The sequence below is a fragment of the Poecile atricapillus genome, chromosome 3 (genome assembly GCF_030490865.1).
Source record: "Poecile atricapillus isolate bPoeAtr1 chromosome 3, bPoeAtr1.hap1, whole genome shotgun sequence".
Lineage (NCBI taxonomy): Eukaryota > Metazoa > Chordata > Aves > Passeriformes > Paridae > Poecile > Poecile atricapillus.
In genome coordinates, this window is record NC_081251.1 from 83,062,836 (window position 1) to 83,307,232 (window position 244,397).

General features: G+C 38.6%; 1 protein-coding gene across 1 annotated transcript; it reads left to right on the forward strand.

The window, feature by feature from the left end:
* The first annotated feature begins 12,189 nt into the window (after positions 1–12,189).
* On the forward strand, positions 12,190–190,542 carry PLD5 (phospholipase D family member 5). The gene is made up of 10 exons (XM_058836895.1): positions 12,190–12,375; positions 89,335–89,471; positions 129,582–129,750; positions 137,792–137,906; positions 160,318–160,445; positions 179,246–179,443; positions 182,736–182,875; positions 184,599–184,764; positions 188,170–188,284; positions 190,228–190,542. The coding sequence occupies exons 1-10, from the start codon at positions 12,190–12,192 to the stop codon at positions 190,461–190,463; spliced, it is 1,590 nt and encodes a 529-aa protein (XP_058692878.1). The 3' UTR covers positions 190,464–190,542.
* Positions 190,543–244,397: the final 53,855 nt, after the last annotated feature.

Genomic DNA, 244,397 nt, shown 5'->3' on the forward strand with positions numbered 1-244,397 from the left:
CTCAGCTTCTGAGCTTGCTAACATAGTTTTCTAAAGACTTTCCCAGGACAGTAGCTGTAAACATAGATATGTGTACATTCTTTCTGTTACACGTCTTGTGATGGACATCTCTCATGGCCAGTGCTGTGAGAAAGTGTTATCCTGACCATCCAATCTCTGGCCGTGGTCAGAAACCTATAAATCCTGGAGGGAAAAATAAACTCTCTCTTCTCTTCACCACACCTCGACCTGTGTCCATGTGATCTGTTCATCTTCAGCGGCAACAATAGATTATACCTTGGACCAGGTTCCTGGCATGGAGGAATAAACCTGAGACCCTGGGATGCGGGGTGCTGGGGGGATGCTGATGGAGTCATCTTACCTCAGACTTATAAGGGCAAAGCCCCTGTCCTGCAGTTGTGATTGGATACCTGTCCTGAGATACCCCTATACATTGTGAAGTTTGCCACACCCCCGGGTTTTTGGAAGCAGCCCCTCAGACCATGCAGTCACTGTGAACAGTGAATCTATCTTTGGACACTCCATCGTACCTGTCCCGATTTATTCTACCACGCTCAACCCAGCTGAACCAGGAAAGAGGTCCCAGAACCCCACCATGAGAGAAGAGCATTGAAGGATATTTCAAAATCAAATGTATGTAGTGATATTCTCATCCTGTATTGCAAATCCCTTACAGCAGACTGAAAAAAGTTTGATTACAGTTTGAATAAAGACAATGCACTTAGGGAGATCGTTACATTGCAGGCACACAGCTAAATGCTAAACTGTTTTCCCCAGCCTCTCTGTTCACTCTTAAGTCTGTTTTGCTCAGAATCCAGCTACCAGGTTCCATAATGTTGCTCAATCCTCTTCAGGCTAGTCCATCCTCTTTGTTTGCCATGCTTAGACTGGAGCTCCACTGTCATTAACACTTTAGTTAAGACACATCCTTAAGGCAGGCAGCAAAGGAGGAAGTCTTGATCTCCTCTGTCTGGTGACCAGCATTGGGACACAAAGAAATGGAATGAAAGGTCATCAGGGTAAGTTCAGATTGGACATTAGGAAAATGTCTCACCCTCCCTGTGAGAGTGAATCACCCGGCTTCCCAGGGAAGTAGTAACAACACCAAGCCTGCCAAAGTTCAAGGTGCAGTTGGATGACACTTGGCCATACTGTTTACTTTTAGGTAGTCCTGCTAGGAGTGGGGAATTGGATTTGGTGAGCCTTGTGGGTCCCTTCCAACTCAAGATATTCTATGTTTCTATATAATACTGAGATTAGTTTATTGATGTTGGCATGGTGCTAACCAGGCAGTACCACATTTTCCTAAACTTAGAGTTACAGGGAAATCTCTTGAAGAAGTAGCCATGAACCAACAGAAGGAACTTACGTTTGACCAATAATTTGATTGTAGGGATGTAGCATTTATGGGATAGCCTCAAAATAGTATTGCAGAAAGACAAGCCTGAGTCTTCTCTAAAAGCAAACTCTTGTCTCCTGGTGAAAACCCCATGACTGCCTTAATTCCTAGAAAGCCAGTCCTAATTGACTCCCACTTTGCAGTTTCCATTATCAGAGATAATATCCCATTTCTAAACCTCCTTTTCCTTTTGAATGAACTCTTCGTGCTTTTATGCCTTGCTGTTAAGACAGAGGCTTACAGAAGAGAGAATCTTTTCTACTTCTGGTTCCTAACCCCGCAGAAGAAATACAGACAGAAGAAGCCTGTGAAAACTCTGCTTGGTATGTGAAATTCAGGTATTCTTTACCTTTATAATTTGTTAGAATTTCATGTGAGCTCTGAGAAGTACATAATGATAAAACTGTCAGAATTTGAAGTACAACATGGTCAGTTGTGGATGGATTTTTACAAGAAAGAAGGAAGCACGTTCCTGGGACAAAATCAACCCCTTGTAAATTCCACTTCTCTTCCAAAGCATGGAGCATATTAAAGCTCTTAAAAAAAAATCCCTGAAGTGGCCTTACTTTTATTTCTTATAATGTTTCAAGAATTTGAATTTGTGAATTCTAGAACACCTGATAAATTTGGTTGATGGGTTTAAGCATTTATGTAACTGCTTCAGGTTTTTCAGCTTCTAACTTTCATTACATAAGGGTAATTAAATACTTTATAAAAGAGAAGTAGAGTGCTGCAAATTAACTGGAAAACAAACAGCAATAACCCAGTATACCTACTAAATACTAAGATACCTTACACTGCATCAATCTTTTCTACCTCTTCCTCAGGACTATCACAATTGCAAATGTTTTCTGCATAAAAAACTCTCAGTGACGCATCTAGGGATTATATGAATCTTTCTTGTGCAGTATAAAAAGGGATCATATGCACCGCAGCAATTTTCAGGAAAGGGTAATACATACTTCAGCATTCAATAGCTTGAATATTTACAGTAATTTCTAGGCTTTGTGGATGATCAAAATTCCACTTTGAAAAAAGTTCTAATTATTTTTAATTTTCAGTCCCCTGAAGAAATTTGGATCTTTTTCCTTTCTAGAGTAGAGTATACAAACTGTGATCACTGCAGTTCCTCCTTTGCCAGTTTTCTGATTTTACAGGAGTTTTAATATTTTGTTTCAAGAAGATTTGGTTCAAGCCATGGAGAGTGGAAAAATAACTCTTCCCTTAGAATACATTTCCTGTGGATTTTATTAGAATGAAACACATTTTGTACCAGAAGTCAACAAAATTCAGCAGGAGCATGTCTCGCATGTCTTACATGTGGCTGTGATAGGTTGGAGCTATAGCAATTCTGCCTGGCTCGGCATACAAGGGCCTAACCATATGATACAATGGAGGAAGCATTGCTTGCAGAGATAATATCCATGCTCCCTCATTCAGCTTTTGTTTTCCAGTATAACCACCAAGTGAGGATACAGCTAAGTGAGGATGAGCTAAGACTGTTTCTTTGAAGTTGTTGCTCTAAAGGCAAACATAATGTCTCTATGTTCATCTGATCCCAGAAGTTCATAAAAAGTAAGACTGTCCTATATCCCAAGGATCTCAGACACATTCAGTCCTTCCTGAATCATAGTCATTAATGATTCAGCAGTGCCATTTCGGTCACATTAATACAACTGCACAATCAATGCGTATTCAAATGGGTAAAATTAAGTATGAACCAACAGCTTTTCTGGCCCACATGTTTCCATTTTGAATATGTCAAATGTAGCAGAAATATACGTATGAGGAAGAAAAATAGTTTTAGGGCAGAGAAAAAGACTACATCATTAATTCTTCCCCATTTTTCTGAAACATGAGACACTATACACATATATGTTTCAATCTTCAAACCAACTACTGCTTCTTGGGGTGAAAAACAGTTTATCAGAGAGAATATTGGCAGCCTTGACTCATGTCCCCTAATATAATCCAGAAACAAAGCTGAGACAGATGAGGGGATCTACACCAATGAAAAAACAAACCTTGACTTGCAATAATTTGCAATAACCTTGAAATTTGCATTTGTTTCCTCCTTTGAACTAATTTATCTTGGTAGAAAACCCCTCTAACCCTCTAGCTGTAAATCTTTTATGCTAGGAATCTGCTTAATTTTTGTTCTCAAGGTAGATGCACTTTCCTGAAAATTTTTATTTTTGCCTTGTATTGTTACAATTCACAAACTAGTACATATTGCTTGCTTTTTATCACCATCTTATTACAAGTGCGTTTTTTGCTGTTAGCAGCTGGCACCAATAGTTGTTCATTTCCGCCTCCTTCAAATAACAGTTGACATATTCTCTATTTTTGTTTTTCAGTACCTTATTCTCCTTCACTCTGTTACTTTGTGAAATAGTGTCAGGGTTGTAAAGTAATCTGTAGTTTGTAATGCAGCTGCCTACACCACATAATGAATTTGCTAAGTTCAGTTGAAGCTACACGTATTTCACAGCACATCTAGACTATTTTCACCACCCTTGCCGGTACTTTATTACTAGTAAAGCCCCAGTAGAGAAACATAGTGAAATCCTTTACTGCATAACTACTGGGTTGAAATTTCCTCTGTAGTCATTAACACAAAACCATGGTGCATTTTCTGGCTAAAGAGTGGAATGAATTCCAGGAGTACTTATCTCAATCTTTAGGTCTTTTACAGGCTACTTAATAACTTTTGGCAAGTCTTCTTTGTATCTCAAGTTTTATCTGCTCAAATAGAATAACTGCTTCCTTTCTGTCTCTGATCTATGTCTTGTTTATTCAGATAGGAAGCTCAAGAGGCAAGTATCACTTATATCTATGCAAAACCTTGCACAAAGAATCCCAAGATCTCTGTCACAGCAAATGCAAATGAGGCAGTGTCTGTAATATTTTTTATATTGTACCTGAGCCATAATGTATGCTAAGCACTGATTAATAATAACTTTTGGAAAACTTGTCCTGAAATGTTAATCTTGTATGTAATCTGGGTCAGTCAACCTTTATATAAAATACACTTATTTGAAAGGACATGATTTTCTGTAACTCAAGCCACTCTAAATCCAGGCTGCTACAGTCTGTCCCTCTTCAAAGTCTGGTCTTCTTCTTCAGTGTGAGAACATTGTCCTCCAACTCTGCTCTTCTGAATGTAGCTGGTCTGATTCAAACACAACTACTCCAAATGCTGTTAGATAAGTTGGGCCATGGTGCAAAGATAAGCTTGTAGTTAAAGAACACGTGTCATATTGCCTCATGGGTCTTAGGTGCTGTCATACCAATGAACATCTTTCATGTCACACAAAGAGGTCTGATGTCTGATGCAACACGATATAACTCTTGTGGGGAAAAAAATGTCTTTTGTGACATAACTTTTTGCTTTCTCTTAGTGAAAAATACTTCAGCAAATAATGACCCCTTCAACTATATTTCACTGGAAGCCACCATCCAAATGCTTATAAACACTTCAGTGAAAAATGTTTAAATCAACTGTATCTATGGTAGACAGGATGGCACAATACAGATTAATCACTTTTTCTTCTAAATTTTATTGCAGTTAGAAAACATGTTGTGTGAAATCTTATGATACTGTAGCTTGTAGTTTGACATTATTTAGAAAGTTCTGAGCTAATTTCCAAAAGGCAGTTATAATTTAGGTAATTTTCTTAAGTTAAGAGTAATATCTTCAAAAATTAAGCAGAATATATTGATTAATAAAAATAAAATAATTAATAAAAATTAAAATTTAATATATTAAGTTATAGAAACACAGAATTTTAATTTTAATTAAAAATAATTTTCTGTGTTTAAAAAGTTTGGATTATTTGAAAGTATGCTCTTTTGTATGGTAGAAAAATATTTTGTAGATAGAACATGTCATATATAAGATTGCTTTAGATAATTCCTGTTTTAATACTTTTTGTGCTGAAAATTTTGGTAAGTACAAACATACACTACAGAGGTACTCTGCTATTAAAAAAAAAGAAGAAAAAAGTCTTTGTGCTATTTTGTTCTTTTTGAACTTCTTTCTTTGCACCGTATTAAGCTGTGTGAAAACATGCTTATGGGAGGTTTCAGAGTGCTAATCTTAGAGCCTGTTCCTTACACTGGCCTACCAATCCATCCACAAAAGAATATTCGCTAATGTTTCCTTCTCTTTGTTTTACTTTCCCCACCTCCAACTGAATTTATTTTCTTTACATTCTTTTTGTTTGTTTGTTTGTTTGTTTGTTTGTTTATATAGTAGCATTCAGGCATTGGAACAGGCTGCTCAGGGAAGTGGCAGAATCAGCATAACTGGAAGTATTCAAAAAGTGTGTGGATGTGACTTGGGGATATAGCTAATCGGTGAACAAAGTGTTAAAGGTTTGATTCAATTACCTTAAGAGACCTTTTCCAACCTTAATGATTCTATGATTCATGAAAGGTTGTTCAATTTTCTCTCCTGTCTCTCCCTACACCTCAAATTGTGCAGATGTAGAGAATATATCCCTTGTTATCAACCAGAATTTATGTATGTGTTTAAAAAAAGGGAAAAACCATTCCTCTATCCCTGATCAACTGTTAAAAACATTGTCCCTTCCAGTGTTTTTTGTCTGCTGACTGCCACTTCTCTGGAACAGTTTTAACAACTTACTTCAGAGCAAGACACCTCAAGAGCTCAGATCTTGTCAGCAGTCTGTTTATTGCTCTTAGCTGCACCAACCAGATAAATTCAGCATGAAGAACCCAAGCTGAGATAGATGTGAACCTGCCCAGTAAACAGAAAAAAAAAGCCAGGACCCTTTACACAAATGTAAAGGGTCTCATTCTCAAGGTAAGTGGACACCTATTACTTGCTGCATATTTATTTTAAAGAAATGTAAGCCAGATTTTACCCCCTGGTTACAGGTTCATGATACAATTATTTTTGTTTAATGACTCCAGTGGGACATAGAGGTGGAACAGGGTACAGAATTTGGCCCAATTAATATGTGCCAGTAATGAATATTATTTTAAGGTGCAGGATGAAATTTGTCTGCACAGGATTATTGAGGCCCAGAACTGAAAATGTTCTTTGTCAATGTATGGATGGGTGTGGGGGAAGGGATGAAGGAGAGTACAAAAAGCGAAGGCAGAATTTGACTTGAGATGGGGATTGTGAAATGATATCAGATATTATTTCACAATCCCCAGTGAAAATGAGAGCATCCCAGTTCATGCTGGTATCCGTGCAGCACACAACACACCCTAGGGACCAGTTTAGCACCCTCTTAGGTTACATGAAGATGGAAGGGAGTCCACAAGAGAAACATTCTAGGCCTGGACTTCTAGGTGAAGTGGATGTTTTGATGACATTTACAGAATAACATATTATTTCAAATGGAAGATGAATTAGTTGATGTCTCAGGTATTTTTTATTTGTTTTCTAAAGGAAAAAAGTTTATGCAATTATACTATTTGTCTGTCAATCCCAGACTAATATGTTCTGGGACATGGCTTATTTCAACCAAATCTGACAGACAAGAGACTAATAGGTGGTTGTTCCATGTGTTAATGTTTGTTATGTGTTTGTGGTTTGTGGTTTGTTCGTTTGTTGCTGGGTTTTATTTATTTTGAATAAAAGATCACACAAAGAAGAAAGAGTTTGAGGTTATTTCAGACAAGAGTCACAGAAGAGTTTGATTAATAGTTGAATTCAGAAAGGGAGGGCTAAAGTGGGAACATTATCAGTATTAGATGACATTTCCATGTTATTTTTGAGGTAGTTGTCTAATATGTTCATAACCTGAAATCTGAAGCACCTCCAACTCCAAAACTTCCCTTTAACTTGAGGTTTGACCCTCCCATTTCATACTTTCATTCTTATCCAAAAACTGAAGATAAATGTATAAAGATTTCATTTTGTGCTGCATGGGATTTGACAAAGCAACAATGCAGAAATTATTTATAAATCTCCATGCAGCAGTCTAGCTTTTTTCTTACTTTTTTCCTGCTGCACATCTAGTGAGTTTTACTATTCTGACCTTGTACTTGGCACTGTAGCACACTGCACTAAGCAGGGGGTGGGGTGTGTGTGGAAATCTCCCCTTTAATTCTTTTTGTTACCTCTCCGGTCCTTCCTTATAGCAAGCCCATGTTTCAATGACAGGCAGCTGCTTCAAGGAGGCAGGAGCACATAGGCTTGGAGACATGGCCAACATATCAGCATAGAGACAACAGCCTGCTGCAATGTTTTTTTTTTTCTTTGTAGGCTGATAGAATTTGGGGGGCTAGGAAGGAGCTGGTGTTTTGGTAATACTAAAATTTGTTTGAAAGATGGTTAATTTTATCTGGAATGGACTAGTGTTAAAAAGGGATCTTAAAAAGATCTCCCCATTTGAGTGTTTTTATCAATTCCTAGAGGAGAAAGCAAGTTCAGCTGAGCTGGGTAAGAAGGTGACAGTTCCCTTTCCACCTGGCTGCCAGGCCCAGCACTGCTGCTGGAGCCGGTGTCAGTCACGGCCCTCTGACTGGACAGCAGCTGAAGACTGCAAGGCAATTGCTGCCTGCTGTTTTGGTCAGGTGTGGGACATTCTAAAAAGTGGGCCAGTGCTTGTGTGCAGCCCAGCTCTGCATTAAAAATCAGTACTTTGTAAGGAGGCTTTGAATTTATTACAGGTGCAGGCATGCAAGTATTGGTATGCAGCCAAAATAAAGTTTTGCTAGAGTTTTTATAGTTTTAGGTATATGACATTTGGTGATAAAAGGTCTAAGATTCTTGTGGATATGTTGAATTGCTAGAACCCCTTCATTTAAAAATGTGTTCAGAAAGCTGTAGCACAGGGAGGAGGTCCTTTAAAACTTATCTGGATAAGGTTTTTGGAAGAAATAGATGCTGTCTTTTTAAAAAAGTAAATCTGTTGTAGCCCTACCTATAAGTTTCCACTTATATCCTGATTTTCTTTGCATTGGCCTGAGTTAACTCTGCCCCCTACAGCACTGATCCTGTTGATATAGAGAATGGAAATTTTTGTAGAATGCTTTAAAGGAGTTCTTCTGATTCTTGATAAGAAGGGCAGCGGATTGAAGAAAATTGTAGCCTGAACCATGGTAAGGTAAAATTATATTTTGATATGCATGACTTGCATCTATTGCTAATTATGTAAGTGTGATGTTTGTAATTTCAGTCATCCTTGCTGCTGTAGTCATCTGGGTGTGGAAGCAAAGGGCCTTGACAGGAGCAGGTGTTTGGGTAATTCTGAAAATTGCATGGAAGAGAAAGACAGTAGTTTAATCCAGCTCATATAGCCAATTGGAATTGCTGATCTACTACAGAGCTGATTGAATTCTAATGAGTTGAATTATCTTTGAATTAAATTGGTTGTTATGCTTATGGTTGTTTGAACAAAACTGGGGGGTTTTTGCATAGATCTAACCTGGAAATAAACTGGAACACAAAATCTGGCAAACAGCTCTTTACTCTTCAAATTAGATTAATAACCATGTATTCTCTAGGGACTGACATTGTATTCTTAGTGTATTTGCCTGAGTAAAATTTTTATGAAAACACAAAAAATTTATAGTCACTAGATTATCTTTTCTCACTAGAAATCTTTTCTGCTTGAGAGTCAGCAAGCAACACAGGCTTTGCAAGCATAGCTTGTTCACCTAATTTTAACAGACTTTATCCAGGCTTCTTTCTTGCCTTTTCTCTCTCACTCCTAGTGAGAGTAGGACTGGGATAATAATAATGTTGGCAGTAGTAGTAGTGGAATGCAGCACACCTACATGTCAAAGAGGGTGTTTGGAAAGGAGAGCAAACTCTCTTTATTGCATGGAGACTAAAAGCAACTTTAGGACTCCATTTTCTGTCTGTCCTGGATAGGCAGAAAGAAGTTCCTCTGGCAGTTCAGAAGGTCTGCTGGTAGTGTAGCTAGGGAAGGTAAGATAAATGAACCCTACAAAATAGCTCATATACATTTTAAAAAAAATCTTAACGCAGTACATATGGGGGAATGACACAATGTCTTGCACTCAAGTACAGTGGCATATTTATTCTGTTATAGTATTAAGGGATGGGAAGAAAAGCAGGTGGCAACTGCAGAGTGACACTAGCAACTTTTCTTTATGAATATTTGGAAGCAACAGAAGAAAGATTAGACAGATAAAGAAAAGGTTGAAGTGCTTCATATACTGCTATAGAAACAATATGAAAATTCTTATGCAAAACCAGCATAAAGCAGGCTCTCCTGATTTACACCACATGCAGTTTTTCTAAGAACACTATACATACATACATACATACACATATACATATATATATGTACACCTGTTGGGAAATGATACATTTGAAGAAACACAGAGGCTCTTTTGTTTTCCTTTCCTTTCCTTTTTTCTGACTGAATGTTTGCATTTATTCCAGTCCTTTGGGAGCAGGTGCACCTCTGAGCATGTAGAATTCTTAAATTTCCTAAATGGGCATCTGCAGCTAAAGTTCAGTTCTAGTCAAGTTATTCTGTGCAAGCTTAAAACTGATTCAGCTGGGATGTGCCATACATTAAATCTCAGTGCCTTCTAGTGTGTCCTGCATACAGCAGGATCACATAGGTCTCATTCTTGATTCAGGTGTTTTGAGGTTGTATTGACAATCCTGGAAATACCTAAACTTTCTAACTGAAGAGACTAGAAAGTTATTAGAAAGAAAACTGCAAATCCTTTATACTGGTGAGTTAAAAGTATATAATATTGCATATAATATTGATGGTTCTGGTTGTTAGTATTTTGTTACACTCTTTTTTTTTTGTTGTTGTTGTAATATTTAGATAAGGATTTTGAAATTGTCTTTTACATTTTAGAAGAAGATGCTGTAATTTATGTTCCTACCAAACCTCTGCTAGTGTTCAGTTTATTTTTCCAGTATTTCACAAAGATACTAGTATTATCTATTACTAATAATCATTAATTATGTTTTACAATGTGGGTTTTGACTTTATTTTTACTATTTTGACAAGAAAAAATTAATTATCTGTCTGGTTTCTGGCTGATATTTTGCAGTAATACACCTTAAGTCAAATCATAGGGATATTTTAAATTTTCCTTTTGATCAGATGGAAGTGGAGTTCACTGTAGATCAAGTGATTAGCTGAGGGCTGTTCTATAATTTTCTCAGAAATTTGTCTGGATGAACTTCTTTACCATTCAAAGGCTATTTTCAGTTAACTGGATTCAAGTCTAGTTCAACCTCTAGTTCAGCATCCCTTTATCAGAATAGCTACATCAGTGTAGTTCTGTAGCAGGGGAAAAATAATCTGCAGATGCCGATGTATCAATTGTACACTCATTGAGGCACCTATTTCCAAAAAACTGAAATACAAATTGCAAACGCTTGATGGCAAATATTGACCAGGAAAATGAAATGTTGTTCTGAGCTCCAGTAAATATTTCTTGATGTACTGTGTGAGAAAGTTTTCTTGTCTATGCCTAATATAGCTTTACAGAGTGTGTGGGCAATTAGCGAGGTGGCTTTTCATAGTGTGAAAAAGGAAAGTCCTTTTTTTCTGTTGAAATGTTTGAGCTATATAGCAACACACATCAACTTCTACTAAAAGAGATGGCAGTGGACTGTAGAAACCACCCTAGAAGATCTTTTTATTTTATGCGAGAAATCCTAGATGCCAGGGATCTACGAATGTGGGCATCCCAGCGACCCTGTCCATCGAGACCACAGGAGCGATTTGGTTTCTGAGGTCTGTTGCTGGCTGAACCGCTGCGGCGGCGGGGGCTTCCAGGCGGGACTGGGACCTGGACCGGACCCGAGCCGGGGCTTTCGCCTCCTGGTCAGGCGAGATGCGCTCCTGGCTGTCCCGGCGAAAGGGCCGGCAGCTCGGTCTGGTTACGCCCGAGAGCCCCGGGAGCCCCTGCCCAGGGAGGGAGGGGAGGCGGTGACGGCGAGGTGCCGCGGGAGAGGCCGGCGCGGTGCCCGCGGCGGCCGCAGCCCCGCATCCCCTGCCGGCCGCAGCGAGCCCGGGCGGGGTGAGGAGCACAGCCTGCCCTGGGACGGGCTGGGCAGGCCAGCGGGCGACGGCCCCGGGAGCCTCCGCCGTGCGGAGATCGGACAAAGGCTTCCATGAGAGGGAGTGGCAAGCGGCCGCCCAGCCCTCGGCGAGCTGCGGGCGGGTCGGTGCCGCCGGGACGGGGGGAGAGCAGACGAGACAACTTCCCCAGGGGCACGGGCGGCCCCAGGAGGGCGTCGGCGGCGGCTCCTGTCGAAAGGAAAGGGCTCTCCCGTGCAGCCGGCTGCCTCCCCGAAGGTGGCAGCGGGGAGGGGAGGCGGGGGAGGAGCCGCGCTCATCCCCGGGCGGGCGGCGGCCCCTCCACTGCGCCAACCTGCAGGCGGGCTGGAGGCGGCAGCCCCGCCCGGCCTCGGCTGCCCGGGCCGCGCCGCCCCCTCGCCTCCGTCCCGGGCAGAGCCGCAGGCAGCCGCTTCCCGCTGCGTCGGTCCTGGACTGCAGCTTGCTGGCGGCCGGGGCAACAAGCAGCGGCATCTTGGAGCGTCTTCTTTCCCGAGTGCCCCTTCATGTCTCCCAGCCCGCTGCTCTCTCGTACCTGCAGCCTTTCTTTCTCCCTCCACTCCTACCTTATTTCTGCTTGTCTCCCCCTTCTCTTACCATTTTCTGGTTTTAAGGGGTTTTTTTAATTTCCTTTCTTTTTTCTTCCCCCATCCTGTTCCCTTTTGGACCATCTTCGTTTAGTGCCTCTTAATTTCTTGATTTCTTTTGATTTTTTTTTTCCCTTGGACTTTGCCTTGTCATGTCAAGATGGAAGTCAGGAATGACTGGCTCTCCTCATCCCCCCATGAGGGCTTCGAGCAGATGAGGCTGAAGAGCAGACCCAGGGAGCCTTCCCCAAGCCTCACCAGAGTAGGTGCGAACTTCTACAGCACTGTCAAGCAGCAGGACTACAGTGCCAGTGTCTGGCTGAGGAGGAAAGACAAACTGGAGCACGTAAGCCAGCTTCTTTATCCCCCCCCACATTTTTTTTTTTAAATTTTTTTTTTTTTTAAGACCTCTCTCTAGGTGCTCTGTTAGGCTGCCTGCCATCTGGGACTCCAGAAGAAAAGTGTTTCTCCAGTAGTTGGGCATGGTATTTCCCAAATGATAGAGAAAGGAGCTATTTAGAGGTCCCATAGTGGTCAGGTCTGAGATGAATGGGATGTCAGTACTGTTTCAAACTACAGGCGAGTCTCCTAACTGGAAATATTTTTTAACCTTCCTGGCTGATTCCTTCTACTCCAGCAAATTCAGCACTGATGTGGGAGGAGAAAGATTGGGATGGTGCAGATGGAGGTTAGAGCATTTATCTCACGGTGATGATAATGTAGTTCTAGAATAGCTAAAAGAAAATAGCTGGTGGTTGGTTTTTTTGTTGGTTTTGTTGGTTTTTTTAAATTTTAGATGTGATTTTCATTTTCCCCTCCCCCATCTTTTTCTTCTCCATGCATAGGACTTTGAACATACTCCACCTATGTGGAGTAGAGATTTCCTTCAAGACTTTACTTGCTGCAGCAGTAGTACATGACTTAACTGTGAGGCCACAATAGGACTGATACTGTTGATAGCTCTAGTGAATATTTTATGAGAATTTAAGGTGCTTCAAAGTGTTCCTGTCTCAGATGATGTTTGAAAGCATTTTTCATGTTACTTGTAAAGCAAGGAAATGGGTTGAGATGACCTGCATGCTGTGTAAGTTTCCTGAATAGCTTATTAGGTGAAACCCATTGTTAGTGTACAGTACAATCAAGACAGGAAAGTAGCTACATTTACAGGGATGCAAAAGAATCTGGATGGGCTTGCATAATGCAAAAGTCTGCTATTCTTTACATTAGTGAGTAATTTGCAATCACAGTCACATTGATTTCAAGAGGCACAGGAAAATATTTCTTATGGTACAGCCACCTGAAGTCTCTTTGAATAGAAATGGTCTGATTAGAAGGATAAATTGCCTTTATTACATGAAAATCCTAGATGGCATAGTAGAGTCCTTTCAAGATGAAACCTGAAAGAAGGTCCTTTACCAACTAGTTCATGGACTGTAACACTCCCTTCCCCCTAACCTGCAATGTATTTTATCCCTCTTAGTGAAATCTTAAACATGAGTCATTTATACTTTTGGGGAAATGACAAGAACTGATGATCTGTTGGAAAGATCACATTTCAGATGTTGAGGAAGGTATTGGATTCTGTCTGCCTTTTAGCACAGTTTTGTGATTCTTCACACTGACAACAAGGCTTCACAGTAGTAAGCTTGTAAGTGGAGTATTCTCCCATTGTCAATCAAGAATAAAGGTCAGTGCCTTATCTCAATACAGCTAGAACATCGAAAGCACAGAAATGTGAGCTGTGACTTTTGTAACAAATTTTGCTACATGTTGATATCTGTGATCAAATGAATAATTATTAGTTGTGCAGGAATTAATCTGTCAGCAGTTTGATATCTGGTAGCTGAATGGTCAGATACCTGTATATTAAATCTTATCACAATGTTAGCAGGTAGAAAATAGACATTAACTTGTTTGAAGATTGAAAGTGCAAAACCTTTATTTTGTGTGTGATTTGTTGCTGGATTTTTTGTTGTTGTTGGGGACTACTATTGTCAGTATTTTGTCACAATAGTAGTCTTCGATATCCCTGCAGCATTTGTGTGAAAAGCTTTCTCTGTAATCTGTAATGCATATTCTTCTGGGGGTTTCCCTCTCATTTGATTCAGTTATTTTTACTCCCACAGCCTATTTGAACAATGCAAAGAGAAAAAAATTGGAGCATTGATATCCCTTGCTTGCCAAAAAGTATATATTTAATTTACATTTATTGTGACTACCCTGCAGTGCACTGATATGCTAACAGTAGATATGTGAAAATACTTTGTTTTATGGTTTAAAGCAACTGCATTACTCATGAGTGTTGTAACAGACAGGCTATTGGATGAATAAAAATAAAATGTCTATTTATTTATAAATTCTATTTTGCTTATACAGTTTTAGAGCAAGGTTGCTATTTTTTGTTTTCAGATAAATCTTTGATGGTTTTGTTTATTCTCTTGCTAAAGAAGTTATGTCCTATACTCCACTCTTCCACTCCAAAAGACAAACCAATTACTTTGAGATGCATCGTTTTGAATGGGGTAGTCATTGACATATGATAGCTTATGGCCAGTATTGCATAATGAAGATATTCATATCCTCCATCCACCTCACGAAGTTTGCATAACATTTCATTACAGCTCCCTCTGAGTTAATCATGTTCCTTGATAACTACAAGGAAAATGAAAATACAAGGAGTGAGCATTCATGGAGGCATTGAATTTAAAAGTATATCATCACAGACTTGATGCTGCACAATGGCAGGTTAGCCAGAAGAGGGGTTTATATTGAGTGCAAGTCAAGATACACATGAAGAGATTTTGAAGTTTCATGTGTACTCTTTCAGCATTGTGGAGGGGGTTGGTTTTTGCTTCATTGCAATGATTTCTTAAATTGATTTCAGTTGTAACCGGGGTGAAATTGGGCCAACATATTTTGTTCATTACTTACAAGGTCTACAGTAAGACCTTGTAGGCCACAGTAGATATTTTATATTGACTTTTGTTGAAGTGAATAGCCTAACTTAATCATGTGCAATACTTACTAAACCACATATAGTTTGATGGGTTAACAAACATCTTCTGAAGCCAATTTGTATCAAATTGTTTACCTAAAAAGATTCTTAAATGCAGAAAAAGTTTGTTTCTAGATTTCAAAACTGTAACAAAGTTGTGGGTTTTGGTGTTATGATTTTTGGTTTGTTTGTGTATGTTTTAGGCTTTTTCTTATACGGATGTCAATTTGAGGACTGTGGTAAAGAGGTTGAAAATTCAACTGCTTTATCTCTTCTGAAAGCACAGAACAAGTTCAGATGCACAAATATGATTGAGTTTCTTTAAAATTGATCAATATGACTGACCATAGATGAAGTAAAAATCTGGAACATCCTGCTGGTGTCTTGCTAATTATTGTTCTTCAAATGGATCTTAATATAGTGTGGCTCATTGACTAGGTGTTTTTGTATGATTTTCTTTTTCCAAGCAGCAGCACAGTTTGTACTAGAAAAGATTTGAACACAACCCACCCCTGTTGCTTTGTGAACTCAGATGCTGTATTTAAGATTAAATGAATTTGCTGTAACATGTTTGAAGGTCCAGTGAGGAGTTCTGCTGAAGTGAGGCCTCAGTGTACATGCATACTCTACTCAGTGTGCTAAAGAGCCACACTGTTAATGGAGGAATTTACAAGAGATGTGAGGAACTCCAGCACTGTAGATGTGACCGCAGTGATGTTGCAAACCTTTGTGTGAAATCCCTGCAGAGCTGAAATTATTCAGATTCTATTTATTTTCTTCAACTAGTTCCTTGTGCCTCTTTGTGAAATGTTTGCCTGGTATTGGAAGTGTCAGAGAGAAAACACATGTGTGAAATATTTCTAAATTCTTCTTTGCATAGTGTTTTTTTGTTTGTTTGTTTCTCTTTGTTTGGTGTTGTCTTTTTTTAATGAAATGTGAATTCATTAAGAGAAATAGTAGGTAGGGATTGGGAAAGAGTAGCTAACCTGATAGGCTTTAGCTGATAGGAGTTATTTGGTCTGGTTTAATTTGCAGCAGCTCTCCATCATGTCTCAGGATACCACAGTAATGACAGATATTGAATAGTTGCTTTCCTGGTACCTCAGCGAAGAATTCTAGAGAACTGAATTCTAAATAATAGAAGCTTCAAAACCAAACAGATTACTTTCTAAGCTACAAGAGATATGCTTCAAGCATATATTTGTTTTTGACAAATACAGCTATTTTTTCTCAAGGATGTAGTGGTAGTCTAATAATGTCCAAATTAAATAATTATGTTAAAAGATTTTAAAAATTCTCTTTTAAGAAACTGGTTCAAAACTAACATTTGGGGAGACCTGACACCAGGACAGTGTTATTTCCTGGAAATTCTCAGTCTGTTATTTTTGAAGAATCATAATTAGGAGAAATTATTGACAATTATTGCATTTTTTAATTTTTTTTTTTACTGAAGTTCTGATCAGCAGCAAGGGCAATATTGGAGTTTTCAGATTCTAAGTGCTGTTGCTGTTATTTGACCAGTTGATGTTGTTGCTCAGCACACTGCTCTGCCTTTGGCAGCATTGCTACCCAGGGAGAAAAGTGGCCATGAGGTACAGGGATAGCAGTGTCACTTGGCAGCAGAGGCAGGTATCTAATATGCAACTGCTAGGCTTAAGACAGTTTACAATGGTGCCTGACAAGCATGGCTGGAAAATTTCTCAGAGCTGCATGAGAAAATCCTAAATAAAATATAGCTTTAATTCACCTGTCATAATACCTTTATAAAAGCTGAAATTCCAAATCCAATTTTGCCAGTTCGTTTTTATTATTCAAAAACTAGTAAGTCTGTTAGGCAGCTTTTGTCTTCTCTTCTTTGTTTTTTGATACTGGAAATTCTTAACAAAAGCTTTGTTGGGCATGTTTCCAAGTGCATTTCTGCTCTTGCAGTAAAATTAACACTAATGTTAAACTAGTGTTAAAATGAACACTAATGTTGAAAGTCAGAAGACAGATTTGTAATTTTCAGAAGGATGCAGAAGACACCATGTACATAGCTATAACTTGGAACACCTAAGCAAAGAAGGTGAACATAGCTTGATGTAAAACATGTGATAGGAGTAGAACCCAGTCAAGCCAAATCAGTTGCTGGACAGTGGCAGTGGCTTGAGTTTAAAGAAAAACAATGCAAGGATATAAATCAGAATTAAAGAACCATTCCCATATTCCCAAAACAGCCCCACTCTTGAAATCAATGCAAACACAGATCTTCTTTTGAGTTAAATGAGAATGACTCATGGGAATTATCTACAAGTCCTCACCCTGTACAGGACATCCCAAGGATCACACCAAGTACCTGAGAACATTGTCCAAATACTTATTGAACTCTGTCAGGCTTTCCTGAGTAGCCTGTTCCAGTGCCCAACCACCCTCTGGTTAGAGGACATTTTTCTAATATCTGACCTAGACCTCCCCTGATTCAACTTCAGGCCATTCCCTCAGATCCTGTCACTGCTCACCAGGGAAAAGACCTTGCTCCTCCACTTCCTCTCATGAGGAAGTACTAGCTGTCTATGGGGTCTCCCCTCTGTCTTCTCCAGGCTGAACAAGCCAAGTGACCTCAGTCACTTCTTTTATGGCTTCCCCTCCAGGCCTTTCACCATCTTTGTTGCCCCCTTTGGACTCACTTTAAAACCTTTATATCTTTGTGTGGCACCCAGAACTGCACACAAGACTTGAGGTCAGGCCACAGCAGAGCAGGGCAATCCCCTCCCTTGCCACGCACCGGAATGCTGTGCTCGATGCACTGTTGTCGGAGTCTTTTGCACTAGGCAGGTATAAATAATTTGTCATCTGGAATAAAGTCAGATACCAAGAAAAATGGTGTGTGCCATGTAGGAAGGTACACAGATGCGGATGATTCAGAGGGTTCTAGAGAGTTAGTTTCCAATATTTGAATCTTTTTGATGGTGTGGTTGCAGATTATAATTCCAAATGTCTGTCTGGTCCTGGAGATAGATATCTGTATTTAGGTTTTGTCATTAAAATCAAGAGAACAAACTCAATTAAGTTAGAGGGTTTTTTGGCTTTTTTTTTTTTTTTCAACAGGAGACTGGTAGGTAGATTGCCTGCCTGGAGCACTGGTGCTTAGCATGAGTAGTGATTCTTGCTGAAGTAGCACCATGCAGTTTGCTTCTCTACTGACAGACTCTGTGTGAAGGGAAATTCTTATGTCAAAATGCTGATTTCCTTGCAGGTGCCTTTCTCCAGTAATGTTTTGTAGAAAAACATAATTAGAGAAAATAAATGTTGAGAAAAGACCAAAATAATTGAGCAGTGTTGGGAAAACACTGAATAACACTTTAGAGAAAAAAAAGGTAAAATGTTTTCTTTTGAAAATGATATGGGGAATTTTAAATCCTGAGAAATTTTATTAGTGTGGTTACCACACACAAAAGTAATTTTGTATTGCAAAGCAGTGAAAATATGATACCTAGCTGTTTTTCTCTTTTTAGTTGTAGTGGGTTAACCTTGGTTTTCTGCCAGCTGCCCACCAAGTCACTCTCTCTCTCCCCCTTCTCAACAAGAGAGGGGGAGAACATGAGATAAAACATCTTTTAGCTTGAGGTGAAGATGGGGAGATCACCAGCAAAACTGTCACAAGCAAAACAGACTCAACTTGGGGAAGATTTATCTCTTTCCAATTAAATATAGGATAGGATAGTGAGAAACAAGGAGAAGACTAGAATCACCTTATCCCCTCCCCCCATTTTTCCAGGCTCAACTTCAGTTGTTTGTTCCTGAATCTTCAATCTCCTTACCCTCAATCTCCCGAGTGGCATGGGGTATTGGGAAATGGGGGCTGCAGTCAGTTTGTAACACTTTTGTCACTCCTTCTTCACAGTTCCCTGCTATAGTGTGGGATCCCTGCCATGGGATATAGTCCCTGTCAAGCTGTTCCAATGTGGATCCTCCACACAAGCTGTAGCTCTTCAAAAACTGTACCAGCATGGATCCTCTCCATGGCTTGTACTCCAGGAATGGACTGCTCCAGCATGGGCCTCCCATGGGCTGCACTTCCTGCTCCTTTGTGGGCTCTCCACAGGCTACAGCTTCCTTCAGAGCACATCCACCTGCTCTGGCAAGGGCTGCAGTGTGGATACCTGCTGTACGTGCTCTGGTGTGGCCCTCCATGGGCTGTGGGGAGACAACGTACTCTCTTTGTGGGCAGCAGTGGAATCTCTGCTCCAGCACCTGGAATGCCTCCTCACTGTTCTCCTTCACTGACCTTGGTGTCTGCAGGGCTGTTTCTCTCACATTTTTCTTGCTCCTCTCCCATAGCTCCTGGGCAGCAGCTTTTTTCCTTATATGTGTTATCAACAGAGGCACCAACCAATCTTATTGATGGGCCCAGCTTTGGCAAAGAGAAGGTTTGTGATGGAGCCAGCTGAAACTGGCAGTGTCCAGCATGGGGCAGCCACTGGTCTCACAGAGGCCACCTCTGCAGTGGCCTCTCACACCCCCAAAACCTAGCCATGTAAATCAAATACACTAATCCTAGGAGCAGCTCTTCTTTCTCTGGTGTATGAGAAAATCATTCAACATTGCATTAATCTAACACATCAGTTCTGCTGATTTGAACGTCAGTCACTTTCAAAGTCCAAATCTCTAAAGCTGAATTTAAAATATTTGAGAAGCATATTCACTGTAACAAGCTTAACTTATAGTGTCTGACTTTATGTTGTTGCACAGGAATACAAAATAACTTAAAGTTTCAAAGTTGCTCTTAAATTTCATTTTTATATGCATGTTTAAATTATTTTGTAATTTAATTCAGCCTGTGCAAGACTTTTTAGAAATGAAGCTTTTTGGTTTCTGAAAAAAAGACATATATCTTAGTCTACATTTCTTCCAGATGTTAACTTCAGTGTAGGTATAGGAAAAGTGCTTTCCACTGCTTTGCTTTTCCTAATGCTACCAGCATTAAGGAAAATTCAAATTAGTTTTTTGCTACTGTCATCCTTTATTTCAACAGCAGTTACCATCCTCATTTAAGGATTTTGAAAAAGGAGCAGCAGAAACTTGCAACTTAATCTTCTTGTCTGTTACACAACCAAATACTCTGCAGTTTTCAGTGATTTGGTCTTGTAGCTGACCATTGACTGTAACACACTTAAGGGTAGTAGGAGCACTTAAAACACTAGGAAAATTATGCTTCTTTAATATCTCCTCACAAATGCTGTAAGTTCACTGTCTGTAGACGATGTCCAAAGAAACTACTTGCTATGACTGGTTGTGTGTTTAGCTTAGACCTTCTTTCGTTCCATAACCAGGAATGATAAAATACTGAAGGTAAAATAACTTTACCAGACTATCAAAAGGATGGAAACAGCTGGCCAGCTCATGCCAATGTTTAATAAACCCTGCTTTATTGCCATTCACAATGGGAAATCATATACTCTTTATTGTTCCTGAAAAATAAAGTCCTGTGCTGGTAGTAAATTCCCTACATCTGTCTCCTCTGATGGAATATTTTCTTGAGGCACAAGAGATGGGTTTCTAACAGCCCACCTCTTGCTTTGCTTTTTTTTGTAACATTATTTCAGGTGTGATTTCCATGCCTTTGTATAGTTTCATTACTGAGAGGAAAAAAAATCAGTACCCTGCTAATGTGTTACAAGGTCCATATATCCATATACGCCAGATAGCTCCTCTGTTGTATTTCAGAGTCTGAAAGGTGGTTTCTTAAAATGAAATTTGGATGCAATTTTTTAAATTTTTGCACTCCTAGATGACAGCTGGTAGAGTGAAAAAGTGTAACATTCATTTTCTCGTGCAGTGACACTCCTCTGTGTCTGTGAGATTGTGTAGTCTGAGTGGACAATCAAGTTTTCAACTTGCTCTTCACATTTTCTAGGAACAAAAGAAAATTACTTAAGGATGTGTCTCTGTTAGGCAATAAGTGTGTGCTGGCATCTATATTCCCTGAACAGCCAAATCCAGGGCGTGTGCTGCTTGAAACTTGCATGCCCATGTGGCAGTGATGAGCTGGGTGTGTATATAGGTGCTCCCCTCCCTTGCCTGGTGGGGATGCAGTTGATCTGTTCATTGAAAAATGAGGCACTCACAGTTTCCGTGGTCATTTGTGTTTCAAGGGAAGGCAGTTAACCCACTGTCCCCCTTGAGTGACATATGCTGGGCTTCTTGGCTATCTACTGTGCCTGAGTGGGCAGAGGGGCCACTCATCTAAAGAAACGTGTGCAGAGAACCTCAGAAAAACAGGAGGGGGGAAGAGAGGAAATGAATGATACATTGGTACCTGTTAAAGTAAATTGATTTAATCAGAAAATAATTTTATTAGATTGGAAATTTTTTCATAGGGTTTTTTTGAGTGCTTATCCATCAAAACTTAGTCTATTTTTTTTTTCTTAATAGGATTTGCCCATCAGACTTCTTTAACTTTTATAAAGGCTTTGCAAATATAACATAGGGTTTGAGTATTTTTATAGGGATTTGTCTTCTTTTGTTTTGATCAATGCACTGTGAATTTGACTGTGTATCTGTGATGGTGATAGCATCTAGCCCTGGACAAAGAAATATCAAGAGTGATATTTTTATTAATACTACTTTGGCTTGCTCTCTGAAGATGAATAAAAATTTTCCCATTTCCCCCCACTTTTGCACAATCTATAAAATCCTCTATGTGCAGTATTGGTAGGTGAATAGAGTGCATTTTATTAATTTCTCATCTTAAAACCAAGATTTTGAGAGAACTTAGTAAGTTTCATTTTTGGCTGCATGATGTCAACATAATCAGCAGCTTGTTTTGTAACTGATAAAGTTGTTGCAGCTCATAAATACCAGTCATTCTATTTTTATTTTTGTTGCTATTCATGTATGTCTATTTACAGTTGTAATTAAATGTTTAATGGAATAAAAAAGCTCATGTATTTGAGAATTGCTGCTAATAAAACAAATAGTGATTTAGATAATTCCTGGAATTTTGATACATTAAATACGCTAGATGTCCCCAAGGGATTTTTAACTGTTTGGAGCAGAACCAAATATGGAGCAGTGATGTGATAGTGATAGTGACCAGCTTAAAATTCTTGATCCTGTTGTTACTGCAGTAAAGACACATTAACTTGGGATTGTACTCTAACTTAGTATTCTAAAAGCCAGTATATGCTGTTAAAAGCCTGCTGTAATGAGCACACTCATATTTGTTTTGAAACACAAGAATGTGTAAAAGTTAATAAGGTCTTCAGCACTTCCAGCCACAGTCTGGAACATGCCTTACTCTGTTTTTCATGTTAGGGAAATTCTGCCGCTGTCCATTAAGTTTCATCATTGATCTTTTCAAGGTAGGGGATTTTTTTGATAAGGGAATATGCTTTATGGGCTGAACAAACTTCAGGCATTACCTCATCTAAGGCTGTTTGCTTCTGAGAATGGTGTTTAAGGTGACACTTTCCTAAATGCAGCTTGTGCACTTTTGTTTGCTCTTATTCCAAAACTGTGATCCATTGGCTTCATTACTGTGGATTCAAGTTGTATATGAACTTCTTGAGAGAAGATTGTAAAGACTGTACATCAGCTTGGCTGTCATGGATTTGGAGCTAAAAACCAAGTTTAGTATCTCATGCTAAGCACTTGGAGGAAAAATCTGTTGTAGAATGCTCACCTTTTCTTAAGCTTTAAGTCTCTGGATCATCAGGCTGATTGCTGTATAAATTATTTGAAAACACTTTGCAGTTAGTACAGGACTGTTGGAAGAACAGAAGGCATCCTAATATAACAAAGGGGATGTAAGAAACCAATATCTATGTCAATATGAAAAAATTATGTAGATCCAGTTGTACACCATTTTATGCCTACCTTATGGTGTTTCAGGAGGGAGAATATACAAGGAAGTCAGATGGGTGCAGGGTGCATTTGAAACTGCGAGTATGTGCCAAGAGTAATGAATGGATATCTTAAGAAAACTCAGCAAAACAATGCTACCTGTGGAATTATTTCTTTGTTCCCCTTTAGAATACTTCTGTGCTTCTTTAGAAAGTATAAGTGATTAACAGTGCTGATCATTCTAAAAAGCAAGTCAAATCTAAACTGGAATATAATTTCAGATTCATGATAGCAGGTATAATCTGTTTTCATGTTTTAATTTAAGTGGAAATGTGCACCTGCTTCGATGGTAATAATTGCGGAAAAAAAGACAACCAAAACACCAAAACGCCTTGTTGCCTCTTGTGAAAAATTAATTAGATGAGCAAGTAGAAGTATGTCCATTGGAATGACTGATGGCTGCAATAAAGATGGGGACTCATGGCAGGTTCTGCTATTTCCCCATAGCTGTTTGTTGGAGAGGACCCATGAGCATCTAGAAAGGCTTGTATTCCTTGAACATTAAAAAGAAACACAAGTGATTAAAGGTCTTAGAGAAATTCTTGCGGCTTTCTGGCAGCTGCTAACAGAAGTTGGCCTGTTTAGTCTGTTCCTGGGTGGTGATAAAATAGACAGCATAGAAAAGGTTGGGAAGATGAGTGAAATGGGGAAAGTTAGAGCTAATGCTCTGTCAGTCTGCTCTAGGGCTGGAAGAGCTCTGACAGCCTTTACAGTAGAGTGGGTAGGGATTTCTGTCTTCTGAAGCAGAAATTGATGTGCATTTGTCACCCCATGCTGCTGATTTGCTGTTACCTTATGGAATAAAGTGTTTCAAAGGTTTCAAGCCAATGGGTTGGCAGAGAACACACTGTTTTCTTTCTTCCCCTGAATCAGTACGTTCCATAACTTCTTCCTGCTTATTAAAGAATTGTCTTAGGCTTGCAGCTGTATCTTTAGTCCTATAAGTTCTAATACTGAAGGCAGCTTTCTACTTACTTTTCTGATCTTGGATGCCATATGGAAAAGTAGTTTCCCTGAGTTTTCAACAGGATCTATAGTGCTAAATTCAGGGAGGATAGTGATATTCTTTGCATCATTTAGAAGTGGCTTCAGTCATAGTTTGAAGCGTTTGCCAAACTGTCCAAATTCTCTGTGTGTCTTTTCACAGAAAACCAGCATGTTGTTGACATCTGACTTGCTATTGACTAGGTAAAGAGTTGATCGGAGTCATGCATGCAGTCCTGTGCATAAGTGCTGTTTAAAACAATATGGGATGAATTATTTTCAGTTCTGCTTCTCTGTTGGAACTGTGCAGCTTTTTAGATCCATGAGAAGATGCATCTTTTGAGTAATTCCTGTTCTATCAATAATGGCTGCATAACTCCCCTGGTTAGTGCAGCGGATGGGATGGTTCTAAGAAAAGATGACTTGAAAATTAATTACTTAAAACAAGCAGACAAAGAGATCACTGATGAATGAAAGCCAAACAATTTTGAAATTATTTGCAATTTTCGACTATTTATGAGTGACTTGTTTGTAGAATGTGAACCAAAACTATGATGCTGAAGACTGATTGGTGCTTATTTGGGATGTTGTGAGCATCAAAATACATCAATACACCAAATGCTGTTTTCAGGCTTTTACAGTGTAAACGATTCCTTGTTTGAATAACAATTCCTTTGGGTCTAGTATGAAACAAAACCCTTAAGTGTTTTGGAAAACGTTACCCTTTTGAACGATGCAATTTCCTTCGCCAGTGTGAGCTGCTGTCCCTGCAGACTTTTCTTTCAATTCCCCATTGGGCTTGTGGCAGGCAGCTTACCCCTTCTGTGTTACTTTATCCCATTTTCTGCAATATTGTTCTCTCTGAGCCTTTTTGTCATGGCTTAGCTGCATCAAACTCCTGCTGCGGAAAGCTGGAATGTGCCATGCTGTATCCTCCGGCTCTGTGTATATGGTCTTAATGCACATCAGCCTAAATCAATTCGTTTCTCCAACTATATGACAGTTGAAACCTTAGTCTGCTGGAAATTTCAAATTTTTTTTTAAATATTTTTTTTTCAGTTTGTGCACTTTATTCTTCTAATGTTTATATGCTAGGGCTGTTCCACGCATTCTCTGTTTGTCTTTAAATAACTTGCTCATATCCATTTTTTTACAAGACACTGTATTGAGCAACTGTTTCCCTTTTTACTTCTCCAAGCTTGGGTTTACCTACCCAAGGCCCTTGGTTTTTAATTTTTTTCCTATTTATATAATTTAATCAATTCTTTCATGATGCTTATTTTTAAATTACTTTTCTTTATTCCCTTTTCCCCACCCTCTTACTCTGTCCTCTCAAACTCCTCTAACAAATCCACGTCCTTGTTTTGGTAATGCATGCCATGGTCTGCAATGCACCTTGTGTGAAACACCCAGGGAAAATATGGTAAGCAAAATATATGTAGGATTTGCAAGAGTGCACTTCTCTTACAAAGTTTATACATGATTTTTGTTCTGGCAGGACAACACTTTCTGACATTCTTAAGTGATTTAAACTCATAAATCCCAAATATACACTTCTTGAAAACCCTGAAGTTGCAAGGAAGATGGAAGTTTCTGAGTTGTGCGAGGGTGAATTGGCCGAAAGCCTTGCAAGTGTGGTCTATAGATCTGGTGATATAAAAAGCAGTGATTACATGAAGAGCAATAAAACTTTTCACCACTAGTGTGACTCTCATGTCAACCAACAGCATGTTCTTTCAGAATTTCTTTCCTTTTAATTAAATAAGGGATCTGAATTTTTTTCTGTGCAGAGAAATACGAGGTACTGTTGTTCCTTGAAAGGAATTAAAAAACTGTTTCTTATGGAATTTGTTTTTCAAGTGACTGCACATTTATTTCTACTTTTCAGTAGAAAACAGAGAATGCATCTTTTCAAGTAAGTTTGTGCATGTATTAAATAGGATTTTCTCTGATCAAGTGAGAAATTTGTGGCAGATGTAGAAATGCCTGTTTATTATAGAAGTACCACTGTATAGTAATACCTTCTGATTTACAGGCCACAGTACCTAAGACACACATTAAATACTTGAAATTATTATATGTTTTAGCTCTCAGGTTACCACTGTATGTTGTATTTTTGTTGTTTTGTTGTTTTTTTTAATACATTGCTTAAATAAGGGGGGGAAAGGGGTGTGGTATTTTTGAAAGGCTGTAAGATCCCTTCCTGTTTGGACTAATCTGGTTGTTTTATTTGAGCTGATGCTTTCTATGATTTCTTTTTTGCTAAAAGTCTCCCTAACAGCTATTTGCATTTTGGTTTTTTTAAAATGTATCTTTCTACAGTATTTACAAGATTAAAAATATTTTATAAGAACCTTGGGAATAGTTGTTGCTTTGTTTATTTACTTAATGATTCTGTGTGGCATCAGATGTTCTCAGTTTATTTCTGGGCATTATTAATTTTTGATAACATATCTGGCTAATTTATTCAGGCTCATAGTGTGGAACTCCTGACTTGAGTAGAACAGCTTGATGAGGAGCCAGTTACTCATGAGTATTTGACTGTTACCACCATGAAGGAAACACCTTCCCAAAACACCATTCTAGATAATAATTGTATGTCTAATTTTACATATGATGATTGCAATATAGTCTGAAAACAACAAAACTGCTGGTAGTGGCCTCTCTGTAGTGTGGACTGAACATTCTGTAGGCCAACTTCTTCTGTGACCAACTACATTGGTTTTACAGTAGCTTGTTGTAGCTCTACTTAATTAACTTTAATTTCTATATATGTGTGTACTTTTAACTGTTGGGCATGATATTGTAACAGATAGCTTTGTTTAATTGTATTTATTGCACATTTATCATTCATTGTGTTGCTTTCTTCCTTTAGAAATAAGAAAAAGCAGTTTGTCAGCAGAAGAAAGGTTCTCTTGTTATATTGTCCTAACTGTTCTGCTGGGAAGGGAGAGATGAGTGATTTTTGAAAGCAGCTGAGCCATGAGGCCCAGAGAAGCCTTTAGGGTGGAGGTGGGGCAAGCAGAGAGGGAGAGGAACAATGAATCTTGAAGAAACTGAAGGAAACCATAGCTGGAAGGTTGCTGAAAGGAGCAGAGAACTCACTTGTAGGAGTACATAGAAAGATGGAAGCTCTGAAAGAGCTTCTAAAAGAGGGTTCTGGAGTGGGAAACATGATTATTCAACTCAGCCTTTGAAGGCTTTTGACCTGGATAGCCAAATCAGAGGAAAAGACCTGCCCTACAAGATGAGAGGGACAAAATCTGTTGTTTTTCCATGCAGTAGCTTTTAGTTCTGGATTCTGTATTAGGTTAGTACTTTTGTGCAAGCAATTAGAAATAGAGTTGTGTAGGTTTTATTTTTTTCTTCTTGCTGTTTGGTTTTGTCTGTTCTTTTGGTATACTCACAGTGGCAGACTTGCTGATTTCCCCTGAAAGCTCTGCCTGAAATGAAGCTCCATCATGAATCTCCACAGACAAGCTGGCCAAATATTGCAACAAGACAAGAACAGCAAAAGAAGCAGCTTTTGTGGTTGACTCCTTGGAATAGTGGGCTCTAAGAACATACATTGATGTTGATGCAGAGATTGATTTTCTTTTTTCAATGTAATTGGTATCATGGACACTAGTGTTTTCCTGAGACATGTGGAGTCATTGGCTCATTGAACTAACTTCTTTTGGGTACCTTTGAGTGAGGGATGTGGAAGCTACAGAAACCAGCAAAACCGGGAATATTAAGTATTTAGAGTGAACAGGGGTTGCTCTTACTTTCCACAAGCTGGGGATATTCTGATTTAATTTTGTCAAAGTCATAATGCATCTGACAAGTTCTTTAGGATTTTCTGTTAGTTCAAGTTCTTTATTTATTTGGAATTTGCTGTGTATGTCTGGACACAAATAATGCTGTCTTCACCTTGCTCTCTATTTTTTATGTTTTCTGTTTGTAGAGAAGGCACATGAGTGATGGCCACACTTGACACATATGCCTTTGCAACTGTACATTTGCACAAACATTTTTGAGATGAGGTTTTTTCCTACCCCAAAAAAGCTAATTCGTTTGTGTGTATAGATGTCACCTGAAAACAGAGGTAAAACATAATGGTGTCACGTGATTTGTTTAAACATACTTACTCTGAGATACAGGTTTTTTGGTTTCTTGCTGTACTCTATGTCAGGCAAGTTGCCATTTATTTATGTAAAGATTCAAGCTGTTTTCATACCAATTTGCAAAGAAAAACTACATTTAAAACAGAATTCCTTCCTGAGGACTCTAAACCAAGATTACAGAAATGAAATGAAAGTTTTTCTTTGTTATTGCCTACCATATAATCTGTAAGATTGTTTTACTACTTGAAGCATGTGGGGAGAACAATACAATCACTTCAGTCATGATTTTTTTTCATGTCAGTAACCCAATACATGCTATGACTAGTCTCCATTTGTTATTTAAGTGGCAACATTGTCTTTCTGAGAGTTGAAATTACTCTCTTTCTATTTTGTTTCATGGGCACTTTCACCTGATAAGGGAAACAGGAGTTGATTTTGATATTTCAGATAACCATGAAGCTTTTATTGTCTTCCTTCCTCTCCTTTATGTTGTGAGATAGGCAGATACAAAGAGTACAGATAAGAACATCACCTCTGGTGGGGACATGTGTTTTATGACCTAGAGTTGCCTCCAAGTACAGTAGTAATGCCACATATGGCAATAGCAAGAGTTTAAATTCTTACATTACTTTCACTAAGTTTGCATTTTCAATAAAATTAATTGTTGGTTGAAGATAAAAAACATTGGATTGTTGGGAACTTGAAATAATAGCAGTTCTTTCTTTTTCTCAATCCTGAATTCCTGACTGTATATGCATCCTAATGTTCTAATTTCAGAGGGAGGTGAAGATACCATTTAAAGTCCAACCTGTTTGCAGAAAGTTCTTTAACACTCTTAGGAAGCTGCATTTGCTATGTAATAAGGTTTGAAGGAATAAAAGTGTGGATTTTACACTGGCCTTTTCCTTTTGTCTTGTCTTTTGGGATCTTAAACATAGGACTAGTTTATTTTCTTTCATATTCTAGAGGTATTGGCAGATATCTTGTTCTCACAGACCTCAAGAGAAGTTATACACAGCTTGGAAAACCTGTCCCTGAGCTTTTTAAAAGTTTTTGTTAAATGATTTAATTTGATTTTGATCCAATTAAATTTTAATTTAATTTTGATTTGAGCTTTAATTTTAGAGTCTGTGGTTTTGTTACAACACTGTAATCTTTTATACTCTCAGGGTTATATGGGAGACTGTCAGAAGTCTTGCTTATGTCCAGCTATGCGATATGATTCCTCTTGTCCACAGAGTTCACAATCACAGTGAATAACACAGAAGGTATTCAGGTTAATTGAATACAATTTGCTCTTGATAAATCCAGGTGATGTCCACATCATCTTTCTCACTTTCTGCCTTCTCTCTTCAAGCATGTAAAGTTTGGCCTCTCAGTGGCCAGTTCCTGAGCTTCACCTCACTTTGACTGTGGAATATGTTTGCCATTTCGAACTCAAAGAAGTGGGCATAATTTCTCCCCTGCACCTAGCTATTATCTTCCCAGGATTTCTCCCCAGGCAAGCTGTCTACAGTTAGGCTGACTGTAACTTTGCTTGAGAGATTTCAGAACATATTTGTGACTAATTATTTTGTAGTAGAGAAAAGAGTATCTAACAGTAGAATTACTACTTTGAGAATCAAAATGTTGACCAAATGTTCTCATATGCCAGAAGTTTCTTCTGTCACAAAGTTTGCTTTGCTTAGCTTCCCTGAATTTTCCAGGAAAATGGCTAGTCTTTGAAAGAGTGATGGAAATGAAAGAAAATGTTAATCTTCACTTTATTGTGCTTTTATATTCAGTTTCTAGATTCATTCTCTTAAAGTTGGCCTAGCATAAAGAAATGTTTTGGGCATAGACTGGAAATAAAATCTCAGGTCAGTATCTCAGGACTACTCCTTTTAAACACAGAGTGGAAACCAGTTTTGGGTTTTTCTTGTGATCTTGGGCAAGATGCCATACTCTTACTGCACCTTGTTTCTCTGTATATATAATGGATTAATAGCATTACTCAGCTTTCTATAAGGGTTCTGGGGATGTATCCCCATTTTAAAGATGATAAATTACACACGTAGACAAATTGTAAATCATGTGAATAGTCACCAGCTGACAAGAATAAATGGTACACTGGAAATTTTAGATGCAATTCTAAGCATGTCTCTCTCCTCTGCGAGTTGATAGTGAAATGGGGTTAGCCACATTCCTTGTATTGCTGCTGGCGATCTTGTGACCAGAGGCTAAGCTGATCTACTTGCTGATTTTTACAGAAAGTTTAATTAGTTTTCTTCCCAGATGGAATTGCTTACTTTCTTTCAGATAGGTGAACTGGTCTAGCATTCATGTTGCTGAAGAGTGAGAAAATTTGATGAAAAGAAAGGAGCAGGAGCTGTGATCATAAACCTCCCTTTTGATGGTTGGTGTACTCAGGTTGGTTGAAATGCAAAGCAATGTGGCATCCTTAGAACCTGGCCTCATACGGAGTATGCTTTTTAGAGCTCGGTTTCTTTCACAGTAGGAACCTGGATGGATGGCTGTAGTGGGCTGTTGCAATACACTATGATATTTGAGGAGAGATCACTTCAATTACTTGTTTGTTCCATGTCAGTATCAACATTAGCCATTAAGCAGTTAGCTTTCATAAAGGGTAATTTGACTTACCGTAATCCAAAGCATAAAAGGGAAAATATTTCCCAAAATGACTGGACTAGGATATTTCTGTAGACCTGCCTACTGACTTTTGAGGTAGGACTCTGATGTGCTTGGGAGTTTTTGAATTTACAGGATGTGTCCTCACTGCCTTGCAGAACTTAGGGCTAAGAGCAAACTGAAGCTTGTAATTGTATTCTGACAGGTGGAAACTTAAATGCTATTGTAGTACATTTTAGCATTTTGCTGGGGCTCATTCTTAGGTTTATTTATCTGAACAAGGGTTTTTGTTTGGATTCAGGGTGAAGGACAGTCTAGGTCCTAGTTTTGAAAGGCAATATTAATATTAACAATTCTTGGTAACAGCTGCTTCAGAGGGCTTTAATATGACGTTATGCAAGTTCAGATATCTTGTCTTCTAGCATACTGATTTAGCTATTGTTTCCTTTCAGGAAGAGTGAAACTTTGAGGCATGTGTTATTAGACTTTTTTGATTAAACTTGCATTGCTAGTACAAATTCATAATATTACTTATCAGTCAGTTCATTTCCCACATAAAGTGCTTCTTATCTGTCTCCTTTGAGGAGTACACTTATTAGAACATAGGCACACAGGACACACATGCTCCAGTAACTTTTATAGCATCTTTTAGTATTTGCATACTCTGTGTGGACATAGCTTCGTACAACTAGGAGAGCTTATCCTCAGATACTTGGATAAAGAATGCAAAATGTTACTGGACACCTCTGATAAGTCTCCATTGTCTTTATGTCTGCTTCTCTTCAGACATTTTTACATACCAATGAATTCCAGTAACTGTCTTCTTCATGGCCCTTAGCTTGACTCTCTCCAGTAGCCCCATATTTCTGTTGTACTGGGGAGCCCAGGACTGGACACAGCACTGCAGCTGTGGCCTCACCAGGGCTGAGGAGGAAAGATCCCCTCTCTTGACCTGCCAGCGGTGCTCCTTCTGATGTAGCCCAGGATACTGCTGGTCCTGTTTGCCACAAGGGCATATTGGTGTCTGTTGATATTCCCAGAGCCTCTTCTGCAAAGCTGTTTTTCCAGCTGACTGCCCCCAGCACGTATAGACACATAAACTGCTGGTGTTGTCCCTCTTGAGGCGCAGGAATTTGCACTTCTTTTCGTTGAGCTTCTCGAGGTTCCTCCAGGCTGTCAATGTCCCTCTAGATGGCAGCACAACCCTCAGGCATATCAGCCACTCCAGTTCTGTATCATCTGCAGATTTGGTGAGGGCATGTTCTGCCCCACTATCCAGCACCACTCTCTGGACCTGACCCTTCAGCCAGTTTTCAGTCCTCACTGTCTGCTCATCTAGCCCATATTTCATCAGATTCCCTATGAGGGAATTGCAGGAGACTGTGAAAGATCAAGTACCAAACCATGTTTATTCTTGAACCGATCTGTGAAATGGAAACAGATTACCAGGTCATTTAATTTTTCTCAAGTCATTGGAGCAATTTAAACCAACCAAAGGTGGTCAATAGGTGGTTTAATAACTATCTCTCAAAGGTGGTCTTTGAGAGATAGTTATGAAAATATTCAGTTACATTTCTCTGTATTTTTATAAAATAGGTTTTTTTTAATTGTAAGCTACATATGCAAACAGTGTGGCACAGAAATCTATTAACTATTAGGCAGTTGCAGTCAAAAGATAACAAAAATACATGTAGTAGGTGTATTTTTTGAGAATATAAAGGTTGCTTTACTAGGAAGTGGGAAAGAAGAAAAATGGCATAGTAAGATAATGTATATACTTTCTGCCAACTTTTACAATCATGTATATTTTATAATTGGATTGCTGGAAGCATGTCCATGAAATATATCCCTCTTTTAAGTAAATCATAAAAAACAAGACTGAAAGGAAGGAGTCACATAGTCCATGCTTATGCCTCTGGAACGCATTAGCTATAACTAAGTGTAATACTGAATAATAGATGAAATTATATTTTATCATCAGTGTAAAGATTTAATCATCAGGTTGAAGACCTCAAATAGTGGTTTCTGGTAAAAAAATATTTAGAACTTAATATTCTTGCATTTTTGCAAGAGTTATGACTAATGTATCTAATCTTTTTCATTACAGTTCATATTCAAATGATGATACTTTGTTCTTTGCTTACAAAATTACCAAGTCCCTGTGGGTTATAATATATTTATTATTACTTTTTATGTTTGGTTTTACTGTTTTGTCTTGAAATAAACTAAAGATCTTCAGTTCAAAGAAACTGCTGCCTCTTGCACGCAAATATAGCCTGCAGTATAATTGTATTAGGGTTTTGAAAAGAAGCAGGTGTGCAAATTGTTTCTCAGGAAATAAAGTAAACTCATTCTTGCTGTTAATGTGTTTTTCTGTTACCTTGTCTTATATTCCGGTCTGCTTGTGCTTGCTTATTTCTCTAGGACATAATCCAAAGTCATTGAAAACTCTGCTAATTCCAGTGAACTTGAGATCAAGGCCTTAAAAATTCTCAGTTTTAAACTCTGTGGGAAGAAATGTTGATGGCTTATGTAGTGCTGATTACTGTGGAGCCCTTGTCTTGAGGGCTTTAGGCTGTGTTTCATTTTTAAGATTATATTCAGTTCAGATACTGACTTGGTCTTTAGTTTTTCGTAGTTTGAAATAAGACTCCTTTTCTTTATAAGCGTGTTTTATTACAGTTAAGGGGTTGGGGCTTTGGGAGTGGTGTATTTTTTGCTTTTGCTTGTTTATTTTGTTTTCTATCTATTTGAACATGAATGAGTTACCCTGTACTTAAAGTATACTCTCCCCCCTCTATTAAAGGAAGCACTTTAGTAATAACAGAAAACCATCTGTCACGTAAGACTGTAAACCAGAGACCTGACATAATTACCTTTTTTTCAAAAAATGAATTTTATCTTTATTTAATTTTTTAAAAAAATGGTGCAGGTTTGGCATACAGTTTTAAGTACTTTTACACTTCTCTGAGTCTGTATGCTAAAGCAAGCAGGTACTAATTTGTGATTTTGAAAAATAAAATTAAGAAAGATAACATGATTACCTGTCTTGCCTGCCTAACACGTACCTTGAGCTCTTCAGGTGATTTATAACTTGTTTACATTCTGTACTGTGATAAACAGAGACCCTTTTGTTCGACTAAACATGCAGATATGATGTTTTGTAATGCTACGTTCTGTAAAATCAGAATTGTGTTGGGGGTTGCTACTGACGCTAGCATGGTTATTACGGCCTTGCCGAGATTCCTTGAATTCCAGAAAGTTACTGAGCTAAGCCTCTAGGGAGAACGGTGGAGAGAGGTCAAGAAGATAAGGACTGAGGAAGACTTCTGATCCTCCTCTTGCGATCATCAAAAGGCAGAAAAAGACCCCTAACAGCTGGAGACGCATGCGCAGAGACACCCGAGAAAGAACACATCGTCGGAGAGCCGGACCGATTAAAAGGGGACACACAGAAAACAGAAGTGCGGCAGCGGCGAAGCGGGATCGCTTCCCGGCCGTCCAGCGCTGTACTTTGCTTATTGCGTGCTTGCTACAATTAATAAAATCTTTCTTAATTAAGTAATATCACTCTCTTTGAGTGAATTTATTACATGTACTGTTTGCCATCTGGAGTGTTTCCAGTTCCTATAGGTTTGGAGTACTGCAGGGTAGGCAGTCGTGGTGCAGTAGGTGAGGGACAGTATAAATTGGGCAGTATTCAAAGAACCTTTGTGGTGCTTGCACTCCTGTTCTTCAGAGGTAATACTATTAATTCAATTTTCCAGAAAATCTGAGTAATTGGGTTTTTTTTAGTAAGATGGAATTTGAAAAATCAGCTTGGTAAAATGTATTGTTGTCAATCAGCAATTGTAGTTTTCATCTACATAAAGAGACTAGGTAAAAATGCATGAATACAGTAATTCAAATAATGACTGTCTTGGGTTACAATGCTTTGCTTACAAAGCACATCAGACAACGCTTATTTTATGTTCATTCTTATCAAACTTCTATTACAGAAAGGGTGAGTTTTCATTTTTGTTGTTGGGATTTTTTCATTGAACAGTAGTGATTTGTTTTACACTTCTGTGCAGGCACATATGCCAGTTAAAACAACCATTCTTGTCTCATTTGATAATGCCATCAGACTACTTCAGGTTACAGGCTTCCTTATTCTTCCCTGTTTTTTAAGGCTACAATTTCCTGTTAAAGAAATCTACAGTAACACAGAGTTTGACAGTCTTATACATTGCTACAGATTCGTCCATGATGTGGTACATGTCCGAAGAATAGTATTACAAATAAAGGCAGAAAAGTATGAAAACCATGCCTTTATTTTGGATAGGAGAATCTGAACAATTTTGGATGATTTACTTTATCTTCACAGTAAGAAAAGGCCCTTGGCTTGGGAGACTGTAATAGCCACTCTATGTAATACTTAGTATGTATTCATGGTTGGAAAAATGTGAAGGTTTGTTGCCCTGAAAATTAAGCCTTCTGATCTTGTTTTCATAGTTTCTAGCCACTTTCCCAGGAAAATAACTATAAACATAGATGTGTATATATTCTTTCTAAGACACGTCTTTTGATGGATGTTTTGCATGACCAGTGTGATTGAGAAGGTGGTAACCTAACTATCTGATCTCCGGTTATTGTTGAGAATCTATAAATACTGGAGTTGGGAAAATAAAAATATCTATTTTTCCTATCATACATTTGAATCATTCCGTGTCCTATAGCGACAAAGGTTATCATTGAAGCATCTGCCTTTTCAGGCGAAATTGTTTTCTGGTTTTTTATCCAACTGCAAAAGTTGTTTTGGTTCAAACTGCGTGGTAAACCTGCATTTAACTCTACAAATTTGAACATATGTAGGTATCTATCATCAATTTTGCAGTTCCAGTAGCAGTGAGGATGGAGGGACTTGGCTTTGGGGTTATCTTTTGAATACATTCAGAGATTTGGGCTGGCTTCACAGGTCATAGGAACAAAGTTGGACAGGTTCCATGCTCACTGTATGACACAATCTTAATTTATGAATATATGTGTCCTAATCTCACAGAAATTAAATTACATGAAAGTATGTGGAGAAAGTTGGAGGTCACTTTTATATTTTTAAAAGCATATTGTATGATGTGGATTAGCATTCTGTACCGAGGTTAGGGCTTTTTATGCAGTATGCTGTGCAAATGCAGTGAGAGGCCTTGTCATGAAGGCTGTGGAGGTGAAATAAAGGCAGAAAATGGCAATTTGTCTCAGTTTGTTGGTTATGGATTTGAATTAGCTCTCTAATTCCTGGATTAATATCCTAGCCACTATATTTTACTTTTGGGCTTGTCTTCCTTTATTGCATGTGTCTGTAAGGGGCACACTGCCTTCAGTTTTCGTCTGGCCCTGGCACTTGCACGGACTTATGTCTACAATCACAAATAGTACAGAAGCAATGTAAAATTCTAATTAAAGTACACGCATCAGTTAGTTAAAAATAAACTCTTCAGGAAAACAAAGTAGGGTTTACATTTGCATAACATTTTACAATTTCAGTTCATGGGATTGAGGCTCTGGTCCTTGGGTTGGGGAGGATATGGTTTTGGTGTTTTCCACAGAAATATATTCAGTATTCTTCTTAAATCAGGACTGAGTTAGCTGGAGATTCTCCTGTGTTCAGAGGGCTCAATAAAGTTTTGAAAGCAGACTACTGAAAAGTGGACAGAAGAGATTTCCAACAAAAGTGTGTCTAGGTATAACTGTTTTCTGAGAGACTGATTTTCATGAAGTAATGAACTACCTTGTTTTGAGAGGAGACAATGTAAAACTGGTGTCAACAATTCCCTTCAGATTATAAGAGATCAGAATATTATCCAAATGTAGTTAGTTTAATTGTAAAGATGTAGGAAAGAAAAAATTCAAATATTTAGATCTCTGGAAAGAAATTTGTAACTCAGACTAGTCTGATTTGTGGTTTTTAATGGTTCCTGTAAACTATGTGGACATGCTGTGGCTTCTTCTCCAGTTAATGGTCAAATTATTTATAGCAGATGCAAAGGCTCATACTATCTTAAGGAAATTTATATATACGTTATTTTGTTTGCTACAGAAACATTACACGTAATTCGTGTAAATAATGAAAATTATTACATTTCCCTCTCTTTCCTGCCCAAAAAAGACTTACCAAGATAGGAAGTATGATATATATCATACAGAGGATTTTAATTGATTTAAAAATTAAGTCTGAGCATTGGATCTTTGAAGTTCTTTATTCGAGAAGACACCTTTGGAGACAGTCTTCTCTGTGCTGTAAAGCAATATGTGCAGCAAACAAGTGCAATGTGATGGTGTTTCCAGTCATTTTTTTACTGTTCAGATGTCTGACTTATGGATTCAACAACCCTTTGTGTGAGGTGTTTGGGTCTGTTCCCACAGAAACTTACCCAATAGAGGCTGAAAAGACAACTTTAGACAAATGTAATGTGGAGAGCACTGCTGGATGCTACTTCACTATGCTGTTAAATTTAGTAGTTGTAGTTTTTGCATGTCATCAGGGCAGAATCTTCCAATACTTTTATTTTTTTTTAATTTCTAATAAATTTTCTGGTTTTTGAAGTCTTTGTGGTACTTATTTTACACATAATGGAAAATAATTTATTTTTCCCAGCTCCAGTCAAAAACTTTTGATCTGGAAAAAAGAAGCATTCAATGTGGCTGCTATGTATTTGCGATGTAATATTTTGAAAATAATTCTTCATTTATGTTCAGATATGATTTTCCTTTCCCTGCCTTTGAAGTACAGTAATTCTTACCAGTAATTCTAACAGCCTATTCAGGAATGCACTAGATGTGTAAGTTAATAGTGGAAAACAGTAGTGCTGTGATTTGATTGTAAAATTTCAGAGATTAGTTGGGTTTTTTTAGTTGTAAATTTTCAGAGAGATTAGTTGGGCAGAGTTTTGTGTGTCACCTGAGAAAGCATGTTATTAGTGTTTTGAAGGCAAGCAAACAGCATCAAGGCTTCTTTAATGTGTATGTGTGTGAGTATTGGTTTTGTCTTCTGAAGAGACATTTGCCAAAAGAAGAAGGGGAGAGATGAAGACATCATTCTGCAATGTGCAGCATTCTCTCTGTGTATTTCTCAGTCCTTAGTTTTTCGAAGCTTATTTTTGTTTTCAAGAGTGGCAAGGTCACTCTTGACCTCACCAGTGCTATATTTTTTGGTTGTGTAAACAATTGGAGCATAGCAACAAGTGAAACATAACTGAAAATACCGAGACTATATATGCGCTATGGCATCAAGAATTTGTCCAGGAGGAGTACCTAGGCCTTAATGGGTGCCTTAAAATCATTACGTGATTAAGCTTTTAATGAACTTAAGCTGTGGCTTTGGTTCAGCTTGACCAGTAATAAGTTCATTAAGTTACTCATCACCAGATATTAAATTTCAGCTGCACTGCTAAAATGTGGGTATTAATTAAAATTTCTATAAATGCATATTATTTCTTTCTTCCTCTGCTAGTGCAGTATAATGACTATATGCACCAGGCACAGTATATTCTTGTTTTGTCTCATGCTTCACTGCAAAATATTTTTACTTTGCTACTCAACCACTATTCCACTGTCCAGTTGCTTCCTGCTAGCCTGAAAAACACGGCCTTACAAGCAGTGATCACTTTTCATCTGGAAGATGTGTCTAGAGAAGTCAAGCAGCCTTGATTTTGGCTTTGGGTTTTTGCTACCATGTTGATCACTTTTCTTTCTCACTTTTATTTCCTAGCTGTAGCTCTTGTGTCATCCTACCAGCTGACTCCAGAGAACCATTAGAAAAAATTCATTTGAGAAATAAGCAATGCTTTGGCAACAAAGAGCAAGGCTGAGAATGTTCATGTATGAAATTATTTCTGATTTAATAATGTATTTCTCCATAGAGTCTTTTGAGTTAGCACTGACTCCATCTATGGTGGTTGCAAGCAGGTTGCAACATTCTCTCTTGTTTTAAGACCTGTCTATCATGAAGCTGTCCATATTATCCAGATTACTCTCATTTTCTGGTTGCCTGTCCTGACAGTCAACTTTCTTGCAAAATAGTTACACTGTATCCAGCTGGGATGTAGTTAATTTTTTTCAGAGTACTGTATGGTACTGTGTTTTGGATACATGGCTAAAACAGTGTTGATAATGCACTAATTGGCTATTGCTGAGGAGTTCTTGCACAGCACAAAGGTCTTTGTTTCTCTGTCTCCTCTCAAATTCATTTGGAAAGTAGGTGGGGACGAGGTTGGGATGGGATTCAGCTACAGTTGCTTACTTGGCAGTATAAAGAAGGAGGTACTGCTTGGGGGTAGAAGAAGGAGAGTGTGGGGGTGTGTGAATGTTTTCCATGGTGGTTGTTGCTTGAAGGGTATCCACACTTGTGGGAGGTAGTGAGTGACTTTGAGTCACTTGCTGCTTTGGCGGATGGTGTGTCCCCTCTTTCCTTCACCTGTTAAGCTGTCTTTGTTTGATCCGCAAGTTTCCTTGCTTTGTTCTTACTTTTGTCTCCTCTGTGCCACTGAGAGAGGGGAAGTGAGGGAGTGGTGTTACTGACCAGGGTCATCCCCCCACCAATAGTTTATGTAAGCATAAAGCATTTGCAGACCTGTGGTTGGAGCAGTGTTGCTCCCCAGGCACCTGTTTTGCGTGCATGTTAGGTCAAGAGTATCTGTGTAAAAGCAGATTGTCACTCTGTGTGTGTCTGTACTTTGAAGCTCTTGGCCACTGGACTGGCAGCTCTGTGCATCAGTTTTCAGAGTGGGATGACGTATTCTTTCTCAGCAACTTCTTTTGTTTTAAAAACATAGATTTACAGAGACTTGTAAGACTTGTGACTTCACTTTTTCATGGGTCGGAGCCCCTTACTGCTTGAGACATGTAATAATCCATCTTGTGATGCTATGTGAAATGGACAGGTTTAAGCTTAGTCAAATGAGTGAAAGATTTGATCTGTTGATCTCACTGTATTTGACCTTAATTAGTTTAGGCTAAAGCCATAACTGCACTGTTCCTCTGTCTTTTAAGCCAACAGTCCATCCCTTAAATCAGTTTTCTCATTTTTGCAACATGGATAATATTTTGGTTAAAGAATTTAGTTCAGAAGCTTGTGCAGAGTTTTTAGAATTTTTTCAAAGACCTTGCCACTAAAATGAGCTCTTCCCTATTCTTCTTTCTTGTATTCTTTGCACAAGTGGGCCAGATTGTCATCCCCTGCTATGATCAGTTTTTCAAATGATCTGTCATTTACAGAGATTGTTTCTGTTCAGCTGTCTGACCACTGCTGTGTCTTTTCACAAAATGCTATCAGGTAAGGGGGATATTGAGCTTACATATGTGTTTCAGCACTGTGCAGGTTCATTTTTTGCTCAGCCTGTGTGGGAGATGCATTTTATGTACATCTATGCTTCTCAAGTTTTCACAAATCTGTAGTAGCCTGCTTGATTTCTTGCTCATGACTCTTCATTTGGAATTTGGTTTAAATCAGCATCATCTACTTCATAGTGTCTGGTACCTGAACAAGTGCTTTTTAAATACTTTTAATTTCTTTCTTAAGATTAGTCCCTTCCCTGAGAACCACTTGTGCAGACTCACATGTTGCTTTTTAGAGCAGGTTGTATCTGTCATTGAACTTTTTACACTGGAATCGTTTGTCGCTATCCTGGCCCTGTTGCTTGGGATTTGCCACCATGTCTGACAGGTACTGTGTCATGCAGGAATATGAGCCTTAGACATCCATTGCTTTTCTGAGCATTTTCTTGTCCATATGACTTTGCAATAGTACTCTGCTGTGCCTTCTATTTCATCTGGAGTTTTCCAGAGCCATCCATCTCTAGCACGTGTGTCATGCATTTGCTTTCTCTGGACTTTTTTTTTCTCAGTTTTTGGAGAGGTGTCATGGACAAGGAAGTCAAACAGATGTAGGTCACCATTATCTATACTAACCCTGAAGTCACACAAAGCCCTGAAAATCTCCTTGGGGGCTGCTCCGTTTTCTCCGCTTCTGTATTTTACTATTTTCAGCTTAGTGGTAGCACCTTTTCTCTTTCTGCCATTTTGTTCCTCTTCTACCAAAGTTGGAGACTAGCATTAGGCAGAGTATTGCAGCAGAATGAAATGTCTTTTATGATCCAGTAAAATCATATTAAGTGTAATTTCACATGGAAACAAAAGGTAATTACATCAACATAGCTAATGTTGTTACATAGGAGGCCAAATGCTAATTGTCTATTTTTAGTGTCTGTATTACGTAGGCTCTTTCCATAAAAACGCTGCCTTATGAAGCACCCGACAGCACATGTTGGGACCATTCTTGCTCAGCCTGATGGAGTTGATTCAGGCGTGTGCCGCAGGTGCCGCTGCGACTCCGCGCTCGCCCCGCCCGCCGCCGGCAGCGCGCCCGCGGTGCTGCACCGCCCCCCGGTGGCCGCGGGCGGAGGCGTCCGCTTCTGTGCTTCCCACCTGGAATTCCGGCATCGGCTCCTTCGGCCTTGAGAGTTTGTGAGAGAAATGCTGTCCTGGCAACCGCATTTCTCAGTCACCGCGAATTGTTTGCCGAGTTACTCTGATTGTACTCTCAGTATTTAAAGGCTGTGTCCTGTCTTCACTAATGATGAAAAAAACCAATTTTTTGTTTCCTTTTGCCTAAAATAATAGGATTGTGCTCTTTGTACTTGTGGGTTTTTTTGTAGAAATGTCTCTTGAGCTACATTGTGATGGAATAATAGCTGCAAACTTGCAAAATAGTAATCTCTGATTAGTGTTCAAAATACACTAAACTTTTTTAAATGGGACTCCTTCAACTTCTGCTTTTGGCTTTAGAATATGATTACAGAGTGTGCTAATTTCAGGGGTTAGATCAAGAAATGCTGTGCTGCTCTGAGTATTTTGGCTGCAGCCTGCAAAGAAGCAGTGGCATTGCCTCTGTTGACACAGATGGCAGAAAGTGGAAGCTGCCCACCCACTCAAAGCAGCTTTGCATCTTGCTCCGTGCCCCGTCTCCCCCAGCCATCTCCCTGGAGTGCTGAAATGGCTCTGGCTGCTCCTGATGGAGGAGTGGTAGACCTAGTCTCTGTGGAGCATTCTGCAAAACCTGTGCAGATAGAGGGTCTGTTAACTCTGTTTTCCTTTATGAAGTTTTGAGAGCAGGGGTTCATGTACATATGAGAGAAAGAGAGATTAATTTAGCTCTGTTTTGAAGCTGATACCTGTCTGTGCTGTTTAGGCAATACACAGACCTGAATCTGTGTGTAACTTGAGCTGTTGGTCTAGTGTGATCCCCTCAGAACAGTGGCAGAAACAGAGAATGTTGTTTCTCAGCCCTTGGAGATTTTCTTGGCCACTGAATCACTGTAAAAAAAGAAAGACTTGTTCCAGGCAGCTGGACTCTGGGAGGCAGCACTTATATATTTTTTCAGCTGCATCTGATAGATAAGGAGGCTTTCTATTTCTCTCTCTCTCTCTCTGTTTTGTTTTGCTTTTGTTTTGCTTTGCAAAAATGCAATGGACTTCCTTTTGCAACTGTTCTTACCTTTAACTCACACTTTCAGCTCCTCAAAAATAAAGGGAAAACATTTCTTTCAAACATGTAAGCAGTGTTTGTGCTTGATGGCAATGACAGCCCATCATCCTCTGTATTGAAACAGCCCATTTAAATAGCTGCCACCTTCTCCAGTTACGATCTGTGAGCTGGCACATCAAGTTAGGGCTGGGTAATGTTAAATATCCAGGGCCTTGTTTCAATCTTTGGTTACTGCTTGAGCAGAGTATTAATTGGTGAGGAGCCTCTTCTGTTCTGTAGATGCTGTACCAATTTCATAAGATCTGAATGTGTTTCTGCTGATCTGAAATTACATTCCTGCTGTGTGACGTCCAGATCTCTACAAGCAGAATTTTGTATAAGTTTTCTTTCCTGCAAGACCAGTAGAATGTCCTAATCGTCTTTCTGCTTCAGAACATTATTTGAAGTATTTGAGGCTGTGCTTCTATAAGTCATCTTGAAAAATAGGATTTTACCACTGGAAAATTTCATTGATATTAATATTTGAATTGTGAGTGAGTGATTTCAGGATGTAGCTTATATCTGAGATTTTGATAAAGCTTCTTGCAAGGTGAAATACTGCTGTTTGTGGAAGAGTAACAGACTAGGTGGAGATATCAGTCTTTGATTTTTGATGTTGGTTGTTTTTTGTGTTAGGTATTTATTTATAGATCCAGCAAGTCCTGAAGATGGACCAGACTGAGATACTGTGAAGTTCTGCCCCTCTCTGCACCTACCCCACCTCTGCCTGCTCTCTTATTCCATCTTTCTGCTTTCTCTTTCTTTCCTATGACTTATTTTTTTCCTGCAAATCCTGTCGCTTGTCCATGTTGCTAATGAAACTGATGAACAATGAAGAGCTGATACTGGTATTTATAGTTGTGTCATTAGGTTTTTGGAGTTCCTGTTCTAGTTAGATTTTTGAAGGAATGGAGAATTTTTGTGTTCAGTTGACTTTTTTAGCCCAAAGAATTACAGCTTTTTATCAATTTATACTCAGACTGCTCTTTTGACATACCTCTTCACAGCAAAAAAAAAAAAAAAAAGAAATCAAAGTCTTTTATTGATAAATTTCATGTTTTGTCTAGGTGTCTTTCAGGTTTTGTATCTATTTTGGTTTAATGACTTTTAGAATTCCTGCAGACATATATAATCTTGTTTGTCTTAATTCTGTGATGCCAAATAATATTGCATGTTTTTGTCTTACTGCTTGTCAAGCTGTGGTTTATTTTTATCTATTTACAACAAATGTTTCGTAGATATTTTCATTATTTTTTACAACTTGTGGGGAGACACGGTGCTTCGTAAGTCTAGGGACAATTTGGACAGACTTACAGAGTGTCCCAAGAGACCCATAATTGTATGTCCCTGAGGCTTTGTGACATCTCAAGAAAATCCAAAATGATTCAACAATTCTGCATTTAAATTTTTAAAGATTTTTTCATTTAATGAAAAATTGATTTTTTTTAAACTCTTCTCCCCAGTCAAATGCCAAAATAAAAGAAATTCTTTCAGGGGAAAAAGTCAGTTCTTTGATCAGTTGCTTTATGTTTGGTACCAGTCAGTACAACCCAGTTGTTGCAGATTGAGGGTACTTGTCTGAATGGTTACGTGTTGCAAAGAACACTTCTGAAATAATTTGTATTGACATATCTAACCTATTTTCTTCACAAAAGATAGATTACTTTTAATCCAACTTATTTTTTTTTCAGTTTTGTTATGCATTCCTTGATCTTTTAGAGCATTCAAGGGCATCTATATATTGTCTAATTAAGTATTTGAATTATGTGGCCTGATAACTATATTTCTACAGGGGCCTAAAGAATGTTATCAGATGCTTTTGACAGTTTTATTATTATTTTTAAAATAGCCTCTGAAGCATAGAGCTCATGGTGGCAGTTAATATGCCCGGAGGGGTGAAGTCTGGCAATAGGGTTGTAACCAGTTGGCAAGGATCAAATTTTAGGTTTTAACTCAAACTTGGGAGGAAATTGGTTTCCTCATAAAAAGGAGAAATTCTGGACCTGTCTGAAAAATTTAAGCTCCCATTGCTTGTGGATCCTTGAAGAATTGAAGGGATAAAAAAAAAAAAAAATCATCTTTAAGGCTTATAGATCTAGAAGTTGGAGTTCACATTAAAATTTTTCAGTTACATAAGTACATAATTCTTTCCCTTGGTGGGCACTTCTTTTTCTGTGTTAGAAGGAGTTCAAAGTAAATGGAAAAGGTGGCATTGTTTTGAAGCACGTATGCTAATGCTGAAGTAAATTAGTCAACTTATTTTTTTTTTCTGCCTGTATAGGTGCATGATAGCATTTGGTCTGTGTAGAAATGTCTTTTAATTGAATTTAGGAGGCGATATTTGTGCTTGAATTTGGGAGGTGCATGTTTTAAATGTGAGAGGACTGTGACAGAATTAATTCTGAAATTTGTAGCATTTAGTAATTGAACTAGTTTTCAGTAAAAAAAAGTAAGTATTCTGGCTTCATTGACTGAAAGGCAGAGTTGGAAACTGTTTGTATATATGCATAGGGCCATATTATCCTGTCTTATACACATTTGGTGTAGAAACATGCAGGAGCACAATTTGGCTGCATGTCTTCATATTTGGCATCTGATCATTATCCCAGCAGATACCTTTGTGAGCATAAGGGTTTCATAAATTTCAAGGATTACAGGAAATGTTTGTGTAGACTAGTAAGATGACTGCAAACTTTGTGATGGAAAAGTTTTACTTCTAAAAAGATCAAGACCTTGGTAGCCTGATTGATTGCAATTGAATTGTTTCACAGAATTCTCTCTTGGGTCTCAGTGATGTTACATGTGGGACCTCTCTGATGGGAATCCCATTAGCAGTGTGACTAATACAAGTGCATGAGTTGTGGACACTGCCCGGGTTCTGGTGTGGCACTGGGCACTGAATAGTCAGTGCATCTTCTGCTCCTTCCATGCTGCTGATGTTGCTCAAGACAAAGTATCTGTAGACAGCTTTCTGGTCAAACAATCAAACTAGGGCTGTCTACTGATTTTCTTTGTCCTGAAAGTTGTCTTGTGTACTGTTGTCCATTTTTCTTCCTGAAATTTTGTCTCTCTTGGTTTCATAGAAGAACCTGGTTTGCTTATTTTTTTACCCTTCTATCTTCTTAATCGGCCTTTCACTGCCTCTTTCCACTCCATCTTGCTATTTTTCTTAGGGATGGAACTGTGGACCTTTTATTTACATCAGACATGCCTATCTGTAAATACAAGTCAAATTTGTCTTTGCCATTATGCCTTGCAAATGAGTTTTTTTAGCTCTGGCTGAAGAAGAAGGGTCTGGAATAAAGAGAGATTCTTGTCGCCATTGATCTAGATGTCAACAGCTCAACATGGCTAAAACAGGCCTCCTGCAGACTCCCCTCCTGCTGCTTCCTTCTTACTCTAGGAAACAACCTAATCTTGCCATGGAGGTCATAACACGTCATCTATTACTTTGTTCTTTCTCTAAGTTCAGAAACGACACTGTCAGTGTTATTGATGATTAAATCTTATTTTTTACATAATTTCTTAAAGTCAGTTGATTGATGTCCAGCAAACATTCTAATCTTCCATCCAGCTCTTCTTCATCTGTTAAACAAGCTTGCCAATTAGTCCAGCATCCTTTTCCTTGCATTCTTCAGGTCAGTCCTGCACTTTCATACCCATTCAGATTTAGTGAAAATCATTTTTGTTTCCTTTTGCAAACAGAATAGAAGAAACCTATAGCCATCTCTTCTGAATTTATTTTCCCTCAGTGTACAGAATATGGTCTTCACTTTGCTAGACCTCAGTTACTACAGAAGCATCACTCTGTCCTCTTTTGTTATTCATTAAAATGTCAGGCTTGGTCTTATGCTCTCTTAGTACAATAATGTGCTTTCTTCTTGAGAGATTTAATATGCTTTCTATTATACTTTCTTCTTGAGAGCATCTCCAAGGTAGTCTCCATAGCCTCTTGGTAATCCTTTCTTTAAAACCCCTTTACTGTGAGGCCCCAAAAGCTTGGAAATTGGAATATGACTTGGTTCCTTTTGCCTCCCTCTTTGTCACCTGTTGCTGTGTTACTGGATCACAAGGTCCATGGAGTCAGGACTTTGTTAGTTTTTGGGTTTTTGTGGCAGTTTTTTTGTTTGTTTGCTTTGGTTTTGTTTTGGCTTTTTTTTTTGTTTTGTTTTGTTTTATCGCACCAAACACGGAAGCATCCTGAGCTACCATTGAGAACATAAAGATGGTCATAATGTTAACTAAGTAATTAGTCATAGTTATAACATTGTGGGGAAATTTGCTCTGAAATTTGCTGTTGAAATTTCTTGAGAGGAGTGGCAGTAGTAGAAATGCCAGTTGATCATGTCATCCCTTTGGAACTTGCCACCTTGTCTTCCCTAGGGAAAAAAAGTGTTAAAAAAAAAAAAAAAAAAAGAAGAAGAAGAAAGAAAAGCCAACAAAGAGCAACCACATTGCAAATAAAAGATGCTCTTAGCTAATCTGAAGGGGCATTTGGCTGCCTCACAAAAACACTGTGTATTTTGGCAGTTAGGAGCTTTGGCTTAGGCAGATCCGTGTTTGGAATAACAGGGTGTGTTGCAAGTCAAAATTCAGGTATCTTGGCTGAGATGTGCGCATAATCTGGCATGATGCCTTTCTGCACTGTGCCTAGCTATAGCAAGTGCCAAAGTCCCTTCTGAACAATATATGAATCTCATTTTGAAAAAAAAAAAGAAAAAAAAAAAAAGAAAAAAAAAAAGAGGAGGAGGGAAAAGGGAGCCAGGATTTATTTTAACATTTAGTGGATATAAAAAAAACAAGTATCAAGAAGCAAAGCATTTCCATGAAGCATTCACTGTGGAAATTCTGCAAATTCTTGTTGCAAACCTCTTTATCACTTGGATTGGCTGATTTCCAGAGCATCAAGGCTAGGAATTGAGGGACTGATGTATAATCAGTGGTGATACATTTTAACCACATGAAACATTCTCTGCTTCCAAAGCCTCCAGTGTCTCTAGTAAGCAGTGCAACAGCAACAGCTCCTTGCTGCTGAACTCCAGAGACGGGGAGGATATTTGATCAGGATGGTAAGAAGCTCTTTACTTTTTCACCAGATCTAGGTTATTATTCTGTAAAAATTGCTTAAAAGATGATGAAATTAGTAGAGGTCAGTATTTAAAACAAAAATACAGTATGTAAGGTACAGAGGAATTATGTTTTTTCTGCAAGAGAACAGCAATGCAAGTTGGTGACAAATATATCTGGCACTGAACATGTTGTGCAGCTTATATAAAATCTTTGAAAACTGGGAAAGATCGCTGATGACTATTTCATGTAAATTGTAAGTCGGTCTACTTGGTTAATTTCAGAAGGACAGCTGTATGCCAGCAGTATGGGCTTTTAAAATGATTTTGGATTAATAATCTTTGACACAGACTTTATACATAAAAATGCCAATAATAAACCTATAAAATAACCTAATAAATTAATAAACCTCGGCAAATCACTCATGCAGGCTGTATGTTTATATGGTTTCTTTTGTAGGGGTTTTGGGATTTTGTTTTTTAGAAAGATCTGCTCAGTACATGCCTTTGACTTTTAGGGAGCTTTGAAGTTTTTGTTTTTCTGGGTTTTAAATCCATGAAGAGCTGTTAATTACATTGTTTCTCTAGTGCATTTATTTGGTCAGAAAAATAACCAGGAAAAAGTTTTTAGAATAATTTTATTATTTGTACCAATTTAAATATCCTGATCTAAGTATTAAAACAATAGAAGCAGAATATAAAGCACATAAATGTGGGATCTGAATATAGTGTAAATTGATACCGATGCTATTAATGGTTTAAGAAATGACTGAGATTAGAATAAAAATATGCATATTAGAATTTTCTATGTATTAAAGATTTGGGGGGAGAAAACAAATCTTTGGAGTGTTTACTTCCAAGACTTATTGTAAAGAGTGTTTTGTTTGGGTTTTTTGGGGGTAGGGGTGGGGGGTGGGTGTTGATTGAAATAAACATCAAGCCAAATCTCCTGTATGGGAACTCAGCCATTAATTTTAAGTGCATACTAAGTCCAGGAATTTATTGATTAGGACATTACAGTACATCAGAGTGAAAGGAAAACAAATTACTAAATAAGGCTGAAGAGCACTGAAATACATTTACTTGACAGTCCAGCTTGATGTGTAGGGAATTATTCTCTTTGTGATTCAAATGGAAGACGAGATTTTTAACAGAACTTTGGGAATTTGAAAAGTGTACAGCAAATGTGAAATGTTTGATTTGTAGTTTTTATCTTTCTTGTGTTTTTATTCCTTCTCAGCAGTACAAAAATTAAAAACCCCTAAAACTATCACTAAATCCTTTCTGATCTTTTCCTTTTAAAAGTGGTTTTACTGAAATAAAAGTCATTAAGTCAGTCATGTTACCATAGCCTATATATTTCATATTTCATGTTAGACATTACACTTTGATGTGTTAAAAATTTATGGTTTTCCTCCTCTGTATGCAGAATGGACTGCAAAATCAATAATTGAATGGCAACCAGGCTGTAAGGTTCTTGGAAAGATGTTTAGTATGAATCTACGTGTGGTGGTTGTTGTTATTATTATTAATATCATTATTGCTATTTTTTGACAGAAATTCCCTATGTTGAATAACCATTAAACACTACTGTTGTACTGAAGAGACTCGAATATATTGTTGTTTCTTGTCAGAGAAGACTGTGCTCATAGTTACTATTATTCTGCATCCAAATTTTCTGACAGGAAAATGCTGGAGATAAGAGATCGATAGGCATTTGCCTATTGTGATCACAGAATATAATTAATAACAAATCATGTTACGTATATTTCCACTTTAGTGATTCTTTAGTTCCTACATAAGTCAAATGCATATTTTTCTTCTGTAACATTTAAAGCAAAGTTAATAACAACATTTCCTTCTGGAAAAATAACATCCATCTACTGCCACATACTTGCTGTTGACAAAGTTTTACCCAACGTAAACTTACATTGTATCTTGCTTTAGTTCAGTACCTAAAGCAGTGGGCTCACAAGGCATCTATTTCTTTCAGTTTGGATGACCTGGACAGGGACCTTGCATAAGTTACTGAAGGGAAAAAAAACCCCCAAAAACCAACCAAAAAATATAGACCATACATAGATCCCAATGGTGTACCCTTAATAGTAGTTAGCAATGTAATAAATTACATTACTAGTCCAGAAGGAACAGCCTCTCATTTAAAATTTTTAGATTATATGATTTCTTGTAGAATGTAAATAGTAAATTGTTGCCCTGAAAACTCAGCTTCTGAGCTTGCTGACATAGTTTTCTAAGGACTTTCCCAGGACAGTAATTGTAAACATAGATATGTGTACATTCTTTCTGTTACACGTCTTGTGATGGACATGTCTCATGGCCAGTGCAGTGGGAAAGTGTTATCCTGACCACCCAATCCCTGGCTGTGGTCAGGAGCCTATAAATCCTGGGGAGAAAAATAAACTCTCTCTTCTTTTCACCACACCTTGACCTGTGCCCGCGTGATCTATTCATCTTCAGCGGTAACAGTAAATGGTCTTAAAGAAGTCAAATTGCAAGCTGTCAAATGCATTAAATATCAGGTTTAATTATTCAGAGTGTTTTTTCTAGTAAGTCTAAGAAACAAAAGTAAAATTATAAATAATGTACTTGATTTACCAGAAAAACTGAAAAGTTTTAGACATGACTATTACAGTGCTAAGTTATAAAAAGAATTATTAGTGCAAGGTGTATGTTTGGTATAGCAAAGTTCATTTGCAGGGTCTTCCTGGTGGAGTTTAAAAAAGTTTATTCCACAATTGAATGTAAAATTCAATGTGTTAAATTCATCCAGATGAATTTAAGCTAAACATTTTTTTGTTTCACTGATTAAATTGAAGTCTGATAATCTGCCTGCAAATGTAATCCTAATTTAAAGAGGCATATGATAAATATGTAAGCTGTGGACTTTAATCTAGAACTTGTTTAAGGAAAGGACATACAGCTTTGCATCTGCTATGAACTTGATTCAAGACTTAATAACATTCTCAGGTTTTGCTCTTTTAGTACATTTTTATTTTGTTATTCTGACAGTTTTCTGGTAAGAAATAGAAGTTTATTCATTCAGAAGTACTCACACTGATAGTAGTCAGAAGGAATCTGCTGCAATATAACTTTGTACATGTATTTGGTATTAAATTACATGTCCCAAATAACTTTTGGCACAGTTCGGTTCAGGTGAAAAAACTGCTTGTCAGGCTGTTTGCCACACCAGTAAGTCTGGCACTGTTCTAGGGTGAAATACACTCTTGCATGCTCCATAAATATTGTTAGTGAAGGATGAAAATAAACCACTTTGAACTTTGATAGAAATGTAATGATGAAATATCTCCATATACATATATATATGTATTAGCATTACTTGTAATGAAATAAGTTTGTATTTTAAAATCTCAGCATGCATGCTTATGGAGCCTGAAAACTTTCAGTGAATAAAATATGTCAGCAGGCAAGGTTTATGCAAGAAGAATAGTTTTTTAGGTGATGGAGGATGTTATTTTTAAGCAGTTTTCCTTGATTCTACAATCAACCTACTATGCAAATCAGGTTTTGCACACTGAAATCCATCTTTTAAACTGTGCCATTACACTGGTAATGTAACTTAAAATGAATTGCTCTCAGGAAGTTATAAATTATTTGCTGTGTTTTACATAATGTATTGGTATGCCTGCTGCATCTGTGTTCAAGACAGGGTTTTATTCCTTCATCCATGGGATATATGAAGAAGCTATTAAAAATGGATACTTTTAGCATTAGTCTGTCCTTTTGGCTTTGATCCTGTCATGCCATCAGAAATGAAGTTGATGAAAATGAAGGCAGGGAAAAAGGTCAGTCTGGTCTCTAGGTGAAATAATTGATGGGAGCAGCTTTTAGAGGAGTACAGCTTTTGTGAGAAGGTGGCTGGATAATACATATTTTTCTGCATCTGCTTAATGTTTGCATTGTGGCATTTGCAGTGTTTTGAAATATCAGGATAAAATTGTGTTTCCCATATATCTTAGGACCCTCACAGCAACATGGTATTTTGCCTCACATAATTGTTCTTGTACTTCATGACTATACTGAGAATACTAAAAACAATTAAGGTTGAGACTTACCATGGACCTTCTATGAAAAAGAAGTCTAGAGAAGATAAAAGTGTACTGACAACTTTATACCCACTTGATACTGTGCAGATGCAAAAAGAGCAAGTTACGGAGTTGTGCCTTGAAGGATATGTTTCCAGCGCTTGTATAAGGAGTGTGCTCTGACCAGAGCTGAGGATGGGTAATATGTAGTGGTGGGAGACATGATGCAGTTTGGGTAGATTTCCAGGTTTGCTTCACTATGCAGAGTGGTGATAAGTGGTGATGAATTCCTAAAGGAATTCTCTAGACGTTGCACTTGAGTTTTTAGTCTACTGTAGATCTGTTGTTATGAATATTTAATTTAAATGTTTTCCAGTGTTGCCATATCACCTGACGGTATGCAGCCTGTAGTCAGTCTTGTTATATCTTTTGATAATTAACTTTCAGCTTGGAGGCAAGAGCTGTCTACTCCCCTGGCCCTGTGCTGGGGCTCCACTTCGCTCTTCTCACTAATATACATCTTGGGTATCTGACTAGAGGTTTTGGATTCATAAAGATTTTTGGAATCCACAACAGAAGATTGGTAATCTCTGGTGTTGATCCTTCTTCAGTAAAAGATGGTAGAAAAATCCAGTGGTGAAACTGTCAACACTTCTGACTCTGTAACTATAATAGGGGGGGTCTTCTTAATAGTCATAGCTTTAGCTTCATAGTGCTAACCTTTTGAGTAGCTCTGAGACTTTGATACCTTGTGTTGCAGCCTTCTAGTCCTTACGTGATGTGGCTTTCAAGACAGGATTTTTATGTGATAATTCTCTGTCACAGGATAGGAGGTGGTGCATGTGTCAGGCTACCAGACTAGAGGCTCTTGAGGCTGCTGACATGTTCTTCCTGTGACTGGACATACACATGTCCAGTAACAAGGAGATCTCTGTCTTAGCCATATGTTGGGTATTTATTTGGTTCGGTTATGATTGAGACTACATAGTAATTTGGAAGAAATGGCAAAAAAAGGGGTGTTATAAGACTACACCTCTGATTTAGCTCCTTTTCCTGTTTCCTACTTTTAGCAGTTTCTGTTGTGGTCCTTCCTTTTCAGAAAGAAAAAAATCTCAAGTCTAATGTGGTAGAGATTTTACCAGCACTGATTCCAGGGATTATGTTTTGGAAAAATATATACTTGATTTGGGACAAACATGCTGTCTGGGCTATTTGGTCTTGAGTTACTAAAGAGCTACTGCAGACTTCTAAATCATTCACATAAGAATGATCTCCCAATGACTCAAGCTGGCCTACAAAATTTATGTCAGAAAAATAAATGTTCCTCGTGTATTTTTTTTCTTTTCTTTGAAGAAATAGAAGGGATTAATTTTAGAGCATGCTTGATAACTTAAGAAAAGGTCTTTTAAGTGAAATAAGTTTTTAGAGTCTCTTCTGACTAAACTTGTTGTATGCACTAACGTTAGTTTTCTTTTTTACTCTTTGGAGGATTGTCAAAAGTATTGGGCATGTTAAAAAACCCGTTTTTTCCCCCCTACTCCTCATTCCACTATTAGAGAGGATTGATCACTAAATCAGCACTTGCATCTAATCATTCCTATGCTATGGCACAGGTAGGCAGAAAATTAGTTTCTTTGTACATGCAAAGCATTAAAAAGTGAGTTCTGTGTGAAGTATGAATTCAACACATTAGGGTGTTTTAGGCAGAATATCTAAAGGTTTCTGCTAGCATTTGTTTGCTGCAGAGATTGTCATGAAATGGTACTTGTAGCTGGCTGTTAATCTCTTTGCACACTGAAGCTGCTCATGGACTGCATTTCCTTTGCCCCATCAGTGCTGGTGTGGTCCTGTAGTCAGCAAGTGGAGTTCCCTTGTCTCCAGCTGTGCCTTGGGTATTGGCTTTTTGTTGTCAAGGGGTGTTATTCATGTATGATGAATACATTCATGTATTCATCATCCAAAGCCAACTGTTTAGTTTGGTTCTCTAGGAAGCTGAAGAAGAGCTTGAAAGACTGAGTGCCAGAAGAGTTTTCTGTCTTAGTGATCCTGGTGGAGTTGAGGGGTTTGGGATTGACGGGTAATTGCCATATTGCTAGGGTCCAAGAAAGGAGGTAGTCATAATTTTGGGTTTAAGTGTGTTAAACCAAAAAATACTAGGAAACTGTTGCTTTGGGTATAGTTTTGTATGGATTGAGGACAGTTCATTCCTTGTGGTGCTTGCAATAACAGCATTTGTGTGGTATAGAACAAATAAAAAATGAACACTGCCACAAATTTAATATTTGTAGCTTTCACCAAGTATGTGTTCAGGTATTTTACTTCTGATAGGGAGCAGTTCTGCAGCCTAATAAGACACATTCATTTAGAGTGACTTGCTTGGAAAAAAATAAACAGATTTAGGAGTGTACCAGCATAAACAGGAATCCTTCTACTGCATCAGTTTCAGAATTCCTTGAAGTCATGGCAAATAGAAGCAATCTAACTGAATAAAACCATTTTGATGCAGTGCATCATAAGATAGAACATGTGATTTATAAACTGTTATGTAGAAAGTTTATTATACTGTATTTTAAAATTTTATATGACTTTGTGAAACATTTATTTTTGTAGCAGATTTTGGGTTGTCAGGATATCACAAGTCATAAAATGCTGCACCTCTTCCACAAGTTTTCTAATGGAGTTGGCTTCACTGTTGATTAGAGTCTCTTTTTAGTAAAAATAATGTAAAAATATTTGTGGAAGAATCTGAAGGGTGAAAAAAGGCTAAAATACTTTTAATTCCTATTCATGTGAAGTGACTGTAATAGTTTTACCAGTTGTTTCAGCCTCATAGATTTTCTAGTGCAGGTTCATGGAAGTCGTGCATTTGCTGTGGATCATTTTAATGCTCCAGTGAAATATTCATATTGGTCTGTGTCAGTGGGGGTAGGGAAGCACATAAAATATATGCTTCCAGTCAGTGATGAGAGAGTAGGAGGATTTTTCATGAACAATATAATTAAATTCATGCATGTAAAAGATACCTGCAAGATGCTGCTTGAGAAAGTACATTGTAGCAATAGATAATTATAGGGAAAAAATTACTTTTTTGGAATGATAGTACATAATATTAATTTACCAGTGGTATAAAGGTTTTCTAAGCAGTTAGTTTCCCATCTGTAACACAGCATTTTTTCTCATAACAATCAAAGAAAGCAGAAGAATTTTTGATCAAAATTTTTGTTGGACATATTAATACAGCACTGGAATTTTAATACAGCACTAATACAGGCCACTGTTGTAAACATTTGTTTCACAGCTTAAACATTATTTGCTCTTGCAGGAGTATGAGAACAAAGGAAATTTTCCTAAGTCATAGTTTTTTTGTGTGTTTAAGATAGTTTTAATTATGTGCATAGTTGCCACTGCCGTGGATCATACCCATGTTTGTTTAAAGGTATCCAGAAGAGGTGATGATATTAATTCACCTGCCGCTAAATGCTATCCTACTTAGAAAGTAATTCAGCAGTGACTCAGACATAAGAATTGAAAACAGAATCAGTTGGCTAAATCTTACAAGTCCTTATTGCTGGGTATGGTGTGTTGAGACTTTTCTGGGATTAACTGCATCCAAAGCAGACAAAAAAATAAGGTGTTCCAGTTCTCCTCCTTCTCCCCACTACTTCTTCATTTTCTGTGGGAAGAAAAAGGCTTCAGTGGATATTGTTTTAGCTGTCACCAAACCAAGCTGCAGGCTTAAAGCTGTGTGTGGTAACATTTGTTTATAAGAATGGACAGCTTAGATACACCCAGAAACTCTTGGTCAAAAATACATGTTGTGGGCTGTGCTCTTAGTGTTGCCCAGAGAAACCTTTGACATGAGGAGCTGGAGTCTCCTGAGGATGCTCTGTGATGCATTCACCCCCAGCTCAGAGCCCTGGCAGGATATCAGGGGCCAAGGCTGACACTACCTGAGTCTATGTCTGGAGCATCTTCTGCTTCACTAAGAGTTTGCTGCAGAACATTTTGATTCTAGGCCTGATGTAAGAAGTGCTGTGGGCAGTATATGGTGAAAAGTAAGTGGCAGAGCAGTTAACCTTTGGGGAAAGTTCATTGGAAGATGTTACATTGAGTCATCATTAATTTCAAGGGGGAATCCTGACCAAATACATGAAGCTGATTTTTTTTTCAGGTATTAAGAGCTTTCAAATCTTAAACCTATGTAACCATCTCACCTTAAAAAAAGTCAGTCCTGTTGGTTTTAATGGTCAAAGTAAGATCCACAGCTGAATATGGCAAACTTGCAGAATCTCTTCTATTTTCTGTAGTGACATGTATATTTTCTCCTGAGTCTCTGATCTCAGACTATGTTATGTAAATGAAAATCTATTTTTTTAAATCAAAAGCACAATTTCTCAATGGACAGTGTAGTCTAAGGAAATAGATGTAGCAGAAGACCATGTTTATCTTAAGGCTTTTTTACTACCTTTAGGGCCTGGCATTCACTAGGCTGCAGTGAGAAGCATATTATTTTTTGTTATAAACACCCTTCTGTGTTAAATTCTAAAATAGTTGTTTCCCAGAGGAGGTTTGGAATAGAAACTGATGTACCTGATAGTTAATTAAAATTCAGTGTTGTTTGTTCTTGCTTAAATTAGTGAAAAAACCCCCAAACTTCCAGGAAACACCACAGAGAATAACATTCTGAACATTTCAAATTATTTTGAAAGATGAGAATTCCCATGGCTCAATTCTTTAAAGATATTCTTTAAAAAGTTGGAACAGAATCCAATTGCTCCTTTGCCACCTGTCACTTTTTTTTTTTTTTCAGTTTTAGCGTGTGTATTTTGTCTCATAGAGAAATAATAGGAATGAACACCTCATTTCCCTTTTTATCCAGGTTTTTTCTGAATCTTAGTTACTGAACTACATGCACACATTACTTCTATTGTAACATTGTAAATCACTTGCACAAATGCATACCTACCAGGAGACCAATTGTTTCATTAAGTTACACCAGAATCTGGCTGTTATTGTACAAACCGGAGAAAACCATATGTAACTGGTTTTTGTTTGTAATGCAAAGTTACTGATTAGCCAGCTAATACCATTTTCTTTCCCATGTTCGCAGCCTCCTACATACAGAAATATGTGAAAAACTAGTATAAAAATAAGGTTTTAAGCTACAACAATGAGATCTCCAGATGTCTGATTCCTTGGTTTAGAAAACTGCATAAGAGCTTATCTATTCCTGAAATAAAATGATTTAGATAGTCCAAACCGTCTTTCACAATCTCTCATCTGCTTGGGTGTGCATTTCATTTTCATGTAAATAAAATTTCTAAGTAATTCTTCAAATCCTCGCTGCACAGTTCATTACAGAGATCTCATGCTTGCTAATACTTACTGACAGAAGGCAAAAGGACTGATAAAGCATGTGAAGCACTCATAGGAGGCTTGCAAGGCAGGAAGTCCCTCATGGAGAGGGGAGTATTTCAGAGGATTTATGTATAGCATTAACCATTTCACCTGTGTTATTTCCCTGTTGCCCCTTCCAAGAAATGCAGATACTTAATGAGGGGGATGGTAAAGGAAATTTTCCAAGCTTCAGTTTTGGATTTCTGCCACAAATTTCACCTCTAAATCAGACAATTGGACTTTAAGCTGTCTTTTCAGGTCATGTACTTTCTTACAGTGGACTGGATTCATACCTGTGTTTATGTAGGCAGACCTCTAGTCTTAGTGCTTAAATTGAGAGTCTTACATTGTTCAGATTTTTGAAAGGTCACTTTGGCTTCAGTCTGACAGTTTGTGGGTGCTGACATGTTGGCAAATCAAGCCCTTTTTGCACATTATACCAAAGTCACAACCGGAGAAGAGGAAGCATTGTACTGACTTATATCTCCAAAACTGGACTGATTTGCTTACTTTGCTAGAGGTGCAGTTAATCAAAACAGATGGAACTCAGAACACCTGGAAGTTGTGCAAATACTAAACAGTTACATTAAATTATTAATTTATTAAATATTAATTAAATATGAAATGTCTAAATGTAGATTTTAAGAATCTAATGTTAAGTAGGCAGATTTGATCAGTTTGCCCCATCGTTACCCAGGAAACCACTTAATTACTATGCCTTTGCTTCAGCCCTCTGCATGTAGCTTTTAAAACATTTTGTTATAATTTTTCTTTTCTTTTGTCTTAAGCTAATGTTTGTAGAAAGGGCTGGCTTGACAGCTCTGGCAAATGGAATAGTCTGCCTGCCCACGGAATATGTGCTCCCTAGACAGTGGCAGTCCAAACTTCCACATGCTGTTTTGTCAGTGTGATACAACTTTCCCTGGGGGAGTGGAGACGGGAAGGAGGAAATAGGGTCCTTGTACAATCAGGTCTTTGCCACCAAAATGCGCAAGTGTCATCAGGAAAAATGGCCTGTATTTTCCTTCTAGTACAGAAAACAGGCAGCTAAAAAAATGGATGAGCTCAAGCTTTGGAAAACCCATATGCAGCCTGTAAGCTATCGTCAAGATCACAAATTCAATCTTGCTGTGTTGCGGTTAGCGCTGATGACAGATGATCTCATGAAGTGAACAGAGTTGTCCTTGATCAGTACCAAGACAAAGGGATTTTTAAATAGTTCTGAGTTCTGCTGAGCCTTCAGCAAAAAGTCCTGGAATTATATTTGCATGGAAGTGGGAAATATGGGAATTTACTCTAAAATATTAAGACTGCATCTTCTTGTTTCCCTTTAAGAATGGTGATCTTAGCACATACAGTTCCTTAATTCAGTTTATCTTGGTGATGACTTTTTTTGAGGTACATGTTTTAGATAAATCGTGATAGCTGCAAACCACCTAGTTCTCCTAGAAAAATCAGCCAAGAGAAGTCAGTCTTTTCAACACACAATTGTGTATTTGATTTCCAAGTGGTTTATAGGCCTTCTGGTTTATTTAGCTAGTAGCCTGAAAATCATGGAAGGTCACTGACAGAATCATACTGCTGTTCTTTAGTGATCAATGTGAATTCACACATGTTTCGAATGTTTCAAAAACAGCAAGACAGTAAGAATGAAACATATCCATGACATCTTTCAGTTTCGGAAATCTTTGCTCTACTATGACTGAAAATGGAAATACAAAAGGACCATTTACATCATCCAAAATAAATAATATGGCTTAAATAGCTATAGTATTTCATAATCACTGTTGTTCTCTGTAGTTATACAAGAGGTTATCCAGGAATTTCTCAAGACCACCTCTACAAAAAGCAGCTGAAATGATCCAATCTGGGCTCATGCTGCTGCCATACCCCAGGCCATGAAACCCCATCCTTTTCCTCCTGCCAATGCCATTGCTTGTAATGGACCAATTCCTGGAGGTGCTTGCTTGAAAACTAACTGTGAGGTTTGGACTTCAGGGGTGGAAGACATTTTCTGCTGTTTGCAGGCTTTGATTTGGCAAGGAATCAGTGATTTGCCTTGTAAAGGTGAGAGTATTGCTAAGCATAAATGAAAATGACAGTATGTTAAGGCTGTGAAAGCACAAAGACAACGCTGGAATTTACTCTCTGGTCATGAAAGTCACTTGGGGTACTTGTTCCCTAAATGCTGTTTTGACTTACAGAATAATTTCTCACAGCTTTTTGTGTCAGACTGTGCTTACACTCTGAGAAACAGATGGAAATTCTACTGGTTTTCCTTCTGCAGACTGTAAACCAAAGATGCGTAAATTACTGGTGCTCACAACTAATGAACCTTTTCCGCATCTAAATCGAAGATTCGGTGCTGCTTTCAATGTTACTCTAAGAAATTCATGGTGCATTTATATAACTCTAACTGTGTTATCAGCATTAGTCTTGTACATGCTACTCTCCTTTAAATGAAGTATGAACAGTGCATAGGAAAAAATGGAAAACATCTCACTCATCATCTGGATTAGATTATACAGTTCCTACCTGAAGAATCAATATTTTAGAAGGCAAAGAGCACTATGCTTTGCTATCTTGATGCCTATGTACAGTTATTAAGTTTTAGAAACCAGTACTCCAAGAACTACAGAATGGTTTTGCATTTGAAGGTATAAAGAATGTGGTTCTGTTGTGGACGTGTTAGAATGTATTTATAAAATAGAATTAAGATCCTGCTTTGTAACACTAAAAGTTTCCATTTTTCAAATCTAATAATCACTTTTTTGTATGTGTGTGCAAAGGATTTTTAAATTTAAACTTTTTTTTTTTTTTTTTTTTTTCCTGTTTAAATAGCTTCATTTTTTACATAGCTGGTTCTCAGATTCTAAAATTGTGGCCAGGCAAACTCTGAATTATTCACAGAATTGATGTAGGTTATACATATTTACTGATGAATGGTTTATGTACTGTAAATAACCCTCATACCTGAATAATGAATAGAGACAAGATTTAGAGCATGAGAGTGCTGAAGAAATGCAGAAGAGTCTAGAGCATCTTCTTTACTTTGGCTTGAGATTGGCTTAAGAAATAGCCTGAAATTGCCCAGCTGCAATGGACTGCCTGTATTTATTTCTCCTCTGTGTTGGTCAACCACCAGCAGACTCATTTTATGGAGCCATAAGATGGTGATGACCGTTTTCTTCCCTAGGTGGTTTATTAGTTGCTAATTCTGTTTAGTAGAAACTTGGATCAATTACAGCCTTGTCAAGTTTCCAGTGGGACTAGCAGATCTTTTTCATTCACTTTAATGATATTGACATAGTGAATTTTGTGCCAGTTCTATTAAATTCAGTGAAACTTGCTTTGTGCACTGACATTGAATGTATGTTTTGTCCTATTTGCTGAGACATTTACAAGCCTTTCATAATCATACCAACTTAAAGAGCTTGAAACCTTTCCTTTCAACTTTTTTTCCCCAGTAGGGATCAGTATATCTTCCTTTTGTTGTAATCAGAATCTATTCAAAATGAGCAAAACCTGAATTTGTAAAATGTGTGTTATAGGCAAAATAGAGATAATAGAGACTTCTCAGGAGGCTCTGGGGTACTGACAAAATTAATTAATCTTCTGTTATTATTTTGGTAAAGAAGAGCAGGCCATATAGCCAAAGTACATAGTACCTTTGTGCATGCAGTTATTGAGACTTATTTGCATTGCTGCTTGTGTCTGTATGAAAGGTTTATATATGAAATCACATAAATCCATAGACATAAGAGTTCTTCTTATGGTGGACAAGCACTCCTTTTTCTCAATAAACGTAATTCTTATAGTAGAAAGCAAGGAGAAAATCAGTCTGCTATCTTCCTGAATCAAATGTATTTGCTATCTGGAAGCTGAAACACAACACATGGCAGTGTGTGGCACTGGGAAGCTCCAAGGTCCTGTACAATAATAAAGAAAAAGTGGCCTCCTCTGAAGACCAGGACTAACACATTAGTACCTGGATTTACATTGATAGCACTAATTCGATATATGTTATTTGAATTACATCTGACAGTGTTAATTCTAACTTTATTTTTTAATATTTGAGCCAGTTCGCTGAATTCATGTTGGTGCTGTTAGTATATGGCAATTGCTGTTGTTTTTATTGAGGTCATAAACTTTAATGAACCCATATAACACTTGCCATAAATTAAATACAAACGGTCTTTAATTTTGACAGATTTATGTAAAGGAGTCTCTCTGTCTTCCTTCTCTTCCTATGTCATGAATAAAATTTACAATCAGCCCAGAGTTTTAATTTTTTATGCAAGTAATACATCTCCTTTGTAATGTTGACTGGATAAAGATGACAAGTGAAAGTTAATGTCCACTGTGCAATGTGCAGGAAGAAAGTAATCTTGAAAATTTTCTTCAGAATAGATATGCTGGAGGTTAGGAGAAGATACTTCCATGAAAGCCTCTTGGACAGTGAGACTTCAGGCTCACAAAAGACTTAGCACAGATTCCTAATAAACACTGAAATTGTGGTAAATGCGAGAGTTCAACTAAACATTTTTTGCCATTTAATGCAATCTCAAGGCATAGAACGAGTGTGACTTCATTGATGTGTTTAAGGAAAATGGCTACAGAATCAGATTATATGGTCATTCTTCACTTAAAACATTAGGGCAGCTTACATGTTATCACTCAGCAGTGAGAACTCTGGATCCCTGAAGCAAGAGCAGCTGAGACCTCACTGTCACCCATGACAAGCCTGTATGTAATGCAGTAACCTCTTACTGCAGTAATTTGCAGTTCCTGGAGTTGGCATATTTTGTCTTTACTAGTTCCCAGGGCTTTTCTCCATGAAGAAAACCCAAAGATACTGCACTGGGTTTTAGTGCCGGCTAAAATTGCCAGGGCACTTACTTATTTCTTGCTGTGAGATATGGATTAGAAGAAGGGCAAAGCAGGCTTAAAACTTAAAAGGTATAAAGAAATTTTATTAACAGGACTACAAGAAGCATCAGAATAAAACTTCCAGACCACCTTTGCTCCCCCTGCCCAACTTTTTCTTTTCCAAATTGACTACATAGAGACAAAATTTGGGATGTTAAAGCAGTACCACCTATACAATAGTCTTTCATCTGTTTTTGTAGGGAGAGTTTTCTCTTGTCATGCCATGGAGACTTCTCCACAAGAAACAGTTCTTTTGTGGCTTTTCATTTCCACGAATAGCAGCTACCTGGGAAAAAGTTCTGTATCGTGAAATTCTTCCCATTTTCATAGCTCTCATAGAGGTGTGTCCATGGGCCAAGAACTCAAGGGGTATTATTTTAAAGATGAGCTGTTCAAAGGCAAAGGTTCTTCCATCTGTGTCTGTGATCATCTCTGGGAACAGGGGTTTTCTTCTCTCTCTGGGGGCAAAGGATTTTATTGTTCTCATCACTCTTTGTTCAAGCTTCTCATGGGATCACTGCTACTCCAGCATCTGCTTGGCTTCATCAATGGATGCCTCTGCTCAGATATACAGTTTGAATACTTCATTTCCCCATACTCTCTCATGAATTAAAGGAGATATTTCAGTATATCATCATCCATCTCCATGGCCCTGTCAAAAGAATATTTCATCCCCATTAGGCATCTCCTCATATTTCTTCAGTCTGAGGCTTGACTCTTTCTTTATTGACCTTGGTGTTCTCATGTTGTTTTTCTATGTGTTGTCACTCCTCTTCTCTCCCTGGAGAGAGGATTGAGGTCTGTGGGTCTCATCTGTGTAGTGAAAGGGTCAAGTCTTGCGGAGTGGCCACAGCAGTTACAGTGTTGGATTTCAGGCTGCGCTGGGTGCCTCCCTCTGCCCGGCAGCCGCTGGGAGGGGGGGCTTGGCGTGGGTGCTGGGGGAGGCAAGATGTCAGCAGCCATGGCCCAGCCCAGCCTGGGGCTGGGGCCCTTGGCCTCCTGTCCTCTGCCTGGGAGCCGCTGGGGTTCAGCCCAGCCTCCCTGAGCTGCACAGGCCTTGGGAGAGCAGGGCTGGCCCCCACCAGAGCTTCCGTTACCTTTTGAGGCCAGAAACAAAGAGAAGGACTTTCCAGGTTTGAGGTTTTTAAATGTACATCTCACAGAGGCGGATCTAATTTCTAAATGGTGCAAAATGTTGTCAGTTCTTAGAACGAGCCAGCTATTGGCCTGTCCCAGGCACAGAGGAAGCTCCCAGCAGCTTCTCTCAAAGAAATCACTTCCATGGGTGCTTATTTCTTCTCTAAATGTCAATCAATGTGAAACCACCACAGATACCCGCTTTCAAATCTATGTTTTTCTACAGCTTAACAATGCCTTGAGTACCTTTTTTTATTTGTTCATTCAAGCTTGCCAACATAATTAATTTAATACCCTCTAATATTTTTATTTGAAGAGACAGAGAATAACTGTTTCATAGTCATCTTTTCCATGCTGTTTATGAATTTACAGTTCTGTCACGTTCCTCTGTTAGTCGTGTCTTTTTCCCAGCTGAAGATTACCAATTTGTTTAAACTTTATTTATATAGAAACATTCTATGCTTTGATTGTCCTTTTTTACTTTTTTCTATACCTTTTCCAGTTGTTGTGTGATTTTTGAAATGAGTGAACCAGAACTTTGTGAGTTTTTGGGTCCACCAGTGTATAAAAACTCACGATGTGAAGAAATTTTCGTTGGTGTTATGCTCCCTTTCTAGTAGATTCAGCTTCCCTCTTTGACCTCCAGACACTTAAGTTGATGTTTCCATAAGTTTACATGCTAAATCTGTCATCTTGCTCATAGATGGTTATAGTTTAAAAAGAATATTGAGGCAAATAAAATAAGAAGTGTCATGTGCATTTTCCTGCAGTATAAGTAGCATGGAGTGTTTTGATATTGGACTGGTATTTTGGAATTAGGTGTCACGCGTAGGTTTTTATATATTGTTCTAGATGGAGTAAGTAGTCACAGTAAGAGCCATAAGAGCTGTCATGGACTGGAACATGCTGAAACTATCGAAAGTTTCCAGGTGTTTTTTGAAAATGACAATCTAAAATGGTAGATGGAAATTTCTTCTGCTACTCCTCTTGTTTTGGCACCATCCTGTATTCTCAGGGGACTTGGATGTTGTTTTCTGACACTTCTGACAGCAGTCAAAAGATTTTTGTAGTCCATACTGAAGCCCTCCTGGCTATTTGAGTGAAGGTGTTGAGGCATGCTACAAAGCCTCAGTGCATCTTTATTCTCCTGTGCAAAGATACTTTTTCAGAGATGAGACAGGGAACTTACTGAAATTGAGGGAGAATCAGTGAATGGTAGCAAAAAGATAATGGTATTGCAAAAGAAATGGCAAAATATACTTTTTTGTTATATGAAAAGATTGAAATTTATTCCTTGGATATGCCAGACACTTAAGAAAGGTATGCCTTTTAAAGGTATATTTATACATGTATACTAGATACAGGTAAACAAGGGAAAATAGATTAAAAAATTTGAGCATAGATTCTTTATGGAAGAATTCTTTGAATATCAGATGCACCATGGCAGAATTTTTTTTTTTTTCATTATGCTCTATGCTCCAACATCAAGGCCATGGAGAGTGAGCACACTTAGAGTAGTTACTGTGGTAGTGCTGAAGCCCTTATCCTGGGCATCCTTGGGAGTACAAGCATGTGCTTTAGGTCTTTTGCTAGATTTGCCTGCAAATCAATATCTTTTTTGGGGAAATTCAGCAACAGATTCCAGTACTATTTTTGTAGTATTCATCTTTTCACTTTTCTAAAAGTAGTTCTTCAAATTGCTTGTCTTATCACTGCAGTTAGTGAGCTCAAACTTTTGTCTTCGTTTTCTTTTCTCCTCATCCCATAGACTTGCCTCATTCTAATCCACAGAGCATTTTTCTGTCAGTGAGGCTGAAAAAGATGGTTTGGAACCTGTAATATTATGTAAGGGAACCACATTCTTGATTATTCTGGCTGTGTGTGTACCTTGGAGAAATAAATAATAAAGATTTTTCAGTTGTTTTTCCAAGCAGCACAGCCCACTACCTCCCATCTCAGTTTTAATCTTTAACCTTGTACAATTGGCCAAGATTACTGTTCAAAAAGATGGCCTTAATTGACTTCAGTATCCTAAACTGCCTTTGGGATGCCATCATCCTAGTGAACATTAATTCACTTTGATGGCTTTTTGGTGTTGCCCTATAGATGTTCCAGCTCTTCGAATAATGATGGGGAAGGGCTATTCTCTTCCCCTGTCTCACCACAGCAGAGTGGCTTAGTTTGTCTACACATTAGGTATCCTCCTTGAAGTAGCTCTGTGAGCTTTATGGCAGCTCAGCATAGAGGCTGGAGAGGAGACAGGGCTTGCTTTTAAGAAAGGGTTCCATCCAAACCATTAGTTATATTTTTAAACTATTGGACCACATGATGTGTTCAGTTCTGTGCTCAACTAAGATAAAATAAGAAGATGACTGCAATTTTTATCAAACTGGTTTTTGTTTTTTCTTTTTTAATTTTTTTTTGAACTTCAGGTTCTTTTCTCTCTCAAATGTGTAGATCTTCATTTCAGACAAGAAGATTACCCAGGTGCTTTCTTTCAGCTTGTGATTGTTCAGAGTCTAACAGAGAACAGAGTACTGGAAAATTCTTGGATCAAGCCAAAAAGCTTGAGATGCTTTTAGTCAAGTGATCATTTACAGTCTCTGAGCCCATTCTTACCTAGCAAAGAGATTAATTGGCAATCTTGCCATCTACAAAGCAATTTGCACAGCCACAAAACATCAGAAAGGGAATACATTAGTTTCTGCAGATATAGCAAATAGATGCAATGTCCTTGGAGGGGTCTCTGGATAAGCATGAGCATATTTTTTGAATTTATAAATTTCTAGGTAATTTGCTTTAGCTTGAATTATTGTGGCTTTGATGGGAACTAATTATGTTTTCCCCTCATGTTTAATAAAATAGTTTATATGCTTCTCAAGCAGAACTGCTAAGCTTTATAATAACTTTTTGCAAACTACCTCAGTTTATTATTAATATGTAGTTGAGATAGCAAGCTTAGTTAGTTTTGAGTATACCCATTGTTTTTTTTTTTTTTAATGTAAGAAAGTAATTCAAAAAGCAGATAGATCAGAATAACATGTATTTAAATGTTTTCATCTCTGCTAAATAACTTTATAGAAGTTTCAGACATGAAGGAACTAAGAACAAGGGCTGAATTCTGTTCATGTTTATATTAGCACCAATTTTGAAGGAAGTCCATGAACTTTGTAAGGTTATTATAACAGTACCAATATGACAGCAGAACACAGTTGTAACAGAAAAAGAAGTTACTGTAACATTTTATTGTTCAGATTGTTCAGCAAAGAGCTCAGCAGCTGAGCACAAAGCTAGTGTTCAGGAAGAAACTGAGCCTTGCAATCCTAGCAGACAAAGGGAGTTGTTTTGCCATTTGGTGTTTCCCCAAGAAGAGCAAAATTGTCACAAGGAAAAACAAAATCTAGAACTTTTGCATGTTGTGGAAAAGTCCCTAAAGAATATAGAGAAAATTATACGTATGTTAAAAGTCTTAGCAGCAAAGGAAAAAGAAACTGCGATCTACTCTTATGGTAATATACTGTAGGGTAATATGTAGGGTAATGTGTAATAGGGTAGTATCTAATAATATTCCATGAAATGCCAGATGCTTTGAAACATCAATTAAATTTTGACAAAGGCTTTTGTATTCAAAGTATACCCAAGCTGATTACTTTACACTATATCTAATAGTGTTTCTTTATATTTTAGTATAATCTCAAAATGGGATCAAGAGGTTTGTCTAGCAGGGAACCATGTTAACAGAAGTGCTTGAGCTATGAATGTGCTACCTGCCTGTATGATATGAATGTGGCAAAATGAATGTGGTAGATCATGGCCACAGTTTTATGTCAGCAAAATCTGAATTTGAGCTCAGTGACATGGATGAGTTTTAGCTTGGATGTGTATCTAATTTTGCCTTTAGGGCCATAGGGAAAACCAGAGTTTTCATAGACAGAACAGACAGGATTAAAGGGAAAGAATTTAAACAATGAATTGCATATTACCCCTGAAAAGGTTGTTTTGAATGAGTGATGTTTATGTGATTGTAGTCTGCATTTTAATGCCCCCTGAAGAAGAAAGGCTACAATTTTATATTTTGATGGAAATTTATCACATTTCTTATTCAAAGTGTATTTTTGGCTTTTGCAATATAAATCCAGCTGTATTACTACAGGTTGAGCTAAGCCTTGTTCCTTTTAAAGACAGTGGCAGAATTGGTATTATACACAGAGGCCTTTTTAAAGCTAATAGCAAATTCAGTACAAAAGAAAGGTGGGTAACAAAGAAAAGCAGGAGCAGAAGGGAAGTTTGCCATCAGTATAAAAATGGGGAACCTGAGAAATGTCATAGATCATGGTTCATACTGTGACTTAAATCTGCCTTGGGGATGTACTAGGAATCACAGTGGCTATTTTGGTGGGTAAAGATAGCCTTTCAAAACAATCCTCTCCCCAGTGACTCCTTACTGAATGTAGCAAGTGTGGTGAGCTTACTGCAAAGTAAGTGCCATTTTTAGTGACAGAATATTTTGGTGCATTTGTGGACATTTATGTCTGTAATGCATGCACATGCACGTCTTTAGCTCAAAGCTGCTACAAAATTTAGTCCTTTGCTGTATATTTAGAATTCATATTCCAAGCATCTCAGCTGTATGTTTGGAGAGTTAGGTTGTAGAGAGGTCTGTGCGTCTTCCCCACATCTCTCCACTACAAGAAAAGGGAGTTTTAACCCCAGATCATTAAGCTCTCTCTGTGAAATTTGTAAGGATGTCGTCTGGACAGCGCTGATGACTTGCAAAAATTATGGTAAGTGATCTGTAGCTGACCCCCTGAACTGGATTAAATATTACTGTTTAGTTGACTTTCATTGCAATTGCAATTTTTTGGTAAAAAATATTTGTGGCTATCCATTGTAGCTCTTGATGTCTGGCAAGGTTTCTGTGACTGAGAAAGTTTGGGAACTATTACATGCTTTTGATATACAATGGCATTTGCCCAGAAATGTCTGCAAGACATATATGCGTACATGTACATATCTCTTACAAATGCCAGCAAAGATATCTATTGATTTGCCGGGCTACCAGTAGTTCATTCAGTGCACGTCAGTCAACAAAATGAAACTTTTTTTAGTTTATGGGGCAAGGCTTTCTGTGTAACTGCTTTTGTGAAAATCTCTTAATAGATGAATATGGGAATAAACTCCTGTAATTAAAAAACAATCTCTACATAGATATGAACATGGAGTATCAATCAGCTGATAGTATGAGCACATGCTTGGCCTTTCGTAAAGCTTCTGCAGTAAGTCTGTTTTGTCTTGTTCAAATATTGTATATTATCTCAGAAAAAAGTAAGAGTAGTTTACTTTGAATCTGCTGTGGAAGAAACACATACCAAGTATGTTTATACCACTGGGGATTTATTATTTTTTTTAATAAATAGTTGGGAAACTAAGATAAGCAGGCCTGTTGCAATTAGTTACATTTCCTATATGGAGGGAATTTTTCATGTGAGGAATTTTGGGAATCACCGTTGTCTCAAGAAGAATGTACAGGGACACATGGTGACACAAAGTAATGTGGAAGTGTTATCAGTTGATACTATCTGAGTTTGCTATTTTTGAGAAATAGAGTATCTATGTACATTGTTTAAAATTATACTTGTTAAAATATTACACATTCAGAAAACAAATATGGACCAAATTTTACTTGAATTTCATAGGTTATTTTAGCAGAATACACAGTAAACACTGTATTAGTTTTTATTCATATGGAATATATTTAAGCCTTAAGCAACACATGCAAAAATCATTAGGACTAAGCCTGTTTTTGTAAGTACAATGTTCATGTGTTACACAGTTACTGCTTTCAGGAGATAACTTAAAATGCAAATTAATATGACAGTGTAAGATCTGAATATCTCCAGTTACTTCCAAAATGCTGCAAATTAGCATTTTGCTACTTTCTGAGAAGTGAGGAAACTTCCATATTTTGAGACCTCTTTGAACATTGTTTTATGAACATCTCTGACAGTGTGGCAAAATAAATGCAGATGTCTGTGTAAATTTTATAGAACTTAACAGAATGGCTGCTTTTTTGAGTGAGAGCTTCTAGTAAATTGTTGCTACTGCTTCTAGCTTGGGAAAGAAACTGTCACCCCGAGACTGAAATTTCACAGATAAATCTCTTTACCTTTCCCTGGATGCTTTGTTGTGTTATGGCCTGATACTGTATTGAAAACTTAAGCTGCACTTCATTTTTCAGTTTAGAAAGGGGTTTGTAAGGTATGGTAAGACAAACCTATGCTCATAACACTTTTCATCAGTTGACAGCCTGCTGTAAGAGGCTTTCGTTCTAAATAATTTAGTTTCTTTTCCTCCTAAGAAAGTGTTCCCAAAGAAGTTTGTTGTCAAAAAAACAAAGGGTTGGAAAAAAACCCACCAGCACCAGAAAAGTATTTGACTTCAGGGTAGGATGAAAGGTGATAATGGTTAGTGGCACCCTTTGGCATGCAGTCACTCTTTCCTGGAACTCTGTCTGATCCATCAAAATCTCTGTTGGTGAGGTGCAATACACCTCCTCTGCTTTCAGAAACATTGAAACTTCCCTGAGGAATTTGTGCCACCACCATGTCAAATTGCAATGTGACTGTTTTGTATTCATCTTCATCTTTCTCACTATTTTTACTTTTTTGGGATTTTCTTCTACAGAACTGAAAATAAGAAGACAGAATTTCACTGTACCTTCATTCCATGTTTTATCTTACAGAATGGTTAAAATTCCAAGTTGGCAATCATTTAAAAAATCTGTAGTGATTGCCTACTTTAAAACAATAATGTAACTAGACACACATTCAGCTAGGCCAGATAGTTTTATGGTTTTCATGGAAACAGCCATGTCCCTGGGTAGATATTTAAATTAATTTATATTTAACCAGTCATATATGTTGGATATGATATTTAATCTCTAAGATTGTTTTCCTATTGAACTGAGACTTTTTTGGTCATGACTGCACATGTAAATAGGTATATTCAAGACTTTTGTGGTCATGATTGCACATGTAAATATGAATATACATTCATGTGCATTCATAGTTTTCCTTCTGAATAACGTCTAAATTCATAGGTTGACTTAAGCATTATGTAATATAAAGGAGGAGTTCTTCCAGACATTTTCAAGTCAGATGTCATATTTGTAGGTAGGTTGAGGGAAAGAGATTCTCTGCCACCTAATAATGTGAAATGTTTTACATAACTGGGCTCTGTTTTATCTGTTTTTTGATTACTTGGATGCAAAAAACATTGAAGGACAAACAGAAAATATAGGAAGCCAAGTTAACATTTTTTTGTGTCTGCCCGGTCAGTTATGATTTTGATAGATTGTCCATATATATGTATATATAGTTGTAGAGATTATTCTTGTTTTTAAAAAATATTTTATGTATCCTATAAAGAGACTAATAAAATAAAAATAAATATTTTGACTAGACAGTAGAACAATGAGCCCAATTCAGTAGAATATTACAGTAATATATTAAACAAGGAAAAGAGTAGGACAAAGCCTTTTCCACAGAGGTAGCAAATGAGAAAAACAAGGCTGTGAAATAGAACCTGATAAAATGCCATTAATCAGGACATCTTGATATCTCAACATACCACAAGGAGTCTGCCCTTATTAATATGGAGATAAAGCAGCACAGGAAGTGCAAGTGGCAGGGAGCATTCCTGCTGGTAGAAGAGGTATCTGGTAATTCCAGTGAGAGGTGAAAAGTCAATCAGCGTGCAGTAGTTTTCACCCTGCCACTGCAGGAACCTATGGCAGCTTTCTCTAGAAATATAATCTACTTGACCCTTCAAAACTAGATCCTGCTGGTCCTGATTTTTTTTTGTCCTCCCCTCAAGATATCCATTATCTTCTGCTGGTTTTGAAGCCTGGTGTCCATGTTGTCCATGTTGTGCAGCTTTTGTCTGCACCATATGAAGGCAGAAACATGTAAGACGGCAGAATAGAGTGGGGGCTTGTTAGCTGGAGTGTGTCAATGACAATGATGGATTATTTTTTGCTATTTGGTAAAGCAGGGAAAGGGAAAAGATGGATATAGTTGAAATAGTGAAAAAAAGAAAACATCCAGGAACAATTGACTTTGCCCAGTTAATTTGATTCTCTTACCTTTATCTCCTTCACCCATAATGGTGTGTGTCAACTTCACTAGGAGTAGAAAAAATATTTCTACAACAGTGAGTAGCTTTGGGTACACTGGAACAGATCTCACACAGAAAGAGATTATGGTAGAGGGAAGTAGAAGATGGAGGTCGTAAATGCCTGCTGGTGTTTGTTTCTCATCTTTGTTTCTCTTGGTGCACTGTTTTGTTTGCTTGCTTGGGAAAGAAACTGTCACCCCGAGACTGAAATTTCACAGATAAATCTCTTTACCTTTCCCTGGATGCTTTGTTGTGTTATGGCCTGATTATATATTTGTGTGTGTTTAAAATTTATTGTATTTGTAATTATTCAAATATTTGTTAATTTCTTGCGATTCAGGGAAGCTGAAGTCAATATGGCAGTCCCATCTTTACTCATAATATTACATACTACTCAGCCAGTAAAGGAATTTTCAATCGAGTGGAGTTACTTAAAATATAGTACGAACACTGTCATTTAATTCAAGTACAGAATTCTGTAGGATAAAAACCATGGTACCTAAATTACCTCTTGAGTCTTTCACAGGAAAGAAAGCATAGATCGGATACACTTAATCACTATAATTAACTAGTTTACCTTTATATCTCTGATTAGCTGCAAATCATAAGCCTCTATTTTCCTTTATCTCTCTTTACAGTAGAATATAATTCCTATTGTGAGTGTCACATTGGTTGTGCTCTCTATGATAATGGAATTAACTTCTTGGCCAGATGGCAAACCTATTAGTTCAACATGTACTTGCAGTGTAGTTAAAAATTCAGAATGATCTAAAGTTAAATGCTTCCCGTATGAGATACTTTCTTTTCCTGAACTTGTATTAATTTATAACAGAGTTAATAGAACTTTTTCTTTAAGTGTATCTTGTCAGAATGAGTGAAAGCAAACTTTTAAAAAAATAATTTAAAATTGTCTCAATTTGCTGTTTACACTTTATAAAGAAAACTAGCAATTTGTGATTTATGTAACAAAATTTGTTAGTACATCCAGTTTCAGGTACACCACCTGCCTTTGACTGTAGGATTATTCCTTTATAGGAACTTAGTGTGATAATGCTGTAATTGATGGTAGATACATTCTTTTCCTGTTCCAGTTGCAGGATTAAATGCTAATTCTCATTGAAAAGCTTTAACGTAATATATTTTGCCTTGTTAACCTGGATAAGAAGACATACGCTCCAGGTAGAGTGATGAATTTGTAATTCTCCAGAACTACACTTGATCTCAGATTTGTGTCTAACAGGCTCCCTGATGGAGTCTATGTGTCAGTAGCCACAACTTTTTATTTTTAGTCTTTTTTTTTGATCTTGTCTCATTTTGAAAGTATCTTAGCAAAACAAAAGCTGTGTGCATGAAGCTTGAGCAGACTCTACATATGATCATTTAATGTGTCAAAAATGACATATGCAAACACTGTGAATAAAATTTCTTCATTACTTTAAAATTTCACTCAGTTTCTCTTAAAGCTTTATTAGCAACACCATTATATAAAACAGTTTATTGAAAGAAAGTGACTTCTGATTGAAGGTGTGCTGTCAGCAAGTCTTACATTACTCAACTGAGTCTATTACTAGAATTTTTTCTACAGTTACTAACCATACAAAATAAATTATAGTTAATTTTAAACACAACAGAGGCATTGCCATTTGTAAATCAGAGTATTGTAATGTAACTGTAATGTAAATTAGTGTAAATCAGTGTATTCATCTGTATAAAGTCTGGTCTGCCTTCATGCTACTACTTCTCACTGCCTATTGCTAATTTGTCTTTGTGGTTTAGAGACAGATTTATGTTGGATGTTAATGGTCATTATTGCATGTCCGTTTGTGTGTATAACTATACATATTTAAGAAAAAGAATATATACACAGGCACACACACACAAAAATTAGTAACTGTTCTGGAACAAGAATTTACAAATCTACCTACAAAGAATCTACAAATTCTATCTAAAAATCTACAAATGGTTGCTGATTTCAGGAAACATGGCACACGTGTGGGTAAGACATACAAGAGACATTTTGATTCTTTTTGGATGCCTCAGTGACACGGAGTGGTCTGTTGCAGACATCATTCCACTGGTAGGTTTTTTTTTAAAGGTCCTTAGCACATAAAGATTTATGTATTGTGCTCAGAAAATAGCTGCCCAACATTTTGCTGATCTCCTTTGTCAGGGAGTCTGAAGCTCTTTGATGTTGCAATGGTAAATACTGTAGTTTGCCCAAGCACACCCTGTCCTGTCCTCTGTTCCCAAATGCTTCCTGTCCTGTATTCAGTGTGTTAAAATATATGGAATATCTGGATGTTACCATCTAAACAGATTGTCTTTAGGCTGGAACATGCCTTAATAGCATGGCAGGGCTCTTGTTAAAATTTAGAACATTTATAGCTGTTTTATATTGCTCCTTTAGGAGCCTTATGTGAAAAGCTAAAGCTGTCTTAGTTATTGCAGTCCTGCCTAGTTTGGTACAGATTTATGCTGCCAGAACAACATGTGTTAGACTGATCCAGAGGAATCGGGGTGAAATCACTCTGGAGTCATTGAAGCCAATGGACACTTCTGTGTTCCAGCTCACTTTTGTATTCAAAAGCGACCAGATTAAAATGAACCTGAAATAAAAGCATGGCTTCAAGTACTTCAAATGTGGGATGTCCTCCCTTTCCTGTAGAGTTGTTTAAAACTAGTCTGAAATATCTAAGAGAAAAAGTTTTGAGCATGTTTAACCAGCAACTAAGAAAAAAATACGATTTTCCCCTTCTTTTTAACTGTAAAACGTTCCGTTTAACTTTAGTAGAAATTTAATTAATCTTTAAATTAAAATTTTATCATATACAATAAACAATTCATTCCAGAAGAGATTTAAGAAATTATTGAGTCAGGGTTAGTAAAAAATGTGATTTTGATGAATGAAGCAAAATATGGAAAAGAGGGTATTACCATAGACTATTTTTTTTCACCTGTTGATTTTGAAAATGAAAAAATTGTTGGCTAGAGACAGATGAAATAGGGCAAGTTACTGCAGCTCCTTGATTTGTGTCCATGGAAGATTATGATTTTTAGAGATTCTGATATTTCAGTGTAGTCTTTCATTAGGAGTTAAGACTGTCAACATCAAAATTAAATTAGGTGTTGAGAGAAGTAGGTCTGCAATCCAGAGCAGGGCTTTCTAACTGGTTGGTTTGCATGCTGTAGACTGCAGAAAGATACATAAAGGGTGTAAAATTTGAAAGAGCATTTTCTGCAAGAAACAGATTTCTAGACTCTACGCCAGTCTTTTTATCATCTGCTATATACCCCCCAGCCAGATGTCCTCTGATGATTATAATTTATTTTAAATGGACTGTTCTGCAATATATTAATGGTTTGCATCTTCATGTAGTTATTAATTTCATTCCTTCTCAAAATACTGCCTTATGGGATCCAGCTCTCAATGGGAAATAATAGACCAAATGTTTGTTTGCTCACTTATTAGTTACCAGGTTTCACCTGATTTCTGAAAAGTTCCATTTCAAATTTTATTTTTGAAATAAAGTTGTACATAGAAGGTCTCTCATCTGCACATAAGATATAATATATAAAATTAAGTACTGTATGCGTAACACAATTTTTGGTGTTTTTTTGTGTTTGGTTTTGCCCTGGTGAAATAATGGGTGTAATGCTAGCTGTGGTAGGAATCCTTACTTAGAGGGTCCAAGTTTAAAGATGAACAAAGAGACATTGGAATATAGTATTGGAATATAAAAATCTTACTTGCACTGTTTTAGTATGCTAATGAAGCAATAATAGTCTTCTGAATTGGCTGTTCATGCCAGGTTCAGATTGTTCAATACCATTTTTCTTTCTTTTTCTCTTTGCAGGAGACATTAGATTTGAGTAGAGTGTTATTTTTTGGGTAGACAATGGCCTTTTGTTTTATGTTGCCAAATTACAATACTGCCTTACATTATGCTGAAGACTGGGTCAATATATCACAATGAGAAGTCAGGGCCCAATTCTGGGAAAATGGCACATGAACACTTAAATGTATTCAGGCTTTTCACTCCTTCTCCTATGCCAAGTTTGGTCAACAAATTGCATCAGAGGTTGGTTATGTGCTAGAACCCTTTTTTTACAGACCTCATGTTCTGAACATTAATATCTTTCTGCAGTATAGAACCCTGTGTGGAGTAGGTCCAGATAAGTAACCTCTAAAGCCTTGGATTTCTCCCAAAGTAGTTTATTGGTTTTCTATTCATAGCTATGTGTCTGTCCATGTGTTATGTGCCTGACCTGTTGGATCAAAGGCTGGTTCAGAGAGTAGCGAAGCCAAGGCAGCTGCTTTGCTGGGCATGTGCTCAGGGCCCACGGTCCCCTCAAGGCAGGGATTTCTCCCACCCCTGTTCCGTGGGGCTGCTTGCTGCTGAGCCCTGGGTGTGGTGGAAGGCAAACCTTTGGACTGTCTTTCCCTTGGTAGAGGCACTTACTTGTGTCTTTCTCAGCCAAGTCTACCTGCTTATGGATCTTCTAAAATTTCTGAGATAATTATCTTATATTAATAGTTTTATATATATCAAATACAGATTCAAAAAAAACTGGGCAAACTGGGAGATTGCTGGACAGTGTGTCTTGTTTGCTTGGAAAACACATTAAAGGATGTGCTGTTTGGAGAATTAGTTGGTGATTGTTTCAGTGGGTAACTATAGGATTGAATATTTACAGTTGATTTTGCTTTCAACCGTCTGCATTCAGTCTTGAAAGGTAAAAAAATATGCCAACTTGAAGTAGAGGCAAAGGATTATTTTTGCCTTGCATGCAGTTCAGGCATTATAGCAGGATGTAGAAATCTAAGTCAATACAATGTGACATGATGTGACATGATCAGGTTGTTCTCTACTATAACTCTTGATTCCTTCTGCAGAAAAATGGAACTATTGAAGAATGTAGGAAGTACATTCTGTATCTCGGACTCATGGCATGTCTAGTCCTGTTCTGTGTGCCTACCAGTGGGCAATGGCATGTATCCCATCATCTCTAGTAGAGGGCATATCCCAGCCTGTTTTCTCTAGCATCTGATGAGGATGTATTTTTGAAAGCTTTGTCTAATCTTTTTTTAAACCACCTGCTGCTGTTTGCTTTCATGGCCTTCCATGGCAACAAATTCCAGATGCTTAATATCATCTTCATAAAAAAATACTTCATCTTTCTGAAACTTAACTCCCGAAGTTTCAATAAGCATACTATTTCTGGAATTGTAGTATTTGGTGAATAATTCTGCCTTCACTATACCTGATGTTCATCAGGTATAGTGAAGATATTGTACCCCTTGGTCATATTTCTTCTTCTCTACAAACTATGGACTCCTACCCTTTTTTGGTGTGTCTTCCTAAAACATCTGTTCCAACCTGTTAATAATTTTGGTTATTCTTTTTCCTAACGCATTCTCAGTTCCTGTATATGTGCAACTGGTTGTTCCTACCTGCTTGTAGCTCTTTTTTCTTCCTTTATTGAGATTTAACTTTGTTTTGTTTATATTTCTGTATAGTCAAGAACATCTTAAAATTTTAATCTAGTTTTCAATTCTTACTGCTTTGGTTTTGACTGAAAACTTAATAAGCACTTCTCATTCCTACTCCACAATTAATCAACAGTTACAAAGCAGAATCCTCTGAATTCATTCTAAATGCAGAATCCATTCTAAAATATCCTCCCATTTTTTCAATGAGCTTGATTTTTCAGCCAGCTTTACACCTCTCCTGTGATAATCTGGACATAGTTGCTGTGGTTTGTAAGAAAATTTTTATTGAAGTTGAGTTCATACATTACTTTCAGCTTCTCCAGCAGGATAATAGGGCTTGTGGCTAGGGAAAATAGAAATCACTATTGATCAATGTGACTTTTGCATGACAAAGTTTCTTACCTTCTAGGTACCTACATATTTTCTAGAGACAGAAGCTAAAATAACTAACTTACTGTTTCCCAACTTCTACTGTCTGATCACCATTTTTTCTGGAATGTGGGTATCACTTCTGCTTTTTCCAGTATTCTGATACTTCACTCAAACTTGTGAGTTTTTAGAGGTGAGTCCTAAAAGTTTGGTTAGTTTCAGCCACTACCTTAAATATCCAAGGATGAAGCTAAATAGGTCCAGCCAATTTTAAAATACTTAACTTACCTTAGCAATCTGTTTCTTCATATTATTTTAAGAGGATTTTTTAGTGTTGATTGGCATTAATCATACTAGTTGGGAGATTCAAAACAATGAAGATAATTAGTATGTGGATTCCAGATTGAGGGGAAATAGTATTTATAGTAATGTTTTTCTCTAATAAACACACATGACCAAGGGTAATCCAGGAATGATTGCTAGTTCTTGAAGTCCAGTTCCTTGCTGTATTTGTCAGGTGTATTGTAGCACACCATAAACCTGACTCATGAACAGCTCTTTAAGGGTTATTGGAAGGTGTTGCAGACAAGTGTTTTTGTTGTCACATTTGTGTTCATGTGTGTTGCAGAAAAGAGCAGACCAATGAAAAGACCAAAGATGTGAAAGGCTGCCTCTTTGAGCCTCAGGAGTTCTGACAAGCATATATAAATTCTGTATTAGTGTGATGTATAAGTATTGCCTCCTTCAGTCTTTAAATAGGTATAAAAAAACAAAGGACAAGTTAAAAGCCATGACGTGTTTTGTAGTTATGCAGTCAGTTTTATCAGTTGATGCAGCATTGCAATTTCATGTCTCCTGTTTTGTGAGAGGAGATTCTTGTACTGCATTGGAGGAAGAATAAATTCCTGATTAAAATCTCAGTCTCACAGAAATGCCTGTTGTTTGTGAAGAAACTGAAAGCTTCAGGAGCCAATGAAGTGTTCTTAACAGCTTTTGAGCAATGTGAATGCAGTAAGGATGGAGGCCTTTTTCTTGCTGTCATTCTCAATTCTGCATAGGTGTCACAGGCTCTGATAAGCTTAATTGACATAGGCTATCCCTTTTCTTAATAATAAACAACCAGGTCCTTTCCAGATTAAACTTCAATCTTAATAGTACTGAATACCCATTGTGCAGCTTTTGGCTTTTCTTCTCACTCTCTCCCTAGAGGTATAACAGCATGAAAAAATCCCCATGCTTTGTTTTAGTAATGCAGTGTTTTGATGGATTTATTTTAACTTAAATGATGTTTAAGCTAGTTGAGCCAGGTGAAAGAAATACATTTTACTCACAGTATTTATGATAGTCCTTGTTCCTGCAGGAGTTTCTTTCCCAATCTTCCTTAAGCCCTGAACAAATCTTTCTCTTGTGCAACAGAATTTCTGGGCTTGCACATCAGTACAGTCAAGCTAGTAGGTGGTCTGGCCCTGGGCCTCTTAGCATCTACAGCAGCCTTTAAATATGTAAAAGAGAGAATGAAATGCTCTGTTCAGAGTTTTCCATGAGTGCAAGAAGGAAAAAAAGAATTGCTGCAGCATAAGAGACTTAAGTTAGGCATCAGTCAGGTTCTTAGATATGGGATGGGGTTGCCTGAAAAGACTACAGGATCTCTTTCAATTCTAGATTTTTGAGGACAGGTTAAAAAAATATCTATTAGAATTAATACTAGTACAAATTAACTGTATATATGGACAGATGGACTGCATAAGTTTTAGAGATCCTTCACAACCCTGTATTCTGTAATTAAGGGTTGAAGACTGAAAGCCTGAACGCTGAGGCATTTACTGGAGGAAACAGAAGGATAGGTCTGATAAGCTTGGAGGGATCCCAGTTGCCAAGGGGATGTGCAACAAGACAGCATCAAAAAACAGTCTGCCCAAGCCCACTGATGCAGGGGTCTGAAGAGCAGCCTAGAGGGTCCCTTCTAGCCTGTCAGTGGTGTGAGCTCTTTGATTTTGGATTCTTTAATGAAGCCTGTTATTACTTGCACATAGTAAGTGTGTGCAAGAGGCCTGCACAGAGGCCTGCATGGATGGTATAATAGAATAGGGATGTGGTCTGTCCTAATCTGTTTCAATTAAGAAAAGGTTATTTGAAAGTTGTCAGCATTATGGCAAAGTGCATAAAAATAAAGGCTTATTACTGTTCTGAAAAGATAGGCTCAGAAGACTTGTTTGATGCAAGTAGCTGTTTTTTATTATTTCCATTCTAGTATAAATATGAATTTTAATGTAAACAATTTCCAAACATTAATTTATAATGTAATATATAGATTTAAAAGCAATGAAAAACTCACATCAGTAGTAAGTTCAACATGAACTGTGAAACTTTTAAATCCTCCTTACTTTCTTTAAATTTTTTTTACTGGTCTTTACTTGACCCTTCAGACCTCTGACTGAAAATGTAGAATTAGGAGAATCACAAACTTGGAATTTTTTGCTTTATTTTATTTACTATTTTGTGCTGTCCCTAGTTCAAAGAAAAACTACTGTAGTCGGGGGGGGGGGGGGGGGGGAATTTTGAATGTTGATTTGAGAGGTTCCCTATGCTATTGGTCACCATACTGTTAAGGTGGTACTTAAGAAAAAGTGAGATAATTAATCCATTATAGTCATAAAAGACAACTGCATAATATAAAGGATCTGTGAAATAAAAGCAGTAAAATGGGTTTGTGTGGTTCTGTCTTTATTTTAGTGCTGGTAGAATAGCAGTAGTCTTACTAATGGTACTAAGTTTGTGCTGCTTACAGTGAGCAGTACTTACAAACTGCAGAACTTCTTGACAAGCTGCATACATGAAAGAACAGGGATTTAAACTACATACAATTTTCAGCTACAACACAGAAATCAAGAAACATTGAATATTCCTCAAAACTATGTGTAATGGAAATTAATGCTATACTAGGAGGATCCATTCAGAATTATTTTGACCTTCCCTTTCCATATTGCTTTAACATGAGCACATAGAAATTGCTACCATAAGATTTCCTGGTATTTAACATTAAGCTTCTGTTGCAGCTACCTTTTTTCCCCCACACCCCCTCCTCCTTGTGATACCGTATTATTGCTGGTGCACTGTAAATTTTATATGGATTTCAAGCTTTAAGGTTTATATGACCTTCAAACTTTAAGCAGGTTGAGAGGTTTGTAGAGGTGTGTTATGACTTACAACACTGTAGCCACCTTTTAGTCTCAAAGCATCAAAGGCTGATGTGGTCCCTGCTGGTCCAGTGATCCCACTAGTCTCTGTACTCTGTAGTTGTTGTGCAGCTTTCATGGCAGTGTAGCAAGAGGATGGGAGTTATTCCCTGGAGCAATATCATGAAGTCTCACACAGTGTGGCGTCTGGGATGCTTGTGCACAGATGTATCCAGAGTAACTCAAAACTAGTCCCAGTGTGTAGAATGGTGGCAGTTAACCTGATTTGGGAGGAGAAAAAGTCCTATTGTTGAGAGCCCTGCTGGGTCACTGTCTTAGTTTAGGGCAAATTAGGGAGGAAAACTCTGGATGGGGATTTCCCCAGGGAAATGCCCCTCCCCACCAACCGGTCCGGGAAAGGGAAAAAATTTCTTTGGAGAGAAGTGGAAAAAGCTGTTTATTTAACAGAAAATTGAATAATATTAAATAATAAAACCTCTTGCTGTTCGATGGGATGGCAAATCTAGGAAGAAAAGTCCTTTTCATGTGGTGTGTAGCTCGGCTTGCTCAGTTTCTTATCAGCCCCTCCGGCGCTGGAAAGTGCCGAGGCCCAGGCCCTGGTGGGCCACAGGCGTGGGCTCCCGGGGTTTAGCTGGGTGTTCAGTCCAGAGCAGGCTTGCACAGATCCAAGAAAAAGGAAAAAAAAACCAAAGGTCCGGGGAATTCTTCTGCCTCAGCTAGCTAAAACTAACTAAAAGCCAGGGAGAAGCTCTGTCCCGCTGTCTGTCTGTGCTGCAGACAACACAGTCCAGGAGCGAGATGTGTGGGAGTTATATTTTCTTTAACACAAACGGCGGCTTCTTTTTCCCCCTCTTTTGCTCTCAGAGCCAGTCTTAAAGGTACAGAGCTTAATATATAACATAAACCAGACGATTGGGGATACCAGTATCATAAAGTCACCCCAGGACATTCCACCCCTTATCCCCATATCGTCAACTTATTATCAAAATTAATATATATATATATTTTAACTCTACAACACATACATTATACAGACAAGGGAATTAATTCACGATCTTCACCCAACCATCAGATCTCCCTGAGGTACACATTGTGTTGTTCCATCTTTCCGCATTATCCACCATGTGCAACCCGGTCCCTGAGCAAAAACAACCCCACGAATGGGTTTGTTTGCACTCGAAGTAGAATTGATCCAAACTGTCTTTCCTAACAAACCTCTGAGATGTACCGCTGGGACTTTGTCTCCGTCTACTATATACAGGGCCTCGGACTGGGCTGGGCCTGCTCGGTTGGTGGAACCTCGGGTATTAACTATCCAGGTGGCCTTTGCTAGATGCTGCTCCCAATTTTTGAAAGATCCCCCACCCAATGCTTTCAAGGTAGTCTTTAACAGTCCATTGTACCTCTCCACTTTCCCTGCAGCAGGTGCATGGTAGGGGATATGGTACACCCACTCAATGCCATGTTCCCTAGCCCAGCTGTTTATAAGGTTATTCTTGAAATGAGTCCCATTGTCTGACTCAATCCTCTCAGGGGTGCCGTGCCTCCAAAGGACCTGCTTCTCAAGTCCCAGGATGGTGTTCCGGGCTGTAGCATGAGGCACAGGGTAGGTTTCCAACCATCCAGTGGTGGCTTCTACCATCGTGAGCACGTAGCGCTTTCCTTGGCGGGTTTGGGGCAGTGTGATGTAGTCAATCTGCCAGGCCTCCCCATACTTGTATCTGGACCACCGCCCACCGTACCAGAGGGGCTTCAACCGCTTGGCTTGCTTGATCGTGGCACACGTCTCACAGTCATGGATAACCTGGGAAATACTGTCCATGGTTAGATCCACCCCTCGGTCTCGTGCCCACTTATAGGTGGCATCTCTACCCTGATGGCCTGAGGCATCATGGGCCCATCGAGCTAGGAACAACTCTCCCTTGTGTTGCCAATCTAAGTCTATCTTTGACACCTCTATCTTTGCAGCCTGATCCACCTGCTCATTGTTTCGGTGCTCTTCATTAGCCCTACTCTTGGGGACATGGGCATCTACATGACGGACCCTCACAGACAGTTTCTCTACCCTGGTGGCGATGTCTTTCCACTCATCAGCAGCCCAGATTGGCTTTCCTCTGCGTTGCCAGTTGGCTCTTTTCCACCTTTCCAGCCATCCCCACAGAGCATTGGCTACCATCCATGAATCAGTGTAGAGATAGAGTTTTGGCCACTTCTCTCTTTCAGCAATGTCCAGGGCCAGTTGAACAGCTTTGAGTTCAGCAAGTTGGCTTGATCCACCTTCTCCTTCAGTGGCCTCTGCGACCTGTCGTGTGGGGCTCCATACGGCTGCTTTCCACTTCCGGTTCATCCCTACGATGCGACAGGAACCATCAGTGAACAGAGCGTAGCGTGTTTCTTCTGCTGGAAGTTGGTTATATGGTGGAGCTTCTTCAGCCCGTGTCACTTGTTCCTGCTCCTCTTCATCAGTGAGATCAAAGTTTTCACCTTCAGGCCAGTTTGTAATTATCTCCAAAATCCCAGGGCGATTTGGGTTTCCAATACGGGCGCGCTGCGTGATGAGGGCGATCCACTTGCTCCATGTAGCGTCGGTGGCGTGGTGGGTAGAGGGAACCTTTCCTTTAAACATCCACCCCAGCACTGGCAGTCGGGGTGCCAGGAGGAGTTGTGCTTCTGTGCCAATCACTTCTGTGGCAGCTTGAACTCCTTTATAGGCAGCTAAGATTTCCTTCTCTGTGGGAGTGTAGTTGGCTTCGGACCCTCTGTAGCTTCGGCTCCAGAATCCCAGTGGTCGGCCTCGAGTCTCCCCAGGCACTTTCTGCCACAGGCTCCAGGACAGACCATGGCTCCCGGCTGCAGAGTAGAGCACGTTCTTCACATCTGGTCCTGTCCTGACTGGGCCAAGGGCTACTGCATGAGCGATCTCCTGCTTAATCTGAGCAAAGGCTTGTTGTTGTTCAGGGCCCCACTGGAAAGTGTTCTTTTTGCGGGTGACCAGGTAAAGAGGGCTCACAATCTGACTGTACTCAGGAATGTGCATCCTCCAAAAACCTATGGCACCTAGGAAAGCTTGTGTTTCCTTCTTGTTGGCTGGTGGAGACATTGCTGTGATCTTGTTGATGACATCAGTAGGGATCTGACGCCGTCCATCTTGCCACTTTACCCCCAGAAACTGAATCTCACGAGCTGGTCCCTTAACTTTGCTCTTCTTGATGGCAAAACCGGCTTTCAGGAGAACTTGGATGATTTTCTCTCCTTTCTTAAAGACCTCTTCAGCCGTCTTTCCCCAAACAATGATGTCATCAATGTACTGCAGATGTTCCGGAGCCTCACTCTTTTCCAGGGCAGCCTGGATCAGTCCATGGCAGATGGTGGGGCTGTGCTTCCACCCCTGGGGCAGTCGGTTCCAGGTGTACTGCACTCCCCTCCACGTGAAAGCAAACTGAGGCCTACATTCTGCTGCCAGGGGAATGGAGAAAAATGCATTGGCAATGTCAATAGTGGCGTACCACTTTGCTGCTTTGGACTCCAGCTCGTACTGGAGCTCTAGCATGTCCGGCACGGCAGCGCTCAGCGGTGGAGTTACTTCATTCAATGCACGATAGTCCACAGTCAATCTCCATTCTCCTTCAGATTTACGCACAGGCCAGATGGGGCTGTTGAAGGGTGAGTGGGTTTTGCTGACCACCCCTTGGCTCTCCAGCTCTCGGATCATCTTGTGGATGGGGATCACAGCATCTCGAGTTGTTCTATACTGTCGGCGATGCACCGTCGAGGTGGCAATTGGTACTCGCTGTTCTTCCACTTTCAGGAGTCCTACTGCAGATGGGTTCTCTGACAGTCCAGGCAAGGTGTTCAGTTGCTGGACACCCTCTGTCTCTACAGCTGCTATCCCAAATGCCCACCTAAGCCCCTTTGGGTCCTTAAAATACCCACTTCGGAGGTAGTCTATGCCCAAAATGCACGGGGCCTCTGGGCCAGTCACAATGGGGTGTTTCTTCCACTCATTTCCAGTCAGGCTCACATCAGCTTCCACTAAAGTAAAGTCCTGTGATCCCCCTGTCACACCAGCAATAGAAACAGATTCTGCCCCTACATATTTTGATGGGATTAGGGTGCACTGGGCACCAGTGTCAACCAAGGCCTCATATTTTCGTGGTTCAGATGTGCCAGGCCAACGAATCCACACAGTCCAAAAGACACGGTTTTCCCTAGCCTCTACCTGGCTAGAGGCAGGGCCCCTCTAAGCCTGGTTATCCTTCTTTCCTTGGGTATATGTCTTGGAGGTTCCTTCAAGAGAATCAGACATGTCATCATCATACTTGTCAGTTTGACTACAGGCTACTGGAGCGGCTTTCTTTTTGGTGGAGTATCCCCCCTGAGTCTTGCTGTCTTCTAATTCACGCACTCGTTGTGCCAGAGCACCAGTAGATTTTCCATCCCATCTTTTCATGTTTTCTCCACAGTCACGTAGGAAAAACCACAGCTCAGCTCGTAGCTTTTTCTCTCTATCTGGGGAATTTCTGCGTTGGGTCCCGGGGCTCTTGGACTGTACTGCCGAGACTGGAAGAAGATCTTCCTTGAGTTTCTTGAAATTCTCTTCCATTTTGTCTTGGAGGTTTCGCATATCTGTTCTCACAGCTGCAATTGTTGCCTGCATGGGGCCATGCACGGTATCTGCATATGTTCGAAGTTTCTTCGCCATATCCAGCACAGTCTCCTCTCGGTCATCCCGCTTCATTGTTGCTAAAGCAGAAGCGTATTCTTGTGGCCCAAGTCGAACAAGTTTTCGCCACATCACAGATGTACATGGCACCAAATCTGGATTTCTAGTACCTAAGTCACCCACGAAGACAATCTCTACTATTGCCATTTCTCTCAAGCGCTGAATCCCTTGTTCTATGGTTTTCCAACGAGTTTGCTGTATATAGAGATCGTCTGCACACAGATATCTTTGTGCCACACTTCTTAGGACCCGTTCCCAGAGACTGTAAGGGTCAGCCCCCCTCATCACTTCTTGATCGATAACCGGATCATGTGACAGGGATCCCAGATGCCTCGCTTCAGTGCCATCCAGAACTGTAGCCTCACCTGCAGCATCCCACAGACGGACTAACCAACTAATTATAGATTCATCAGGTCGTCGAGTGTAATCTTTTCTCAGGCCATGAAGGTCCTTCAGGGAGAAAGGTTCACCAGCGCCTTCTGATTTCTGATCAGTTGCTGGTCTTGAGGGTCCTTCCCCCTCATCGCCATTATCATCATCTACTGGCCGATCGGTTTTGGTTTTGAATTTCATACCTCTCGTGGTAGGAGCAACAGACACTGGCTTAGGTTCACTGTCTGGTGTGGCCACTGGCTTAGGCTCACTGTCTGGTTTGGCTGCTGGCTTAGGCTCACTGTCTGGTTTGGCTGCTGGCTTAGGCTCACTGTCTGGTTTGGCTGCTGGCTTAGGCTCACTGTCTGGTTTGGCTGCTGACTTGGCTGCAGCCTGAGTGACTGGGGTAGCTGCTGATTTATCTGCCTGCCCTACAGTATCTAGCAGCGTGCGATAAGCATACACTAGGGCCCAGCTTATTGCAATGAAATTTTTCTTCTTAGAATCATCACAGCAATTCTCTTCCAGATATTTCCCTACTTCATCTGGGTTCTGAATTTGTTCACGTGAAAATTCCCAGGCTGGGGAATCGGAAAATTCCTCCAGAGTTCGGCCAATTCTTTCCCATTCTCTACTCCACTCAGGATTTTTCACACCTGAGCCTACTTCTGGGACAGGGGTTTCATTGGCTCCTCTGGATATCTCAGCCCTCACTCTAGAGAAGTTACAGGCCGTATAGAGGAAGCTTAACAGCTGAACTACCAGGAAAGTAGTATCCTTAACACTCAGGGGAAACTGGATATTCTCAAAGAGGGACATAACAGATTCAAAGGAGAAAAAGGAAAGAAAAGGCTGAAAAGCCTCATCCCCTGCTCTTCCTCTAACAAACTGGGTACAATTACCAATAAACTCCCAAAATGTGCTACTGGGACTGGGAGGCAGGGTCGGGTGAAGAAACCATAAGCCAAACATACCTGACAGAAACTTCAGTAGTTCTATAAACTTCCTACAAATAATTATCACCAAGCCCAGCACAATAACCATTCTAATCCATGCCCCTCTATTGTGAAAGAGGGAAAAGACAAGTATTAAAACCTCAAAAAATTCTAGGGACCAGATCGACATGAAGGCTTCCACCCCGAGAGATATTATGTATCCAAACAACATGGCTACTGACTGCTTTATCTTAACACAGAATAAATACAACCAAAAATACAACCAACAATCAGTACAGGTTTTTCCACTTTCTCTCGCCCCACGTTGGGCGCCAAAAGCTGTATATGTCTTAGTTTAGGGCAAATTAGGGAGGAAAACTCTGGATGGGGATTTCCCCAGGGAAATGCCCCTCCCCACCAACCGGTCCGGGAAAGGGAAAAAATTTCTTTGGAGAGAAGTGGAAAAAGCTGTTTATTTAACAGAAAATTGAATAATATTAAATAATAAAACCTCTTGCTGTTCGATGGGATGGCAAATCTAGGAAGAAAAGTCCTTTTCATGTGGTGTGTAGCTCGGCTTGCTCAGTTTCTTATCAGCCCCTCCGGCGCTGGAAAGTGCCGAGGCCCAGGCCCTGGTGGGCCACAGGCGTGGGCTCCCGGGGTTTAGCTGGGTGTTCAGTCCAGAGCAGGCTTGCACAGATCCAAGAAAAAGGAAAAAAAAACCAAAGGTCCGGGGAATTCTTCTGCCTCAGCTAGCTAAAACTAACTAAAAGCCAGGGAGAAGCTCTGTCCCGCTGTCTGTCTGTGCTGCAGACAACACAGTCCAGGAGCGAGATGTGTGGGAGTTATATTTTCTTTAACACAAACGGCGGCTTCTTTTTCCCCCTCTTTTGCTCTCAGAGCCAGTCTTAAAGGTACAGAGCTTAATATATAACATAAACCAGACGATTGGGGATACCAGTATCATAAAGTCACCCCAGGACAGTCACATCTCCTGCTCCTAGGAACTAGAAAATGAGCCCAGGCTCTTTTTAGTTTGCTGATTATGGGAATCGCTTTACTGTCTTGCTGCCATAGTGACAAGTTCAGTACGTGGAGGAACCTGCTTCAAAGAATTTCTGCGAATACACTTGTGGTACTGCAAAAAACTGCATGGAATAGTGGTCATCTTAACAGCAGTCTGAGGTGTCCTGATGAAGGAAGGGCATAGAGCAGTACCCCAGACCTGATTATCTACTTTTCTTTGGAACTTCTTAGTTTTTCTTGCCAGTAGTATGAGGCAATTAGACAACGTTTAACAATTTTTTCCTAAGTTCCACTTCTGTGGCCTTAGTTCTGGACACCCAGGTGCAGTAATTTGCAACTCTTTTCAAATGTTGCCATGATTCTACCTAGCAGCAGGGAAAAAAAACTTTCCAAATTTTATTTATTTCATACGTTGGCTTTTTGTATGGCTGAAGAATATTTTCTTATGCTGCATTTCTTGTAGGATTTTAGTTAATATATTGGAAATACAGATTTAAACATATATTTGAAATGTATAAAACTGTCTAATATGCATTATATTTAAAATATACATATAACCCAAACCACACATTCAGTGTTACTGTTAAAGGATACTTTCATCACTAAATTTCAAATGAGTTTTTCCTCTTTGTCTGAAGATGTTGTTTGCTGTGTTTTGTGTTTTCAGAGACTGAAATAAAATCTTTCTATCTTACTTATTCTGAAATGAAACAGGAGCATGGTTCTCCTGAGGAGTGCGCTAGCTGGGAAGTATTGGAAGCTTTTTCATTCAAAAAAAAGTTAGACCTTTTCTTTAGGCGTATGGCAGAATGTTCTCATTACTCTGAAACTTATTGCATCTCAAACACAGTATCAGAAGTATGGATGCTAAATATGAGCAAAAGCAGGGAGCACAGTGCCTGTAGAAAAGCAGGCTGCATAACTTTCTAGGTCTTGCCTGAGAAAGTGGGCTGGGAAATCATGATGAGGAATTAAAACAATCCTCAGAGATAGAAGACAGCCTTGCAGGTGCTGTTTGTTAGTTTCTTGTTTTCTTGCAAGAGAAGGTCAAGGGGTGGTGTACACCACTGACAAATGATGGTGATGTGTTAGTTCACTGACCAATAAGAGTTTCACCTTTCTGGACTTTCGTGTATCGGTCTGTAAAAGAAGATCTGAGGTAATAAACCTCGCTCTCCTGTTCAACTCACAGGAGAGTCCATGTTGTGCTTCTTGCCATTCCCAATAGTGTGACACAGAAGCAATGGAAATACGATGAAATTGGTTATCAGCTGCAAGTGTGATGTTGTTTCCTTTTCCTTACATTTTTCATGCTTTCCCACTTTCCCATTCCTTTATGAGGCCTTTTTTCCATGTGACATTTTAATTACACAGCAATAATGAAAATTAAGAAAGTAACTATTGCAACAGAAGTTAGACGTTGATATTTTCATATATGGGTGTGGTCTTGCTTAAATTTACTTCAGTAGAAAAATGCCATGTATTTGTTTGAATATTTGGTTTCAGAATAGAATATGCTTCATGTATATGCAGCTATGTAAATTGAACGTCAAGAGACTGTCTTTCAGAGGTTTCATGTTTATCTAGGGCACTACCAGGTGCATATGATTTATTACTGCAAGTTTTCATAAGGTAGTGCTATGCCATGTTTTAATACTTAATCTGAGATGTGGAGGGCATTACCTGTCATACTGAGCAACAGTCTCCCATTGTTTCCTCAAGTCCTATCTATTGTCTGTGAATTTGTTTTCATTATATTATAAATATTGTCAGACAAGGACTTCCCAAAGTGTCTGAGTGGTTGTGACAGTCATAGTGATGATGGTAGGTACTAGCAATAGAAAAAAAGTTTGTTCTTCAGTTTTCTTGCAAAGACATGTTTTATTTCCACCAAACACAGCAAAACTTTTAAGTGCCATCCCAACTGTGTACATTACCTGTGAGACACAATCAGAAAATACATAGTTAATGTAGGAGTTGTTATTTTAATGCATAATGCTTTCCTTGTGGTACAAACAGAAAGAAGTTTAAATTACAGATATTATTTGTGACATGAATTATTAAACAGTGTCTGAGAGATTAAAATACATCTCAAGGTCATACATGAAGTTTTGTGACAGTTTTCATCCTGAGGTGTGTTTCATGTTGACAGCTATGGAGTAAGATATTCAAAGAAATTTAGATCTTATATAAAAGTTTTAGAGTCTCAAGTTGTTGACTAGATGTGCTCATGCCATTAAAATATTTTTAATCTTAATCTTTTTCAGTCCCAGCAAAGATGCATTGTGATCTTTGCTCTGGTGTGCTGCTTTGCAATTCTGGTTGCACTGATATTTTCGGCAGTGGATATTATGGGAGAAGATGAGGATGGACTCTCAGAAAAGAACTGTCAAAATAACTGTCGGTAAGAGGTAACAAACAAAACTTCTCTTTTGGGGTGGAAAGGAACATATGTGTGTTATATAAGGGCATGAAGTAATTTCCATGGTCCTGTGGTTTTGGGAAGAGCAGCTAACAGAGGAAGAAACTGTTTCTCATTTTGAATTTCTGACTTCAGAGGTTAGTTTAACAAAGTAAAGCACACTTTTTGAAGTTAATTTTGAGCAAGACCCTTGTGTTAGATCAAATACTGAAACAAAGCCCATTAAGTTTCAGTAATTGAGTATTGAGTTCACATAATTCCTAATTTGTTGGGGAGGGTAAAACAGGGAAACATTATGAATGTGATTGTTTGGCAGAAGATTCTGAAAATATGAAGGCTAGAATCAAAGTAGAAATGAAAGCCTGCTTTGAGTCATAAGATACTCAGTACTAGTTATTATATAACCAAAGAACAATAGCCTAGCCAGCTAAAGGAGAATCCCTGCTTATGAAACAACGTCCTTCTGCTGATAGAAAGTCCAAAGGTCAAGAAGCAAGGAAAGAACTTGCAAAGCTTGTAGAGTCTAAAATGCAACACTGTATGTAAAATCTTTAGTGGGTGTATCTTGTAGTGATTGGTTACTGAAAATTAGAATATTCACTATAGAAAAAGATATATTGGATTGTAACAAGAACTTCACCCTCTTAACTCGCTCTCTTCTCTCCTAACTCTTAGCCTTACCCCTCTCTCAGCTCCCCTCTCCCCCTCTCTTACCTCTTCCCTCTTTCCCTCTCTTACTCTTACCCTCTTGGTTTTTCCCCTCTTATCCCTCTCTTGTCTTCCCCCTCTCTCATAAGCCTCCCTGGTTTCCCCTGCTCTCCCTCTGTTGCTCTTACTCCCTCCCTCCCCTTTTCTAACCTCTCCTCCCCCTGCCCTCCCCGCTCTCTCTCTCCTCCCCCTGGCCACGTGAACACCGAGGCTGGTGGTGGACACAGGTCTCCCCTCTATTTACCCTTATAATAAATTGCTTATACTTGAACAGCTTGACCCTGGAGAAGTCTCTCACTGCGAGCAAGCATTATAAACAGCAATACTAATTCTTTCATGTCTTTATCTCATTAAGAGTACTTCTTTGTTTCTCCAGAAAGGTCACTGATGCCTTTTGACCTAAAATTGGTGTCCATTCTGTGTAGGGGGAGCTTTTCTATTTCATGTTTGATGCATTCCTCTTATAGACACAGTGGCTTACCTATGAACTGTGAAGGAAATTAGTGGTATGATCAGAAAGACGAGTGTTGACAGTGTTGAATTAAGCTTTGCTACAGACACCTGCCATCGTTGTGTATATTTTTTAACTTTTGGTTCTGTTAGTTTTAATTAGGTGATTAGTTTTTTGGGCCTTTCATTTCCAGACTATGAATCTCATTTTGCTACTCCTCACTGTCATTTTCTTCCATGAATCTGTTCGTTAGTGATGAGCAATGCTCATCATATTGTCCTATTTGCCATATTGTCCCAGGTCCTCTTCTGTCCACCAAGCTGATTTAAAAATAATTTGTAGACTTCATTCCCAGTTGTATTCTGTTTGGGTTTTTTCCCCAAGACTTTAACTTTTTACAGAGCACCCTCTCTGATCCACTTTATTAAAAAAAAAAAGTCATTGTTAAATAGCTTGTCAGAAATCCATTCTAATCTGATCACGGAATTGCTGGAGTAGGAGGGGCCTCTGGGCATCCTCCAGTCCATGACCCCATTCAGAACAGGGCCAGCTACAGCAGGTTGCTCAAGCATGTGCGCAGTCATGCTCTGTGTAGCTCCAAGGATGGACTCCACAGCCTTTCTGCAAAGCTTGTTCCCCTGTTTGTGCAGAACCTACCAAGCTACCAATGTCTGGGTAGGAGGTAATTGACATTTGCATTTTAGAATAATTTAATGAAAGATTTATGTTTCTTTGAGCCTTTGATCCTTATTTCTGCTATTCTTTGTGCATTTAGTGTGAAAACTCTTTTGGGACAGTGCCTTTTTATGCTGCACCTGTCACACTGCAGACAGCACTAATTCAGAATCTGGAAAAATTTATGTTTTTTCAATTATAATGGGCTTTTATAATATTTTTTGCATGCTGCTTAAGAAAAAAAAAACAAAACCAAGAGGATTCTTGAAATTCATATCTCCTTTCAAGTGGAATATACTTGCATCATCAGGTAGCTTTATACTGAAACCAACTGTCCTTCTGGCACTTTCTCTAGAATTGTTTTTACATTTGCTTTTGTTCACTTCATTATATACTTACAGGTCTGGGCAGCCTTCTGGTATCTTCTCTGAATTTTCTAGAGTTCAGCCAGCTTTCCTTGCCCCATCAAGGTCTTAAGCGTCTTTCAGTGTGAGATGTTGTCTTCCAAAATTTTTGAAGATACTGCATGTGTTACCTCTACACCCACTGTCTCCATGTGTGAATCTTTGACAGAACTAGGTCAGATGAGGGGAAGGTCTTTTTGTTCATTGGCTTCAATATGCATACAACTTCAGCACACTCAGAAATTACTGCACCATGTATCATAGTTGTATCAAATAATGGTTCCCATTTTGTTCTGGGTAGCTGTGTAGGCCTAGCCAGGGAAGGACTTCACATTCTTTACTTTTTATTCTTCAAAGGGAAAAAAGAAATCAGAGTAGAATAGATACACAGTACTAAAAAAACAGGGATATTATTTTTTTCCATGTGAGAAATTGATTTCTTCTGTCTCTTTTGGGTTACGGCAATCTGCCTTTCCAAAGACTACTTACCTTTGCTCCGTGTTTTGTTGGTTCACAAGTGTCAGTATTGTCCCCTCCTGGATTTTCTTAGAGGAGCCTGAGACTAAATTCAGCACCTTGACTTTAAACATACGAGTCAGTTAAACTGCTCTGTGTTTATATGGATGAAAGTGAACCCAGACCCTAGCTCAATTTTAAGGTGCCTTTCACAGAGTGATTCAAATGCATGATCTAGTTACTAATGCCTGAACTAGAAGGCACATAAATGCTGTGCATATGGACTGTCTAAACCATTTCTAATAACAGTATCCAAGTGCTGGCAGCTGCTGCCTTCTAAGTCCTTCTCTACACGATTAAACTGGGGTCCTTTATGTGTTAAATGCATCACAGAGTTAACTGAAGTGTCACAAATCAATTGCTGCCAATGGCATGTATTTAGTACTTGGGCTAAGCACTTTTAATAAGTAAGACAAGAGTTACTGAATTCTTAAATTTCTGCTGTGTGATTACTTTCCCTGACATTAAGGAGGAGGTGCTTACATTTGCAGGTTGTGCAAGACAGAATGGTAATAGATGATCTCTTTTTTTTTTTTTAAATAAAATGTTTGTCAAATATAAGTTTCTATGTATGAGCCTATAATTCTTTTTTTTGTTTTAAGCGATGAAGTTTGTGAAGAATGTTGGTGGGAAGGGATGCTGTTGATTTGACAAGAACTTTGGTGATGGTTTGTTAATGGCTGGTTTTTTTTGGAAAGTTTTATTTTTTGTTTTTGTTTTAAAGAAAAATACACCTGACATACAACTGTGGTCTAGAAAAATTCTCTGGCTAGAAAGTTTTGGAGCTTGTGTCAAAAAATAAAATTTTTACAAGAGAGAAAGAGAGCATAAGAGGAAGACTTTTTAGAATCTAGAACTTTTGCAAGTGGTGTTTTCCACTTACATTTCTCTTTCTTTTTGTGATTGGATTATTCAGGAACATAAATGCAGCTTTTCTGTCCGCTTGTTGTAATTCAACATGTGGTTCCTCTTCTATAAACCAATCCTTAAACTCTTATTACATGGGGAATACTTACTGCATATGTTCCCAAAATGACCTTACTCTTTATTGATGTATTTATTTCTCATGTGGGCTTTGTAACAAAAATAAGTCTGGGAGTGGGAAATCAGGCTTTTTTGCATATCTTCTCTGATTGCTGGAGGGATTGATGCTACCCATCCTATTAAAAACAATGTCAACTGATTGAAATTAAAGGAATAAAAAAAAGTAGCAGTGACTGTGAAAAGTTGAGGCTTTGCAGTTTTTGCTCAGTATGTGATGGAAATAATTCTCTTGAGATGTCCACAGTAATGTTGTTAGGCAGCCCTGATGGATGAGACTGGTAAAGAGGATATACTTAGCAGTCTGGGAATTTTGCCTGTCTTGCTGTGGGTCCATTAGACGCTGAATCTATAAAATTAGATTATTGTAATTTGAAAAAAGTACATTTTAATGGCTGATCTATTTTGAATAAATCTTGGCTAGCCTCTGATGTAATGTCATTTAAGACTTGACTTTGTTGGAAATGACTGGTAAACACTAAACATGGCAATTTTGGAAACAGAAGAAATGACATCTAATAAGAGATTGTCTCTGCTATCCAGACTTTTTGAACCAAGGTTGTTTTGATTTATTAATGGTAACTTGAGCTGTTCAAGGCTCAACTTGAGCCTCTTCTGCTTGTTGGTGCTGAAAGCCATGCTAGGGATCCTACAGAGTTTACACATGCTCTTAGTTATCCTTGTCTCACTGGCTTTTCCAATATCTGTTGAAGCAGTGGTAGCAGGTGGCATAGGTCCCACCTCTGGCTGTGGGTTTGGCCCTATCCCTTGAACTACAGAACAAGGTGGAAAAAAAGGGAAGCAATGGTAGCTACTTTCCATGCTTACCAAGCTAAAACCAAAACTGTTGTAATGTGGTTTTTTTGTTGTTTTTTTTTTAAATATTGCCTTTCTCTGATGATAATTGGAAGAATTTTCCTGATTTCTGTTTGTGTTTTCAAGGCAGATTCTGTCTTGCATTCTGTTCCAGTGATGCTGTTTTGATCATTTCTCTTCTCCTCACAGTCATATATAATGAAGGCACTTGTTCTTTTGCGTTTGAATTTATGTTGGAAGAATTTGCTGTTGTTAATGACAGGAGTGGCAAAGCCTATTTGGTTCACTTCTTGATTGTAGGGAGGCTTTGACCAATGCTGTCCTATAATAGGTAGGTGATGAGACCTGAGCAGTGTTTGCGATTTCTTCAGATATTTTTTGGATAATGGTTGGTATCCTGGAGAGGCTTAATCTTCCTGTTGATGTGCAAAGCTTTAGAATTTAACAGTACCCTGCAATGTTGAATTTCAGAGGTTAAATCTAGTTGTATACAATAATTATATTGAACAATTACTGTGTGTTGCATGCACTGCTTTCAATTTCATTAGATGATTATTCTCTGGTTGTGAAAGGGGGCCCACAATTGATTTTTTTCTGCTGCTTTATAAATCTTTTCTTTCAACTACTCTGCTATTTCACTAAGTAGGGTTTTGCAGCACTATTAAATAAGCATACTGCAGCACATGCTTACATTCATTTACCTTGGAAGTGCTTTGCCCCTGGCTTATTGTGGAGGAGATTTTCTCTGTGCTGCGTGGGTTCTGAACATAGCAAGGTTTATATTGACTGGTTTCTATTTAATAAACAAACTGTGACAAGCATAATAGTTAAATGTCTAAACAGAACAAGATGCTCATATTTTGAAAACAAGCCTGTTAAAGAGCAACTGAAGTTTTCTGTTTACAAAACAACTATTCCACTTGGCATAAAAATGCTTTCTGTCAACATGATGGACTAGAGGATCAAGTCTACCCTCAGTCAGTTTGCAGACAGCACCAATTTGAGCAGAAGTGTTGATTTCCGGAGGATAGGAAGGCTCTGCAGAGCAATCTGGAGAGGCTGGATCAATAGGCCAGTGCCAAAGGCATGAAATTCATGAAGTGATGGGCCTTGCCCTTGAGTCACAACAACCCCTTGCAGCACTACAGGCTGGGGCAGAGCGGCTGGAAAGCTGCCCAGCAGAGAAGGACCTGGGAGTGCTGGCTGACAGTGACTAAACATGAGCCAGTGTCTGCCCAGCGGGCCAAGAAAGCCGATGGCATCCTGGCCTGTATCACCAATAGTGTGGACAGCAGGACCAGGGCAATGATTGTTCTCCTGTGCTCGGCACTGGTGAGGCCTCACCTTCAATCCAGTGCTCAGTTCTGGGTTTCTCAGTTCAAGGACATTGAGGTGTTGGAGGGTGTCCAGAGAAGGGCAATGGAGTTGGTGAAGGGTCTAGAGCACAAGTCTTGTGAGGAATGGCTGAGGGAGCTAGGGTTGCCTAGTTTGGAGAACAGGAAGCTCAGGACTGACCTTATTCCTCTCTTCAGCCACCCAAAACAGGCTATAGACAGGTGAGAGTCAGTCTCTTCTCAAATGTGGCAAGTGGCAGAGGAAATGGCTTCAGGTTGTGCCAAGGGAGGTTCAGGTGGGATATTAAAAACCATTTGTTCACTGAAAGGGTTATGAAGCATTGAAACAAGTTGCTTGGGAAAGTGGTAGAATCATCATCCTGGGAGGTATCTAAAAGAGATACAGATCTGGGGCTCAGGGATATTGTTTAGTGGTGAACAAGGTGGTGCTGCATTAATCGTTGGACTTACTGATTTTAAGATCTTTTCCAACCTTAACAATTCTAGGGTGACTGTTTTCCTCTTGGTTTTGGGTGATATAGAGAATGAGCTATAAAACCTCCTAATTTTTCAGATGATCTCTATTTGTAGTCATTTTTATTTTTGCATGTAAAGAGGGAATGTACTTTCAATTGAAGTTTCTTGACTGGTCACCACAAAAACCTGGTGTACCTCCTGCAAATCCATTTAACATCTGAAGCCATGGAGGGGAGTTACTGTAGTGGTGGAGGACCCATGATTTCGAGACCGGAGCAGCTGGGGATGATGTGGTGAGATAATTGAAGGACGGGCTCAATTTGATGACCTGAAAAAAAAAGTGCTTTAATAGCGAAAATAACAAATATACAATCTGGACAGAGTAGAAGGTGCACCAAAAGGGCGAGGGTCAAGGGGATACAGTAACTTATATAACCTAAGGTTGGGGTGGAGTCTAAGGGTAAGGGTTCAATCGGAAAAGGTGATTAGGAATATGTAAAACATTGCACCAAACATGGGCCAATAATACTAGGGGAAACAGAGAACTTTCTAGTAACATTTACATAAAACATGTACAGGAGGCAATGTGGCTAATACTCTCCATAAATAAGATGGTTTTTCCCACAGCCTTCTGCCTGGATTCCTATTGTCCCCAACAACTCACTAGTTCAACTTGCACAAAAAGAAATTCTACCTATCCTACCTTTTATTTTTCAAAATTCATTTCAGTGGAAAAGATAAAGTATTAACAGTACAGTACCTGTACAGGGGACAGTTCTTTTCCTGTGTTTTGGCACAAAACACAAAAAACAAAGGATAATTCTCCTTTGTTTAGCATTTAATTTCAGCTATAGAGAGTGTCTTCACAAATTAAAAAATTAGTGAAAAAAACTCATGAACTGTTTAGATCTTATTCTGTCTGCATTACTCCCAGTAGATAGTTCATTGTTAATTACATTGTATCAAATAGGTCTGGGCTTCCACTCATTTTATTCAAACACACAAACCTATTCTTTTTCCTACTCTTTGTTCCATTAAGTCTGATTATTTTCTGTGGACTTTAGGATAGAGGACTTTAGAGTCTCCTTAAGGCAGCTTTTCCTGCCATGATACGTGTTGTTTAGGATGTAAGACAGAGATTAACATATTTTGTGTTCTTGGAAGTTACCTTTTTAAGTTTATGTTTATTTTCCCTTTAGAATTTATTAATTGATATCAGAGAAAATGTTCCAAGCTAATAAAAATCAAATTCCAATTACTTCAAGGTTCCTAGGTAATGCAGGTAGGATAAAGGAGCAATTCATGTGTTAGAGTATCCTATCTTCTGTCTAGTTTCCTGGAGCTTCTCTGTGATTAAATATTTTTCTTTTCTCTTTTTGTTTTTTTTTCACACTTTCTCCCTTCTCAACTTAATTTGTTCTTTTCTCTTTTCACCTAAATATCTCCAGAAGGCTGAAACTATTTCATCCGAGCAGAACTTAAAAGATTTCTGAGGACATTTTCTCTACCAGATTGTAAGGCTATACTAAACAGATTTTAAATCTAAAATTAGTGGTCATTCTCATGATCTTGAAAACCAATTTATGACATTTCAGAGAGGTTTTTATTCTGCCTGGTGGGAATAGCCACCCAGCTTAATAAAACTCCGTGATAAATTTTGCTTCCTTGGGAAAGGCATTAAAAGTAGCTAAAAATTGTAGTAGAATTGTAGTAGAATCTGTTTGAATTCATACTCCTTTTCAGGGTGACTTGTTCGTTCAGCCAGAGCTGACTTTGCATTAAATCCTAAAAAGCACCTGTTCCAATGACACCATTTATATTTAATTTCTTCTCCACCCTCAGAGTATATGTATGAAAAAGATACTTATTATCCTGTCAGGTTACATTAGATGCATTGGGTTCTGTGTCTAATCCTAGGACAGCACTGTGAGTGTCCTCTAGGCTAGCATGATTTGATACTCCTCAGCAGTGCAAGTGTATCATGCTGGATGGTTTCTGTGACCTGCTGAGCCTGCCTTTCCGAGCACCAGGGCAGTACCATGCTTAAGAAGAAGCAGATGTGGTGCCTGCTGAAGCCCAAAACGTTGTGCAGAGCTGGTGGGCCTGAGCTAACTCTCCAGTTCAGCCATGTGCAGCTCACTTTGCTGTGGTGGCCCTGAGGTTGCCCTGGCTCTTGGCATTAATGTCCTGCTGAGATGCTGCAGGGAGAGCTGGTGGTTGTGCTTTGTTAGGACTGGTTTTTCCAGATGCTCTTTACATGTACAGGAAGACAGATTTTGGTGAAATGTTTGGGGTTCTTTGTTATTCTGAAGATTTTCTTCCTGGTTTATTTTCCTCTGAATAAGTGGGTGAAATTTAGGTGAAGCCAGAGTCATCTCTCAATGGTTTCTGATATGATGTCCATATGTCCACGTGTCTAGTTAGTCAGAGCATCATTGTGAGTAACGCTTCAGATACAAATTACTCTGGCATGTTGGGCAAGATGTCAATGACGTGTTCATCCGGAAAGTATGAGTTGCTTCCTTTATTCAGCTTACCCACATCCAGTTGTCTTAACCATGGGTGAAAAATGCAATGGAGAAATGTTTCATTATCATTAGTATTTTTTCACTTTATGTTTTAGGATTTTTTCGCCACAATTAATTTGCTTCCTGTCAACCAGACTGGAAAAAGAAATAAAATAAAAAAATCCGCAAAAACTTTGGCATGTGCCAGACACAGATCTGCCATTTATCCTCTATTTAATGACCAGTCTTTTTCAAATAAGATTATTTGAAAATTATTATACAGCTCAAAGAGAGTTTTTATGATGGACAACCTCACCGTTTGGTAGGTTTAAAACTGATTGCTTCACATACTAAATGTTAAAATGGCTCTTCTGAGACCCATCAATGATTTGCATGCCTTCTGATATGAGGGGGAGGATTCATCTTACCTCAGACTAAAGTTTTGATGGATATTTAATGGCACATTGGAAGCACTGACTTTGACTTTTTACTCTAGATCTGATTGGAACTCTTGGAATAAATATATTACACTCATATATATGTCCACAAATGATACCTGATGTCTTTTGTCAGTTTGGCAGGTATAGAGTTAACTGATTTTCACTGCTTTATCAAAATATTTCTTTAAAGAACCTGTTGGGAAAATGCAGCAATATTTTTAAAATTTTCTTTGTTGTCATTTATTAAATACCTCCTCAAGTCAGCTGGGCTTGAATAAGAATAATTTTTAGAACTCTTCTCCTGACTGAGGATTGGAGAAAAACGCACTTTTACCAGTCATTTAGCAAACTGTGAATCTGCATAAGCTTCATTACTAATCATGACACTTTAAGGCAAGAATGAATATGTCACCAGCATCAAGCAGGTAGTCATGATTTGGATTTTATTCAAACACTGTCAGAAACTCTAGTCCTTTTTTCAGCCAGTTTCGGGTCACTTGTATCTGCTTGGCAGTGCATGATTTACAGTTCATTGCAGGTGCTGGTGGAGAGCAGGGTTTAATAAATGCATTAGTGGATACTTGAGGTGATGTATTTGGGCCAATGGAGGCTGAAGTGCTAGACTAGTGGAAGTGTTTCCTCAAAGATGCAGCCTGCACCAGTGGGACAGTGACAGACTGCAAGAGCTGCCCCATCTGGTGTGTTTCATAAATGCATGTGAGCCACCTCAAAGATATCCCCATTCACCTTCCAATTTTGGTCCAAGACAGGCTGCCAAAACTGGAGCTAGTCCATCACTACAGCAGCTTTGGGGAATGGTGTGGGAGAGCAGTAGAGAGAGCATTAGAGATGCAACCTCTGTATGAAAGCAGACAAACTGTTATCTTCCCTAGTGACACATCTGTTTGCACGTGAAAAGACTTCAGGACTGACTAGAGAGGAGAAAACTCTGCTCTTGCTCTTGAGAAGAGTTATGCAAATACCTAAAATGGGCAGCCAACTGATTCTGTGTCAGAGGTACTGCTCTGGCCATGTACACTTGGTAGAATTTCCATGGAAAAATGTACTTCTGATATTTGATGGAGGTTTTATGTTTTCAGGCCTTTTTTGAGAGTCAGGAATTCGCTATTAAAATGTATTCCATAGGGTAAATACCAGTAAGTCAGTTAATGCTTTCTACTGAGACCTAAAAAGGTGTTGGTTGTTTGTTTGTTTTCTTTGGTGTTCTTAAAACACTGCTTTATGAATCCAGATAGCTCATGTCTGTTAGGGGGAGTGGTTCCTGACTTTGTTCATCTTGGCTAGAAATGTACCCATCACTTTTCCTTTTTTCCCCTCTGGTTTTAACTTGAATGCAACAAGTTTTAAATATGCGATATTAATCAGATGCAATTCTTGATGGACCTAACTTAATTACTATTAAAAAGAAAAAAAAACACAAAAGAAACAAACCCCCCAACCAAAACCAAAATTAAACAAACAACAAAAGAGAAATACGAATAGATACCGTGTGAAACCATCTGACAGTAGTTAAACCAATCTTAGTACTCCTAAGGTATCCTGGAGCGTTTCCGTAGACTCTTGCCTCAGTAATTTGAGTGCTGGCAGTGTGCTTTGGGAATGGATACTTTAAGTAATTTATTCTTTTAATCTGTGGATTTTTATTACTGTTTCTACCTTGACCACATCTGCTGAATTTGCAGTGCTGATTTCAAATAGTTGCTGACTAAAGTTTTTACCTTCAATTTTCCTTCGTTGTTTTGCAAAGCATTTTTGTTTGTTCTTGCTGGGCAGGAAGGGCATTAATTTAATTTAGAGTATTGTTGGATTGTGTAAATGCCAACATCATAGAATATAATTTAATTTCTATTCTGGGTAAGAGAGCTTTTACTTAGAAAAATCTCATTTAATTATTGTTAACACCATAAAATCATGCTTATTTATGAGGAAAAATAATATTTTGATTCTTGATTGGTTTCTATGACCATAAGCTAACATATTTATCCATTCCAAGTCATACCAAGATAATCAGAGCCTTTTAGAAAGATGCATGGGCCAAAAGAGAAATAGTAGCAATCAGATTCCCACTTCTTGTGTATTGATATGTGATTATTCAGTCCAAATTAATGTTGCTCTTTGCAGTTACAAAGTGTCCATATGAGAAGCTCAGGGGTTGTATGGAAGGAAATTAAAAGGCAACATAAATTTTGCTATTTAAAAAAAAATATAAAAAGGCCTAGTTTTGCCTGTAATAATTTGCCATATTCAAGCCTTATAAAAAGGTTTAATATGAACATAGTCACAAACTGAATGTAGAAATAAAATTAAAACATCTGGTTAACTAATTAATGTATATGACAGGGGCTATTTGTACAATATTTGCCATTCTTCTGAAAGGCTTTTTAGAGTTGTTATGTTAGGATATTTTAGTGTATTTTACAGATGGGTGAACGATGAATGGATTGCTGCTCAAAAGAGCTAAATAGTCGTAACAGCTGATGAGGGGCTTGTGTGGCTGCTACATGGCTTTGTACAGGACTGACTAAATACTTCAGCTGTTGAGTTTTACATAATTTGAAAGTCATGGTAATGGTATTTACTCAAGACTTAAACACAGTACAGACGAAGGAAAGAGGTTGAATTTTTTTTCATTGATTAAATGGGTACCAAGTGAGCACTTACTGTTGTGCTGGCAAGTCTCAGCTCCTGGTTCCTGACTGATGGACATGCAGGGTGCTCCCTGAAGTGTGCAGCTGGGTTTCCTTAGGCATGACAGGGGCAAGAATGGCTTAGCATTGCTGTCCTTATTTTTATTAGGAAGGAAGCTGCATGCCATGGGCTGGGGGCAGAGCTTCCCCAGCTGCCATTTAGCTGCATTGCCTGGAGTCACTGTCAGGAAACAGGCACTTCATAGTGGCAAATGGCTGTACATTACTGTGTTTGGAAGACTATTTCTAATAACATTTATAGATAATGAAAACATTGAAAACATCAGCTCAGAATTAAGAATAGTAGTATGAGGGGTTTTTTGTGTATCAATTGAGGATATGTTACAACTGTGGCATCAAAGTGCAATGAAGATATTTAGAAGCACAGAAATAAAAGCTAGGCCAGCCTTTCCATATTCCTGGTAAGGGATCAGAAATCTAATGAGCAAAAAGCAATTAAATAAAATTAAAATTGGCTGGTCCTTTCAAAGCTAAGGAGAAACTGGGAGGGGTAAAATAGTGCATTTAGTAACTAAAACTGGGGGTTAAAAAAGTTTTTGTTCTGATGGTGTCCTTGTCCTTTCATGTCTAAAGATTAACTATGAACTTTTGAAAAATTTAGACAACCCAATTGTGTGGGTTTTTTGATAAGCATATCCTGGAGATCTTCAATTACAGTATGGTAGTGAACAGAGAAAACTAAATGATGTAGTGATTCTTGGTTAATGGTATATATGGCATTCTAGATAATAAACAGATGTGACAGATATATTTCTTATTCTAAATTCAACAGAATTGGGTCACTGTTTCTTTTTTTTTTTTGTAGAAGTTTTGCAAAATGCACCTTATCTTTTTTCAATTTACCTCAGATCCTCAGGATCCTCATGTTTTTGTAGTTTACCCTTCAATGTAGCACCTAGCTGTCTATGATGTGGTAATCTGAGCTACAGATCTGCTTTTTACAAGAGTGAGGTTTTAATTTTTTTTTAAGCACTGAGTGATGTATCACCTTGATGTTATGAAAACGACAGAGGCACTCTGGCTGTCGCATAGGCAGGATACTGGCAAGCCTTTATGCAGGGAAAACCATTCTTCTAATTAACATCAAACCTGAGAACCAAGCTAGATTGCAAGAACTTTCATGTGAGTGTGGATGTTTTGAATAATGAATGGTGGTGTGTTGAATTGTTAATACTTTATCTACAAACACTGACTTGAAGTAGTTCATCTTACTGTTTGTGTTTACTTCATTTTTCATGGCTTACACACTGATTAAATCTTATTATGTGATAAATATGTTTCCTCATTGGTTTCTTACTTTTTTACGCTTTTTAAAATTTATTTTCCTTCCCCTTGACAGACATCTATAACTTGTTTTCCTTCTCTCCTTCTTTACCCTGTCATTTGGCTTGGCTTTGTGAGATTCTGACAGCGTGCTTGCCCTTCCCTTGGGCTTTTCATTACAGGCTTCTTTGTGGTCTTTCCCTATGCGCCAGTGGTTTAGAAAGTGGCATAAACTCCATTCCTTGGAACGTTTTCAGACTCCCTCCCACACACATGCGTGTTCCCTGCCTAGATGAGCTATCTCGAGTCTATATTTGGAGACTGAGAGTGTCTGGAGAATAAATCTGTGTTGGCCACAGTGCTGCAAATACCGAATGAATTCACAGTTTTAAGTATTATGTTAAGACAAGAATTTAGCTAATTAGTTTTGGTGCAATTATTAGAAGAGTGTGTCGTAAGATAGTTAATCCAGTGAATATGCTTATGTGATGCCAGTTTTATTAGACTTGAAATCAAAATATATAATGTCTTTTACCTGAGAAGGATTATATTTTGTGATAGCAATTAGTAGGCTTTAATAAGGTGTACTGAAACAAGACAGACTCTTCTTGGGTTGGCCAAGGGATGTCTTTTGGGGTGAAATATGTAGGATTAGTGTTTAACTTAGAGGCACTGTGGAGAAGATGTGCTATTCTGCTTTAAGCAGAGGGAAATGTGTTTAACCCCTTGCTTAGTCTTGGATTCCTGAACTTAATTCATGCTTTGAAACTGGCCCTCCAAATGCTAGATGACTCCCCTGCAGAATGGCAGCTCCTGGTACTGCAACACTCTTCTGCCAGTCACCTCAGCGTGGAGCTCTTCCAGAGAGATTCCATGTGCTGATTAGTTCCTGGCATTGCTGACACCTGGTACTCTGCCCCTCATTTGTACATTTAAGTAATGTCCTTTGAAGAAGCACCTTTAAGTTGGCCACACTGCTGCCCCATCCCCAGGAGAAACTTGGGACCCTGTGGTTCTCTGATTTTGCTCTTGCAGTAGTTACTGGGATCTCTGACTTAAACCCCATATAACAGGTGCAACTTATGGGAGTTGAAGTTGCAATTCGCTGTGCTTTTGTTCTTTGATGAGTTCTTATAGAAGGCAGCTTATTTTGTTAAGATAAAGAAAAAAAACTAAGGATTTTAACGCAGAGCCCAAAGATCAGGAAGGGCCTTTGTTTTGGTACACTCATTGGAAGTGAAAGTTGTTGTTTGAATTATCTGTGGAGTGTGAAGACTGGTCAGGTCAGCTGGTTTCTCCTGCCTCAGCACCCTCAGGCACTTGCCTCTCAGCAGTCTGCTGTAAGAATCCGCTGACCAGCTCTCAATTCTCCCCACAGCTGCAAAACCCATTAAAATGTTGTAGTGCTGACAGGCAGAAATGCTGTAAAAATGCAAATTTTCTTGTGCTGAGGGGCAAGATGCCAGGAAATGCTTTTCAAAATGTTTCACTGCTGCTTAAAGATTTAGGGTAGTTGATACAGATGGAATGCTAAGTTTTAAGCAATTGGAGAGAAGCTTTTACCATTACTATGTCCATTAGTATTTTGGTTCTTCAGTCACCTGAGGACTTTGGTGCAAAGGGTTTGCTTATGTCTTTTATTTTTTTTTTATTTATTTTTTTTTAATATTTTTAAACAGAAAATAATGGGCTAAGAGGTGGTGTTCTGCTCTGTTTGGTGCACAAAGGAAGGACTGCTTCCTAGGCTCAAAAATGGCACTGAGGTCACCTGCCTACATGCAGTACTTAGAAACTCTATAGAAGAGTTTAGGATAGAAGGGTCTGCTGTGTTTCAGCAGGTATTTTAGCAACTTGTACCCATTGATGCTCTGTAGAACAGTGGCCAAGTCGAATGTACAGAGTGGTGCCCATGACTCAGTCAGTAGATTACTGAGCCGAGGAGATTGTTTTTTCTTTAAAAGCAAGATGCTTTAACTAAAATAATTATGTCTTCTGTTGCAAAAGAATGTGGTGGTGAGTGCTTTGTGCAGATTTTAGAAAATCTGTGACATGATCAGAAAATTTAAAAATTATTTTTCTTTCATCTGAAATAACAGCTGTGTGACAGTTGACTATCAAGACGGTTTTGAAGGATGTTATTTTCTTCCCTTCACCATGGTTTAAAAAAAGGGAGGAGTTTATGATATTTCTGCTTTTTCCCACTGTGGTAACGTACTTTCTATTGAAGCAATACAATAATTTCCTCCTCTGCTAGCCTTCCTTTGCCCTGTATGAGCTGTTCAGGCATAATATGCATCATAAATTTTCTCTGAAATGCAGTCATCTGCATTGATGTGCTGTATTCGTGTTGATGTATTTATGTTGCTTTAGTTCTCAGCTTTACATCAGATGATGCATAGGACAGGTAGGATTTGGAAAGGGCTACTTTGCTATTCAGTAAATTACTTTCTCTGAAGATTGTCACAACCACCTTCAGAATGCTTACACAAGTGTAAATAATAAGACGAAATAATGTCTTTTCTGTGTTCTTTCTTATAACACTACTGAGGTGCATTCTGAGTGTTTCATGAGCATTCTTGAGTCAGCAATATCAAGAAACAGGAGCTCTTTGTAGTAAAGTTTCAGTAGTGATCTCAGTGGTACACATATATGGAATTAATACATATACTTCAGTCTAATTTTAATCTGAGTAGCCAGGAAATGGTCATACAATATTCTCACAAGTTACTCAGAAAAATCTGGGTCACACAGAGCTGTCTGCAGTGTGGGAGTCCCATTGATAGGAGCAAAATATAAAGAAGTCAGAAACAATTTTACCCTCCCACAGAGGAATTAAACTGAAAAATGTTAAATGCGGGGTGTTTAACAGGGTTTGAGAAGCTCAGTGGTGTTGGCACAAACATACCCTGAATGTGTGCACTAATTACAAGAGTAGGTTAGCTTTTTTTGATCTTAGCAACCACAGACATGCTTCTTTTTTTTGTTATCCTTTGGTAATCAAAGACCTATCAGCTGGATAATCTGTTGCTGTACCAAACTGTTTATCCTTAAGCTTATCTGAGAAACCATATTGCAAGACAGAGGAGTTATCAGTGGGCTTGACAAGTTTAATTAGCTGTGCTGTGGCATTAAAGTTGTATGCATTATCTTCATTGTCACCCTGATAATATTTGTGGAGTATTTGTGTGTTACAATAAAAAATTCTCTAAGTTTTCCCTATTTATATTGACCTAGTATGCTATTAGATAAATAACATGTCTGTAGCAATTCTAAGAATGAGTTAGTTGTAGATTCTTTACAGAAAACTTAGGTTTTAGTTGTTTCTACGATATCTTTCATCTGGAAATAAACTGGAACTGCCATGTCTAAAGCCTTAACTCAAAAATTCTGACTTTACAGTTTTTATTTGCAACCAAGATTAGTTTATTTTAAAAATCAAATAAAGATAATAAAAGCATTTAATCAAATTCAAAGACTTACCTACAAACAACAAAGGGTGTGCTTTTAATTTCTTTGGGAGGCACATAGGTGCAGTGTTTAAAGTAACAAAATAGTAGTGTTTAAAGTAACAAAAATCAAGGAGTAAAAATCCATTTTCTAAATGCTGCTTTTATTTGGAACAAATTTATTTCATATGGGAAGTAAATAGTCTCCATAACAATCTTCGTTGTTGTTGCATCTTTTCTTTTCCTCTCCTTTGCTCTCCAGATCCAGCAATCCATCATGATGATGGTATGTACCTTTTTTTCCCCTCTTCCAGGTTTCAGGTAATTCAATTCTTTGAACTCATACTGTTGCTAATAATGTGACAATGAAGAGTCAATTTGTTGACAATGAAGAGGGACATTTGTTTGACATAGTCAAGGTTAATGGACTTCCTATGTGCCTTGCCATCTAGCAAGGCAAGAATGCTGATTGGCCTTTTATTAATAACGACTCTAATGTGGGATATTCTTCCTACACATAAGTGACAAGTTAGGTATACAAAATAGCTGGAGTTACAGTGGAAAAAGACTAACCTTTGGTAATTGTTCCTCAGTCCTCAGGAGATACTCAAAGTTAGGCTTTGTTCAAGGTGAGAATCAGTGGCAAAGCTACTAAAGACTATCCATGTCTTTTTTTTAATGAAATGTGTCATAAATATTGTTCTAAAGTTTAGTGACAATGTTTTAGGAAGCTAATCCTAGAAGGTTTTTGCATTGCATGCACAATGGTCAGCCTTGAAATTGTACAGAACACCTGATAGCATGAAATGTAGCTAAATAAAAATTACCCACCTCTGTATCAGAAAAAGATAAAGAAAAGGTCTTTGCTTATTTACTGAGGAACACATTCCCAGCAGGGATTTTTTTTTACTATTATAATTAGTTAAAAATCCAAGAAGGCTCTTATCTGTGGTGTTAGCAGCTCAAGTTAACCATTCCAAAAGCAAAGCACTGCTCACCTCACTCTGGCTGGGTGTGTTGTTGGACCCATACTGGTATTAGATGAAAGTAGTTAGGATAGTAATCAACAAGAGCAGAGCACAGAAATGGAGTAACTGAATTCTCTATCACATTGCTAATGAGGTAGTTATGGTTGTTTATGTCCCTCTTGAGCCCTTAAATTTTACTGCCAGGTATTTTGCTTCTTTGGGAAACAGTGATCACCTCCTTCCTAAAGTACTTCTCACAACTCCCCTCCTTCAGATCCTGTGGGTAGGAAGGGAGCGTGGCTGTAGAAAAATGTGCTGTGACCACTGCTTGCACCAGCAATGCGTTGGGCCACCTTGTCTCCATCTCCACCCTCTGGGTGCTTATTTCTTGGTTCTGAGTCTCTCTGCTGGAGTATTGCTAATTATCTGAATCTGGAATTACCATGTTTGAATGCATTAACTACTGAGTTGAAAGTTGAAAATACTGCTGCAAGTCTGTACTGGAGTAAAGAGTTTCTTCTTGGTCTCATTTGAAGAGAGAGTCTACATCACAAACTACTTCCAGGTTAATCTGAGACACCTATATTACCAAGTGTTTTCATTGTTTGAAGAGTTAATCTCAGATTTATTTCTTCCCCCCTGCACCCCCAAATTTACCTTATTTTAAATAATTAGCTGCTGCTTTTTTTATTGCTTTTTTAAAATTAATATGAGAGTGAAATGAAGATTTTTAATAGCAGCATTTTTCTCATTAAAAGTAAAATTCAGTTTAATTTAGGACTTATTTAATATTCAAAGCACTTGTAGTAAATTCTACACTACTTGGAAGTCTGTATTTTGGCATGGCACTAAAGTAGTACAACAATAACCCAAATTTTTCTATTTTATTAACCATGCAGTGCGTTTTTAAAAAACATTTACCATTTGCAGTGAAAAAGAACCAATTTGAAATAACAAAATAGAAAACATTTTCAAGCTGCTGAAACTTTACTCTGTGTTTGAAGACAACAGTGGGAAAAGTGATCTTCATTACAGATGTCATTATTTTGTGTATGACTACTAACTAGCAGCAAAAAAGCTTCTGTTAATACTTAGCACTATCTTGCTTAAAAATTGCAGTAATTTTCTTTTATTCATGTGTCTTCATTCATGATTTTGTTACTTTTTGTACTACAATGAAGTCCAAATTCCAGGTAGTTAATAATTCAACTATTCAGTTTTTGGCGTTTGTTCAAGATGCTTTGTGTATGTGGTTTCTGGATTTGGGGCCTTGATGGTTTTTGATAGAAAAATTGATGTCTTCTACCTTCAACACTTTTTTTAAATTATATCCTCATGGAATACTTGGGAGCAAAGGCACTGGGAAACTCTAGGCTCTAGGTCAGTCAGTCAACCAAGTGCAGCTCAATACCGTCTTGATGTTTCTCCAGCTCAGAATTAAACTATTAAACTGAGAGAAGGTCACTTTTAATTTGTACAGAGTTTGTTATTTTCAGGGGTGGTACATGGTGGGGAGATGTTGAGCATAGATTATTATGTCAGCAAAGCTTCCTAGTTTTTTTTATTGTGGATGGAGGCTTTTGTGTGTGTTTATTTTTTTATAAGAAACAACTAATGTTCTAATCCTCATTTTGGTTTCTTGTTGTGTTTTGGTAATTTAACTTGTAGTAGCAAGCTTGCAATGACAGAACATGTTTGATTTTCATACAGTCCCACCCTCATGGGACAATCTGTTCATGTGCTGAGGAGAAGACAACAATGCATATTTTTTGCTTTCATATGCTTTGAAGCTGAAGTAATTTCTTTTCCATAAGATAATTCTGTTATGGCTCACTGATACACTTCATAACAACAGTGTAATTATAAGTTATGTGGCTGTTGCTTTTTGGTTTTAGTAGCTGAAATGACAAAATATAATAATGAACAAATTTTTCATGTTCCCATATTTTAACAAAGATGGATTTACACTTAGCACTGTTATTCTCGTGTATTTCAGTTCAGGCACTCTAGGGCTGAAAACTTGGCAACAACTTCCCTCTATATTATACAAGATATGATGTTATTTTAATTAACTAACATATTACTTCTTTCACCAAACGTCCCGAAATTGCAATGGCAATGCAGTGATTAAATATGGAATTAAAATTCAGCAATAATGAAGGAGATAAGGAAGAGCTGTAGAAGATATATAGAACTCATAAATGTAAAAGAATATTATGAACTTTAATTGATACTGAAAACTACTATTCCCTATTGGGAGCAGGGGAAAAATACATTAAAATGTAAAAAAAATTAAATTTTAGAAACCAAAACGCTTTATAATTTCTTTCATTTAATTTTAATTTTTCACAAACACTACACCAGAGTTCTGTTACTTAATTTCTTCTTGATTAAATGTCATATTTTTTTTTAAATCAAATAATTCCTACAATATTTGGAATTAATTTGATTAAAATATATAAAATCCTTCTTTAGCTTCATGCACGAGGCCTACAGAAAATCTTGCTAAACATGCTACATTTTCTTTGCACCAAAGACTAAAATTATTGACTAAAAATTAATCTTTTAATAGTGGCAAACTACTAATGAACTAGCTACATAGAAAAATTATTTTTAAACTGTCTTTTCACTACTTTTCACTGCTTATTCTCAGGTTATGTAGTATTATTTTATACTTTTATGTTTGATACAACACAAGTGTGTTCTTTGTTTTTGGGGTGTCATTAGGGTTTATTTATTGGAATCTGAGCAAGTTTAGAGATGTTTGGTGTCTGTTCCAAGCTGTGCTCAGGCAGTTGTGTCTGAAAAACACATCACTTTTATGCTAGTGAAGACCATCTCTATTTTTTTTTTACTGGAGTCTATTTGCCACTGAAAGAGTACTATATTTTTTTAGCATTTTTCTGACAAATTGTGCCCCACTGTGTTGTGCTGTTCACAGTGCTACTATCTTGAATCTGCATTTCATATTTCTCTGCTTTCACTGTTGCTGCAGAGTGGATAGTAACAGGAATAAGCCAAATCCATTTCCAAGTATCAGAACCTAAAAGGTCTGTCCTAAACTTGAAAGCTTGAATGTACCATGGCAATTTGGAGTGCACCTCTGGCTTCTTATGCATTCTGCCTGTGGGGTTTTTTACAGGGGTGGAAGGCTGTTGGCAGTGTTTGATTCAGACCTGTCCTGTTTGCCCTGCTTTTTATTTTGGTAACCTCCATTGGAATTTATAATTTTGTAGTTTTCATTTATCTCATTGAATAGACATACTATGTGGTGACCTTTTTTGAGTTTCATTTTTACTTTAACTTTGTTCTTACAGGGATCAAAGTGGTTTCCTGAAGATTTAGTTATTTTCCAGACATGAATTTACAGACTGATAGCTATTTTGCTGTGTATGTTTCTAAGGTGTCAAAAAAAACCCCTTTCTGTTTTAAATAGGCTTGTGGTAAAAATTGTATTTTTCTGATTGTATTTGAGCTAGTGGGAAATAAAACAGTGATTTTATTAATTAAGTTATTCTTTGAAGCCAGGTAGAAGAAAAATAATATAGAGACTATATAAAATAAGAATGTAGAGAAAATATAAAATAAGAATAATTTAAATTGTTTATATCTGTGTTCTCTAAGTTACAGTAATGATTTTGTTATTATCCAAGTGCATTTTTTGGCCAGGATAAATTTCCAGAATGAACTTTCAAAACCTGGATAATCAAAACAGTGAGGATGTGCCAGGCTAAACTTCTGAAACTGAATTGGTGACTTAATGTATCTTTGAGAGTCTGTCAGCCAAGACCCAAAGGTTTAAGGAAAATTGGGAAAGGAAGTTATGTTGTAGCATACTTGGGGAAAAAAGGCAAAGAGATGTAACTTTATATTGAAAGAATTCTTTTATGAATGCTTTGTAAGGTAAATAAAGTATTGACAAGCATTCATCATAAAAATTGTGATGAATTGAGTCAGAATACAGCTAATGGGAGAGGGCAAATAGGATGGAAACTGTCCAGACAAAGGAGTATTGTAAATTGTTTATTTCTCATCTCTGCAGTACTCAGAATATGGACAACCTTAATTATGTAAGACTTGGTCATGATACTTTAAAACAAGTCAGTGGAATATTGTTATAAATTTCCTCAGGTATGAGAGTAAGTCCTGTCCTCAACAACTGTTTCAGCTAAATTAGAATATATTCTTTCAGTGTTGGTTTTGAAGTTTTTATTCTTGTGGCCAAGAAGTTTTTCACCATTTAATAATACCAGAATTAGTAAGACTGGACAATATGCTGTGGTGGGTTGGCCTTGGCTGGATTTCAGATGCCCACCAAGGCTAATTTATCGCTTGCCTCCTCAGCTGGATTGGGGAGAGAGAATATAACACTCATGGGTCAAGGTAAGGACAGGGAGAGATTACTCAAGGGTTACTGTCATGGGCAGAACTGACACTACTTGGGGGAATGTCTTTAATTTATCACCAATCAAATCAGAGTAGGATAATGAGAAATAAACCCAAATTTTAAGAACAACTTTCCCCCATCCCTCCCTCCTTCTCAGGCTCATCTTCACCCCTTCTTGCCAGTGGTGCAGGAGAAAGGGAATGGGCTGTGGCCAGTTCATCCCACATTATCTCTGGCATTCTTCAGGGGGTAGACTTCTCACACTCTTCCCCTGCTCCAGTGTGGGTCCCCATGCGGTCACAGGTCCTGCCAGCAAACCTGCTCCAGCATGGAGCTCATCTTTCCATGGGTTGACAGGTCCTGCCTGGACCCTGCTCCACAGAGTAACAGCTTCCCTCAGGCACATCCACCTGCATTTCCATAAGGTCCTCCATGGGCTGCAGGTGGATGTCTGCTCCCTTGTGGACCTCCATGAGCTCCAGGGGGACATCTGCAACACCATGGGCTGCAGAAGAATCTCACCTGTAGCTCCTGGAGCACCTCCTCCCATTTTGTCTTCACTGACATTGGTGTCTGCAGGGCTGTTTGTCTCACATATTCTCACTCCTTTCTCCAGCTGCAATTGCTCTTGCACTATAGTTTTTGGCCCCCTTCTTAACTGCATTATCCTGGAGGTGTTACCGCCATTGCCTTGGCTAGGGTCCATCTTGGAGCTGGCTGGAGTTGGTTTCACATTGCAAACCACACCTTGTGTACTGAAATGCAAATTTTGCAGAAATTAGGAGCTGAAGTGCAGAGCATAATCCACGTTTTTTGTTTGTTTTGGTTTTTTTAATCTATTAAAAAAATTGCTCTAATGAAAAATGTACCCCAACAGGCAAGGTTTCTTGTACTCTGCATTTCTAACACTGCTGCCCTTTTAGCAGAATTCTCTGTCTTGTCCTTCAGCAAAATTTGGTTTCACAATTAAAATATTCCTCTGGGTAATTACTGATCTGGGAGATATGCTCAGACAAAACCAAGCAGAGCTCACAGCACTGAGCTCATGACCTTACCAGATGAGGTTGTGTGTGCCTGTCTTTAGAGAGTGAGCAGTAGATGGAAAGGGGAAGAGCTGAGCTGTAAGCTTTTCTTTGCATCTTCCCTTTTGGACAGATCTGTTAATCACCATATCAGGGGTGTAGGTATGTGTGTGTGTTGTGGTGTGTTTTCTGCTGTCTGTGGAAGCTGTGGGTAGGAAATAAAGCAGAGTTCACAGGAGCTGTAGAGTGAGCAGTTGTATAAAGAGAAAGCGTGTGATTTGTTAAACTTAATGTGTTGTGTGTGTGGGCCCACTAACAAGGCTGCTCCTAAGTGGATCCTGTCCCTTACAGCAGATACTACACAGCCTCAAATGGCTTTTTTTCTACAATGCTTTTGATTATCAATAACAATTTAAACTAGACTGTTAAAAGTATTCACTTGCAACTTTAATTCCTTGCAAACTGAACATTTGTAATCCTTCTGCATACTAATTATTTATTCTTTTTTTGTATGCATAAAATCATGAGGCACATAAAATTACTGGGCCAGAATTAACTAAAGTTGATTATTAATGAGATCAAACAGTTAATGGATTTGAAAAGTGAACTACTACAGAATTCTTTATGTATATTTCCTGGCGGTTACTTAAAATGAGTAAGTTGGAGCTAAGTTCTGTTCCAAATGAAGTGTTAGGCATTTTTTTATTCACTTTAGGGAGTCTGGATTTTAATTTGTTTTGCTTCATCATGATCCACCATCTGCCTCCTCAGGTGAGGGACACATTAGGGATCTATGAGCAGTTTCCATAAACAGTTGGCTTGCACCTGGGAGTGCTGAAGGAAACCTATCACCTTTGTGAGAAGTTTTTGCTTGCCAATGGACAAATAGGAGAGGCAAAGAGCTGATATTTTGTTACTGTTTTTCTTTCTCCCATCACTATTACTATAAAGCTTTTTGGAGTCTCTTGTTCTCTGTGGTTTTGTCTCCATTTCTATCTTTGGAGCATCAGTAAGGAGGGCTTTGTTTTGAAGGTGCAGGCTGTGCAGGTTATCAGTAGTTTGTGTTATTTATTGGTAGTCCCCAGGACCGAGGGACAGAGACATGCTTTCAAATGTTTTTACTGCCATAGCATCTTCATTGATATGCATAGTTTGATTAAAGAGAGTCATCAAAACTCTTCCTTCAGGACAGATATTATTAAAACATTTAGAATTAGTTACAACTGAAGTATCAGCTCACAGAAACAAACTCCCTTGCTCCTTCTCATCCCTGAGTTTTCTCTGGGTTTGGGAACAGAGATGTGAAGTCTTCAAAGCAATATCCTCTTTTTAAAACATCTTCTTCCATAGTGGTAGACTGGGGGAGTAGCTTCCAAAGTTTGTGTGATAAGGTGGTAGGCATCTACTCTGAATTGTAGGTTATTTGTTGATGCTCCAGGTGTTTTTACCAGTAAGGCCTAGGAACAATAAATTTCTAAAACAATTCCCATTGTAATCTGTTGTTTTTATCTGTTCTTTCATCTATCTTTCTATTTTGACATAGTCCTAATATGGTATGCAATGTATTCTTGTCCATATGTTAGATACTGCACAATACCAGGAATGATAGTATCTATACCTGACAGAACTTAGTCTTGAACTTGTGAGAATGTTGGATGTAATAATCTTCCATTATGCTTCTGAAGTATCCACCAGAGGAATTATGCTCGAGTGAATGTAGCTTCTGAGAAGACTGGCATGGAGCAAGGCAATGCCTATCTCAAAATGTTGAGTTTTCATCAGATGTTTCTGTCTTGCAGTGGGAAAGTAAAATTTCAGCAATGTAGATTTGTCAATCTTTATTCTTTGAGTGAGTCTGGATAAATTATTTTTTATAAGATACTACGGCACACATCTTATGAGTATTAGAGACAGAATAAGAAAAGAGTGAGTAGTAGTTTAGTCTATATGGGTAGTGCAGGCAGTCCTGATGAACTTGCCTTTAGTTGTGTTAACTGAGAAACTTTAGGTCCACAAAATACCAGAAATGGCAAAATTAAATAATACTGAGGTTTTTTAATAGGGAAAAGGATTAGCCTGAGCAATGAGCATAAATATGGAGGTTTTTCCTCTTTTTGAATCAAGGTGAGATGGCCTCATATCTAATAACTTTGTATAAAGTAAAATAATAGGATATTATTGACTTGAACCTATTTTTATGTAGAGAATTCTAGTTATGAATGTCCAAATTAATTTGTAAACACAAATGCTGAACTAGAGTATGTTAGGGAATATTTCTGCTTTACTACTTACTGTTCCTAATGAAGTTCCTTTGAAATAAGCTTTATTTTTGGTTTTATATATCTACCTTTCTTGTCTTACAGGTGGTTTTGTTCTGTAATAATTTAATTAATTATCTTCATACATCTCATTCACTATTGCAAGAAAATTTTCTACATCCTATGTGTATTGCTTTAATTCACTGATTATTATTCCTCATTATAATTTATGATTAAGTCAAGAAAAATGCTTTCATCTGTTGTGATGAAAGTCTGGTCTCTTTGGAATAGGTTACTTGAAATTTTATGTTTCCCCAGTTAGTGTTTGTAAGTTAATGTATCTTCTCCTAAAAAGATAAAAAACAAACAGCCTGTAAATTTTACTTTGGTGCTATACAATACTTAATTGCAGATGTTGGACAGAGGGATAAAAAAATTTCCATTATATGAGGTAGGTTCTACCAGACTAATGTATTTCCAGTGATAAGGTAATTGACTACTTTAGCAAGGTAAGGCAGTAGATGTACTCTGTATCAATCTGAGTAAATATTTTAGTGTGTGAGAAATTACCACAAGAGAGGGCAGCAGTAGTACTGTAACACCATGAAGAAGGAATGTACAGCAGTATTTTTTAAGAATCAGTGATCCTCGCTGTTGCATATTGGTAAAGCCTTATAAAATAAGGCCCTTGTTACCCTTGTAAAATCATGTCTCAGGCCTGCTACTTGAGCTAAGTAGAAGAGAGCTATGGGAAAGTGACTCCACTGAATTAGAGGTAGAAAAGCAAGTTGTATAACCATTACATGTTCACATCATGGTGTACAGTAGTTGGTTGGATTATGTTTGTTGTGATTTAAAATTATGTAACTGATTTGTAAACTGCATTGTATAGCTCACTATCAATACCATTAGAATATGGTATTTCTAGAATACCATATTCTAATGAGTGCATTTGTGCTCAAAGGTTAGGATGAGAAATATTGTGACTGTTTAGAAGAATTTGGGAGTTCAGGATAATATCATAGAAGGCAAGAGATGATCTTATGGTCTGGTCTTACAATCTTATGGTCTGGAGTTACAGAAAAGTCACTTAATACTGCAAAGCACAAAAGCGTTAATTTGCAGATGAAAAGCAATAGTGGGTGCTGCAAATGAAGAACTAGAGGAACATGGGGATTAGAGCAAGGCATCTTACTTTATTATTGACATAGTCTCTGACTTTTCATAGGTTGGTATTGAATGAAAAGCCTTACTTGATTTCTTGGATTGCTGGTAATAGCTATACATTAGTCTTTATCATAGAATTTTCTTCTTAAATTTAAATTTTTCTCCATTTGTGAGAGTGTTAAATATCAAAACAGGCACCCAGAGAGGATTGTGTAATCTCCATCCTTGGAGATACCAAAAACTTTACCAGACAAAATGATGAGCAACCTGCTGTAAGAAGACCTGCTTTGAGCAGGAGGTTAGACTGGATGACCTCCAGGTTTATCATCTAACCTGAATTATTTAATAATACTCTCTGCTGTTCTGTTTGCTGGATTGCCACTTGGGGAATGGAGCTCATTACTCTCTTCTGCACTGGTGCTCTTCCTTATAGTCATGTGAGATTTTTATATGCATTCTTGGAGGAGTGTTTCCCTTCCCTATGACTCAGTATGACAGAGGTGATTCTGGCAGTCATTAATCTCTTGCTAAGAATTAATCCTGGATCTTTTCAGCATCATTTCTTTGTTTTTCTGAAGATCCCATCATGCAATTTCTTACTGCATGGATTGGGTTGACATCTCAAAATTGTTCTTTGCAGATTTTCTGTATTTACCTTCTTTTTGTTGTCCCTGCTTAACATTTCTCCTGTTTCATATTTTGTAGTTTATCACTTCTTAACTTCTGAGGTTATTCTGATTCTGAATTAGTTGAAAATAATGAAACATTTTCAGAAGCGACTTGGAGAAAAAGCTACTTCAAGTGTCAGCTGTTTTATTGGAACATGTTGCTTACGGTCTTAAAACAGGGTTGTAGGAAGATTTTTTTTCTTATGCCTATTGCACATCTCAGCATCATCTGGCTTTTAGTTGGTTTACTTCTTTAGTCTTAGTATCTTTTTACTTTATTTTACTCTTTGAACTTCACAAATTACAGCAGTCATGCAGAAGCAGGAAATGACAATAGCAGGGAATGGCAGCTGACTATAGACAGAAAATAACTGAATGATCAAAAAATGCCCTTTCCTCATATTGAGAATGGAAAAACACTTTTTTCAAATTTTTGAATTTGAAAATACATATCTTGGTTTCTTGTGAGATATAAGTACCATTTTGGTTAACAGTTTAATTTTTGTTATTCCCAGGCAGTAGTCCAGCTGAAATTTTACTAGATTTTCCATCTTTATGTTATTTAAGGGAAACAATTCTTTAGGGAAACTGTAATAAAAGTAGACAGAATTTCTTAGAGATAGATGCAATACTATTTATATCAGGCAAGAAAAGTGCCAAGTATTTAATGCCATTTTGAAAGGCATTGATAAATTTTAATCTGGAATATTTTGTGTAACTGACCATCAGTAATCAAGAAGGTTGAACTCAAACTCATGTTTAGTAGGTGAAGGTTCTATAAGTGAAAAGTTGCTTTGATAAGGAAGATACTAAAGACACTTGGCTGTGCAGTGTGAAAACTAAGAAGGGAAATTATTGTCATGCATGAAAATAGCACAGGAGAGAGAAATTGCAGGGTGGGATCTCAGTTATTGAGGATAAAAGCTATAGCATGTAAAAGGATATCAAATGAGGCAGGTTTCTGCCTACGAAAGCAACAAGATAAAAATATTCCAGTATGACAAGTGGTTTTAAAATCTCTTGCTTGTGCCATTATCTTTTCCTCATCTGGGTGCCAGGATCATGGATTCAATCTCTGTAGAGGCTGTTCACTTAAAGAGTTGGACTTGATGGTCCTTGTAGACCGTAGGTCCTTAGGGACCTTGTAGGTCCCTAACAGCTCAGAATATTCTGTGATTCTGTGATAATTTAATAAAAGCATATGAAACATTGCCTGAAGTAGCAAGGAGAGAGACTTGATCACCAGGAAACCTTCTCCATTTGAGTTTGGAATACTTACTTAAGGTCCCGTAGGTTCCATTTTTAAAGTGATATATCTGGTTTTATATTTGCTGCAGTTAAAGGAAAGTTGCAGGAAACTTCCAAAGAGTTATCATTAGAAATAGTAATTATAAGTCTTAGTTGTTACTGCTGTGCTTCTTGTAATTAAGAAGCTGCCAAGCTATCTGTAAACCCCCTTAAGAAAACAAAACAAAACAAAGAAAAATCCATGTGCAAAAAACTGTCACTCAAAACAGTAAGCTGAACTAGACTTGCGTTAGGGATCTTATGTAAAGAATTGAATGACAATTTAGATAGCAGTACTTAAAAGTATGTCACTGGATGATGTTTAAGTAGAGTTTTTCAAAAGCCTATGCTGCTTCTTTCTAATGTAGTAATTCCTAGTAATTTGCCAAAAAATTAATCCTTCTTTGTCACTACCACTCGAGTAACAAGAAGTTGCTACTCAAGTTGTTACTTGAGTAACTAATAAGAGCTTTCAGTCTACCTGGACAAATCAGATATGGTGGAGAAACAGAACAGAATGCACAGATCTGTCCTGGAGATTTAGCAACAGTATTATTTTTTCTGCCAATTAAATAATTAAGAAGAAATTTATTGTGAGGAAGTCTAACTAGATGGAGCAAAACAACAGAGGTCATCTAAGGTTTAATACATAGAAGAGGAAGGCAAGGGGAGAAGGAGCCATGAGAGTGATAGAGTTAAAAACAGGGCAGATCTAGAGCAAAAGATGGTGGGAGAAAAAAAAAAAAAAAGATGGCACGGGGTTAGAGCAAGTTTTTTTGATGCAGAGAATGCCCAGGAAAAAAATACAATAGTAGGTCTGTTGTCTTTAGAAAACCCAATGATCCCCACAAAAGGACTCTGCTGACTCTGTTCTGGCTTCCTCTCAAGATTTCTTTCCTCAAGAGCAAGAAGAAAGAAAATCTCACAAGAATGAACAGTTCATTCAAAGGGATGCATTTTGAGCACTTACTAACAAAGTTTAAATTTCATTGTATAAAACATCATCACAATGAAGGATAACCAGGAGAGAAATTGTCTTTGTTCCCTCTCACAAAGTGTTCCACAAGGAGCTGGAATGAATAAATATCTGGGGACAAAAATAAGGAAATTGATGAGAAATATGGGCACTAAAGAATGAAGCAGTCATAGAGAAGCTGGTTAAACTACTTGAAGTTTGACAGAGCAGATATTAAATCCTGAAGTGCTATTGTGACCCCGAATAAATTTCAGTCATATGCAAATGTTGATATGACATCCTTCGTTGGCAATGAATTTTTTTAATAAGATCAATGCAAGCTGTTGTTCCTCTGTTGTTTTTAAAAACTATTGTGAAATCACAGTCTGAAAGGAAGTTATTCTGGCACGTGATAAGGTGCTGAAGAGTTTTGTAGCACCTTTTAGACATGCTGAGGACAGGGGCTTATCACAGACAAATTTTAGAACTTCTTATCATGATTCATCATAGCCTAACAATACCCTAATGGAAGTGTCTTATAGAAAGCCCAAATATATACAAGGAACAGATGGCAGTTTCTGTTCTTAGTCTGTGTCCATTAAATAGATTTCACACATATCCCCGAGGCTTCTATCTGTTGTGCATAAAGAGAGCCATGAGCTGAACACTGCAGCGTTTGACCTCTGTATTGTGCCTTCTTGTATGTGAAATTCAGCTACAGAGTGCTCTGAAATGAGTAATGATCAGTGTCTAGAGATACTGTTGCTTTCTTTGACATAGAAATGCCTTGGTGTTTCATTTAAAAAAATAAAAGTTTGAGTAATTTAAACAAGAGATTGTGGAATAAGATCTACTTGAACATAAGATTTACTTGAACCTTAAGAATTTTTTTTCTGATTAAAATACAGGCATTATTCCATTTTAAAAGGGTTCAAATCAAAGCTCTGACAGCAACCAAAGAATTGCACAAATCTAGAAATGTATGTATCATGTATGATATGCATGTATATACAATGTATGTATGGTGTGTGATGCCTTTTCTATTGATTATGAATTTGAAAGGTGAACTTCCATCAGAACATGGGGAAAGTGAGATGATGGCTTTGCCATTTTGGTTCAAATAATGTGTTTTTGACGTTTCTTGTGGCTTTATCAAACATTCCATTTTTGCATTATGCTGTTTAGTAAACATACTTATCTTTGTGCTGAACTGTTAGGTAAAGTATAAAAATTGTGGTATGTTTCAGCTTTGATTACTGATTACACAGCACAGTGGGGCTTCAAGAACTGCCAGCACAGGCTGGATTTAGATAGTAATGATCAAGTGCTCATCAGTTCCTGCAAGATTTCACCTGAAGTTAAATGATTAGATATGACACCTGAATGTTTCCTAAAATGGAACTCCACAGTCTGTGTCTTGGAAATTCAGATGTAGTTGTCACTATTGCTGCACTAGTTGTCACTATAACAAGTAATTCTTGCCTCGTGGAATAAGGCACTGATTCTCATAGATGAAGATGGGAAAGCTGGGACAATGAAGCATAGCGTTGGAATAGTGCAGTGATTGTCCCATCAAACCAGCCTTAACTAAGTCTGTGGTTAGTCTGCTAATTTTAGGTATTGAGCTCTTCTATTCTTCATGAATTTATATACAGAATTGAAATTAAGAGCAATACAAAACCTCTATTATATAGGTTTTAGTTTTATTGTATTTTTACACTTGTCTTTATTAAATGTAGCTATGTTTCTTTCTGCTTTAATGGCTTGGCTGCTCAGCTTCATAATGTAATTTTCCTGAGCTGGTGTAAAAAAAAATCTATCCAAGTCATAAACAATGCAGTATTCATAATTATTCCACAAAGTGTTTCTATGTTCTGGCATACTATGTCTTTATCTGTTTGATCTGTATGTATATAAATGGTTACAGAAGGTAGAAAAAAGAGGATAAATTGTTCTGAGATTTCTATGTTCAGGACCTGTGAAAAATCTTATTTTACTTAATTGGTGAGAAATGCCAGACTGAAGTCTAGAAGGCTAAATTCTACATCCTATCTTCTCAGTAAGTTAGAAGTCAATTCAGTAAACTAAAGATTTCTTTGGTTCTTTGCATTCTTATGATGATAATTCTAACAGAGATTTCAGAATCTCAGCTGTTGATACTTACTAGTTCTCCGATTTATTTTGCTTGTATGTGTAGACTTTAAGGATCAGAAAAGTTAATTTGCTTTTGAAATAATTTCTAAAAATCTAATTTATTTAGATTTCAAAACAGGGATGCTAATTCTATGGTTCAGGCATAGCATAACAGAGCTAGAAACCTGAAGCAAAACCACACAGTATTCCAAAAGGGCCTTTATATTTTATTTTATATTATATTTTTCTGTCCCTTTTATTTAGATTGTAATTTTTTTTTCTTCTGTGAGGGATTTTTATTGAGTTCTAATGATGCTAGATAGTTTTATACAATGGAAACAACAATCTTTTTTCAACATCCTTGTTTCAACATTTAGAGAGCAAAGGGCTGTTGGTAAGGATTATTTTGGTATGCACCTGGATACGTAAAAGTGTAGGAAAAAGATCAGTATTGAGTGGACTGTTCTGCATAATTCACAAGAAATCCTAAGTCTGCACAAACCATAGGAAAAGTTCTAAGGTTGCTTAAGGCTCTGTTCTTATTGTAATTTATCCAAAAGGTTTTTTGAACTGAGGCAAATATCAGTCATGTCAGTAAAATAAATGAAGATCTTTAATGTTTGCTATTCATTCTTTCTTGTGCTCCTTTTTCATTTGATACTTTATATGACTGCTGTCTTGGCTCCATTATTAAAATTATCTTGGCAGGCTAGATTGAGTTTCTGACTAAGGTTCAGGTTTCCTTTGACACCAGGGAAACACTGTCCCCAGTAGCGTGAAGTGACAGTGTGAAACATCTGGTCAATTCTTACCCTCTTTTGCACGCAGTTTTGCCTTTGGGAACTGAAAGCTGCATCTGAAATGCAACTGCAAAAACTTCATTTTATCACCTAAAATGTGTTTAATTCAAAATAATTCCCAGGTTTAAACCTTGGATGACTGGGGACTTTGTATAGTGGACCCTTCTTTTGAAACTTTTGTGCTTATGGTATGTTAGAACACAGATACTGTGTTATTCATCACAGTAGGACTTTATTATTGGTACATTCTTCTGAAGATGATGGTGTCAGAGGGAGGGTATCATCCTTTTCATACAGAAGAATCCATGGGACAATCCAAAGAGAAGAGGTATTCCGGAGTGCTTCTAGTTACTTGTTCTATAGACTTAGAGAATTGAGTCTAATCTTTAACTGGTAAAAACCAATGTTGTTCCACTGACATAAGTGCTGACAGAAAATCTTATTTTCTATATTGTACCAACCGAGAATGTGGGACACAAAATCTGCCAAGATTAATGGATGTGCTGTGCATGTCCACATGTTGTATTTATTTTCTAGACATCGTGATGAGTGGGCACAAAAACAATTATGTGGGCAATAACAAAGTGATCTTCAAGTTGATTACAAAAAAAGATAAAAAGGCCTAAGTGGTGAGGAGTTAAAAAATATTTTGAAATACAGTTATAATACTTCAATTATTTCTGTGGACCAATAAGAAAAAATGAAAAGAAACTAAGTGCAAGGATGAGGCAGCCATAGAAGGGGAAAGGTGTAAGTTCCAGTTACAGGATTTAACTGGTATGCTTAAGGCTGGCCTTCAGTGAATACTTGAAGTTGGCAGGGCTTTTTATTCCCACTCTCGTGCCACAGCCACCTTCTGCAGCTGCTTGTTTAAAAAGATCAAGCCACTCACTTGGCTGAAAAGGCCTGTGTCTTCTGAGTCCAGTCACAGATGGTATTCATAGAATTTTGGCCTCTGTTTAAGGAGATCTGTCAAAATGTTTGCAGTGTGTGCAGGATAGCTCTTAGCCGGCTCTAGCTTCATGTTATTGGAGCAAAGCATCTGTGTCTCTTGCATTTGTGATGTAGAGTGCTGGGACCCTTTCTTATATCAGGGTGCTCTGGTGCCATGCTGGCCCACCTGAGCAGTGTGAGTGAGGACTCACTGACTGACTCCTGTGATGGAGAGCAGAAACCCAGGACTGGTGTGTCCTCTTTGGCTTAAGGCAGCACAACCTTTCATTTTCAACATCACTTTAGTCTGCTCTATCACATACTTAGAAATGTTCAAATAAAACTCTGTACCTTGCATGTCTGCAGAAAAATATATTTAATAACATAAACCTGAATTTATCTGCATTCACCACAGATCTAATTCAGAGAATAATCTCAAGCCAAGTATTCATCATTCCAAGATTTTGTCTCTGGATATCAAGGTCTTCATGACTAAAATTCAAAAGACAAACAGGTAAATGCTATCAAAGAACTTTCATAGTGTGCATGTACTCAGGCACTTGCACACATACAAACACACACAAAGTAACACGCGTGTCTCACCAGTTGAGACTGTCAGCGTTAGAGGACTGTTACAGAACTTGTGATATGTTCTCTGATGCTGATAGTCTAGGTGCTTTTGAGTATTGAGCTTGAACTCACGGCCTTTGTAAATTCAATCTTAGCTGCTTTGCATTTCACTTTTAGCTCTGGTGTTCTGTCTTGAATTCCCTATAATGGGTCAAACATATTTTGTTTAAAATTGCAATTCACAGCATAAGTATGTAATAGCACATTTTGTAACTTCTCATACTGGAAAAATTAGTTGTAATTAATTACAAAGTAAATGCTACGTGCAATGCAGTTTTATTTTTCTTTACTGGATATGCCATGCAATTATCCAAATACACTGGATACATTTGTGTTCCAGTTCTGATCTCAAAGCAGAGTTATTGCACTTGATCTTCCAAATCATTATCACTGTCTTTAAGTAGAGTAACCAAATATGGTTGTGCTATACATTCTCTAATATTTTAGGAAATTTTCTATGTAGTCCTTCAGGCTAGGGGAGGGTGATTCCAGGGCTTCTGGGTTAAGAAAGAAAGAAAAAGGGGTCACAAGAGGGTATCTTTAAAAAGGACCCTAGCACAAGGGCAGGACTCATGCACCTTACTGGATTATTTTCTCTTTTTTTCTCTCCCTTGTATGAAATAGAGCAACCTTATGTCAAAGACTTTGTTCATCTTTTGTTTCTTTATTATGTCACAATCATTGTAGTGTTTTCTTGCTAAGTTTATTCTCTTTAATGGTGAGCAAATTCAGATGATACAGAGATGCTCAAGTGCATATGACCTGGATTTTCTTTAGTGGATGACTGTGGATTGAGACAAACTGGAGTGAACAGTGTTTCAGAGTTTATTGTTTTAATGTTTTGTGAACCATCAAAAAAAATTTCCTTTTATACTAGTAGAATTGTTAGAGCTAAATTTTCCAACAGAGCTATAAATTTCTGCCAATAGCCCCAAATTTTTTCAAGAGACAGACATATAGCATCTGTCTATTTTCACTGTCCAAACCCTCTCTAATTAATCCATGTGCTAAATTAAGGGCCTTTATTTCCTTCTGAAGAACAAATTGGTGTGAGATCAGAAACAAACCTTCTCGCTTTCTGACCAAAGAACTGCCAAAGATGAAGAAGAATCCTTAACTGGGTACAGAATTCGCTTGAATTGCTAAATGCAAGTCATAGCTGAGCTCAGAAAAGTCTTATTATTGAGGTCATGGTCTATTCTGTGGTAGGCATTAAATACCGTTCTATTGCCCCATTTCTGTTAGCTAAGAGGAGCTTCAATCTCACTCTGACCCTTGTCTCTCTGTCTAACTTTCACAGAAATTGTACTTTCTCATTCTGTGTGAGGTAGTTTTTTACAGTTTCAGTGTAAAACTGAAGAGACAAGCCTATGTTGGCAGTATCAGATGTAGCAGAGCACCAGAATGACATTTTCATTCAACAGGTATAAAGTTATCTGGTAATGATTTTGAGGATAGGAAAAATCTGTTTTAATCACCATGGTACATTTGTGTTTTGCATTGTTAATATGCCAGTTTTGCAGAATAAATTATGTCACTATGTCTAACTTTCCTCAAGGTCTGAATGACCTTCTCTCCTGGAAGTTTTTGTAATACTGTGTTTGAAGAACCTCTTTGTGGGTCATTTCGGAAGAAAAATGAAAGCTAAATTTAGCTTTTATTGAAAGAATTGGGGCTTTCAAACTCAAATTTTTGCACAGAAGTTTTAACAAAACTCATCTTGACTAAGCACTGGAACTTTGCTATTGTTCCAGACAAAAAGGGAATATTATAAAGGCAAAATCACTTAGTATAAAAACTTGGTGCTTGGCTTTGTGTATTACTTCTGAGCTTGGTGTTAGGTTTTAACATTGGAAGTTTATGGCAGAATTAATTTATTATTAAAGAGAAATCTACACTCTGAAAACAAAGTTTTAACTAGTGCCATAGCTAGATGAAATGTCTTTTTTTCCCCCTTTCTTTTTTCATTTTATTTTTCCTAAAGAACACAGTCATACAATATGACGAGTTGGAAGGGCCACGTCAGGATCATTGACTCCAGCTCCTGGCCCTGCACAGGATATCCCAAGAATCACATGATGCACCTGAGAACACTGTCCAAACGTTTCTCAGACTTCTCAGGCTTGGTGCTGTGACCACTTCCCTGTACTTGCTATTTGGTAAAACAGAAGAGTAGGAAAAATATTACCAAGTAGTGTCTGTTCTGAGCAACAGTTTTGTTGAATGCATTTGGCTTCTACTGGACAACCAAACCCAAATTATACAATGGCAAAAGCTGTGCAGTGTGTCATGTGTTATTTAGTGCTGGTACCATAACCTGGTCAATGCTACTCAGATTTAGAAGTTGGGAGACGTTGTCCCAGTGAAGGGCAAGTTCATTTCAATGGTCAGGACAAACATCCTTGCTAATAGGCACATTGTCCTTGACAAGGGCCCTTTTAGGAGGAGCTGAATTCCTTATTGCCCGGTAAATTTTCCTTGCTACTTTCTTTGAAAAAGTAAAAGGTTTTAACCCATGAGAAATGAGGAAGAGCCCAACTTTTGTGTGTATATTGATGGTATCTGTAACAAATTGTATGTGAACAGCAATGACCCACAACTCTTCCAGCATTAAAAGTTTAATGTACACCTAAATAATGTGGAATCAGAAATAAACATGTATGTGTTTGGCTGGGTCAAGTCCATCATCTCAAATATGATGAGTTTTGGATTTGGAAATTTGGAGATATGCAAAAAACTTGACTGGATAGTGTCCTAATCAACCTGCTGGCATTGACCCTCCTTTGACAAAGAGGGTTGAGCTACATGACCTCCAGATCATCTTAGCCCTTCTGTGGCAGGGTTAGGTTTTTGGCAGCTCTCAACTTGCAGAGACAGGAAAAGTGGAAGTTAAGCTAATGCTTCCCAGTGAGACGCAAGTTCAGTACAGCCTATAGGAGGCACTACTAAAAACAACTAGAAGTGTCTGTGACAGATTCAGTCCTATCAGTTAGTTTGTGGACTCCTGTGTAATTCATTTGCATGGGCTCCACTGGAAAACACTGTGTATGTCAGGCAATATTCTAACACTGGAAAATTTTTGGTTGCTACTGGTTCAAGAGAGTGATATGCACTTTCAAGTTCTAGCTAAATCACAACTACATTTGACATTATTTTATTTTTGAATAATTATTTGATATTAAGAATGTCTTTAAAGCATACTCAGAATAACTCCTGTATCTAGACATGATTGAGTTGGCGATGGAAGATTTCAGAAAAAGATGCATTAATTTCTGATCTTTGCAACTGGATTAGGAGGGAGGGGGTTTCATGTCCTTGTAGAGATCACTTTATTTTCTCAGTGTCAGTTTCTTGGTCTTCCTCCAACTCTCCATAAAAGTATTCTGGAAACATGGGCATGCTGAGAGCTGCAATATGATTAATAATGCTAACTACTGAAAAGGAACAAGCCAGGCTTTCAAGGGATCTAACCAAAGCTTTATGAAGCTTTGTAACAGTATTATTGGCAAAAGTAAGCCTAAACCCCTGAGTGTTAGAGTAAAATAGTTTATTTTTAAATATTTTTTAAAAGGACACTCAATTTTTAGCGCACTAGTTATTTCAGAAAGTTTGTGAACAAGGTAGGAGGAATGTTTTAGAATAAAATATACTTTAAAGTAATTTAAAAAATCTAGTTGTGTTTTTAACATTTTACAGCTTATTTGTTGATTTCCAACTCCATTACTGCAATGTAGCGAAGTTTAATGTTAATAAATAGAATAGTGTGTTCAAAGTAAGTTGTGGAGACTATCATTGGTAATTGCAGCTTAGTGAGATGTATGTTGTTTGACAGGTTTGGGGGAATAAGAGAGCATACAGGAGGAGCTGTGCCTGTTCTGGTTTGGGTGGTGGGATTTTTTGCCAGGCCAGGAGATTGAAAGCGTGATAATGGCCACAGGTTTGCTTTATCACAATTCTTGCTGGGTTTTCTTAGCATTGTTTAAGAGCAACAATCTTCAATCTTTTAATGGGTTCACTTGACAAACATGCTTGATATTCTGAAATAGCTGTAAAAGCATGTGAACTGTCTAGGATGAACTGAATTAATAGAAGATTCTGCACTAATCTGTTTTTCTAAGAGTCAAAACATGTTCAATTCTCTTTTACCCAAGAATTTTGTAATAATGATTTACTTAAAGTTGACAAATTATATTCATATTACTGGAGTTGATAATTAACACTATTGACAGGTACAAAAACAGTGTAGAAATGCTAAATGTATATAGTAGACGACTTCCCTGAGTTCCTATTACAGCTTTTCCTACATCTGGTTTGTATCATTCACAGTAGAAGTTGTGAAGGTGTTGGGGTCATTTATATGAATATTTATTCTATTTACCTAAAGGCAGAATTGAAGAACTTGTTTGACTTTATTTAATTTTCAAATTCCTCTACTGAGTGTAGAAGGAAGCTTTACCTGCTGCAATTTAAGGAAATCTAGCAGTGATGTGGTGTGCTGAATGAAACACATCATTTCCCTGAAGCAAAGAAGCATGTTTTAAGCTGACAGTTTACTACCATGCTTGTTCGGCTTCCTGGATGCAATTGTATCCATATGAATTTATGTACCCTAATTTGAAAATGTTTTGAATACTCTAGATAGTAAGATCAAAGAGCTTTCCAAAAAGAGCAAGAAACTAAAAGGTCCTAATTCTTTTTTTAACCACTGGGTCCCAGTTAGAACCTTACACAGGTAAATGAAAGCAGAAAAATTGGGTAGCTTAGAGCAGTAGGAAAGGGAGAATTCATATGTAGAGATGGCAACGTAATAAAATGTCAGGTGTAAAAGCAGACCTAGGAGAATTCCAGGGAATGTACATCTTGCCACTGTTGGAGTCTGAAATACAGACTGTGTGCCCTTGCTTTTAATGTTTAGTTCTGGGATTCAAGAGAACACTGAATTTCATATAATATTAAATTCATGAGCATGTTTTCATAGTGATACATGAAAACAAATGCTAAAGTTAGATAAGAAAGGTAGGTGTGTAGATTAGAAAGTTTCTTAAATCACTGGGTGAAAAAGTAGTTTAGAGAACAGGAGACAAGATGGAGGATTTAGGGTGTTGTCCCTTGTCCTTCTTCTTTCTTCTTCATGTTCTTCTCCTAGAGGTTTTTGGGTAATAGTTGGTGATTGGATAGAAAATGCCGCAGTGCATCACAGAGGTGATGGGTCATTGGGTCATTAAGAAAAATAATATACGTGTATATTGTTAATTGGATAAAAATAAGTATAAAGATAAAAGAGTTGCGTAGTTCAGGGCCATTTTGTGTATCAGACATGAAGTGTGCCACAAGGCCTTGTTTGTACCATCAGAAGAAAGAAATGTACCAAATTGCAAAGATTAACCTTGTAACCAGCCTGGAGAGACCTGTTAACTTTTGTAAGGATCCTTCAATAAACACGAGAAACAAGATTCTAACGAGCTCGAGAGTTTACTTCAAATAATGAGAACTGAGATAAGTGGAACTCCTCACGAGGGAGGATCCCGGGAGAATTCAGCCCAGAGGAGGCTGAGGAATTAGAGAAGAACTGTATCTACAGAGAATTCAGCCCAGAGGAGGCTGGGAGACTAGAGAAGGTTATATCCACAGAGAACAAAGCCCAAAGGAGGCAAAGAAAAGAGAGACAGAGGTAACAGCCACATTCCTTAGAGAGAAGAGAATATATTCAGAGAGGAGTGGCAAAGCAAGAGGAGCTTGTTTCATTCTTCCCATCCTCACCTTAAGGACTGATTCCTGTTTACTCGTGTTGTAAGAAATAACCTTTTCCCTGTGTAAGCTAATTTTGCAGAGCTTTGAAAGCTTAATTGACTTTGCTGCGTTAGCAGTAGGTCACTTCTGCACTTCATTGTTCTGGGAAGTATGGAGCATGACAGTCAGATGCTTCAGAGAGAGTTGCAGGGTGGCAAACTGCTGAGAGCCTCTGGGAGCAGATGTTGAACCCCAGGCCCAAAACCTGAAGTTCTTTACAATTGGGAACCTTATAATAAAGAAAAGTGCATTTGTTAAGTGGTTATTTTTTCCTTATCTATTCTCAGGGTTGCTCTTGTGGAAAATATTCCTGAAGGGATCAACTATTCAGACAGTGCACCATCTCATTTGTCTCTTTTCCAAGGCTGGATGAATTTGCTTAATATGGCTGAAAAGTCTGTTGACATAGTATCTTCCCAGTGGGACCTCAATCACAGTCATCCATCAGCATGCCAGGTATGTTCTAGTCTAACGAAAGAGTGGGACCTTAACAGTCTGTTCTTGTTGTCAAACTGTTTTACAGAACTAAAACCCTTCCATGTAGCAGAACTGTTTATCTGAGGAGTCTAAAAAAATGGGGACTTTCCTGCCAATACAAAAATTTCTGAGAGAAGTGGTGTGCTTGGACTAGATAATATTCAACATATAGCACTTCCACCTTAGGAAAGAAAGTCATTGTTTAACCTTAAGAAACATGTCAAATTGTACATATATTAGCACATCCACCTATTTGGGAATATTTATAAATCTTTTCTATTTGGTGCTACTGAGGAAATAAAAAGGCAAGCATGTGGATTAATTCTCCAGCCAAATAGATGGATAGAAATACACTTACAAAGAACAATATTGTATCAGATGATTCATAGCTTTTCAAAATTAATCTTTGGAGGGAGCGGTGTTCAAGATTTCTGCAATTAAGAACAGCAAAAATCATAAATCATAGTGAATAAGGCAGACATGCATTACAGTGATTCTGTGCCAACAAACACTTCATTCTTGAGAGCAATCTTCTTAGAAATATGATCAGGAAAGATTTCCATTTAGCATCCCTTGTGAAACTAAGACATAAGAGAAGAGATAAGCTGAGAGTATCTCCTCTTTTCCACTAGACAGATTGTTTGCTGAAAGGAGCCACTCAGCTGACATGAAATGGGGCTAAAATGACAGCCAGGTAACTGTAAGGAATCAGCTCTATTATACCATGGCATAAACTCTTGGCTTTCCTTTCTAGTTCTGTTGATGCTGTGCAGTAAAAAATGTCTTTTGGTAGATGATAGGCAAATCTTGGTTTTCTAACCAACTATATTCTGCTTCTTTTGAAATAAACTGTAACCTAGTTGAGGCTGCATTAATTTTTCTTCAGAATAAGTTTTCTACATGTCCATTTAAAATACTGAAAAATATAAGGTGAGCAGATGAATAGAAAATGTAATGCAAACCGTTCAATTTAGAATGCTTCTAAATATTGGAATGTGGTTGGTGAATAAATTTATGGAATATCAAAATACTGATATTTTTCACAATGTAATTATGCAGCTAAGTTTTATTTAAATTTATTGCCTAAGCAGCTTCAAACCCATGTAGTGTCATTCAAGCAGATGAATTCATGGAGATAGTGCCTTAGATGTTTCTAGGATGTGCATGATTTCATATGTGCATTAATCTTTCAAAAATATTTGTCTGAAAAAAAATTCAGCATGTCATTTGCTTCAAAGCTGACAGAGCCTAACAAATCCCAAACAGAGGACAAAAAATAGTAAAATTGAATTTGGGATTCCTGTAGTTAAGCATCAAATCCATTTCCACATTCACATTGCAAAGTAAAAACTGTAAGATACTATTCAGCAGGGAAAGGAAGAGGAGGCATCTAAGAAGTGGATTTGGTCTTTTGTCCTCAAATGCGCAGTTAAAGAGAAAAAAATGAAACTTTTTCATAATATTCTAGTCTAGCTATATTTTTGTTGCCTGCTAGTAGTTGTACAAAAATGAGTAGCTTTTCTGTTTAACGGAAATTAATATTCCAATCATCTTCTCATTTGTACAGCAGTGTGGGCTGAACAGCTGATAGATCTTTCTGTCAACCTTGTCCATTCGTGCTAAAACACAGTATTGTTATTGGCCAATCTGATCGCTAAAAAATTGCGAAGAAGCAGTGTTTCTTAGCAAATTCCTGCCCCAGAGAATGTACACAAAGCTCATGCTGTTAAAGGGAAGGGAGAACTTGTATTGTTACATCTGCTTTCTCAGCTCGGTGAAGTGAAAGTGAAATTTCAGAGGAGCTTCAATAACTATAATCTAGTAATTGTTTGACGAATAAATCGAATGTCCTCAAGTCTTTACAATTTGAGTTTAGGGAAGTTTGACCAAGATAGCAGAAGCATTATGAAAGGCAAGGGGCTGAGATGCAAAATTCCCAAGTAGTACAGTGCTTAGTGAATCAGCTTAGTTGTTCCTTGAATGATTCTTGTTTTTTAGAAACTAAGGACATAACCATTTTCCATTTGGACTTACATCCTGATCTATAATTAGCAATTTCCATTTTATGAATATTCAAGTCACGTTGGAGAGCAAGGTTCTCCAGAAGAGCACTTGAACAGACATGGGTTTTTAAAGGAGAAAAGCAGGGTTGGCTAGATTTCTTTTTCTCCATTAGTTACTACTATTAGTTACTACATTCTCTCCCTACATCTGTGTAGTCACATACAAACATGCATGCATACATTTACATGAACATATGAACACATATGTACACACACATATGAACAATATACATGCTGAAGAAGAGTGTAGCAGGAAATTCTGCAACTTTCTATACACACATACATATATATGCCCAATATACATGTCATCTGTATGTATAGATATTGTCTATCTTGTCCAAATATATATTGAACATACATAGATATGTATACATTTGAATATATAAAATTGCAGATCTTCCTGCTGTATTTTTCTTTATTTTTGTTTGTGGGTATGTTGCCTACTGTCCTTGACTCATGCTTGTCTGTATTTTGTTGTTATAAATCTAAATAAACATTCATTGCCAACTGAGCTGTCCAGGTCACAACAGTGACACTCAGTCATCTGAGATGATGAGTTTTCCTAAATTGGATTCTCTAAAGACAGATCATTCTCACATGATGAGATGGTTTTTCTGTGCTTCGATAGATAAAGCAGTCAATTAAACTAATATTTACTTGGCAAAATAGTGAGTTCTCTCTACACTACTCTTCTCTTTCAGAAAAAATCCATGTATTTTGGTGAGTTTGTATTGTCATAGATGTGTTTTCAAGATAGCAGGGTAGTTGTCATGTAGAAGCAATGAGGTTTTTATAGAATGTGAGTATGTGACTCTTCCTGTGGCAATCTGATGCTTAAAGATATTAGAGTAAAATGGAAACTTGCTTTTAAGGATGGATTTTGATTAATTTTCAGTGAAAAGAGAGAGGTGAATACAAGATCATGCCAGTTTACAATTTTCACAGTTCATTTCCTCTGGCTCATCTTTTGTTTTGAAACTTTAATTTAGAATGACCTTTTAGATTTCCAGCAAGTCCTTCACAAAGTTTCTTTTTCACAAATCAGAATCAATGCTATCATGGCTTATTGGTATTGCTATGTGTATGACATAGTTGTCCCTGGACAGATATTTTGATAAACACAAGGTGATCAAAGGTAGATTTGCATTTGATTTTTACAAGTATCATGTAAAAAAAATGATACTTCTGTTTTTATTCACCAACCTACTGTGCATCTCCCAAATGGATTGATGGGGGAAGTCCCCCATCCATCTGATGCTCTGTCTCATGTCAGGCAGCTGTCCAGCTTTGTAATGAGTCTCTTAAGAGAAGTCATGAGTCACTCATACATTCATTGCCCAAGGAGCTTAAGTGATTTGTTTGGTAGAACGAATGTTAGTGTAAGAGCTTAAGTTCCCTTCCTTGAAAATTATTTAAAAATGCAAATAAATAAAAAGAAGATGATATCTCTAAATCTAGCAGCTCCCAGTGGAAATTGGATAGGATCAGCCATAGAGATCTATAAGCTCATCTTGATGCAGTCATCTTTCCTCTTCAGGTGGTGATGTTTCCCTGGTACTGACTGAGGCATAGAAAATAAATTCAATGAAAGGAATGTTTTTAAAATGAAAGCATATTCCCTTCATTTGCATTAACTGTTTGGTTAGAAGAATTGAGGGAATAATCTAGGGGTTTTTTTCTGTATTAGATAGCAACAGTAAAAGTTAGGATTTCTTGATTTATTTTCTCTATTGGTTTTTCCCAGCATGCTATGGCTTTTAGTGATGTTTTAGCAATATACCCGAGGCTTGATTATGGGAAAACTTGGGAAAAAATAGTGGAATTATATGTAAAAAAAACAGAAGAAAAGTCTGTTAAATAACCAGTTTTTTCCTATGGGATTAAAAAGATAAGCATTTTCTAAACTGTAGGAATCAATGTTACTGAAGAGTACAATAATGAAATTTGAGAGTCCTTCAGTAAATAACAGCATTTTCATGTTTGTATCTCCCCATTTTATTTCTAATGAGGAACCTGTGCTGATAGAGACTAGAGCAGACAAGTGAAATCAGCCAGGTTATAATCAACCTGTCTAGACTCTGCCAATAAATTGCTTTGGGGGAAATTTCAAGACCTTTTGGTAATGATATCTTCGGGGGTTTTTTTTGATTCACCAGTATTCTGTGGCAGGTACAGTTGGGACTGATGTTTGAGATTTATGATAGTTTAAAGCTACCATGCAGAAGTAAATTTTTTCATGTGATAAATACTTTTTATATTCTGTTTTGTCACTTTTAATAAGTTTTTTTCCAAACAGTAAAAGGTGTAAAAGAATATTTTATTGGGATAAGCAGATTTCTGGTGGTATTGTTTTTTAAAATGCAGATATTGCTATAAGGTAGCCACCGTTTCATAGCACTTGACTGCTTCTATTTCTCAGTCCTCACAAGCTGGGTATATAGATACGCTTCTGATCACTGTCACGTAGTCGTGCAGCAGCCTGGTATTGTCTCACAAAGGGAACGTGGTCTGAATGACCGCATAAGGGTTTGTATTCAACAGAAGCATTTCAAATGCTCTGACAGCAGTAACAAAACATTTCAGACCTTCTGTCCTATCTTTTTTTCTTTTCATAGAACAAACCAGTAAAATTGCAAGTAAATATGTCAGAAAGTGTAGAAACTGGGTTTCAAATTAATATTAATGGGGAAGAAGTCTAGGTTCTTCAGCAGTGTGGGAAGAATTTCTAATAACCCTATTTACTAGAGTATATACTTGCTTTTAAAAGCAAGTTGTGAATTTTTCATAGTTTGGTTTGTCAAGCTTAGGTCCTGGTGAGGGTATGAATGCCTCCTGGGGGATGATGCACTAACAGATGAGACAAAGGGAATTCTTTCTAATTTTGTCATGGGTGGTGGTTTTTATGTACCTATATAAACACAAAAATTTGTGGTGAGCGTACTCCTAGTTTAAGCCATCACTACTTAGAGATGCTTTAAATATTGAATCAATTTGAGGTTTTACCTCAAATTATACACATAATTGGGGAAAAAAAAAATACCATAAATGGATAGCTTTTGGTATCCCTGATGGGAAAACAGATGCATTTTCAGAGGAGATGGTTTCATTGGAATACAGGGCTGCGCTCCAAGCAATCTATTAACACATAGGATGGGCTGTTCAACAGGCAGCATGGCTTATAGGAGACAGCTATGTTGCTTACATCAGGGCATACTAATATCAAGGAAAACTCAGGAGGTGCTGCCAGGTTCTTTTTTGTCCATACTACAGTTAATACAGAAAGTCCAGACTTGTTTGTCAAAGGCTTTTATAAATCATGTAAATAAAGTCTCCTGCAGGAAGAAGTGGCAATAATATCTGAAAATAACTACCATAGGGAAATATGATTAGGAACCACCCCCTGAAGCAATTCATTTTATCACTTTTAGACATTAACTTTCTAATAATTTCTTTATCAGAGGAGTTAATGCAGTAATTTGTATTGATAATGATAATAATTTTCAATCCAATTTATGAATGCATTTGCTATGTTTATTTTTGTATGCTAGAGCTTTCTGCTGTGCTTCTAGACAGAATCAGTTTTTACAGATAACCTAAACAAAAATGGTGTTTATCTAGTCTACCTAGTAAATGGAATCAACACAGAGAACCTGTTTCTACTTATACATATATTAGTTAATACGCATAATACAAACCTTTTAATCCTTGATTTTCTCAACTCACTTTTGCAAAGATGTATCTAATGAAAACCAAAAGTGCTGGTGTTTCCCAGTCAGGAGACCCGTATGAAGCATGTCCAAAAGCTGGCTGACCCAGGAGCCTGTTGCTTTGGGATAGCTGGGGGGATGGGGAAAAGCAAGGATTGGGAATTTAGCGGACAGCCCGGCAGTGATGTCTGTTTCCAGATTTGGTTAGAGTCTAGCAGTGCCAGACTGTAGCACTTGAATGAGAAACCCTCTTGGAGGGAGCAGGACACCCAGGCACACCAGTCAGTGCACCACTGCTCCCCCAGAATCATGCTGGAAAACCATCCATCATCCATCTCCTCCACACTCCTATCTCATTAATTCTTACATTCTCTGCAACATCTGCTCTTCTTCTTAAAAATACCCAGCACAATCTCTGGTGTAAGACTTACGGATATTTATTTTTTTTTAGCTTGATGAGATATGAGAGGGAAAGCCACTCCTGCACTTACACAGCAACTCAGGGCTCTTGGGTGTGTGAGTTAAAATCATGGAAAGCATTTCTTATATATGGAACCACCTAGTCACGTTGGGAAGTGCTGAATCTAAGAAGCATTTGGAACTTCATGCAAAGAGTCTTTTTGTTTTCCTGTTCTGTTAGCTGTTCTTTAATGCTTTCACTATGGAAGCATTGTGTTCACTGCTAAGTTCTTGTGAGCCCTGGGATAATCAGGGAGCTATACTATGGATTTGAGTGAGTAAGCAGTCATACTTTACAAAAGTAAAACAAACAGTAGTTCTGGTTGCATTGCAGCTTCTGGCTGATTGGTAATTTTGAGAAAGCTGTATTTTAGGGAGATGGGTATATTTTTTTTGCCACATATATTCAAAATAAGTGAATATTAAAAAATAGGTCTGTACTTCAGCCAGGGGAGGCACTACTTTCTGTGACTGTGTAATGCTTAAAGCCCAGCAAGGCTCAAGCTATCAATCTGACTGGGAAATTACTGGGAAAATTTCTAGGCTTTCCACTGTCTGCTGCTGATGGGTTTTCAGTGTGTGGGGAGGACTTTTGTCTGAGATTTTGTTGATCCATGCCGCATCATATTATATCATCCCAAAGTGTTCTTGGTTTGGTCATTTTTTTTTTTTAATTGAAAGATCCTTTTAAAAGTTGTGGTTTCTACAGAGAATTATGTAACATGGTTCTGTGAAGAGCTTTGTCTTCTACCTATTTATTTGAAAGTTGATGCAAACCTGTTGCTTATTTTGTTTTAGGTTTATCCTGAGGCAAACATTGCATTGAATCTAAAGTGAGCTGCGTAGGTAGGGTAGGCATTTTGTCAGGTGCATAAGTCCAAAGTCTTTCTGTATTAGGCTGTTAATTGAAAGTGGTGTCTGTAGTACTAAGTTAGAATAGCAGGAAAGAAGTGAACTCTGGCTGTAATTGTAGTAATAACACAGGAGCGATACACTTGAGTGTTTATTCTTTACATGGTCTAGTTGGATGTTACTAAACTTTTTTATTTAATTTAAAATAATTGAACCTAAAATTTAATCATTTACAATGCAATCAGAAGTTTTACTTCTTGTTTGTTTCTTGGATATGGAAAAACATAATGATTTACATTTTTTTCATATGAAACAAATATCTTCATTTCTGTTTTGACAGGTATCCAGCTCAGTATGAATTTCCTTTTCTTATTCTGTGTTAGAAATAGGGTTTAAATAGTAACATTTTACAGCAGGATAAAAAGTAAAGGTACATAAAATACCTATAGATCATTGTTTTCCTTCTTGGTATAATTTATCTAAAGCTGAGCATGCAACTACTTGGGAATGAGTTGTACTATGGTTAGAACCACTTGCAAAAATATCACTCAACACAGAAAAAAATGTAATAAACTGTTTTCCTGGAGCTTCTAATACTAAGTCAACAGACTGATTATTTAGAAGAAAGTTAATGTCAAAATGTGCTTATGCAGCATAAAACCCCTGGATGCTTCATTTTCTGCCTGACACCTGTCACCTTGTCAGTACTGCACAATCTGGGAAAAGCAAGACACCTTATTGGCCTTTGGAACAGTATTTCTCCAAGAAAATGAGTTTGAGTTGCAAACCTTTAGGGTAGGTTTAATACTATCTAGGAACATAGTTACTTGGATGTTGTTTATAGTGTTTTTATTTTAACATGCTTTTTTAATTTGTTGATATGCACTTTGATCAATTCTGTGTCTAACAGCTTCTGCTTTCCTTTAACGTTCTTCCCAGGGTCAGCGTCTTTTTGAAAAATTGCTCGAACTAGCGTCCCGAAATATTGAGATAAAACTAGTGAGCGATAAACTGCCTGTGGAATCAAAGGTATTAAACGACTTGAAAACAAAGGGTAAGACCAAGGTCTTTATGTTGTTATGCCATTACTACTGTGTGATGTTGCTATTATTTAAAATGCAGACTCAAATGGTACATAAAATGCACACTGCTGGTATTACACTATACATATAATCATTCAGCTTTCTCTGGTTCATAGATGTCAGAAATCTGAAACTGTTACTGTAGCTGATGTTCACAGTTACCAAACCTATAAAAAGCAGTACATTAGATAGGTGTTTAAATTCCCTGTAGCCATTTTAATAGAAGGCAACATAAACTGAGAGTCTGGGCTAATACCTTGTGGGACAAGATACTTTTCCTCTTTTGAACAATGGCAAAGTAAATTAATAGAACAATGTGTATGTACTGATGATTCTGAAGCACTGGAAAATATACCATTTATAGTGGTCAGATTTAACCAGCTGACAAGGTTTTCTGTGCTGTGTGTATTTCTTTGGTCTCTTCTTTCCTAATCGTTATTTTGAGGCTCAAAAATCCCTATCTAAAGAGGACTTTGGCACATTGGCACGACATGAATGAACTTGTTTTATGTAAAACCATGTTGTCTTGGTTTGAAAAGACAGATGTCTGCTAAGCAAGGCAGAAACCTCCCTTGAAATGGGAGAATGTAAACCACCCCACCCTCCTCCAAAGTATTATAATCTTGAAATCAAGGGGCTCTCAGGCAAAGATATGGGAATAGGAGTAACAGTTCTTTATTAGGAAAATTAAAATAAAAATGTAGTAGTACAAAAAAGAAAACCAACAAAAAAACAACCCACTACCAGAGTGAAAATACAATCTGACACCCTCTTGGTCAGGGTGTCAGTAGCAGTCCAATTAAATGGTGTCTGCAGGCCTCCTGGAGTGACACATGTGGTTCTGTTGAAGTAATGATCCCATAGAAGGGTGTAGCTCTCCTCTGAAGGTCTGGTGGTGTAGATGGGTCCAGTCTCTCTCTTTTGGGAATTCAGCAGAGAAAGGCTGCTGTGGTGTTCCCAGTCCCCAAAGATACACAGGTTTAGATGCTTGGCTCCTCCCTGTGTGGAGCATCTCCCAGTGGGATGATGTAATTTTATCAGTCATGCAGTGAGACTCAATGGCCCATTAACAGAAGATATCACCCTGGTTATGAGGAATGGGTCATGAAAGAGATAAAGAAAACTGTCCCACCTGGTTTTAACAAATAGAATACATACAGTTTTGGTTACATTTGGTTACATTTAGTTACATTGCAACCCAAGACGTGGAAAAATAGTAAAGAGAATTTAAGAATTGCTGAGAGAAATTAGCCTCTCTTAGGAGTTCTTGAAATCTCATTCACATTTCTCCTCTTAGTTATCTATATCTGATAAAAGCATGATTTTAAGTGTAAGATACACTTTTCAAAGATCAAAAAGAACGTATGCGTTTTGGTGGTGATCATTTTTGACAAAGATACATGTATGGATCACAAAGGAAACTAAAAAATTTGGTTAGGCAAAGGAGTTTCTGTGTGTTGTAGCACCGTAACATAGCATGGGTGCTCATGGTAAAGAATAAAGGGCACCCTCTTCCCACAAAAATCAATCTATATTTGTTTAAATTCCTTGTAATCTACTCACTGCACAAATAGAAGAATATTACTAATGGAAGTCCTTATCCCTGAGGGAGACTGGCTTTTAATCAAGATTGACATGTTATTTAAATTTAATAAACTTAAATTTAATTTAAAAATTAATAACTATAGATCCTCATCATTTAATGACACTACCTATTCCAAGGATTTGATGATTTCTGCTACATAACCAAAAGCGATATTGATCCTTTGATAACCAATAAGAATATATCAAATAGTCATATATATGTGGAGTGTTTTTCTGATGTGCTCAAAAAGAAATAGGTATTTTAACATCAATGTCAGTGAAATTATATTTCAAAAAGTTGTTTCTTTTCCCTGTGATTCTAATACCACAAATTCCTATGAGTCAGATAATAGGAAAGGTAGGCCTGTATATTCATATCAATGTACTGGCAACAGATATTTTAAATATAATTTCTTAAAAATACCCAATACCAAAATTTACCCTCTTTCAAAAAAAGATTAGGAGAATTTTTTAGCTAGAGAGGGGGAGAAATGTTTAACACTTCTTTCTATTTATGTGGGAATTAATTTAACCTGCAAGCTTTAAAAAACCCCAGAACACAGGCTTTTACAATTTTACTCTCTTCAGTTTCCGTTATGCCTTTTTTATATTTCTGAGACAGGAAATCTTACAGTGTTTAAATAAAATGATTGATATATTTGTGCTCTGAGCTACAAAGGATTGGAGAATGTTGCTAGTAATTCTTGAGTTTAGTTATAATCTTTGAACCCTGGAATTGTATATATCATTGTGTACTATTGGCCTTTCTCAAACTTCAGTATTACTATATCAATATATCTAGATTTTCTCACTATGATTATTTTTTTCTCATTCCATATTTTGGTCAGCTAATTTCTACACTGATATTTTTATTAGAATGTCTTGGTTATGGCAAGGTGATTGCCAGCTCTGTTGCAATTCTTTCACTCCTTTAGGTTTGTTGTTTGGTTTTTATTTCCATGGTAGCTAAATAAATCTTTCTTTGGTTTTGCATTCCTGAAAACAAATAAATTTTTTTTAAATTCAGTCAGATTTAGTTGTCTTAATTTTATGTTGAAATGAGTAGACCTTGTATGAGAAGTTTTGGTATGTCCTTTTTGTGTCAAATAGAAGCTAATTGGGAGGCTAGCTTAAGAAAAAGAATTAATTAATCTTTGCTCTGGTAAAAGCTATCAACTAAAATTATTGAATTTTTGCTTGTGAGGGGCTGGCCACCTGCATCCTCAGAAATCAGTCAGAACTGATCATTCGAAGGGAGCTGTGCATTATCACTTGGACTTATATCCATGAAGACAACTAATTTTTTTTTCCTGCAACCGGTCAGATTTATCTTTAAAATATGCCATGCACTCTTTTTAGCAGATACATTCCTCTCTGGGTGAAGAAAGCAGTAAACAAATCAGTAGCTCAGCCAAGTTGTGAAGCATCTCAGGATGGAAAATTTGTCTGAGCAGACCCAAGTCCCAGCCTGTGGTGTCAGTCTGAACTCGGCAGCAGAGAGTCCAAGCACTACTCTTGGGTCCCTCACCTGATAAACTACTCTGATCCTAAGCAGCAAACGTGCTTGGCACCCAAGCCATGGGCAGTAGTATGGACAGAAAGCACATAGACAGTGGGACTCTGGGAATTTCAAGCCTTTCTGAGTCAGCCTTCACTTTGCTGGGTGGGCATAGATTTGGCTCCTTGCAAGGCAGATTGTATGCACAAATCAGACTGTCTCCAGTCTGTTCTACTGAATATGACAGAGAATTGCTGTTGCATGAAGAGGGTAGAAGAGTCTTGTCTTTCTTTTCAGCAGACAGAGTGATCAGAATCCTGGTGTTGTGCCCTCATGTGGTGCAGACTGGTTCCTGGGGCCAGGACAAGGGATAATCTGGCTGCTGGCCACAGATGTACTTGTTAATATACTGCTCAGGGACCTTAAGGGAATCTTCAGGTAGCATGCCCTGTCTGCTTTAAGTAGCCTCGATAAAGTGGAATCAGTTTAAACATGTGGGATTGCTTGAAGACGAGTACTTGGTCATCCATATGTTTTCATGCAGTATTTTGGCTTTTTTGTATGAAGAACCATGGTAGGCTCCTGTACTGCTGCATCTCAATCTCATCTGGTGTTGAGATTATTTTTGCCAGATTATTCCTTTTTCTGGACAGGCTTGCATTGAGTCCCCTTGCCTCTTCTCCCCATTTCTGAAGAACTGTAGAAAGCAGTTTTTATATATCTTTTCAAACACAACAATGCATCCTACCTAGAGTCCTCTCCACACATCCTTCCTCTGCAGCAGCTGTCCCTATCAATAGAAAAGGTTGAAATCTGACTTTGAATGTGGGCTGGTGGGGTAAGATAAAGCATAACTTATGTGGATGGGGGAGCAGAACTGAACTGATATGGAGTAAAATAAAATTAGTGATTCACAGTTGCAATGCTAGTGCAGATATCTGAGCTAGCTGTGAACCTGCAGGTTTGTCATCACTCCAGTAACTTTTTTTTGCCCTGTCTATGCTATCCTGACTTAGTTGAAGTAGCTGTAAAGCAGGGGAGCTTGATTATGGGAGTCCAGTGGCTGCAGTGTGAAACATGGATGGATTTATTGTGTTAACACATACCACACTATGTCAGCTGTGGTGACACTGCTGAGATAATGTACATTTGCCAATAGTTGCTGGACTGAGTCTTTTTTAGTTGCACAACTAAGCATTCAAAATGAGGAAACACTAATCCGTAGTATATATATCCTATATTTATATCTATAGATAGATATCCTATATTTACAATAGACTTTAATTACATTATCAGATTCTGTATTTTGCACAGAATACCTGGCTAGTACTTGTTGTAATGTTACCATATTAATCAGAGGGTTTTCCCTTATATTGAATGAGAATACATCAAACATTTAATGCTTAAGGCAGTTGATGTTCATTCAGGGGATATTATTTCTACTGGTAAGGGCTAGAATCTTTTTTTATCTTCATATTTAATGTATGTCTCTAGGCTTTCTTCATTGCACATCTGCCAGTTCCTCCACTGAATGCAGAATGATTAATTTCCTCATAGGCTTTTCTGTGCTGTTTCTCGCTGTGGTATCAGAGTGCTCTGCAAATACAGTATTAATGAATTTCTTTTTACAACATCCCTGTTATGTGAGGTTTCTTGCTGTTTCTGTCGCTTGGGGACAACTGGTGATTATTAATGGCAACACAGGCACCAGAAGCCAGATCCAAGCATTTGTTTTCTATAGTTGAAATTAAAATTTTAAAAAGTTTATTAGTAATTAAAAAGAAAAATAACCACACATAAGCTCTCCCAGCTCACATTGTCCAAATTATTTCTAAACAGTCTATAAACTATGATGATATTTTTATAGGACATATGTCTATCCATACTATGCATATCTGTTTATGACTCTCTTGTGAAAGGTAGGTCTGTCACCTGACAAAATTTGGCTCATTGTGTAAACAAACATGTTCTTTATCCTCTTTGTACTGTGACAGTAGCTTATTAATGCTTGTTTTCATGGTTATTGTTTTAGCCTTTCCTCAGCTGTGGCTCAGTCTACTAGACTGAAACATTTCTTATAACCCTCCCCCTTCTTGCACATAATTATGTACCAGTCTTTGTTCATCAGTAAAATTTGAACAGCACTGTCTCCAATTAGCAGGTTGTTGTATTATTTCTCACGTGTACAGAATCTAAATCCTTTATTAATTGCTATCTTATTTTAGCTGATAGTGTTCATGGTTTTTAAGACATACCAATGGATTTTCTTTCTTCAACCTTCCTACCTTTTCTGTTTCTTTTTTTTTCCCAGTACTTCTTTTTCATGAAACATTTTTCATATATTTGCAAGGAATATTTTGTTTTTTGTCAGTGGTGGCTGAGGCAGATAAGAAAATAAGAGCCTGTCCATGTCACAGTGTGATTTAAGGAAAAAATGTCCTTTAAGTCAGCTAATCACTTTTGTGTATTAGCAAGGAAACCAGTGAATAATAGGAAGTCATTGTCATAAGGGAGATTCCAATCACCAGATCACATGTGCAGCTGTTATTCACTGAGCAGTTTATGCATATTTGCCCAGGATTACAGTCTTTCCTAATCAGATACAACCAAAACAGAGAAACTAAAAAGTTATATTGCTGTAGGGTGACAAATAAATGAGTAGATAGTAAATATCTAGAAATATTGTATGCATTGAGTTGTGCCCTTTAGATTACAAATACTAAAATATACCATTCCATGACAAGTTAAATGAAGTTATATCTGGGCAGCTGCACAATCCCAGCTCCCTCTTTGCTCTCCCCAGCATATGTTGTCCCTGCCTTCTTCCTTGCACCAGTGATTATGTGGTGAGACAATTCAGGGGGCTGATTTGGCTACAGACTGCTTTTTATTTTTGTGGGCTAGCTTAATTGTCATTTGTGTTAGATTTCTGAATTACTCAGCATGTGATCTCACAACATGAGATTTGTGATGTTGTGGGGGCAACACAGAGAAAGGAAAGATGGAGCTGTGGTGGACAAGGGAGGAAGGACCACTGGAACCTGGTTGCAATAGGCTCAATCTGCCATGGCACCAGAAAGCTCAAGTTTATGTAATGTCAAGGGGCTTTTAGAAGTTTGAGGCTTTCCTGTACTTTCCTGTACAATCTTAACATAAGTGTAGCACAATGGACAGCAATAATAAATATGGTTTATATAAATGATGAAATGTGTTTAACTCCATATTCTGCTTCTGTTGACACTTAAAGTGCTGCATAGTTTTAGAGCTGGGATGCTTGTGGGGTGTGAGTTTTTACTGTTGGCCACAATCATGTTCTCTTTACCTGTCTTCTTGTGGAGGAAGGGAAGATAAATTTTAACGTACCATAGAAGAATCAAAAGACATTTTTTATGTCATTGAAAAGATGGAGATCATCTGGGAATGTCAGAGCAGTTTCTTCTTATGAAATAAACTGTGAGTCTGGCACTTTTTTTGAACTAGAGCCTTTGCATACTTCAAGCCCTAGGAATGTGAAGTTGACTGTTTTGGAGAAACTGACATTTTTTCTGGAAAAGATAAAGCTATAAGACTAAGAGGGAACATTTCCTGCTAAGTTTCTTTGGACCTAAAACTATTTGGGGTTTGGGTGACTGAAGTTTTTGACAGCTGTTGCTAGGGTAAACCATGATAACATGGATTTACATTAAGCCAGAATACTTGGTTTCAGATTATAAATGTTCAAAATATGGGGGCAATGGTCTTTAAAGAGATTAGACAAGAGCTATCACTGGCAATTTTAAGAATAAAGTAGACAAGCCTCCTGTCTTCCATGTTCCATGAGGAATGGCCTCATAGCTCTGGTGCATGGAAAAGGTCTAGATTGATTTCAAAGCCGGGTTTAATAGTTCTGTAATTATTCGGAAGAACATAAACTTATGTGCTTAAGGACATTGATTTCAAGATAAGAAGGATTTTTTTCAGTAAGAACCATCATTCACTGGAACAACCGTCTTCAGGGACATGGTAGAGTCTCTATTACTGGAGGTTTCCAGGATGTGACTGGACAGTGTGCTGGATAATCTTATATAGGCTCCCTTATTCCACAGAAAACTGGGTTAGATGATCTTCTGACTGGGATTTTCCAATTCTAATTAAGTTTGTAATTCCTCTTCATGTGGAGATAATGTTGAGAATCAATATAAATACTCTGCAAAGACTAAAACACTCCATTCATATAATGGGAAGCTGTAATCCTGAAGGTAGATCTTGAAGAGATTTCTGCCTGTCCAGATGGCCATTTTTTGCACAATGTACCATAAGAATAATACTAGCTAATGCGTATTCCATTGGAGTGTAAAGAGTGCTCTTGACAGATGATGTTCAGTGGATGGTTTTACATGAGGCATTGAATGGATCTGTAGCTCGATTGCTTTCTTCATGCATTTCCTAGGCTGGATTTTCCATGAATGTGAGTGAGGGAAGGATGTTAAGATGGGGGACATTCCTGCAGCAGTACCAAAAATAGACATTTTTTTCCCTACGATTTTTCGTGAAGAAATAAGGGGTTTTTGAGGGGTGAGTCTTCATGAAGGAAACATGTAATTTGGATCTGAGTTTCATAGAGTTAAATAAAGGCACATGTGAACAGGGGGCAAGAAGTCTCTTCCATTCCTTTTAAATCATAAATACTGACATTTTTCTAAAACTCTGAGTCGCACTGGAAGATATGAGAGTGTACAAAAGGTGGCTAATGAAAATTCCACCTTTGGCAACTGATTTTAAAATTCATTTTTATATTTTGATTTATTATGAATTAGACCTTGTTCAGTTTTTATTACTAACTTAGACAGATTGGGTACCACAAAAGAATAGATTGCATGCTTTGATATAACTTTTATTAGATGCTGCTGGAGAATGTTTCCTGATACTTTCTAAGAAACTTTAAGCAGTTCCAAGATGGAAGATCTCACTAAGTTCTTTGCCTCTTAGAATGCATAGTAACTTTGACAGAGTTCTATGTAGTGAGAATTACCAAGCTGAGCTTCCAAAGCTAGCTGTATCCCCTCTTAAAGGAAAGAAGCAGGTACTAGTTTTGCATCAGAGATTGAAGCATTCTTACCTAACATCTAGGCAACACTAACATGCAGAAACTTGGTTTGTTTTTGGAGAAAAATCTTCCTGTTTGGGCACATAAACTCTCTTGCCTCAGTTTAAGTTGCACAGTGTGCGTACATCCACAAACATCTTGTTCTCAAGGGAATGTTCAGCACTGGTTTTATGCCTAAATCCCATGAAAATTTATATGAAACGTTTCTTATTTGTTTCAGTGGGGGAGCTGGGTCCTGCAATGTAAAATAAGATGCATCCAACCTTATGAAACGTGACTGACAAGAGCATGTGGGGAGTGTTTTTGTTACATGTGTGTCAATAACCAAATGTCTTCAACACAGAACATCTGTCTGAGTTGCAGAAGATGATGAAAATCTTACTGTGTCTGAAAGTTTCTAAACTGCCAGTTTTTACCTTACAGTTTTCTGCCTTACCAGACAGCTTACCTTTCTTTTTTGACAGAAAGCAAATAATTTAAGCTAGTATTGAACATCTTAAACTTCTTAAAACTGAGCTTGCAATCACAAAGGTTTAGGAAAATCAGAAGATATTTTGTAGTGGTGCTCCCTTGCTCCTTCCTAATCAAGTTCTAACAGTTTGCAGAAAATCTTTTCATCTGTGTTTGCATTTCAAACAAGAATTTTTCAAGATGGCTGTAGTAGCCACATATTCATTTGGGATGGAAGAAACCTGCTTTCCAGGCCCTACGCTGCTTCTGCTCCTTCTATTGCCTCATATTTTGAAAGAAGTGTCTTACCCTTTTAATAGTAACAGAATTGTTTTAAGGTTCTGATTGTAGGATAGAATTTGAAAACTTCATTGGACAATCCATCCTTCTGCGCAATTCCAGATGAGGAACTGCAGTAAACAACATTCTTTCCATCAGCATTGCCTGCTGCCTAGTTTGGATGTCTCTTAGCTCAAGAAATACAATAAAGTGGCAATAATTTAGTTTTCATTATAGGTTCTACAGGAAGCTAGATGCCTAATCAGGGAATGGAATTTCCCTTCAATACACAAATATCCTCATTTTAGGCATCATAATAGTTCACAGTGTGAATAGCTTATTTTCTCTTGTGAGCCTGAAGTGTGCTAACTTTAAAAAGATTTAGGCATAGCCTGACTTATGGAATTCTCTAGCAGGACAGAATTAGCAGAATGAGGCTGTCACATCCACGGCCAATAGAGGGAGAAAAAAACCCCAGAACAACCTTGACAATAATTTAAATTCTGAAGGCAGCCAGGACCTTGGGTTGCCCTGCCTTGTTTTGCAAAGAGGAAGAGGAAAAAGGTTCACTTAAGCCAAAAATTCTGTGTCTTTTAGAGCCAGATGTGTAAGCAATAAATTCTGATTCTAAGCTCAACAGCTTCTGTGTCTGCAGACTCAGAAATGAGTACCTTTGCTGAGAGAAATAGCTGAATGCCCAAAGACAATGCCCTCTCATTGGTAACGTGTACTTTTGCATTATAAAATACTGGTTGTGCTTTCCAGTATCTGTAGTCACTGTTTGAAAAATGCATAGGTAAATATTAATACGTTCATTTAATTAATTTTCTTCAATTAATCAAGGACAGATGTACTATGAGGCATATTTAAGATATTAGGTGTTTAGTAGCAAAAATATCATAATTCTTCTGCTTTAAAATTTGTAATTGAAAAGGTCTTTCATGGTAGATTGGTCAGTATTTTGATACATAATTTCAGTTTGCAAATATTGCACTCAAGTCTGGTACTAATATATGTGTATTCATGGATTTAGCAGCAGGTGGACACTTCTGTGTTTAATAAGCTCCAGCACTATGAGCATTTGTAATCCAGCCATCTTGTGAACAGCCAAAGTGCTCTTTGTCAGGTTTGTCAAAATGTCAGGTAGGACCTAGTCAGGTCCAACATAGCAGCTTGTGCCACAGGGATTATCTTCAAATCTTGCTTGGTGGTTTACATGCTGAAATGATTCTTCCCGTATGGCACTAGCTGCTTTGAGTTTCTGACACTCTTAGTACAGACAAACCAATAACGGATGGCATTAGCAGAAATTAGTTGTGACATTTTTAAAACATATGGATAGCATGCAAGTTCCTACCTACAGCTACTGAAAGAGCTGGTAAGAGCTGCCAGGGCCATCTGAGCTCAGAAATCATTCGTTAGGTGGCTGTGCTCCCTTTGCAGAAATTTTGGCATCCCGTGCTTTCTCTTGTATGCAAAAGCACTAATGTTATCTCACCCTGCAAACACATGATCCTAATGGTCCTAAAAGGGGTCCAAAGAAAACAGTTTAATTTTGATCAATTTTGGTTTGTCCATTCACATGATTTTCACGTACTTAATATTCACTAGAAGCCTGACTGTTTTCTTAGAACAGTTGAACTGTATCTTGGTCAGTCTCAGCGATGTTGCTAGTATGATTTGGTATATTTTTGATTGCTACTGTTTTGCAAGCAGGCTCCAGCCTTCTCAGCAGGGCTGAGTGTTTTGTCTCTCACCTTGTTCAAGTTTTGTACATCATCTATCTAGACTGAAGTGTAACTTCAAACCTGGGCAGCTCTGAGAAGACCATCACCTGAAGTCACATGACACAGTTGTATAATGTTCTTTTAGTTTCTTCACTGCTTTGCTCAATCAGTATAACATTTCTGCTTCAAACCTGATTAAAGACTGTGTGCTCAAAGTTATATAAGAAGCATTAATAAATGCCCAAACCAAACTGTAACTCTTTGACCAACACCGTTTGGTTTTCATTTGATGAACACTTTGGAATGGACTCAGCTTGGGTTATTGGGTACAGCACAACTGTAGTATTAAGTAAATTCATGTGACCAAATCTTGCTGGTTTATATAACATTAATTACCAAGTGTGATCTTTGTAACAAGGATTTACCACTATGATGCTAATACTTATCTTTCTGGTAATCTATAGCATTTTCCTTTTAACATTAACCTTTGACTTCTACAGCACTTTGGTGTGTTATGAATTTTTACACAGCCTAATTATTGGAAAGCAAATTGCATTAAGATACTTCTAAAGTTATTCAACTGGAAGCAAAGTTCTCAGAGTGATATCTCTGTGTTACTCTCAATCTTTTCCATCTCTGTGCATGTCCTTACAGAGTAATTGCCTCTACTAACATTACAGCTAACTGCTGTAATGTTTATTCTTGAGAACAGAGTGATTTCAGCCCTTTTTCCATCCTTTGGACAAAATTCTAACTTTCTGCAGTGTGTAAGTATTAGTAATTATGTAGTACAGAAATTGGCAGTCATTTCAGTAACTCAAAGCAAAACAGATCCCTGCCCTTGAAGCTTTTAATCTCAGTAGTCTTGTTAGCATTAAAGTGATGGACAAAAGTGCCAGCAGTTATAGGACTACATAATAACTACTAAGCTTCAAAATCACTTTGAAAGAACATTGTGATGATTGCAATGAGAAGCTTTCAAAAATAATGGTTCCTAGGCAAAGGACCACAGAGTGGCTGTTCTCAGCCATAAGGGATTGTAACCAAGTCCATGGTTTGATATTGGGACTTGAAGTACCTGTGCTACCTTCTGGTCTTGCTTTCATAGAGATCCCAGTAGTCAACTGCAGGCAATCCAGTTCTGCAGCCCTTATCCTGTACTCTGCTGCCATCCCAAATGGCTCTGAACTTGTCCATCTCTGTCTCTTATTGTCCTCAAGCTAATTCTGTCTGTCTTGTGTGATTTGGAGTAGAAAACAAGTCCTATAGACCTGGTTATCCACCAGTTCAAAATGTCACAGGGGTAATATACTGATATTCCTGTCCTGCACAGGCAGTTACTCATACTTACACTGGAGAAATGAAACAATATTTGTGGTCTAGTCCCTCTGTGGTGCTAAAAGCCTCTGTGATTTCAGTGCGCAGTTACTTTTATTGACTGTATATTGTGCATGTTCTTCACCCAGATGACAAGATAGAATCTGTGGAGTTGTGGCTTCCTTTTGTTTTGCTTTCTACATTTCAAGTAGGCTGTTTGGAAGAAAGTCAAGCCATGTTAAAAATCTGCTAACTGACAAACTATTGATTTATATCCCCTAGGTATTTTCTCAAATTAAAGCATTTTTTCCCCACACACCTTTTGCTTTTTCTCAGTCCAGTGTCTGGATTTTTCTGATTTTGACATTGGGTCATGCTGATTTTTCTCTTTAAAATGCCTCTATTTAAATGAATGAAGTATCTGGGTGACCAAGCCAGAATAATGAAGCCCTCAGAAATGCATCTGACAAACTAGTTAGAAGAATAGTAAATCAAGTGTGAGACTCTTCAATCTGCTACTGCAGAGCTGCAATGTTTATTGTACATGCTTACTTTGATAAAAGAGGCTGTAGAAGTGTCTTCTTTTAAGAACCTTAGATTCATGGTAATAAAAAGCTCAGCTTCAGTTGTTGTTTGGACTAAGAAAGCAAGAAGAAATTCCCAGAGTCCTAAATTGAAACAACTATCAGAAGGCTATGTTTATTTTGGGGCTGTATATCATGAGTTAATACCTGTAGAAGTTCTAGGACATGTAAATAAAGTAAAATTAGGTCCAATCTGGGTATCCTAAAGTTATGGTTAGCCTTAGAACTCTAAAGAAAATGTGTTTGTTCCTTTCCACATACAGATTTATTTGTAAAGGCCTGAAGAATATACCATACTGCTTATGTAGTTACAAAATAAAATATGTTCCTCAAGTAACTGGAGCAAGAGGGACTGAATGAATAACTGTATGAATATATATGATAAATGAAGCAATGAAAGAGTAAGCAAGGACAAGAGTGAAATTATGAACTGAGTATGAAGTGGAAGAGAGCAAAGGAGAGGGAGGATGAATGATGTTGGGGAAAAGTAGTGGGGAAAATTAATTAGGAGGGAGAAATGAATCAGATAAAACTGAAGGTCAAAAACTGAAAACTGAGTTATTAATTTAGGAAAAGATTAGAAGAGAATGTTGTCAAAAGATGAAGCATTTTATTGGTGGACTTGTGATAAATGGAGAGAAAAATAATTGCCATTGAGATAGGAATTACCTGAAAAAAATGTAGACTGGTCAAAGGCTGACTCGGCAAGGGAACAACATGGAATCAAAGGAAAGAGGTGGGGAAAATTGCTTAGAGACAAGGGAGAAGTAGTGAAAAATGTCTGTGCCACTGGTAGACCCAGATTACTTCTGGATTGCCTCTTGCTTTTCTTTATGACCACAGCTAGGTCAGCTGGTGCTCTTGGCTTTTAGTAGCCTTCAGGTAATACTCTAGGGCTGCTCAGAGAATCATCTAATGACGGTTCAGGAAAAAACCAATAGATTCTGTTATAAAGGTATTGTAAAACCTAAAAGCAGTAGCCACCCAAGGACTGTCCTTCCCTCTTTGCCTGTTCGGAAGTATCTCACCTTCCAGAACTGAGATTTATTTCTCCTTCAGGAGAAGAAAACTAACAGAACCCAAAGCAGAGCTCCAGATGTCTGAGGAGCACAATTTGAGAATGATGCACAAGTGTTGTTACTGCTACTCAGCATATTTAGAAGTTACTGTTGCCAATACTGATGATTTTAGAATATATAAATATCAGAATGAAATCATGTTGCTAAGTTAAAAAGAGAGATAGGGATAAATAGTCACTGTATTTTTCTTGGTAGAGATTTAGTCTTGTTCATTCATAAAAGCTTGTGATGTTAATTTCTCATGTATTAGGATGAAAACATGTCACTGAATTCTTCGATGTTTCATCCAAGAAGTATATAAATAAATATAGTGGTTCATAATGCTAATCCAGGTAAAGAAAAGTCTTCAAAAGGAAGTGGGGTAAGCCATGTGCAAGTTTAATAATCTCTGTATTGTATTTAAAATAGCTTTCTTTTATAGTAAAAATGTATACAATTATACTTAGGCAAAGAAAGAAAGCCACAATCCAGCTTTAAAAATGCTTTTACTGATTGTATTATAGTCTTCCTTTAAGTGGTAATATGCTTTGTCGCCTGAATCAACTAGGAAAATTACTTTTCCCAATCTCCAAAGCAATCACTTTCATAGCTTTGTCTAGTAAATGAGCAGTCTACTCTCCAATAATGAAGGGCAAAAAAAATGTGCAAGTTTTTTTTAATATTCTAGCAAACTTTGTTGCATATGAGTTCTCTTACAGACTCTACTGAATCATCAGACTCTCAGAACAGATTTGTACTAAGAAAATGCTATTTAAAGGAATGCTGAGTTCTGCAAAGAGGAAAGAATTGAACTGATCATCAATGTCTCATTATTCAAAATTTTATTCAAAATTTTCTATGACTTGATATTAAATATTTCAAGTAGCTCAGAAAGAAATAAAAATTGATTTTAAAATACTGATATCAGAGTCAAGGAGTGAAAAATTGTTCTCAGGTTTGCTACATCAGGCAGCCACACTTTTTAAAAGGGGCAGAAATGTTTGCTACTTTTGATAAAATTACTAGAAGGAAAAGAAAAGCGGTTTGAAGGTTTTTAAATTACACTAAATACTTGTGCACTGACTCAATTTTTTAAAAGATAGACTAAAATTGGGTCCTGAACTTTGTCCCAAACAGTAAGAGATTTTTAGCAGATACAGTACAGAAATCACCGGCTTCAGAGGCGACATCTAGCTTGGAAAGTGTGGAGTTGAGCATGTCCTTTCCTGTCTTGTTCTGTGTAGTGAGCTATACTGTTGGCTGGTTGCATTTTCTACTGGGTGGCAGCATATGCCTCTCAAGGACATACTGATGCCCTGGATTTCCATCATTGGAAAGACCAGACAAATGGAGTTATATGAGCTTATGCCTTCTATGCAGTCTGAAATTCTGTGTATAAGTTAACACATCCACACATGATTTATCAACTGTGAGGGTGGCGAGGCATTGGAACAGGTTGTCCAGAGTAGTTGTTGATGCTCTGTCATGGGAACTGTTCAATGCCAGTTTAGATGGAGCTTTTGAGCAACCTGGTCTTCCATCTGGTGGAAGGTGTCCCTGCCCATGGCAGGGGGGTTGGAACTAGATGACCTTTAATCTCTCTTCCAGCCCAAGCCATAGTATGATTCAATTCATGGGGAAGGTCAGGTGTTCTCCTGCTGTGTCTGCAGGTAAAAAGGGGAATCTCTATCTCTGTGCTCTAATATTTGTGATGGATCACTGGCTATTTGCTGGTGAATCTGAAGTTAAGTATAGTTGGGTGGGAAAGTATTACAAAGAAATACTGTCAGGCCTCTCTTTTGTCTCTCCCATGAGATGGGATGGGAAACACTTCGGTTATATTTCTGGGATTTTTTTTGCTGAGTAAATCGAAAGGCCCCAGCAGTCACTACAAAATGCATTCACATGAGGGATAGCTGTAACACTCCCACGCTGAACTCGAGCTACAGCTGGGTACTTAGCTGAGAAATTAGTGTTTTTATTACTTGGGCTAGCAACAAAGGCCAACGTTTGACATCTTCAAAGCCAGTGTAAGGGCATACTTAGATAAATGTTACTTTGGGAACTAACTAGCTCCCAAGATGTCAATGAAGTTAAATCAGCAACTGCAAGAAATTAATTCTGACCTTTTCTTTGTTCTCTAAAATCTGCCATCCTGCATCCAGTGAGCAGACTCTTCACACATGAGGTTCCCTGGTAGGTCTTTTTTGGATCTTCTGTGTCACTCTGGACCCCTGCGTAAGTATGTGGGGAGTGCAAACCCAAACAAATGCCAGCATTGTCTTCCTATTTGCTTTGCACAAGACAAATGATTATGCAAGATAAAAGGCAAACAAATTCTGGAACTTGCCACCTGGAATTACCAAGGCCTAATTTTAAGAGCAACAGAGGCTGAAACTATGTGGGTGTACCTTTAAATGGCACCATGTGCAAGTTCCTGCATCTTGTTGCACCCAGCCACAACCGCTCATTCCCACACTTACGCTGCGCCTTCAGCTGTGTTAGAAAAAATTGTTTATTGCCATGCAGTGAGCTGGATTAGTGAATTGTTCTACATTTGAAACAACTTTCTTGTTTTTATTTATGTTTAACTTGCATCCATTTTCCATTCCAACTCATTCCCTGAAAAAGCTATTTTGGCACAGCTGAGGAGGCAGTGGAGGGATGGAGAAGGGTTGCTGAAGATGAGATGTGTTAATACTATTTTGGGCAGTAATTTGTGTTGTTTTTGGGGGTTGAGGGTTTTTTCCCTTTTTTAAACATGCCAGTTGTAATTCTGTAATACTTTGGGTTCAGTCAGAGAGCTGGGTTTTGTAATGCTCATTCGTCACTATTCCTTTTTCTTCCTGCTCTTTCCCATCCACATTCTCAGCTCTTGGCCTCCACAGCTGTGTTGATAGTGCAGTTTCTGGGGCTGTACCACCTCACAGAAATTAGTTTAACCCACTGACTGAATAAAAAACAAAGTGAAAAAACAGTGGTGAGTGTAGGGGATATTTGCTCCCCTGATCATCCAGGGCAGAGCCAAGCAGCATGTTGCAGTCTGCTAGGGAGGGCAGGAGGCCAGGCAATAGGATGGCGTGGGACCTGGAGAGGGGGCTGGGAAGTCAGATGGCAGTGATGGAGACCTCTCTTCTCAAATCCTCAACTCCACGGTGAGATCCTTGACTGCAGCCTGTCTGCTTAGGAGAGCTCTCTTATAGCAGCCTTTCTTCCAAGGTCCAGCCACCCAGGGACACGAGAGCTGGCTGGGAGCATGCCAGTGGAGATGAACAGCAGCAACACTCAGGAGGCAGAGTGACTGCACGTTGTCCCTGAACCACCCATGCCACAGCCCCAAGCATGTGAGCCCATCCATTGCAATTCCAGTGGGTGCTGCAGGCATCTCTGTCTTTCCAGAGAGAGACCAGAGGGGCTCATGGAGCTTTGATCACAGATTCCTCTCCTGGTTATTGATTTCCTCAATATTATCTTAGTTAGTGACCTTAGATGTTGTAAAACAAGATAGTAAGCTTTACAGTAATTTTTTGTGAAAAATATGTACATCAGAAGCAGCCCAGTTATCCTAAAGGCAGTTTTGAGAAGCTGCATGTGCACAGAGCTTATGTTTGATTGTACATTGGGAGTGTTTCTCATACAGGTCTTGAGTCTAAGATGGTCCAGGATGGCATAAATGTAAATATTATTGTGAAAGCTTTCTGGAGATTACTTGTGCTAGAATGTAATTTCTTTGAGTAATTATGATTTTATTTTTTGCATGTGTGACAGTTGTACCTGCTAAAGAAAAGGCAGCAAGGTTTAGATTCTAGGCTGCTTCTTTTTTAAGTTACTGTGGCTTTAGACTGATGAACAGCACATAATCCCAGAGTGATAGGATTCAGTCCTTCTAGTTTTTAAAAAGGACAGGGGGATATATGTATGAGAGAGAGAGAAAAGCAGAGGGCAATGTAAACAAAAGAGCTGATTCAAAGTTAGGGTATTACCATCAGAGATTTCCCTAAAAGTCCCTGAGTGCTCTGTCTTTAAAATAAATCTGAATCACTAATCTTTCTGGGCCAGGCAGACTTTCAAATTTCATTTCAAATCCAATATGCCATAAGGAGCACAGGAATAGGAAATAGTCTAGTTTGTCTTTTAATCATTCAGAGACTTAGTAAAAATAACTTTATTTTCAAGTTGTGCATTCCTCTGCTTTTGTACTTGTCCTCTTCTGAGTGGTGGCAGGTCACACTAAGGGCGCTTCTGGAAGAAGACCATATTTTTTGCAATCAGTTGAGAAAAAACCCTGAAAATTCATGGGGAGGTGATCCTCCACCTGAGTCTCTTGTGTCTACCCCAAAAGAGACAGCTACTCCAGCATTTGTGGCTGCTTGTATTGAAAACTCTGAATTTTTGTCTCAGAATAAAAATTATGTTTATTCATGGATGTACTTTGTGCTAAAGGTTATTATTGGAAGCAAATAAATGAAATGAAAGCATATATTGCAAAATATAGGGAAAGAGACATTTGTATCTATACAGATTTCCCAGATAACTCTGGTTCTTCTTTTATTCCTAAAGTTCTTCCCCTTATTTTTCGTTCTCTCTGGTTTTAAAAACACTGTAGTAAAAGCAAGAAAGTTGTGAAGACAGAAGGCCAGTTTAGGCATGGTACAAGCAAATGCAGCTTCTGTTTCTTGGGTGTTATGTTTGCGAACTCCAGAGTGAGTCTAGCTTGTAACTGGTACTGCTGAAAACTGTGGCAAGCAGAATTTGCATGTTTGCTTTCAAGGCAGCTGTGATTATAGCAGCCTAAATAATTGCTCTTTCTGAGTCTTCATTACCAAAATTAATCACTGCATCCACCAGTGAGAGAATTTGGCATAATGATGTTGCCTCAGTACAGTAGGACAATATCCTAAGAAGCTCACAGGTGTTGGATCCAAAGCCTCCAAAATAAGAAAGTGAAGACCTCCAAAGAAGGTGCTCCTTCTCCAGACTGTTGCACAAACTTGATGTTTGTAAACTTGATGTATGGAAGCCAAGTGGCAGCCCTGTGAGTTCTGACCCCCTGCAGTCTCCCAGGAGGAAGAATCTCCCAGTTTGTGTAGCTGTCCTGGTGAACTTGCCTGAGCAGCACTAAAATCCACAGCCACAACACAGCTGCCACAACACTGGAATGTGTCTGACACAGGTTTTCATGACCTGTGTATGTGATGAGCTCTTGATCAAAGGTCCCTACTTAGAGCTGAATGCTTTTCCTCAAATATTTAAAAAATGTCCTAGCTTTAGGTTCATGGAAACATAAAATGGCTTGGGTAGGAAGGGACCTTAAAGATCACAGCTTTCACTAAACCAGCTTGCTTAGAGCCCCAACCAACCTGGCCTTGAACACTTCCAGGGACAGCACATTCAAAACTTCTCTGGGCAACCTGTTCCAGTGCCTCACCACCCTCACAGTAAAGAGTTTCCTCCTAATATCTGATTTAAATTTACTGTCTTTCAGTTCGAATACATTCCCCTTCATCCTTCCTTCTTTCCAACATACCCTTGGGAAAAGACCATCTCTGTCCTTGTAAGCTCCCTTCATGCACTGGAAAGCTTCAATTAGGTCACCATGAAGCGTTCTTTCCAGGCTGAATAATCCCAATTCTGTTCAAGTTCCTATTCTTGAAGTCAAGCTTGCCCTGTAGCTTTCAGACATTGTTAGCAAAGTGTCTGAGAGCTGGAAGCTGGACCAAACAGGATGTTGCAAGGCTAGAAATTGTAAATGACATTTGCTTGGCCCGTCCCTCTTCTTTGGGATTACTTTGGGAACTGAATTTTTTTTTTTTAATGGATGGAAAGTCAGTCTTTCTTGTAATACTACTGATACCTTCTGTTTTCTTCCTCTGTTATGAGACAAAGCTAGAGGTGAAGTTGCAGTCTGGTCCTTCCCAGGGGCTGAGTTCACATCATGTGCAGAGGGTCCAGGCTCTCAATGGTAGGGTCCCCTCTATGCATCCCAGATTGCATCAGTGTGAAACAGAAGAAAAAGTACTCAGATAAATGTCTGTTACTTACAACATGTTTTGATCCCTACAGTGTCTCTTTTTTGTGTTTTTTTTCTGCAGAAAATGTGTAGTCTGTCCCAGCCCTTAGAGTGCACAATTTTAAGGGACAGACAAATCCACTTGAGTTTTAAGTGACAGCACTGGTTTTCTCTTAAGTTCTTATCCTGAATTTTAATCTCCAGGGATACAAAATAGTTAGATTTATTTGGCATGTTTATTAGCAATCAAGCCTACAAATGTTCTCTTTTGGATGAACTCAGTAGACTCACAACTTTGTGTAATTGAGACTGCAGCATGACAGAGAGTTCTATTATGGCTTTACATATTGATCAGTCCAGTTTAATTTCCTCATGAGACCTGAACCATGCTAGGGATGGTGGATTGTGTTGAAGGCTTGATAAGCCTATTTTAACAAAGCATCTCAAGGGCTTGTGGTACAGAGGCAATTATCAATATTGATACATGTTTCCTTTCATCAAAAGGTAAGGGCTCATTAATAGGTTGCACAACAGCTGCTGTTTGCAACAAATGACTTTTTTTTTATTAACTGGGAGGTAGTGTTTCCTTACTTGTTCACTTACCAGTTGGATGTTTCCAAAAGGAAAAGAAATTGGGTTCCAGGCTTTTATTTTACTGGTATATGTGATAGCAGTATTTTCTGCACTGCTATATTCACTATTTTGGTAATTGAAACCTAGATTGTATTTTAGAGTAATAGTCCCAACCCACTGCTTTTGCCCATATCTGAACAACCCACACCAACAAATTCTAGTGTTTTACAACTTTTGAATTTTGTGTCAAGTTACTGATGATGTCTGCTATTTTTAAAGTTAGTATTACTGGTTATATAGTCTCCTGTTATAGCTTTGGCAGTCAGCATTTTCGTTTGTCTTTGGATACTTCAAAAATGTTTTTAAATTTTGTTTATTTTAGGCTCTTCCTTTTGAGAAGGAAGCTCATTGTTGCTTCCTATTGTTTTATCTTTACTATGCAAAAATCCTAACATTTCATTTATAACCTGTTTAGTTTAGGTGTGTTGTGGGTGTTAAATTCATACTGCTATTTAATGCTGCAAATTGGGTGCATGGAAAGAAAACATCATCAAGCATCAAACTTCTTTGTTAAACTGGATTTTAAACATAGTTTTCAGGTCACTAGCTAGAAGTTTGGTGCCTTACAGAATGTTTATCCTTAGCTAAGAGCAGCTGCTTTTATTTTGTTTATTCACCAGGAAACAATTTAAGCTATTTAACAGCTGCTATAGTGTTTTCTGATTTATTTTCCATTTCACACTCATTTTCTCAATAATTAGCACAGTTCTACTCATTAATGCATGAGTTGGAAGTAGCAGCAATACGGTCCAAGGAAGTGGGAAAAATCTTTGTTTCTAAGTATACGTGAGTGTGGGTGAGGGAAATGTACAAAAAATTGGAAAGGTAGCTGGGTTGCACCAATGCAGTTGACTAATGAACCAAACTCTGTGATGTGCTTAAAATGTTATTTTGCATGTTTGGTGTATCTTGGTAAGTGGCACTTTACCTGATTGTTCTTCTTTTCTTGATGTCTGAACATTTAGAATATTTTTTTCAAGGAAAGTTACTATTTCTATAATAATAAAGAAATATTTAGCACTGGTAACTGTTGCCTAAAATTGCAAGTCAGATGTTTCTTAGGAGATCAAAAATAAGAAATTTGATGAAAAGAAATACATTTTAGTTCTCTGTGTATCCTGGAATTCTTTTAAAGTTGTGAGTCATAATCAACCATTACTGGAATTCATGGTACTGGAGGTGCCATGAATGTTTAGTAGGAAATGGCTGGTACAATCACTGTCCCCCAGGCTGCTGTTTACTGTCAGTTCTCTTCCCTGGTTAGTCATGACTGAAATGTGAAGATGAGTGGGTTACTGTAAAATGCCTTCAGCAATGATTAATTCAGATTAATCACCTAATTTTGCAAACACTGGAGCACTGAAAGAACAGTAATGGTGTGAGAAATCCCGTAAACTTACCTAATATTAAGTATATTCTGGATTTAGTTCTGCAAACATACAGATGGAACCAATTCAGACATTCCTAGTGATGCAATGGAGCCAATAAGGCGCTCCTTTGATTTCAGTGGTCTATCGTCATTAATAAAACTGTGCCATTCAGAGTGGTTGGTTGAATATCACAGATTAATAGGATTAAGAGCAGTTTCAACATAATTTATTTAGGCCTTTGCTTACTTCCTTAATTCTCTACCCATATTTCTCTTATCAGGATCTGTTCCGTGCCACAGCCACTGCAACTACCTGCTCAAACCATCGCACAGGGCAGGAGGAGCAGAGCAGAGTATGCTTTTTAGGCAGGGATTTTAATTGCATTCATATTTTAAAGGTCATTATTGCAATATGTAGCTGGTTAGTGCTACAGAATAAAAATTTAGAGATTAACTATTTTTAGGAATATACAGTGCTGGGAAAAAAAAATCAATTATTTGATTTTTAAGTGGAAGGAAATTAGGTAAACATAATGTATGGGAATGCTCCCTGTACCTGGGACATGCATTAAGTAAATATTTCTTCATATAACTGGAATATATTTTAATTAAAATATTGGGGCAATAACAATGTTTATCATTGCTTTTGAACCTTAATGATATGTTTCATTATGCCGCTCATTAATTTTGGAAATTGAGGCCATGAAATGTGAACATTTCTTCTTTTAATAATGTAAATTATCTTATATTAAGTAATGCCACTTATTATTTTATCCTTAAATCTCTAGGTGCTGAAGTGTTGTATATGAACATGTCAGCATATAATGAAGGTCGGCTTCAGTCATCATTCTGGATTGTTGACAAACAGCATGTATACATTGGAAGTGCCAGTCTAGACTGGAGATCGTTGGGACAGGTAATTTAATAGAAAAACTAATCCTATACCTTTTGAGTGTACAATGAGTAAAAAACTTAACGTTTTGAGGACACTTGGATAGCTCTATTTTCTGATAATTTACTGGCAAAAGTGTAAAAACACATCGAAAACTGTAGTGCCATAGTTTTGATGACTCCTCTGTGTTGCCAAGAATGTACTACTATAAATTTTGTTTCTTTTCATTACAACAGGAATCTTCCATGGTTATGCTTAAATTTTAAATATTTTATTGTTTTTACTGATTTCTGTGATGGTTATTGTATGTTCCAGTTTTCTCATTTGAAAAAAAAAAAAAAAAAAAGTAAGCAAACCAATTGGTAAACAAACTATTATGAAAACTCCATAGTAATATCATGGGTAAAACCTAGTCCCTCTGATCTGCCATTTAGAAAAGCAAACCCCAGATTAGGAAAGACTTCCAGATGGATAGTGGGTATTTTACTGGAACACCCACTACCTTTGGGGAGGGTCAGATTAATGGGTACAGAATGTTAAATAGCATAATGCTTTTGAATGCTGCATGTATTAGAGAGAATTCCACATTTTTATTCCTGATAAACATGGGAGTTGTAGCAACAACCAGTACAAAGAACTCTGTGTAGTCTGTGACTATTTTGAAGAATTTGTCAGTAACAGCCTATTTGCCTTTTTGTAGGTATGTGTGCCGTTTTTTAAGTCTGCAGCACTTTCCGGATCATTAGTGGCTGTCATGTTCATTTTTGCTATATACCACAGATTGTGTGAGGCTGCTCTCAGCCACACTTACGAAATGAAACCTGTACTTTGAGATCTCAGTAACTGAAATGCACAACAGAGAGGGAAAAGCAGCAGTCCTAGGTAGATATTAGTTGCTATAAAAAGCTTACTTTCTAAATATGAGCAGAATCTCAGAAACACAGGAATAATTTTGAACATAGGTTCTAATGATTCTATAAAGAAGAAAGTGTGTCTCAGTTGTGCTGTACTTCTTAAGGTTTGTTTTCAGCTAAGGGACTGGAAGTCTGACTAAAAACAAATTAGCCTATTTAGTAAAGAAAGTGAATAAATGCATTTTTGCTCTTCCTATGATATTAATTTACTTAAAAGGTTATGTTTACAAAGGAATCTGGAATAGTGGAGAAAAAACAATATTGTTAGAGAAAGTCTTGGAAAAGAGGATATTGTATTTTCAGTCAATGTAAGAACATACAGATCGGTCTTTTGGACAGTTCAGAAAATGTTTTTACATTATCTGTGCCTCATGAGTTAGTCTTCTGTCACAACAAAATAGTTCTTCATAGGATCTATTTAGCTTATAAATAGTTTATCTTTGAAGCCTCTTCTATTTGGGGTTCTGAATACCACTGAAAATAATAAATATGGGGAAAAGAAGCACATTTACCACACAGATTATTGTATTATTTATATATTGCTTTTGTATTTATGATCTGCATCACAGATGATACAATTCTGTATAGGTTTGACCTTCTCATGCTGAAGTACATCTTAAATCTTGTAATGTACCTGTGTTAAACTTTGATGCCAGTTACTTGTAGGCCAGTGTTTCAAAAGTGATTCCTCAATGTTAATTTTATCACTCTTTTGTGTATGCATTTGGACTTGTTTTAATCTTACTGTCATATAACAGTATACTTTTATATGTGGTTATAAGATGAAACGCTGAAGAGTATTTGTACAATGCAAAAAGAAATCTCGCTGCATTATGATAAAAGAGAACCTGCTTTCAGTTAATTGAGAAATGTATGCTGGGGTTTCAGAAGAGCCAAAGGAAATTAGATGCTTGGCTCCTGTTGACGTTGGATATGAGTATTTGATTCCCTTACCCCAGAGATGCTGGTTAATAAATCAGAGCAACTTTCAAAGAGATCTGATATGCTGTCCTAAAATAATAGTCTGTCTTGAACTTTCCTTTTCATATAAGAAGCAAAATAAACACAGAACTCTGTCATTTTATTCTGAGTCCTTTCCTCAAACAAAATGACTTGCACATGTGTGGGACCTAATGTTAAAACCGACGGTGAGCCGAGCCCTCGCTGGGGAAATACATCTCCCACAGATTCTTATTACCAGAGTCCCAGTATAGCTTCAAATGAGAGATCAGCTCCCTCTCCCTTTCCCTCTCCTCTTTTGTCCCTTTGCCTGATACTAAAAATAAAATAACCAAGTCTGTTTAGCATAATTTGTCTCTTAGCAGGCTAAATCTAAAGCTGAAACAATAATTTAAATTTAACAGCTCCTTGGAAAACATCATCAAGAGTTAAGTGCTTTGGGTTTCCAATATTTGTGGAGAATTCTTTATGTTTATAAGCTGGATACTAGAAATCAATCACATGAAGCTTATTTAGTTTTGTTGCCATTCTCTTGACTTGCCAGCACTGACAAGAAGCAATATGAGTAATTTCTTAAAAGCAAATTTTCTGCATCAAGGAGAGATTTTCATATGCTGCAGATATTACTTAAGAATAGCCTTTAAAGTTGTACATATCCTGTGCCTCTGCTGGCAGAGTTTTAATACTTGCCAGAGTCTCAGATTTGAAATTATGAGCAAGGCTAAGAGCACATTACTACTCTTCAAGTAAAACTGTGTTTCTGTTAAATTCAAAGTTTGTCAAAACTGTAGTAATTCTGGCTGAAATCATCTATGCCAGCTGTCTGATTCAGTCTGAAATCAAACCCCACAGGGAAATGTTAAAGTATTGTTTAGAGCTCCTAAAACAGGATTTTACGAAAATAGGTTGTTTTATTGTTCATAGTGGAATATTTTAAATTTTTCTTTATACAGGTCTAGATTTTGTGCATCTTTTTCTATTGTTATCAATATATCCAAATATTGCCCAATTACATAACCCATTGAAAACTGAGGATTATGAATAAGCAGAATTTCGCCACTTTCTTACATACAGTAAGCTCTGCAAGATTTTACCAGTGAAATCATCTTGTTTCTTGCTGGTAAATTTTTATATACTGATAAGCAACTGAGTCACTCAGACATGCCTAAAATTGTGTATCTATACTGATTAATTTTTTCCTGTGACTTGAATTAATAGCAACCAAGATGACCATGGTACTGTATTCTAGTTTTTAGTTCCTTGACCCGGTAGCATGTTATTACCTTTTAAAATAAATTTGCTATGTAACTGTTATATTGGTTATATAATTGTTATAATCCATAAGCTAACAAAATATATCATATATTTCTTTTGTTCCATGACTCCCTCCAATAGTTCCAACAAAGCTTGAAAATGCATTTATCTCCTTAATTCTGTTACGGAGCATGAGGTTTGTAATATATATGAACATTTCTGGAGCTTTTTATATTAGCAACATTTTTGGAAAAGTTTTATTCACACATGAATAATTGAATCCAGTGGGCAAACAACTGTAATGGATTAGTTGAACCACTTCAGAAAAATGCATTTATGTGCAACAAATAATCAGCTCTTAGAAAATACTATTACTGAAAATTCCTGAAACAAGTAAAATTAATCCAATTGTCTTCACTGGAAGTGAAATCAGGCTAATATTAGCTAGTCTTCTTGGCAAAAAAAATAGCTTAAGTCATGAATACTAACAGTACCCAGTAGTTGAGTGCATGTGTGAAGGTTAGTGATCAACTTCAAATCTTCAGGGTCTCAAGTGTAAACTTGCTGTTTGCTCCCTGGAGTTGTAGAGTCTGACAGTAAACATCTGGACTGAAGGGAAGTGGCTTGTCTGGGGCTCCAGGAGGAAGTGGTCTTGAAACAAAGGAGAGGGACCTGAATGGAAAAAGGTAAAGCTCCTGACTGGAGAAGTCCTTAAAATGGGAGAGATCCTGGAGATTAGAGAGCTGTGGTACGATGGAAGCCAGGGGATGTACCAAAACTACTGGCTGGTGATGCCTGAGACAGGTGAGCAGCCATACAGTAGGGAAGGACTTGATTTCCTCCTCAGCATCTGGGGACAGCACCCCCTTCCCTACAGGAACTGGGGCTATGGATGGAATGGATGGAAAGTGTGAAATAAAATCAAGTAGTTGTAAAAGGCCCCATCTTGTTGGTTCTTAAACAAATTCCAATATCTAGATCCACCTCAGGTAGCCATTTGCTCTGTCTTGCCTGGCACATCTTAAAAGCATTATCTCAAAAACTCCTGCTTAAATTTTGCTGAGGCTGATATTGAGGCAAAGTTCCTAAGCATGATTTTTTTCTCTTAGCTGTGTAAAAACTACTAGCAGAGGATTTTTCTTTCTAAGATGTCTCTGAAGTCCTACATATTTTCTGGAGTGTTCATTCTTCAGATCATTTTAAATTCAGATAAATTTAAGCTGAATGGCTGCAAGATTTAATTTTTTTAAGGACAGAAAACAACCAGTCTGTCAAAATCATGGGGTTTTTTTAAGGCTAAAAAACCCAACCAGACTGGGAAACATACTTCTTTAAGGACAAAGAAATAATCATGTGATCTTTTTCTCATTTTCACATTAATTTCATATCTCTGTTGGATTCTTTTTGTGATTTGTTTCACCAAGGTAAACTAAGACTTCATAAAGGCATTTGATTTCTCTTCATCTTAAAAATTTATCAGGATTTCCTTGTCAGTCAGTTTCCTCTCCATCCTCATCTTACCCTCTTGTTGTTATAAGTTACAAACTGTTAATTTTATCTGCATAATTTAAGGTAACTGGAAAATTAAATAAACTGTCCCAACAGTTTTTGTCAGGTTGGAAAGAGATACCTGTTTAATCTGAGGAGTTATGTTTTTATTTGATACACCTAAGATGTTAAATAAATACCCAAGAGGGCTAAAGTACTGTAGAAGGTGAGATATGACAGCGTGTGAATGAGAAAATCTCTGTGAATTATTTTTTCCTTATGATTATTAGTATTTAAAGCATACTTGTCTCATAAGTATTGAGTCCTACAGCACATGAAAGTTGTAGCAATTATGATTTTTTCGGTTACATTTGAAGGATCAGGACTAAGTTGCCCAGTTCATTTATTCTGTTAATAATTCAGTTGAATCAACAGTCAAATGAACAGAGATGGAGAGCTATGAGAGTTATTAAAAAAAATCTATTAAGCATCTGTAGATACAGTAGATAAAGTAAGTTTTGTCTTTTACGATAAATATGAATAATCAAGTGCATACTTACAGTAAAAGTATGTTAGATTCTGAAATTTGTGAAATCGGTAAGCCTGTATTCATTAGGAAAACAAAGAAACAAACAAAAAGGCAGGGGGAAAAAGGGAGGGAGAAAACCCCCAAAATTTCAGTCAAAATATAAGACTTGTTGTATGTGTCCATTTTAAGTAAAAACTGATGAGCTAATATTTGATTCGTTAGTACGAGTCTGTTTTTTGAACTAAGCTATAGGAGGGCTTGCTGCAGGATATCTCCAAGAGTGCTTGGAATGTGTCTGCTTGTCTTGCCTGTTACCACCAGACAGGACAGAACTGGTTTGAGAAATAATGGAGGTCTCAGTTGAGTTGTTCAGGCTGTTCTTCCTGAAACATATTAAAAAAGAGACAAAAGCAGCAGGCTGAATTAATCTGTACCATCTTCCCCTCTAATCTTTTGTGACAAAAAGACTGATAAAGCCCAAACTCTTTCCCATCCTACTCTGAAATGACAAAAGTTGGTAAATGATGGTATTTCAGATATTAAGAACTGCATCTGAAGGGACTGGTTTGGGGCAATTTATGTTCCTGGGAATATTAGAGGAGCAACCCTTTCTTTGGTTGTGGTGGGTAAAATCAATTGGAAGCAATCCACATGGTTCTTTACTCAAAACTCACATTCCAATTATATTGATGATGCTGATAAGGAGGATATATAGTTCAAAGGCCACACTTATGAGGGACAAAACTTGCCTCAGAATTGTCCCTTCTCTTGGTCTTCATTTCTGGGAATATGGATTCTGATAAAAAGTTTCCCAAAATTGAAGAATCTCTGGAACGCTGCCAGGAGCAAATGCAAACTTTCTTTTATGTAGCTCTCCCAGGGAAAGGGGAGTGATAATTTCCTCAAATTATATCATCGAACATTGTATTTCCTATTTATCTGTGGGGAAAAAAATTGTCCTTCAATGAAACCAGTATGTTATAAATACTGGATTTCAATATATCTCAAAATACAACATGATGATGTTATTTGTTTCCAGCTTCCCCCAAAATCTTACTATAGCAGAGCCTCCTCTCAAAACTGATCACTGAGACAAGATCTGCACATTTGTATTTTCTGTTGATGATCTTTACAGAACTTACAAACCAAAAGCAGGCTATAATCAGTCAGTCGTTTCTCTGAACTTTTATCTGAGTCTCTTGAAGTTATGTAATGGTGCGTCTGGTCCTTTTGAGATAAGATATTTTGTCTGACAGTAGAATTCCATCCTTTCAATCAAGGAAAAGTTATATTGAGATTTTCCATTTGATATCGTGTTGTGCTAGTGTGAATTAGACATTTGTCCCTAATGTGCACTTTGTCAGTTTTTCCCATCTTCTTCTTATAATTTGCTTAATTTTCTTACTATCCCAGTAGTGTTCAGTATCATATTGCTATTAGTAAACTGAACACTGTCTCAAATGTCCTATAACATGAAACAAGGCTCTTTCAACTTTGTTGTCCACTGAGGTTCAATCAAACTCAGCTAAATACTAGACTGAAAGTACAGGCGACATAATACTGGTGCATTCTACCTAAATTCATATTTCTGTGTTAATAAATCTCTCTTACCTAAGACAGAGAGTATCTCCTAAAAAGTTTTGATATGCTGTTATCCATGTGATCCATCCTCAAAAAAAACCCTTAATGGGTTTTCTGTCTATGGGATCATTTCCCAAGCTAGCCAATATTTTAAAGATAACAGAAAAGTACAACTCATATCTTCAAGCATAGGTGAATGAGGCAATACGTGAAGAAAGCAAGTATAAGGAGATATTACAGAGCTATATTGACAATTACCTTTTTTAGTAATTTATTACTAAGACTATTACTTTTATCTATTTCCTGCTGCACAGAAATCTAGTTTTGTTGTCAGAACTTTGCTATGATGCTAATACAGCTTGTCCTTCAAAGGACAAATTGAAAATACTTTTATTGTTTTCACTAAGAGCTTTTGGCTGGGGTTTTTATCTTTGACCAAATCTAGAGCACTTTAGTGGCTGATACATATCTGCAAAATTACAGCTTTTCTATTTTCTTTCCCTTTTCTCTTTCCCCAAAAAGTTAGGGGGCTGTGTCACTGGACTGTGTTGTGCTTGTAAATGTCCAGATCTCACAACATGCATTAAAAGTGTAAAATGTGAAGTTTGTGTAGAAGTGTAAAGGGTGTAAAGTTTGCATTTTTGGAAATACAATATTTTGTTTGATTCTTTAACTGAGACAGACTGCTTTTCCTCTGTTACATCCAGTAAATCAGGACCGTCAGTGTTGCCTGTTACGTCTACTCTGCTTGAAATTTTTTACCTATGCATCCACTATTTACAAATAAATATCAGTGAAGCAGAAGGACTGTTTGTCTCTTGCTTACCATTGCTCTGCGTTGCTCACAGAAGGCTGGTTAAAGCTGGACAGGAATGTTGGTAATGTGGCTGCTCCACTTGTGTGTGCCCTTGATTCCTCCTTACTCCTGTGGCTTCTGGTTTTGTGATTTACCAGCTGAAAACAGCATAGGATCTATATATTCACCTTTCAGTTGGAGCCAGAAAGTCCTCTCAGCTTGGCTAGTTTCTTTAGGTGCAGTGCTGGCTCCCAGCTCTGAGGAACTTGGAAGGTATTCCTGTTTGTCATACTTCTCCCACTGTTGTGTTCCATTCCTACACGCACCAGTGAATGTATCATCTGCATTATGTGTCTGTATTTAGTGCAGGAGAAGGCAAAATATATCAACAGCTTGCTGCACATTTTTATTTTATTTCTGTTGACAGTAGGAATATGCTTATCACTCTGTTTCTGACCTCTGAAATGACAAATCTTGTCTTTTTGATTTTTTGTTGATTTTTTTCAGTTGCTCTGAAAGTTCTGTGAAACAGGTTTATCTACTCTTGGAATAATCAATAATAAATTGTAAATAAGTAAGTAATAAACCTGCAGAGCAAAATTATGGAATATTCGGTTTGAACAGATAAACAGACTTCTTTCTAAAGCAGCATGGCATATTCAGGTAGCTGGATACCTGAATATTTCTGAATGCCAGGTCTAATGTGAATAGATTTAGACTAGATATTAGGAAGAAGTTCTGTACTGTGAGGGTAGTGAGGCACTGGAACGGGTTGACCCAGAGAAACTGTGGATGCTCCATCCCTGGAAAATGTTCAAGGACAGGTTGGATGGTCTAGTGGAAGGCATCCCTGCCTATAGCAGGGGGTTTGGAACTAGATGATCTTTATGGACATTTTCAATCCAAACCATTCTATGATACTATTTTCTTCCCATCATTTTTTTTTAGTTGCTGTGGAAGTCCTGTGGACAGGTTTACCAGCTGTTGGAGTAATCAAGAATAGATTGTAAATCAATAAATAATAAGCCTGCAGAGCAAAATTACGGAATATCCATTTTGAATTGATAAACTGACTTCTTTCCATAGCAGCATGGCATATTCAGGTAGTTGGATCTCCAAAACCCAAAGGAAAATAGAAGGTTTTTTCTCCAGTAAAACTAACCTCATAATCATCTGCTTGCTTTTTAATACTTGCCATACCATCACTATGTCTTAATTAAGAGTCATAGATATTGCCAAGAGAGTGTGATTGGTTCTGGTTTTTTACTGGTCCCTCAGATACTTGATAGATAATATCAGTTTACTAGCATTGTCAGACTTGAGAATTTTGGATGGGTTCTGAAAGTGTTTAGGGAACCGGAGGCATGGAGGAATTTTCTGCCAGAACACAAACTGTACATTACTGCACACAGAAAATCATCCATAAAAGTGTGTGCAAAAAAGGAGACAGCTTTTAAGACCTTTTCTGCTATATCAAAGCAAATACTGAGGTGAATAGACAGCACTGGTGAGGTGTGCTTGCACAAGTCCATGGCCTAGGGATAAGACTCAGTAGCCTAAAAGTTAACCTGTTGAGATTTATAAAAACTGTTTGGGAGGATCTCCCAGAAACTGCATCACAAATAGCTCACCTGGAAGTTGTTTTGCCTTTAAAAAAAAAAAAAAATTAGAAAAAGACATTGGTCACAGAGATGAAAATTGTTTCTAGGCACATGTCTGTAAAGTCTGTTTGCAGCGATCTACCCAGGGGTGGTCTGAAATTACCAGTAAACTTCAGTGGATTTAAAAAAAAGCAGTAAATCCATCACTTTCCTGAAAATTTGATTTATGTTTTGCTGAAAGAAAACTTGTTCATTAAATCCCAGCTGAATCTCTGATGGGGGAGCTTATGCACCACAGTCTATTCTGTCATCTTCCACAAGAATTTGCTGGCAACTAATCTTGGTCAGCGATGTTAACAAATGGAGGCAGATTCCTCTCAGAGGGATTTAGTTATTAGCATACCCCATCAGATCAATCTTGTTCAACTAAACAATTAAAATCACAACATTAAAATAATCATGAAAGTGTATTCCCAATATGTGATTCCACCCACGCACACACACTTTGATATTGCACAGATGACAGTTCCTCCCTAGAAAAACATCATCATTCAAAAATGCCTCAACTCCAAAAGGTTCCCAGATGGAGCCCAGTCACCTCCTGCTTGAAAGTTCGAATCCTTTCATGGAAAACTGGATTTGGTATTGTCCTGTGAAGAAGGCATACAGTAAATCAGGCTGAAATACCATGGCATAAATCTCCATGAGTCAGGGTAAGGAAGGACAATCATTTCAGTAATTTTATAAAAGACAAATGATTCTGCAGTTCAGAATAAAATCTCATCTTTCTATACCCATAAGTCATTAAGCAGAACAAAATAGATTCTGACAAAGCATTCCTTCCATATGAATGTGCAGCGTTCATGTCATCACTAACCTTTTCAGATTTGATACTGTCATCAAGGCCTGGTTTAGAAGTCACCATGCAGTCACCTCTCTTAACTTTTCTAAGTAAACAGCAGTCATCAAAACAGTGAAGTCATTGACATTTCACTGGAGCTGCTCAGTGGGAAACTGTTAATTAAATTAATTAATGCATGAGGGAGGTGTATTGGGCAGGCAACACCTTCAAATAGAATTGTTAAGTGTATCTCCAGAGAACTGTAGAAATCATAGAAATCGTGATACTGGACAAGCAACTTTTTCTAATCAGTGTGATGACTTACTAGGCATTTCTTTCAAATGTAATGCTAGAGCACCTCACAAGAAATAGCTGAGGAAACTCACCCTGTTTATCCTGGAGAAGAGATGGTTAAGAGGGGGTTTCATCAATGTCTGTAAGTATCTCAAGGGAGGATGTTGAGGATGGAGCCAGGTTCTGTATGATGGCAAGCAATAGGACAAGAGGCAATGGCTCTGATGCACAGGAAGTTCCACCTGAATATGAGGGAGAACTTTACTGTGTGGGTGTCTGTGCAGTGTAGCAGATTGTCCGGAGAGGTTATGGAGTCTCCATCACTGGAGATACTCAAGAACTGTCTGGGTGCCATCCTGTGCAATGTGCTCTAGGATGACCCTGGTAGGAGGGAGGCTAGACTAGATGACCTCCAGTGGATCCTTCCAGCCTTACACAGTCTGTGGTTCTGTGTTCCAAATTTTACTGTTAAGAGTCAAGATGTAGATATATGATGTATTAATTTAATTACATTTAAATGTAAAAAAGAAAAAGTTAAGTTTTCTTCCTAGGGCCCTATACCTAGATCATATCTTTACATGAGGCATTGCTTCCATGTTGAAGCAGCCAGAAACCTCACAAATATCTAAGATGGTTACTCAGGAGAAAAGGACAAGAGAGCACAGTGGATTTCTAAAATAAATTTCCATATTGAGTAGCCATTGTTCTGGGGATGTCTGTTTGACTAAATTTGGCTAAATTGCCTTACGTATCTAAACTGCTTGGATTTCTAGCTTACCTCAAGATCCTGTACACTGAATTTAATCAAGACTCAGTCAAAAATTAATTAACAACTTTGGCCCTCTGCTTATACCAAGAAAACATATTTCTAATTCTTATCAGGTTGTCTGGCAAAGCTTAACATTTATAGCAATAATTCATATGCAATGTCATTGTCCCAGTTTGTGTCCCCAGCATGCCTGCTACCAATTTCTATTCAGTTTGCAAAAGGAAAACTCACTGTGTGTGTCAGTAATGTTATAAATAATGCATCCAATTAGTCAACTACATGCTGTTGCACTTCCCTAAAGGCCATGGATCTGAAAGCCCCAAAGAAACTGTGTGCTTTGAGAGAAATGTTTAGACATAAATATTGCCCTTACTCTGAGATAAGCCCTTTGCACTCTCCTCTCTCTGTTGCACAGCAGAAGATGTAGGCTGCCCTTTGTAGCATTGCATAGGATGAGAACAAATGCTAAGGGCTCGTGCTGTGATTTCCAGCTGCGTGAAGAGACTGCAAGATAAGGGCTGACAGGACAGGCTGTGGTGCATGGAAGATGGAAAGAGGCTCCAGGGAGGTATACACATATGCATGGTGAAGGAGAATCCAGTCCTTTTCAGAAGCTAGCAGGGTCTTTACTTCACTTGTTAGTTTTCTTATGGTTCTGCTGGAGAAGCGAATTTTTTAATGTCATGTGAATGACACCATGACTGCCAGCAGTGAGATGGGCAGCCAACACAATCTGATCCTTTTTTCCCAGCTTGCACTTTTCTTTGACAAAAAGAACAAAACTATTCAAAAGATAAACAGAATCAAATTAGAATTCATATTAATTAGATTTCCTGCAGTAAAACAAGAAATAAATCAAACATGATCCTGGAAAAATGTTTTCTTGTAGCTGTAAGCTTCCATTTCCCCTAAAGAAGACACTTGTGCTTGCTTTGAGGGGGTAATGAAACTATAAACTAAAAATTCATTTAAAAATTATAAATTAGGCTGTGATTATGCCAAGTGATATTAATTAATTAATTAATTATGCTGGCAACAAATTTTTAACTAATTCAGTTCTGCCTTCTGGCTTGCTCTGACAATTAGCCATGTGTCAGGCTTGGTTTGTTAGTGAGCTTAAACAACAGCAGTAAAAAACTTGCACTCACAATTCTGTGGTAGGATCTATGTAAACATCATCACAGAGTGGTCCATGGTTTAAACAAAATACGTCTGAATTTTTTCTACAAGCAAATTTATTTTTGCTGAGTTTTTCGTATCAATAGAACAGATGGCTGAATAAGAAAAATCATGATGGGGCTTCTTTCTAATGTGATGAGGACACAGGGGATTTCTGGTTTTCTGCTTTGAAGACGCATTGCTACCTCTTCATCACAAAATTCTTTTAAACCACAGCATTTTAAAAGAAGCCTCCCTTCTGCCTGGGTGTCTAACTTGCTTTCATGTCAACAGCAGAAATTTTCAGCAGAAATGAAATGCTAAGACTTATTTCCTCAACATTATTTTCTTAAGATCAGGGTGCTATAAAAAACAATGGTGTGGCTGAAGTGAAATGGAAATTAGTAGAGCATCACTGTGGAGTTTTGTTTTCTTTACCTGTGGAACACTGAAAAAAATAAGGGAATACAAAAATTAGCAGCTCCTCAAAGATCTTCTCTGGCTTGTCATGGCATCTTTTCATCATTAGGTTTTATCATTCAGTTGTATTAGTAAAAATAGCATATAAAGTTGTAACTTCTTGGGACTTTAATTCTGCATGAACTACAGCTCCAAATCTATCAAATGTACTTTCTAAAGGTGAGAATTAAAGACCAGTGGACTGCTGGTGGCTGACAATTCAAATTTATCAGCTTCAGTGGTACAGTCAGTCCAGTTATTTCACTTTCTTTCCTTTGGTGAAAACATGTCATGGTTTTATAGTGATAGTGTCAATGCTGGGTACACTCTCTATCAAATGCATCACCTTTTCTTGGTCACATGATAAGATTTGTTTCCAGCACAGTAGCTTGAGTGACAGTTTTCCATTTGCAGTGATGAGATTGAGTTCCTGGCTCAGGCTGAAATTTCATTCTTTTGTCAAGTGGAAGGGCTTTTTTCCTAGTTCATTAGAAATTCTACCTGGCAATTATTTTCAAATTACTTAAAACCAACATGATAGAAAATTAACCTTTAGCCTTAGATGACAGAAATGTAAAACCTACAAAACTGTAGGACATGGGCCAGGCACAAGAGAGATCCAAATGCAAGACTCAAAAAGTGATTAATTTGAGAATGGTTGAAAGCTGAATGTAGGATTTTAAAAATACCATTGAGTCAATAAAAGTGTCTATAGAAAACAGCAAAGTTGCACAATTAAACAATGAAACGATCGCAAAAATTAATCTGTTTGAATTCTGTAAGTAATAGTCAAAAGCAATTTGTGGTTGTCAAAATAGCAGTGAATTCAAGTAAGAACATTTATTGTGCCCTAGATGATTTCTGACACTGAAAGATGCTGTTAATTTAGATTTATTCACTTTCCAATAGTTTAAGCTAGACAGTGTTTTACTAACTTCCTGAGAAAACAGTGCTTTCCCATTTGTATTAATGTTTTCTGTTCAGTATTTCCCAATATCAATGTAGCTCCCATTTTCCCAGCAACAGGTAAAAGCAAACAGGAAGAGAAAAAATGGAACTTGGAGTAGAAGCAGGACTGTGCTGGATTTGGATTTCACTGATTTACTTTTGATTTTAACATAACAAAGTGTGCAGTCTCTGTACTGTATTACTAGCAAAGCATAGAAGAATGTTTTTTGTCTCAGGAATGTAAGGGTAAGTTGCAGTTTCTAGTGAAGTGTTAGCTGAGGCACATCCTTTTGCTGTTGTGGTGAGCTGTAATACCTGCAGAGGTTTTGTGAGAGAGGGGCCAAGCTACAGCCTTCTCAACCTGTTCAGCATCAGGTTGCATGTTTGGTTTATATCAAAACGAGGGCTGCCAGAATGGGGTCATTACACTGAGTGCATTTGTGATTAGCACTACTCCTGTCAGCCTCTTCCAGCAAAGTGTGCTACAACAGTCACAGTGAGCAACTCTGCACAAAGAAACACTTCTACCTTTCTCAAATCTCTGACTCTCTCTTACTGCTGATGGTCACTCCCATCTTAATGCCTTTCTCCTCCTCCATTGCTGTCACAGGCTGTCACCTCTGCCTGGCATGGGATGGGCACGCATATCTGCTCAGCAGGTTTTGGTAAAGAGAGGTAAAGAATAGCTACACAGAGGCAGCCTTCAGTGGTGCTATTGGGAAATATTCATTCAGTATTAAAGGATACCACATGAAAATGTAAGGGAGGTCAGCAGTAGGGGTCAGGTAAGCCTGATAATGAAAAAGAAAGTATGTTTGGAGTGCCAGGTAACTGGATAATTAGAACATATTTTATGAGAAGATTAGTGTACCACTGTAAATATCTGTGATTTGTCTTGATAATGAATACATTATATATTACTTTTCTTTAGAAGCTACTTAAATCTTAGGCTTTAGTAACCTATTTATCAGTATGGAATGCTTTTTGTTATCCATTACTCACAACGCCTGTTGTCATTCTATCTTTGCTCAGTCATTCATTTAGAAAGTCATCATTAAAAAAATCAGAGGCTTGAATGTACAGTTAAATACTTTTTCAAACAGAGGCAAATGACAGATGCATACACTACCCTGCATACCAAAAGTCTACTTGTAGTTAATCCAGAGTTTCTATAGTACAGGCAGTGGATTTCTGGCATCTGACACTGGCCAGACCTTTTGGGCAAGTGGCAGTTCATGCCTGAGGAGAGCTGCCTGTTGTTTACAGGGCTGTGTTCAGGTGTGAACAACTACTGAAAACTTTTTCTTTAAACAAGGGGTTTTCTAAAGCTTCCTGCTACATTTGCCACAACTCAGATACTGCAAGCTGTGAACCAGATTGTGTGACTCTTATGTAGGTCAAATAGTAGCTTGCCTACACAGTGGGGTTGTCTCTCAGAGTGTAGCTCAAGGTAAATATAAAATGAGCTGTCTCGTCTGCACAGTGCAGGGCAAGGACGCATCATACACCCCCTCTGGCCCGTGACCCAAACATACCTGAAAAATTTCTCAGTGTAAGAATCTTATGGTGCTCTGTGTTCACAGCCTGGATTGTTAAGGTTCTTTTCCCATGTTTTTTCTTCCTTTTGCATAGGATGCCTATGAATGTACATGGAAGAAGAAAAAGCAAAAATTCCTGTTTGTGAAGTGCTGTTTTTTGTCCAGTTTAACAAGGAATTCCTCCTCTTGTCATAAAAATTACTATCTATCTAGGCCATATTTATTATTTTTCATAGCTAAATGAGTTCTGCAGTTAGAGTATCATTGTACAGTGGGAGGAAGCTACATTTCTTGAGCCAATTATAATTATTCACTTTTCTGGTGCTTTAAAAAAACCCTTATTGTCAAGAAAGTCAAATGGTAATTTGGTAGTCTTTAATGGTTGCACTACACAAATGTAAATGGCATGGGGAAAAACAAGGAAAATCAGCTCCCATATTTTTCATTCTTTGATTTGAGCATGCATGCTAGTTCTTAACAAAGAGGAGAAGAAACCTTCCCAAGACAGGACACAAAATTCTCTATGCAGATAACCATTCCTTTCCCCAGTCCCTGGCACATGCCCTGGAAATGTCACTCACAAGCAACTGTGCCACGTTACCATCCAAAAACTTTTGTTCCATTTTGAGGTAATCAAATTTATGACTCTATATTTTCATTTCACATTCATCTTCCTTAGTTTCATTAAGGTTTTGATTATTTTGAGATCTTCTTCACTTAAATTTTTCAGTGACATTTTCATTACTGTATTAATTGCTCTTAAAACGCAGGATGAAGAAATACTTCCTTTGCCTTAAGAGCTCCTGCCCCTGAAGGGTTTTACCTTAACAGATACCTCAAATGATGCTTAGCTGAAGGTTTCCACGATGACAAGCCAGGGAGCAACACTCAGATTTTGATTCTTATAATGTAGATGTTTTTTTTCTGCTTCTCCTCTGAGACTACTCAAAAAAACCCAGTGTCTAATGACAGCAGCTCTCAAATGGAAGAGAAAGTCTTTTCCCTTATCTAGATGTCACACCACTTCATACTAAATTTGTCACTTCCACATCCTTGCTGCCCCTTATGCCTCCTATGAAGGATTATAGGCTTAATGATTAATAGGAAGAAGAGTAGTTTCTCCTCAGAGTATGGGAGTAAAACCAGGCTCAATGTAGAAGGTGCTTCAGAAAGTTTTTTTTTGTCTCCAAACTTATTTGGGCTGTTGTACAAGAAAGGAGACAGGTGTGGTTTTATTGCATAGATATATTCATTTCAATGGGATGTATCACACCTAAGCTGAGAGGATGACAAAGTGACAGGCTGACATTTAAACTGGCTTCTTAGAAAATTCAGTTTGCACAACAAGCATCATAGAGTCACTGTCTGCCCTCTTGCTATAGCTTTAAATCTACTGTTCAGGTTGAGTCAAAATTGAACTTAAATTTATAAAAGCTTAATGAAAACAGGCAGCAGAGGATATCTGTGTTTTCCCTGCGAGGGAAAGGAGGAATCCTGCTCTGTCGTGTATTAGGGAGTCCCCATGGGGGAAAGCTCTTACAATATCTTCAGAATGAGGAAAGGCTTTGATCAGTGCTCTGAGAAGCCAACTGCAAGATGAAATACCTTGGGAAGGCAGGGCTCATTACTGCGCTGTAGACACATTTGTGGATGGCTTCATTGCAGCCTGTCCTTCACTGTTCTCTGAGGGCCTCAGCCGGGCAGCACCCGCAGGAGCAGGCTCTGCGCATGGTCAGGTCCCTGCATTCCCTCTGAGCACCTGTTCGTGGGGAGAGGATGGCGTGCCTAATGCTTCGTTTGGCTCTCTGGCTAGGTGGTGATCTCTAAAAGTGGCATTTATCAAAAGCCATTAGTGCCCCAGGCTTCCTCCCTATCTCTGCATAAGGAACCGCGTAGGCCTAAAGGCAATCTCTTGATTCACAGGGAGGGGACACACTCACTGCAAGCACTCCTGTTGTGAGGACACTTGCTCATGCAGATGCAATCCTGGCAGCTTCTGGTGTGCCGTGAGGACCCTTTCATCTTTACTTTTAATAGAAGGGATAAAGTGGAATAGTAATAATGGGACTGATAAATGAAAGGAAAACTGGAACCACATAATTATGTCAGAATCAACTAACAGCCATGAAAAGCTGATTAAACCACATTATGCAGATAGATCTAACAGAGTACTATTTGCAAGTCCTCTGCAATGGCATGCCTGGCAATTAAGAGAGCTGTATTGGCAGCACACAGTGAAAACAGTGATAATGTATAGTTAAAAATATTTGGAGACAAATAGAGCCCAGACTATGGGGACAGCCTAGAGCTGAATACAGGAGCATCCTCAAAGATACCAGAACCCAGGGGAAAAATTAAAGATGATATTCCAAGTAGATTATTAAGCTACAATGTTGGTCATATTTATATTTAGCATCAAAATTAATTTACTGGCTTATCCAGAAATGAAAGGCTGCAGTTCAGTATGTCTGTTTTTTCCAACTCTCCGCAAATTTTGGGTTGTGCAGGCTAACAGATTAAAGAAGCCTTCAGAAATATTCTGATTTAGGTACTAATAATATTAGGTCTTGTTCCTGTGGTTGCAACTATTGGCAAATATTTAGGAACAAGATAGCTCAGTGTTGTGTATTCTTAGGTATGTGGTATTTCCAGGTCGGGGACATGAAGATTGTGTCACCTATCAAATTTCCTTCTCACTAGAGTATTGGTGTTTGTTGTTTCTGCTCACCTACCACAGAAGAAGTCAAGGTTCAATTCTATCCTTCACTTTCCCTCTGCCCACTCCTGCAGAGTGCTTCTCATCTGCAGTCAGGGAGAATTGCACTGGAACAAGCTCTGAGATATCATCAGTGCAGGTTCAGAGTTCCCACAGGCTTTACAGAAAGATTTGCTTTTACCAGAAACTAGTCCGTGTGACTGTGGAGATCTCCTCTAAGGGAATAATACCAGTGGGAATATTTTGGAGTGAAAAAGGGTAAGCATGCTGGAGAGTTCATATTACCCTTATTTTCTTCATCATGCCAGGCAGGCTTTGCAGGCATGGTACTGAGAGAGTTTGCCTGCAGAAAACCAGCACGAATCCTTTAAATGTTTGTCCTACATATGGTTTTCCAACAGATACATGCAGATTTTCTTCTGCTTTATTTTAGAAGATGGCTGAACTATTGTTAAATACAGGTAATGAGAGGTCAATAGCATCCAGACCCACACTGGTCCTTTCTTGAGCTGTTCTAAAGCAAAGTAAGGGAAGAGAGCGAGTATGTGGTTATGCTTTGATTACAAAAGCCAGATGATACATTCAGCATGAAATTCTGGGTATATGAAACCCCTAGGTACTAGGGATGTACAATTAATGAAATCTCTGCAAAACAAGATTTATGATGATCTGGAGATGTGCCTTTACCTAAATGAAAAGTGTGACTGTGCCCACTCATGTGAAGGCTAAAGAATTTCATTGTAGTCTGCTGTCTGTATTTACTTGGACTATTTTTCCTCATAATTCATATGTGAGGATGTTGATGCTTACAGAGTACTTTCTGTGAGAGAAAGGTATCGTTATCTTCCTTTTAACATGCGAAGAAACTGACACCCAGAAAACTGGGGTACCTAAGATGAGGTTGTTGTGTTCTTGCTGCATACCTCCACAGATCCATCAGCAAAAAAATCACTAATGATCCAACTTTTAATTTCACAGATGAAGGAGCTTGGCGTCATCGTATACAACTGTAGCTGCCTGGTCCTGGATTTACAAAGGATATTTGCCCTGTATAGCTCATTAAGGTACAAGAATAAAATACCTCCGAGCTGGTCTAAGAGACTCTATGGAGTGTATGATACTCAAAATAAACTGACACTGCAGCTGAATGAGACAAAATCGGAAGCTTTTGTGTCGGTAAGTTACAAAATGAGTTCCATCGTCAGGGGAGGGGGGCGTGGGGAGGGAAGGGAAGAAATTTACTTAACCCACAAGATCTTTGGAAGATCTGGAAATTTGAAATATCACAATTTATTTTTTTTAATTCTGGTTTCTTTGAAATGCAGTTTGCTGGGACTTCATCATACTCAAGATGCTGCAGGATTTCATTTGGGCATTATTCAATTCCCCTTTCTCTGTAATGTTCAACACTTTACCACTCATGTTAAGAAAATGATACAGAGACCCTTCAAATTAAATTCTTTTATTTGCACTAATAGGTAGAAAACGAATGACTTGGGAGTAAATGAACCATTAATCAGACATAGAAAATGATACAGAATAAGGTTGGTATCAGAGCTTGCACTTTTAACAATGTAATATTTCTAAGGATTCACCCTATTGCAAAGCATTCATACTTCTGTACAAGATCATCTACTTCAGCTTTATTTTTAAATGACATTTTAAAACTTCTAAAATTCAAGAACTGACCATGCAAGCACTGTCTGTGCATGTTTTTTTAATGGAAAGAAATAGAGTCCTTCATCTCATCACTGATGTAGCAAAACAGGAAAAAAGTACCCAGTGAGATAGAGATGATGGAAGATGTGGAGTGTCATTCATTCTGGGAGTAATTACATGAGTGTAAACCACCCCTTCAAAATCAGGAATATAATTAAAATTGCTGAGAGTAATTTTCATTCTCTATAAAACAAGGGCAAAACCCCCATTGCTTTATAGTCATTGTTATGTCTAAAATAATACAACGCATGTAACCCACTATAAAGTTGTACAGCCACTGGCATCAGATGGTGGAGGTGAGTGGTTATACAGGGCAGGGTTCCCTTTCACCTGCTGGGTGCCAGGCAATGTTCTGCTGTCCAAGATTTTTCATACTCCTACAATCAGCGGACAGACAACTATTTTGGAGTGACAATGTGGAAGTGCCTAAAGACAGCCAGAATTAATAGTGGTTTTAAAAAATGGACACTTCCATTGATTCTGGAGAATCTTAAGGACTCGCTTAAATAACAGACAGACTTTCGCTAATGCACTGTGAAATGAAATCCTACTCCTTTCTAAGAAATCTGTAAGAAATGGAGAAATCCTGCTGAAAGTCAATCCTGGACAGGAACACAAAATGGAAAGCTGATTAAGGCCCAGTTTAAGGAATCTGCAATCCTAGACAAAGGCAGATGGAGAGAGACTCTACATTTTATTTTTCAGTTGGCAGAGTGTTCCCTTCCTCTCTGTGATTTTTTCCTTTCCTGTGGGCAAAGAAGCCTTTTCTCTTGGTATTTCGCTTCAGAAAACGAAAGGAAGGACTCAGTGGTACTCAGAAGCTCAGATCACTGAGGTCCAACTCGAAGAGCTACCTGAATTTGTATCCATAGCCACTTGGGCTGGTTCTTCCTTCCTTAAAACAGGCTCTTCAATAAATTTCTCCCCCACTAGAAAAGTGTCAGTATTTGCCAGCATGACCCTCTGAAGTCCTGGAGTTGCTTGCGACTGACTTGGTGGACTGAGTGTTAATGTTGCTGTGTGTTCCTGAGTTAGTGATCAGAAAGAAGTTCCCAGGAGCCAGGCAGTTCCCTTGCTCCTGTGGCAGTCCTGTCTGGGGCAGAGACAGGCTGCTGCCTCCCTGTGGATTCAGGATAGCACACCCCTGAGCAGGGGCATGGAAAGATGCTGTTCCCAGCCAGAATAAAGGCCTGTTCTTGGTAGGTGAAGAGGAGGAGCAAGTGGGTACTTGATCAGAACAGCAAGTGCTGCACAACATGGAGACAAGTCTTAAACCAGTTCATGGCTGCAGGGTAGGGATCAGCTGTGCCACAGAGTAAGAAATGGAATGCCAAAGCACAGTGCTACAGTGAGAGTTTTTACTGAGATTTTTCTTCTAATTATCTTCAAGAAGTCTTTAATTTTCTGATATTTATACCAAATGCATCCAAAAAAGACAAGCACATAAGAATTTCTTTCTTCAGCTGTTCTAGAACCTAAAAGTTCAAGAAAATAATACAAGTGTTAAGAATAACATCTCAGTGCAATTACCTCCAAAAAGTTTCAGATAATTGAAATAAATTATATTTAATAATTTAACTATATTTAAATTACTTTACACTTTTTTCTTGAGTTTAAATTCTTTTCTTGAAAACATATTTCAATGTTTGTGCTATATAAAACAAGCGTAATACACAGTCATTGAATTTTTTTGTTATACTGGGGAATCATGGCTTAGTGTTGCTTAGCAACAAACACATCTTCCAGACTGGCTGATAAAGTGTAAGAGGTTTTGATTTTTTAGTGTTCAGGAATGAATCTGGTGTTGGAGTCTTGAAATCTTACTATGGTTAATTTTCTAGTATTTTCTGTACTTAGTTATAGTAAATCCTTAAGAACACCAGTTAGTAATAAGAAACCACAGTGACAATCTGAAATCAAGGAAATTAAGGAAGAATAATAAAACCCCTGAGATTTGTCCCAAAAGGAAAGATACCCAGCTGGATGTCATCTGCAACCCAAGCAAGTAATGGAGATGAGAAGGTGATACAGTGGCAGGAAAACACCTGTTCCAGCTGGGTTAAAGTGCCTTCCACAACCTCTGTCCCAGGAATGAAGTTGCCTGCAAGCAGCTTGAAAATGGGGTTCACTTTTCTCTCCCTGCTTGTGCAGCCAAGTAGAAAGTCCTGGGCACATCTGCCACAGACGAGCAATTTCCACTGGCTTCACCTTGCTTTTGACAGCCCCAGATAGAAGGCAGAAAAGCTGCAGTCTGGCCTTGCCAGTTACCAGCTCTGTACTGGTAATTTGTACCTGAAGCTTTATTTTAAAGAAAAGTTTCTTGCAAAACTGCAGTGTCTCCCTGCAACTGACATAAAACATTTAATTCCTGCTCACAAGTGAAGGATCAGGTTCATGTGGCAAGAACATATGAACACTCCATCTAACAGAAACCAGTCCTAGAGCTCTTTGGAACAAAATCCTCTGAAATGTAACTTCAATTACAGCTTCTTTGATGACAGTGGATGTTTTGAAGTCTATGTCTTCTGCATTTTACCCACAGTTACATCTAAATGGTGAAGCTTTTGAGGGCCGAATAAGCAAGTAGCACACCTTTGTAGCTTTGAGTATTCTAGCAGGACGGCTGAAGGTATTAGGTAATAATCTTTGCTAAAAATAATGGATTCTACTTAGCATCTCAAGAAGACTGAGGGAGAGAGAAAATAAATCAATTATTTTTAATGCCGTATTTGCACTTTTCCTTTCACAGAACTCACCTAAACTCTTCTGCCCCAAGGACAGAGTCCTGGATATTGAAGCTATCTACAGTGTTATTGATGATGCCAAACAGTTTGTGTACATTGCTGTCATGGACTACTTGCCCATTGTTATCGACACCAATGCTAAACGGTGAGTGTCCAAGTCCAGGCCCAGCTAGTTACCATAATGCCAGTAGGGTCTGCTGGAGAAAATGAACCCACAGGAGATTAGTTATTACTGTGCACCAGTTTCTTGGGGCCCAATTCTGCTCTTATTGAAATCAGTGAGAGTCCTCCCATTGAATTAAATGGGATCAGAATTGGGACCTAAGAGGACATTTCCAGTTCTGGGTCCTAGTCTAGTCTGACCATCTGCACATGGCTGGGACCCAGGAATATAGCAGTCTGCTTATACGTGAATCTTATTTCTAACACTGTTCTGAGACCACAACTACTGGCATATTATGAGTATCGTGCAGATAGTCAGCATGACTCTGTGTGTGTGTGTGTTAAGAGAGAAATAATGTGTTGTGACTTGTATACAGTGTGGGAAATCTCATTATCTTACTGGCATACACATATAAATGAAAATTCTCAATTCAGAATAGATTACATTTGAATGATATCACAGTTTGGTTAACTGAGAGGTGCTGAAACCAAACAAAACCACATAATTTTCAAACAGTCAATTTTTATGGACCATTGAAAAGCACTCATGGGCCCAGCACTGGAGCCAGAGTGTATCAAAACCATCCAGCTCAGAAGGCAAGTATCCACTGGTCCCTGGTACTCTTGATAATGTTCACAATGAATTTAGAATATAGGAAAGCCTGCTATTTCATCTATGCATTTCATTTGATCACAGTTAAGCCAAACCAAGCATGTGGTTTTGTACGTTTTTCTATTTAGAGCTGTTCTGTTCAAATTTTTTAAAAAATAATTATCATATGACTGATACCAAGCATAAACAGTTTTAAGTCTATGAGAGGGTTTTTCCAGTAAACTCATTATGTACAGTGTCCGTCACAGGAAAAGAATCATGGGCAGTACTGTAAGAACCTCAGTTTCATATGTGCCCTTCCTACTTCTGCTTTATGTTGGAGAACATCTTAGTATGTAGAAGCACTACAGTGTCGGAGTTTATGTTATCTCCTATACTCCTTGCTTTATTCTCATGGTGGAAGAATTCAGAAATCTACTGGATTAGGGAGATCCAGGGAAGCCACCCTGTGAATTCTTCAACATTTTTCCTTCATCATGGCTTTGTATTTGAGGCACTGCCCCAGCTTCTTTTCCCTGCCAGCTCCCAGTTCGTGCTTGTAAATTATTTTCTGGCATGGTAGAGCTCAGATTTCATTAGCCCAGATGTTTTGATGCTGCTGGAATATAGGAAACATACATTTTTCTTTGTTTAATTCTCCCTGACCTGACCTGCTCCCACCAAATGTCAGGAATACAAAGCTAACTGCCAGTTGTGAGAATCGCATCATGGAAGCCACCATCCCATTCCTGGCAGAATTTCTGCAATTCTCATCAGGAAAAAACATAGCATCCTCCTTAAGCGACCTATCTCATCTGCTGCTCCTGAAAGATGCAGGCACCCTGCACAGCAGCTCTGTTTGCCAAGGAGGAAATTACAGAAGGCATTCCAGTCCCCAGCCTGCACGGTCCTAATGCATAAGGGTTGAGCAAAGGATGTCAGTCAGGGGGAGATCCGGTGTTCCGGTTCCCTGACCTCTGCCACCCGGGAAAATCCTGCGTCTGGGCTGGCCAGCAGCGCCCTCTGGCTGCGGCTCTCAGCCACGGGAGCGGCTCTCCCAAATTTTTTAAAGTTTTTAGTGTTCTCTGCAAATAATTTTCTTCTTTCTCCATAGGTACTGGCCATATCTAGATGGAAAGATAAGAGAAGCATTAGTTTTACGAAGTATTAAAGTACGACTTCTCATAAGTTTCTCAAGAGACACAGATCCCCTTACTTTTAACTTTGTTTCATCTCTGAAAGCTATTTGCACGGAAGTTCCAAGCTGTAGTTTGAAAGTTGTAAGTATAATCCATATTGCTTTAAAATATAAGATATTTCACCCCCCCGCCCAAAAAAAAAAAAAAAAGGAATTAAGAAAACATAACAACTGAAATTTTTTTTCTGTTATTATCAAAGTCTTTAATTAAATACTGGGAAATGTAAAATATTGAACATAATTTACTCCTAGTAGTAACAGAATTCGAAATTAAGACAGAAAGTATTGGTGCCAAAAGGCAATTGGTGTGGTGGATAGCCTGTGCAAAATATCACATGTGATCTTTCACAGCAAAGCCAACAGAGTGAACTGTAGCAACTGGTTGTATTTATACTGTGAGATGAGTGAATCTGACAGCACAAAAATATGATTTTTATCTGCATTCACGTAATCTTACTATTGAGCTGTGTAAGCATCTACTTTTTCTTCAGTCAACGGCAAAGTACAAGAAAAATTACTAAAGATTTTACATTAAATTCAAACTACAAACTCAAAATTGTGAAGACCAGAAACACCATCCCTGGTGTCACATTAGACATGCAGTGCAGGAAAGTGAGAAATACCATACAAATATATTAGAGAACAGAATGTATGTTAAATGCTACCTCCAGTGCAGTGCAGTTCACTTTTATGAAATTGAGGCACACTGGAAATCAGCCACCTTGGATCTTGGGGTTTTAAATAATCTGCTGAATTATTTTGATTTCCTAAATGGATAATCCTGTAAATTTTTCTGGCTTTTTGAAAATTGACTACAATTCTAAAAAGGAAGTACTATTTCTTAATAATGCTAATCTCTAAACACAAAATAAGTGATATTATGCATATCTAGAAATAGGGTTTTTTGTCATAATGTCATAATGTATGTTGTTATTCTAAGTTTCCTCAGTAAAAAAGCAGCATTAAGTCGAAAAACCCCATATGTAGTTGACTCTGTTTAAGCCACTTCAATTTTAAGTAGCTTCTAGCTTGTTCCATATTTATCATGAAAATTCTATTTACGTATTCAAAATTTTTTTGTGTGTGGGGTACCTAATAGTTATATCCATTGCCATCTATCTACAGCAGGTAAAATATTTTGTACAGGATTTATCTTGTCAAGAACTAAATGATGCAAGAAAAAAAATTTACTTTTAGACATCTATTCTAGGTAAATAGTCCAGCTAGAGTCTCTGCTGTTAGAAAATACAAAAACAACTTCCAGTAGAGAACTTCTCTTCTGTAGAGAGCTGTAGAGGTACAGCACTGAGTCAGTTACCTCTGTGCTATGCATCAAGTTTCCCAGTCTGGGTGAGCCACTGCCTTAAATAAACCTTTGTATGAGTAATAGTCCAGGGGTCAGAGTTTGCTGGTATCAATTTGATTTTGGCTGAAAACTGTGCTATAGGCTTCGTCTCAATACTCTTTTAATTCAGAAAGCATGTCAGATGAACAACTGCTTTTTAAAGCTGCATTTCTTTTGTATTCCCCTGTTATAGCCAGAATCAAAGTAAAACAAAACTATGTGTTTGTATGGAGGAGAAAGAATAAGTTAACAAGGTATAAACTAAATTACCTTTTGAACTATTGAAAACACTCCTTTTCTCTCTTGGTTATGCTTTGGCTATGAGAAAACATAAACTAACATCAGTACAAAAAATACTGTCTTGCAGACATGTACTGTGTGTGTTTATATACAAAACCACTGAAATTTTAAGAGAAACCTGTTACAAATTCTGATTGAAATTACACTTCAAATTGCTAGGCTACTGCAATACCTCTGTACGGTTCTGACCAAAATGCCACATACACCTGCACCACATGACTTCCTATCCTCCTGTTCTGTTCTTTTGGAGATAATATATCCTACAAAGCATACTCAGTAACTTCTTATTTTTAATTTAGCTTTTGATCCTTGTGATATGCCTTTTCTTGATTGTTTTCCTTTTTTTTCTTATCCCTGTGGAAAGACCAGTTTGGCTTGAAAGTTTGCAGTGAATGCCAATGGCTTGCTGGAGCTTCAGGGTACACTGATTTGCCAGTGGTCATCCTGGAGAAGGAGATGCAGATGTAATTACTGTGTTAGATGAAAATCTCCTGATTTCTCCTGGTCTCTGACTAGGCTAATGCAAGTTTTGGTATTGCCTAATTGCAATTATAGAGTTAGGGCACTGCAACCCTGTTACACCTGGCATTTTCTGAGAGTCCCCTTCACATAAGCATTAATAATTACTGGATTCAACTGAAACTGTTTTGAGAATGCAAACTTGTTACAAGTACTCTGAAGAAAATGATCACTGGAAGAACTTTCACCTAGAAAGCTTTGTTTGAGGACTAACTAAGTGCTGTAAGTGCACAGCCAAAGGGCAAGGAGTGCACCTGCACATCAAACTGCTGCTGAAGCAGGGAGCTCTGTCCTATGCACATGTGGTCATGAAATTAAAGCTTCAATCAGGAAGAGCAGACTCAAGGTGAAGAGCTCACCATTGTGCTTCTTGGGACCTTAATTCCCATATTCTCTAAGTTTTGTGTACTTGACCCTGTAAATGCATCCTGTGTGCACAGATGTCTGATCTGACTCTAAAAGGAGCAGCAGGAAGCATTCAGCTCTGTTGAGTGCAGTGTTGAACGGAGAAAGGTGTGTGCTTTCAAAGGGCCAACAGAAGTCAAGACCTAGAACAAAATTGTCTGTAGACAACTGGTAAACACAAAGGAGTGGCATGGAACAGACATTTATATACAGCCAAGTTATTCTTGAGCCTCCACATGAATCTATTTGAGTTGTGCAGGTGTATTCTTGCTCATTTTTGTTTGGTACTGATCAGACAAGGAGTGCATATCGCTCTAAAGTTATAAACAAATAAATAAATATTGCTCATACTTCACTCTCCAGGGTAAAACATTTTCCTTTTGTTGACTGGATGATTTGATCTCTTCATACTAAATTTAATCCTGAGAGGCTTCTAAGCTTCTGAAATGTCAAGTTTCCTGTTGGAAACTATGTAATGTGTGATTGCAGAGGTATTAATTCAGCTGTTGCTGTGTCTGCCAATCCTCATCCCGAAGCAGACTTCAAACCCCAATGTCCCTTGAAAAATGAGGAAATGAGTTAAAGTTCCTGGCTGCTACCATGGAGAGCAGAAAGATGTTTTGGTTTGGTTTTTTTCACATTTTATAGTCTTTACTACCTGGCAGTGTATTGCTTTTAGCATGCACTAGCCATATACTTTGTATAGTTCAGAATGCCAAGGCAGGAGTATCACAAGCGATGAGAATTTAATTAGATATACAATGTGCAAAATTTTATTAAAGTTAATGCTTAGCAATAAAAACTCAAGCTGTTCTGTAGCACTAACTCATTTTCAATAAAGATTGGGGAACAGACTGTATTTTTTCTGTCTTATAGAGCAATTCTCATTAACCTGTGCTTCCTTCTATTTTATGGCAGAAATTCTTTGACCTTGAGGAAGAGAGTGCCTGCTTTCTTAAAGAGCAGAAGAACACTTCACTTCCCAAACTGAATCGTAACAAATACATGGTGACTGACGGAGCTGCGTATATTGGTAAGTAACCACATCTCAAGAAATTCTGGTTTGTATCCAAAAGCCTGAAATAACAACCTTTTGTAGATGAGCAATCTACAGATGATACTTTCTTTTAAGTGAAGATAATAGTTCATCTCCTTGGGAACCTGGATGATGCTTAAACTTAGAGACTCTTCTCATTTAAAACCTTTTCTTCCCCTCTGAATCAGTTTCTCAAGACCAAAATTCTACTTTCAGTATCTTAAAACAGACTAAAAAAACAAATATGACACAATTTATGAAGCAGGTATAATTATTATCATGTTCTCTTGTTCTGCAATCCAATAAAGATGGAGTGTTCTCCTTTCCCCATGTTATTTCTAAAGCTATGGTCAATCCTGGCAAATACTGTACAGATGCTGTTCATCCTCATCATCCAAAGCCTTATTCCTTTTACTATAATGACATTTCAGACACCCTCCTAACATTAGGTACGTATCTAACTGGTATTTTGGATTAAAGGTGTATTTAAGTAAAATTGCTGTGTTGCACATCACAAAAGTTCATTACCAATCAAATGCCCACTGAATGCAGGCTGAAAACTATCTCTTGAAAAATCTGAGTTGTGCATAAGCGTACAGGATCAGAAAACCACTACCGAGTTCAAAAGCAACTCCTGACATTGTAAAAAGCCATCTGATGTGCTGCAGCTGGATGCTTTATGGATCTTACTGATGCACTGCTGAGGGCTTACCACCCGTGATAGCAGAGGCAGTGAGGGAGGGCAAAGGCTGCAATCCAAAACAAAGCCCACACACATCTACAGTGGGACATCCCAAGTTGTAGAGACACAACTGAAATCTTCTCTGAAAAGCCCACGCTGATGGGCTCAAAACACACACCTCATAATCTATCCAATTCTTATTTTTTACATCCAATACTGCAGCTCATTCCTCCCTCGTTTCCAGAAGGTTTTATGATACCCACCTGCCTCTCTCCCAGATTATTTTTTTCTACTCCATTTTAAATTCTTTCACATAGCTGGATCAAATCTCAGTCCCTTGGAACTCACCTACTTAGCTAGATTCTTAGCCAAGCTGGGTTTTTTCTTTCCCATTGTCCTTGCATCCTTAGCTATGTATAAGTAAAAGAAAGAAATTATCAAAGATTTGTTATAGTAATAAAAATGTATGCTAAGGACCAGATACATCTTTTACTTGAAAGCACAGGAAAAATAGTCCCTTGTGATGAGGTTTCAATTTTCCACCCTTGACTACTTCAGAATTCTTAATATTTCCTGCTGAAGTTTGTAAAAAATACTGCATATATTTTAAGTGTAGAATTTAAAATATTTACAGGTTTAGTGAAATTTTTAAAAAGTAACCAAAGGACTTGATTTACCTGATTTCCATTAGTTCAATTATCCTTTTCGCCCTCCAATCCCCAGGATTCAAAGTGCTTATTTGTTACCTTAGACTTCAACAAAGATTGTAATAACTGGCATAAACCAGTAAAATCTATTTTTCTTTCCACAAATAGTGTCTGTCAACAGGTAAGTCGTAAAAGATCTACTGCTTTGGAACTTTGAATTGTTCATACAGGAAGAAAAAAAAGCCATTCTTAGGCAGTGAAGAAAGTAAATGGAGTAATAACATAATAGGTAATAATAGATGTATAAGAAAGAGCAAGTTAGTTTTGAATAAATAGAAGAACCTGTTTTCACTTCTGAAGGCTTAGCGCTGTTAAAACTTCCAGAAACAATCTTCACTATGAATGGTATGTATTAGAGCTTTTTTTTTTTTCTGCTGGTATTAAAAAAAAAATTATTTCCATCTCGGCACTGGGGAAAATGGTAGTGTTTCATTCTGGATTGGCTTTAGGGAGATCAGTTTTCTATTTGTTTTTGGTTTTTTTGGGGTTTTTTTTTGTTTGTTTTTTTTTAATGTTAGAAACTCACTGTTTATTCCTGCCTTTGCTTGCAGGTAATTTTGATTGGGTAGGAAATGCTTTTACGCAGAATGCTGGAGCTGGCCTTGTTATCAACCAAGCAGACGCGGGGAACAGCACAAGCATCATTAAGCAACTCAAGGCTGTTTTTGAAAGGGACTGGTATTCACATTATGCCAAAAGTTTACAACCAACAAAAATCCCAAACTGCTTTAACCACAAACTCAATAAAGGAACTTCAAATAAGACTGCCATGAGCAATGTGAATTAGAAAGACTATTTTACCGTTTAGTATGGCAATGAAGAATCATGTTGGGGTGTAGCCTTCTTTCATATTTACAGACAAAAGACTTAAAGAAAAAAAGAAAAAAAAAGTTTGGTTTGGGGGGGGTGTTTTTAGGAAAAAAGCACACTTATATTAAATCTGTCTAACCTATATTCTCTATATGAATTATTTAAGACTTTCAAATTTATTACTTCTAACACTGAATGTCATTTCCACTTCCATGTGAATTTTAATGTTCCACATTTGAATTTATCAGCATGTGTCAATGTTTCTGTTTTAGGACTTTCCCCAATTGCCAACCTGGTTAGAACAAACCTTGAGGCAAAATGAAGATTCAAGCTATGAAATGGCATTCTAAGATCAGTTATTATTGACATACAAATAGATGGTAGGTTTACTGTACTAGAAAATGTAAAGGAATGAGCAAAATTTCACCCATATAAATAATTCCCTTTAAATAGCTACCCTGTCATAAAAATAATTCCTGGTTTTGAGCATTTACTTTGAGTATCACTATTCCATGTCTTCTAACTAGCCTTAAAATACATTGGAGTTACAGGACTGGTAATTCATTCATCTCCTAACAGTATGAGAATTTTTTGAGGGGTTCGCCTCATCAAGTTTGTCGTATTCCCTAAAGCCTCTCAGATTTTTTATCAAAGCACTGTGGATTCCTTTCAACAGAATAGTTATTTCCAATTACATGCATTTCATCTAACAGTGAAAATCTCTGGGTTAATAGCTAAAACCTAGGACTGATTTTTTTTATGTTTTTGTAATCCCAAGAAAATTTCTTCCCCAAGTTAAATATTTGTCACATGTGAGTCAGCAGATATGTGATGACTCATTATTAAACCAATGCACATCTCAAAATCAAATACTGCTTTTTAGAAAGGCCAAGGGTTATGCAAAATCTTGCAATAATTGCTGTTAAGTGATCATACAGTAATTTTGTTGATTTTTACACCTGAAGAATTTGTTTTCCTAACTTTTATTCCAAAATGAAATAAAAATTGTTAAGTGACATTTTTTTGGATGACATAAAATGTCATCCATATAGGTAAATACACCTGCATGGACAGAAAAGTGATGCCTTCATTTCAACCACAGTTTTAGTTGGTGTCAAAAGTATGCCTCTACAATCACAACTAAGTTGCACCAAGAAGCAAGTGTTCTATAAAAGTGTGAATTTGCGCTTTGAAGAAATACACATAAATGTTTGGCAACAGATTTTTCTCCAGTCAGAGATGTAATAACATAGTTTCATAATAAAAATAATTAGTTTCATAATAAAAATGTTTCACTACTTTGCCTCTGCTTCCATTGAAGAAACACAGCCATGAAAGCGAACTGCGTTCTGCGTTTTGTTAAATATTCACAGAACCTTTTCCACAGTGATGGCTTTTCATCTCCTGAAGGCACACTTCAAAAGCAGAGGGCAAAAAGAGAAAGAAACCCAACCACATTCCAGTGTATTAGTTTAATCTTAAAAAGAAATTATAAACCCACCTTGACTTTCAAAACATATCCTATACTCATAAGGTAAATAAATTCAAATTTATTTTACAGTGAGCACAGCTTAGGAAATTTTAATAAATTAACAGCTAGGTACCCCACAAGACTAATTATGACCCCCCAAAGGCACACTTTTGACAATGAATCTTTGTTTATTTTGCAATTGCAAAGATTTACATCATCTTACTGAAAATAATGATAAATCAAAAAAACTTTTAAGATTGCCAACTTTTACAGAAACTGTTTTGCACAGCTCCAATAGTCAATAACATTTTCTGATATTCAGATAAACACATGCCATGTATTAGTCTCGCACATACACATAGAAAAGCATAAAATCTGACATACTGATGAGAAACAAGTATTTAAAAAGAAAAAGGTTTCCTGAGTTACTATGAGGAAAGATCTTTGCGAGGAGAAATTTCTGGATTTTCTTCCTTCTGTATTTAATTTAGAGTATGTATAGTATATATGGGAGAAAGATTCCCAGCACTTAACTTACTTGCTGTGGAGATTTTGGTTTTTCTAAGAAATAAATATTAGTCCAGATTAATTTCTGGTGAAAATTTCAGCTGAGTTATACCACCAATAACTTCAGTTTTGTGAGCCAAAAACCCACAAAATGAGCAAACAAAAAGCCACCACATTTTTAAAAGCTGGTTGAGATAGTTGTACAGTTTCTGAGGTCCCCAAGGATCACCCCATGGGTAATCTTAAAGTTTGAGATAATACCATGTCCTTATATAAAATACAAAATAATTCATGCAAACACAAAAAAACCCCCAAAACCCTGTCTGGAGCACCTAATGGCAATAATATACAGTAACAAATCAATGTAAGGTTTTTTTTCCCTGCTTGCATTATGGATGCTGCAAACATGTTAAGTTTTTTAAATGACATCTTGTATAAATAATGGAGGATATCTGAGTAGGATATAAATTTGTCAGATGATAAAGCTAAGCTGTTTACAAAGCAGGATTTATTGATAAAATGGGACTGACAGTTGACTGATTTAGTATAACAGATGAATGGTAAAATAGTTTTACTGGACAGATCCTAGGAAAATGCAGATCATGAATAGTAACAAGATATGTTAGTTTGCAAATATTTCCTTATTGGCTAGATAAACAGATTCTTGCTTTTTAATGACCTCCCCTCAAAGAACAGATACATTGAAGTATTTTTAAAAGTGGCAGTATGATTTGGTTTTATGAATAGAAGAATTTGAGTGGTTTGGAACAACTTGCAATGTGCAATACTGTCCAGCCAACCTATAAATGGAATGGCAGACTCAAATTTCATTTGGTACAAAGTATGGATCAATACTGTAATAACTGTTTAGAATGGCATCAGCTCCAAAGTAGTACATAAGGTCTTGATCTATTACATTAGCCAAGAAACAAAGTGCATCCTTGGACTTCAGCAAATAGGAAATTTAAAATACCAGATTATTTTTTGAAACTGTCTAAGGGGATTATTGCCAATTATTTGGCCTGGGCCAGTGCTGTTACTATTTAACTAGATTTGCTAAAACAGCCTCAGTTTTGGCTTCAGATCCTTCTACCACTGTAATAAATTGGAAGCAAATCCATTACAGTGATTTCACACTAGTTTAGCAGGGATCAAAATCTAAACTAGTTTCCTCCTGCTTCCAATCTCCTGGGTATCACCACTGCACAGGCTATTTCCTAATTTAACAGTGATTTGCATTCAGAGGTTTCTCACAGACCTCACAGGCATAACCCAAAAGATGCACTTTCTCTAAGCCCTTCTTACTGGCATTGGTAACTCTGTCATATTAGAGGCAATTTCCTAAACTGAACAGTTTTATTCTTAAAGAATATGGATTGTAATTGTTGTTTGCTGCAAACATTTACTAGTGCCTTATTCATACAAGATTTTGTTTAACTGTTCCTCACATGAAATCCTGCTAAAGATCCTGTATCTAATAGTGAGGCATAGAGCAAACTTCCTAAGAAGACATTGTGATGTTTACAGTTTAGTACCTAAAACTAGAGTCACAAAAAGACAAAAACTGACTGAGATATGTTGGGCCAAACCACAAGCACATCTAAACTGGAGCATTTTTATCTAATCACAGTTCAAGATCTAAATTTCACAATTTACTCTTGCATTCATTATCAAATAATCTACAACATAGTTGAATTATTCTGTCCTGCCAAGGTATAAAATCTGAATTCCCCTAACATCTGGCTGCTATCAAAACCATAATCACAGAAATTCCTGTAAGCAGAGGTTGAAGTCCAAATATCACACAGTGGCTACTTTCCTGATCTTGCATATTAAGTTTCAAGTTGTTTTGGGCTGGCTACTTTTTCTGCCTGAAGCATGAACCAATATCCACAACCATTCTCACCTCTTCTTTGAAGACCAGAAAGGCAGGGATTATGTTCTACAGCACAATAGCTATAGCTGTACCCTAACAGGAACAGATATAGATTTTTCCCAATACAGGGCCAGGTGTTCCTCCCAGTAAATCCAGGCTGTGCTGGCGGTTCAGAAGAGAGCTTGAGAAACAAGTAGTAAAGCCTCCAAATTTTTATTTGCTAGACTACCAGCTACCTAAATTCTACTACTTTGTTGAGATTTGCACACGTGAAAAACTGAACAAATAAATTCTGTTACCTGCCAGTTAAGCCTAATCTAAGAAAAAATCCCGAAAATTTATAGGGTGTTTTGTGACTTTAGTGTGTACTTACTGGAAAGAGTGTACGCACTGTCATCAAGATGGTAAAGACATCAGCTGGCTATTTCAGTTCTTCAGTCTGAAGTTCTAAATACCTCTGTCTCAGATAATTATACACTTAACTCCTGAGAATGGCCTTGTAGAGTGCACTAAGCTATCTTAAAACCTTTCTGGTCTTCGAAATTAACTCTTCATTTTAATACAAATATATTGACTAAATGTTTAGTATGTTTCCAGATGGTAATTTCTGGTGCTGTGTTTTTCTTCCACTCTTCCTCGTTATCTACAGCTAACATATATTAATGGTTTTTCAGTCATCATTATTCCAATGCAATCTATGTAACGAAACCAGAATGAATCCTTGGTGTGTTTAAAATTCACAATGATGCCTCCCGAGTTGAAGGTACCAGTGAACATGCTCCACTTCTAACACTGCAAAGTATAGCAGCTCAACTGATACTGTAGGAGATTGCTTTTCTTAGCTGTAGTTTTTCACTTTAATTACTGCTGGATGTTATTTATGAATTTCTCAGTATTGAATCAGGTTGCTCTTGGATCATCACTTTGCACAAATGCCTTAGAAGCTTGCCAAACTAGCATGTAAAAGAGACCTCATTCAAAATAGTTTAGACAAGAAAAGAACTCATATGCTTTACGCTCTGAAGGGTGCTGAAGTCAGTGGATAAACTCCAGTCCTATATAATAAAGTGGAGCTCTCTATTGCACCTCCTGTTTAGATTAACCTTGCATAGGCTTCCAAAAAAAGTCTGTGAGAATTGTTTGAATAACCTTGCAATCAGGAATTTACAAAGAATCCGAATGAAGAATCCAGCTGTACTGAGTGGTTCAACACAGTAACTTAAACTGGGTTTTCATGAAAACACATTTATATTCCGTATCCATATGATACAACTGCATTTACATGCTAATGTCAGGTTTTTCCTACAGTTCAAAAACATGTAGGACAAAAATCAAGCTACTGCAGCCTATTTCTGAAAACACTGTTAAAAATAGCTTTTAAGACCATAATTAAATTCTGTCTGAAAATTATTCTGCTATAGTAATGTAGTCAGCTCTATTTCGTTCACAACAAATTCTACACTGTGATTTTACAGGAAGACTCAATAACTTTTTAACGCTGTAAAATAATCATGCTCATTCTCCCTTTAAGAACAGAAAAAAAGGTTGATGGCCAATTCAGGCTACAGAACATAAAATATAATAAAATGGCTAGCAACTGCAGCATTCCAGAGGATTATTTTGTGTTATTTTATGTTGCATGGCCACAAACATGAATAATGTGAATTACATGTATCACAATAGTGTTGTGTGAACACATGGTGGACATTGAATCTCATACAGTAAAATCCATCCCTCTTGTAACAGCATAAAATGTATTAAGGGTAGAGAGGAAGGGGCACAAAGAGCCAGAGGCAAACTAACTTGGATCAGCTTGAGTTAATGGACTGAATGCTGACATAAAAGCTCTGGACTGTATTTTTATTTTTCTCCTTTCTCTGCAAAATGCTGTGTCTCTCATGCATCCTCCTTGCTCGTCTTTATGCGAGTGAACTCCCTTTTTTTTTCAGAATGAGGAAGGAATCTGTAACAATTATGAATCTATGCTTAACAGAAAGAAATCAGCATGACTAAAAGCCCATTGATTTCTGTTTAGCAGATACCAAGCAGTAAAGCAGTATTTGAAATGGGACTCCTCCTTGGACATTAGAAGTTTCTAGTGTAATATAAGCAAGAATTGACAGCATATATTTTTTGATACAAATTTTGCATCATGCACAGCATTTGCATGTGATTTGCTTGTTCTCTCAATGTACAAATACAGTTATCAGACATATACCATTCTGAACTACTGGTAAACTGGTAAAAATTAAGCACAAATATTAGGCAATCCAACTTGACACACCCAAATGAGGAAAAAGAATCCTTCCAGAAGAGCTAACTGTATAAAGTTTATAAGTCACTTAGAAGCTAGAATTATTTTCAAATGTAACTTTGAGGGACTTAATGAGGGTTTTAATGGAGAAGGAATCTTTCTATTAGAGATTAAAGGCATGTACTGTTATAAATAGTGTCTAAGCAAAACAGCATAAAAAATATAAAATGAGAAGTTTGTAGACCAACATTTTATTAACTGACCTGCTAACAAATATTTTCTACTGGATTCGCTCAATGTTCAATTACTTCACAACAATCTCTTAAATTACTCTGCAAGTATTACTTATTTGTATTTCTTCAAGTGACACTGTACCTCTATTCAGTGTTTTACTTGAAACTTGACAAAAAAAGCAAGATGCTTCTGGAAATGATAGCTGTTTCTTTCTAAAGGTCAGAGGGCTTCCTCTCATCTAACTTGTCCTCTTATTGTCTCCTACTTCTTCAGCAACCCAGCCCAGGCTTACATTAGTCATTGCCTGAGTAGCAAAGAAAGTGAAGTATTTTTAGTCACCTGCTGTTTCTGAAAACTGCTGGCTGTTCAACATGTTCTTGCCCTTTGAGAGATCCCTCATCTAATGAGATACTGAAAGTATAATAAAGGAGGCCAAGCACATAATTCCAGGTGCCTTATGTAATTCTTTACCTGGACACACATGCAAAATCTGGAAAAAGAGATTAAGGGTAGGGGTGGGGTGAATACTTGGCAAAGCTTTAAATGTGGTAGAGGTTCTTCTGATGATATAAATACCTCTTCTAGCGAACTTATTTTGTTCTAGAATAAACCATTCTTTACCATTCAGCCAGATTTGCAATGACTGAAATGTGTGACTAACTTCAGTGTGAAAAGGTGAGAAGTCAAATGTCTCTCATCTTTATGAATTGAACTGATTTCTTCTCTGTGTAAGAGAGCTGGAAGAAACAGGTAACATTGCTTCCTCTTCTGAGGGAATAGGCCAGGTTGCTACTAGAACTAGAGCTGATAAGATTTCTAAAGGAAGCAAAGATCTTATGCATCTGACTTCTATTAATTCTCACAAGATGGTGCATCTCTGCGGGAACTTGGGGCTCACAGCTTTTGTACCAATTTCTTTGTGGCAAACTGTCAGACTTCTCAGGAGAGCTCCTTCTCCTCCTTCTCACTATGCTCAAGACAGTTGTGACATCTGCTTTTAACAATCTCCAGATTCTTCAAAGACGTTTCTAAACTAGACTGTAAGAATTTTCCCTGTGAAGAGGAAAAAAAAAGAGTAGCTCCAGTGAGGAATCCAAAGAACCTAGTACAAATATTAAAATACATAAAAAATCAGGATCAAAACTACAAGGCATTCTCATTTTTGCCAAAAAATGAGACTTGGGAATATAAATGAGAAACTAATGCAGCACCTCAGATTAATGAGAGTGGAATTTATAAACCAAAACTCTTACTTTAATGGACAGTCCCCACATCTGAACTGCTGCTTTCAGTATGCAGAGATACATACTGAGAAGAATCAGAGAACTGCATTGATTTCAACATTAAAAGTCTTATGTCCATTTCTCAATGTATAGAGCTTAAAAGGAAGGCTAAAAAATGGATTTTGTGTATATTTATACAGATCTTGCTGCCAAATAATCATTGAAAACCAGTCACTTCTCACAGCAGTTGTGTCTTCAGATGTCACCACAGGGATCTTGCTGAACTGTCTGGAGAAAAAAAATGTCTGGAGAAAGGCAGAAAAGCAATATCTGTGGCAGCAAGTAAGACAACCAAAAAAGCTGCAAGCCCATTCTCTAAGTGCTAGTTGATACAATAAAAGCATTCAAATGCCTCCATCCAGCTCAGATTCCAAATGTCCTTGTATCGGATTCCAAATACAGACTTCAGGCTCCTCATACACATACACACAGAGACACTTCCTCAAAGGAAAAAGGAGTATCTGTCAGAAGTGCTTGGAACATCAGTAGCACAATTACTTGTTCCACTGCTGTCCTACTCCTAAATAAGGCTGACAGGAAATAGTACAGCTTTCTGGAAAGGGCCACATATCCTTTACTAGAAAATGCAAATATGCACACAAAGAATAACAAGTTACCAAAGTGGACTCCTGGCTGCAGCACAGAGGGATATCAGTGTCACCATTTCTGACAGGACACACCAAAGCCATCTACTCACCTTATCATTCTCACACTGCATGTGTGCAAAAGCTCACTTTTTAAAAAAACTAAGGGCAGTGTTTCTCTCTGAATAAAACATTCCAGAGAGGATTATACTTTTTTTTTTATTTATATAGCGAGAACAGAAATCACTGCCCCACTTTTCTTCCCTTTCCATACTCCACTTTGCAAATTAGCAAATGTTTCCAACATATCTGCCTCATTTGCCTTTCTCCCTTTCAAGCTGTTTCCTGAGTGCTGTTTCTGAATCCCTTTCTGCCGCCTTGTATACAAGGATGAATACCTGCAACTTGCATTGTTGGTGCTGTAACATCCTACAAGGTTACTTCCACTAGCTTTACCTGAAGTGCTCAGAAGAAGAAATTGCATGCACACAATGTTTAAAGACACACAAATTACTATGTATGAAGACAGGAGAAATCAGGGCAAAAGCAGAATGCAGGCACTACTGGAAAAATACCTGGACAGGGAAAGGGTGTAAATACATACTCCTCAATCAGATTTCACCTTGGCACACCCAAAACCTGTATCAGGGTCCAGAGCTCAATTTTGCAAACCTTGCACAACTAACACAAGCCTTGACTCCAGGCATTCTGTTTGCTGTTGGCCTGAAGTCACACTCTAGGTTAACCTGCCAAGCTAGGCAATAACAAGCGAGTCAAAACCACAGACAGCTTTGAGCCACATGACCTCAGCTTTATCCTCCAGGTGGCATTTGGCCACAGAGGGGGTCTAACCTGGGTACTTTTCATCTTGTGACAGTTAAGATGGTCCAAGCTCACCATCATATATGAAACATCACCACCTTCAAAAGAGCAAATGAAGAAAGAAGATCTATCTGCAAACACATTTTAAATCTCTGAGTGTGGTTTTGGCACTGCATTGTGTTTCCCAACACAATCTAAAAGTATCAGGAATCCTGTGTAGAGTTTGCAGAGCAAAAAGGGTATGTACTATATGTTTCCTACTATACCTCTTCTGATGGAATAAATATCAAATAGAAAAATCTGTCTAAACTTATTTTGAAAACTGCATGGCCAGCTTATGCAGTAGCTAGATATGTGGCAAGGTTACAGTATTACTCTCTAAGGAGAATACAATTAATATGTGTATATAATTTGTTCAATTCAAGCACTGTGTAGTCTCCAAGTTTGGCTGTGAGAAGTACGGATCACTTCTCATTATCCTTCCTATTCCAAAACACAGTATTTATCACAGATGTGTACAATACAGCAGCATAGCTTAGGCCTGTTATATAGGTCAGTATCTGCAATGCACATGAGAACATAGTTTGCCACTGCAAAGGAGAGTGGCTGCAAAATCTATTTTGGATAATCCAGTTTATATTTGAGGAAATCGATGTGTGGTCATTTCTAGAACTGTGAATATAAGGCAACTGCTGCATGCTTGTATATTTGATAAGTTTTATTATACTATATCCTTATATGAATGCCTATGCAGTGTAAATGCTTTAATATAAGATACTGAATGGTTTTTTACACATTATTTTCTAAACAATGCTACATTTTACTGCATGTTTATTCATTTCTCTGTGTTGGTACAAAGTGTAAGCTGCAAGACACATGATTTTAATAACTTGCACAGCAGCTATTCAAATCCATTATAAAAACATGTTCTTATGTAAAGACTTAATTTGGCAAGAAATGTGCTTCCTTTAAACAATGGGCTTGGTTCACAGCAATACCTGTGTACTTAATGTTTCTTTATAAAAAAAACCAACATTATCCCTCAGTCTGTAAATGGGGCCATTGACTCTGCTGCAAACCACTGTGTTGGTATGCTTTGGCATCTTTAAAAATGTAAATCTGCATTTACTAGGAAAACAGATGACCTGTCCTGATGCAAGCTGTAATTGAAAAAGCCCAATCCTGAGCAGCCATTGGGTTTGGTGCTGCAGGATGACAATGTAGCAATCTTTTTTATTTCTTTAAACAATTTTTATGACCTTAGTACAATGAGTTTATGTTATTTGATTATGAACTGGGCCCACTGTTTACAGTATTACTATTCATAACCAAAGTTCAATGCAATTAACAAAATTGATCAAATTAATTTGTTTGGAAGAAAAATGAAAAGAGACTGATTTTGCTGATGTTTTGGAAAGCCGGCTTGGTACAGGGTGTTGCTTCTCCACCAATGCATTTTAAGTGTAAGGAAATCACTGGCTGAAAGACTGATGGCTAAGACAGCATTGTCAGTGGTAATATACTGCTGGAAATTAAGTTACCAATTATATAACATAAATCAAGGTGGTAATGTATTAATTTAAAGATATGTAGATATTGATTTTAATGCTGCAGCATCATAGAGATCATTTTTCACTGCTTTAATATCCAAGGATTTCTAGTACTACACAAAGGTATTTTATCTGCTCCATTTTTTAGTTTTGGTACTTTCATTCAAAGCAAAGTAACTCCCATTTCTTTGTACTGCACTGAAATAAAGAATCTTGTTTCAGTACATAATGCTTTTCTTATTCTCTCTGGTCTGTTTATTTCTATGAACATGAAATCTCAGATACTAGCCCCTCCTGTCCAGCTCCAGTACCCTGGCTAACCTAGTCCTCTGTACATACACACCCCAAAATCACACCAGGCAACACTGACAGACCACCTGGTGCCTCCTAGGGGAGGCATCTCCATCTGCAGAGCCTGAGTGGCACTGGTACTGGTCCCAGATCACTGGGACTTCTGCAACATGATGCTCTTTCCTAGTAGATTTGCATGAAAATTCTAGCTGGAATCTGGGAAAGCAGGCACTACCTTGGATTTCTCATTTCTCTGGAGGCTGACAGAGTCATTGCGCTTTTCTGTTGCCCGGACTGCTGTCACATTTTGTTAAGACTATAGGAGTCCTAACCAAATGAACATAAATTCCCCTCTGATTTGCATCTAAAAAGCTGCTACCAGGTCTAATTCTAAATAATTTGCTCTATGGAGACTCATGTTCCAAGTAGTTTGTAAATGAGAACACTCAGCAGCAGATAATACTCAAAAAGATGAAGACTGACAGGGGATGGGAGGAAGCTGAATTTCCCAAGATAAGCAGTGGCCTCAGTAGCATGTGCCTGTGTAAGAGCTGTTTTATGTTGCTCCAGGAAGGCAGCTTTTGACTGCAGAGATCCCAGTGGGGTGAGCAGTAGCTGCTGCCCTGTGACCCGAAGTATTTCAAATATAACACCTGAACAGATTTCAGGTACAGCAGGAGTGAGGAGGGCAGAACAAGGAGAAGGACTCAATTCCCATGAAGAGAAGCTTTACTTTAATTCCCAAACTATTTATGTCCCCATTTTTTTTTGACAATATCAGAGCACTTTCACATTTTGCATGCCTTTTGCAAAACAATTATTATTTTATTGTCCATTTTCACAAAAAATTAAGTATACATTTAAGAAAAATATGCATTTAGGAACAAAATACTTTTCACATATGCAACTTCACAAAAATAATATGAAGCAGGAATCAAAATATTAGTCCTGTTTACAGAAAATAACTAACCATTATTGCTTACTGTGTACTGTATCACTACAATTAGTCTGCAAAATATACAAAAATTTAAATTCAGCTGCTGACATCTATTTTCATGTTAAATTTCCTATCCAAATATGCATTTACTCTGGAAATAAGCTTGAAAATGTTCAGATGCATTCCATAAGAAGACCAAAAGAAATTTCAATCCCAGTAGCTGGAAAGAAATCAGCTGCAAAGTCACAGCTACAGTGCAGGCCACTGCCACTGGACTGATGAACAGGGAAGGAAAGGATTTTATCCTATTCACTGCCTTTGATCAAAACAGGATTTGTGCTTCTGTGGAATGAGATTATAATGGTGAGATGGGTGGGTCCCCTCTCTGTGGAGGCCCAGGGGCCTGTTAGCAAAATGCCTCAACCCTGGAGGGGCAGAGGGAAAAGGGGAGAGATGCCCGCTTGCTGGGGCTTCAGGCGGGCACTGTGGTGGGGCCGGGGCAGCGGGAGCAAGTCAAAATGGCGGCTCCCCTCACGGGATGGGCGCCACCCTGCACTGAATCGTATGGGGGAACGGGACCGAGGGAAGACCAAACATGGGTTGGGATCCAATCCAGGGCAGCATGGTGACTACCAGCCTGGGTAGGGGACAGAGAGGGAGGGGAGATGACAGATGGCAGGTAGCGCACCTGTACACTAAACAGGCACCATCTCCCATCCCCTTCTCAGGGGTAACGGGATTAGGAGCTGGGAGGGGCAGGGGGAGGCATGTTATAAATCTGTATTGTGATATTGGCTTTCGCAAGTATTAGAATGAATATTATATGTTAAATACTTTTTGGCTATGTATGTACTTTTTTTCTTGCTAACCAGTTTTAAGCTTAAAGGAATCTCGTAGTACAAAGCAAGGAAACCCCAGAGGGCAAAGACAGTGGGGCCCAAGCTGTTATCAGCAGAAGAACAATAGAGGCCAAGCTGTTATCAGCAGCCAGGACCAGGCCCGTGGCAGCAGTGGAAGGACGGATGTGAAGGCCAGCTGTCACCAGGGCAGGACGAGGGGCCCTGACTGTTATCAACACTGACCATTTGCAGAATAAAGGAAACCAAACTCAAAAATAATGATGATCAGAAAAAATAAAAACCATTCAGAGCATGTTCTAAATAGGTGGAACCAGGGAGGGGACATGCTAAATACTTCTTGAAAAAGTTTGAATATGCATTAAACCCTCACAGCAGGAGGGGATAAAAAGAGTGTTCCCAAGATACCAGGTGTGTTCCTGGCAACGCTCCAGGGCACCTGGCCGTTTTAACCCTTTGCTTTATTTCCTTTGTCTTCTAATTGTCTTTTTGTTTATATTAAACTTTTTATAATTTATTAAGTGAATCTCGTTTTTCACAGGCAGAACTGTGCAAACTGGGAAAGCAAACCTGAACTATGAAAATGGAAACAGGCCCCATAAATCAAATAAAAAATGGGATAAAACTTAACGACCCTTAACACCCCCCTCCATTTGCAAAAAAAAAAAGCCTCTCCCCAGCAGAGTCCCAAAATGCCATTTGATAAACTGGGTCACTAGAAACATTAGAAAACTCCTTAAACAGCCAATGAATGAAACATTTTAAACTCCCCTTAAACGGTTTTCCCCCTAAGATCAGAACTTCTCTAACTCGCACATATACCTCCCTCTCAGCCCGGGACAACACATTCCCCATGGCTACCCTTGATGAAAAGGAGTTACCCACCCACAAGATTTAAACAAAAGGAGCCTGGATCCCAGGTGACTCCCCGCCAACTCTCTGGTGGATCTGGGTGCAGGTCCTGCAACAGTTTTGTGGGCGTCATCAGCAGAGCCAATCCTCCTGCCGCCTGGGAGGGTGCCAACTCTCCCTGTGGCACCCGATAAAACTCAGGTCCTGCTTCTGGGTGGTAGCTTGCCCGAAGGTGTCTTACATCCGGCAACGATGGGTCAGCCGATTCATCATTGGAGTCGCTCTCAGGGATCTGTCTTCTCTCCAAGAAGGTCCTGTTCAGGGCACCACTTTGTTACAGCATGTGCCACAAGGAGATCCCAGAAAGTGAGCAGCGTTCTCTGAGCCCGGAGCATACCGTAGAAAATGCTGACAATTTAAGACAAAGGGATGGGTTTTTGTTTGACAATTCAGCAAATGGTTTATTGAACATAGCTTCAAAGAGGTGCAGGAACAAGAACCAAGGTTTGGGCTGAGGGCACAGGGTTAAATGAGGGGCAAAAAGGGCGGATCTGAGGGCTGAGGTCCAATAGGGACAAGGGAAAGTGGTGCAGCGGCACCAAACACAAAAGGCACCATCTGTGGCTGCAAAAGGCCCATAGGAGGAAGGCCTTTTCTTACTCTATTCTAGAGGAACGTCTCTCTCCTGCCTCTGGAGAGGTTTGAGGCATTTTGGTAAGAGGCCTCCACTCCTTTCCATTTGGGATGGCGTGCACTAGAAAGGCCACCTTTCAAGTAAAGCAGATGATGCTTCTTTACAGTACTATAATGTTTTTCATAGGATACATCCTTCTCAGACTTGATATCCACTTCCAAGGCAGCACATACATTTCATCAGTTAAAGAAGGGCACTGATCCCAGAAATGTTGGCATCTCCAAGAATTTTACAGTTTCCTACCAAAAAAGAGCCCTCCCTTACCCCCGACTAATTTTTGAGTACCAATACTCATTTCTCAGAGTGCCACATGTATTCAAGCAAAGCTGCACTGAAGGAACCCAGCAAGTGACAGTACCTGTGTCCCAGTAAGAGCAACAGCAAATCAGCTATGCTATGCTCTTGGACTTTGCTAACCCCTTTAGCGCCAAGTAACAAAACAAAAAGTAGAAAAACCATTTTCTTTCACATACAGATTTCTTAAAAGCACTGCCATGGTTTAACCTCAGCCAGGAGCCAGGTCCCACACAGCCGCTCACTCATCCCTCACCAGAGGGGCCAGGAAGAGAATTGGAAGGGTAAAAATTGGAGAATTCATGGATTGAGATTGAGTTTAATAGGGAAAGCAAAAACTATGCGAACAGGCAAAGCCATACAAGGAATTAATTCACCACTTCCCATGGGTAGGTGTTCAGTCATCCCCAGGAGAGCAGGGCCGTATCACAGGTGCCCTGTATTTGCCTTTGGGAAGACAAATATGTTTACTGCAAACATCCCCCTGCTTTCCTCCTCCTTCCCCCCAGTTCATATCCTGAGGTGAATGACATATGGGCTGGAATATCCCTTTGGTCAGTTAGGGTCACCAGTCCCATCTGTGTCTCGTTCCAACATCCCATGCACACCCAAATTCCTTGTCAGCCATGGCAGTACAGAAAGCAGAAAAGGCCTCAGATCTATGCAGGCCTTGCTCAACAATAACAAAAACATCTCTGTGTTATCAGCCCAGTGTTCAGCACAAATCCAAAACATAGTTCCTGGGAAGAAAATGAACCCTACCCTAGCCACAACCAGCACAAGCATGCTCTTTAAAGTAGCTGAAGTGCATAACACACTAATAGTGTCCTGAGACAGACTGTCCCTGCTTAAATAACTCCTGAACAGCCTAAACTTATTGTCCCAGCACAAAATTCCAGCCCACCTAAGGAATTCTGCTACATGTAACCCAGGTTTTGGAACTGTATTATAGACAGAAGAAAAAATTTCAGGACAGGTGTTTGGCTCACTGCAAGATATCTTCCAAATCACTTCAGTCCTGCAGCCCCACAACCAACGGTGAAACAGTGCCGTCAAAATGATGCACGGGAAGTCTGAAATCAGAGGGCAGAGCAATCATTGAGCAGCAATAATCCACTTTTCAGGCTCCCATGTCTCAGTTTTTTTCCTCTGAACCAAGTCCTATTTTGACACAGAAAAAGGATGTCTTTCTTCAAGCCTTGCATAGCCTTCTGCAGCTTGCAGTTTAAAACTCATTCATGATGCTAGATAACACAAAGATAATAGCACAAATCATGGTTCATTACCAAAGAGTCATGTTCCAATCCCTACCCTGTGTCCTTTTTATGGATATAGCCACTTATGAACTGATATGGCAGTAAGGCCTTATGTAGATTTTACTGCTGGTGTAACATAGTACTCCAAAAGACTATGTTCAGCATGCCAACACATCTCCAAGCTCCCAGAAAGGTTGTGCCTTCTATAGCAGAACCAGCTCAGTGAGCTCTGTTTTAAAGGCTTATTAATGCTTAAAGCATCTCAACTCATGTACAACTATCATAACAGTACAGTTCAAGAGTATCTGCAGGGTCAAGATTAAAAGTTAAGGACCTGGTCATACAAACCTGTTTCTAATGAAAGGTGCCATTTACATCAATGGGATAATCTCAGGAAGAACCAAAGGATAAACATATTTATTTCTGTTCATATTGATACAGAATTTAGAGAGTTGCAAATACTGAAAACCTCAGACATGGCCCTTTCAAAATGGTCTATGGTTATATCAGAACTGCAGCAAATACTTTACAGACAACCAAAGCAGGGAAGTGTACATCCAGTGATTTTCAGTCCAAGAATACTCTCCTGAACCCCTTCAATTAAAAAAAAAAAAAAAAAAACAACCAAAAAACTTCTGATCTACAAGCAGAGAAAACAGAGATGGGTAAGGCTGTGGCATCAGCTTAATGAAGAAAAACCCAGCATATAAGCAATGAAAATAGCATCCCAAGCTGTGACTACCATCCTGGACAGCTTGGTCCCCAGCTTTAAGTATCAAACTCTCAGAAGAATCTTTCAAAAATACCATGTTTTCAATCACCTGACCTGAAGAATAAAAGTTGTTCTAATTCAATACAGTGGATTCACCCATATCATGGGACACCCAAAATAGATAGTGCTGCAGCCTGACCTCTTTAGGTCTGTACATCAGTGCTTGCAAGAAAATGGTACAGAAGAGTCAAAGTCTGTACCTCATCACTGATCTATACTCTGACCTAAGTGTACATTAAATTTTATTAAATTAACTGTACAGCAAAAGTCAGTTTTCACACTGAAGTGTGAAATTTATCTCAAGGCCTCACATATTTTGCTGTTACAACGCCTTGTCAGAATTAATGCCTCCACAATGGTTATGGTATATGTATGGTAGAGGGAGCTACTTGACATGCACCCTTCTTTCTGGTGACTTGATAAAAGTCACTCACACAAGTAAAGATCCTGGAGCTTAGAGGGCAAGAAACATATTACACTCTAGTGAATGAGTAATCCAAGAAAATAAACTGAATTCAACACCGCACCATTGGTGCAAAGGGGATGGAAGGATAACAAACAGGAAAATGGAAAAATAAAACAAAATTTGAGGAATAAGTTGAAGAACACTTCTACGCATTCACTCTGCCATGAGGTTTCAGTCCCAACACACTCGGAGTCCTAAGCCTTCTCCAAGTCTGAAAGCTCTTTAACTAAAATTTTTTAGAATGAGACAAGTAAGAAATAGGCAACAATAGAAAACTACTCTATTTTAAGTGTAACCTTATGTGCAATACAAGAAAAGATAGAGACTATAAATTTTGATAAGGATGGAACACTTTGAAGATATTGGCTTATGTACCTTTAAGTAGGCAAATGAAAAGTTCAGAACAGCTGCTAAATAGTATGATTTACCAGAAAATGTTTTCAAATTATCTGTTTTTCCTGTGAACCTTAGGTAAAAAATACATTAGAATAATCTAAAAATAAAAGAACAAGGAACAAAATGGTAAGATTATGATCTTTAGTAATTAAAGTCTGCATTGCCAGGATTTCACATTGCAGCCTTTGGCACACTGTGGCCAGACACATCACATTAATAATAAATGACAGGACTAGAAGTTCAAACAAACTGGAACTTGTCCCATTGCCATTTCTATAAGGATGAAACAGAAAATTCAGTTGTCACAAGTTTTATTCATATATCCTATAAAATGGCTTGTTGGCAATTCCACCAAGTTTTGTTAGCTTGTTTTGCATTTCATTAGGTTAATAAAGTCGGAGAGGGGTTTACTATCATTATGGCTTCTGGAATGTGTACAGGAATAGAACATGAATTATATTAACGGCAAAGAAATTAATGAGAGAATCAGGAGCTCCAACCTGGAAGTGAGAAGCATTAATTTAAGCTACTACCCAAGTGATCCCTCTTTGTCTTCTGCTCAGCTGATACTCTGCACCTATTGTACACAAAAGTCTCCTTTAGAATAAAGCAGATTCTGTAACAAAGCCAGGACTCGAAGAAGGAAGTGTACAGATTCATCCTGACTGACATAAGTTAGCATTCCCACAGGACCCATACAAGGTTACAAGCAACAAAGGAAAATCTCTGCAAGGACCAGAAAGGTTTCACTTGCCAGTCACCTGTCACAGTTCAGTTTTGGATAGGTGCTTAGGAGTCCCCAGGTGATGCCAAAGGGACCCAGGGGATCTGTTTGCATCCTGGCCAGTAGCCATTAGACCAGTTTTGGTGTTAAATGCCCCGAGCCCCATCAGACACATTTCCCTAGAGGCAGAGGCCAGAAAATGCAGTAATGGCCTCTTCCAGAGGCAGAACCTCATCCTCCTGCAGTGAAGATGTCTGGTAACAATTTGAAATAATTTATGTATTCCACGTAATATTCCTCTCTTTATCTCACTTAGTAATATTTTCCCTCGAGACTGCATACAGGCTTCCTGATTTTACAGGCAATGTGGCAATGTGGCCATAATTAAGGGCCTCTCTGATGTCACAGATAGAAATTTATAACAAAAGAAACTGTTTTAACATTTTAGCCCAGCTCTGAGGTCAAGCCAAAGATCTTTGGAGCACCTGTTGATCAAACTCAAGTCCCTGTTGCCCAATGACCTAAACAATGTGCACAGTAACTGCAAGTCCCAGTGAGACTGTATATCATCCTGCTGGATTAGAAATTCTTTGCTCTTAAGAGTAACACTTGAGAGATTACCAAAGATCAGTTCTGTCATAGCTAGAAGGAGCAACAGCTCATATCAGGAATTTGTGTGTTGGTCTGCCATCCAAAGAGAACACAGTGACAAAAGTCTGAATAAATTCACAGCACATCCTTTATTTATCTGGGCCAGTTCTGGACTACAGTAGGCCATAAAAAGCATGAGATCAGATCCCAGACAAAAAATTACTACATCTCAGTGTACCAGTCATTAAAGTTGACTGTAATAAGACAGAGGGAAACAGAGAGCAGGCTTTTACTGCTCATTTAATCTCTCTCAAGCATACTTAAATAAACTGTTTCTTCTTTCAAATAACAAAAAGAAATGCTTGTAGCCTGTGAAAGGGGAATTATAAAATGGTATCATCAGAAAAAAAAACTTTTGTTGAGGCAGCAGTGCGTGTAAAGAATTCCCAAGATGTCATGGCTGATACAAGCAGCTCTCTAAAGTATTCAGTGCTCCCAGATGTCACAAAGATATTCTTACGCACTTTTCTTTGCCCTGGAACTAGATAAAGTGTTTAATATCATTTCAATCTCTCCTCAACTTGCCATAGTAGAGGGTATCAATTTTCTGCTAGGTGTTCTTGACTTATGCATAGGTAGTAAAGCTCTTTTCCTCAAATTTGCTGGTGTTCCCAGATAAGCAAACCTACAGGTAATTACAGAATTACTTTGTACCTACAGCATCATGGGTGATGAACAGAAAAAGTGCATAGCTAATAAATCTATGAAGTACAAATGACCTAATGTACATGAAGTTCTTAACAGGCCTTTTTCTTGGCTCTGGGGCAGAGAACTACCTCACTTCTCACCAGAGCTTCAATTCAAATCCTACAAGATCTGCTAAGACACTTTCAGTTTCCAAACACACATCGTCCTGCTCCAATGCTTCCCCTCCCTTAAAAAACAACAATGGAAAATTATGGGGAGTTTGACAAAAAGGAACCTGCCAATTTGCGAAGGATTATGTCACAACTAAGCTGCCACCACGTTTTAATATTGCTTTGCTTTACACAAGGTCCAAGCTTAAGCAAAGAAAAACATCTGTTTGTCAGTGCTGTACAGTACTTTTCAGCTCACATCCCAGCTATCTCCACAGGCCTGCCTTAAGGGCAAGGACCAGCATCAAAACAAACTCTGCTGTTCCTCAACTTCTTAAAACTGTCCTGAGACAAAGAGAAGTAGCAATGAAGAAACAAAGGTGTGGTCTGACTCAAGATGTTTTCTGATCACAGTTGCCACATAAGGGTACCAGGCAGAATGTGCCTACAACCGAAAAAAGTCTGGGAATCAGTTCATGTGGCACCATTCTCCTGAGCCTTTGTGTGTCTCCCTGAAAGGGTGTTACCATTTCATTTGACTTCAAACCCATTTAAAACCCAAATAAATCTTTAGAAGAGGGGCCATGCACAAGAAGTCACAGCCTGTGATGGCATCCCACCATGTGTGGATGCTGAAAGGGGGGCAGGTGAGTTTTCTGTCAAAAATTGCAGGTATTCTGAGAAGTAGTTCTAAAGCCAAATGAAAAAATATGCTGATCCCACTCTTCTGCAGGCCTTTTTCTTCTGCCAAGCTGCTGAAAAATGGCCTTCATGGCAGAAAATTAATGATTCTCACAGCACAGTTATTTGCTGTGCAGAACAGCAGCTTGTGCAGTCCACTGGCCTGGGTACACATCATTGTAACAAAGAAATCCATGCTGTGGGAAAGCTTGGTATCTGAAATGTAAAGAAAGGAGAAACCTAAGTAAAGCTGATCTCCCAAACAGCAGCAGTGCTTTCTGCTTGATGTCACACGGCTCCCGCGCTCCCTTCAGTGCCAGCGAGGGAACAGAGAGCAAGACGCAGTCAGTTTATTTTTCATTCCTGGTTCTCACAGTCTGAAGCTGCATCCTGTCCTCTTGGGTCCTTTTGGAGAGGAACAGAGCACTGTCATTTCTTTGTGGGATAGGTTCCTTAGTTTCTGGCAAAGATATATTCATATTTCATTTCTCTGAGAAGGAACAAAGACAGTTTCTCCACAGGGTTTTAATTTTAGATCTTTTCAGTCTCCAGACTTGCTCAGGCTATTGCTCTGGGCAACAAACTAGTCTATTGAAAAGAATGTAATGAAAAGCTGGCATTGGTGAGGTCTGTTACAACAAGCAGGAGGCTCTGGAGGAATTTAACAAACATGAACAAAGCACAGGAAAAACACTGAAGGAAAAAAATCCTTTGCTGGCCAAGCTGACACCATATGTCATTTGACCTTAAAAACCTGTGGCCTGTGCAGACCTGAAGCCACAGGGGATAACATCAAACGAAGTCTGGAAGGCAATTCAATAGGTTATCTAGGGCATTCTTCTCCTCTGTAGGATTAGAAGTCCTTTTAATTCACATGTGCCAGGTCAGCACTCACTACTCGTTTTTTTTACCACAACAGTGACCAAACTAATCTTTGCTTATTCGCACCCCTCAGTCTTGATTGAGACAATCTGAAAGATTTAACAGAAACAGTAGTGAATTTGTTTCATTAAGTAATTGCAGAAAGTTCAAACCGAGTTTGCAAATCCCTTTAATGATGCTAATCACCTTCTTATTTCTGTGTTTACTTGTTTTGCTTATCATTTAAATGCACAGAGTGCCTTGCCTCTAGGTGAAGTTCAGCCTGCACAGAGCATGCCTCAAACCAAAGAATGAGGCTGCAAAAATGATGAATCCTCACACATTGCTATTAACTAGGAGCAACCTTTCTGTGCATTCCCTGCAGCTGTCTGGGGACAGTTAGAGGATAAGGGTCTCAATGACAGCTCTGCCCTATGCACAAAGCTAGATGTCCTCTTTGCTATCCAGGGAGGGAAGCCCAGAAGCCCTGAAAGTTTTTCTTTCATGTATGTTTTGTCCTGCCTAGAAAATAGCTAAGTGTTAGGGTATTTTCAGAAAAAACTTCAGATCATGCCATTTTTAAATTTCAGAACAAAATCACTCAAACTGACTGAGCAGCCTCATATTTCATCCTCCTCAAGCATCTGAAATGGCTTTTCTATCTGGAATGTACATATGTCCTACAAGATGCAAAACAAAGGCTCCTACCATCATGTGATTTTGGGTTGGAGTTAACACATTAAAAAAAAAGCTGTTCACAAGATTTAAGAGATTTCCCTTGTCAGTAAATCTTTTCACTTAACTTTTTCTGGTTTTATACAGTGCTTCTGTTCACACAGATGCAGGAAGACCCACAGATGGTCACAGTGCTGCTGTGACACAGACCATAGGCAGCAGAAAAATTAGCTCTCAGAGAGTGTTCACTGCAAACCTGTGCTGTCTTATGTGTAACTCTCTGCAAATGACCCTTAATAGTCATGGAAATTAGTTCCATTTGCCATGAATCAGAGAAGCTGCTAAGTGAGTGCCTCTAAAATGGGCCTGTCAGGATAGAGAAATACTGAGCTGTTGTATTTTTTTTAGCATTCATACAGTGGAACAGCTGCTGTTTAACAGTTAACTGCAGGAAATAAATGCCAAAAGTCATAGATACTGCAGGTAAGGAAAGCTACCTACCCTGTATCTGAGCAATTTGCATATCAGACCTGAACTACAACCAAAGCTTGGTTTTTTTTGTAAACTATCTCTTAGTGACCGGTATCAGGTACGTCTGTTACTAAGAACGTAGAAATGCATAACATTAAAATCCTCAAAAGCTGACATTGATAATTTCCAGCCAGGCACAGTAGTACCAAGGAAGCATGTTGTGTGCCATTTCAGATCCAATATAATCACCGTGGCTGGAACCTCTGGAGGGAGAGCCCTTAAAGCATGTATGGCATGCAAGTTATAATCTCTTACATGTCCCATGGCCACAGGAAGCTTCTGCTGAAGGTGGGCAAACACTGCACCTCAATGCTTTCATTGCAATTCAACTGTGTATTACTGGGGATTGCCTTTCTTACCTTCTTGGCAAATAATGAACAGAAAGCTGATTTATCATTTATCAGCTCAGAAGTCCTGCTACAGCTGAGAGGCAGGAGCTGTGATTTAAATCCTTGTAGGCAAGGGCAAGAATGAGAGCCAGATCTCTGCTGCTTATGCTCTGAACATCAGGGTCCTGAAATACAGTGTGAGGGAAGAGGCAGCATTACCCTCCCAGCAGTTAACAGGAGCAGCAGAAGAGCTGTTCCATGGGAAGCTGAGTACACATGGCCCTGAGGATCTGAGAATCCTTTCTAGATCAGACCTCTGAGGAGGAAGAGTACCTACTTTTAGATGTTTGTAGCTGTGCAGTAATGGCTAAGTTATTCCTCCCTAACAGATGCAGGCAGCTGAGGAAACAGGTTGCGTAAAACCATGTCTCCTCAGTAAAAAAAAAAGAATAATGAAAAGTAGAAAAACACAACATCTGTATTCAGGGGAATTTCTTCCAAGTGTGTTGTTATCAAACAAAATATATATGAAGAAACCTCTCACATGAACAGCTTGGAAAAGTTCCCAGTTCCTCATCCGTCCTCATGTTACATGGCAGTTGTGTGTTAGGATAAGATTTGAGCTCAGGCAAATCTGGCACTAGCATCTTGCACTTCTAATCATATAAGTGATCTCCACTCAACCAGCAAATGCATATCACAAACAAACATGCCTCCAGGATTGTACCTTTGGGAACTGAGGTGAGAAGAAAATCCCACTTGCTAGTCAGAACATCAATTTCATGGACAAGTCTATCCTATCACTGTCTATCCACTGCAGAAATGACACGAGTGACAAATGCACTGTTTCATGTGCCCTGGACTTACAAGTGACACAGCAGTGAACCCAAAAATTCTCAATTGCTCTTTAATGATACCGCATATTTGGTTTTCACCCCAGAGGGAAAAGCTTACAGCAGTAATAGCCAGTCTGAATGTAGCACAGGATGTATATACACTGTCATACTCCATGGCAATGTGTGAGGCAGTAAGGAAGGAAAAATCTCTGAAACCTGCATCTATTAAACCATATATAGTAGCTAACTGCAAATGTAATCTCATCTAGTTTGTGCTGACATGGCTGTGAGGCAGCATGTGTTTTCTAGCTCTGTTGGACTTGTATCCCAAGTTCATTTCCACTGCCTTCTCTGCCAGAGCAAGGCCCAGAAGACGGCATTATGTTACAAGGAGACATTATCCTGGTGCCAGTTGCCTTCCCCTCTGCTCTACAAATTCAGAGGGGAAGTCTCTTTGATTGGACATATCACTAGCTTCTTCTTGCTCTCATTGTTTTGCCAAGCCTAGCATCAAGTTGCAACACTTCAGCTGGATGTAAATACAGAGAAGCAAAGCCAGAGAGAGATAGGAAAGCTTTATGTGACTTTCACCTTCATTCTTTCAGCTCTGTTTCAAAATCCGTCACCTCCTTGCACCCTTTGGGGCCAGAATAATCTTGATGTCAGCACTGTTGTATACAAAAGGCTGATAATAACTGTTGTCTCTCTAGATATTCTGTAGTGTCTTTTCTAAGAGCCAGACACTAAGCAAGAGTAAACTCAGTGCTGAAATTACTTTGAAGTCAGATGCCATTGAGACATAAAAGGTTTAAGCACAGACATGTGAATGCAGTTGTCTGTATTTCAGAGAGAAATAATCCAGAATGTCAAATTAAAGCAGTGGGATTTTCCAGACCTGTTAAATAATGAGAGCTGAGGGTCCAGGTAGAGCAGCCCCTCAGAACTGTTGCAACTTCTAGCACTGCTACTCTGTTCATCCTCATCTGCTCTTTCCTCCATTTTACCAATTCCCTGCTGATCCAGCTCTTCTTTGTCTTCAGGACTTCTGCATGGCTGGTTTTGTTCCTAAGATTAGAAATCATACCATGCAGATGGAGCAAAATGCTGCTGTGATTCAAGCTACAGAGGTTACATCAGCAGTCCTTAGCTCAGTCCATGTTCTTGCCTGCTACTGAGTCATGCTGAACTGTTGTGCCCAAGCACAAGAAGCTGGACTTACAATTATGAAAACCTAGTGATAACTCCTGTGACCCAGCAGTTGTTCAGGACCATACAAAGATACAAGGGTTTGCCACTGTGAGATATAATTCCCTCATCTTTACACAGCTAGTGACCATGAAGGATCAAGCTCCCTACTGCCTGTAAAGTCAATGAACAGAAAGCATCAGCTAAGGATGGAAATAAGCAGAACAATTTAAAAAGGAAGATATTTCACTATAATCAATCTGCTCAACTGTGGAAGATGCATAGAAGCAATGAGATCGAGTTAATTCTGGCTCACTAGACAGAATTTCTTCTGCATCTGCTTTGCTTAGTACCCTGCTAGGTTGCTGTGAGGCCCCAAAAAGCTTGCACAATGAGACTCTTAAAAGGGCTTACAGATTTTTATGGACTCTGAGTTAGATGTAGGGGAGAAATATTGACAAGATCTTCTCAAGAGTTCAAAACAGCAAAAATCTTTACTGGCAACTTTAGAAAATCAGAGAATTTCAGCAAAAGGTTTGGAGCAGCATTCAATCAACATAAAATATTTCCTGAAGTATTAACTTAGTCCATTCAACTTAGCAAACTACAAGCCTACCTGATTTTAAGTTACTGAAAACTCCAAGAAGAAGGAATTAGAAGAAGAAAAAGACAGAAAATATATAGAAAAGAATGAATATAGCTACCACTCCTAGTTCCAACAATGTTCAGCTCATAGAACTTCCAGGAGGAGGTAGGGCCAAGACATATGCTTACCTCATGGCTCAGTTAAGTGCCCTTTGGCTTTCCTGGGCCATTCCCCCAGGTGGAACTTGCTGTCATCTGGCCACTCTGGGGCTGGACTGGGGCTCCAGAGGCAGGTGTGGAACATTGCCTGCAGTGTGCCAGGGATTGGCAGCCACCAGAGCAAGGCCCCACCTGTCCTTTCCCCTCACACCCACGCACCCAAGATGTTTTGAGCCAGCAATCTCCTCCAGTCTCTCACAGTTGTATGCCCAGCTGAAGTAATGCCTCAAGTTCAGATGCTTATCTGATACATATTAAAACCTTCTAAGCACCAGTGTAACTATAAAATGCTAAACAATCATAAGAACATAGTTGAATTTACAGTAGAAAGAAACATAAATTTTAAATTTGAATTATGAGAGAAATTAACAAATTAACTTTGAATTAACTGCTGCTTTTCTAATGGTTATATTCTCCTAGGAACAGCCCACTTACCTTAGCACTACAGACTTGATTTTTTAGAAAGAAAATGCTCACATTTCTTGAAGATACTATTCATTTTTAATGACACGATAAGACAGAAAATGCTGGCATAAAAAAATATTGGAAAAAACAATTAGTTTAAGATTGTGAAATATTTTTTCAAGATTTGTATGTCAATCACACAACTCTACTGTGTTTTTTAGTCTTCCTAAATATTAAAAAGCACAGTGAATTTTGCTTCCATAACTGAAGAGGTTCTACTACTCAACTTACAAAAAGAAATGTAATAAAGATGAGTTCAGTGAGCCTCTGTTTAGGATCATGCAAATTAAACATTCTGAGTCCTTTTGTCTAGTAAAAATAAATCAATTGAAAAATAAAATTGTATTTCTTCATCATCTAGGCTGTACCTTCTGCATTTATGATGCATACATCAAGATGTAATCACATAATTCAAGGACTCTAATCAGGAATAATTAGAAATAATTATATAAATTGTCAACAAGTTATTTGAATAATTGCACATATAGGAGTGAGGCCTTCTGTAGAAGCAGATTGTAAATCAACTTTTTTCTTTTGCTTTATCTGATGAATAGGGTTGTTTTCTTTTTTACTTCTAGTTTTAAGGGTTTTACTACATCTAGCATTGTGATATGATAAATCTAGGACTGGTCTTCTGACCCAGAAATTTTCTCAGTATCTTAAAAACCAGAAAGCCTCAGAAACCCAGAGAAACAGCAATTAAACTGAAAAAAAAAAAAAAAAAAGTAAGAAAAGTTTACTGCTTTGAGATAGAGCAGGCTCTTCTTGTGCAAGCTCTTTCACTGGGGTTGTTTGGGTACATTTTTCATCTTCAGTGTCTGTGACATGCTGTGTCACTGAACTATTTCCTAACTGATTAGCAAGTTCCCAAATCAATGTGTAAAAGACAGAGAGAGGCTGTAAGATATTAAACTGGCAGAGATAATAAAGCCTTCTCTCCCCTTTCCAGGCTGTAAGCAGGTAAGAAACACAACCTTCTAATTTGCAGCCTCCCTACCAGGACAGTCACAGTAATTCAGTAGAGAAAACCGTGATATTTCTTTCCTCTCCTTTCTCCTTAAAGCAAGTTTTTTGCAAAGTCATAAGGTCATGAGTGATTACAAGGGTACAGGTACCACGTGCTGCAGGTGAGGAGAGTTGCAGCAAGCTTACAAGGGTTGTAACAATACAGTTTTCAAAAATCTTCATACGATTCCCTGACATGTCTCCCTTTCTGATATGTGACCAATTGGACTGAGCTTTGAGTAGCACCAAAAGTCAAAATTCAGTGTTTCAGGGTGTAAGAAGAGGCAATGCTACAGGAAGGGTATTAGGTATCTACTTAAAGGAACATGCAGCAGCCGAGAAGTAACAGAAGTTCTGGTACAGTGAAGGGACAAGCTACTCTTTCTTTGAGAAGGAATTATGTACAGATAATTTTGCCCCACACTACATTTCTCCCTCCTACATACCCACACACTTGTACATCATTTGAACACCTGACACCCAGCCAAGGGCAAACCATTACAGTCCTTTTTGGCTGTAAAACTTGGAGCAGTGTATGGTTATGTTGTGGTGGTGCAGGTGCTGCTCTTCAGAGTTCCAACCATTCCTCCTCAGCTGTCAGACCCTGGTCAGGAGTCCATGGCTACAACAAAGACAGCCAGGTTCAGAGGGGCCTCCCTAGAGAGCTGGCCAGGCACCCCCATGGAGGCAACTCCACAACAGAGTGAGACTATGAGGGGTGGCAGGGCACTGAACTGGCTGCCAAGGGAGGTCATGGGGATCTCCCTCTCTGGAGATGTTTAGAACCCACCGGGATGATTCTGTAATCCTACGAGATTACTTTGCCTTGCCTCATGGGGCCAGCACAGGTATACCCACGGTGTAGGCTTCATTTCTCATCTCTGCCAAAAGGCTTGGTTTTGTCCTCACTCCTGACCAATTGCTGCTGCAGTCAAGGGCTGCGTTTCCAGCCTGGTACTTGTACTCTGGCTCCAATGGCAACTAAACCTCACTGCTTTCTTCCATTCCCCCAGGTCACAACAGCTGGGGAGGCTGGGATTTGATCCCAAACTGTGGACCTGAGGAGGGGTTCTGGCCCTATGTTTCCCCACAGGTACCACTGAGGGCTGGAAGCTGCCAGGGAAGCAGGGGGTCTTACACAGCAGGGCCTGGTGCCAGCAGGAAATCCACCAAGAAACCCTTGCTGGCTTGGGAAGGCCCTGTGCTTTCCATTGTTGGAGACTGGGGATATCCAGGAAATTGCCACCATGGGCATGGCCTCTTCTCAAATTGTTCTTGAGCCTCCCCTTTTGGTCACTGGTGGAGGCAGCCACTGGGCTAGAAGGACCCATTGCATGTGCATGATACATTTGTATCAAAACCAAGGAAACTTGAAACATGAATTTTAGTAATTCTGGTGAGTTCTCTTAGGACATTTGGCTGTCTCCATCTATGGAGAAGATATGGCAATGGTGAGCCCCAGTCATAAAAATTAAATTGTGATGCTGCTTCAGATGGAAAAGATTTCTATCCATGAACACTAAGTAACAGGGGAATCAGTGCTGCTTGTTTCCTAAGTCTGCTTTGCAGTCAATGACTTTTAAGGTGGAAGGAGAAATAAGGATTTCTTACAGGGTTTTGGAGGGTTTTTTTTGTGTATAAATAACAATCTCTTAACGATATTTATCATTATTTTAATTATATTTTTATTATGTGAATATAGTAATTTATTTTACACTTGTTTAGGGAGCTTGAGATCCATGACACAAGTGTTGTCTCTTAAACTCAAGGACTGACAAAATGACACAACCAAGACCACTGCTGTACATTAGTATGTACAATACACTTATCATGGGTGTGGCTTGCTGCTATTTACCATCCATAAAATGCTGGAATTGAGACTCTTTGTTTCTTCCACTACTGGTAAATAAGCTTGGTCTACTGGTTGTTGTGCATGACAAAGAGTTAGAACTGAAGATATTATTCATTTTTAATGACACGATAAGACAGAAAATGCTGGCATAAAAAAAATATTGGAAAAAACAATTAGTTTAAGATTGTGAAATATTTTTTCAAGATTTAAAATATCGTGCTGATTATCCTGTCCCCAAAATTCTGGGTTAAACTGTAGCAGGGAAAATGAAATTGTTGCAATGTCTTTGTTGCGCTTGACGCCAGGAATATCTACCTTTTACCACAGAGGACATGATTCCTATCAGTATGCAATGCTTGAAGTGGAGTCCCATCGCCAGTGAGCTCTGTGATGAGCTGTGAGTTCATATGCAGCCACCATGCCATCAAAAAGAGACATTAGGAAGAAAAGCTTGCAAATCCATCATCTGGTTGAAGTTCAACTTATTTCTACACTGTAGCTATTTTTGATCCTGTCTACTCCTTGGATTACTTACCTTTAACATTGTGTTTCCCAAACAAAAGTCAACTCTCTTAAGGCTTCTTGAAAGGTGGTATTCCTTACTGCAAAGGGGCTATAGTTAGAAGACTGGAGACTTATTAGCAATTAGAGGAAAGAATTACAGCCCATGTGGAAGGTAGCTGTAAGGTGCCAAGTTTAGGTACAACAGGCTGTGATGTTTCTGGGAGACCATAGCAAAATTCTAATTCTTATTCAGCACTGCATAAAGGCTGGGGGAAGAGGATCTGTATTGAACATCTTAGAGTGAAATTATCTATACAAGGAATGTGTGAAGAGAGCCAAAAGAGCTAGTTCATACTGCAGAGAAAAGATACAGGTTGCTGCTCTCTAAAACATTTTGAGAATCAGAAGACTTTTTACTTCAGATTTAAGGGACCATACTGGGGACATTAATGCCCTGGGGCTAAAAGGCAACAAACTGGTACTGATAAATCTAAAATAGATGAGATGTCAGGATCTACGTACATGCAAGTACAGGAGTTTTCTGTGAGCTCTGGTGGACAAAGATCAAACACTCAGAGAAAATTCTGCTCTGGGATGCTGCAGCAGATTGTCTGCTGGAAAGCAATAATTTTTTCCCTCTCTCACAACCTCTAGTGGCCAAAATGCACAAATCCAGGCAGAAACTACTTGCTGGAGATAGCAAGGCTGCCTTCCACTGGATTTGATGCATGTTCCAGAAGTGGAAAGGGGAATCCTACAGCAAAGGATCCTCACAAATGTCTCAGAGCATCTTCCTGTACTGGAGCAGGATCCCTTAGTGAAATATGTCTCAGCAAATGTGTTTTTAAAAAGCCTCCTTGGAGAACTATTGGAAAGTTTTCTGCCTCTGTTACATTGCTGTGATTTTGCTGGTATAGCTGCTCTTCTGGCATGTAAAGAAAGACCCTAACAGTGACAAAAAGAACAAAATAATCAGGAGAGAGAATATTTTATATACTGTATCTCATTATTGCAGCTCCATCTAAACTTTCAATTGTTACCATTCTGTAGTCTCTTTCCAACTGGTATAACTTTACTAGAGGATTTCATATGTTTCCATTGCATAAATCATATACTAATAGAGGGCTTGTTTCCTATGTTTTTGTCTTGCTCTTGTCACTGATCTGCAGGATCACTCCTGCAGCAATGACAAAAAATGTGCACATGGAACTGCATAAAGTATTTTTTCAGCTGGTTGAGCAGCTGGATACGACCAGGTGGAGCCAAACACAACATAACCTGCCAGCTCTCCCAGGACCATTCAATGCTGTTGGAAAAAGCACTCAAAGGCCAAGCAGGAGTTCTGCAAAATGCTGGATGCCCACTAGTGGGAGGGAGGAACTCCTAGTATGCATAATTCCACTTCTTATTTTTTTTTCAGGCACTTTTTTTTTACTTATCTTCTTTCTCATTTCCAATTGCATATAAACTTATTCCAAGCTCCATAAATACTATTAATACCCAAACCTGAGACACAAGAAGGAAAGCTGGTGATATCTGGTTATGAAATGAGCTCAAAGACACAGGTTAGAGTGGACCAAAAAGGTTTTGAGCACAGCTTTTTTATAACCTGAGATGCTGTTGCAACTGAGAAATTATTATTTTGATCTCTGAAGTCATTGCAATGCCCTCACTGTTACAGCCCCAGCTATAATGTGCTGCTCTTCATCTTACAGCTTGAATGCTTTGCTGCATAATTTTCTTCTTTTTATGCATAAAATCAGATTCACTGTCTTAAGAACATAACCAGAGAGCAGATGTGCTCAGTAACAAGGGATCTTTATAAATAGCAAGGACAAGCTCACCTGGGGAGTGGTCACTGCCAGTGAGCTGCTGGCCAGTGACGTTGCAGGCCAAGGTGATGTCTGAAAGTTTAAGATCTCCCCTCTGCTCCTCCAGGGTTCTGCAACCCCGCTTACCTCACAATTTCACTTTGTCTACAAATTTCACCTTCTTTTTTGCTTTTAAGGAAGGTCTCTAAGGCTGACAAGGCTTTCCTTTGCTTCACTGGATATTTGTTCCCACGGTCCAGAGATACTGAATAATGTATTTCCTTGCATAACTTCCAAAGGGAAATGGCCCCCAAGGTCCAATGGGTCCAAGCTGGGACTGTCCATACTCCCAGAACTCTTCTCAATTGAGTATGAAAAAAGCCCTGCCCAGACATAGAATTGCATGGGAAAAACTAGAGAGTTTACCACATGTTGCTGTGTCCTGAGGATTAAGGAATAGCCCCAAGCACATCACCATACCGTCAATGGACGGTGCTCCCCTTCCTTGTAAAGTCACAGGACATTCAGCTGGTTGGTGGGAGACTTGTTTTGCACCAGTCTACTCCAGTGCTGAATGGCAGGCTCTGTCCTCAGTCTCAGTGATCACATCCTCAGAGGAAACACTGAGCTCCTAAGCATTTTCAAGATGTTAATTCCTGAATCTTATTAACAAGAGCCAGCTCAAACATCCATGAGCAGATCGCAGCAATGCCTCGCTCCTGTCTCCACCAGCAGCCAGCCCATGAGGCCTCTAGTTCTCCACGGTGTTTTATATAAAAGCAAGTCTGCAGGAGCAATGGACAACTTGGATAATCTCTCTCATTTCCTCCCCCCCCCTTCTTTTCTTGCCTAGAATGCCTCATAATTTCTACCAGTACCTTCCCTCCAAGAGTTTTTCTTCAGTCCTCTGTTCTGCGCTGCAAGCTGAATAAAAGTTAATGTTTTCCCAGCTGGAAACGGCCCCTTCCCTGCCTCCCTTATTGTCACGAGACGTCACAATGTTTCACTGCTACCTCCAGGACTGGCCCCTTCTGTTGCTAATTAAGGAGCTAAGAGGTTCCCCCAGGCACTTCCCAGTGAAACCGAGCCCATTAAATGAATGGCAGGCGACATCTCTGGGGGTGGGGAGCTGAGTTACACAACAGCTGTTTGGAAACAGGCGGTTTGTTACGTGTGCTGGATTTAGAGACGTGGCATCATTAAAAACAAAGGCAACTTTCAAGTCCAAAGCAGTGTATTTAGGTCAGTGATACCCCAGAGATAATCTCAGGGGTATTGGTGATGGGAAGCAGGCAGCAGGCACCAGGAGCTCAGGCTCAGAGCCTAGGTGTGCAAAATGAGATGGTGCCAGCTTGTGCACCCAGCCATGCACTGAAAGGTGGGTGTACAGGTCCTCTATGTGCTCTGGGATATGGGTCCTGCTATTCTGCACAACGAGTGCTAATCCTGGAGCGTTACATGAGGCAGAGCCCGCTTGGATCTGTACGCATTGCTGGCATTTTGGGAAGTGTGGCGGAGGCTTGTGGGCTTGTACACCAGCTAATCCAGGTGCACAGCAGCCTGGACACAAGGAATTGCTTATATAGAAGGAAACTCCATCCAATCAGTAGAGAAACAAATCTAAACCCTGGTCAATTTTCCTATTTTTATTGTCTTACCTTCTTGGTAGGGCACTGTGTATCTCCTGCAACCATTGCTCCAAGCTGTGTAAAATTAGCATCTTGCAAAGAAAGCAAAAATCATTAAAAACACATAATGCAACTGGTCAAATGCATTTGAAGGAAGGACTAGTCCCAAGATGTGTGCAATAGTATAGATATAAGTGTCTTATGAAAAGATGTTATCCTGGGTGTTTTTTCCATTATTGCAGTGACAGAGGTATTGGTGGCAGAAGCAAAGGCCATGTCTTCAACAAAAGGTTGCTGATAAATCAGTATGTGTAGGCGGTCTATACTCAATGATTCATAGAATTTACAAAATAAAATCTAAAAAAACAATTATCATATTTGGCTGAGGCAAAAAGAAGTGGCAGAGAATGATCCTTCTCAATGGGATTTACTGCTGCTGAGGATTCTTTAATAATAACTATTATCACAGGCCAAATCCCAAGTTCCTTTTCTCCATCCTGATCTTAGCAAACTCCTGGTGTGGCTTTTGGTGAGCATCAGTGAGATTTGTGGGATGCGAGGGATAGGTGCATTGCAGGAGAGGGGCAGGTTCTCTGTCCTGCTGATCTTCCACAGCTCTGCACAGGCAGCACCCCAAAACTAGCCCTTATAAAAAAGTGCTTCAGAGGGAAATGAGAAGCCCAGACTTAAATGTGGTTTTGCAGAGATATCAGCTGAGCATTAGGCACCCACAGGGCTCCCACAATTCATTTGGGAGGCAGCCAAGGGGCTGCTGGGGCGTGAGCTACCTTTGCAGGCCTGAGGAAATACACAAGAGAAAATGTGTGTTTTGAGAAGTTGGTCTCATGATCTGTTCATTTCAATGGAAATTTTGAAGACTTTTCTGCTCTGATTCTGTGCATTATTTTCCCTCCATTTTGTGAGCTGCACTACCTATCTGGAAATGCTTTTATGGTCTCCTTTCTGAGTAATTATTTATTCTCTCTATGGTAGCCCTGCTGTCCATTATTAGTTGTTATGCCCACATTGTATAACAACAACAGTAATCTGAAGAAGCTTTTCTGGTCCAGAGGCATTAAGAAAATGAAGACTGAATCAGCTGAACTTCTAACATAAGGATATGATTTTCCTTTTTCATTAAAAACAGCTAGTCTGGAAAGCAGGCATGTTTGAGTATAATGTAATAACAGCACTGCAGACACATCACCTAAAGAAAATAGCAACTATGGCCCCTGAGTCCTATAAGAGGACTCACAAATACAGCTGGTAAAATAGGCAGGAATTGTTTTTTAACATATCTGTCTGAATATGGTAAACAAGACTCTGTCAACAAATCTGTAAGTATATTTTTCCCATTCATCTTTTCAGCATTCTTGCAAAGACTTAGTTAAGTAAAATCCCAGCATACATAACTTACTGGCCCTTCCAAAAATGTACAAGGGTAAAGCCCTTTCCAAGTGGCTCTTAAGAAAACTTGGCAACAGCAGCTTGCAGGATGAATCCTTGCCAAAGATTAATAATCAGTTCCACGAGCTGCAAAACTAATGAAGCCTCATTTTCTACATGTATTTGCAAAATGCAGCTACTATTTGCAAACACAAAGACTGTATTTTGCAAGTACAAACACAAAAACTTTCTGAGTTGTTCTAAGACTTTGTTCTTTCTAGGTGTGATTATAAAATTCCCCCTGCACCTCCCAAAACCATCAGTTTTCATGAAACATGTAGAAACACCTTTCAGAACTATTTCTGAAATCTCTGCTTGCTGAAGTTGTTGAAATTGGCAAACAGATCAAGACATTACTAGGAGGACACACCTACAGACACACCAAGCAATTGTACAAGCATTGGTTCTGTGGGAAGCGAGGAACTAAAGTGAGGTTGTGAAAGAAAATATAGAAGAAAGCATCTATTTCTTATCACTTAGGAATTGATGGGATTTGCAAGGCAACTCCCATGATCAGGGCTGAGACACAGTAGCCAAGAATGATCCAATTCCTTTGGTGTCAGTGGCAAAATTTTCAGTGCCATTAGGGAGATTAGAGCTTACTTTTGTGCCATATCCAAAGGATGAAGTGTTCAGTGAGGTGGCCACTCCTTTTAAACCGAGTGAGAGTTTTGGCATTTGCATTCAGTAGAAATGAACCAAAAGTTAGGTAAGTGGGACAAAGTGATGGCAGATGGAACATCTCTACCAGTATAAGTTAAGGGAAGCTGGCAATATGTAATTCAGTTACCTAATATTTAAATGAAAAAAAATTGGGTTAGAGGTGATGTGTGGGAAAAACCCTGGGCACCTCTGTGGACAGCAGTGCAGTGTGGAGAGTGGAAGCTCAGTGCAGAGCAAAATAAAACCAGAATAGATTGTTGTCTATTAAATGGGTCAGGAATGTATATACTACCATAAGAATTTCTAAACAAATCAGCTTTGTATCTCTATGTTGATATCAGTGATAGGCGTGATCACTTCCCTAACAGAGGGGCAAGAGGAATAGAAAAGGCTGGGAAGGAAATAGCGTCATAATCAATGTGGAGGCTGTGATAGAAGAGAATGAGTGAGAATTATGATTTAGCTTCATGAAGAGCTGAGTCAGGGAAGAGATAGTATGATTAATTTCTAATTAGACCTTTAGCAAAGTCTCTTGTCACCTTCTGGCACCTTCCATGATTTCATGTGAATTATAATCTAGGAATTACACAACACCTGGTGTTGTGTAATCAGAAAGGAAATCTGACTTTGTGATGATGAGAGTTTTGAAACAAAAAGAATTACTGAAAAGTGTGACCAAGACAAGTAGCTGTAGTGATAAAATTAGTATTAATAAAGCTGTTGATGGTGAAAGTCTCTCAATTCTTGTGCCTCTTGTCTTAGGATTCCCTTTCAGCTTTGTGTAGCTCACCAAAGCTGAGCTTCTTCCTGCTGCTCTCTAAGCACAGCAACATTCACATTAGGAAATACACTTAAAATGCAGAGAACTGGATCTGGGGACCAACAGTCAGAAAAAGCCAGTGTAGTCCTGGTTTCTGTTGCAAAGGCATCACTTGAGAGCAGGGAGTTTTCCTTTCCACAGATCCTGTGCTATTACATATCTCCCCTGAAATATCAAAGGCTTTTTTTTAGGCTGCATTTTCTCTCTGGAGTAACCACCTGAGGGCAACATCACACACACAATGGGACATGCAGGGCTCCTATGTCTGGAATACTGCACTTGTTGGAATATTGCCTCGTTTCGAGGAATCCCATTTACCAGAAAAATCATGACAAATGAAAAGCAGATCAAAGAACAGTAGCAAAGATGATTAGGAGGCTGGAGATACTATGCAGAAAATCATTGCAAAAGCAAAATCTAGTTTGCCTAAGCCTAGTTTGATTAGGAGTGGAATCCTGGCCTGCAAGTATTTGAGGAGTGATGGGAAAGTATTCAGCATAATAAAGAAAGAGAGAACTGAGCAAATTGCATGTTGAAACAATTCAAGGAAAATATATGTGTTTTTTTCTGTTGTATTTTTCCTTCATGTATGATACTGGGCTGTGGCCAGAATGTATTCATATTCTGCTTCTCTAATGAAAGATCAAGGCTCTGTTACAGTAAGCATAGTATGGGTCAGGAATAGAAATTCTTGGTCAAGAAAAGCAGCTCATAGTATACTTGACTGTCAGGAGGTGACCAGTGGGTAAAGCCAGTCTGTGACATATTTCAGGGGGTTGGTTCTAGAGTAACACTGATTTCACACAAGGGCTACTTTGCCACTTTCCTATCCCCCTTGGTGTTTGAGCCCTTGGTTGGAGGCAGTCCATGGGACATGTCACCATTTGCTCTGATTCTGGAGAATTATTTTTTCTGGTGAGGAGAGGAGCTGAGTTCCTTCATGGATTTGCGATTCATTATCTTAAAAAATGTAGAGATATAAAAGCTTCAGGGTGATCTGAGGCTGCTGGAGAGCCTGGAAAACCTGTCCAATGTGAAGAATGGCACATTATACCAGGACTTTGCAGAGAGATTCACAAGATGTTCCTTTTAAAAATGCAGCTGGTGAAGGGAATGATGCACTGGCAGACTCATCTAGCTCCAAATAGTGAGGATACCAACAGCAGACAAGCTGCAGCAGTGTGGTTTAACAAGCTTGCTCAGGCCCCTGACTGGACTTGACAGGCCTCCATGGATTTCTGTCTTGCTGTTACTTCATCCCTGTTAGAGTTTATATGCAGTTGCTATGCTGCAATTAAACACTGATACTGGGGTAGGCATGCCCTGTGTGTGACAGAGCCTGAAAATTTGGGAAGCAAAACAAGCTTAAGCAACTTAATTGCTTCCAAACAGAAAGCAATAAAAGACAGCAATGCTTCCTTCCCTTCTTAGACCTTATATTTAAGAAAGGAAATCCTAATTCTTCTAACAGTACTATTATGGGCCTGAACTGTATTAATGATGACAGGTCTTAAAAGAAAAAAAAGAAAAAAAGAGATCTTTTGTCTCCTCTCAGAGAGATTATTTACAAATGCAGCTAACCAGACACCTTTCCTACAGTCTGCAGCAATATTTTTTTCCCTGAGATTGAGAAGTCAACACTCAAATACATCAGCCTGTATCTCAGATCCTGGAGGCACTAATGCACCATCTCCGGTACAACATTATCCCCACAGTCCACTGTTTACAGGTTTCTGTTAAAGATTAATAATCAAAGCACATACAGCTTTTGTTTTCACTCTAATACTGATTCAAGCCTGTATCTCTGTTTAAGCAAAAGCAAAGCAACTGAGGCTTCACTTGTTCTGAGAACCACTGATTCCCAGGAAAGAGGACAAATTTCTCTTTATGTCCTTTGGATAGCTGGTGTGGGCAAGCCCAAAAGGCTTTCATGCCTCCATGGCACAGGAGCTACAACTCAGAGCAAATAAGCCCATTTGATATGTCCCTAACCTGCAAAGTTAGAAGTAATTATTAGGAAAAAAAAGGCAAGGGGATTTTCCCTTTAATAGAGAGTACTAACCTGTGGCCTTTTTGGTAAGTTAAAGCCCCATTTGTTCTTTATCAGCATCCTCTGCAGGTTCCCAAACTGGCTATCTCTCAGTGGAGGATGAGAAGCAGAAAGGAACAGCCAGTATTAAAGTGCTCATTACTCTGTGCTTATTTCTCCTACCCTTAAATTCTACTCTTGCAAAGCAACATACAAAGCGTGTCTGGTATTCAAATACTCGAACTGTGCAGTGACATGAAGAGGGATATATAAGCTATTCTGTTATGGAAGACATGGGAGAGGTTTCCCTAGCTGGAGGGGAAGTCACTGCTAAGAGACTGTTTTGTTTTTCCTGGCAGTTCCTCCCTGGCTTTGTAGGGTCCTTGCCCATAGGCTGTTTTCCTGGGAGAAGCAATCAGAGATGTTCATTTGATGTCATCATATCCTGTTTTCACTAGCTTCTGGAAAATGGAGCTGTCACGAGCATGAGAGAAAAACCAAAGGGTTGAGCCCTTGAACAGCGTCCCGTGGAACAGCAATAGTTTCCACAGCCGTATGTGCTCCCCAGCCATCACAACCTGCCCTGCTGCACAGACCCCAAGGGAGGAGGTGTTAGGAAGTCCAGCATCCTCTCCCCAGCACAGAGATGGGGAAAGGAAAGGGTGCCCAAATATCCACTGGTACATCACCAACAGGTCACAGCTACCACTGGCATGTCACCTCTTGGACATGTGAGCAGGTGTCATGGTTCAGCTTCAGTGGGTGAGAAACCTTGTAGGCTGAGATAAAGACAGTTTAATAGGGAAAGAAAAAGCCACACCCACAAGCAAAGGAAAACAAGGAATTCATTCACTGTTTCCCATAGGCAGGCAGATGTTCAGCCATACCCAGGAAAGCAGGGCTCCATAATGGGTAACGATGCATTGGGAACGTAAACCACAGCAACTCCAAATGTCCCCATTTCCTCCTTCCTCCCCCAGCTTTATATACTGAGAATAAAGATGTATGTTGTGGAATGTCCCTTCAGTCAGCTAGGGTCAGCTGTCCTGGCTGTGTCCCTGTCCAACTTGTGTGCACCCCTAGCCCCCTTGCTGGTGGCAGAGGGTTGAGGAGCAGGAAGGACCTTGATGCTGTGCAGTCCCTCAGCTATAAAGAAAACATCCCAGTGTTATCAATACCATTTCCATCACAAATCCAAAACAGACCCGTACAAATGAAGAAAATTAACTCCATTCCTGCCGAAACCAGCACAGCAGGGCAGGCAGCTCGGCTTTCCAGGTCTTCTCTTGCTCCCTTTCCCTTTCTGACTTCAAGAGAAGAACACTTCCACCCAAGCAGACATGCTGGCCTGAGTGACATTGGTTTGGAAAATTTGGAAGCCAGCAGCTCCCTCTGCTTAGGGCCTCATGCTTTATTCATCCTCCTTTTCTCTGAGTTTTGGGACTATAGATCCAGCCAGCTTTGTCTTAGAGCTGGACATAGAGAAGGGTCATTTCACAATCCTTTGGAGCTGCTCTAGGATCACTACCCTCCAATATTTGTCTCACTGTGTATTTCTGACATCCATTTACCATCAGAACTGCTCTTCCATGAGCGATGCTTCCATCACTACCACTCCCGACTGCAGCATGCAGTCATGCAGAAGCTGGTGCCTCACTACTTCAGCTAAGTTCAGTGCTGTGTATGTTCCTCTTGCTGGTGATTTCCTGAATGACAAACATTTGTAAGGATCCCAGCCCTCATGTTTCAATAGGCTCAGAAGAGGAAGGCAATTAATATTATCCTTATGTATTAATATTATTCTTATGTGCTTCCCAACCTGGAGGAGTTGCAGACACACCATCAAACACCAAGGCAGAAGGAAATTATCTGGAATTTCATACATTGCTTGAAGAGAAAAGGAGCCTCCCCTCCTAAAGTCTAAACTTTGTTTCAGAAGGAGCTGTCACCCTTTAGGCTGCTCCCCTGGATGCCACTTTGAGAGTTCCTTCAGCACAGGGTTAAATGGAGAAATATGCCACAGAATATCTGTGACCACTTTTCTCATCAAGAAACTGTCTTAAGCTCCCTTACCATGGTCCCAGTAAATTTCCTGAAGCAATGGTGGAAGCTGAGAAAGCACAAGGCCCTTGTGGAAGACTGTTAATACATTTCCCTATCAATTTCTTCTAAAGCAACTGAGTGTATTCAGTGGCATCTGCATGAGGTGAAAAGCATCAGTGGCTCCAGACAAGTAGACCTTGCAGGTGCAGGTGCTCTCCTTGCAGACACCGCATAACAGGGTGTGGATGAAAGGAAGCCCTGGACACTGTCCTGACTTGCACCCTTTGTAACCAAAACAACTGAAAGCAGGGACATGAAGGTGAACCAACTTTCATGGTTCAGCTTCTTCCCAATGGGGTCTGGTGAGCCCCAGGAATCCTGCCAAGTCCAGTAGGGCAGGAGGAGCTGGGCCATCAGAAACATGTTGGAGTCTGCAGCCTGCACCACCTCCTAACACGTCCCAGCCTTGGAGTTCCAGCAGCATTGCCTGCCTGAGGAACCACCATCCAGGACAGTGGCTGGGGATGTGCCAGAGCATGCAACTTACTACACACAAAAGCACTACACCAAAACATAAAGGAACGAGAGATTAAAGGGGAACAGATGTTGGCTGCTCTTGTCCACCCTGCTGCTGGGAGGCAGCCCAGTGCAGCTGCTGCCTGCCCCAGGCTCTGCTAGATCAGGGTAGCAGGGCTAGGATCCTTGCACCATTGTGCTGCTCCTTGAATGATAGTAGTGAGTGTGGACCTGATGATACGCTTTTCTGGTGTGGCAGCTTGTTTCATATCCTTTTTGTGAAAATTCATTTAAATGATCCCCCATGATCACTGTGGGACACTGGGTCCCACTGAGGTGAAATGTCAAATCCATAACAGGAAAGGAAATCTGAAGCTCTGGGTCATTAGTCCCACACCACGTTAAACAAGCCATGATGCAAAGCATGGCATTAGAAAAGCTAGAAAATGCTACTGACACTGCTTGGCTGTATACACAGTTCAACTGCCTATTTCTCACTTAGTGCAGAAACTACATTATTCCCCACTTTTGTATCATTTTTTCCTGTCTTCCTTTCATTGTTTATAGCTTTTCTTTCAATACTTGATCTATCGCTGCCTCCCTTGTTCTGCACTCTGCTGTTTCCATTCAGTGGTGAACTTGGCAGTGCTGGGTTAACAGCTGGTCTCAGTGATCTTAGCGGTCTTTTCCAACATAAATGATTCTATGATTCTATATAATGTCTGGACTCCCTGTTCTCATATCCTCCTTGCTGACCCTCTCGTTTCCTAAATCCTCAGGGAGATGCTGCCACCAACACTGACATCTTTGAGGGATTTTTTAAGGTGCCTCAGCCAAATCTGGAGAACTTTTTGTGCCATCCTGTCACTTATACTGCACAAAAAGGCCCAGTTTTCAGTCATTTAAATTTCTTTCCCTATGGTCCTGATGGAGAAGAAGGGAAAAAAAAAAACCAAAAACCTAACCTAGAAGAATTCCAAACTGAACAGCTTATCCTTTTCAGAATATTTTCCCTCAGTGTCTCTAAGCCTTTTCTACTGTTTACTAATCCCTCCCTTCTGCCAGTCCCCACCACTGGGAGCTATTGTCCACCTAATGCAGAACAGACCATGCTGGTAAACTCTGGCCAAATTCAAACCATTAGCTGTAATGAGTCTACCACTAAAGCATCTGCAAATAGCTGTGAAATCCCAGAGAATTAAGCTTGAACACTAAATGTCAGAAACTGGCCTCTTGATTTTTATTTGCATATTATGGCTCACTCAAACACATCTGATAACTGAGGAACTGCAGCTGTAACTGTGCAGGAAAACTCAGCACCTTCCAGCTCAACAGCATCTTCCCCACAAGTGTGTCCTGCATCCTGCCTTCCCTATTCCCATCAGAAACAGGAGAGGGGGTCAGCCTTGCCAGTGCACCTCTTGGACTGCCATTTCCTCCCCAGTATTGCACTCACGGGGCTCTGCTGAAAGCCCAGTGACACAGTTACATATCTGAGGTGGCACTGTGCCTTCCCCACGCGAGCACCTTAACAGCTCAGCGTGTAGTCCTGCTAACAGCTGGGCCTTCCCCAGCACCCAACACCTCCAACAGCACCTTTCCTGGGTCTCTCCTGATACAGCATCAGAAGCTACCTGATCCTTGAAAAAAAGAACATCTTTCTCAGCAGGTGTCCTGAGTCCCCAAGGAAGTGTTTGCTGTTCCCTGTTTGCAGATCTCTTCCCATTTATCAGGCCAGCTGATCACTCATCACCTCCTGATGTTAATGCTGGAAGACAGGGCCACTGAGTGCAAGAGTGGCAAAGCTGTTATGCTCCAGCTGGGCAAAAGTGGGGCCTCACTCAGTAAATATTGACATGTCTGCAAGCAAACAGAAAGCAGCTTTCAGCAAGCAGCTCTCTGACTCCCTGAGCTGATGCTGGACCAGAGACGCCTGATGCTTTGTGGTTATGAGCTGCTGTTTACAGAGGGCAGGATAAAGGAATGGATCTCCAGCAGCTGTGATGACAGTGGCAAACTGGTGGACTCGCAGGAGCCACCAGCTGCATGCCCACTGCCCACCTGCAACACAAGTGGCTGCAACCACTTTAGCTTCCGGAAAAACAAGTTTTTCCATCCTTCAGCAGCTTCCAGACAGGCTTTCTACAGGAGGATATTCAAGACAGTCTTCATCAAAAAATAGGTAGTTCAAAACAGATTTTTGCTCCAAGTCTTTAGTTCCCCTCCTTTTCTGTCCTAAAGTACTGCCATTAGTATTTAGGTGACTGCACAGTCTGTATGTTGTCAGATTTAGGCAAGTCACAGGTGCAAGTGAGTATGATCAGAGTCCTTCTCATGGATTTATGGAACTGAACAGCCAGTCATTAGCAGCATTAGTTTTTATCCTTTATAAAAACTACAATTTAACCTACATTCTAAACTGGGAGTTTTATGTTCCCATACAGACTATGGCCTGGTAGCTGTATGACCACATTCCCTGCCCAGGTAGAGCAAGCAAAGGCTAGTGATGGATTGGGTTCATTTCCTGGCCCACCCTCTCCATGACTTTGAGCAAGTTATTTGATCTCTTAATGCTCTACTTCCCATACATGAAAAGGAAGTGATAATGCTTTCTTCTGTCCAGCTCTTTTTCTTAAATCTTCTTAGACTGAAAGCAATTTTGCTTTTTTTTTCTGTGCTTCTGTGTTTTCTGTTTGTTTGTATTTCTAGAACAATCAGATTCTGAAACACAGCACAAGTTCCTTAGTGCTGCAGTAAATGCAAATAATTATCTGTTCTCATTTAGAGTCTGTGGGCACCATGAACAGCCAATAAACAAAAGGATGACGCAGATCCTTAACTGACGCTGTATGGATCTTAGATAGAGGACTAAGGAGTGGAACAGTAAATTTAGAAGTAGATTCCAGGAGTCACCATGTGTTTAATTCCTTTCAGCTTTTATGAATGTGCAAGTTAATTCTTTACATTATTTTTTCACTCCCTGGTTTGTTCCTACTGCTTGCTGCTTGCCTGCAGAGTAAAGACAACAGCTAATCCCCAGCTCCTTTCCCCTGCATGAAATAAACACTCCAGGTAACGTGTGCTCTGGGGAGAGGGCAGATCTCTGCCATGGAACACATCTCTTCTAAATAAAGATGACAATTTTTTAGAACAGGGATGTTGTCATGTGAGGCATCAAGCACAGCATGTCTATAGCACAGCATGTCTACAGCACTGCCAAATGCTTGACAAGCCATTGGTGTGTGTCGCTCTATTGGGAACGGCGAGAAGAATGACATGGACTCTCCTGTGAGTTGAACAGGAGAGCTTAAGGTTTATTACCTCAGATCTTCTTTTATAGACTGATACACAAAAGTCCAGAAAGGTAAAACTCTTACTGGTCAGTAAACTAACACATCACCGTCATTCATCAGTGGTGTACGCCACCCCTCGACCTTCTCTTGCAAGAAAACAAGAAACTGATAAACAACACCTGCAAGGCTGTCTTCTATCTCTGAGGATTGTTTTAATTCCCCGTTATGATTTCCCAGCCCACTTTCTCAGGCAAGACTGAGAAAATTATGCGGCCTGCTTTTCTACAGGCACTGTGCTCCCTGCTTCTGCTCATATTTAACATCCATAGGTGTGGACTGCACTAGGCAGAGTTTCTCATTTATTAATTACCTAGAATATATCAGTCAAAGAAAGTTTTCTGCCAGATAGCTCCTTAGCTGAACCAGGTGTTGGGTGATGCCAAGTACCTAAGGCATGGAAGAGGTGTGTGGAAACCTAGGGACAGCGCGAGACTAAGGGTTTGGATGCTGCAGGACTGAATGTCTCACTGCTACAATAGCTACAGCCCAAGTGCCAAGCAGGGCCAGAGAGCACTTAAATGCTGCTTCGACAACACTGGTCTTCTGGTCCAAACCTCAGCTTAGACAAAGAAACTGTTTGATAGAAAATAATTTCAGCTGTCCCTCTCCTTTGGTCACCCCTGCTCTGTGGGGCCTCTGCAGAGCCCTATAAGGAAACCCACAGCTCCAGGCTGGGGTCAGTTCTTTTGCCAAGATCACTGAAGATCCCATCATAGCCCGTGCCAAAACTTCTGTGTGCCTCCAGGCCTGGCAAATCCACCAGCACAAATGAATTGCAGGGAATGAACATTACAAAGCACATTTCTGGAGAACCATGGGAAGGCCAGAGAAAGAAGAGAGAAACACAGCAAAGGATGAACAGAAAAAAAAAAAGGGATATCACAGACACAAAATGGAATAATAGAAAATGGGTTAACAGAAGCACAAACTGGTGATACCTTCTGTCAAATATTCATTGAAGGATGGTTTGCACAATTATAGCCAGAGGCAACTTTAACAGCTGGCACTGAAAAAGAAACTGCTGACAAGCTGCATTCCTCTTCTAAAAGCCACCAATCCCTACCCCTGCAAAAGTATCAGTAGAGCTGTCAGTATATATGATGTGGAAAATTATTCCAGTCAAGTTTTCCCTACAGACTTTTTCCATTATACACAGGTAGAGAAACTACGCTGTATGTCACCTATGCATTGAAGACAAAATGCACAATCCTGTTATTTGGTCGCTGGTCTCTCCCCTCAACACCGTAAAAAGTGGGACTGGACTGCACCTTTGCCTTTGGAAGAAGATGAACAGTAAATAAATTATTTGAGGCTTTTACTGGCACAGAAAGATGTGTATAGACAAAGAAGGGAAACACCGCTTGTTGAAAGGTCAGCAGATACTGATTATGAGCAGTGGAATGTTCTCACAGGAAACACTGAAGACTGCACAGAAGTAAACATACCTCCAGTGTGGAGTGGTGTGGTGATCCAGCTGAGTCCCCCTCTGGGGAACTAGCTTCCCAGGGATGATGCACAAGGCCCTTAGGGTATTTACACAGCCTGTTTTCTAAAGACCAGCTGCCACTCAGCTCAGTTTATCTTCTTTTCCTGATTATTAATCTGTGTTTTCTTTTCTCCTTCTGACTGCTTCTTCCTACAATTCCTGGAACTGTGAGCAGCTGAGGCCTCAGTAGCACCTGTGTGTGTGCCAGGAACAGCAGCTGTCGCATCCATGGATTCGGAGCGCAGTCTGTCTACCACATGCATTTCCACACCACTGGGAAACAGGCTACTTTCAGACTTGTTTCTAACTCAGAAACTTCATGCTTTCCTGGAGTGTGAAAAGTCTTAGGTCCCAATATGTCTGCATTTTGTGTTTCTTTCAGTGAGGAGGGCTCTCCAAAAAGACCCATCCTCTTGCTGCTACCAAAATTAGGAGAGACATTTCCAATCTCTGACAAGCCTGGCTGAACTCTAGTAGAGGTACAGAGAATGCAACAAGTAAGGATCTCACTAGATCCTTGCATTTGGGTCCCTCAAATGCTCCAAACTCCAAAACCTTTTCAAACAGAAAGAGCATTTGAAGCAAACACAACTTTGGTGCTCCTACAGAGAATCAAAACCATTCTTGTGCTGGCAAAGGCTTGTGTATCCATGTCTGATAGGTCTCCCTGCAGGGACACAAATGTCTAAGCTCAGATATTTGTTGCAGTCTCTACTTTAGCCTGGAGGAGCGCTGAGTTGCACAGCATTTCCAAACACACAAAGATTAAGGAGGAGGCCAAGTTGAATGGCTGGCATCCCTTCAACAAACTTCTTAGCTAGAATTTACTTATTTCTTGCAACAAGGTTCAGAGGGATGCACTCTTCTCTGTGGAACAAAGAGGGCACTGTGTACCAAGCTTTTGCTGTACAAAATCAGTTCAGTGAAATTCCCATTTGCTGTTTGCCTGCTCCTAGACTGCTCAAAAGGCCTGCTCCACTATCTCCACTATTTTTTTAATCCCACAACTGTAACAATAAAAAATGTCAACAGGTTGCCCATAGAACACAATTCACATTCGTTTCTGAACACAGTACCTGACGGAGAGAGATAATTTTGCATCCACTCCAGGTCTTTTCTAATCATAACCTTGCAAAGCAAATATCTTTATAAAATATTATTTTAAAAGGATCTTTAAAAGACACTTATTAAACAAACAAAAGCTTCCCCTGCTGCCTTCAGGTTATATTAGCATTAAATTTTCTGCTTAAAAACAGTGGGGGGGGAAGAGAAATAAATATGTTACTTGCTATTCATGAGCTGTTCAGAGTACCCAAGGAGGTGTTGTTTAAAATAAAAAAAAAAGAAATTTCTTTCATTCTGCCTTCTCCCAGACCACTTCCTTTAGGGTAGGAATGACTGATGTTCCTACTATTGAGGGAGCAGGGAGCTGCTTTGGCGGGTGTAAAACCTGTGAATATTTACCACATAGGATTTCTACAACATACAAGGGAGCTCATCATCAGCCAAGGTTACTTCTGGCCTAAGCAATCAGTTCAATGGGCTTCAGCATTGTTATATAATTATAACCAGAAGTCTTCTGGGAGTTTGAACCATGCTGTTGTGCTCTTACAAGTAATTTGTGAGGAATCTCTCCCCTTAGGAGTCTGCTTTAGTTAGTAATGTGAGACAGCTGTGAGTTTTCTTTGGGAGAGAGGAATACCAGTGGCCAGAGACCAGGCCACGCTCTAATAATCTCCCATGATGTTGTCTTACAGATTCTCTTCAGAACAGGTAGACACCTCAAAATCACTTTTAACTTTCTCATCAAGTTCCTACTGTAGGTTTTTAATTATGTTTCTCCGTATGAAACATTGACCACAGCTGCTTTACTGCTGTTTCTGAAACTCCAGTTCCATTGACTCTGCGTTTGCACTCTCCAGATGAGATCCTGATTCAGCAAAATCAATGAAAGCTTTGACACTGACTTCTGCTGGACCTAGGCTTCAACCAAGAGCCTCTGGCTGTTGTTAAACCTGTATTTTAAACTATTCCTATGTGGTTTTTTTTCACAGCACTATTCTTCCAACCACTCAGCAATGCATACATCTAACAGCATACCTGAGTTCCTATTTCTCTTTACATCAAGTAGATGATGTTTAGAAAATGGCTGTAGGATTTACCTTCCCTCAGCCAAGTTCATAGTGCTGTGGTCCATAATTTCTAAGACAAATGAACTCAAGCTAAAAGGATGTGATTCTGGAATTACAGGGGCAAAAATAAAGCTGTGGTCAAATGAAAAGGAAACTTTAGATGGTTTTGTATTTTAAAATCGGTGAAGCATTTGCACACAGAGACCCACTGAAGTCCTAGAACTAGGCAGATTGGTCAGTATTGACCCTAACAGCCCTCTCCCAAAACAATTATATTTCAGCTCATCCCTGCTGGTAATGGTAGCTGTAAAACAAAGAATGCTTGATGACACCTTGTGGTGGATGTCTGGGAAAGGAAATCTGGTTCCAAAGCACTACCACAGACTCAGTCTGCATGTCTTAGGTGCTCAGAAGTTGGCAACAACCCATCCCACAGTGATTCTACTGTGCCAGGTCAAGCTTTGCAATGTGTTGCTATTAGTCTGATGAACTGTATGAAATTTTGAGGCAGTCTAAACCAGGAGTCCACCATGCCACCCACCCTCCTGCCCTCAACCCATTTTCTTTCCAGTGGAAAGCCAGAAGCATGGTAGCGAGGTGAGAGAAGAGAGGGCAGACAATTACACATGCAGGCCGCATCCTGACAAACAAGCAGCATGTGACTGCAGCGCACATCTGGGCCTCCAAGCTGGAAAACAGCTCCAGGCCTCACAGTTCAGATGCACCTCTATGCCTCACAAGTTGTTTTAAGCAGAAAATTGCCCTTTGACTGGCCATGAAACCCAAATAACTGGCTGTGTGAGACCCACAACATCTTTCATGGGCATACGGCTGTGCTGCTACATTGACAAACACACAGGGGAACTTGGGCATGTGGTTTCTCTTATTGTCATAAGGAAACTTCCTTGGCTCAGATCTGCAATGGCCTCCAGACCTTGCTGGACAAGGTCACTCTGCTGCAGGAAATTCTGAGGTGGAGGCTGGTAGAAGCAAAGGCAAATGTAACAGTGCAGGAAAACAAGCTGATACTTAAGCCAGACTAGGAGTAGGATTCATCCTGCAAGGTGCTGAACAAACCCAGAGTGACCCTCCACCCTTGCAGTTGTAAACTGGGCTCAGGTAAAGGAAAACCTCCAAAGCTGCAGCATTTACTTGTTCACTTTTTGTTTTTAGCTATGAATTGTTTAAATGTCAAAGAACTGGAAAATAGATGAAACCAAGAAAGGTGGGAAGGAAGTCTGAAAAGCATGTAGCTCAGGCCTACAAATTATGATTTTATAGGGTAGATCAGATTTTGGGAGTGATGCAGACAATGGCAAACAAATCAAGACAAGAAGGAGAGAGGTAAGAAACAAATTTTAGGGGATTAGGATTCTGGCTCAGGTAATTAAGAAGAGTCTTCATACATACACATGAAACTTAAGATTGCATTCTCTCTTTAGACAAAGTAGAAGCCTCTGCAGACAAGAAGGAAAAATTACTCCTACCAGAGCTCTGTCGATAAAGAAATATCAATAAAGGTTCAATTCTTAAAACAATTTCCCAATGCAGAGGACAAAATATTTTTTACAGGGTGATCTATTACTTCTTTCAGTGACAACCCTATCATCTCAGTTACAAATTATTACTTAGCTTATCAATAATAGCCATGTTGGAGGCACATATCCATTTAATATTTGGATTTTTTCACATATAATTCCCTTATGAATGGGAAATGTGTGTTTAAGATTACTAAATGAATAGAGACAAATTCTGCCCTTTGAAAATTTGATGTAAAGTATCTGCCCTAATATAGATTTACACTTGTAGTTGAATCAGAGTAAATGAGGACATACTTCAGCCTCATGATATTCAGCACAGTGGTAGGAATGTAACATAAGAAAGGGTAACTTTCTAACTACTTGCAGGATTTAAGGCAGATAAATAAATAATAATAAGCCTCTGTTTCTGAAAGGAGATACTCAGTCTACCCAAAGCACCATCTAAGTCATTAAAGGATTCCCAGGTGCCAGCATTTGGAAAGGGTATTATCTATTCAAACAGTTTAGGCAGAGGTCTCTGCTGCTTTCTCTCTCCTGGGTCATCTCAGATTTCCTCAATATCTGTCCAGAGATGAGTTGAGGCAGGAAAAAAAAGCTGGAAATTTCAGAGGGCTAGCATTTTCTCCTGAATTAGACAGAACGTATTTTTCAGTCTTGCAGTAAAAATGAGGAAAGCCCTCCTTTGTTAGTGCAGCTGCAAGGCTGCCTGGGTGAGGGCCACACAATGTATGTGTAGGAACAGACTGCAGAAGATGCTGTGCAAAAAACCTCTTTTCCTCCCCTTTTTTGATATAACTTACCTGGCTCATCTCTATTACTGGGAACAGAAACCACATACAAATGTCAGCACAATGCAGCTGTGTTTTTAAACCAAAGTAATTCAGCAGCAAGTGGAAGAGTGAATCCACACAAAGGCAAAAGGCTTGCTGAGGAGACGGCTAAGCTTTTCTGGCAAGAGTCAGTGCCCCGAAGATGGGGATGCAAACACTTCTCTGGATGTTTGATACTTGGAGGGCACAGACAATTATCTGAAGCTACACACCCCACCTGAGCTGGTCTCTGGCTCCTGCACATTTTTAAAGGTTAAAAGACCTAAGCAGGTGCCTTAGACTAAGTAGAAATTTCATATTGGGAGGTATTTTCTGAGGAAAAAAAAACTGTTGAAAATGGCAATCACTATAGAAAGTGACACTGAGAAAAGGCCAGTGGTCTTTTACTATCAGGCAGAGAGACATGCAGATGTCTTCAACAGGAATAAGCTCTGCCTGGATAAAAACCAAGCTTACTACAAGAATAACATTTTCTGGAAACCTTATCTTTAATTAATGAGATCTGCCCCATCAATAGTTCTGATGCCAGAGCTCCCCTACTTCCTTGCTTTTGCTCTGGGCTCTCAGGTGCTAGGCCAAAAACACCCATCGCATCATCAGCTTGCCACCAGTCTTCATTGTTTTTTGCTTAAACACTTTAGACAGATTCTACCTGGGGCCACCTGAAAGCTTCAGACTCATTGAGTTATCTTCCAAGGACAGGTTGATTAAACCTTGTTACACCAAGACTGTGATTACTGGCAGCTGCTGATTCATTCCTCTCTGTGATGTATAGTGTTGGTCAAGGCTCTGAAAAGCCTAAATCATTCAGATCCCTGCACTATGTAAGGCATGCTCTTCTACATTTTGCTGTAGCAACTGCAGCTTCTAGAGGTGAGTGTCAGTCCTAAAAATTGTACCCATAACGACCAGGGACAGTTGTCAGTAAGCTGCTTCCAGGGAATCACCAAAACAATTTAGCAATTGTTCATGCACTGCCCATCCTTGTAGGATGTCTGAAAACCTGTGAATTATTTGTGAATATATTAAATACTAGTGCCAAGACACTAAAATGATGGACTGGATAACCATCCACTTTTCCACATTGTTTTCCACCAATGTGGAAAACACATATACCAATGCATTAAATCCTCCTGAAGCCTAACCACAGTCAGAACTACACTGACATAACAATTTCTCCCTGTGCTGCTTTGTCTTTCCCAGGATTTCTCAACAGCACTTTCCTCCTCAGGCTGTCAGTAGTCTGATTGACTGCATGGCAGCATGGTGTGTGCAAAGTCACAGTGCTACATCTCACCCCTCTGGGTACCTGGAAAACAACCAAGACAGACATGTGTGTTCAGCTGTCAGTTAGAAGTATCACAGCAACTCCACTGATGCCTGGGATCACTGGGCAGGATAATGTAATCAGCACATTGGTATTTCTCATCCCAGTGAACTCTACCTGCCCCCTATGCCAAGAGCAGTCAGTATGATAAATGCTACTAGGGAAGTGATGAAAAGCATGAAACAAACCTTAAAGACATAGAAAATTTCATGTTGCAAAATGACAAAGCTCTTTGGCTTCTTGTGCTGGTCTTTTCCCGAGAAAGGCAGGATAACCACTTTTTTTGGGCATATTGCCTGCCCAGGATTATGCCAAAGAGAATCTCCAGAGAAGGCTTGTGACAGTTATCCTGCAGATTTTCTCTGTATCTCAGCACAGCTCTTCCCATCCTGACCTACTAGCCCAATTTCTTGCTGAGTTGTTACCGAGAATCCTACTGCAGGTAGGAGGACATGTGGAGGAGTCCAGCTCATGGCACACACTGCACTTTCACCCCTTCCTCTCCGTGTCTCCACATGACTGCACACAGCTAGCTCAGGTCCCACTAATGGAGAAAATGGCATTGGTCCTGGACAAGCCAAAAGACCCACACCCCTTTCCTTTGAACAGTATGCAGTCAAGGTATTTCCAGCATTTTTCCATATTTAGCACAATCTCCAAGACAGAGGAAAGTGTCTGTACTATATCAGGTAGGGACACTCCTGATCCATTCTGTTGCTGTTAAACCGTCAGTTGGCTCTAGTTCCTTACTTTTTATTCTCAGCATAGCTCAAGGCTTCACTTTGCAGTTCTTGAAGTTTGTTCAGCTGTTTTTCATCCACAGTCTCCTCCTCTTCTGACAAGCAGCCATGTATCTTTCCTTTCTTATTGAGAAAAACCCTGTACTTTCCTCTCTTCCTTACTATCTTTTACTATCCTTAGTGGTGATGACTTATAGGCAGGAAAATGATTCAAAGCTGCAATGTTTATAAAGTCAGAGACAGTCTGAACTTCTGAGATGATTTGAAGGAAAATCAGATTTTATATTCAACACATTGGGGAGGAATAACCCCTATCCATTTTTTGCTGCATCAGAACCAACTGCAGATTTGTCCCCACCACACAAAAAAGCAGGTGAAGGATAGCACTATAGCTTGTGATCAGTGTCAGCCCAATGGATGCCCAGACAGTGCAATAGTTCTGCAAGAGTATTTTGAGGACAGCCTTATTAATTTGTATGAGCAGAAATACAAGTGATATGGAATGGGAATGATAGCTATTTTTCTTTATTCAGAGATGAAGTATACTAAAGAACATATAGGAAGATGAGCTCACTTCACTACATCAGTAAATGTGTTTTCAAATGTTTTATGAAGGTGTGCAAGCACTCAGGAGCCACTGTGCACACAGCAGCAACTCATACGTATTTCAAGATGCTCAGTTCTGTAAGCTTCACTACCTTGCCTGAGATGAGTGGAAGGGAGCCTGAGACTGATTTCTCCCCCAAAAAGATGCCAGGTCTAAAAGGTGGAGCTGGGAGAAGCTGAAGCTGTTTGGCACACAGGTATGTGCATGTTCTGTGCAAGGGCAGGAGAATTCAGTCCTCTGATGGGAGCTGCTAGACTGTGGCACCTTATCTTGCTGAAACAGGTGTCCCAGAAATGCCACCTAGCCAGCTGAATGATTGATGCCTGGTGTGTCTCTTCCCTCCTGTCTGCCCACTGCTGAGCAGCTCCTTGTTTGAGCCTGGGATGGCAGGGAATGGGAGAAACTGCTTGAGAACTGTTCAATAACAGTGATGGTAACCTTTGACCTTAATGAATAGCAGCGCTTTTGACCTTTCATTTGTTAAATAATGCAACCACTTACTTCCCGATCCTTATCAGTGCTTAGTAATTGGGGTCAAGACAAAGGGGAGCAGAGTTACCCACCAGACTTTACCGAACCAGGAAGAATTTCCTTAAGCTATAGATATTCTTTTTGATAATCTTCAGTCAGGGCAGGCAAAGACTAGAGACTAGGTGGCTTAGAAGATCCACAACAGGCAAAAGAGCCTCTCAGCTGTTAGCATCTGGTTTGAATCCAGCTGTGGTTGACAAGGGCAGAAACTCATTATGATCTTGGGTTGCCTCTGTGACTCATGTGAAATGAGTTTGGCCTGCAGTTCTGCTGTTTACTGGTCAATCATAGCCCTAACATAAAATACTAACACACTTATAGAGAAATCAGTGATTAAATGGGTCTACAAAGCATGAAAATTCCTATTCCATTGAGCAAATCAGGCACAGGTAGGTGGCAGCGTGGACAAAAAGTCTGTGGTCACTCTAGTGTGTCCTGCCTCATTTGTGTCAGAGAAGGTGGTTAATCTTCAGGAATCTGAGTTGCCTTTTGTACAGGGTAAGTAAAGCTAATGGGTCAGCTTGTGTGCCGTACAGCCCATTAAACATCTTACTTGACAAAAAATCAGGTGACAACTGTTACAGGCAGCAGTCCCAGGATCAGTGTTTTCCTTAGAAGTGAACAGGAAACGGATGAAAAAGAAAGAATTTATGACTTTACAATGGATTTAAATGTAAGTGCATGCACATATTTATTTATACAATGCACACATATAAAAGCTTAAATTTCCTGAAGACGTCAAACAGAAATTCTATTTGTCTAAGCAGCTGCACAATCTCATTACTTATTTATTGTATTTTGTATTAAGCCAGACGGCAAGATTTTTAAGTGCAGGAGCTGTTTCCTGGATGTCTGTGATTCAGCAAAATGAGCTGCCAAAGAGCAATCCAAATGCTGTAATTTATAAATAAACCATTTATTTATAGAGGTACATGAGCTAGATAAGATCACAGAATCATGAAATGTTAAGGGATTGGAATGGACCTTCTAATCATCCAATCCCAACACCCCCTGCCATGGGCAGGGGCACCTCCCCCTAGACCACCTTGCTCAAGGCCTTACGCAACCTCACTTTGAACACTGCCAGGGTTGGGGCCTCCACAGCCTCCCTG

Coding starts and splice junctions, on each gene's coding strand:
- PLD5 (XM_058836895.1), top strand. CDS start 12,190: ATGGAAGTCAGGAATGACTGGCTCTCCTCATCCCCCCATGAGGGCTTC. Junction 160,446..179,245: donor ACTGGAGATCGTTGGGACAG/GTAATTTAATAG, acceptor TTAATTTCACAG/ATGAAGGAGCTTGGCGTCAT. Junction 182,876..184,598: donor ATCGACACCAATGCTAAACG/GTGAGTGTCCAA, acceptor CTTTCTCCATAG/GTACTGGCCATATCTAGATG.